This window comes from Prionailurus viverrinus, chromosome C1 (assembly GCF_022837055.1).
Source record: "Prionailurus viverrinus isolate Anna chromosome C1, UM_Priviv_1.0, whole genome shotgun sequence".
Taxonomy (NCBI): Eukaryota; Metazoa; Chordata; class Mammalia; order Carnivora; family Felidae; genus Prionailurus; species Prionailurus viverrinus.
The window spans coordinates 169,824,274-170,064,308 of NC_062568.1; the positions used below are offsets into that span (position 1 = coordinate 169,824,274).

Below are 240,035 nucleotides of genomic sequence, written 5' to 3' on the forward strand. Positions count from 1 at the left end.
GGATGTTTATTAATGATGATAGTGACCGTGAAGAAAAACAGTATTGTTTGGGGAAGACTCTTAAGTACTAGGAGCTGAAGAAAAGACACTTTGCATTCCTGAAAAAAGTAAGCGATCTATTGAAGCCTGGGTGGCTCAGTCAGTTAAGCATCTGACTTCGGCTCAGGTCATGATCTCGCGGTTTGTCAGTTCCAGCCCTGCGTCGGGCTCTGTGCTGACAGCTCAGAGCCTGGAGCCTGCTTCACATTCTGTGTCTCCCTCTCTCTCTGCCCCTCCCCTGCTTGTGCTCTGTCTCTCTGTCTCTCTCTCTCTTAAAAATAAAAAAAACATTAAAAAAAAATTTTAGGGGCGCCTGGGTGGCGCAGTCGGTTAAGCGTCCGACTTCAGCCAGGTCACGATCTCGCGGTCCGGGAGTTCGAGCCCCGCGTCGGGCTCTGGGCTGATGGCTCAGAGCCTGGAGCCTGTTTCGGATTCTGTGTCTCCCTCTCTCTCTGCCCCTCCCCTGTTCATGCTCTGTCTCTCTGTCGCAAAAATAAATAAACGTTGAAAAAAAAATTTTTTTTTTTAAATTTTAAAGCAATCTATAGAATGCATTCTTTGTTGGTTTAAAACACCAGGAAAAAAATAAATTAAAAAAAATAAATCACCAGGGTACTATCTCTGAGTGTTTTATCTCTCGCAGGTCTCTGAAAATTGTTTTGAAATGCCTACCTATTTACCTCGAATGTACATGCATCCAATCTCCAAATTATCGTTTTCTAGGACTGTGCATAATGGCGTACCGATAAATGTCCAACAGTGGACTCCTTCAAAGCAAAAACAAAACAGAGTTGTAACATTTGCTGGGATCTGTGGTGCAAATACTCCCACCATGGCCAATTCAGAGCTACCAACATGCTGTCACTAAACACAGAGATGGGAAGAAATGCATAGTAGTACCTTTGTTAAACACCATACAGACACAGCACATGCGACGTCAAAAAGCATAGTTAGTAGTAACATATTAGGAAGTGGTGGGGGCTTTTTTTCTTTGAGTGTTGCCTTTTTCAATAAAATTTATTGAATTAGAAGTTCATATAATTCGGGGCGCCTGGGTGGCTCAGTCGGTTGAGCATCCGACTTCGGCTCAGGTCATGATCTCACGGTCCCATCCATGAGTTCAAGCCCCGCGTCAGGCTCTGTGTTGACCGCTCAGAGCCTGGAGCCTGTTTCGGATTCTGTGTCTCCCTCTCTCTCTGCCCCTCCCCCGTTCATGCTCTGTCTCTCTCTGTCTCAAAAATAAATAAATGTTAAAAAAAAAATTAAGAAAAAAAAAGTTCATATAATTCAACTTTAACGACTGTATGGATCAGCTGGCTCAAAACGTTCCTAAAAATTTAGAAATTGGCTCTCATGACACCTAGGAGCCAACTCCCGCACCCCACGGTGCAGCTTAATAGACCCATATATGTCCCAGATGGGATCCCACTATGCTGAGTCTTTAGACACAGGGAGAAGGCAAAGTTGAATTTTGCTACTGAGGCTGTTTCCCTCAACCCTCTTCTCCAGCTCTGCAGAACAGCTAACAGGCACGCTGAAAGCTTCGGTGTGGCAACACTTCAAGATGGATGGTGGAAGACCCACTGACAGACCACCTGTCCCCTGTCTACTTCAACTAGGAAGTCTGGAAAAGTTAAGCATTCATTTTCCCAACTTCCAGTGAGGTTGAGTGGCCAGTGAGACATGACACTGCTGGGGGGTGGATAGTGGTCTGGAAAAGCTTTTTGCTTTTCTGGTATAATGACTACATGAGTGTTTTACCCTTCCTACCTATCTCAGACATGAATATGATGTCTGGAGCTGCAGCAGCCATTTTGGAACCATGAGGCAATATGCCTGAGGAAAAGGCCAAGAGAATTGAAGAGCCACTGGCTGTGGGTTCACTGGGCTCCCAGACTAAAACCAAACCTGCATATTCCATCAGACCTGGTGTTGTATAAGGGAGAAAGCACTTATTCCTTTAAGTGCTTATGTTAAGTTTTCTGCTACTGATAGCCAAAACTATCACCAGCCCATATAGGAATTAAAGGCAACTGATATAACAGGGATAGTCTTGGGTGGTTTTCATCTCCTTTAAGTTTCACAACACTAGGAGAGATGACATTTATACAAATGTATAATTTATCATGACTAGTCACACTTTAAAGGAAGGGTGGGGTTTTTTGTTTTCATTTGAGAGAGAGAGACTATGTGTGCGTGGGTGCATGTCAGCAAGGTAGGGGGAGAGAGGGGGAGAGAGAGTCTTAAGCAGGCTTCATGCTGGGCATGGGGCTCAATCCCATGACTGTGAGATGGTGACCTGAGCCGAAATCAAGAGCTGGATGCTTAACTGACTGAGCCACTGAGGTGCCCCAAGGAAGTGTGTTTCAAAGGATGATTTGAGAGAGCTGCAGCTATGTGGACCTTAAAAACTTAATTTCAGTGTAAGTTTGCAAAGGTTTGAACACTTAGCCCTCTTCAGTAAATTAAAAGCACATCAGGGGCATCTGGGTGGCTCAGTCGGTTAAGCGTCTGACTTCGGCTCAGGTCATGATCTCCTGGTCTGTGAGTTCAAGACCCACATCGGGCTCTGTGCTGACAGCTCAGAGCCTGGACCCTGCTTCAGATTCTGTGTCTCCCTCGCTCTCTGCCCTTCCCACACTCGCACTCTCTCTCTCTCTCAAAAAGAAATAAACATTAAAAATTTTTTTTTAAAAAAAGCACATCACAGACATTTCCTTTGGACAAATTAGACACAAACTACCTATTGATAGACGTAGCATAGCATCCACGCCTACATTCTACCGAGCGAGTAAGGACATTTGTTTTGATTAACAAACGCCAGGAAAGATTTTTCCTTTTATCAAAGTTGGCCTGGGTTTCAAGGAGATAAAGAACAGGTTTAACTCCCTTGGGGCTGGGTGGTGGCAGCTACTGAGGAGGAAGAACTGCTTGCTATGGGGTGGCTGGTCCTCTCCTAGGCACACCAGAGGCCTCTGTTTCCCAGGGGTCTGGGATTCTCCCAATGAGAACCAAGAAGGAAACATGGGAGAGCACGGGGCTTCCGGGGCTCAATCAGCCAGTCACCCAGTGGTTAGAAGTCCCTGGGCTTTCCAAATGTATGGAAGTTGGAGGCCTCCCTGACATGAGTCAGAAGGACTGGGAAATTGCACAAAGTTCCAAGGGAGAAAAGCGAGGGTGGGGTGACAGCCGCCACACCAGGAGATACTTAAACATCGTTGGATGCATTCATTCCCACCGGAGGAGTGGAATTCCTGCCAGGCAGCCGTTCTCCAGTCATTCAGAGGAGGGACGTGTACTGAGTGTCCACTGTCCATGACGTCCTGGGAATGTAGCAAAGGAGCAGACGGAGGTCCTGCTCCCATCGAGTCTTCAGTTTACTAGAGAAAACAGTTAAAAACGAGGTATAATGAAACGGGGTGAGTGTTACAATTCCTGAAGGCTATTATTTACAATTCATTCGCTTCCCTCTGTGTGGCGCCACCGAACGAAGAGAGCGTTGGACAAGAGCATCAGTGAGCCTTGCTTGGTTAAGCCATACATAGACATTCTTCGGTTGTCTGCCCTTGAGTAAATCTCTTTACCCTTTCCATGTTTCTTTTTACTTTAAAATGAGGTCAAGCTGGGTGGTTCTGATTCTATTATTTATATTAAAAATAGAGGTGGGGGGAGGCATCTGCGTGGCTCAATCGTCCAACTCTGGTTCAACGTCCAACGTGGTTAAACGTCCAACTCTTCATTTCGGCTCAGGTCACGATCTCACAGTTCGTGGGTTTGAGCCCCACATCGGGCTCTGTGCTGACAGCTCGGAGCCTGCTTGGGATTCTGTCTCCCTCTCTCCCTGCCCCTCCCCTGCTTGCTCTATATCTCTCTCAAAATAAATACAAATAAAAAACTTTAAAAATAGCAGTGGTAACTCTTAAGACTATCTCCCACCTGCTTGCGATTGCTCCATTTGGTCAAGTACCATTTCATTGTTTATCGGCGTGTCCTAAAGTTTGTTCCAAGGAATACATTATTTCCTGAGCGTTTCCTGTTTCCACCCGGATCTAACTTGGGTTTCCTGGCCCTGCCTTCCTAGTACTGAAAGCCAGATCTGAGGTTGATCAGCTCACTGCTGGCAATACCATCATTCTACAGCAAGGGCAGGTCTTTTGAACTGGTTCTTCTACGTAAGTATATTTTCAAAGCAGTATTAAGTCAAAGTCTTAAGTTCCTTGGAGAACCAAGGATCAGCTTGTAGAAGCCCATAAATCTTTCAAAGGCATGTTAAAAATGGATACAAAAATGCGTGTGTGTGTGTGTGTGTGTGTGTGTGTGTGTGTGTTGGGGAAAAAGAGTTCAAGGGGTTCGTCAGATCTTCAAAAGTGCCCATCATGCCAAAAGACTTAGGAACTTTAGGCTGGAGATTATGATATAATCTTGATATGGTCTCTCCATCTTCTGAATGTCTCTGTTTCTTACACCTTTTACCATTGTTACTACAGGGGTGTGTATCTTTCCTACCAGACTATTGCTTCCTTAAGAGTGGAGATTGGGGGCGCCTGGGTGGCGCAGTCGGTTAAGCGTCCGACTTCAGCCAGGTCATGACCTCGCGGTCCGGGAGTTCGAGCCCCGCGTCGGGCTCTGGGCTGATGGCTCGGAGCCTGGAGCCTGTTTCCGATTCTGTGTCTCCCTCTCTCTCTGCCCCTCCCCCGTTCATGCTCTGTCTCTCTCTGTCCCAAAAATAAATAAACGTTGAGAAAAAAAAAAAAAAAGAGTGGAGATTGTATCTAATTGAAACAAGTTACACACACACACACACACACACACACACAGATTTTGGAGTCAGACAGCAAAACCCACCATAATACCCCTTTCCCAGCTATGGAGGTGGACAGCAGAGGGGCACATGACCCCCACTGGCCAATTGAGTTCCTTTCTAAGATTTCGCTAAGTGGCACTGGCTGGGCGGGCAGCGGGCCGTGGGCTCCTTTCCTCTCTGGCTGCACATAGACCTAAGCCGTGCATAGGCCTGTGTCCTTTCTCGCGAGGACATCAGTCTGTACAAGGAATGAACAGAGCTGGCAAACAGACGGAAGCAGAGGTACGAGAAAGAGAACTTGCTGGTTTCAAGGCTCCAAGCTTCTCAGTGGCATGAAGCAAAAGACGCCCCTCTTCACCGAAGCAAATTTGCATTCAAATCTGTCCCATGCAACCAGAGTCTGGAGCTCATCCGTGGGTAGAGCTAATAACGTCTACACCTCAGGTGTGGTGAAGTTAAAGTAGCACGTAGCGAAGAAACTGCCAGCGAGCTTTCACCCGGCTTGTGACTGTCCCATCTCAACAGGTACCTTTTATTTGTTCTTCAGTGCGTGCCAAGGGACTCTAATTACACAGGCTGTTACTAGGTTTTCTCTGAGTTGAAAAAAATGACTAAATAATTTGATAAAGGCCTGCTTAAACAAAACTCTTTCCCAAGGGACTTTCCAGAGTCTCCAGTCTTCTATGTTGCCTCTTGAATTCCCAGCTTGGGCAAAGCCACAGGACCACAGGGCCCTACGTCAAGAAGCATCTGTGAACACGTTTTGGGAACCGCGGCCTCTGTGGCCAATTCAGGAGTTGTGCTGTCACAAACACTGCTTCGGGGACAACCTGACGGTCATCCAGTCCTTTCTACTGAAGCAGAAGTCCAGCAGCTTTTCATCCCCCGTTCTGATGATTACCAGCCATGAGCCTTGGAAAGCCACTTGCTTTCCCGGAGTCTCCGTTTCGGTCACCAGTAAGGTGATGATAATAGACGGCACGACATCCAAGAACCCATCCAATTACGCAGCCCTCTGCTCGTGGGATTATAAAAGGTTCTGAGAGGACTGAATGCAGGGGGCAGTGGACACTCTGGGCCGAGGAAGGTCAAGAACGGCCCAGGCGGTTGAGTGGGGAGAAGTGAGCTGAAACAGGGAAATGCAATGAGGGCTCACAGCCGTCACCAGAACCAGCTCCATTTTGGGGGAGATCTTATGCCAACGTTCTGGCATAGCAATCTCTGGATTTTCTCACCTCTCTTAAATTGAAATTTCTAATAGTACTGGATTCTATGGGTTTGTATGTTGTTTTATGGGGCCTCATAAAACAAAAGGTTAAAATGACACAATTTTCCCTTGTGGGTCCTCAAAGGCCAAGAAAACCCTTCAGCAAGAGGCAGAGAGCAAAGATCGTCACGATTCAGACTCCGAGTCCTGAAAAGCATTGGGTTCTTTCCGTTCCTATTCAGTTGAAATGTGATCAAGACAGCTGTGAACCAAACCCTCTTCTCTTCTGTGACCATCAGCTAACCAACAGGAACCCGTCGTGTTCCTAGGGATGCTGGTAAGTGTCAATGAGATGCCAAAGAGAAAACCTTTCGAAAACTGCAAAGCACTCCACGGATATATTATTTTTATTACTATTCCTAACGTTTAAAGTATTAATCCTGGCTTTCCCACAGACATGACTTCAGGCGAGTAATTCGTCAGCTCCACCCTTTATATAAAACAAACGCAGTGAGGGATGGGAGAGATTAACTCGAAAATGATGGGAGACGCCTTTGAAAATTGAGGGTCACTGCAATACTCACTAATTAATAGTAACCATGCAATTGTGAAGTTATAAATAGCTCCGCATCCTAGCAGAACCCAGAGTGCTCTGCTACTTTTTCACTTGTAGCCATTTTCATTCAGCCCATTAGCTCCACTGGCCTATAATTAGCACAACACCCTGGAAAATTAATCCAGCCTGGTGAGTCAACATTGGGGAAATGAAACAGACCTCTAAATCGTGTTGGAATCCAGCTGAAGTCTGAGAGCCGGGTCCTCCTGGTTTCAGAGGGAACTAAAAGCCTCAAATCTTGATTTTCTAGCTAAAGATAGAGGAGTCCTTCACTGTATTCTCAACAACCGAGTTTCAACGTTGCTATTAAGGTAAATATATCCCTTATTGCAATTTTCAGTCAGTCGGAGAATTGCAGCCTGTTACAATATAGTCATACAATGTATGACATAAAATGCAACTTTGGAGAAATGAAACCTGCTGATACAATGAAGACAAAGTGTCCAAATCTCTACCTTCTGGCAGAGACCCTGAGGTCAGCCTGAGCAGGAGGGTTCTGAGGGCCAGACTAGCAGAGGAAATCTTTTCCTGGAAACTGAGATTGCTGAAATCTGAGCCCAGGGAAAGAGGTACCCAATAGGCAGGGAGGGAAATCACATGTTCCTGTAGACAGGAGGCGACAAGCAGATTAAAAGCAATATGGAAGGCTCGAATATGGTGCCGTGAAGGTCGTCAAGAAGACGTGACTGCCAGTTGACCCAAGCTGAACTTGGGCCATCAGAGGCCTCTCACCCACCTTCCCTGTCCTTAGAATGGGCATTTCACTTGCCTTCGCCATGCTAGAAGCTACCCCATCAGAGCCTTGAGATAACAATGTGGTATTGAGACCATCTGAACAGTATACGTTACTGAACCCTGTTAATGCCTCTACATAGACTTTTAAGATTTAGCAGGCAGGTGCAGAGATGCATTTGTCTTATGGCCACCCAAGACAAGCCTCATTTAAGTTTGCTTGCCTATTAAAACTGCCACCTACTGGGGCGCCTGGGTGGCTCAGTTGGTTGAGCGGCCGACTTCGGCTCAGGTCACGATCTCGCGGTCCGTGAGTTCGAGCCCCGCGTCAGGCTCTGTGCTGACAGCTCGGAGCCTGGAGCCTGTTTCCGATTCTGTGTCTCCCTCTCTCTGACCCTCCCCCATTCATGCTCTGTCTCTCTCTGTCTCAAAAATAAATAAACGTTAAAAAAAAAAAATTTAAAAACTGCCACCTACTAACATGGAGTGATGGAGTGGTCTGCCTCTTGCATCGGTCTCTCCTGGCCCTCTGTGTACAGGGCTCAGTTTGTGAAACGAGATACGGAACCAGCTACCCAGGAGCAAGGAGATGAAAATGAAGAGCAGTGGGTAAAGATGGGCGTGTGTGCTTCTCCTAAAACGCTTTTTGCTTTCTTCAGCGGGCACATAGTGCCATGTGTAGGTGAGTGTGCGGAGTTAAAGGCCAGGCACTAGGTCATCAGAGAAATAAATGGGTCCTTTCATCTTTCTCTTTTTGTAAAGTCGTTTCACTTTCCAAATTAAATATCCCCAGTATCCTTTCCTTGTAAATGTTTACCCGCTTAAACTGTTTTGTTTCCAATGTACACGTGTTATACAATTGGGGAAGTCTGCACGCAAACTTTCCTAGTGAAATGTCAGCTCATGTGAGGCCAAAGTCATCATCTTCCCTTTTGGTTCAAACTCTGACTTCAGATTACCTAGCCTTCAAGTCTAGAAGTTTTTCCTTTTCCTGGATCGTCAAATCCAGTCGCCAAGTCCTGAAGAATCTACTCTACTTCTGCATATGCTTCTTTTCATTCTCCCCACCCCCAACACCTGCTTATTTAATCTCTTGTGTCCGACACATTAATCCCATTTTAATCTCCAGAAAGCGCATTCAACCACATCATTCCCTGACTCAAAACACTGAATGGCTGCCCACTGCCTAACAAATTAAAGAAAACTCCTCGGTTTGGCAGTCAACACCTTGGCCTTACCTCGCGTGCCTCCTCTCCACTTGACAATCTAATAGCATATATTTATGCTGTGGATGGTTGGATTTGTAACTCACCTGCTACAAGGGAAAGTGGAGGGAAGGGAAGGAATCTGCACGCCCAGGGGATAGTTCTGCCCATTAGTCACGGGGCGCCAGGGAAAATTCACTCCGGCTGCTGGTAAAAAAAAAAACAAAATCTAATGTTGGACTACCATCAGGCCTGTCACATCATCTTCTTAAGTGAAGGAAAATACCACATTAACTTTTAAATGACTCCCCATTTGGCAACATACAGTCTTTAGTAAAGGGTGGGAGGAGCCTTGGACTTAAAAATTGTTTTCCTCTTCCTTCTTCTAGCGTTCTCCATTTTTCATACTGATTTTTTTTTTTACATTAAATAATCAGAATCGCATCCCTCTAAAAGTAATTGCTTTCCTTAATCCCCATCACCTATTTAACCCATCCCCTCACCTAAGGAGTGTACTTGTCATGATGAACACCGCGTAATGTACGGAAGTGTTGAATCACCACATTGCACACCTGAAACTAATAGAACACTATTTGTTAACTAATCAGGATTAAAATACAAATTTAAAATAAAATAATAATAATAGTATCAAAAGGTTTGCGAGTCTTAGAATATATCTTGAGATAATTCTGGGGGGGAAAGCTATCTATGTGAGTTTTACATGAAGGCATTTGATTGCAAAAACAGTATTTCATCCTTTTTAAATCTGCTTTTAGGGGCGCCTGGGTGGCGTAGTCGGTTAAGCGTCCGACTTCAGCCAGGTCACGATCTCGCGGTCCGGGAGTTCGAGCCCCGCGTCAGGCTCTGGGCTGATGGCTCGGAGCCTGGAGCCTGTTTCTGATTCTGTGTCTCCCTCTCTTTCTGCCCCTCCCCCGTTCATGCTCTGTCTCTCTCTGTCCCAAAAATAAATAAACGTTGAAAAAAAAATTTTTTTTTAAAATCTGCTTTTATAAAATACAAAATTGGGTCTGCATTATTTTTGTATCATTTTAGTTAGTAAGTTACTCCATTTTCATGGTTAAAAAAAATAAAAAATAAAAGCAATCGCTCTCTTTCCCCCAGCAATATTATTACTGTGTTTTTAAACAAAATACAGTATTAGCAGATTGAATCCAGTAACATATATGAAGTATGGTGCACCATGACCAAGTGGGATTTATCCCAGAATGCAAGATGGGTTTTACATATGAAAAATCAATGAATGCAATACACACTATCAGTAGAATAAAAAACATAAACCACATTGGTCATTCTTAATAGGAATAGGAGAAAACTATCTCAAAATAATAAAAGCCATATATGAAAACCCCAAAGCAAACATCATTGTTAACGGAAGGATTAGATGCTTTCCTCCTAAGATCAGGAACGAAACAACCATGACTGCTATCTGCATCTCTGTTCAACACTGTACTGGAGGTCCTGGCCAGGGCAATTAGACAAGAAAATAAACAAAAGGCATCCAGATTGGAAAGAAAGAAGCAAAACTATCTTTATTCACAGATAACATGACCTAAGAAATCCACTAAAAAAACCCTATTAGAATTAATAAATAAGTTGGGCAAGGTTGTAGGTTAGAAGATTAATTTATAGGGGCGCCTGGGTGGCTCAGTCAGTTAAGCGTCCGACTTCGGCTCAGGTCACGATCTCGCGGTCCGTGAGTTTGAGCCCCGCGTCGGGCTCTGGGCTGATGGCTCAGAACCTGGAGCCTGTTTCCGATTCTGTGTCTCCCTCTCTCTCTGCCCCTCCCCCGTTCATGCTCTGTCTCTCTCTGTCCCAAAAATAAATAAACGTTAAAAAAAAAACTTAAAAAAAAGAAGATTAATTTATAAAATGCAACTGTATTTCTATACATTTGCAATCAAACAATCCAAATTACGAAAACAACTCCATGTGCCATAGCATCCCAAAGAGTAAAGTATTTAGGAATAAATTGAGCAAAAGAAGTACAAGACGTACTCTGAAGAGTACAAAACACCTACTAAAAGAAATTAAAGAAGTAACATGTTCATGGATTGGAGGACTTAATATTGCCAAGATGGTAACAGTCCCCAAATCTGCTTACCGACTCAGTGGAATCCCTATGAGAATCCCAGCTGACTTCCTTGTAGAAGTTGGAAAACTGATTCTGAAATTCACATATAATTGCCAGGAACTCAGAATGGCCAAAACAATCATGAAAAAGAGCAAAGTTAGGGGCGCCTGGGTGGCTCAGTTGGTTGGACTCTTGAATTTGGCTCAGGTCAGGATCCCAGGGTCTGCCCCTCCCCTCTCCTCTAAAAAATAAAAACTAAAAAATTGACCACAAAGAAACTTTAATCAAGACAATGTGCTATAGGCATAAAGACTGACATATAGATCAATAGGATAGAATTGAGATTCCAGAAATAACCTATGTGTCCATGTTTAATTGATGTTTGACAAGTGTGCAAGACCATTCAATGGGGAAAGAATAATCTTTTCGACAAATAATATTGGGACAATTAGATAGCCAAATACAAATGAATAGAATTAGACCTTTACTTCACACCATATACAAAAATGAACTCAAAATGATCAAAGATCTACTATAAAACTCTTAGGAGAAAACACAGGCAAAAACATTTTATGATAGGAAATTTGGCAGTGATTTCGTGGGTATGCCACCAAAAGTACAAGCAACAAAAGTACAAGCAATAAAGAAAATAAATAGATTGTACTTCATCAAATCTAAGAGCTTATGTGCTTCAAAGGACACTAGCAAAAAAGTGAAAAGATAAGCCACAGAATATTAGAAAATAGTTACAAATAATATACCTAGTAAAGAACTTGGATCTAGAATACAAAAGTCTTACAACATAATAACAAAAAGATGAATAACCCAATTCAAAAAAAAAAAAAGGCAAAGGACCTGAATAGAAGATATACAAATGACCAAGAAGCGGGATGCCTGGGTGGCTCAGTTGGTTGAGCATCTGACTTCAGCTCAGGTCATGATCTCGCAGTTCATGGGTTCAAGCACCATGTCGGGCTCTGTGCTGACAGTTCGGAGCCTGGAGCCTGCTTTGAATTCTGTGTCTCCCTCTTTCTCTCTGTTCCTCCCTGCTTGCACCTCTCTCTCTCTCTCTCTCTCTCTCTCTCTCTCAAAAATAAAGATTAAAAAAATTAAAAAACAAAAACCAAATGACCAAGAAGCAATGAAAACATGTCCACACAAGAACATTCATACAAACAGTGATAGCAGCATCATTCATAATACCCAAATAGTAAAAACAACTCAAATGCCCATTATGAACGGATAAACAAAATATGGTATATCTATAATGAAATATTATTCAGCCAGAATATGGAATGAAACACTGACACATGCTATAGAACATGGATAAAGGTTGAAAACAGTGTACTAAGTAAAAGCAGCCAGACAAAAAAGATCACATATTGTAAGATTCCATATACATGAAGTTTCTAGAACAGGCAAACCCATACAGACAGGAAGTAGATTAGTGGTTGCTTAGCACTGGGGGGAATGAGAATACAGAAGAGATATAACTAAAGGGTATGAGGTTTCCTTCTTAGGTAATGAAAACTGTTCTAAAATTGACTTGTACACTTTAAATGGGTGAACTGTATGGTATGTGAACTACCTCTCGAGAAAGCTGTTACATATTAAAAAAAGAAAGAGAGAAAAGAAAAAAAATCAATGCCCAAGTAGAGTATTCATGGTGTAGCCATTAATGCCAATTTTTCTGGTGGCTGTTTTCATTGGTTTTTAAACATATACAATGGGGATGAATTTGCTTCCATCAAAATGTGGGACATTAGGGGCGCCTGGGTGGCTCAGTCGGTTTAGCGTCCGACTTCGGCTCAGGTCATGATCTCTCGGTCTGTGAGTTCAGGCCCTGCGTCGGGCTCTGTGCTGACAGCTCAGAGCCTGGAGCCTGTTTCAGATTCTGTGTCTCCCTCTCTCTGACCCTCCCCCGTTCATGCTCTGTCTCTCTCTGTCTCAAAAATAAATAAACATTAAAAAAAAATTTTTTTTAAATGTGGGACATTAAATGTCATTTTAGGGGCACCTGGGTGGCTCAGTTGGTTAAGCATCTGACTTTGGCTCAGGTTATGGATCTCACAGTCTGTCAGTCTGAGCCCTGCATCAGGCTCTGTGCTGACAGCTCAGAGCTTGGAGCCTGCTTCGGATTCTGTCTCCCTCTTCTCTCTGTCCCTCCCTGCTCATGCTCTCTCTCTCTCTCTCTCTCTCTCTCTCTGTCAAAAATAAGTAAATATTAAAAAAAAAAATTGGGGCACCTGGGTGGCTCAGTGTGTTAAGCATCTGACTTTAGCTCAGGTCATGATCTCACAGTTCTTGGGTTCGTGCCCTGTGTTGGGGGCTCTGTGCTGACAGCTCAGAGCCTGGAGCCTGCTTCGGATTCTGTATCTCCCTCTCTTTCTCTGCCCCTCTCTCTCTCAAAATAAATATTTAAAAAAATTTTTAATGTCATTTTATTTTTTCAGAAACAAATTAAAGCTCACTCAATGCCCCTTTGCTAATGTATTGAGACGTTGAATAACAGTCATAATTAGGGTTCCCTCTCCTACTGCAGGGGGGATTTATGCAAATTGTACAGGCTTGTGCATCTACAGCATCATCGGAGGGAGTCCTCTAGCCTGTGGTCTATACTCATTAACACGGAAGGGATCACAATCTAAGCCTGCATAGGCTAAGGTCTTTTGAAGGAAGGTGATTCTGTTGATTCCCTGCCCTGCTAGAGACTGGGGGATTTTGTAGAGGCTGCAAATCTTGGACTCAGGCCGTCATTTCTCTTGGAGCTCTTTCTACTTCCTGGGGCACTGCAAGCTAGCAAGGCAAGGCTCTTCCTCCTCATCGAATATCCAAAATACTAACTTCCTCCTAGTCTTGGAAAATCTCCCTCTGTCAAGGTCTGCTCCTTTTACCCACTGCCTTGAAGGAATTTTCTCCATCTTCTTCTCTTCTATGGGATGTCTGCTTCCAATTATGACAGATTTGCTTAGTTAAGATCATCCCTCTTACTGACACCAACTAGACAAGCTGGGCAGAATAGAATATCTGCTTGAAGGCACTGAAAGCTTCCGAGGGAGAACTTGAAGGGCCAAATCGCAAAGAGAAAGGAAGTGCAGAGAGGTAAGCCCGTCATCTGGCACTGCTTTTCCCTTTAATGGGCTTGCCGATTAATCAGCAACCAAGTTAATCAATCAACTCAATGCTCTACCTTTACCCTTTCTCCCTTTTAGATCATCCGTCACACAGCACTCTTCCTAAAATTTAAATAACAGCACCTCTCTCCTTCACATAAATATTTCAGTGGCTTCCCATTCCCTTAGAATGAAGTGCAAACTCCTTATCAAGTTTAAGTAGTCCTCTCAGATCTGGTGTTTGGCCACATTCCCAGATTCCCTTCCCACTATTACCTCTCTAGAGCTCCAGCCATATTCCGCTGGCTTTTAATTCTTCTCAGTTGCTTTCCCCTTACTCACTCCAGGGCCTTTGCACATACCGTTGTAGTCTTTGGATCGCTCTCTTTTCATGTCATATTCATTTTCCTGGCTTTCCTACTTCCTGGCAGATTATAGTTTAAATACCCTCTGGAAAATTGTCCAGATTTCCTACGCTCAGTAATTTTACCCCCAGAGAAGGCAAGAAATTTGCCCCTTACATCTTGAAATTCCCTATCAAAGCACCTACCACTCTTTATGATTACTGCTTTATTGTCTGTCTCCCTTTAAAGACAGCAAGTTCTAAAAGGGCAGGAACTGTGTCCTGTTCTCTAGTCTTTTTGTCTCTAGTCTTGCTCCCTAGACACCGAGAGTTGTCTCTCTAGTCCTCAGCCTGGTTCAAAATAAACCCTCACTAAATATTTTTAAAATTACCTGTTAATATTAGAAAGCCCTCATATTTTGTCTTCCACACAGTTCATCATACCTCTCTCTTCAAGACCTGGCTATTTTTTTTTTTCTTCTAGAAGATTCTAGAGAAGGATAAATGTGAACTGAATGTTATTTAAAATTTCTTAGTCCTTGTAACATTTTCAAGATTTTACTGCAATAAAAATTAAAATGTGAGTGGAAGCATGACTACTCACACCACGGGCCCCTCCCCTATTATCCCAATTCGACAGGGATTAAGGCCTCACTTGCTTTCTTACATGCAAAAAAGTGTGATTACAACTATTTGCATCCTCAAATGACATTCTGGCTTTTCAGCCACTCCAGGATCCGGTTCAAAAATGGCCTTCCTTGTTTTTTGTAGCCTTTTGTGGCTCCTTTCCAGTTTTTATCACAGACTTTGTTTTTCTCTGCTTCCTTCTCTGCTTCCTCTTCTCAGCTCAGCACAGCTCCCTCTGTCATGTTCTATAAACCTGCCACTGTTGATGAGTCTTTTTATGTGCCATCTGAGTTGGCCGGCTCAGTCTCATTACCTCTTGGGTTCTGTCTCAAATCTCAGTGGCAAACAATTTTTCCCTTTACCTGTTACTTATTCCCCCCTCGTAATCCGTTTCTTAATTTGGTCACCGAATTAACTCGGCAGACCCCGGGCGAAAATGAATGCCATCACTTTTCCATCATCAAATTTTGTCAGCTTTGTTTAGCCCTGCATCACCAGTGCCAAGAACGGTACCTGGTGCCTGATAAATAGCACATATTTGTTGAATAAATGAAGTATCTTGGCATATGCTTCATGATCGGCTACTTGGTTTCGTTTACATTACTTTTGGTCCTCATATACCACACATAAATATTTAAGCACCATTGAGGTACTTGAAAGTTAATGCCACTTAGTAAAATTTTATTTCAATATATACCTTGGAACCTGATTCAGTTCCAGGCATTCTTCCCTGGTAGGTTCTTTTGTTGTTGTTGTTGTTGTTACTGTTTAAGAAATGTAAGAAGAAGGATTTGTTTTATTTCCATTCACAAACTGACTTTACTTCCTTTGGGGATAAGGCCTAGCCTTTGTCCCATAATACAACCTTTAATCAGTACAACAAATGCAGTCAGTTCATTTAAATGTAAACAGCGATGAACTCACCCTGGAAATCAAATTGTTGGTGTTTAAAAATATAGGTAGCAAGTAATAGGCAAGAAGGGTTCTGTGGTCCAGGGGAAGAGGTGCTAACAGAGTGCAGAGAATTTTCTGGGTACCGACCCTAATTTAAGATTTGGGACAGGTGGAGATTTCAGCAAGTGCTGGGCTGTCACAGGGAGGGGTTTGATGGGATGAGAAAGGTTAGTGGACTTCAGGGTTCTGGAAGAAACGAGGGTGAGGGCATTAGGAGATAAGCTGAGTTAACAAATACGTAGTGAGGTAAAGAAGAGACTTCAGGATCTTGGGAGATGGTGGGGAAAGAACCTAGAAGCATGAATTAAAGGAAACTGAAGGGGGAAAAGAGCAAGGGCCAAGGCTTGGATAGTGGAGTCAAGGAAACTAAAGACGCAGCCTCTGGGGGCTAATGTTAAAGGTGGAAAGAGAAAGCAAGGCAAATAGGCCTCAAAGGGAAGAGGAATGAGTGCTTAAAGGGAGAAAGGAACAGCGGTGGGGTCCTCCCGTAAAGGGCAGAAAAACAGAGGGGGCAGGGTTCTCCTTCAAAAGGCAGAAACAGAATCCTGAGCCGAGAGATACAGTAGTGTGAGTAGGTGGCTCAGCATCAGGAGGGGAGCACAGGTCCAAGGAGTTCGAATGAGTCTGTGGCTGGCCATGGGAGGCAGTCTGAGGTTTTCGGAGGTTTTCGTTAGCGCTGGGATTCTGAGTTCGTAAAAATACGTTTCAGACGCCCAGGGGATTTCAGTGTTAAGAGTTTGGTGGAATACGGTGGGGTTCGGTGAGGGGCAGGTGGCCAGTGACGATAGGAACCTTCAGCGAGGGCTGGGAATCCATTTCAGCAAGGTTGGGGTAGTTTCAGGGAGAGCCGGAGGGATCTGGGTCGGGTTGCGTGGGGGTGATTTTCGGCCCCGGTGGACCGATGTGCCCGGTGTGGGCATGAATTGAGGTGGGCGTTGGGGTGTATTTCAGGCAGCGCGGCGGGCCAATTTCCGTGGTTCGGGGCGAATTTCTTTTGGGACTGCGGCGAAGTGCAGCCGCGGCCGAATGAATCCCACCCGGGATGGGGTGCGTCTCGGGCGCGCGGGGGCGAGCGAGGCCGGGAGAGGAGTCCAGCGGGGGCTCTGAGCAGCTTCGGGGTGCGAGGGGACCGCCGTCGGGGCTGGGCCGCACGGACGCCTCGGGGGACTTCGGGGACGTTCCGCGCAGCGAAGGGCACCTCGCCTCCACCCGTCCGGCTCCCGCGGGAACCTGTTGCCGGAGAAATAGGCGGGCGGTGGCGACGGCCAAGGACCCTCCCTCGCCTGCGCCCGGGTGTCTGCGCGGCCCTTTCACCCCAGAGACGCTCCGCGGCGCGGCCCCTCCCTTTGCTGTCTAAATTAAAAAAAAAAAAAAAAAAAGCCCTCCCCCCCCCCCCCCCCCCAACACCCGCGCCCGTCCTCGGCGAACCTGGGGCGGCCCGGGCCGCTTCCGGGAGCGGAGGCGCGGCCCCGCGGGCCGGAGGAGGCGGAGGCGGAGGCGCAGGCGGAGGAGGAGGCCAACATGGCGGCGCGCAGGGCTGGGCCGGGCCGCCGCCGCGCCTGAGCGCCCCACCGCCCTCGCTCGGCTCCCGGCGTCCACGCCCGCGCCCAGCCTGGCCGGGCGGCAGCGGAGCGCGCAGGCCGGCAGCGCAGGGGCCCGCTCGGGCGCGGGAGCGGCGCGGAAGCAGCGCCGCGCGGCCCGCCAGGCCGGGGAGCCGCAGCTTCGCCGCTCGCCGGCCGGCGCGCCTCGGAGGCCCGAGCCATGGAATCGGAGGAGGAGCAGCACATGACCACGCTGCTGTGCATGGGCTTCTCGGACCCCGCCACCATCCGCAAGGCCCTGCGCCTGGCCAAGAACGACATCAACGAGGCCGTGGCGCTGCTCACCAACGAGCGGCCGGGCCTCGACTACGGCGGCTACGAGCCCATGGACAGCGGCGGCGGCCCCAGCCCCGGGCCCGGCGGGGGCTCGCGGGGCGAGGGCGGCGGCGACGGCGGCGGCGGCCCCTCCCGCGGCGGGAGCACCGGGGGTGGCGGCGGCTTCGACCCCCCGCCCGCCTACCACGAGGTGGTGGACGCCGAGGTGAGGAGGGCGACCGTGACCCCGCGGGAGAGGCCAGCGGCTGGAGTTCCGCGGGCACGGGGGACACACCCCACTGGGCTGGGAGTGCGGAGGGCGTTTGGGGCGGGGGTTGGCTCGGAAGCCGAGAGAATGGAGTCCCGGGCCCGGCGGGGGCGGAGGTCACCGGGCCGGGGTCAAGTGGGGAGAGGGACCCCTCCGGGAGGGGCTGAATGGGCCTTAGGGGACGCGGGGCAGGGCTGCGCGGCAGGGTGGGGAGGGGGTCTCGTGGGCTTCGGGCTCTGCACGCCGCAGGGCCGGCCGGCCGGGGATGGGAAGGAGGGTCCAAGGCGTGCATCTGCGATGCGGGAGGAAAGACGCGCTAGCCTGGAGTGTGTGATGGGGAGGGCGCGTGTGTTAGGGGTCAGAAATGGGATACTCGTAGGCCGGGCTGGGGGCGGCGATTTCGTGGCACCGGCTTTTAGCGAAGGAGTAGGGGAGGCACCAGGTTCAGGGTCTGAGAAAAAGTGGGATGGGCCAGCCAGAGTAGTGGCCTTTGCTAGGGTCAGAGGAGGACTGCTGAGGTTAGGAATGGGGCTGGGGTTTTTAGCCAAGGGCCGGAAAGAGGGGAGATTGGACAGGGTCTAAAAAATGAAGAGGGGCTGGTAGGGACCAGGGAGGAGAGGAATTGATATAAGGCAGGCGGGGGAGGGGGCTACGTGCAATAAGGTCTGGGTTGGGGGGACTGACGTTAATAAGGCCAGGTGGGGATTGGACTGAGGAGGTTAGAAGCAAGAGGCCAGGTTGGGATTCAAAGCTGAAGAGGCCTGGAATTGAAGGATGAAGCTGGGACCAGGTCTGGGCAAGGAAAGTACTGGTCACAGGCAAGGTCAGGAATGAGGGAAAAGTAGAGGGGAAAAGGGATTGCAGTCATACTGAGGGTGCTGTGCAGAGGGACAGGGGACACGGTGGGACAGAAATGGGAGGAGTGGAGGCATCTGTTAAGGAGAAAGGGTTCCATCTAAGCGAATGGCTCTGATCGCAGATCTCAAGTCTGGGTGGAGAAAATCAGGCCTGTTTGGATGGGGATGTGAGCAAAGGCCATGGGGAAGAAAACCGACTTTAACTGCAATTTTAAAAGAGATCAACCAGAAGCACCAGTGCTTGTGAAATAATTGCTGTGCAGGAAAATGGCAGCTCACCTGAAGAATTTTGGTCAGATTCACTGAATAGTGCATTTCGGGGGTCAGGTAGAGAGCAGCTTGGCCCAATCCCAGAAGTGCGCGGGTCTCACAGATCTCAGATTAGTGGGCTTGTGTTTTTAAAATAGAGACTTGAATTTGCATAATTCTTAATGAAGCTAAGCCTTCTGAAAGCATTTTCCCTAAATTATGTTATATCCTTTTAATTACATGCTTTTGCAGCAGTTGCTCGGGCTGAAGTCACTTGGGGGGAGAAGGTGGCACTTCAGAAAAAACGGTTTCTTCACAAGATTTTTTAGGTGCCCAGACTTCCACAAACGTGATTGGTCGCCCTTAATTAGCCTGTAACTCGGTTGTATGATTGACTAGTGTGTGAAAGTGAGGATTGTTATTATTCCTGATTTGGGGAAATAATCCCACATTATTAAGTAAGTGTACTTAAGTCACTTTAAGAAATGAGCTTCTCTTTGCAAGTCCCCATCACTCCCCTACTTGCTCATTCCAGTTTTGACCCAGTTTTGCAATCAAGGAGAAGGCCGTTGCTTTTTCTGCAAGTATTTGTATAACTATGATGTTCATTGTATCCTCATTTTGTGAGGAATCTTATTCTTTGTTTCTTTTGTCACACCTTGTAATTGTCTGTAATTGAAAAATCAAATTAAATGATGCTTGGTGGTACCTCACCATCAGCTGTACCGTCCGTAGATTTAAGTGCAAAGAAATGGGACTGGCATCTTTTCACATGAATGACAGGCAGAGGAGTTTGACTTTAAGTAAAATCCAGGGAATCTTTATCTTTTCGAAGAATTGTGTCAAGTTTTCATTTCCTCTTGACCCCGGGGATTTTTGGCCTGGGGAGGCCGCACCATTTGATTTGGAGAGTTCAGGAGGGGCTCCTGGCTGAGGCTGCTTTCCCCAGAAGCATATTGGCGGGCTAAGAGCAGACACTTTGCAGGCACACGGGAGCCTGGTGAGAACGTTTAACCCAATTTCTGCTTCTAGTTTTACAAATCTTCTGCCTGTCACCTGTGCAGCTAGCTGGGTGGTCATCCTTGCTGTAGACAGTAGGAAACTGAGGCTTTTGATCCTGGGAAGGATGCTGATTGTTGTTGAGCATCTCCAGCATGTCAGGCACTGTAGTAGACGCTTTACTATACGTTCTTTTAGTCCTCAGTGAGGTCGTTAATAACATCACTGTTTGAGAGAGACGATTAGTTCGTGGCAGTCTCTTGAACCTGGTGCTCTTAGGGCTTCAGAGACAGTGTGCTTTTTTTACTCTGCTCTCCTCATGGTTTTAGGCTTGGCTTCATTTTAGCATAAGGAAGAAAAATTAAGAGGGAAAAAGATGATTTTGAGGCTGGGGAACTAGGCTAGGAATGATGGCAAGCACTGAATCAAGGCATTAGGAGTAGAATAATGGGTGGAATGAAAGGATCACAGATGTTTAAGGTGGAAGACTTCAGAAATTAAGAATTTGTTCAGCTCTTTTGTTTAAACAAACAGCCTGGCGGGGCCCAAAGGGGAAGTGACTTGTCCCCACAGAACCAGTTCATGGAAGAAACGGATCTAGAACTCAGGCCTTCTCACTGCATGGCCTGTGCACTGTCTCACTCCCACTGCCTTCCTTCCAGATGAAGAAGGGTCAGGCTGCAGCAGTGGCTTAATGGGGAGGAAGACAAGGGAAGTGTAACAAACTGGCTGACGTTCATCAGCTCTTATAGAACCTACCTGTTCTGTTTCTTGAAAAATGAGTACCTTATTTTAAATTCTGTAAAGTTATTTTTGGTGCACAGGAAATTTCAGTTTTAGTGTCTTCTTCAGAACGTTTTGGGGATAAACAGATTAAATTATAAACGTTAAAAAAGGAAAAAAGGATTACATTTGTTTTTGTAGTTTGGAAACAGGCAGTAAACATTCAGTACCTTCAGTGTCCCCTGGCGGGGGGGGGGGGGGGCGCGTGGGAGTAGATAGTGAAGGTGAAGGTTACATTCTAGTGGCTCTCAGTGCAAGCCTCTCATTTTACAAGAAGCGACTTCCCAAGGTCATGTAGTTAGTTAGGGAAATCAGTTTAGTAATTTGGGCCCATGCCGTAATTAGGATTTGGTTTAAAAATTAAATTTTGGAAAATAAAAGCAGTTAACTTCTGGTTCAGGAGAAGCAAGAAGAATGCAGATAAAAAAACACCCAGATAGCTAACAGGGGGCAAAAAAAAACCAACAAAAAAACAAAAAAACCCACCCAGATGTGTAGCAGAACACATAAAACTGCTCAGAAAGCCACCTTTGCCGTATCCTCCAATTAAGTAAAGGTGTTGCTTCACACATGTTGTATTTGGTCGCTACGAGTATTGTTGGATACATGTAATTCATGGGCTCAGTGTCTGGAAGGGACTTTGAGAAACTACCCAGTTTTGATTCTGAATAGCATTACTTCAAAACCTGTCGAAGGCAGATAAGAGTTTGTTCTATTATTTAGGAAAATGGAATCTCACATCTGCCCTAAGTAACTTATCCAGATGTTTATCACCCCCACTCAGAATTTTTTCCTGTTTCTTACTCTGATGGCCACTGCTAAGGGCATGCCCTCTGGTTCCCTCCTTCCCAGAGCTGGGAGAATCTCTCTCTTAAGCATTGTGATCCTTGATCTGGTCCATGGGATCAGTAGGAATCAACCAGGTGCTGTTGTGGGCATTTGAGACAATTGAACAATTGCGATACGTACTCTATTAATTATTGTCTTATTTTTTAGAAAAGACTGAAAATGGAATTTTTTTTTTTTTGTAAGGAGATATCAGCTAACAGCAAGAAATACCTTTCTTCACTGTCTAGTTCTGTGATAATATTCCCAGAAGTGACATTTAATACCGTGATCTGACAAATATTGGGAAATTCTTATTTTGTTCCTTTTTTAATGTGGACCTAACTTCTGGGGATATTTTGTGAAAAGTATTTGCAAGATTTCTTTCTTTCTTTCTTTCTTTCTTTCTTTCTTTCTCTCTTTCTTTCTTTCTCTCTTTCTTTCTTTCTTTCTTTTAATTAAAGCCCCACAGTTGGTCCTGTTCCAGTATATCTAAATCACATTAATTTGTAGTTCTTTAACTTACCTCATTTCTGCCTCTCTTTTTTCCTTTGATAGTATGTGATAGTTCTAAATGAATTAAAATTTTAGTATCATCAGTGCTTATATTATTTATTTTAAAATTCATATTCCTCAAATAAAACAATCCTACTACATTTGAGTGTGGGGTAAATATCAAATATGATTTGGTAAATTAAAAAAAAAGGAAAAAGAAGAATCCATATACAGATTTTAAACTAAGAAGTAAACTAATTCCAAAAAATTGGTTGAAAGTGATGACATAAAAATAGGGAATCTGCAAGGTTAATTAGCATAGCCTAATTTTTGAAATAAGTATTTCTTTATAATCTAGTATACGAATCTCCTTTGGGAATTAGGCCTATGAGTTCATCTAACAGTTGGCTTCTCACCTTATAATTACCTGGCCATATGCTGTTAGAACGAGTGTAATTTGGCACAAAGGAAGCACCTTTTGTGTGTTATTGAGTGCAGTTCTAGCAGAATCATAGTAGGTAGTGACAGTTTTATACAGCATAATGGTGCCGTTAGCTTAAAACTGGAAACCAGTTGCGATGTTCGAAAAGTAAATGTTTCAGTTTTAACAATTTGAAGCAAGGATTTCAACTTTAATACAACTTAAATAGCAGACATCAGCGTACTACATACTTCTGTACTTACTGCCAGGTACCGTATAACATTGATTTTGTTTGAATCAGAGTATGAAGAGGAAAAGTTTTTACTTCTGATAAGAACTATAGTTGGAAAGATTTAGTCCAATAATACTATTTATATCTGGAGTTCAGTTGTCCAGGAAATTTTCACATTTGAACCCGGAGAGAAGTAAGTAGATACATAAATACGTAAAATTGAGCCATTGCAAAACATCCCCCCACATTCAGTGCGTTCACTACATGCGTTTCACTCATTTATTGTTTTAACTTTTTTTAAAAAAACGTAGTTCATGCAAATGCTGTTATTCCATGTCCTAGCAAATTGGAAGAGGTTTTGTTGCAGTCCCAACACGAGGCGATGAGCATTTAGAGGGAACCATATTTGATAGTAGTGAGAAGTGACAGGTAGCAGTTCAGTGGTACAGGAGGGGACAGGAAAAGTTGAAAAGTGGGCCCAGGGGCGCCTGGGTGGCTCAGTCGGTTAAGCGTCTGACTTCAGCTCAGGTCACGATCTCGCGGTCCGTGAGTTCGAGCCCCGTGTCGGGCTCTGGGCTGATGGCTCAGAGCCTGGAGCCTGCTTCCGATTCTGTGTCTCCCTCTCTCTCTGCCCCTCCCCCGTTCATACTCTGTCTCTCTCTGTCTCAAAAATAAATAAACGTTAAAAAAAAAAAGAAAAGAAAAGTGGCCCAACCAAAGAGGGACGGCCCATGTGTACAGGTCCAAATAAAACAGCTTTGTGTGCTTCATGACCCCAGAGGATGGCTGGTCTTAGTGATGTTGCACTCAAGAAAAGGTTCCAGTATGCCGTTTAGGAAGGGTCGCTGGGGCATCTCGGTGGCTCAGTTTTGTTTTGTTTTTTTTTTTCAATGTATGAAATTTATTGTCAAATTGGTTTCCATACAACACCCAGTGTCGGTGGCTCAGTTTTTTAAGCGCAGAGCCTGCTTGGGATTCTTTCTTTCTCTCTGCCCCTCCCCTGCTTGTGCATGCTGGAGCACATGCGTGCTCTCTTTTTCTTTCTAAATAAATAAATAAACATTAAAAAAAAAGGGTCAGGAAGGGGCACCTGGGTGACTTAGTTGAGTGTCTGACTCTTGATTTCAGCTCAGGTCATGATCCCAGGGTCATGAGATTGAGCTCTGCGCTGGACACAGGGCCTGCTTGGTATTCTCTCTCTGTGTCTCTCTCTCTCAGTCTCTTTCTCTCTCTGTCTTTCTCTCCCCCAGCCCCTGCCCCATGCACTCTTGCTCTCAAAAGAAATAAATAAACTTAAAAAAAAATGGGTCAGGGATGTGGAGTACAGTTTAGCAAGGTTTTAGTTTTTAACCAAGAGAAGGAAAGGAGAAGAAAGTTGGGCGCATGAGGAAGTAAGCTTCAGGTGCCTTGGAAATTCAGACACATGGGGCATTTCAGTGGAAGGGCTCTGGACTGCTAAGGCCCTGCTAAGAAGGTTGTGCTTCGTTTTTAAAAGAATAAATGTTTTCTCTCACCTTCCTCCTAGGGTTAGTTTCTTTTTTAAGTTAGTAATTCTCATTCTCATTAGTATCATAAGAATTTTTATTGCTTAGTATTGGAACATTTTTTACTCACAGTTGGATTTATGAAAATTACTTGTTAATTAGCATGATAGCAGTAGGAGGCATTATTTATTGTTTAGTGTTGATCATCTCTATGGTGAGTTTTTGGCAAAGCGTTTTGTAGCCTTTTTGTTTTTATGGTATGTTTGTGAGTTCACTTCTCTATCCAGCAATGGGAAACCTGGCTTCCACCATTGGCTTACATTGTGTGTGTGTGTGTGTGTGTGTGTGTGTGTGTGTGTGTGTGTAAGGGACGTGGAATCTACTTGGTGTTAGCTGTTAACTTTAAGCTGGTTAATAGAACATACAGCTGTACATTTGGTTTATTTTTGTTTGTTCTGAAGAGAAGAGCTAACACAATTAAGTCGAAATATTATTCTGGTAATCTTTCCAGAAATTGAAATGCTTCAGCCGTGATGCAGAGTTCTGTGGAATCTTTTCGTAGGACTGCGTTGAAGATTTGATTTTCCTCTTACAGATAAATATTAACAGATAAATAACCTCTTAGGTGCCCACCCAAGTCTTCTCACTTCTAAAGATGAGCTTCCTTGTTCAGACCCCAGTTTGCTTTTCTGTGGTATCACAGCCAGTTATTTGTGTTATAAAATTCAGTTGACACTATTTGATATGCTTTCACTTAAGTTTAAGGTGTTTGTGTTAGAAATATTTTGCTAAAAAAAACCAAAAAACAAAAAACTGAGTAAAAGGCATGGTGCTTTTTTAAAAAATGTTTTTTTAATGTTTATTTTTGAGAGAGAGAGAGAGAGAGAGACAGAGTGCAAGGAGGGGAGGGCAGAGGGAGAGGGAGACCCAGAATCCGAAGCAGGCTCCAGGCTCTGAGCTGTCAGCACAGAGCCCAGCGTGGGGCTCGAACTCACGAACCACGAGCTCATGACCTGAGCCTAAGTCAGTTGCTTAACCGACTGAGCCACCCAGGTGCCCCAGTGCATTCTTTATCATAAGTTTCCAAATGGTTTCTGAAATTAAAATCTTTTTCAGAAAGATTTATTGGTTAGATATTCTGTTGTCAAGACTTTCCAGTTTCTGCTTTGTGTGCTTTTAAGAATCCAGCTTTTCAAAAACAGGTCAGCATTCCCCCCCCCCCCCCCCCTTCTCATTTCTCATCTCTACATTGTCAGTTTTGGTGGAAAACTGAAATGCTTTCTGAAACCTGTCGCTGGAAATCTAGAGTGAAGCATTTTGGTAACGATTTAAAATCTATTACAGATCCTAGAAATTTTCAAGGCATTCCACGCTGCAAATGGCAACATCATCTAGCAATTGTTTAATTTATTCTGGGACTCTTTCTTTTCTTTTCTTATTGTATAGCCTATTAATTCTCTAAATATCTCTCCTGCCTCTTCTGTCTATCCCCATTGTTACTGCTCTGTGTTCTATTCCTTTCTTACCTTTTCTCTCTGCCACTCACTGGCACCAGAATGATCTCTCTAGAATGCAAATTTTAATCCCAGGATAACCTTGCTCAAAAATGTTTGGTGCTTCCTCATCTTCTCTAGGTAAAATCCAAATGCAAACTTCTTTTCTTTCAAGGTCTCCATTCTTACCCATCTGTTCCTATCTCCTGACTTCCAGTTTTGTGTTCTCCCTTGCAGTTCAGGGGCCATCTCTTGGCCCACTCGCTCTCCTTATCTCCAGTCTCCATCTGCCTAACACCAATTCATTCTTGTTAGCTCCAGTGCCATATCTCTTTAAGGCAAAAGTAAAGTGGTGGTCATATTTTAGTTTAAAAAGTTACGTTTACCTTGCATGTATCTGTTTTTCCACTAGGCTTGAGGAACAGGTCTCATTTGCTCTCTCTGTCTCTGGCACCCCAGGTCACAATATTTGATTGGATAGAGTGACAAATGAATGGAAAGAAAATTTTAAATGAAATAAAAAGTCAAATGATAACTGGAAAGAGGATTGAACCTGTGGTTTGGGAGATGGTACCTTTTGTTCAGGGTTCTGTTGCTTGCTAACTCTTCCATTGGGCAAGTCAGTTTGCCCCCGAGTCTCCATTTTCTCATCTGTAAAATAGTGTGATCTTGGACTAGATCTGCAGTTAATTTTTTTCATTCATTGACTTCTTTGAGAAATTAAAAGCGAAGAGGCCTCTCAGATAACAGCGTATGTAAATATATATGCTTAATGTTTAAAGTAAGCTGGTGCCAAAGTATTAATACTATTATTTGGGCTAATGGGATTACTATATTTCTCAATTAAAAAAAATTTTAGGGGCTCCTGGGTGACTCAGTTAAGCATCCAACTTTTCATTTCAGCTCAGGTTCATGGTTCATGAGATTGAGCCCCACTTTGGGCTCTGTACTGACAGAATAGAGCCTGCTTGGGATTCTCTCTCTCTCTCTCTCTCTCTCTCTCTCTGCCCCTCTCCCTCTCCTCTGTCTCAAAATAAATAAACTTTTAAAAAACGAATTTTTAATGAGATTTAAAAACGTATATAAACTTTATTCAAAAAGACCAACCAAACTATGGTGTTTATTAAAATGGAAATAGCTTTAAAAAAAAAAAAAGACTATTTTGTGAGTCTTAGGAAAATTTTGCCTAGACCCCAAAATTATTTTATAATTGTGCTATTGTTTCATTTGTGTTTTATCTAATTAAAATGTAGAAAAAAAAGATTACTATTTCCTAGCATATCACTGGGAACAATTTTCTTTTAACCTAGAATTCATATTTGATTATCTACTTATTAGTTTCCAATTATTTTTAGTTCTAAGAAAACCATGGCTTGGAAGATGTGATTCAGTAGGACTTTCCAAATTTGAGTCAGAGATTAAGCTTTAATAGAGTTTCTGTTCAGTGGGGTTTTTTCTTTTTTTTCTTTTTCTTCTTCTTCTTCTTTTTTTTTTTTTTTTTTTTTTTTTGCATGCTCTCCCCTGCCATCGAGTATCTCAGCATTTTGCCTTGTTGATTGGTTTTAGGATATTCTTTTGGGTGACTCCAGTATGTTTTAATTGGCCTTTAGATTATCTGCCAGCATTTAAAGACCCTCAAAGGTCTGCAACTATATTTTGAAACCAGCTGTCTTTAGAGCAGAGGGGTTTTTGTTTGTTTTGCTTTGCCAAAGGTATGGAGTAGAGATGCGTGTCTGGCCAACACAGCCTTCCCTTGTCACCTGTTTCCTGTGACCTAAAGCAGTTTTACTCATGATCGTTGGGCTCTTAGTAGGCTCCAAACCAATCTCATCCATTATTTCCAAGAAGCATTCCACTCCCTCGACTTTTTCTGTCACTTATATACTTTAATGGACAGTACTCTCTCATGTCTTTTTGCACAATTTTAAGAGGGTGGGATGGCTGTTTCTGGTATTCTTATTAAATGGAAGATAATTAAAGAGTTCTCAGAATAAAAACTCTAGATACGTCTGACATAATGATACAGTTCACATTCTAGTGATAAAAACAGACATTCAGCTGAAAATTGTTAGAGCAACAGAACAGTAAATAGCCCATTTAACAAAACAGCCCTTGATTCCGTAGGTTTTTATTGAGCAGTGATGGTGTGCTAGGCACTGAGCTAAGTGTTGGGAATATAATGGTGAACCAGTCACACATAGTGTCCTCTCTGTGATTGTTTGAAGTCTGGTAGATTTCTTGTGCTCTAAGTGGAATACATCATGATGTTCTAATTCAGAAACTAGACGCTTTGAAGAATCGGGGGTTGAATACGAAAGAGCTTACATCTATCAAAAGCATTTAAATAGTGCCTCAAGGATTTTTTGTGGTAATTTGATTTCTAGTGGGATCCATTGCCAGGAAATCAAGTGGTATTTTTCTCAAGTGATAACGTCTTTAGCACCATGGAATGTACAGAATTTGTATTTATTTACTTGTTGGATGTTTAATATTAGTAGTTGTTGTTTCTCTCAACTAGTACCTCTTCTAAGAATGGTGCTAATTGTTTCCTTCAAATTCTGTTACTTTTTGTTCTAAAATCATGAAGGTATGCGTTTTTACCAGAAATGAGAAATTTCTCTAGAAACTGGTCTGATTTCAGGCTAAACATTCCTTATGGTTGTGGATAATACAAAAGAGGCTGTTTTAAAGCTAGAGCAGTGTTGATTTTAGAAAGACTTAGGATGATAGAAATAGCAGTAACTATGTAAATGAAAACTTGTCTGGGATTAGTAACATAAGAAGTCCTTAGTTTATTATTAGTATTTTGGTTTTTGTGGTCAGTTTTACGTCGGAGTGGGCTGTCTTTCCTAAAATACTTTAAAAATATTAGTAATTTTCATTTTGTAAGATTTACTTTTCATATCTGCCTCATTTGAAGTGTTTTGGGGAGTTACAGTAGCACAGATCATCCTATGTTTCATCCTTTCGACATCATATTTGTTTTTGAGAAAATGTCAGTTATCTATTGGGCAGTTGGTACTGTAAGTGTTGAAATCACGCCAGGCCTGTGTGTGTGTGTGTGTGTGTGTGTGTGCAACGTATGCCATAAAAACAATTGGTTCATGTTATGTGTATAGATACACTTACATCTGTGCAGAGTAACAAGTGGGTCCTGTTTGCTATTCATTACTCTTGAGGTTTTTATGGCTGAGTATAAACCATGTCTGTGATAGAGGAATTCTAAGCATTTGTTAAGGGGGATCAAAGATGAGGATCAGTGCAGGATGACCAGAGATTCACCCAGTTCATAGTGATTATAATGTGGGAGAGAAATATCAAGAATGCTTAGCAAGATACACTTTATGAGACAGAAAAATTATCTGTAGAACTGAGAGTGTTTCTTGTCTTCCCCTCTCCCTACTCCGAGAAAAAAACCCCTGAAAGTGGTAAATGTAAGGGTGAAAATGGAAGATTCGTTCAGAGCTGGAAGGGACCATGGGGATCTTGTGGTGTTAAATCTTGCCAATTTAGGAATGAGGACCTTGACCCTGGATCATTAGCAAAGTCAGGAAGGGAGTCTAGCCTTCTGCCTCTCTCAGCGTGTAGTTTGTATTCTTCACGCTGTCTTTCTGACATGAGGAAGTCTTTGACTGTAGGTCATCTTTAATATATCCTTCCTCGTAAACTCTCTGTATTTTAATCACCACCATTTCCTTTGTTAGGTATTAGTTTGCATTAAATGGGCAAAGTTGACATTTGATTCATTTCCCCCCCCTCCAAGTATTTGTCTTGCTTTCTCATTCAGTGTTTTTTAATGTCTGTGGTTATTGATGTTTATAAAAGGTAGTAAGGGTTGAAGAAGGGAAGGTTGAGTAAGTGCTGTCACTTGTGAAGGTCTGTGTCTGTCCACTTTAGCATCCCTGTATAGCTGATCAGGATTAGTGATATCCTTGGTCCACCCACAGTTGCACACATGCACTGGGTACTTAAAAATAAGCTCAATAATCAGTATGCAAATGTCTTGAAACAGTATACCGCCTAATTTGTTTTACATGTGTATCTCTTCCTTAACTTTTTTTTTCTGCGTATCAGATACAGTGTTTATTATAAATATCAACTGGGATGGGGGAGCCTGAGTGGCTCAGTCGGTTTAGCATCTGACTTCGGCTCAGGTCATGAGCTCACGGTTCGTGGGTTGGAGCCCCATGTCAGGCTCTGTGCTGACAGCTCGGGAGCCTGGAGCCTGCTTTGGATTCTGTGTCTCCCTCTCTCTCTGCCCCTCGCCCACTCATACTCTGTGTGTCTCTCTCTCTAAAAAATAAACATTAAAAAAAGTTTTTTTAAATAAATATCAATGGGATGTGTTATACACTTGTAGGTTTGAAATTAAACATTTTTAATGATACCTTGGAAAGGTATCAATATGCTAACAGCATAATATGTGCCTTAGATTAAATATCTTAATGAGTACAGAAATAAAACAGTGTATATTGATTAACCCTTAGAGAATAACTTGAAAAAACCAGTCTTTAAAATTTTTTTTTTTCAACGTTTATTTATTTTTGGGACAGAGAGAGACAGAGCATGAACGGGGAGGGGCAGAGAGAGAGGGAGACACAGAATCGGAAACAGGCTCCAGGCTCTGAGCCATCAGCCCAGAGCCTGACGCGGGGCTCGAACTCCCGGACCGCGAGATCGTGACCTGGCTGAAGTCGGACGCTTAACCGACTGCGCCACCCAGGCGCCCCGAAAAAACCAGCCTTTAAATATGCTAGTTTTTTTTGTTTTGTTTTGTTTTGTTTTGTTTTGTTTTTTTTAACGACTGTGTGCATGCTTTTTCTCCTACCTGGCGTGTCCTCCTTACCCCCTTTTCCCCTCTTGTCGTATTGGACCATGGAAGTTAGTCCACAGCACTGCCTCTGTGATCTCTGCACTTCATCTTTTCTCTGCAAAGTAGATTTCATACAGGCTTGCGGTCGACGGAGAGTAATGAACGCCCTCCTTATTTCAGTACAGCCAATCCTAATGCTAACATACCACATGTACTGTTGATCAGGTTTGCTACTGGTTTTCTAGTCGGGCTTGATACCTTCCATTATTTTTCCTCCCATTCATGGTTCTGTTTTTCCTGGTTAAAAGTCCCTCCTTGACTTTGAGTAGAGATCCTAACATTCCCCTGCCACAGCATTTATCTTTCCCGTTGGAATCATTCACTTACTTGTCATGCGGACTGAATTGTGAGTCTTCTGAGGACAGGGTCTGATCTTCTGTATTTCCTGTAGCGTTCAGGGTAACACTTGACATAGAAGGTGCTAAGTGAAGTGAAAAATTCTGATCTGGAAAATAGGTAGTTTGCATCACCATTCTGGAACACATTTTCCTTCATTTGCAAGTATCAGATAGCATCTGAAAGCTAATCTTGCCTAAAAGAACCTGCTCCATAGCTTGAAGGCAACATAAACATTTTGGGAGTCCTATAACAGATTTCTGTTGTGGGATTTATCTTGTTTTACAGTTTGCGGGAAGGAACTTTTCTTGAACTGTTGCCAGCGTCGTTAAAACGGGCACCATTTTGGTGCATAATAGCACATTAAATTTCAATTTTGGTATGCAGTACCACTCCCTTTGCTTTATAAACTTTTCTATGGCTTGCGCAGAAAAATACTGAACACAGGAAAAAACGTGATGGCTGCTGGAAGAAGCAAGCCTTTTTTTTAGCCTTAGGTGGGACGGTTTGCCAGTCTGTTTTTCTATGGTTTTATTGCATGGCTTCATTGAGCTCTACTGCAGTAGGGAGAAGATTATTTGCAGAGATTATCGTTTCTGGAGAAGAAAGAGAAAACATGCTACAGTAGAATTAAAACAGGAAACGGATTTTTGTTGTTAGTTTTTGTTTCAGGTTCTTTTGTTTCATTTATCACTATAATAATCATTAATGATGTTACTGTTGATTTAAGTGGGTTTATTTTCAAGTAAAGCTATTAAGATGCTCATTTTTTATCCCTCTTTTGTCACCCCAATGTAAAAAAAAAAAGGATGTGTAGAGAGGAAGAAGGAGGAGGAAAGAAACAGTAGTATGGGAACCATTTGTTTACCGCTGAACAAATATTTATTGAATGCCTTTGGCTCTAGTCTGTTCTCTGATTGCTAAAACACAGTTCCTGCTTTTAAGGGGTTTACAGCCTATTGCAGTGGTTATGAATGGTGGGTAGGGATGGCCAGCACCAGGTCAGAATCAATTGGGTTGCTTTTTCAGAATAGCTTGTCCCCAGCAGAGCTTCCAGCTGTCCCAGGATACATGCCAGAGTAGGGAGTACGGGGTAAGACTGCTTAATAAAGCATTAGAAAAGGTGCGTGTTCTGTGGTCAACTACAAATCCAGTGTGGATGTAATTTGATTGCTATGCTAGATGTACTTTTCCCAAGTTTTCATCTTGAACAATTTCCACCCTATGGAAAAGTTGAAACAATAGTACACCTTTTGTACCCTTCACTTTGAGTCAACATTTGCAAGTGTTTTGTCACATTTGCTTTCTCTCTCCTCTCTCTCTAAAGGCACACACACATACACACACGCGCGCGTGCGCACACACACATTTTCTTTCTGAATCTTTTGAAAATAAGTTGTAAACGTCATGACACTTGACTTTTAAATACTTCAGTATGGGGGCGCCTGGGTGGCGCAGTCGGTTAAGCGTCCGACTTCAGCCAGGTCACGATCTCGCGGTCCGGGAGTTCGAGCCCCGCGTCGGGTTCTGGGCTGATGGCTCAGAGCCTGGAGCCTGTTTCCGATTCTGTGTCTCCCTCTCTCTCTGCCCCTCCCCCGTTCATGCTCTGTCTCTCTCTGTCCCAAAAATAAATAAACGTTGAAAAAAAATTTTTTTAAATACTTCAGTATGAATCTCCTAAGGACAAATACATTCTTCTACAGAAGCACAATACCATTATCTTAGCCCAGGAATTTAACAATGATATATTAATATTCTCCATCATTTAATTCATATTTAGATTCCCCCCACTTATACCAAAAATAGACGTTATAGACATTTTAAAAATAACCCAGGATTGAACCAAAGAATATGCATTGGATTCAGTATGTCCCTTTAATGTAATTTCTAGAATAGTCTTTGTATCTTTTTAGTCTTTGGATACTGACATTTTTTAAAACAACCCAGTTCTCTTTTCTGTTTTTTAAAGATTTTATGATTGAAAAATACACAAGGAAGTTTTATCATGATCTGTTAAGGCAGTAAGGAAAACTGAACAAAAATACTAACTTCTTCCATCACATAATTTTTTCCCCCTTAGTGTGACTGGAGTTTCAATCATCTTTTTCTGACTTTTACAAAATGTTAGCATTTTTAGAGCTTCAGAAAAGAACGTGGATCCATAGGTAAGCATTTTCATTTTAGAGATGAAACTGAAGTATGAAGATACCAAATCTTATGCAAGAACGTGGTTCTCAGCCAGGGGCAGTTTTGCCCCAGGAGGTATTTGGCAGTGTCTGGAGACATTTTTGGGTGTCACAACTAAAGGGGTGCTTCTCGCACCTCATGGGTAGAGGCCAGGGATGCTGCTTAAGCATCTCACGGTGCACAGCACAGCCCCCTGCCCCCCGCCTCAGCAAAGAACTATCCAGCCAAAACTGTCAGTGATGCTAAGGTTAAGACACTCTGGTCTAAAATCACACACTAACTGCGGGACTTAAACTCATTTCTTGACTGTCAGTTCTGTCTTATGTCCACACGTGAAAACACAGCACCTCGCTTTGTTTCCCATTGATCCCCCCCCCTTCATCCTCATTTCTTCACGCTGAACCTTTTGATTAAGCCTAGTGAATTATTTTCTGGCTATAAGGATTAAGATGGGTTAGAACATATTGCTGGAGAGAGCATGGAGTATCTTTCTAAGAGAAACATAAAAGTGCTTTCAGTGGAATTTTGTTCCTGTGATAAAAATCTGCAGAATAACCTTTAGGAGCAGTTTAGATCATCATAATAGCACTTCACTTCTGTTTATATGATGTTTGAGCGTATAGAGCGCTTTCACATATATTATCTTACTGAGTATTCACCAAAACCCTTTGTATTAAAAGCAAACAAGTGGCCGTCTCCTTTTCACAAGTGAGGGAATAAAGGTTCACAAAAAGTGACGTATCCCGTCTGACTTTGGTTCAGTGGGTATTCGTCAAAATTACATGAAGAGAGATTGCAGTTGAACTTTTACCTGTGCAAAAAAGGAACAAGCCGTCTCAAAATGTTGTAAGCTCCTGGTCACCGGACATATTTAAGCAGAGGCTCTGGGGTTTTTCTGGGGGTATAGAAGGGATTTACGTATCAGATAAAAGTTCAGACACTGGAAGTAGAATGGAGACAAGATGTGGCTCCTGTCATTGAGTAGCACCATCTAATTGGGACACCAAACCTGTGAGTAGGTAAAGCTTCCTGTACCTCACTGTCTGATGTTCTGGGAACAGAGGAAAGCACTTTAATTATGCTGCGCTCTGCCTTTGGTGGCAGACCCTCACACACAATTCTCTGTGCCTAGAATCCCGTCGCCTTCTCTTTCATTTCATAAGGATTTAATTCACTTGGTGCTTAACATCGATCCACTCACCAAAACGTATCGAGCACCTGCTCTGTGTCGGGGGACCGTTGCACATAATGCAACAGACAAAACAGAAGTCCCGCCCCCGTGGAACTTACATCCTAGGTTCAGGGAGGCAGGCAGCAAACAGGGTAACAAGCAGGATGTTAGCTGAGAAGTGCCACAGAGAAAAAGAAAGCAGGGGACGGCAGGGAGAGCACGCTGGGCTGGGGATGGGTATGGCAGGCCCGCTTTTTAAAATAGGTTATTTGTGGACAGCTTCGCTGAGAAGGTCGCGCTTGAGCAAAGACCTGCAGTGGGTGAGGAGCAAACTGTGTGGTCGTCCGAGGGGAAAGCGCTCCGAGTCAGATTCTGTAAAGGGCCAGACAGTAAATATTTTAGGCTTTGCGGGCCGAGCAGTCCCTGTTGTAGCTACCCAGCTCGCCGTCGCAGTGCGAAGGCAGCCACGGACTACACAAACCGGCAAGATGGTCTGTGTTCCGATACAGCCTCATATCCAGAAGGAGAGAGGGGACCTGCCCACCCCTGAGCTCAAGTGGAGGAATGCCTCGCGCAGCGGTCCTGGCGGGGAGCAAGGCTGTCCCGCTTGCGGGGCAGCGGGAAGGCCAGCGTGGCTGGAACTTAGCAAAGAGGGGAAGAGCAGGAAACGAAGTCCGAGGTGAAGGAGGGGGAGGTCCTGGCCAGGGCCTCAGAGGCAACTCTGCTGATGCCTCTTTGTCAGAAGGAGGAAGGCAAGCCTTGAGGGTTCTGAACAGGAAGGTGACACGACCTAGTGGGAAGGATCCAGAGTCTGTCTGGGGGGCTTACTAGCTCAAGACGCTTATTAAACGTCCGAGGAGAGGTGTCAGAGAGGAAATCGGATAGATGCGTGGAGGCGGGGGAAGGTGTCTGTCTGGACTGGAGCTAAAATGTGAGAGCCTCAGCTTAGAGGTGGTATTTAAAACCAAGAGACTCAGCCTCTCAAAAGGGCCAGTAGCACTCCAAAAGGACCAACACTGCCTCTTGAGGGGTGAAAAGAAATCTTAGGTATTCTGGTGGTTTTCTCCAGATCTCACCCCTCCCCAACACAGCCTTACTCTTTAATATTTAATTAACGGAGATGAGATGATTGGGAAGAACGTATGGAAAACCCCTCCCTGAAGGAGGGATCATGAAAACAAGGTTGGGGAACACCACCTGCACCATTGAAAATCCACATTGTAACTTTTGACTCCCCTGTAACTTCACTACTAACAGCCTATTGTTGATCAGAATCCTTTCCTGTAACTCGAACAGTTGACTGACACACATTTGGCATGCTATACGTGTTATGTATTAGATTCTTACAATTAAGTAAGCTAGGGAGAAGAACATGTTATTTCAAATCATGAGGAAAACGCATTGACAGTATTTACTGTGTTTATCAAAGAAATCTGTGTATGAGCGGGCACACACAGTTCAAACCTGTGTTGTTCAAGGTTCAGCTATACAAGACAACTTCTGGCGAAAACCTCATTTCTGTGATCATCTAAATACATGAATACCCACCAAGAGTTGTGAAAGAAGGGCCATAAGAAATGTCAGTAGAAAAGTTAGAAAATTCTCTGCTGCTTATAACAGAATGAAAATGAATTCCAAGAGAAATAATTTGCAACCAGACTCGAGACACAATGTATTAGTAGCCTGGGGACTCCCTGCCCTTGTCGGTCATCTCTCTTTTTCCAGGAAGCAGTCAGTATTTTAGGAATCATTTTCTCTGGTCCGAAATAATAGAAGGAACACCAGATCTGTACATCACTGTCTCTGAATTACTTTGAAAAATATTTAATACAAAAGACTGACCATCTCAAGATTTAGTGAGTGTTACAAATTCGTGATACGGAGTCAAGTGTTTGTGTTTTCACGTTTTTCCTTAAGTACTTGACATAACAGGATGCGATATGTTTATTTAAAATTTTTTTTAATGTTTATTTATTTTTTGAGATAGAGACAGAATGTGAGCAGGGGAGGGGCAGAGGGAGAGGGAAACACAGAATCCGAAGCAGGCTCCAGGCTCTGAGCTGTCAGCACAGAGCCCGATGCGGGGCCTGAACTCACGAACCGCAGGATCATCACCTGAGCCAAAGTCAGATGCTCACCCAGCTGAGCCACCCAGGTGTCCTGCAATATGTTTATTTGAGTTAATAGATTTATTTTTAAAATCATAGAGAAATCAGTTTGGCATCCTCATTTCTCTGTATTGGTCGGAAATATAGATTCTCTTCTGAGTACATTGTTGGCTAATAAAATAGCTCAGTGTATGAATTTTTATTAAAAGATACTTGATGCAACGTTGCCCATCTCCTCTCCTTTAGGTTGAATAATTTTATCTGTATTTGTTGAGTCAGTGGACAGATAGGAACTTATCTGTAAACTGACAGGCTGTGCCTGCTTGAGTAGGTTTTGCTTCTTTGATCAAAGAAGGCTTAAATTTTAATAATACATCCTTGTTGAGTTCAAGACTTTTTTAAAACTCAAAGGCAGTTTTCTAAATAAATAACTCTGTGATTAACTTAAAAGCTTATGCAACGATATTTTAAAGCTCATTTGTGAGAGTTAAGTAAATTATATTGTTTTGTATACTCAGCCACTAGGTAAGGTATTGCCTGTATTGACTTTGGTTCAGCTGCACTTTTCAAACAGGCAAGTTTCTGGATATGGGCAGTGACATATTTTAGCATATCTAACTGTAAATATAAAAGGAAAAACACTTTTGTCAGAATAACCTACTTGTTCAATCTAAAGATCTTTGCTAAACTGTGTAGGTAGGTTTACACTATACACTTGACAACATTTGTCAATTCCATGAAAAACTTTTTCCAACTCCCTAAGTTGGAAGTACTTAGTACTAAGGATTAAGTTGCCATTTTAAGTAGGTAAATAGTAAATAGTAAGTCTCACCATGAACAGTTTGCCAATAGATGAAATTACAACCGCCACTATTTGAATTCCCAGCTAGTTTATAGCACTGTGAAGTATTAGGGGAGTTACAGAGGCTTTGTTTATATTTTTATCTGTATTTATGGACATAAGTAACTATTTATTTAGGAAACAGGCTAAATTATATCCAGTAATATTAACTGTTTTGATTGTCCTTCTGGCCTATTCAGAAACCCTAATTTAACAACATTAACTCATTTATTTTCCTTAGATGATTAAACACACAAGACTCAGCGTTAATAGAAAATTTTCAGGTTAAAAATGACATTCAAGAATTGTTTGCAAGCTCATTTCTCTGTTGCCTGAATGAAAGAATTGTGCATCTCTAACAAATGCTAAATTTACATCAATATTATAAAATAGTTTTTAAAATTAAGGTTTTTTTTTTTACATTTTAAATGAAATTGATGGAATATCATAGTAAGTAAAGGCATTGCCTCAAAAGGCTGAAAACTGAGTTTTTATTACTTAATGTGCTTGAAAAATAATACCAGTTTTGAAATAACACTCTGTAACCTTTTGCTTGGGTTACTGTTTCCCTTAAACTTCTTCGGCTGTGTATACACTCATTCCCACTACAAATGCATGCACAACACCCAGAGGCTAGTGGATCCCCCGGCCCCCAACATTCACATTATCCTGTTCTTTAAAGACAAGAATTGTGTCTTTATCTCTCTCCAATGCTGAGCACCTTGGCTGGAACATAGAAAGCTTTTGATAAGTGTATTTCTAATTGATTTAGAAGCAGTAATCATTCATGGTTACTTGGGTGTTGTTTGGATTTGGCATCTGATGAGAAAATGGTGTATTGCATTCCTTAATTCCTATTAAAAGCCCACTACCTCATTTCTGTTGGGAGCTATTTTGCAATAGGACAATTCTGAGCTGCTTTTGCGTGTGTCCTCTTGCTCAATAGGTGATTTTTGCCAAGGACAGGCTCTACTCAAAGCGATGACTCAAAATATTAAACCAACCTGAATTTGGGTTCGTGTCACCCATTTCCTCCTCTCTTGCGATTCCCTCTCTCCGTATTGGCAGCAACCTCCTGTAAATGTAACGCTGCTCTGAATCGTTCGTTAGCCCTCATGTATACTGTGCCAGTTCTCTTTTCTTTCAAGGTCAAGAATGTTAACTGCTTAGGATGAGATTTTTTGCCTGTTAAATCTCAAATACGTTACTTCTAAAATTGCAGATTGAAAACTGTCAAATGGGCATATGTATTATTTTTATTACAGATCATTAGGTGCAACCTTGTGTTTTGAAATTCTTAGATATATTTACATACTCACTCGTGTTTAGTGACTACAACTATTGAGTTCATTTTTGTTATTCAGCTTTTTCAAATAACCGCCTTGAGATTCAATTCACATACCATAAAGTTCACCCTCTTAAAGTATGCCTTCACAGAGTTGTGCCACCATCGCTACTCTTTAATTTTAGAATATTTTAATCACCCCCCTCCCTCCCCAAAAGAAAACTTATAGCCATGAACAGCCACTGTCCCTTTCTCCCTCCTCCCATCCTCTGGCAACCACTAATCGACTTTCTTTGTCTGTGAATTTGCCCATTCTAGACATTTATATAAACAGAATCATATGATATATGGCCTTTTACGTCTGGCTTTTATTTACAATAGTGTTTTTGAAGGTTATCTCTGTTTCTCCGTTGTACGGATATACCGTATTTATTCATTCGTCAGTTTTGACGACATTTGGGTTTTTACTACTTTTCGACTATTACCGATGCTGCTGTGCACGTTCATGTACAAGTTTTTATGTGGACGTATGTTTCCTCTCTTTAGGGAATATCTTGTAAACATAGAGAAGACTACAGTTGCTGTGTCCTGTGGTAACTGGGTAACCTGAGGAAGTGCCAAACTGTCTTGCCAAGTGGCTGCACCATTTTGTAATCCCACCAGCAATGTATGAGGGTTCCGGTTTACCCACATCCTCACCGATTCTTATTTCTCTCTTTATTTTTAGTCATTCTAATGTATGTGAAGGTGGCATCTTTGGGGTTTGATTTGCATATCCCTGAGGACCAGTGATACTGAGCATCTTCTCATGTACTAATGGCCATTGCTGCTTGGTATATCTTCTTTGGAGAAATGTCCATTCGAATTGGTTGCCCATTTTTTGAAATTAAAAACAAATGTTTATTTATTTTGAGAGAGAGAGAGTGCACACAAGTGAGGGAGGGATGGGGCGGCGGGGAGGAGGGGGGGTGGGGGGGGGGGAGAATCGCAAGCAAGCTCCACACTCAGCGTGGAGCCCAACAGGGGGCTCCGTCTCACCAGATCTCACCACTGCGAGATCATGACCTGAGCCCATATCAAGAGTCAGATGCTTAGCTGACCTAGCCACCCAGGGCCCCTCGTTTGCCCATTTTTTATTGAAGTGTTTGTCTTTTTGTTCTTTAGTTGTAAGAGCTCTTTTTAGATCAGTCTGTTATCAGATATGAAATTTGCAACTATTTTCTCCCATTCTGTGATTGTCTTTTCACTTTCCCAATGATGTCCTTTGATGCACAAAAGTTTTTAATTTGATGAAGTTCAAAATTCAACACTTATATATTTTTTCTTTTAACATTGTGTTTTTGGTGTCCTATCTAAGAAATAATTGCCTAATCCAAGGTCACGTAGATTGATTCCTATGTTACATTTTGAGTTAATTTGTATGTGTGGTATGACGTGGGGGTTTAGTTTCATTCTTTTGCTTATGTATATTCAGTTGACTACCATTTGTGGAAAAGGCTAACCTCCCTCCATTGAATGCTTTTATGCCTTTGTCAGAGATTAACTAAATTACAGTGTCACCCTTGTTGAGAATCCTTTGACCAAAATGTATGGGTTTTATTCGTGCAATCTCAATTCACTTCCATTGATCTGTATGTTTATCTTTATGCCAGTACAGTATGCCAAGTACAGTATGCCAGTACATTCTCTTGGTCACTGTAGCTTTGTCACACGTTTTCAAAGTGAGAAGTCTAGGTCCCCAAACTGTTCTTCATTTTGTTTCCAAGATTATTTTGGCTGTTCAGGTTTTTTTTTTTTTTTTTTTTCCTTTCTGTGTGAGTTTGAGAGTCAGCTTGTCAATTTTTGCAAAGAAGTCAGCTGGAATTGTGATGCCATGCTGAATCGATAGACTCACTTGGCAGGTATTGCCATCTTAACGATGTTAAGTTCCAGTCCATGAACATGTGATGTCTTTCCATTTATTTAGGTCTTCCTTAATTTCTTTGCATAATGTTTTGTTTTCAGTGTATGAGTCTTGTACTTCCTAAGTATTTGATACTTTTTGATGTTACTGTAAATGGAATTTTCTTAATTTTAGTATCGTTCATGATTAGTGTATAGAAATGCAGTTGAATTTTACTGTTTAATATAGTGTTTTCGGCAACTGCAACCTTGCTGAACTCATTTATTCTAGTAGGTTTTGGGGGGACAGGGTGTTGGTGGATTCCTTAGAATTTTCTGTATACAAGATCATGCCATCAGTGAATGTAAATAGTTTTACTTCATCCTTTTTGACATGAAGAGATGCCTTTTATTTCTTATTTTGCCTAAGTGCTCTGGCCAGATACTTGATTACAAGATATCCTTCTTTTTCCTGGTTTTAGAGAAAATAATTGAGTCTTTCACAATTAAGTATGATGTTAACTATAGATTTTTTGTAGATGCCTCATATCAGGTTGAGGAAATTCCCTTTTCTTTGTTGAGTTTTTTGTTTTTGTTTTTGTTTTTGTTTTCCATCGTGAAAAGGTGTTGGATTTTGTGAATATTTTTTCTGGATCTATTGAGATTATCATGGTTTTTGTTGTTGTTGTTTTGTCTTTTGTTATGTAGTGTATTCTATTGATTGGTTTTTGTATGCTAAACTAACCTTACGTACTGGGGATAAATCACACTTCCTCGTGTGTATAATCTTATATACTGCCAGATTTGGTTTGCTAGTTTATTGTGAGGATTTTTGTATCCAGATTTGTAGGGATATTGGTCTGTCCATAGTTGTTTTTTTTTTTTTTTCTGATATCTTTGTCCATTTTTTAAAAATCGTGGTAAAACATACATAACATAAAATTTACCATTTTAACCATTTTCAAGCGTAGTTCTGTGGTAGTAAGTACATTCCATTGTTCTACAACCTTCATGCCATCCATCTCCAGCATTTTTTCATCTTCCCAAATTGAAACTGTATACTCATTCAACGGTAACTTCTTATTGTCCCTTGCGCCCATCCCTTGGCAACCGCCATTCTATTTTCTATCTCTATGAATATGACCACTCTAGTTACCTCATAAACGTGGAAACATAGAATATTTGTCCTTTTGTGACTGGCTTATCTCACTTCGCACTAATGTCTTCAGGGTTCATGCCTGTTGTAGTATGTATCAGAAGTTCCTTCCTTTTAAAGACTGAATAGATTGTGTGTATATACCACATTTGGTTTATCCACTCATTCATCAAGCATCCGTTGTCGGGAGGTATCTTTGTCTGGTTTTAATATCAGGGTAATACTGGTCTCCTAAAATAAGTTGTTAAATGTTCCCTTCCTTTCTTTGTTTCTTTGTTTCTTTCTTTGTTTCTTTGTTTCTTTTTGTTTCTTTTTTGTTTTGTTTTGTTTTGTTTTGTTTGAGTGGGGGAAGAGTGTGCAGGATTGATGTTGATTTTCCTTTAAGCATTTGGTACAATTCATCAGTAATAGCATCTGGCCTTTGGCTTTTCTATGTGAGAAGCTATTGATTACAAACCATTCCATTTCCTTGGTGTAGGTCCTTTCAGATTTTGTTTCTACTTGAGTCAGTTTTTCCGGTTTATGTCCTAGGAATGTGTCCATTGCATCTAGATTATCTAATTTGTTGGCATGTAATCAATCAATAGTATTCCTTGTAGTCATTTTTATTTCCAAAAGGTCAGTGTTGATAATCCCCTCTTTTCTTTCCTGAGGTTAGTAATTTGAGTCTTCTTTCTTTCTTTCTTGGTCAGTCTAGCTAAAAATTTCTCCTTTTTGTTGAAAGGAGTTCTCTTTTCAAAGAACTAATTTGGTTTTTTTATTGGCTCCATTGTTTTTCCTATTCTTTCATTTATTTCCACTCTGATCCTTATTATTTCCTTCCTTCTGCTTCCTTGGGTTTAGTTTGCTTTTTCTAGTTTCCAAGGTTCATGGTTAGGTTATTGATTTGAAATCTTTCTTCTTAAAACAAAAATTTCCCTCCAATCACTGCATCATAAACTTTGTTATATTTTTACTTTCATTCCACTCAAAGCACTTTCTCATTTCCATTTTTTTTTTGATCCATTAGTTATTTAGAATTGTGTTGTTGAATTTTCACATGTTTTTGGATTTCCCAAATTTCCTTCTGTTGATTTTCAATTTCATTCCACTGTGGTCAGAAAACACTTTGTATTATTTTAATCCTTTCAAGTTTATTGAGGCTTGTTTTAGGACCTAACATGCTCTATCCTAAAGAGTTTTATAAATGTCTTTTAGATTTAGTTTGTAGTATTATTTAACTCTCCTGTGTCCTTGTTGATCTTTTATATTGCTCCATCTATTACTGAAAGTGAAGTATTGAAGTCTCCAGCTTTTCTTGTTGAATGTGTATTTCTGTCTTAAATTCTGTCACTTTTTCCTTTCTGTACCTTGAGTCTCTTTTGTTAAATGCATGCATTTTTTGTAATCATTATGTTTTCCTGGTGGATCATCCCTTTATTATAAAAAAATCCCTCGCCTTTAGTAACAAATTTTCACATAACATCTTTTTTTTCTGATATTAGTGTAGCGACTCCAGCTATCTTTTGGTTATTGTTTTCATGGTATGTCTTTTTTCATCCTTTTATTTTATCTTCCTCCTATATTGACCTTTTTTTTTTTTTTTTTATCATTATGAAACGTCTCTTTTTATCTTTGGCAGTATGTTTGTCTTAACATCTAGTCTGATACCTGTATAGCCACTCTTTGCTCCTTTCTGTGTATGTGATATATCTTTTCCCATTCTTTTTTTTTTTTTAAACATTTTTATTTATTTTTGAGACAGAGAGAGACAGAGCATGAACGGGGGAGGGTCACAGAGAGAGGGAGACACAGAATCTGAAACAGGCTCCAGGCTCTGAGCTGTCAGCACAGAGCCCGACGCGGGGCTCGAACTCACAGACTGTGAGATCATGACCTGAGCCGAAGTCGGACACTCAACCGACCAAGCCACCCAGGCGCCCCTTTTTCCCATTCTTTTATTTCACCCTCTTTGTGTCTTTGAATCTAAAGTGTGGCTTTAGACAGCATATAGTTGGATCATTTTTTAAAATCCATTCTGCAAATCTCTCCCATTTTCATTGGAGTGTTTAGTCCATTTATGTTTACCATATTACTGATAATTCTAATTTAATTGAGAAGACAAAATTTACATCTACCATTTTGCTGTTTGTTTTCTATGGTTTATGCTGTTTTGTTCTTCCATCTTCCATAACTCCTGTTTTTTTGTATTACGTAGGTATTTTTGAGTATACCATTTTAATTCCCTTGCTTTTTCTTTCACTATATATATTTTTTTAAGTTATTTTCTTAGTGGTGGCCCTGTGGATTATAATTAACATCTGAATTTGTAGCAATATAGTTCAGATTAGTATCAACTTAATTTCAATCGTGTACAAAACATCGCTCCGTTACCAGTTTTATGATTATTGCTTTGTGCATCAGCCTTTTAAATCAGGTGGGAGAAGAAATACTACATTAATACTGTCTTTATATGAGCGAGATGATGGGGGCTCATGGAGGTGGTGAGAGCAAGGTTAGTTCCACATTTGTGCATAGAATAGAATCTGTAAAGAAATAGCTTTTACTGGAAAAATAGTTATTAAAATGTCAGTGTGATTAATTTTTAAGTGGTGGAATAAACGGTAGGTTTATTTTTCGCTATTCATGTTTTCGGTGTTTTCTATTAAGAACATGTGTACCTATTTAGCAATTTAAGACAAAAACATAAAAGTATTTAGAAGCTAAATTATTTATGTTACCAACTGTAATGGAGTTCTTAAGTATACTAAGTATAATGTAACTTTTTTTTTTTTTAACCACTACAGGTACACCCCCATCTTTCTAGATTCATTAGATTCTTCCTGTGTGAAGTATGGAATTTTCTTAGATTCTGTATGGCACCAGAATTCTATGCCTTTTATATATTTACCTAACTAAATAGTTTTTAATTTTGAAATAATTCCTGATTTACAGACAAATTGCAAAAAGGACATTACAACCTTACCATAAATCTGGAATTTTTATATAACCTTTATTCGGGTTCTTCAAATGTTAACCTTTTATCACATTCTCTTTATCATTCTCTCTTTGTATGTGTATATTATCACGTGTATATAAATACGTGTGTGTATGTATTGTTACTGCTTTTCCTGAACTGTTTAAGAATAAATTACAGACATGATGCCCCTCCATCCTTAAATACTTCAGTGTGTATTTCCTAAAAATGAAGATACTCTCTTTTTTAACCTTAGTACGTTACCAAAACGAGGAAATTAACACTGATCCAGTACGAAAGTCTTTGAAGCCAAGAAATAAACTAAAACAAACAAAAGCCCGTGCTGCATTCAGTTATTATGGCTGTCTGGTCACCCTCAGTCTTTCATAACTTTGGCGTTTGTGAAGAATACAGGCTAGTTATTTTTTAGAGTGTTCCTCATTTTGGGTTTCCTCATGACTGGATTCGGGTTCCGCATTTTTGGCAGGAATACCCCAGCAGGGATGTTGTCGTGCCTTCACAGTACGTCCCTTTGGTACGCACATGAAGTTCGTCTCATTACTGATGCTGTTAAAGACCTTGCGCCCCTACCCCCCAAAGGAAGCTCTTAGCTTTTCGGTTGGCTGTTTTTGGCGTATGAACAACAGAAATTCATCTTGCGCTGTTCCAGAGGCTGGAAGTCCAAGATCAGAGTGCCTGCATGGCTGGGTTCTGGTGCGGGCCTTCTGCAGGTCACAGACTGCCGACTTCATTGTGTCGTCTCACATGGCAGAGAGCAGGGAGAGAACGCAGCTCTCTTGTGACTCTTAGGAAGCTCTTGGGGGCTCTTCACTTAGTAACTGCTGGGTGCAGTTGATGATTTCATATATGATGTGATCTATTAACGCCTGTGGAAATTAACAATAGATATTTCATAGTAATGACATAACCTGTCATCCAGTTGAATTGTATTTGTATATGCTTTAGTTGTACTTTGATCCTAGGTTAATAAATTGAGGCAGTTAGCAAGTATGCTATTTTGAAAGTATACAGAATCTTTACTCTTAGAGTATCCTCGGCTTCCTTTAAGTAAAACTATTTTATTTACAGAACTTATTAATTACGTGTCTTTCTGAAGAGAACTGAGTTTTCCGCATGTGTTACGATTGTAAACCTACTTGGTCCACCCCCACCCTTCACCCCCAGTTTCCATTGTTGTCTACTTCATTTTTAGCTTTTCATCACCGTTTTGGTTATTGTCTTATTTTCTTCCCAGCTTAACCGTGAACCTAAAAAAACTAGAGTGTCCCGTTCCTTTAGCCCTCATGTGGGATTGAAAACTGTTTTCTTCTGTGTATTTTTATCACTTCTGCTTTATATTTATGGTCTTTTCCTTAATTGAGGCTAAAGGTAATTTCTTTTAATGGAATGATTATAGAGTGAGTTGTGAAAATATTTAGGTTTTAAAGAAACCAGAGTAGGTATGAGGCAGTTTGGAGGAGGGGCCCAGTTTGCTTTATAACAGATTACTGTGGTAAGAATTGATGGAAAGCCTGGCAGGTCCCCTATTAGTAGTTGAAACTTTGTTTGCACAAAGTCTTTTTCCACCTTATATATATTAAACACGTACTCTGTGTTAGCCACTGGGTTCTGGAGATACAGATACAGAGGTCGTCAAAACCAGCCCGGGTTCCTGTCTTCATGGAGCTTGGTCTAGTGGGGGCAAACATAAAATCATTCACAAATATGGGGCACCTGGGTGGCTCAGTTGGTTAGTTCAACTCTTGGCTTTGGCTCGGGTAGTGATCTCACAGCTCATGGGTTTGAGCCCCACATCGGGCTCTGTGCTGACAGTGTGGAGCCTGCTTGGGATTCTTTGTCTGTCTGTCTCTCTCTCCCTCAGTAAATAAACTTAAAACAAAAATCAATCACAAATAAATGTAAAATTAGATCTGTGAGCTGAGCTACGAGGAGAAGCTCAGGATGGCAAGAGTATAAAATAATTATGGAAATTTGGTATAGTTCGGATGTTCTGGAAAGGCTTTTCTGAAAGAGTTAAGGATGTACAGGAGTTTACATGGGTTAAAGAAGGTGGATGGGTGAATTCAGGAGTAGTGGCACCTCCATGGAGGTGGGCGGAAGTAGATGGATTGGAGAGAAATTTAGGAGGTCTTATCACCAGGTCTTGGAGTGGGGATGGGAGCACAGGGTTTTAAGAACGAGTCCCTGATTTCTGGCTGTGGTGCCTTTCACTGGGATGGAGAACACCGAGAGGAGAGAAGAGAGCCTAGTGCTGAGGTTTGAGAAGCTCCAGTATTTGATGGCCAGGAAGAGGGGGCGAAGAGACAGGGCAGAACAGCCAGACCCCCGGGGAGGTGAGGGGTGAGCTAGTCTTGCAGGAAGAGGGAGCGGACAGAGGGGCAGACGCTGCGGGGAAGGAGGAGAAGGACTGAAACTGCTCATTGGGTTTAATGTCATAGCGTCCGGTAATGGCCTGAGCAACAGTGGCTGTGGGAGAGTGAGGGCTCTGGAAAAGCCATACTGGTGCGGGGTCAGGCGTCACTCGGTGTGAGGAGATGGGGACAGCAATACAGAGGACCCTTTGGAGAAGCCCGTCCCCTCTGGCAGCGGGAGAGCAAGGATGGCTGCAGGTGAAGGTAGCTTGCTGTTCTGTAACGAGACACTGAGAGAGCTCATTTTTGAAGAAAGGTGAAATGACTTCTGCGAGAGCGGGATGTCACCGTGAGGGGAGTGGACAGTAGCCCAGCTGGTCCGGCAGATGTGACCGTGAGGGAGCCGTGGGGGATCCACACTCCTCACGGGGCGCTACCGCTGGGCATGCATCTCCGCTGTGCTCAACGTACACGCGTTGTCACGCAGTCACTGATGCGTCTGCTTGTGTTTTTGCCGTCATCCCTGTTTGTCAGAAGAATGATGAAAACGGAAACTGCTCGGGGGAAGGGATCGAGTTCCCCACCACGAATCTGTACGAGCTGGAAAGCCGCGTTTTGACCGATCACTGGTCCATCCCCTACAAGCGGGAAGAATCACTGGGCAAATGCCTGTTGGCGTCCACCTACCTGGCCAGACTCGGTAAGCTCTCCCCCCGCAGGCCCCAGGAGGGGGGGGTGGGCGGGTGGATCGATACCAGGCCTGGCCTTAATCCTCCCTCTTGTCCCTGCGCGTCTGGGTGACATTCGATCATTTACTCTCCTGGTCTCCGTCTAGCCCCCGTGGACTAAAAGCTTTGAATTGAACCACCTGTTGTCTCCTAGCTCCAATAGAGTATGAGAGTCTTCAAAATATAATTGAGAAGCTTTGTGGAAATTGAAAGGAACGTTGTCCACAAAAGCTTGGAGCATTTTAAGGTTCAGTTCAGTGGCTTTTTGTCCTTTAAGAGAAAAAGTACTACTTATTTAGCAAACATTTTGCGCATATTAAATGTTTGGCACTGTCTTCAGTACTTTACAAATATTAAACTAATAGAGTAATAAGCTATCTCTGGGTTGGAAAATGGGTATCAGTGTAAGGACGCTTCTAGACTCTGTACTGAAGAAAAATAGTTTTCGTATTCAGTTCAGTTATAGGATGAATTGGTCCACTGTTTTGTGATTTTCTTTTCCTCATTAAAAGTATACGTGGTTTAATTTACCACCATGATTAAATATGAGGCACATCAAAAGGAAATATTTTGACTGGGATCAGGTTTAATCCTCGTGGCCTTTCGTGGTACGTTCTGACTGGCTTCTCAGCAGCAGCATTTATAGCGCGCCTGTTAGGATGTGGGTGCTGTGCTACGTGGTGGGTCTGAAAAAAAGAAAATGTGTCCAGCGGTATTCCCAGCGATAAGCAAAATACATTATTAAGTGTTGTGTGTGTGTTTTTTTTTAATGTATTTCAGAGGATAATTTGCAGTGGAGTCATTCATTCACTTAGCTAGTATTCACTTACTGTGTGCCAGGCACAGTTCTGTGCGTTTGATAACACAGAGTTCATCAGTTTGTTTTAGGGAAGAAGAGTGATTTGGGTATCTGTTGAGAATACTTTTGTTTTTATAGAGCTGTTTAAGATAACACTAATGGCTAGTAAGAAGCTGCTGTTGGTGTTTTATTAGCTGTTTAATCAGATCATTTGAAGTTACTCTGAAAATGGAAAACTAAGTTCAACCGTTTCACTTCTAATTAGTAACTTATTATACTATTAACCAATGCATAGGAATTGGTTCATATTAACATATTGTGCTATTAACAAATACATTAATACTGTGATTGTTTCTCGGTCTGTTCCTTCAGCAGGAAAAATGTATATATATATATGTATATATATTCTGCTTTTAATAATCCCTTAAGAAGGTTTCTATAAATAACTAGTCCCATGGGCATGAATTTGGAATGATACATATGATTTCTGCAAACTGCCTAAAATCTTAGTAAGGCATATTGTTTCATTTATTTTGCTAAGGTCTTTCCGAGTCTGATGAGAATTGTAAAAGATTTATGGATAGGTGTATGCCTGAAGCATTTAAAAAGGTAAGAAAAAATGCGCGAGTCTGGGTTTTTTTTTTGGAGGGGGGCGAACAGGCTTTTTGTTATAGTTTCTTGTGGGAGGCCAGTTTACGGGTCTTGTTCACGTGAAGAATCCCCCAGTATGCCCAGAGTCACTCTGAATTTGGGGCTTACGAAGGATTCACTTTTACATTTAACTGTTCGTCCTGTCACATTTACTTCCATCTCTTTCATTGCCGAAGAATAGGTGAAGGCTCACTGATACTTGGAAATTGCGCATCTTCCTAAGCTCAGGCCTGTGGCATTGGGAAAGATAATCCTTACCCAAATACGAGCCATTTAGTCTGATTGTTGTACTGAGGCAGAAGCAGGCGTTTTAAACCGTGCAAAGTTTGACCGGATTGAGTATGTTTCATGGCAAGTGGCACGCGTATGGCAGCATTTCTGTCAGAGCTAGAGCAGTGTGCTTCCTCCCATTCCGGTCACATCGCTTAGAAAGCAATTTTTCTTAACAGGGAGAATAGCAGATCACAGGACTTGTGTTTCTGAAAGCAGTCTAACTCAGCATGACTCCCTTTGCGGGACATGAGTCCTGAATCCCCAAAAGAGCAGAGACAATGTCATAGACACTGTAGTTTTCGCCAGTGCACAGCCCGCGCCTGCCTCTTCTGGGAAAGAGCTCAGTAAATCTTTGTTGAATGAATAAATGAGTCTCCAGCTGTCTTGTCCTTCTGGGTTTTGACATCCATTTTTGTCCCGTATGCAAGGAAGTCACTAGAACTACAGATGGGTGAAGATTGTATTTATCTTAAAACCCCGTAAAATAAACTGTTCATTTGTAAACTGTCACTCCCATCTACATCTTGGTAGCATCTCCCTCGCTTGAAGGCTTAAAAAATACCAAAATTAATTTTAGGAACAAAAACAGCTGCATCTTTGAAAAAAGTGCAGAATCTTTTAAAATTGTCATTTGGGCGGGGATTATATGGAATCAAGGCTTATGTTCATTTTGGATGAATTCATCTACCAATTTATCGTTTAAGATTATTTTAAACTTTTATGAATTCTGTTAAGAATTACAGTAATTTTTTTAATAGCGGAATTTTTACAGTGTGACAATACTGTATGTAGCACATTGCACTGTATGTATAAATTTACAGACAAAGAAAATACAGGCTTATTCAAAGTCGCGGAATAGGATTTATCAGTGTAAGGAGAGGACCTTTAGGTTGATGATCTCCAGATCCAGAGAGCCCTGTGTCAACGCGGGTCATTGGCAAGTTGCGTATTTGGAGTATATTACTCTGTGTGCAGAGACAGTCTAGAGAACAGTTTTATATTATGTGCTCAGCTGTTTGTAATAGCATAATAAGTGGTCCAGCGGTTGGTTGCTAGGTTGTTTTTTCCCAGAAAACTACGAGCACAAAGGTACCCTACGTTCTGTTGTTCAATGTTTATAGAAAAATGTATGTGTTAAGTTCCCTTTACAGTTAAGAGCTATTAAAAAGGTTCTTGTCCCCATCAAAAAAGCATACTTTAAAAAAAATTTTTTTTAATGTTTATTTATTCTTGGGGGGTGAGGGAGAGAGAGACAGACAGACAGACAGACAGACAGACTGAGCGTGAGCAGGGGAGGGGCAAAGAGTGGGAGACACAGAATCCGAAGCAGGCTCCAGGCTCTGAGCTGTCAGCACAGAGCCCGACGCGGGACTCTATCTCACAAACCGTGAGATCATGACCTGAGCTGAAGTCAGACACCCAACCGACTGAGCCACCCAGGCACCCCCCCCCCCTTTTTTTTTTTAATCAGAAGAGCTAAGGACTCTGTGTGCCTTTGATTTGGCTACGAGAAAACTCAGTGGTATTTTATATAATTGCCATTGCTTTCCTTAGCTGTGTTTCCGGGTATGATGACTATTTCTCTACCCTCTTCCCTTGGCTTTTCTTACAAGCCACCTCAAATGTTTTAGTAGAAGGAAGGTATGAGTAATAAGCAATTGTATGAATGAGGTGCACAAAAGGGACTCTGTTGTCGTGTCTGCCTTCTTCACCTGTTACCTTCAGGCCAGCCTGGATTCTTTACCATGTGTTCAAGCAGGGAAGGAAATCTAGGTCTGGCCATAGCGCATAGTTACGTTTAAACCTTGAGCACAGCTTCCCCACAAAGGGCTGCCTGTCTTTCCCCTCTTCTGCAAGGTAGGTTGAATTCCCTTTTCAGATTAAAAACTGAACAGTGAGATGGCAACAGAAGGAGTGGTGCTGAATTTTATTTTATAGTCCTATGAAGCTTCTTGAGTGCTAATCTCTGCTTCATCTTGCTTTATAATTTAGGTATAGGAGGAATATACAGGCAGGCAAAAAATTCTTGCAAAAAAAGTAGTAACTCATTGGTTTATATAAAGTCGGTGTTATGATTATTGCTCATTGGAGCAAATCGTGCAATTAATTGGTATTTAGAAAATCTGGAACTGAGGTTTTTCTCTGCAGCTAGAGAAGTTTGGGCTCTTTCAGGCTGCTCTTGTTAAGGGATTCTCAGTGTGACGAAGATGGAATTTTTATTGCATAGTATTTTCCCTCTAAAGGGAAATCTTAGGAAAACATGAAACCAGCATACCAATTTGCCATTATTTTAATAAGTGAAACCCTTTGATTTCTCATTCCCCATTCTGGCAAGTTATTCCTGCATTAGATTTCCCCAAGGACTAGAAGCCTGAGGCGTGGAGAAATCCACTGATGGTTATTTGAGTTTCATCTGTGCACCTTTTCCCGCCTTGTTAATGAATCTGAGATGCTGTCTGAGTGTAACATGCACGATTGTTGTGTATTTTATGTTTTGTATTTAAGAGAAGCAGTAGCAAAGTAAATAGCGTTACAGTGCCTATCACTTAGAGCTATTTTAGATTGGCTTAAACAATTTTAAAAACTGAATATTACTTTTATACATATCAGAAAGGAAAACGTAAGCAAAATCTGTAAAATATTTCTAAAATTGTTTCCACATTCATAGTCCTGTTGCCATCTGGTCAACAGGTGGGAAGATGCAGTTCTGACATATAAAAAATCTGACAAGAATGTGTGTGTTCAAATCATGAAATATAGCATCCATTTCTTAGATTCCAAGAATATCAGTTAGTATTGGCGGCCACGATATATTTAATAACAGTACTGCACTATGTATAAGATACTTTTTCACATTTGTTTTATCTTTTGATATTGAGCACATCTGTGTGAAGTGGGTAAGAATTTGCCTCTTTGCATGAAAGAAACCGAGCCTCGGGAACTCAGGTAAATTTGTCCAAGATCAGACAGCTAGAAAACAGTGGTAGCTCCAGGATTTGGTCTCATGTTCTCACTTGCTCTACACCACTTGACCTCCCCCAGTAATGATGAAAAGTAGAGAAACAAATGCAAATTTTCTTTTAAACAAACTGCTTCAATGTAAGGGAATTAACATGCAAAAACAAAACTCAGTGTTGACTCTGAAATAAAGGAACGAGCAGACGGGCTACAGGCTTTCCTTAAAGCAAGACATCTGCATAAGAGTAATATTATGGTAATAATCTCTTGATTATTCAAGATTGAACTGATAAACAATAGACTTTTTCTTTTCAAGTTAGACCCTATAAAGTGCCCTTTGTTTTTGTAGCTCCTGACATCAAGTGCTGTTCACAAGTGGGGTACTGAAATTCATGAAGGAATCTACAACATGTTGATGCTATTAATAGAACTGGTTGCAGAGAGAATTAAACAAGATCCGATTCCCACAGGTCTCCTGGGTGTGCTTACGATGGTACAGTATCTCTAAAATTAAGCACTTTGTGTTTTGCTTTTATTTAAAATACCTTCTGTCTGTCCTCTGACTTGTAATTAATGATGAGTGATAACTAATATAGTTAAAAATCTTAATTTAGCTGTTAGGGACCTTGCTTTTTATTTTAAACACAGAGCAGCCATTCATTCTGTGTTTTCAGTTTTAACGAAATACCTTTCTAATTTTAATAGCTTTTTCAGCTCTTAGAATGATTAAATAGCTTTCCCTCATGTCTTCCTGATTATTCACATAAATGCTTTCACATGGGGTGTTCTTGCGGTTTGGTTTCTGGCCTTTTTCCCTGACTGGTCACAGTAGCTGTGTGAAGAAGGGGACTTTACTGCCCTGCGGCCCACCTGTCCCTGTGGCAGCTCCAGGGCCCCTGGTGCACCGGCCTCACCTGGCCCGAATCCTGGTCTCCCTCCCAGCGAGCCCTGAACCGGATAGGAGAGCCCTGCTTCAGGCATTCACTCCTCTGCACCGGCTAAGGAGTATGTGCTGTGGGGATATTTGAAAGATTCCGCTAATGGAGGAGTCCAAGGCTGTATTTTTCTTCTTTTCTCCTGCTAATATTGTTGCTATAGAAATAGGTAATAATAATGCTTCTCTGTTCTCTTTGAATCTAGGCTTTCAATCCCGATAATGAGTACCATTTTAAAAACAGAATGAAAACATCTCAAAGGAATTGGACAGAAGTGTTTGGGGAGGGAAATATGTTTGCTGTTTCACCTGTGTCTACTTTCCAAAAGGTAAATATAGTCTAGTTTTGTCATTTTATAGAGAAATATATTGAAAAAGTTTTTCTGTGCTATAAAAATTTACGTGGAAAGATTAAAACAGTCTGTGAAAAATGACAGTTATTCCATATGGCTCATAAAATCGCTTAACTTTTTTTCAGATATTGCATATTTTTCCATAGCTGTTAACTAACATCATAAAGAATTTTATAGATTCGAAATGATGTTTAGTGAAATGTGGAATGACCGCATGACATCAATGCCCTATTTATTGAATTGTCAGAACCCCAGTTTAATGGGTGTCCCAGTTTCTTATAGATGTTTGAGAGGCTAGAGCATTTGAAATCGTTATAGATGTTTCAGAATCCAGAGCATTTGAAATCGTTTGAAATGACTAATTAAGCCTAGAAAAAATAATCTAGAAGTTAGTTTCATGCATCATTTTCTTTTAAGCTCAATAAGCATTAAAGCTTTTGTTTTCTTTCAAGCCAAGAACCAATATCTTCATTTTATATTTAAAGGTCTACAATGTGCCGGTGACATTATACCCACAAAGAGTACATAATTTAAACAATCTGTTGACTGAACTCTGGCTTTCGAGAAACAGTGGAAAGCAGTAAATATAGTAGATAGAAAACTTGTCCGTTGCTTTAGTGGAAGCAGAGGTTTAGCTCAGCCGTCTTATAAAGAGTGCTAAGGCGTGGTTCCTAGCTTACAGCATAGTGGAGGAGATGGGAAAACAACATATTACAGGACCATAGGCAGTAGGCAGTAGGTGCACTTGTAATAATATGGCCTGCACGAGGGAGTGGTCCCGTCTCGTAGAGCCAGGCAGTCCCCAGAGGGGAGGAGGAGGTGACAGCCGAGCACAGAGGGCAGTGAGGAGACACTGCAGCATTTGACCCCCACAAAAACTGTGAGTTAGGTACTACTTTTAACCCCGTTTCATGGATGAGAAACTGAGGCACATAGAGGTTGAGTCCTTGTCCAAGTCTGTAAACCTAGTAGTCATGGGAAGAACCCATGTAATCTAGCCTTCTAGTCTGCATTCTTTAGCTACGTGCAGTCTTACTTCCCGAAGTATGAAAATCTGATCCTCAGCTTTGTTGTGAAGATTAAAGGGCAAGTGTATACAAAACACTAAGCATGGGACTCCCCTGTAGCAAGTGCCCAGCAGAAGGTCATTCTCTTCCCCTCAGCTTAACATGCGTGACATCTGGGGCCCAGAAAGGTCCAGTCTGTTCATATCCTCCCGTTATTGCAAAGGAGTTTCTCCTGCAGAGGCCCTTGCTCATCCCCTTTCCTCTTGCCTTCTGAGGCATTTTCCTCCTCAGGTTTTCTATCCTTTGTTTGGCATCCTCAGTCTTTTCCTCTCTGTTGGATCACTCCCATTGTATACAATGTGCTCTAGTATTTTCCATCTTTTTTTTTTTTTAAGTTGAGAAATGCAGACTGTGCGTGTGTGTGTGTGTGTGTGTGTGTGTGTGTGTGTGTGAGGGAGAGAGAGAGCGAGAGAGCGAGAGAGCGTGCATGCATGCAGGGGAAGGGGAGGGGCAGAGAGAGAGAAAGAGAGAATCCCAAGCAGGCTCCACGCTCAGCACAGAGCCTGACGCAGGGCTCGATCTCAGGACCCTGGGATCATGATCTGAGCCAAAATCAATAGTTGGATGCTTAACCAACTGAGCCACCCTGGTGCACCATAGTATTTCCTGTCTTTAACAATTCTGCCTTTGATCCCACATCCCTGTCTAGCTTCAGCACGGTTCTCCGTCTCCTCCAAACCCTTACCAGAGAAGATTCCACGTTCTCCTTTCCCACTTATTTTACTGGTTATCCAAAACTTTAACTTAATGAAACAAAACCAAAATTTCATTAATATCTTTGTGTTCCTCTGAGCAGTACCTAGACCTTGGAATGTTTCATGTGCTCGCTTCCCACCTGATTGACTTAGTCTCCGAGAGTCCCTCTGGCCTGCGGCATCTTAGTCCTTTCCCGCCTTGCTTTATGCTCAACTAGGTGTCAGCATTGTTATTTGATACGGTGTTTTGACTTGGCCACGTTTAGGCGTTCTCTCTTTGTGTACTATTCCTTCTCTATCTCTTCCACTGGGATGATTTTTCTTCTGCCTGCCTACTAATATGTCCTTTAGTAAGTGTCCATTGGTGATTACGTCTTTGTTTTTGATGGCCTGAACTTAACGTTAATCCCCCACGCCTTAAAGAATGTTTTCCCTGGGTTTTAAATTCTAGATTGACTGTTACACTTTCAGAATATCAGAGATACCCTGTCAGTGTCTCCTGGCTTTGATTATTGCTGTTGACAAGTTGCTGTTTGATCTGACTGTTGTTCCACTGTAAGAAATCCACCTCTCCCCCCATGGCTGCTTTTGGAGATCTCCTGTTTCGCTTTGATGTTTGGCAGTTTGACTCTCCTGTGACTGACTGTGGTATTCATATTATTTTGCATCAGAAACATTGGGCATCTGCATCTAAGGATTAATATCTTGTATCAGTTTTGGAAAATTCTCAGCCACTATCTTCTTAAATAATGCCTCTCCTCCATTAATCAGTCTCTCCTTCAGAGCTTCAATTGGATACATGTTAAGCCGTCCCTCCTGTCCTCATGTCCCTTAACCTCTGCTGTTTCCCATCTTTCTGTGTCCTTGTGCTCTGACAGGGTGTGATCATTTTTTTCAGCTCTGCTCTAGTTCACTAATTTTGTTTCTGCTTGTGTCAGTTACGCTGTTTAACCTGTTCATTAAAAGTCTTCAATTTCGTTACTTTTCTTCATTTATGTAAATTCTATTTGGTTCTCATTTGTTTTGTCATTTTTTACCATCTCATGTTCTAAACACGTATTTGCGTTCTCCTGTGTGTTTGTCCTGTGTCTGATATCTACAAGTCTGATTCAGCTGGCTCTGGCTAACTTTAACTTGTTTTGTATCTGTATGTATATACACAGAAAAAAAAAAAATTACACTTGTTTGTGTTTGTTTTTCTGTGAAGTCCTGTTTCTTGGAATTTAATCTGGGAGGATGGTTTGAGGCCTGGAGTGAGGGAAAGTTCCTTCCTCCAAGGAGGATTTACTTACTTCTTCCAGGTGCCTGGAACCACTACAGTCTGGGGCCACTCTAGAATAAATTCTCAGCTTACGATATTTCAGACCGTGAAATCAGCGTGAATTTGAGAAGTGAAGCCGTGTGAGGGCAGTTCAGTGGCCACAGATTCTTAGAGAATTTTTTTTCTCCCCTGCATCCAGTACCAGAGTGCTCGTAGGCAGGCTTCCCTGTTGCTCTCCCTTTCTCCAGGTAAGTTCTTTCAGCTCACCTTACCCTGAGGCTGTAGCCCTTTGAGCTCCAGTTTTATGTGACTACCTCCTCTTAGTCTCCCAGCCCCCACCTTGGCTTTGGGTCCTGTTTCTCAGGCACCGTAGGGCTGTGAAAATGGAGGCAGGAGGTCACCAGGGTTCCACAGATGCCTACATGGTGAAGACTAGCCTCAGAGTCTGCTTACCTCACACGATTTCTGCTTTCTCTTTGTGTTCAGCCTCTGAGCACTTTGTGCCAACTCAGCTATGTGTGTTTAAAGATTTTTTTTTTAATGTTTTCATCCGTCAGAGAGGTGTTTAGGGCAACTAGACAAAAGTCTCCATTAACTCTTCAGAGTGTGCCAGTCTGCCTTCTTTTTCTGCCGGTCCACTGAAACCACCCTCGGTAAGGCACCAGCACCTTCTAAGTTTCCAGAACCCAAGGAAACGTCTCTTAACACCACCCACAGCAGTGGTCACCATCAGTTTGTCCCTCTCCTAAATCGGTTCGTCTGGCAGTCTCTTGCTACCTGCTAAGTCACTTTGCCTTTCTTGATTCCTTGCTTTCTGTCCAGCTTTAATCCAGAGCTGCCCTCTCTTTGTTCACTATTCTTTCCCCCAAGAACTATCTTTCCTTCTCATGGAAGCAAATGCAGTCTTTGTGCTGATGGCCCTTCGGTTTGTATCTCTGTGGCCCAAACCTCTCCTCTGAGCACACCATACTTGACGAGCCAACCATTCCTTTTGGTCGCCACACAGATGTCTCCAACTTAGTGTGCTTGAAATGGAACTTCCTTTTGTCTCTCCAGCCTTCCTTCTTCTCCCTTTCTGTAAACCACATCACCATCTACCTAGGTGCTCAAGCCAAAGCATAGGAGTCGGCCACGATTTATCCCTTTTCTTACGACCCATAAGCAACCATAAACCTGTCCTTTGAATTCATCTCGAAGGTGTCTTCAGTTGCCTTCTCTCTGCCTCCACTGCTGCCATCCTACCCCCCCCCCCCCCGACACCATCCCGTCTAATCTAGTTACCGCATTAGTCCTCCAGCTACTATCTCTCCCTCCACTCTCATTTATCTGGCCCATTCCATCCTCCACACAACTGCAAGACTGGTTGTCGTAAAGCATGAAATGCATCGCTTCTGGCTTGAGCACTTTTGTTGCTTTTTCCTTCCAGTCGCAGCCTGCAAGTTTCTGCATGGTCTGCACTCTGCCCGTCTCCACAGCTCTACCTGTGCCGCTCCTCCCGACTTGCTGTGTCCCCGCGGGGTGGTGGGGGAGGTCCCCTCAGTTACTCTTGACTGCCTTCCCCAAACAGGACCTTTGCCATTTCGGCCTCTCTGTCTGGACTATTTGAGTGGCTAAATCGGTCTCATCCTGTAGGATCCAGCTTGAAGACCACCTCTTCAGAGAGGGTTTCCATGACCACCACTCTGAGCAAAGGAGGCTCCTTCTGTCTCTCATTTGAAGACCTTTTTGTGGTTTTTCCTTTTGTGGGGCTTAGCACAGTGTGAATCCTGTTAGGTATGTGTTGGTTTGCTTGTTTCTGTTGAAGCTGCTTCAATATGAGCTCCGTGAAAGCAGGTACCACATCTCTTCATAGTCACTGTTCCCCAAATATTATTCAGCCCCCAGAGCAGTGAATGCTTAGAAAAAGAAAGGAAGGAAGAAAAGAGGAGAAAAGAAAGCACTTGCTCCAGGGCACCAATTAGTGGGACAGCAGGGGCTAAAATTTAACCTTTTTATTCCTGATTTTCTCCTCTTTAGTAATAATTCTTGATTTCTAAAATGTAATTTTCCTAGAGAATTTGACTCAAGTTACCCTGTACCTTGGAGAGCTTAAACAGCTGACGTCAGCTACCCAGAAATGCAAGAAATGCTCCATACTGTAGCAGTGGCATCCAAGTACAGACGTGCAGGCTCCTAAAATTATATACAAATGTCAGAGACTCACATTAAGAAACATGTAGAAAAGCCTTTTGAAATATTTTTCAAATCTTAGTATTTTCTTCTCCCAACTCTTTGCTTAGGTTAAAAAGAAATCTATGGTAGGGGCGCCTGGGAAGCTCAGTCGGTTGAGCGTCCGACTTCAGCTCAGGTCATAATCTCGCAGTCTGTGGGTTCGAGCCCCACATCAGGCTCTGTGCTGACAGCTCAGAGCCTGGAGTCTGCTTTGGATTCTGTGTCTCCCTCTCTCTCTGCCCTCCCCTGCTCATGCTCTGTCACTCTCTGTCTCAAAAATTAAAAAAAAAAAACAAAACATCTGTGGGCCCATGGGGAAGTTCTCATATTGCCAGCTCAATTTCTATTTTCTTTTCTCATAGGAGCCTCACGGATGGGTTGTGGATTTGGTAAATAAGGTATATAACTTTTATTAATATAGTCGTATTTTCCTTCTTTTAATGAAATTGCTTAGAGTTTGGTATTTTAGGTAAATGACAGCTAGAAAGAACAATAAGAATGTTTTTCAGTTCCTCCTCTTCTTTCTCATATGCTGTTTATACAGATGAGCACCAGCGTCAGGATTTAGCACATCTCCTGCAGTGTATCGCAGGAGCAATAGAATTCTCTTTGTGATGGCTTTCTCTAGATCAGTATTACAGAGCACGTTGGCAGAGTAGAATGGTAGCCTTTGTGTCTTGTTTAAATTATTAACGTACAGCATTTTAAAATTAATTTGTGCCCTTTCTCTTCTCAGTTTGGAGAATTAGGTGGATTTGCAGCAATCCAAGCCAAGCTTCATTCGGAAGATATAGAACTTGGGGTAAGTTAAACCAGTCTGTGTGCCCACAGCAGAGGTTCGCTTTATTCGGGCTGGTATGTTACCCAGGGGACGTGGTCTGGACACAGTCAATGAAACGTTACAGTGTTAAGTTATCTCTGCAGGAGCGGTTTCAGTGGCTCTGATAAAGGAATGTTTGCTCCTAATCGTAACCAAATTTCAGTGTAGGGTATTTGCTTCCCCCCACCCCCCCATTTCCCTTTGCTTTTGGTGCCTCCTAATTTGTGATGGTTGTGTGAAATCATCTTGCTTTTTAAGGACAGTTGCTGTACGTGGCAAAGATATGTGTACATACAGTGTTATGACTCCGTTACATCAGAAAGTCTTCCCTGGTGCCAGGCACAATAAAATATTTCATTTTAAGGTTGGTAGGAAGTTTTTTGGTATTGTAGGACTCCTAGATAACAAAGGGCTGTCACAGGACCTTAGAATCCTCCCTCAGAATCAGTACATCCTCTTTTTATATGGGACTTCATTTTCTCAAAGACATTTAACCTTACGGTAAGGGGAATAACTTAATCTTTTATTTTTCACAGAGGGCTGACTTGTTTGTAACTAGGAGCATTTTATTCTGTCTTCTGGTTGACTGTTCACTTAACTGCTCGTTATGTACTTGGCCACATGTAGGACACTGTGCTAGCTACCGTGATGTACTGAGAACAGAAGGTGATGGGGTAGAGTCATCCGTTGCCCCTGAGTGACGTAGGATTGTGCTTAGAGCAGCGCTTGCTCCTGCGGAACCGCGACTAATCAGCTAACTTGCTTGGTCCGTCTTTGGGCGAGGGAAGTAACATCCAGGAGAGAGTCTGATGGTATGCTTGGTAATAAACTGACCCTTTCTTGCCACCCACTGTTTATCCTGAAAGATTAAGTGTCTGCCAAGCCTTCTGCTGACACTGACCAGGGAGTGTCTTCTCCCTTCCCTGAATGTTAACTAGGCTGTTTGGCCGTCATTTTGATCCCCATTGAGTGGACCAAGCATGTTAGAAGTGACTACTGATCTGGAAAATAATGGGTAATGATTTAAGAAGCAAAACCGTTTATGGGGCGCATCCGACTTCGGGTCAGGTCATGATCTCACAGTCCGTGAGCTGGAGTCCCGTGTCGGGCTCTGTGCTGACAGCTCAGAGCCTGGAGCCTGCTTCAGATTCTGTGTCCCCCTCTCTCTCCGCCCCACCCCTGCTTGTGCTCTCTGTCTTTCAGAAATGAATAAACATAAAATTTTTTTTTTAAAAAAAGCAAAACCATTTAAAACCAAAAACCTTTTCAGATACAGGGTTTTATCCAATTTACTTATTTCTCAAAAACTGGCTGTATAGGTCATTGGTCATATTAGAGATTAGCTTCCAGGTGCCTGAGTGGCTCAGTCAATCATCTGACTCTTGATTTTGGCTGAGGTCACATTCTCACCGTTTGTGGGTTCGAGCCATGTGTCAGGCTACATGCTAACAGTGCAGAGCCTGCATGAGATTTTCTCTCTCTGCCTCTCCTCACCGTGTGCATGCATGCTCTCTCTTTTTTTCTCTCTCTCTCAAAATAAATAAACTTTTTAAAAAAAGAAATTGCTTCATATTTTTAAAATGTTAAAATACTAATTTCTGGCAGAGTTAATGTATTTTAAAAAAAATACAGAGCAGTCCGAGTTTCTACCCTACTTGGAAGAAAATTGGCTTAAAGGTAGATACATAGGAATCTGGACTTACCCTCATTATTATTAAATATCTTGAGGTTAAAGATTCCTCCAAGATTTTTCCCTTAGGTCAGACCATTTTTCAAACAACCGTGTTGTTTGCTGCAGTTGGTAGAGAATTATATTGCTTAGTTGTATTTGAGATGATGATGAAATTCAGACATAGGAGAAAGAGATTCCAAAGATTGACTCTGATTTTATCAAACAAGGATTAAAATTTCACAATAAATGCCTGCTTCCTGAGCAGTTAAGGTGACTGTGTCCTAGAATAAATATAGGCCACTGAGTACAAGTAAATGCATGCATTTTACATTTACATTTATATTTATATATTTTTGAGTTTGAAAAATACTGTGAAAAAGCAACATTCACAATTGATCAGTTAAAAATACCTGTACAGGGACCCCCGAGTGGCTCAGTTGGTTGTGCATCCGACTTTACCTCAGGTCATGATCTCACGGTTCATGAGTTCAAGCCCCACATCAGGCTCTGCTCACAGCTCGGAGCCGGGAGCCTGCTTCAGATTCTTTGTCTCCCTCTCTCTCTGCCGCTTCCCCCGCTTGCTCTCACTTTTTCTCTCTCAAAAATAAATAAGCGTTAAAAATTTTTTTTTTAATTACCTGTACAAAGTAAGGAATGGAAGGTGCCTGTCCTCCATTCCCCCAAGCCCCCACACCTCTACCTTCTTCCTAGGTAGTAGCTACCCATTTGACTCATAGCATTTCTGACTTTTGCCTAAATTTATGTGGAATATACCTGTGCACGTTCTTTCCTGCTTTCTCTGTCTTTAAGGCTGAATTGTAATCAAGCTATATGTAGTAGCATATTTTCATTTAACGTTATATCACGGACATCTTTCCAGATCCGTGCTGTCCTTGATTTTAATGGCTGTAATGTGTTCCTGCAACTGTTGTACCATGATGCTGTCATTTATTCATGGGCACCATGTAAATATGTAAATTTGTCTTTGTGTGCATATGGTACCATTTCTGAAGGACAAATTCCTAGAAAATGTGATTTTTAATATAATTCATAGTAATAAATCTCTTTCCAAAAAAGAGATTTATTTGGACCAGTCTGTACTCCCATAAACTCGTTTCCTATTTCTCTCGCTAGTACCGAATATTTTCCATCTTTAATTTTTTCATTATAATGGACAAAAATAGTATTTTGTTATTTAATTTGCAATTCTCTCATTTCCTGTGAATTTGAGCATCTCATCATGGGATTATTGGCTGTTTACATTTCTTCTATAAATTGACATCGTTATTTAGGTTTCTTTGGGTTTTTCTTGTTAACTTTCAGGAATTCTTTTTATGTTCAGCGTATCAATGCCATGCCCATTTTATGTATCTGTAAATTTTTTCTCCCAGTCTTTTGCTTCTCTTTATTTTTATCGATAGTGTCTTTTGCTTACAGAAGCGTCCACATTTTATAAAAGTTCCCCATTTTTTCTTTAATGGCTTTAAGAGTTTTCTAACTTGCTTAGGGAATATTCTCCCATCTCAAAGTTATAAAAATACCTGTTTTATTTTATACTTTTACAGTTTTATTTTTTGTACTTGGTTCTTGAATTCATTTAGAATTTATTTTTATATATTACATAAGATAGAGATCCAGTTTAATTTTCTTCCAAATAGGTAACTGATTGTCATCAGATCCTCTAATGACTAATCCCTGATTTCTCTCCTATTTCGACGTATTGGCTCAGTCACACGTCACAGCCCCACGTGTACGCGGGCGTGTTCCTTCCGTTGGTTTGTTCGTGCGTTCTTTGCCCATTTCTGTACTGTTGCTGCACAGCTTTCCTTCCTGGTGGTACCAGTCTGCCCCACGTCCTTCTTCTCCCAGGTCTCCTTGATCGTTCTCGTATTTCTGCCCTTTGACTATAATCAACATGCCAGGTTGTGCTGCAGAAATCCCCCGGAGATTGTGTCTGGAATTGTGTTAAACGTATAGGTCCCTGTGTGGAGAATTGCAGTGCTGGTTCTTTCCGTTCGGGAACATGGCATCTGCTTGTTTGTCTGGGCCTTCCCTTACGCGTTTCAGTAAAGTTGTATAATTTCCTCCACGGGAGACTTCGGTGGTTTGTCGAAGGCACGTTTCACTCCTTCGCCTACTATCCCCTTCTCTTTCAAATAAAAACTGTTAGTATTCTACAATATAAGTTTTAAAAGTCTTTCATCCAGTCCTCCAAAGAAGTTGTATTGGCATTATTACGATTTAAGTTCTATTAAATTTTTGTAACAATGTAAATGGATTGACGTCTTGTTACCAGTTCTTCCCATCTGGGGGGTGCGGTTTGTCTGGTCATTCATTCGGCACTTGATCTAGTCACCATTTCAGATTGTCCCTGAAAGGGACGTGTTTAATGCTGAAAGGAAAAACACCCTCTCACACTGATGTCTGACCTTCACTGTCCTTGTTTTCAGGCGGTCTCAGCTTTGGTGCAGCCCTTGGGGGTGTGTGCGGAGTACCTCAATTCCTCGGTGGTTCAGGTAAGACAGGCCACTTTACATTTGCTTCAGAAGGTGACCTAACGCATACAGACAGTAATAATTACCTTTTTATCGGTTGGTCAGAATTGTGCCCTATTTCTTTTCTTTGTTCAGATTAGCTATTTTTCTAATAAAAATACTCTCAGAAAATAACGAAAAAATGGTTAATAATTCAAGGTAGAGGAGACTTCTAATATTTAAAAAGATGAGTTACCTTTTCAGTTTATCATTTTATCAAATAGAATTTATATATGATTACATGTGTTTTTGTTTCCTTATCTGTAAAATAGGCCACATATATCCCAACCCCCTTCCCAGGATTGTTTAAGGATTCAGTGCCATTATGTATTAAATGAGATCAGTGTTGAACAACCCACTGGGCTTCCTTGCTAGCTAAGTCACTGCTGAATAACAGCTTAACAGCACATCTTGTGTGATCTCCCATCCCTGCAGGTTGTAAGTCAACAGACCATCAAACAGTCAGAGCTGTGCACGTTCGTTTTCTAGTGCTTAAGGCCTATTATACTTTCTTGTTTCCTTTCCATCTCAGTTGACAGGTTTTACTGAATAAAGTGTCACTTTGAAATACCTTCATTTTTTATTTTCTTTGTAAATAGGTCTGTGAAACCTGTAACTTTCCCAGAGATTTTTTTAAAATCACTATAAATGGCTTTGAAAGCATAGAGTCCTTTGGGAGCAGTGTTTTTGTATGCACTGTTCCTTCTTGCTAATATCTCATTTTAACAAGGGAGATACGATTTTTTTAGTAGGTTTCAGGAAATTTCTACCATTTCTAAGTGTTAAATGCTTTCTTTAAATGTCAGAGTAATCCTGCAAAATTTTTACATGCAATCAGATGGTGGGCTATTTATGTATTTCTTCATTCTGGATATTAAGCTCATTAGAAACATTTTATGTTCTTTCACCGTATTAAACATATAATCATTAATTTTATAGTTGAAACACTAAGATATAAGAGGCAAAATTATTTGACTTTTTAATAATTTAATAATAAATACTAATAATTTAATAATTGGCTTTTTAATCATCAGAGCCAGGATTGGATTTTTAAATGCTCTCTACCCATGCATTGCCTTGTGGAAAGAGATTTAGCATAAAAGTTCTAGCTTTTAATTAATATTAAATTCTTTAGAAATTCTAAGTTTTAGAGATGCCTGGGTGGCTCAGTTGGTTAAGCCTCCAGCCTTGAGTCAGGTCATGATCTCACGGTTCATGGGTTCAAGCCTTACGTCAGGCTCTGTGCTGACAGCTCAGAGCCTGGAGCCTGCTTCGGATTCTGTGTCTCCCTCTCTCTCTCTGCCCCTCCCTCCCTCCCTTGTTCTCTGTCTCTCTCTGTCTCTCTCTCAAAAATGAATAAAGACTAAAAAAAATTAACAAAGAAATTCTAAGTTTTAGATAAATAAGCACAGTAGACTTCAAAAAGAGTAAAAAGTATTGAATTTCCAACCAAAGCATATTTAATTGCTTCAAATTAGCCAACCTTCGATTTACTCAGCAATATATTCGTGCTCTGAATTTATTCTCATACCATGTTCACATCCGGATTACCTGATGCAAATTAACAACGGTCTCTACCACTTGCCCCTTGTATGCTTTGGAAGACATATGTAACATCTGTGTTTTGGCCTTCTTGTCTGTAAAATGGTGATCATGCCCTTTGAGCTGCAGTGAGAAGTGAGCCGGGGGGTGCCACTGACGAGAACAGCACTGCTTGCCTCCTACCCTAGCAGCCCCCAGTCTTCCCCGGACAGGGGACACAAGCGTAGAGGAAGAACTCCCAGTTGGATAATCGCCTGGTGTCATTTTAATTCTTTGCTAATGTCTTCTTGGCTTTGACAGCCATATGCTGTCTATCTTCTCTTGTCACCAGAGAAGTTTTTAAAAATTATTTTACTTAGTTGGAAGTGAGCATTTAGACCTAGCTAGTATTTTCCTCCTCCTCATGTAATATTTAGAGTTAGTTATCTGATTATGCTACCATCCCGGAGCGATGTGTTGTAGGAGTCTCGTCTGTAGGCCTCATTTATATCAGCACACAAAAATAGTGCATATCACGGCATTTTTTTTTTTCGTGGTCTGTGCTTATATGCACTTGTTAAAATCAAACACCAAATATTTACTTTATTACAGAAATAATACCTACTCATGCTTCATGTTTTAAAAGTTAGTTTATGTGTCTTTGGTTGCTCTTTGAAAGGACCCTTCTGAGATGGTGATGACAGGGCTTGCACCCATGTGGTATTAAAGGAGCTGGGGCATGGAGTCGGGTACGGCCTACTTGGGATGGTAGGAGCTAGCTAGCTATGGGGCTCTTGGCACTAGAATTGAGATCCTTCCGTTGCACTCTGTCCTTTGTGAAGTGTGAATGAAGAAGTGTCTGCTCTCTAGTTCTGGGGCAGAATCCGGAGTCTTTATTAACCGCAGCACATCTTTTCTGCAGCCGATGCTAGACCCAGTCATCCTTACTGCGATCCAGGATGTACGGAGCGTGGAGGAAAAGGACCTCAAAGATAAGGTAAATCCCGTCTCCAGACAGGTGGGCCCCAGAGCCTGTTAGTCCTCAAAGCACAGCCAGGACTCGGGGCAGGGTTCACACGCCATGGTTCTTTGGGTTCTGGTCATATACAACTCACATCAAGTTCATTTTACATTTTCTAAGCAAGAAACGCTTTTTGTAAAGCATCAGTATTCTGAAGCACCAGGTTGGCATTAAATCAATAGAGTGATTATAGGGTTCTCAGCAAGTGATACCATTCAGAATTTTACTAACGTGTTGATTTAGAGAGTATTCTAATAGGTATAGCATTGACGAAGCTTTTAAATAATTCAGTACTACAAGCTTGTCCAAAGTTGTTTAAAGTAATTTTAGCATTTAACAGTCTTCATGTTGTTGACCTTGAAATTCTCGCAGGATCCGTCCCTTTGCTCACCTGTGTGCTAACTTTTGTTTAGAAGCAAACTAGTTAATTGACCATATGGAGTATGGGATACCACCAACCATTGCTGTTGAAGATGTCCCGTACTCCCGTGTCTGAATTGGGAGCAAAACGTTCTCATGGCTCCTTTTCTGTGTGTGCTTTGAATAAAAGAGATTGGTTAGCATCCCCGAGCTCTTGTCTGCCATCAAGTTACTCTGCATGCGCTTCCAGCCGGATTTGGTGACCGTGGTGGATGACCTTCGATTAGACATCCTACTGCGCATGCTGAAGTCGCCACATTTTAGCGCTAAAATGAATTCCCTCAAAGAAGTAAGTTTTGTATTTGTTTGTAGAAGACTTAAAGCACAGACGCTTTAAGTTCTGCCAGAACTTGCGGTCATTAATATCAGAATGTTGAGAAATGAAGCAGAATAATTTCTTGTAATCATACAAAAAAGAGGTAACAGTGATTATATATAAAATCGTATCTGTGTTCGTCATTGTTAACGCGATCTTTCTACATGTGTTACATTCAAAATTCATTCTCTGAAATATTTGGAAATATTTAGTGTTTTTGTGAAATTGCCCAGAGAGTGCCCTTGTTGGCTCCACATTATTTTTTTTTTAATATTTTTATTTATTTTTGAGAGAGAGAGAGAGCACGAGTGGGGGAAGGGCAGAGAGAGAGAGAGAGAGAGACACAATTCAAAGCAGGCTCCAGGCTCTGAGCTGTCAGCACAGAGCCCCATGTGGGGCTCGAACTCATGAACTACGAGATCATGACCTGAGCTGAAGTCAGATGCTCAACTGACTGAGCCAGCCAGGTGCCCCGGCTCCTTTTAAAGAGACATCAGGAATAAGTAGTCTGTTAACTTATTACAGTAACTGGCCTTTGATACATTTTGGCTAATTATCAGACCACATTGCAACACTGTAAAAGTCACAGGGTATGTATACATATATATGAAGATTTTGATTGTGCATATTTGTGCTGGATTCTGTCACAATAATCCTGTCTTCTTAGGTAACCAAACTAATAGAAGATAGCACTTTATCCAAATCTGTGAAGAATGCTATAGATACAGACAGATTGTTAGATTGGCTGGTTGAAAACTCAGTTCTGTCCATTGCACTGGAAGGTAAGTTGCTTTTTAAAAACCTATATTTCTTAACACGTAGTTGTAAGTGATGTATTTTTATATCAAAGAAAGGTGTGAAAATGTTGTTTTGACTGTATTAGCCTTTAAATCTGGTAGCGAGTTAATATTGCTTTGAATTAATAGAATCGTATTTAGAAAGTCAATGTTCACTGAATCTGTCTGCCTCTTGGGTGTTTCTTCCCTTAGGCAACATAGACCAAGCACAGTACTGTGATCGTATAAAGGGGATTATTGAACTCTTGGGCAGTAAATTGTCTTTAGATGAACTTACTAAAATTTGGAAGATACAGGTAAGTTGATCAGAATTATTTTTGCCTTTTTCTGACATTTCTGTCAGAAGGAGAGGGAAGGAGAGTGGTGAACAAGCAGGGAAATGGATCTTGTATCCTGCTTTAGTCAGAGCGGAGCTGCTCCAATCTGTTTTGCAGTTCAGGGCTTCTGCTAAGATTGCATATGTGCAAAAGGATCGCACTACCCAGAAGATGTAAAACTACCCAGCTAGTCTAGTCTTCTCATGTCTCAGATTGGAAAAAATGAAAAGCTTTACCACAGGCCACACAGCAGTTAGGAATTACATGTCTTTTGTCTGTCAGTGTCCTGTTCTTTTCACTGCGTTTGCTTATCTATGTTCATGGAGAGGTGTTTCCTGTTCAGTTCTGTTAAATGAGGATGAAAGTAACACTGAGTTTACAGACCTCAGCTTACCAGGACCCTCAGCAGCTGTGACAGAATCAGCCACACCCTTCATTTTCTTTTTCCTTCGCTCTGTTAATATCCATTTGACTCATTTTCCTCCCACTTTTCTGGCACCCTCTGCAAGTCTCCTTTACTAACTTTCTTCTACTTTGTACATGTCAGTTTCTTTCAAGCCTTAGTCCTTGGCCCTTTCCTCAGTGTATAATCTTCCATTAGGCAGTTTCCTCCACTCCTGTGGCTTTGACTGCTTTGGGATGCTGCTGACTCCCAGAATTCTGTCCCTAATCCATACCTCTTCTTGGCCCTCCAGTGCAGTGTATGTAAATGTATATATAACTCTTGTGCCTTCATGCATGCCATCTTGTAGGCATCTCAAATCCAGTATGTCAGTACCTAGTCCTTTTTCGGTCTGTTTCAGTAATGGTGTTAGCCTTCATCTAGTTGCCCAGCCAGAAAGAGGCCCGGGGCTCACCTCGACTGTACCCTCTTAGACACCGTATCAGTCAGAACCTGGTCAGGAAACAGAAGCCTCGCTAGGTGTCTCAGAGGGAACTGGATACTGGGGGTTGTTGACAAAGGTGTTGCTAGGGGGGGAGAGCAAAAGAGAGAAGCAGGAATGCTGGGGGAGCGGAGTGGGGAAAGGGCATACAAAGTGCAAGGAAAGGAATCTGCTTTTGGAGATGCTTTCGCTGCAAATGCCGGGATTGCCCATGAGCCTGGCACCCCCAGCAGGGCTCCTGGAAGCCCGTGCTGCCACCAGGGCCAGCACCTGCGTCCAGTCCCTGAGCACAGAGCAGTGCCTCTTTCTTCCCCCTGCCTTCTCATCTCCCCGCAGTGCCTCCCCTGGGCAGGACCTAGCGGGAGCATAGCTAGTAGAGGAAATATGATTGGCAGGTACAGGACTGACAGAAAACCATCCTGGGTCCTACAGATCTTACTTCCCCTGTCCGCTTTCGTTGATTGAATACCCTCACAGAATGTCGTGAGTGTAAGTTGTGAGTCCACATAAGGCCAAAGATTAGAGATCATGATGGATACAATGTATATCCCTACTGCATGCGGTGAATGTTTGTATATGGCACATACTGGAAAATTCTTGTGGAATTGACTCTAAAAAAGTCCCTGCCTTTCAAGTCCTCCACATGGTGAGCAGTGAGGCATCATGGAGTCATGGCTGAGGTCATAAAGTGAGTTTCAACCATAAGGACAGCCACAGGACCTACATCTCTGAAGCAGAAACTTACTGCCCAAGGAATAAATAGCTATTCATTGAAGTTACAATGTATCTATGAGCAAAATAGAAAAGGAGGTGGAGACTCCCCTCAGCTGGAAGTGAATGCAAAGTCCTGAAATCAATTTGAATCTTTATTTGCCAGTCGAAAATACTTTGCACTCCCGTTGAAGTGAATATGTCAGATTGAGCACTTAACTGTCATCTTTTGAAAGATTTAATACTGCTAGGAATTTAACCAAGGCCAACCGATGGCCATTAACAAGGGTCGCTTCCTTTAGTTTTGCCAGTATTCTCTTGCAAGGGAATGCCAATGAAACTGGAATCACTTTATCTTTATTGCTGCTTTGCTTTCCTCTTCTGTCAGTTGCAGGAGGGGGGAATGGGTGGGGGGGGGGGATGGGAGGCTGAGGTTTTTTCCAAGTTCCAGGACTTAACTTGCCCCCCATGTTTCCTTTTCCAGTCGGGACAATCATCTACTGTGATCGAGAACATCCATACTATTATTGCTGCAGCAGCTGTCAAATTTAATTCAGATCAGCTTAATCATTTGTTTGTTCTCATTCAGAAGGTACGTGTCCAGTCAAACGTGCTAGCTTTTTAAGTTTTTTCTAAAAGAAGCTTCCCTCTCTAAGCTGGAAGCATCTAAACATACACTCTTCTTGCTTTAGCGAACCTTTCTAGCTCAGGTGTAAACTTTCTGCGTATTTTGCCGGTTTGATACAATTGGATTGTCTTGCCTTTTCCCTTCCGCAGAGCTGGGAGACGGAAAGCGATAGAGTAAGACAGAAGCTGTTGAGCCTGATTGGACGAATAGGCCGGGAAGCTCGCTTTGAGACCACGTCTGGAAAGGCAGGAGGATGAAATTAATCTTTCCAGCTCCACATACTTTATGCGGTTGTTCGTGCATGTGTGGGCTCATCTTGTGTGGTGTTATTGTAGGTGTTAGATGTACTCTGGGAACTGGCCCATCTTCCGACCCTGCCCAGTAGCCTTATCCAGCAAGCCCTGGAGGAGCACCTGACGATCCTGAGTGACGCATACGCGGTGAAGGAAGCAATCAAGAGAAGCTACATCATTAAGTGCATAGAAGATATTAAAAGGGTTGGTCTTACCTTCGACCTCCTTTTGTTGTCAGAGCATCAATAGCATTGTCTGAGTAATTAGGACCCAATGATTTTCTTAGCCTATTATGTAAATCAAATGTGCGACCTGAAAACTCTCACCTTAGAGTCCGAGATTTGGAAATTGTAGGTACTGCTTTTACCAAGTCACTTACATTTCTCTTAAAATTCATTTCAGCCCGGAGAGTGGTCAGGTTTGGAAAAAAACAAGAAGGACGGATTCAAGGTAAGACTTTTCACATGGAACCGCCCAAAAGGTATACTAATTTAATAATTTCTTTTAATAAGTGTTTTGGTGTTTCTTTGAGTAATGCTCGGAAACTGCCGTCTATTCACAAATCCAAGGTCACATGCACAGGGTAGTTTTATTATTTTCATAAAATTGTAAGACCTTTAACTTAGTTTCTTCTTTTGTAAACTAAATGCGAAGTGTGCACCGTTTTAGTGAGTCCAATGGATTCTGCATAAATACCATGCCCATTTTTCTGCCATGAGGGAGAAGTGGAGCACTGTTCGTGGAGTAAGAAAGAGAAGGGAAGAAGGAGGTTCATTCAGTGCTGGCACGTAGTTGTTTTTCAGGTGCCTAGTCTAGAGGTGTTCATAAAGTCATTCCTTGGTGAGTCTTGCTGCTAGGACCCAATACTAGGAGGCGGGCGTAGGCGGTGAGAGCCAATGGGGCCACTGCTCTGGGAGCCCTTTGCCTCGGGGCTCTGCCCTCCAGCCTGCTGGGCACCTAGGGGCTGCCCTTTAAAAGCATGGTTAGCAGAGTAAGCAGCGATGACCGTAGCTCTCCTGTCCCTGCAGTGCTTAGACAGCCCGTCTGTGCTCCGGAGGGCTGATCTTGGGGCGGCTCATTGGAACGACCTCCCCTGTTGCGGCAGGAACCCCCCCCCCCCCGCCGCCACCGCCCCGCCCCGCCAAAGCAGTGCCCTCCTCTAGCCGAGGCCCTTGGGTTGCCCAGACCAAATGGAAAGCCTCATAACAGGAGGGATTTCGTTTTATTGTAACATAAAAAAAGGTTTTGGTGAATGTGGCTTCGTAATTTCATTGGCTAAACATTTTTCTTGGCTTTCATTAATAAGTGTTTCTTTAAAGGTTCTTGAATGCTGCTAATTTTCATTGGTATATTCAGAGACTCTTAGCTCTTGTTAAGAGGCCGTGGTGATTCAGTGAGCTTTTATTAAGTTATATTTGGTCATAAAGTTTAGTTAGGGACACGTAAGAACTTTGTGTTTTAGATTTGTGATGCCGAAATGTGATCAGGTGAATTTTCTACATATAACCTAGCCTTAGAGATTTTCAAAAAGTCACTCACAAACTGGAGCTGATGATGCTCAGGTTGTAAGGAATTGTTCCTTTAATTCAACAACATTGCTCTCGCTCTCAGATACAGTGTGAATTTTTCCAGTTCTCTCAGTTTAGCGATTCAGATACTTTGTTGCAGTCCCTGTCTTTGCGGTTGACCCTCATCCAGAGTGAGTTAGTTGTGTAAGGAGTTTAGACCCTTCCCTAGCAGTAGTAATAGCAAGACGAAAAGGTATCTGTAGACAAACAGTCTTGTCTTCTCAGCAGCAGATACATTTCTTTATAAATCTGAGGGTCCCAGCTCAAGGGACTTTTTCCTGCCTCCAGGGAAATGGCTTTTGAACCCAGCACCCCTTTCCCGCCGCCTGCTCCTTCCTCGCCGTGGCTCAGCATGACTTCGCTCTTCTAGTCGTAGCGTCGGTGCCTCTTTGTTGCCCCTCTTTGCGGTCACTTCATTCATGCCTGTTGTTTTATAACAAAGCTCAAGTCACGTGGCGATTTTTGGAGTCATTTTGTGAGACTTGAAAGGAGTGCCCTTCCGTTTTTATTTCCCACTGCTCCCAGTTAAAGAAATTCTCGTGTACCATGATTTCATTCCAAATAATACCTTGCGTTTACATAGCACTTTTCAGTGGACTGAGTGCTCTCGCACATTCGCTCTGAAAATACACATGGCTGAGGGGGGCAGCGGGAAGATCAGAGCCCCCTGGATCTGGCTCCAGGCAGGGGGGTGAGTTATGTCCTGCCACTAAAGGTGTTTTTCTATGCTATGCCCTTTCCTGCCAGGCAGCAAGGTGGGCTGACTGGGGATTATGTCTCCCTGCCAGGCTACACAGAAACTAAGCAAAGGGTAAGACAAGATCACCCACCTCTTACTCCCCTCCCACCCTCAGCTACCTCTGTTCCCCCAACTGATTCCCCTTCCCTCTGCTTTTGACACTTTTAAAATTCCCAGATTCCACTGTTGTGTTCGGAAATTCCGACCCTTATTTCTTAACTTTATTTCTGTAGATTCTGCCAGGATACCTACCCTTGGCTCCCTTGGTCCTCTTTCCTTTGCTTCCTTTACACCTTCCACTGTTTACCCCCAACCCTCTCCCTCTTATTTCACTCCTTTTTTTCCCTTCAATTAAAAATTTAAATGTACGCATCCAAAAAAAAAAAAAAAAAAAATCACTAAGCCAAAAAAGTCGTTTTTACTCAAGTAGCAGTGTTTGGGTGTTCCCTCAGTCATTCTCTTCAGCACCACCCCCGCCCCCCAGCACAGTGCCTGGCAGCTTCTAGGTGGATGCCCGCCCCTTCCTCTTAATCCGCCCCTTCACCCTGTGAGGACACTAAAATCGTTACTTACCCAGAGTGGAGTGGCCTCTACTTGCCAAAGCACGTAATTCAAAGCAAAAGTAGCAAGATGTCCTCAGTACAGCCTCACAGTGATGTGGTTAACACAGGAGGAAATACTTTTTTAAAAAACGTCCTCCCATGCAAAAATGTGTGCTTTGAATCTACGGTAAATGGCTAGGTCTGGAAAAAGAAGACAGATGAGAAAGGGGGGATGTTCAGCTTTGAGAAGAGAATTCAAGAAAGAATATGAAAGTGTTCTTCAGAGACTTAGATTGTGATAGAGAAGTTTGATCCCACCGACTTTTTATGTCTCCCAAGAAGTTGCGGGAGGCCTGTTTCAATATGAGAGAGCAGCGAACTTTCCGTGAGAAGTCGGCGGTAGAATGCACTGTCTCCTCATCGAGGGAAGCACTAGGAGACTAGTCGTTAAACCAGAGTGACTGAGGATTTAGGCATAGGTTTGCAGGCTATACCAATTGACCTTGAAGGCTTCATCTGATTTTGAGGTCTAATTTGGACATACCGTTACCGCCTACTTACGAAATCTCAGCTCCATTACCAGGCATTATCAAACGTGCTCATTTTAATTGTTCACCGTAGTCTCTTGCCCTTTTGGTAAGCGGAGAAAAATAATTTAAATTTTTCTTGTAACTGAGCAACATCGTGTCGTGGATATGATGGAATAAATAACATCTTTCCTGTTTGCTAAACTTTAGAAAGGCCATATCAGAAATACTTTTTAAATTCCAATTTTATTTGATTTCCTGAATTTTATTGGATGGTGAGCTACTTTCAAAGGATGATTTTCTATGTTAAATAAAAATATTCTAACCATAATTAACTGAAATCGTCCTAATACTGCTTTTTAATATATCTGATTATTTGCTAGAGGGTTCATATTTATATCCTCATGTTTATAATCCTTTTGGTAGGTATGAGTTTGGACTTAAGCCTTAGGGTTTTAATCTTTGTCATTTTGCAACTCTTCTGTTTTAGCACAAATACGTAGGTAGTCTTGCAAACAGTTGGCCTTTAATATATACCTTATTTCTCTGATTCTAAGATGCCAGTGACTGCAACCTGCATCACAGATTTAGTAAGTTGCAGAGAAGGAAAAAAGAAGCTACATTTTAGTTTTACCATTCTTTAGTTTAAAGTCACACTCAAGAGTTTGCATCTAAGCCTCTTTCTGACCAGTCTGTACAGCTTCACTGGCACAGTGCTTTTCATTATCTGGTAGTGACTTTGACCTCCGTAAGAATGACTGTATCCTTCCGAGGCATGTTAAAGACTATGGAATTTTGTGTCCTTGTCCTTTTTTGTAAAACTCAAGCTGCTTTTTTCCTTAACTGAGTCAAGTTGTGTATACTACAAGATAAACAGCTTCTCTTGAATTTTGGGTGCAACCTTTGGACAGAGACATTTAGTGGTGGGCGACACGGCCCTTCACAGGGTATGAGTCTGTCACACCAAATTCTCTTGGCTTTGAGACTGAGACCACTGGCAGGATTCTTTGCTTTTGAGTTGACACACACGGCAGGCTAATCCTGTTACATCGTAGTGTCATCTCTTTGACAGTTTAAGTAACAAATCTGTGATCGAAATTCAAGTTAAGAAGCCATCCTTGTTTGGTGCTACATATATGAGGTCGCAACTAAAATGACGGGTAGACGCACAAGTAGATACATTTCATATACAGCTAAGGGTGCACGTACACAGGTAAGGACAGCCGTGTCAAAACTGTCTCCCCCCTTAGTGGCTGCTAAGTTACTTTTGACAAAATTGTAAAAAGTGTCAATTTCAGAAATGTTGAAATTTATAAAACCTGTATCTTAGAATCCAGGAAATACGGTATTTGCGATTGGTTGGCTGATCTCCAAGACCAGTCTTGTTTTGGGCAATAGCTCGCTCTCGTTTACATATTCAGTAGTATGCTGTTTTGCTGCCAAAGACAGAAAGTAGGTTTTTTCAGAAGTATTTTCTGCCCCATAAAGGTCTTCATGTTACTGAAAGACGTGAAGAAGCAAGAAGCCTTTAAAAACGAAAGCAAAATTCAGCCTTGAAAATAAAGGCTAAGGACCTAAAACTTATTGTACTCAGTTTTTTAGACACTTAATCGATAATTTGATTAATAGTGTTAAACTGACAGCCTTCCAAATTTTACAGATCTCTTAATTTGAAAGTTGTTCTATGTTAGAGAGCAGTTCTGTTTTTAAAGATTATTTCACGAACATCAGACTTTTCAGATACGTACTACGAAGATCTGGATTGTCCTGTACCAGTTTCAGAAATAACATTTGAAAGTGTTTCTGAAAAATACAAAATACAAATGTAAAGTGGCTGTAAAAATTAATAAAAATTGAATTCTCTCTTGCAAAATTGTTTTAACTAGGAGATACAAGCAGGTCACGAGTATTTTCTTGAATATATAGACCACTATCAGAGTCTTGATCATATCATTGGTATCTTAATCATATAATTGTAGAAAATCACATTTCTATACCATTTTCCTCACCAGCCAGTCCAGTATCATCCAAGTTAAACTTTGCCCGTCAGTTCATTTGATCATGTCAACATGTCCTAGCAGCCTGTGCTACTTAATCTATCCTCTGAAATTGCTAATCCCTTGTCGTCTGTTTTTTGCTGATGTACCCTATACATTTACTGTCACTTCACATCCACTCCTGTTTGCAGTTCTTGGCCTTAGGAAATTGCATGCAGAATAAGAAGTTGAAGACTGACTTACGAGTGCATGGAGATGAGCTGTAAATGAGCAGTGTGGACAGGAAAATAATAGAATGTATAGCATCAAACCTAATCGACTTGGGAAATTTTTATAGCTAATAAACGTTGCCTGCCATTCATTTCTAGATGCAACTAATGTAACTTCTTTTTAACTCTAGTCGTCTCAGCTTAACAATCCCCAGTTTGTATGGGTGGTGCCAGCCTTGCGTCAGCTCCACGAGATCACCCGCTCGTTCATAAAACAGACCTATCAAAAGCAAGACAAGGTAAGAGAGCAGCTATGTTTGATCAGCATACGGTTCTGCCCACTTACACAACTTCTCTAATAACAAAACGTAAATAAAATTGCTGACGTGTAAAGTCACCATTTTACATCCTGATGATTATTAAAACAGCTCATTTATATTCCTTAATAATCTTGAGTTCAAACATCATTCTGCTCTCATTTCTACAAGAGCTCTTCTTTTCCAACATCCTTGATTCGTTTCCTTTTTTTTTTTTTAATTTTTTTTCAACGTTTATTTATTTTTGGGACAGAGAGAGACAGAGCATGAACGGGGGAGGGGCAGAGAGAAAGGGAGACACAGAATCGGAAACAGGCTCCGGGCTCTGAGCCATCAGCCCAGAGCCCGACGCGGGGCTCAAACTCACGGACCGCGAGATCGTGACCTGGCTGAAGTTGGACGCTTAACTGACTGCGCCACCCAGGCACCCCATGTTTCCTTTTTATTTCCTTAATTGATTGACATGATTATGCCAGTTTTTAAAAGGCTGAATGGTATTTCAGAACTGTGTTCGAAAAGATCTAAAGACATTTGATCTCAGGAAGACGAGATTGTTTAAAGGACCCAGAGCTCCTTCAGCGTACGAGCCTTGGGAGGAAAGACCTGAAAAGTATGCAAGAAGCGAAAAGATTCTTTTCTGAAATCCATCTTTTAAAAAAAAGAGAGAGAATGTCTCTAGAAGCAAAACGTTAGCAGAGAAGTTTATGAGTTCCCTAGTAAGTGCACATACTAGATGATTTTGTTTGCTTTTGTGTAGGGAATGAATCCTCAGTGAAGCAATCCTTAGATTTGCAGTCCCTCACTAGGGCTACGTGCTGAAGCGGAAGCTTCTGCTAAACTCACAAAATGACTGCAGATTCTCATGCCGTTTTTCTTTTTGTTGTTTTTTGCCAAGAGCATCATTCAAGACTTGAAGAAAAATTTTGAAATCGTGAAGTTGGTGACCGGAAGTTTGATAGCTTGTCATCGACTTGCAGCCGCTGTGGCTGGACCCGGAGGCTTGACTGGTTCCACGCTGGTGGATGGCCGATACACTTACCGGGAGGTATCCGGAGCTGTGCTTTCGTGTCGTGCTTTACAGCATCCGTTTGGCTATTTGCGCGCGAACTATAAGCGTGATACTGGTAGGGTGTCGCTCTAGAGAGGTGGCATGAGGTTTCTTTGTAGCGATGGAGCAGTTTTATGTTTTGACTATAACCATTTTACAATAACAGCTTAGGAAGTTGTTATTTGTGGGCGAATCATTCAGCAAATCACCTTAGAACTGCATACGATAAAGTGATAAAGATTACCATGTTTCCTCTGCCTTTCATATGAAATGATAATGGTCTGTGCTGTGGAGAATTGCTTTCGTTTTTCAAATCAGTTGATTAGTAATACTGTTTTTAAAAATTAGAAAAAAAAACTTAACCAGTGCTTGCGGTATTTCGGTATGAGGTTACGGAGATGATATTTTACTGCCATCCAACTTGACTAGAAGTTGTAACAGACTTGAAGTAGTTTCCACTGTATCGTGCTGTTAACAGACGTCTCACCTTTATTTCACCCTAAATTATATGTGCAAGCGTTAGGTAGGATTCTTGTTTTAATTTTTAAAAAGTTTGTTTTAATTTTGCTTTTGCGCAGGAATGCCTGGAGTTAACTAATTAGCATTACTTCTTTTTGCAGTATTTAGAGGCCCATCTAAAATTTCTAGCATTTTTCTTGCAAGAAGCCACTCTGTATCTGGGTTGGAATCGTGCCAAGGAAATCTGGGAGTGTCTTGTGACTGGCCAGGATGTTTGTGAATTGGATCGAGAGGTAAGAAGGTGGTAGTGTGGCTAAAATAAGGCAGAAGTGGGGCTTCTGTAGTTTACCTTTTTTATGGGTCTCACATCGTCGATTCTAAATGCTTCTCAAGGGGCGCCTGGATGGCGCAGTCGGTTGAGCGTCCGACTTCAGCCAGGTCACGATCTCGCGGTCCGTGGGTTCGAGCCCCGCGTCGGGCTCTGTGCTGACCGCTCAGAGCCTGGAGCCTGTTTCGGATTCTGTGTCTCCCTCTCTCTCTGCCCCTCCCCCGTTCATGCTCTGTCTCTCTCTGTCTCAAAAATAAATAAACGTAAAAACAATTTTTTAAATGCTTCTCAATTTGCTAAGCACACATTTATGCTAATCGGCCAGGAGCTGTAAGTGCTGAAAAATACACTGTATGATACATATCTATGACATAAACGTGTGAGTTCGGTGATTTTTATACCATTCTGGACAAAACCAAATTGAGCCGAAAGAGCACAGCTGAAGAATTCTCAGTATGTCTTATAATTTTTCTCCCTCCCATGGAACTAATTTTAAGTTACCAACCAAGAACTTTGAGTTCCTGCAATGATGTTGTATGGCAGAAACACAAACACAAACTTCTTTGTTGTATTCTAAACACAAAGAAGAATAAATGCCCAGACAGATTTTTTTCCGACTATAATTAAACAGCTGAAAATAGGTTAAGCCAGGAGCAGAACACCTGACTTGGCGTATTGTAACGATGAATTGTGTGCTCATCTCCGTTTGCAGAGTTGTAACTACTTCCTAGGATCATTGAAAGGACTGAATAAATGCCCGTGCCCAGCACAGCGGCTGGCACACAACAAGGCTTATGAATGAACGTTAGTGGGCAAGCCCAAGTCTAACCTTCATTGAACAGGAGGAGTGTATATTTTCATTATCTGAGGGAAAGGCTGCTAGGAACTGCTTTATTTGGCTCTGGCGTTCCAGGCGTTTCCGTTGTCCCTGGTAATACAAATTTTTGAAGCATTGAACATAGCCTATCTTCTGTCTCCCACTTTGGAATAAGTATTTGCCTAACATGAATTTTAGTTATAGGGTAATGTTTGTCTTAATCCACAGATGTGTTTTGAATGGTTTACAAAAGGCCAACATGATCTCGAGAGTGACGTTCAGCAGCAGCTTTTCAAGGAGAAAATTCTTAAATTGGAGTCATATGAAATCACCATGAATGGTAGGAAGAAAACTTCAAGTCTTTTTTTTCTCAGTTCTTTAAGAAACGTGATTCTTTCCTTTCCCTGTAAGCCCACTTCTCAGAAGCAACTAAGCAGTCTGGATTATCCTTCTGGACTTTTCTTTATGCGTATAAAGACATATCTGTATATACCTGTGTTTATATACACAGATTAATTCCTTTTTATGTGAGTAGTATCTCGCGATTCACTTTAAATTATATGGCCTTACCATTTCAGTTGTCAAATGGTAGCACATATCAGTATCATTCTATTTTATGGCTGAATAATATTTCATTGTATGAGTATACCACATTTTGTTTATCCATTCATCAGTGATGGATACTGAAGTGTTAATCACTTTTGGCCATTACTAATAACACCGCTGTAAGCATTCGTGTACAAGTTTTTGTGTGGACGTTAGTTTTCATTTCTCTTGGGTATATACCTAGGAGTGGAATTGGATCATACAATTAACATTCTGAAGAACTGTCAGACTATTTTGCAAAGTGGCTGCACCGTTTTATAATCCTACCAGCAACATCTGAGGGTTTCAGTTTCGTCACATCTTCACCAATCCTCGTTTCTGTCTGTCGTCTTTATTCTAGCTGTCCTGGTGTGTGTGAGGTGTTATCTCGTGGTTTGGTCTGCATTTCCCTGATGACTAAGGATGTTGAGCATCTCTTCATGTGTTTATTGACTGTTTGTATATATTCTTTGGAGAAATGTCTGTTCGGACCTTTTGCCCGTCATGAATTGGGCTGTTGGTCTTTTTATTGTGGAGTTGTGAGACTTCTTTATATATTCTGCCTAGTGGCGCCTCATCCGATAGACACTCTGCATATATTTTGTCCCATTCAGTGGGTGGTCTTTTCACTCTCTCATAGTCCTTTGAAGCACAAGAGCCCCTAATTTTGATGAGGTTCAATTTACCTACTTTTTATTTTGCTGCTCGTGCTTTTGGTACCATGTCTGACAAACCGTTGCCTAATCGGAGGTCTTGAAGATTTATGTCTGTTGTGTCCCAAGAGTTTTACAGTCTGGGCTCTTGATATACTTTGAGTCTCTTCCTTGGTTATCTGTGTTACTTAGAGTGCATGAATTTATCTGACCTTCTGTAATTTCAGGGTTTAACTTATTTAAGACTTTTTTTGAAAATGTGAATCTTTGTGATCATCGATTGAAACGACAAGGAGCTCAGTTGGTAAGTACCTTCTTCCAAAATCTGGATAATTTGGATAGTCTAGTAAAACATGGCAAAAAAGGTGTTCTAATTGAGAGAAAACACGACCTTTTTTAAAGAATGGGCATCGCCTCAACTGCGTCTTTTGCTTTGATGACAGAGCTTCTCTTAGAGCGTAACGGAGGCTCCCTTTCTGGCACAGCGACACCTCGCTAACTGCCCGGGAGAACAGAGTTGACTTCTCATCCCTCCGTGCTTCTTGCTGACCCAGGGCAGCCAGCAGCCTCCTGTGGCTAGGTGAATGCAGGACAGGGATAGTTTTATCGAAGCTTCCAGCTCCTCAGATCCAGTAATGGATGTGTTCCTAAAAAATAACAACATCTTGGGGCGCCTGGGTGGCTCAGTCGGTTGAGCATCCGACTTCGGCTCAAGTCATGGTCTCACGGTTTGTGAGTTCGAGCCCCACATCGGGCTCTGTGCTGACAGCTCGGGGCCTGGAGCCCGCTTCAGATTCTGTGTCTCCCTCTCTCTCTGCTCCTCCCCTGCTCACACTCTGTCTCTCTCTCAAAAAATAAATAAAAGATTAAAAAAAAATAATAACATCTTTCATTCTGAAGATGAATCTTCGGTTCATCACAGCGACAGGGATTTGGGGAGGAAACTTTAGGAACAGACAGTGAAGCAGGAGAGTGTGAGGATCTGTCGAATGTATGCAACTTATGTTTATATTTACATGTGAACCTTAAAAAAAGAGAGGCAGTAAATAATGGTCTTTTTTAAGACCTAACTCTTTTGATTCAAGGCCTGGCTTCGTGGATGGTACGGATTTTTACAAGCTTGGATCCTGCCGTTTGAACTGAGCTTTGGGAAGACCCGATTGAGCCTCAAGGATTATTAACCACTTCTAGCCTGGCTCTGTTTCCTTTTGAGGACAAGCTCCTGAAGCTGGTGCTCCTTCACTCCTGTGCTATTTTCTGTAACCTGCTTGGGTAGATTTCCAGCTTGGGTTTAGGAACATCTGGAGAAAACTCTCCATATCTCCCCTGGTTGCCATGGACATAGCCCAGTGTTTCTGTGGTTAGTTGTTTTTGATTTAAAATACAGTACAGTAGTGCTCTCATATGTAGCTTGGCTTTCGCAGTCTTAATGCATATTGAACTGAAAGGTGTGGACTTAATGATATAACAGAAAATAATTGTAATTTTGTGACCTTGGTGTGCTGTATGATTTTTTTCTTTTGAACAGTATGTAGAAAAGCTGGAATTGATAGGAATGGATTTCATTTGGAAAATAGCCATGGAATCACCTGATGAAGAAATTGCTAATGAAGCTATTCAGTTAATCATAAACTATAGTTACATTAATCTAAATCCCAGATTGAAGAAGGTGGGTATCAAAGGACAGAAGGTACTTACACACAAAACAGAAAATTATATATATATATATTTTTTTTTTTTTTTTGACAAGTTCTGACCTTTGGCATGCCTGAAAATTGGCTTTTTTATTTTGATGTTTTCTCATTAATAATGATTGCAGTTAAATGTCGGGCTAATTTTAATTTCCATGTACCTCTTACTTTTAGGATTCCGTATCGTTACATAAGAAATTTATTGCTGATTGTTACACGAGATTAGAAGTGAGTGGCAAATTTTATTTAACATGTTTTTGAAATAAATGCTTTGACATTTTTCCTTTTATAATCTTCTGTTTGAGATCATGTGTCATGTTGATATTTGTGGCTGGGTTCTGTCGAAGAATTTGTCAGCCGTATTGTATTGTCACAGAGGGAACAGACATTTGCCTGGATTCCCCCAGTACAGAAATGTCCTCCGTAGGGAAGCTTTGCTTCTCTTTCCACCACGTCTCATCCCTACTGCACCCGCCCCCCCTTTTGGGGTATGGGAACTGTCTTCAGAAAACGGGCCTACTCGACATTCCACATTTCTAGTAGATTCTTCTCCCCTTTTTCCTTCTCTGCCCAGGGATTTTATGCAAGAGCTTCTTTTTCCCACCCTTGCCCATGTTTCAGCTGCGATTATATCTTAGATGCTATTAAAGGCCATAGTAGGTGGTATTGGTTGCCTTTGTCCATTAGAAGCCTGCTGTGTGATACTATCTCACATACATTTCCAGTGCCTTGGCTCCAGGATGATGGTTAAAGCGTTAAACAGTCATTTCTGTTCTTAAGTTGTGTTTAAGTTTTTTACCTATTCCAGAAACGTAATGCTACTGCCCCCAAAGGTCAAGAAGTTAAACCTCGTGATGACGAATACGTGCTTGAATCTGTGCAGGATTTTCATAGTTCTTCACCCAAATCTGTGACTTCACCCAAATCTGTCATCATAAAAAGCCATTTAAAGTATTCAAGTACCTTAATTAAATGAGGTACCGTTTAAGTATTAACATATGTAGAACAGTAGTTCTCAGCCAGGGGTTATTTTGCATCCCAGAGAGCATTTGGCAATGTCTGGAGACCTTTCTGGTAGCAGTAGGTGGGTAGTGACTAGAAATCAGAGATGTGGCTAAACATCCTGCAAAGCCCGGGAAAGCCATCTAACAACAAAAAGCGTCCATCCAGCCCAAGATAGCAATCGGCCCGAGGTTTGAGAAACCCTGATAATAGAATGATGGTTTCATGTTTCACAGGCAGCCAGCTCAGCACTTGGTGGCCCCACTCTGACGCATGCAGTGACCAGAGCAACAAAAATGCTTACGGCAACTGCTATGCCAACTGTAGCAACATCCGTTCAGTCTCCATATAGGTAAGTGTGCAGAAATTACAGCACGTACTCACACGATGCGTAAATACACATGTACCTGTTTGGAAAAATAACTGGCTTCTTTTTTGGTTGATTTTCCTCATTCTGTATCATAGTTTTTGCAGAGAGTCGTATCCTGAGAAATTGTGTATTCCCATCATATGTCCCAGATCTGCATTTTTTTTCTGAAGATCCGTAGGTCATTGTCACCAGAACCAAGTAGTGGTCTGCCCCGACCCTGTGCCTGCTGGACAACTATTGTTGTTTTGTTACTTTTTTTAAAAATTTGAATTCTTTCACTTTGACTCTGTGTAAATAGGAGTAAGCTACTCTTTACAACAGACTAAAGATATACTCATTGTGTGAAGAGTAATTTTTCAAGTTTGAAATATGTGCTTACTGAGACATAACCTGTCTCCTGGTGCCCAAATCCAGGGCACTTAACAGCACACGCAAAATGAGACGGAGGGTAATGATTAATTAAAATTGTGCATTATAATAACATCATAGTTAAAATATTATTTCCTTAAAATTAGTTTTCAATAACTTCTAACAAGAACTTAATCCCCAGATATTTGTGTTCAAACTTTGAGCTGAAGTCTCCTGTTAGATTGCCCTGTTTAGTGTTTTCAAATATTATCAGTGAAACCCGAGTTCAGTATTTGCTATAGTTCTTTGATACAGTGAGGAACATAGGTGAGTATTCAGAAACATTAGACTGAAGCATAGCTCAGATGCTCCTGTGAGGTTTTCTGAGCCTTCTATTCTTAGTAAGCAGCCCCCAATCACTGATGCCCAGGAAACCTTGGCAGGTGTTCAGAACGAGGCCTGCTCTGCTGCCCTCTAAGTGATGGGTGCACGTATTGTCTCTCTCTTCTCAGAATGACTTTATGTATGTACATATGTTATTTATCTTTATTTACAGTTCTTCTTGTTTTTAAAGGCTCCCTTTAGAATAGGAATCAAAGCAATAGCCTTGCTCACATTCATCATCTTTTTTTAAATGAGTACTGTGTAGTGGTACTAATATTAGAGAGGCTCCAATAAAATTCAACCCTCTTGGACTTTTTTTTTTTAAATGCCAGAAAGCAGGGCGCCTTGCTGGCTCATTCAGTAGAGCATGCAACTCTTGACCTCGGGGTTGTGAGTTCAAGCCCCACGTTATATTTAGGGATTGCTTAAAGGTAAAATCTTACCAAAAAAACCCAGTTAAAATGGCGGCAAGTGATTATAGATTCAACTCATGACCTTTGCGTTCCCACATTGTTGGAAGTGTATCTTAAATAGACTCTCATTAAGAATGCATGTTAAGAGTAGGGGTACTTGGGTGGCTCAGTCGGTTAAGTGTTCAAGTCTTGGTTTCAGCTCAGTTCATGATCTCATGGTTCGTGGGTTCGAGCCCTGCGTCGGGCTCTGTGCTGGCAGTGCAGAGCCTGCTTGGGATTCTCTCTCCTCTCTCTGCTACTCCCCTGCTCACACACTCACTCACTCACTCTCTGAAAATAAATAAACTTTTAAAAAATGCACATTAAGAGTCTTTAGTTACATGTTTGTAAGATGTGGTCCATCTTTATGACCTAGGTCCTTAATGATTCATTTATCTGACAAACCAGAATAGAAATCCAATTTTGAACTATTGGATTGGGATTTCCAAACTGTAACATCTTTTTTTTTTTTTAATTTTTTTTTTTTTAATTAAAAAAAAAATTTTTTTTTTCAACGTTTATTTATTTTTGGGACAGAGAGAGACAGAGCATGAACGGGGGAGGGGCAGAGAGAGAGGGAGACACAGAATCAGAAACAGGCTCCAGGCTCTGAGCCATCAGCCCAGAGCTTGACGCGGGGCTCGAACTGCGGGACCGCGAGATCGTGACCTGGCTGAAGTCGGACGCTTAACCGACTGCGCCACCCAGGCGCCCCAAACTGTAACATCTTTAAATAAGTGCGTTATTTTTCTCTCTTTTTACTAAGTGTTTTTTATTCTGAATCATTTCATTTCATATTTGACTGACTACAGAGCACAGCCACAGGATAGTTCTTAACTGTTCTTATTATAAACTCCAAACACTGTTCATAGGAGTGTATAATTTCAAAGTTGCATTTGAACCACGACATTATAGTTTCTTATTTCACTGGTTTTGAGAGAACTTCTCAGTGACCATAGTTCCACCTTTGGTGGCAGACGGGGGAGAGTTATTCTCTCATCTCTACAGTGGTCTGCAATGTTGTCTGAGATTTAATTCATTATTGAGGCACAATTAAGATAGTTCACTCAATAATTCACTTATTATAGGGGCACCTGGGTGGCTCAGTCGGTTGAGCGTCCGACTTCAGCTCAGGTCATGATCTCATGGTTCGTGAGTTTGAGCCCCGCGTCGGGCTCTGTGCTGACAGCTCAGAGCCTGGACCCGCTTTAGATTCTGTGTCTCCTTCTCTCTCTGCCCCTCCCCTGCTCACGCTTTGTCTCACTCTGTTTCTCAAAAATAAGTAAATGTTAAAAAAAAAACTTTTTTTAAAAATAATTCTCTTACTATAGCATTTAGATATTCCTAAAGCTTCCCCACCTGAATATCAAATTCTAGTTCTTGCCCATAGCCTGAAAGAATTTAGAACTCTGTTAAATATATTTAACAGTACTATTACAGCGTATTTAACAAACTCTTTTTAAAGTAGAATTTTCAGTACTGCTAATCAGCCAACCAGACCAATTGTTAGAAAGTGTTAGTACCTCTTTTCAGATTTAGAAAGATGCCTGTTTGAAATGCCTAGACTTTCTTTTCTGGGAGAGCACATGTTTAAATTAAGGACATTTGGATTTCCATCTCTTGATGTTAACACACGTAATGTTGTCTTTAGAATCAAATATGGAGCTGTGAGTACATAAGCTGCTGGACGTTAGAGTCTTGTTAATTCAAATAATAAGTAATATTCCCTAAGTCTGACCAAAAGGGATCTCGGGTCTCATTTTCAGGGGTTAAGCTAGCACTTAACCTTGCTATATGTTGCCTGTTCCAGAGATGGTTGTCTCCTGATGAGTGTTGATTTCTCAAGCACTTTGAAAACCTATAGGATAATAATTCTTAACACTTGTGTGTGTTTTTTAAATTCTTTTTAATGTTAAATTATTTTTGAAAGAGAAAGAGAGAGACAGAGTGTGAGCAGGGGAGGGGCACAGAGAGAGAGAAACAGAATGTGAAGCAGGCTCCAGGCTCTGAGCTGTCAGCACAGAGCCCAAAGCAGGGCTCAGACCCACAGACCGTGAGCTCATGACCTGAGCTGAAGTTGAACACTTAATCGACTGAGCCACTCAGGTGCCCCCCACTTGTGTGTTTTAACTCTACAGAATGTTCGTTTAAACCAGATAAACAGTTGTTTGTCCTTCCTTCCTCCTCATTCTTAAACTATTTAGAACAGCAAGTCTTATTTGTGGTACACTTACTAGTTTTCAGCCAATTCAGAACTTTGTCAGATTCCATGTGTTTACAGAATTAGGTGGCATATTTTAGTTGTAAGATTATGAGACTCACACCTACTGGTTGTTCATTCTTGGTGGATTGATGGACAGACAGGCCTGGAGTCCCAGGTCCTCATTTATGAAACAACTGTGTAAAAAGACAGAAAGGAAACGACAGAAAAGGAAACATGGAGGGGGCCTGCCTGTCCTCCCTTGCTCCATCAGTGCACAACGGCTGTAAGGTGGCTGAGCCGCCTCCCGCCCTGGGTGACAGGGCAGTTTAGTCTTTGCAGATTTAAGCCTTCGGCCACTGAGGCTAACTGCGTGGTTTTGGTGAAGCAGACTGGAATCGTGCGACTTATTTCAAATACGTTCAAGTCTTCAGTTCATTTCAAATATGCTCAAAAAAAGTTTTTTAATCTATAGATCCACCAAACTTGTAATAATCGAGAGACTGCTGCTTTTGGCAGAACGCTATGTGATCACTATAGAGGTAAGCCTCTCTTCTTTTTAAAGCAATTTTATCATCCTATCGTTAGACTCGTGTTAGGTGTGTACGTTGGAGACTTAACAGTGACGCTGTGCGTCTGACTTGTTTGACTTCTATCTTTTTCAAGGATTTTTACTCTGTTCCACGAACTATTCTACCTCATGGTGCCTCATTTCATGGACATCTTTTAACTCTCAACGTCACGTATGAGTCTACCAAAGATACCTTCACTGTAGAGGTAGGTTTACGTTAAGCCCTGTAGCCATTTTCGTACTGTCTTGTTTCCTTCCCAAGAGCACTGTGGAGCGGGATAGCTCCACGGGGAACTGTTCTGCAAGCTGTCTAGCAAACAAATATAGACTAAAGGCCTGCAGTGAAAGGGAACTGATGGGTGTACAGAGGCACATGAATAAGTATATAATATAGCATCAGGTGGTGGTGAGTGTTCTAAAGAATAAGAATAAAGCAGAATAATTTGGTAGAGAGCCAACGCGTATGTGTGAAATGTCATCAAATGGGCAGGGAAGTTCTCTCCGAGGTGGTGACATCTGAACAAAGATGGAACGAAGTGACAACAAATAGTTTCTGCGGAAAAGCATTCCAAGCAAAGGGAGCGGCAGGTACTGAGGCCCTGGCGAGGGACTTGCGTGGCTCACTGAGTGACAAGCAAGGTGGCTGGTGTGAGGGGAGTGTAGAGAGAACGGGAAAGAGTGGAGACGGCGGCAGCAGAAGGACTCGAGATTTGATTCACAGGAGATGGCGAGGCATGGTGGGTGGGAAGACGGGACATTGAATTACTGCGGAAGGGAAGCCTTACAGGGCGGGGAGTTTTGTCCGTGGGTCCTCTGCTCTGTTCCCAGCTTCTGGAACAGTGCCTGGTACGTAGTCCGTGCTCGCTAGCAGTTGTTTAAACGGACAAGTAAACAAAAGACTCCCAACAGCGTTTAATTTTGTCGTACAGGCTCACAGTAATGAAACCATAGGGAGCGTGCGATGGAAGATAGCCAAGCAGTTGTGCTCACCTGTGGACAACATACAGATATTTACGAACGATAGCCTGGTAGGTTTAAACCCACACTCTGTGGCCCTTCAGCCTGCCGTCAATGCCTTCCTCTTCCTGCCAGTAATTAAGAAACCACTTTTCGCAGCTGACCGTGAATAAAGATCAAAAGCTCCTCCACCAGCTGGGCTTTTCTGATGAACAGATCCTCACGGTGAAGACTTCGGGCAGCGGGACCCCATCCGGCAGCTCCGCGGACTCCTCGACCAGCTCCAGCAGCAGCGGCAGTGGGGCCTTTAGCTCATCGTACGCCATGGAGCAGGTACGGGGTGCTGGAGTCAGGTGACCAGTCAGAATTTAGGAAGCCCCCAGAGACTTGGATGACCGGGTCCTCTTCTCCCAGACACGTCCTGACCGATGAGGTTCCTAAGGGAATGAGCGTAGACAGAGGAGAGGCCAAAGGACCGAGCCAGGGAACTTCTTTGTATAGAGATCGAGGGTGAAGAGGACCCAGCAGGGGAGACCACAGAAGAGCCAGAGAGGAAGGGGAAAGCCAAGCGAGTCCTGACAGCCGAGTGAAGACAGGGTTGCAGCAGATTGTTGACTGTACCTTTAAAATACGCCTCAAACCTAGTTACTGTCATCTGTCTCCATGGCTTCCACACCGGTCCAGGCCCCCGCCATGCCTCGCCTGGAGTGTTCCAGCAGTGCCTCCCTGCTCTCACGGCTCTGCCCCAGACCCGTTCAGTCTCTTCTCTGTACAGTGCCTGGCAGCCCGGGGTCTTTTTAAACAGCAGTCATGTTGTGCCACCCTCAGCCCAAAGACTCCCAGGACTTCATCTCAGAGTAGGAGCCAGGGTCTGCCGATCCCCACAGGGCCAACCTCACAGACCTTCGTGGAACCTCTCTGATCTCTCCTCCCTTGACCCCGCCTCGCTCCCACCCCTCCAGCTGCACTAGCCTCCACATTGGTCCTCAGACTTAGCAGCGTCCGTGCGCTTGCTCGTCCCTGTGTCTGGAACGTTCCTCACCAATATCCAGGTGGTCCCCTCTCACGTTCTTCGGCTCTCACTCAAATGTTGCCTTCTTGGTGGCAATCCTATTTACATTCTTAGCTCCAGCCCTGCACTTCGTATCTCCCGTCCCGACTTAACGTTTTCTTTAACGTACCGTGTGTTTTATCTTATGTAATGTCTCTCTCTCTCCCCAGTGAAATATAAACTCCATGAGAGCAGACTTCTGCCCGTTTTGCTCACTGTTGTATCCCCAGCACCTAAAACAGTGCCTAGAACATAAAAGGTACAAAGTCAGGATTTTTTGAGGGATTTCCTGAAATCAGCCCGTGTACTTTGTACCTTCTCTGTGTCAGGACCGAGCTTGGCACCAGAGATAAAAACCAATGAGACTGGTTGTGCTTCTTAGCTTTTATAGTCCAACAAGGAACATCACACCAGACCTTATGTAAAGGTATTCTAATAGCATGTGAAGGTTTTTTTTTTTTTCATATTTGTATATATATACACATATTGCCTTATTTCCAATTACAAGATCTTTGTGTATTATGTTTTTTTACCTTTAGCATAATCTTGCCATTGATCTCAACTCCTCAGGGTCAGTATTAGTATAATGTGTTTGTTTTTTAAGTAACCGTACTTATAGTAAGAATTTAAGGAAGATCCCATTCAAGAGTAGCATTATGACAGTTAATTAACAACAGAAAAAAATGTACAAACATCCTTTTACTTTATTGCACTTGGCAGATTTTGGGTTTTTTTTTTACAAATTGAAGGTTTGTGGCGACTCTGCACCAAGCAAGTCTGCTGGTACCATTTTTCCAACAGCATTTGCTGACTTTGTGTCTCGGTGTCACGTTTTGGTAATTCTCACAACATTTCAGACTTTTTACTATTACATTTATCATGGCGATCTGTGGTCCCTGGCCTGTGATGTTACTGTAATTACTTGGGGCACCACGAACTGTGCCCATAGAAGACGGTAAACTTAGTAAATGTTGTGTGCGTTCCGGCTGCTCCACAACCAGCTCTTCCCCTTCTCTCTCCCCCCCTCCTCGGGCCTCCCTATTCCCTGAGACAACAGCAATACTGGAATCAGGCCACCATTATAATAGCCCTGCTGTGGCCCCTGGGCGTTCAGGTGAGAGGAAGAGCTGCACGAGTCTCCCTTTCGGTCAAGAGCCAGAAATGACGAAGCTTAGTGAGGAAGGCCGAAAGCTAGGCCTCCTGCACCGAACGCTTGGCCAACTTTTGAGTGCAAGGGAAAGTTCTTGAAGGAAATTGAAAGTGCTACTCCAGTGAGCTCCCAAAGGATAAGAAAGGGAAACGGCCGCATTGCTGATACGGAGAAAGTGTGAGTGGCCGGGGTGGAAGGTCAGACCAGCCGCAGCATCCTCTTAAGCCAGAGCCTGATCCGGAGCAAGGCTCTAACTCTCCTCACTTCTTGGGAAGGCTGAGAGAGGTGAAGAAGCTGCAGAAGGAAAGTCTGAAGCTAGTAGAGGTGGATTCACGAGGTTTAAGGAAGGAAGCCGTCTCCATGACACGAGATTACAAGGGGAAGCAGCAAGTGCTGCTGTGGAAGCTGCCGCAGGTTCTCCAGGAGATCTGGCTCAGAGAATTCATGAAGGTGGCTGTACTACACGACAGATTTCGGTACAGATGGAAGACCTTCTATTGGAAGAAGACGCCATCCAGGACTTTCCTAGCTAGAGAGGAGTAGTCAGTGCCTGGCTTCAAAGCTCCAAAGCACAAGCTGACTCTTGTTAGGGGCTAATGCAGCTGATGACTCTAAGTCGAAGCCAGTGCTCCTTCACCCCTGAAAATCTTAGGACCATTGGGAATGATGCCTAATCTACACTTTCTGTGCTCCATAAATGGAACGACAAAGCCTGGATGACAGCACATTTATTTACAACATAGTTTGCTAAACCCACTCTTGAGACCTGCTACTCAGGAAGGAAGACTCTTTTCAAAATACTGCTGCTCAGTGACAGTGTTCCTGGTGACCCAAGAGCTCTGATGGAGATGTACAACGAGATGAATGTTGTTTTCGTGCCGGCTAACCCAGCATCCGTTGCGCAGCCCGTGGATCAAGGAGTCATTCATTTCCACTTTCAAGTCTGAAAGTCCTGAGGCTATAGCTGCTATCCATAGTGATTCCTCTGATGGATCTGGGCAAAGTAAATTGAAAAACTTCTGGAAAGGATTCACCATTAAGATGCCATTAAGAATATTTGTGATTCTTAGGAAGTGGTCAAAATAACAGCATTTGCAGGAGTTTGAAAGAAGTTGATTCCAACTCTCATGGATGACTTTGAGGGGTTCAAGACTTCCCTGAACGAAGTAACTGCAGATGGGGTGGAAAGAGCAAGAGAACTAGAATTAGAAGCGGAGCTTGAAGATGGGACTGAATGCTGCAATCTGATGATAAAACCTGAACAGAGGAAGAGTTGCTTCTTATGGATGAACAAAGTGGTTTCTTGAAATGGAATCGACTCCTGTGAAGATGTGAATATTTTTGAAAGGACGGCAAAGGATTCAGAGTATCACATAAACTTAGTTGATAAAGCAGCGGCAGGGTTGGAGAGGACTGACTCCATTTTTTAAAATGTTTATGTATTTATTTTTGAGAGAGAGAGGGAGGGAGGAGATGGAGACTCCCAGGCAGGCTCAGCACTATCAGTGCAGAGCCCGATGTGGGCCTCGAACTCATGAACCATGAGATCATGACCTGAGCCGAAACCAAGAGTTGGATGCTTAACCGACTGAGCCACCCAGATGTCCCGGATTGACTCCACTTTTGAGAGTTTTGTGGGTAAAATGCTATCAGATAGCCTTGTGTGCTACAGAGAAATTGTTCGTGAAAGGAAAAGTCCATCAGTGCAGCCAACTCGATTGTTGTCTTATTTTAAGAAATCGCCGTAGACACCTCGGCCTGCACAGCCGCCACCCTCACCATCGGCAGCCATCGACATCCAGGCAAGACCCTCCACCAGCAAAAAGATTACGACTCGTTGAAAGCTCACATGATGGTTAGCATTTTTTTAGCAATAAAGTGTAATTAAGACACGATACATTGGGGTGTTTTTTTTTGATATAATGCTACTATACCCTTCATAGACTACAGTAGAGTATAAACGTGTATGCAGTGGGAATCCAAAAACTCACTCGATTCTTGCAGTATTTGCTTCTTGCTGTGGTCTGGAACTGACCCTGCAATATCTGAACTATGCCTGTACACAACGTCTTCAAGCTTAACATTTTCAAATTATATCCTGAATTTATTAAAAACCTTCCTTTGTATAATGACATTCTGTAGCGATGTCTGGTTTCGTAACTTTATAACCAGAAAATAGTACTTTAATCACATCTACATCTGTTCTACGTGTTGTGTGTGTTTATACATTTGTACTACTGTAATTTTGCTCTTAAATCTTTCATTACCTTGTTTGCTCCTGATGAGCCATGATCAGCTTCTAATGGTGTCTACTCTCCATTCTCTTCATTATACCTGCCCATCATTTTACCTTTCTTCCACTGCCTGCCTTTTGGCGCCTTAGCCCCTCACCTGCAGGCGGGTAGGAGCGAGCCCTGTAAGTAGACGCACTAGAAGGTAGTGGTCCCGCCGGTCTGTTCCCAGGTGTTGCTCCGTAGGGCAGGTAAGCACGCTGTTCCCTTCAAGCTTTGTAGTGGCCAGTCTTTCAGAATTAGTCATTTTATTGTTGGCACAATATTTCTATTTGGTTAGAAAAAGAGAAAATTCTTTCGTCAGTTTGTATTTATATTTTGCTTTTTTCCTCAGGAGAAGTCCCTCCCTGGTGTTGTGATGGCACTTGTATGTAATGTGTTTGACATGCTTTACCAGCTCGCCAATCTGGAGGAGCCAAGGTATGATGGAAATATTTATGAAGCATGAAAAAGAGAAAGCTATTAAAGTTAGGGAGCCCAGCGTATTTTTACTTTACATCTGTCAGGAACAAATGACTTTGTTCTTGAAACTGACTTACGTGACAGAACTTGTATTTGACAAATTTCAGGATAACTCTACGCGTACGAAAGCTTCTCCTGTTGATACCCACTGACCCAGCCATTCAGGAAGCCCTGGATCAACTTGATTCTCTAGGAAGAAAGGTATAAGCATCTTGGACAGTTACCTAACTGGCATGGAAATTTGATGTCATGATTCAGTAAAAATACAACCGGAAATCACTTTAAGGCCATGTGATACCATCTTTCCCATAACAGCTCTTCTTTAGAAAATTACTTTCACTGTACATGGAAATCAGAACTTCATGTTGACTTTTAAGTGATCTAGAGTCAGTAACGACATCAAGTTTTGAATATCCTCTATTTCCATGTTCTTCTTGTTCTGTATTAAGAAACTCTGAAGCCCAGAGAGAGGAAGTGTCTTGTCCAAGATCAGACTCTAGTTCTGATTCAGCAAAGATGTTTTTCTTCCGTCCTGATGCCTCTCTGAATGTGATTGTTGTGTGTGTTTGAGTTGCTGGCATAATTATATCATTTCATTTTTTCCACAGCTGATATTTAAAGTTCATCTTAATTTCTAGAATGTTGTTCCTCAAGAATTTGATTATGTATTGAAATTGTATTTTATCTGTAATAGTGTTTAATTATGTTCTCAATAAGTTCATGTGGAACAAAGCCGTTAGAAGGTATGAATTCACGTTACCAGTGGCTAAAGGTTTAGATCAGCTCGTGGTCTTGTCGTACACGGCTCAGGTATTATTTGTGGGGAGAGGAAAATTAACGTAATTCTAAAACGTATCACTAGTACTGGCTAAAAACGTTTTCAAAACTACCACTTCTACAGTCTTACAATTTTAATTACCGGTATTTAGTAGTGCAGATGTTAAAAACACGGAAGCAAATAAAAATGACCTTGCTAGTGTTGCCTGGAAGACATTCTCAGACGCATTCATGGTAGGGTTGGAACGCTGTTGAGCACGTACAGTTTGTGTGATGGAATTTGATGTTTTGTTAGTAATTACAAAGCGATGTGTCTTGGAGGTTGATTTATAGAAGATTTCTTTGGTGCAATTATAATAAAGAGAAAAGAATGTTAGAATACGCATTAAGATGTGTTTCTCTCTAATTTGTGCTTCTAACACATATATTCTTGGTTTTCATTCTTGAAAAACTTAGAAAACATTACTGTCCGAAACGAGTTCTCAGTCCTCAAAGTCTCCATCCCTGTCCTCAAAGCAGCAGCATCAGCCAAGCGCCAGCTCGATTTTGGAAAGTCTGTTTCGCTCTTTTGCTCCGGGAATGTCCACCTTCCGAGTGCTCTACAACTTAGAAGTAAGAAGGCTCATTTCTTTTCGTTTCATTTGGACAGATTCGTTTTCGTTTGCAGATTCCTGCGTTTAGATACCAGAGATAAGTAAATAGGTTTCTACTTGTATTGGATGATCTGTGAAAAAATTAGATTTCAAAAAAAAAGTAAGAAACAGAATATAAATTGAAACATTTTGTCGTTTTGGGGCCTTAGAAGATGCTCAGGCTTTTTTTCACTTTATACCTATGTATGTTGTTATAGTTGCAAAACAGCATCTAAATAAATAGTGAGGAAGCCTTGTGTAGTAAAATACGCCATCGTCTTCCTCTGGAAATTTAGCAAATTGTCTAACATGAGTTGTTATCCTCAGTCTTCTCGTTACTAAATGCATCCTAACTTTTTATTTTTATTTTTTTTAATTTTTTTTTTCAACGTTTATTTATTTTTGGGACAGAGAGAGACAGAGCATGAACGGGGGAGGGGCAGAGAGAGAGGGAGACACAGAACCGGAAACAGGCTCCAGGCTCCGAGCCATCAGCCCAGAGCCTGACGCGGGGCTCGAACTCCCGGACCGCGAGATGGTGACCTGGCTGAAGTCGGACGCTTAACCGACTGCGCCACCCAGGCGCCCCTCATCCTAACTTTTTAAAGAACGATTGTAATTTGTTGTTCTAAATGAAGCAGCGAGGGGGTGGTCAGGAAGTACATTAACCTTCTTATTTCAAGGTTTTAAAAAAAGGTTTGGAAGTATTTAAACAAAAGTACATGTTTATTACCCTCTTTTCCCCAAAGTAGCTTTAAACTCGTAGATTTAGTTCAATAAACATCTGATAACTGTATAAGGTGTGCAAGTCATTGTGGTCGCTAGAGGATGACCGCTGAAAAGGCAAGATATTTGCTCCAGAATCTTGAGTGAAACGTAAGGAGGCTACATTCTCTGAGTCTTGAGAGCAAAGCGTTGGGAGAGTGAGCAGGTGGAAATAGTCCCGTTCTTGGAGAGCGAAGGGTCAGACCCTCTTGCCATTTTCGGTCTGGAGAAGATAAGGCCCTGAATGATTTTGCTTTGTCCCAAGTTTTATTTCATCTGACAGTCTAATTTGGAGTGTGTAATTCTATTCATTCATTTTTCTGCATCACTTCTTGCCTGTGTGTTCAAGCTGTGTTATTTCATATTGGCCTTAAAGTAATCATTCTTGTGAAAAAAATACGTGGGGTTCAAAATGAGAAAATATTTAGCAAGTGTTTTTAAAATAAAGTATGTCTTTATTTAATGTGGACATTTAAAAATGTTTAATATTCCAAGGCAGAATTGCCCATTAATTTTTGGTCAATTTAAGCTTATAAATTTTTCAGTACTTGCCAGATTTATCCTTTGCCTTTGAATGACTGTCTCAGAAAAGTTAAAGTATAAACCTTAACACCCACATTTGAGAGCACGTAGAAAAACGGAATGGCATGACAATGAATCTGGGTTGTCGCCAACTACCTAGGTTGCCACATCTTACAGCCGAAGGACAGTGGTTGTAAAATACCTCCAGCACAGTTTCAGGGAAATCCTTTGATAGGTTGTTTTTCGCTTTAACACAAAACATTTGGAAAACCTAATACTTTCAAAAGCACTTTTTTTTTTTTTTTTTTTTTTACTGACTCCTGAAAGGCTAATTTCCTTGCATTTCAGTCTTCCACTTACATTTGCCTACTAGGTAGCTTCAAAGAGGATATTCCAAATACCCATTCCTTTGAAGAAATTTTCCTTCTTTACTACACTGTTGTCCACTGAGCATGAGGAGTACGTGCATGTGGCTGTCCGCTCACAGGAAGGATTAGAAAAACACTGTAAAGGATTAGAAAAGGATTGTTAATGCTCATAATCTGAGGTTGAAGAGCCTGTTACCCAAAGAGCACTTTAGGAAGATAGCATCTGTAAAAAAGAAATCCCATGCTAAAAATCTATGCACATACGACCCATGGATTCATAGAAACAGACTTTTCTAGAATTGAGAAGGATCTTGAATTGTATCTACTTTAAAAATACCTTGGGGGGGGGGGGCGCCTGGGTGGCTCAGTCGATTAAGGGTCGACTTCAGCTCAGGTCATGATCTCGCAGTCCGTGAGTTTGAGCCCCACATCGGGCTCTGTGCTACAGCTCAGAGCCTGGAGCCTGCTTCGGATTCTGTGTCTCCCTCTCTCTGTGTCCCTCCCCCACTCACACCCTGTCTGTCAAAAATTATTAAATGTTAAAAAAAATTTTTTTTTAATACCTTGGGGAAACTGAGGCAGTGGGTCTTTTTTTTTTCTTTTTTTAAATTTTCAATCATAACTAAGCAGTTGTTTACTAAGTCTCATACTATAGTATGATTATTTACTAGAAATAATATCTGCCATACCAGAATTTTCAGTTAAGCTTTCCTTTAGGTACGTGTGTCAGTGTCATAAAAGGGGCATAGATGTAGGAGGGAGTTTGAAGTCACTTAGCCTTTTGGGTCTCAGTCGTGTACAGTAAAACACATAACACCCGCAGGGTGAGATATAAGAGAGAAGGCATGCTAACAGCCTCATCCTCTTTTGTTGTAGGTGCTCAATAAATAAGAGTTTGAGAATCATTATTAGAGAGCTCGTCTAGCATTTTTAAAAAATATTTATTTATTTTGAGAGAGTACACGCACGTGCACATGCATGAGTGAGTGGGGGAGGGGCAGAGAAAGAGAATCCCAAGCAGGCTCCGCACTGCCAGTACAGAGCCCGACTCGGGGTCAGTCCCATGAACTGTGAGATCACGACCAGAGCCAAAATCTAGAGTCGGACGCTTAACTGACTGAGCCACCCAGGTGCCCCTTGTCTAACATTTTTAATGAATGGGCTATTTTATAAAACTTTATATACTTTTTCGAAAGCATATCTAGCCTATCACATGGAATCTGAAGTGGGCTCTAGGCTCTGCGTTCAGCACAGAGCCCGAAGCAGGGCTCCATCTCATGAGCTGTGAGATCATGACCTGAGTCGAAGTCGGACGCTCAACCGACTGAGCCACCCAGGTGCCCCTGCTCTTATCTAAGCCTGAGAGCCTGAGACATCCACTTTTGCTGGTTTCGTGAAAAGAACACACCAGCTTTCTTCAACAAAACAGATTTCTCTTGCCAAGCGAATAGAACTTGGAAAATGTGAATATTTCCATTGCGACACGTTAGCCTCCTTATACTTCGGGGGGGGGGGGGAGGGTGGGAACAGCATGCAGCACTTAAAGAGACTCAGACTCGAGTTATCTGATTCTTTTACTTAGTGAAGGAGTAATTTCTGCTGGAAATGTTGGGATGATTAATTGTATTTATCTGTTTTCAAGGTTCTGAGCTCCAAACTCATGCCAACAGCTGATGATGACATGGCAAGAAATTGTGCGAAATCCTTCTGTGAGAACTTCCTCAAAGCAGGAGGGTTGAGGTTAGTCTCACTGTGATGTTACACGAGTTGCAGAGAATGGGTGTAGTTATCGTGGCTGGTTTCTCCTGCCAGGCCTTGCTTCTGCCTACAAGGTATTATGTGAAGCATCATGAGAGGTATAATCAGGAGTGATGTTTCAGTCTTCGGAACGCCTGAATTCATTCTGTGACTTTTGGTTCTTTGGAGAACCGGCAGAAGCACATCTCCTTCCCTCTGGTAGTGGAGGAAATTCTTGAAGAAGAGAGGAAGCAGATCTGTTTCTGTTCATTCCCACCTCTGTTTCACACCAGGTGAATGTGATTCCTGGTAACGCTGTTACCTACGAGTGCTGTACGAGGCACTCGTGCTGGGGATGCAGAGATAACTTAGATCTCATCCCTGCCCTAGAGCGGTTCATGGTTTTAGCAAAGAATAACAGTTATTGTAGGTCCCAAAACAGGCTAATAGAAAGTCCTTGGGGGCAGGGGCAGAGGTTATGGAAGATAGTGCTTAAGTGGTTAAATTTTCATGGGATAATAAGATTAGGAAGCGCTTCACAGAACGTGGTGTTTGAGCTGGGAATTGAGAAGTGAGCAGTCATCCCCTAGCGGGCTCGTGACGAGAGGGCCCGCTAAGCCAGAGAGGACGGGGTGAGCACAGGCACTAAGGTGCGTGGCCTGTCCTGGGAACCACGGTAGCCCGGGGAGGTCCCGAGCACGGGCGGAAGGAGAGATGTATGTAAAGTAGGGCCACCCTGAGGAACTTCAACCTTAGCTTCTAGACCGGGGAACACAGGAGGTTTCAGAGCCAAGCATTGCCTGGAACGCTCGCTTTGGCTGCAGTGGGGACGATGAGTAAATAGAAGCGGGAGAGGTAGAGGCAGGGAGAGCCCTGTGGAGCTGTGGCAGTGGCCCAGAGCAGAGTAACAGGTTGTAAATGTAGGGCGCCGATAACTGACATTTATAGGGTAACGTGGACAAGTCTTATGACTAGAAGTACCGGAGGAGATTTCGAAATGGCCCTGTGATTCCTAGCCTGGGACAGTGAGCAAATGGTGAACATTTGGTCAGTGTGGGAAGTAAGCGTGGAAGGAGATGGAGGGCACGGGACATCAAGAGGGATGGACGTGGTTGGTCAGGTGAAGTGCATGCTTTGGCCGCGATGCCCTCGAGGGGAGCGGAGAGCAGCATTGGAGACATGGAGGGGCCAATGGTGTGTGAGTGGCGTTAGGGCACGAGTGTTCAGCGGTGAGCGTGAGGGCAGGAGGTGGAGTCAGACTGCAGGCCGCTGCTTTACGGTGAGCAGAGAAGGGGGTGACAGTGACAGTGACCGGAAGGGAAGAATAGCTGAGGGGAAAGTTGGCTTTTCTGCCTTGCTTTTACCTCGGGGAAGCCTAGGTTGCCTTTGCAGACTGTCTTAAAAAGAACGACCAAAGGAAAAGGGATGATCCCTGGGGCCAAGTTCTCCTGCTCTGGAAAGAAGCAGGCCTGCTGTTTCCTCAGGTGAGGAGGCCATGAAGGCCGAGGACTGTTGAAGCAATTCCTGTGGGAGGCCTTGTGGGGAAGAGGCTGAGCCGAGACCTTAAAGGGAACGGGCCTGAAAGAACCCCCAAGCGTATGGAAGGCCTACCGCTTGGAGCTTTATTTGTTTTCAGAATCGCAGAGGTGTTCTCAGAGAACACTCATTTCTGATTACTCACTTCCGCTTACAGAGCTCTGGCGTGAAGGCGTTTTACTGCTGGCTTAGTTTTGTATGTCAGTTAACCTCCATGTCAGGCATTGTTCTGAACACTGAGAGCAGAGCAGTGAACAGATAAGACAAACTCCACATCCTTGTGAAGCCTACCGTCTAGAGGGGGGAGATGAACAGTAAAGAAATAAAGGTAAAAGCATATGTCGGGAGGCGAGAAGAGCTGTAGACAAAAATGAGACCAGCAAGAGGGGACGGACAGGGTTGTGATTTTCAGTAGGGTGATCAGGGAAGGTGTCACTGATGGGGTGATGTTTTACAAACATCTGAAAGAGGTGAGGAAACAAGACCTGGAGATCCCTGGGGGAGAGCCGTCCAGAAGGGCAGTCAGTGTGTGCCCCTGCGTGAAAGACCTGGTACCTTTGGAGACCAGCAGTCCCGCGTGGTTGGGGTAGTGGGAAGGAGGCAAAACAGGGACACATGAGGCTATAGACATACCAGAGGTCAGCGTATGTAGAATCTTACAGGTTCGCGTGAAGACTTTTTTCTCTGCAGGAAATCAGAGGCCCGTGGAGGATTTTGTGCAAAGCAGTGCGATGATCTCACTTATATTTTAAAAGGATCACTCTGATCTTTTGAGAGTAGATTTTGGGGGTGGAGAGTCAAGAGTAGAAGCAGGAAGAACAGTTAGGAAGCTTTTATAGGAATAGAGATTGTAGCGGATGTGATAGCTTTATTGAGTTCACCCATCCCAGGTATGTTTTTTAACTGTTAGTTCCAGTAATAAGATAACGGTTAATCAGTGAACTCACAGCAGTTAGCGAAAAGGAGGACTATCCAAATGCTTTATCTTTTGGCTAAGCAAGGAATCTAATGCTAAAGGGACCGGGAGGGTTCTAGGTATCATGGGAAATCATTGCTAAAAATATATCTGGTCCATGTGTATGTAAGGACCTTGTAGAAATTGTAAGTAATTGATAACATTTACATGAGCAATTAAATTAGAGAAAATTTCCTATGAAAGAAATACAAGTCTTTATTTCATATTCTGCCCTTTTGTTTTCTTTTAAGTTTGGTTGTAAATGTCATGCAGAGGGATTCCATCCCCTCAGAAGTAGACTATGAAACAAGGCAGGGAGTTTACTCCATCTGCCTACAGCTTGCAAGGTAGGTAAATACATCCTACTAGTCTCCCAAGGCAGTATTTTTCTTCCCAAGCCCTATCATTTTGAGTAGTTATGAAATGACCTCAAATAAATGTAGCTTTTTGTTTCCTTTGAAGATTCTTACTTGTTGGGCAAACAATGCCCACGTTGTTAGATGAAGACCTCACCAAAGATGGCATAGAAGCACTTTCTTCTCGCCCATTCCGAAACGTCAGCCGGCAGACAAGCAGGCAGATGTCCTTGTGTGGTACCCCAGAGAAGTCCTCCTACCGACAGTTGTCCGTGTCCGACAGGTCTTCTATCAGGGTCGAGGAGATCATCCCTGCTGCGCGAGTTGCGATACAAGTAAGTGATCTGTGCATTCAAGCAGTGTGGCGTCTTTCCTCTTTGAAGGAAGTTATTGACATGAATATGGCCTTCAAGGAACTTCCAGTGAGCAAGAAAGAGACCACTAGTGCAGAAATGACTGTAATTCAAGGCGGGAACCGTCAAGGGTTGTGGGAGGGCTACAAGGGCAGAACATTTGCAGGCCTTCAGAATAAGAACAGTAATCGCCTTCACCCATGGCTGTCGTGGATGATTTTACATAGCAGGTGGCATTGGTGTTAGGCCTCAAAGATAGGAGAGATTACAGATGGCGAAGCATGGAGAATTGTTCCAGCAGGAGGGCAGGTGTGAGCAAAGGTAGAGAGACAGAACAGAGCTTGTAGGGAAGGCCACGGGGTCGTTCACAGAGTAGTGTGGGAGAGGAGAGTGGCAGGTGTCTGAAAGCCTGAGCGTGGAGATCAGTCTCTGTGTTACAGGTAGCAGAGAGATACTGAAAGTCTTTGAACAGTATGGAAGCATGAAAAAGGCTGTCCTTCTGGATGATCTTGGCGGAAAAGAGTCTCACAAAACTGAGACCAGTGAGAAGGTTCTGGAAGTCAGTAGAATAATCATGTTCCAGTACTACCTTTTCTCATGACTCTTTCCATACTTCTTTAGACAATGGAAGTAAGTGACTTCACGTCTACTGTGGCTTGTTTCATGAGGTTGTCATGGGCTGCGGCTGCAGGACGACTGGACCTCGTTGGGAGTAGCCAGCCAATTAAAGAAAGCAATTCTCTGTTTCCTGCTGGAATTCGAAACAGACTCAGCAGCTCAGGTACTGATTGAAAAGGACAGAGTAATGAGCTCGTTGGGCAAGAAAGAAGCTGTAAGAGTTACCTATGCATAGGCTTGTTCAGAGTCACGAGAAGAAAGCCTTTTCTCTTGCTTTTGAACATGAGTAAAAAACCCATGAAGCTGTGCACTTAAGACTTGTGCACATTACTGAACTTGTGCCATACTTCATCGAAGAAAACAAGCATTGGTACGCAGAGAGTAAGTGGGGAAACCAAACCAAGCAGAGTTTTTAGCTCACTGAGGGTTGTAAAAGTGCCAAGAGGCGAATAATGGTGGCTGTAATAAAAACGCATCTAGAATTCCTACCTGGGAAAGTCATTATCTTGATTTGGCTGGTTATTTTCTGCTACGCTTTTATAAATAGCTTTATTTCTCAGCTTCATTTGGTTTCCCTCTTCAGTTTGTGTGTGTGTGTGTGTGTGTGTGTGTGTGTGTACCTCAGTATAAAAAAAGTTTCAAAAACGTATGGCATTCTTACAGTGAAGCGCAGAAATGTTAAATGTACATGCTTTTTGGGATTTTTCTGTACGGATAACCCATCTAGATCAGGATGAGGAACATTTCTAACATCCCCACAAGACTCTCTCATGCCTTCCAAACTGCACCGTTCTCCCTTCTGTCACCTCAAATGAGTTTCGCCCCATAAGTGCATATTTTGAGTGCCTCCAGATGTGTTTTAAAGCAGTCAGGGTCAGATAAAGTGATTAAGTGTCTCTTGTTTCCTAGACCAAAATGTCAGATTGCCTCTTCACACCCTTTAATTTCACTTGAGGCTCCCGGGGCGCATTAAAAGGATGTTAGGGTACTGTGAGGGTCCTGTGGGGTCCGCGGTAACCTCCTGCTTGCCTCTTCCCAGGAAGCAATTGCAGCTCTGGGAGCGAAGGGGACCCAGCAGCCCTGCACGCAGGCATCTGCGTGCGCCAACAGTCTGTGTCCACCAAAGACTCCCTGATCGCCGGGGAGGCTCTCTCTCTTCTTGTCACGTGCCTGCAGCTTCGGAGCCAGCAACTGGGTATGCAGGAGGCTTGTTTTCCCTTCATCTCTTTTAGGGAAAGGCCAGGTTTCTGTTGGCCTTCATAGATAAAGTCATACTAATAGAAATGGAAAAGGGGGCAAAGTTGGCAGGTGGAGTAAGTAAGAATAGTGCTTAGAGTAGTTAGATTCTGAATAAGTATTTATTGAGTACCTTCTGTAAGCAGGGTTCCACAGTAGGTGTTGAAAGGGCACTCTGCCTGCCCTCCAGGAGCTTACTGTCTAGTTGAGGAATTAAGACAACCCACATTTATAGCCCATGAACCACAGAACTAGAATTACATATCAGTCTCTAAACTGATGATGACTCTAGTAGTCAAAGTCATGAAACTTCAGATTTGCCTTTTCATCTTCATTTGTGGGCTTTGGCAGACTGGGGCTGTTATTGATCCTACTTTAACGTTAGAACACCGCAGGGTGTTCTCATCACACTCTCTTCTCTGTCTGTGCCCCTTCTCCCCATGATCTCATCCACCGTCACAGCCCCACACTCCTTCTAGATGCAGATAATGTCTGAATTTGGAGCTCTGGCCTGGATCACTGCCCCGACCCCTCCACTGGGCTCTTAGGTAGACTTCCCAGGCTTGACGGTTCCACAGCTGAAATGCTCAGCTGGCCCGTATCACACACATTTACCAGCTTAGTTAATAGTGGCTTCATTCTTTCACTTGCTCTGGCCAGAAACCTTGCAGTCATCCTTGATTTCCTTTTTCACACCCATTTCTAATGAGTCAGCACATTCTCCTTCCAACTGTGTCTAGATTCCACCCTCTGGTACCACTGTCACTGTCACAACCCTCTGATCCAGCATCACCCCTTGCTTGGATTATAGCAGTAGCACCTTCACTAATCTCCCTGCTTCTACCCTGGCAGTTTACTCTCCACACAGTAACCAGAGTGGACCTCCTACCATGTAAGTCAGATTGTATCATTCCTCTGTTGAAAACCTGGCAGCGGCTTCTCAGGTCGCACTGAGTAAAAGCCAAATCTTAATTACTAAGGCATTCGAGGCCAGACAGAGTCCACCCCTTTGATGCCTCTGTGCCTTCACCGTCTACTGCTCTCCCCTCACTCCCTGTGCTTTGGCCACCTGGTGTCCTGGCTGTTCCCCAGCACTCCAGGCACATTCCTGCCTCAGGACCCTCGCACCGGCTGTTCCCTCTTCCTGGTGTGTTCTTCCCCCATCTTTCCCACGTGGCTCTCTCTTCCTCATTTCCTGCAAGTGTGCTTAACCTCACCTACTTAGTGACATGTTGTTCTCTGCCCGCCTTTTTGACTAAGTCACAACCCTCCCCTCATCCCAGCACTACCTAAACCCCTTACCTTGTTTCTTCTTTATCGCTTACTGTTTTATAGCATAGAATATAATTTGTTTACTTACTATGTTTATCGTCATCATCCCTTCTCCATCTGGACTGTAAGCTCCACAGAGACTTTTGTCCACTTTGTTCCCTACTGAATCTCTCACACCCAAATACTGCCCAGTATGTAGTAGGCCCTCAATAAATATTTATTCAGCAACAAAGTCTTAATAGCTCCACTTTTTTTTTTTTTTATTTTTTAAAAAAATTTTTTTTTTTTCAACGTTTATTTATTTTTGGGACAGAGAGAGACAGAGCATGAACGGGGGAGGGGCGGAGAGAGAGAGAGAGAGACACAGAATCGGAAACAGGCTCCAGGCTCTGAGCCATCAGCCCAGAGCCTGACGCGGGGCTCGAACTCACGGACCGCGAGATCGTGACCTGATTGAAGTCGGACGCTTAACCGACTGCGCCACCCAGGCGCCCCAATAGCTCCACTTTTAAAAATTGTGCCAGCCCATAGGTGTCCTGTTCTTCCCTTCTATTACCAATTCAGACTGCCTGTTGTGTAGAATTGATCATGATGTGTTTAGTAGAATATCCAACCTCTTTGTATAAGACACTCAAGGTAAAGCTAGAAAAAACTTAGACATTTATAGAACGGTAAGTAGTGTCCAGATGGTTAGTTTGAGCAAGAATGCTTTTGAAGACATATATAGGAAGTATAAGTCATTATGAAATGCTTTTGAGCAAATGCCATAATCATAGATCAATTTTCCTATCATTATTTTAGTGATATTCTCAAATCAAAATGAAAGAATTACAACTTCCCTTCAAGCTTTTTTATCATTTGTAATTGTATGGTAGGGTACATTTTATAGTTACAGGTATTGATAGTTTATCAAGGCAAGATATATTTATAACCAGTATGTACGAGACACCGTGCTGAAATGCGCAGGTACAGAGATGACCAAGAGTCTCTCGAGGGGAAACTCAGACGTGTGGAGACAGTTATGGGCAGTACTGAATTCGATTCCATGTAGAAGAAGAGATGAAATTCTTCTGTAGTTAAGCATAAATTTTTCAGAATTTTGAAAATGCATTTCCTGACTTGTTTCCCACCCCCGATTCTCCTTATTCTTATTGTTAGCATCTTTCTATAACTTGCCCTGTGTTGCCGATTTTATCATTGATATTCTGCTTGGATCACCAAGTGCTGAGGTAAGAATTTTGACCGTACTAAAAAAATCCCCTTGGTCCTGCTCTGTCGAGGGCCCTTTGGAGACCTGTGACCCTGCGTGGAGTACAGAGGAATGGCATTTAGCCCTCTCAGGAAGTCCTCCGAAGGGGGCGGGGACCACTCTGAGAGCAGAGTAACCATTTGGACTCTCTGCCCTCCCTTCTATTCCATATTCAGAAGTTCAGAGACTAGTGCTAGGGTCAGTTGTGGGTGTTTGTAACAAACAAAACGTTACGGCGGCGTTGAGCATCCATCCACCGCTGGCATTCAGGGTCAACGTGTTGGTCACAATCAAGAAAGACCAGCTGCAAGCCGTGAACTTTCACTGGATTTTCTCATTCTGATTTTCTTGTATGGCCTTGAAAATTCACTTGGAAACACTTGAAGAGTTTTCTTATTTTCATTTTTATCAAATTATGAAACTATTGATTGGCGTAGGAGAGAAGAATACTTTGGGAAATCCGTTCTCAGACTGCATTTGTTTTTAATCAGCCCTAGGGTATTTAATGTCAACTTTACCATTAGTGATTAAACCGTTCACACCCTTATAGTATCCTTCAGGTTGTGGACTTTGGAGGAAAATCCTTTTGTAAGCAGTGTCTAAGTGTCGGTTGGTGTATGTCCTTTGCCACTCACGATGTAATTTCAGATTCGCCGTGCTGCCTGTGATCAACTATACACTCTTAGTCAGACAGATACTTCAGCTCATCCAGATGTGCAGAAGCCAAACCAGTTTCTCCTAGGTGTGATTCTCACAGCCCAGCTACCTCTCTGGTCCCCAACTAGTATAATGAGAGGAGTCAATCAGAGGTATGTAATCAAGATGAAAAAGCTCACGTCATGCAGAAAGAGAATCATGATTTGCATGCTGCCCCCTGCTGAGGTCCACAGTGCATTACTCAGATGACAAAAGAATTTCTCCTTTCCTCTTGTACCCTTTGTGCCCCGAGAGAGGGTATTTCCGTTCTTATTATCCCCATTCAGGACAGGAGAGTCAGAAGAAACAATACCAGGCCTTCTTCCCCTTGAATTACTTCCCATTCTCACCTCCACCCCAGCTGGTCCACCACCCTCAAGAGAAAGAGGAGCTTTCTTTCTGAAAGCTGGGTGGTGAGAGGCTGAAATTATTGGAGCCCGATCACTTTTTGAAGGTCCGACTCCTCACGTCCTTGCATGCATCCCTCTCTCAGAGCAGCGTACTTCCTGACTTCATGTCCAGATATAGCTGAGGCATCCTTCTGGCTTTCTTCCCTGGTTTTACATGAGCCTGGGCACGGAGCTGAATCTGCGGTCCAGGCTGATGGAGCGGCTTGAGTAAGTCCGTTCTGCCTGCCCCACTGTCCCTCAATGGGCCAGCCCGCATGCAAGGCTGCCCCGGGCTAGGCCCAGGATGGGAGGTGAGGGGATCCCATGCTGACCTCCACTTTCTCCAACTTAGCTTCACCAGAGAACCCTTGCCGTGGGGCTCATGAGATTTGTGAAATCGGTGTCCACTTGCTTTGTGTATCTGCTTTACAAATTAGAGCCCTGGAAGGGAAGGAATGTTAGAGCTACTCCAAACCCCTAAGTGTGGCTAAGGATCCAGACCCCTAAATTTGGATCCAAACTCGGTCTTTGGAAGCATACAGTTCAATAGCATTAGGTATATTCTCATTATTATGCAACCATCTCCACCAGCCGCTTCTAGAACTTTTTCATCATCCTAAACTAAAACCTGCTGCCCATTAAGGAAGCCGTTGAATGAAAGACTAATAAACTTGACTCCATAAAAACTAAAATACTCTGTGTGGGAAACTAATACCATAAATCCAAAAGTCAGTTGACCGACTGGCTGTATAGATTTGTAACATGACAGACAAGAAGCTAATTTTCATAATGTATATAAAAAGCTGTTAGAAATCACTAGACAAATGACCCAACAGCCAAATTGAAAAATGGGCAAAAGACACGAAGAGACGGTTCCAAAACAAATATAGGTGGGTTGTTTTGTGTTTTTTTGTTTTTCGATTTGCTAGGTTTTTTTCTTTTTACTGCAGCAAAATATACATACAATTGATCATTTTACTGATTTTTAAGTCTGTAATTCAGTGACGTTAAGTACATACACATTGTTGTGCAGCTGTCCCCGCTGTCTGTTCCCAGAACTTTCTCATCATCCCAAACTGAAACTCTGTATCCATTAAAACAGTAACTCCCTGCTCATTCCCCCTCCATCCATTCTCCTATTTCCAAGGTTCCTCCATGTCATAGCGTGTGTTAGTTAGGGTTTCATTTCTAATTAACACTGCAAAATATTTCCTTTATCTGTTCTTTCTTTTGTTGCCTGTGCTTTTGGCATTGCATCCAAGAAATGATCACCAAATCCACTGTCACAAAGTTTCCCCTCTATGTTTTCTTCTGAGGTTTTTAGTTTTCACTCTTATGCTTACTTGTTCGATCTATTCGAGCTAAATTCTGTGTGTAACATAAGGTGCCCAACTTCATTCTTTTCCATGTGGGTAATCCAGTGGTCACGGCACCTTTCTCCCATTGAATGGTTTTGACAACTGATGAAAAATCATTCGACTGCTGGCTTGCTGACTGATTGATTGGCTCTTCGTTTCTCTTCCATTGATCTGTGTGTATCTCCATGCCAGTATCACATGGCTTCATTGCTGTAGCATTGTCGAATTCTTCCAGCGTTGTTTGTCCTCTTCACCGTGCGAGCCTTTTGCTTCCTTTGCTAAGTGGATGCCTAAGTACTTTACTCTTATTGGTGCTTTTGTAAATGGAATTGTTTCCTTTTTCATATTCTCCATTGTTGGTGTATGGAAGCAGAACTGATTTTCGTGTCACGATTTTGTATCTTGCTGCATTTACTGATGAACTCTAAATCTTTCTGTGTGGACTCTGGGGTTTGCCACATGTAGGATCACGTCATCCACAAACCGAGAATTGTACCTCTGTGTAAGCCATTTTTTAAGAAGTGAGCTATTGCACCTGTGCTTTTTGTAAGATTCAGACTATTTAATAGAACTTAAATTTAAGAGTTTGATTTGATATTAAATTTCTCAAAACTCAGGAAAGAAAGAAAGCATTGGATGAGTTTTTAACATACCTTCTCAAAGAATCTCTTGGATGTAGAGCATTTAACTTCACCTAAAATTGAATCTTTAGTTGTATGTTTTTATAATTTGAAATGGTGTTTCACAACTTACTCTAATGGCCGTGTTTGATACATGTTTTCCTTAACAGTGATGACGACAATAGCTCTTTCTGTGGTCTGACTATGTGCCGTGCAGCAGGCCAGGTTCATTGCATATAGTCATCCTGTAATGCTCACAATGGACAAATGAGTTTGACAGTCTTTTTTTTTTTTTTTTTTTTTAATTTTTTTTTCAACGTTTATTTATTTTGGGGACAGAGAGAGACAGAGCATGAACGGGGGAGGGGCAGAGAGAGAGGGAGACACAGAATCAGAAACAGGCTGCAGGCTCTGAGCCATCAGCCCAGAGCCCGACGCGGGGCTCGAACTCACGGACCGCGAGATCGTGACCTGGCTGAAGTCGGACGCCTAACCGACTGCGCCACCCAGGCGCCCCAGAGTTTGACAGTCTTATTGTCTCTTTAATCATCATATTTCTCGGTTCATTATCTCTTCTCATCATTAGTGCATTCTTGAGCCTTTTGTGTGTGTGTGTGTGTGTGTGTGTGTGTGTGTGTGTGTGTGTGTGTTTATTTCCAACACTCTAACAAGCATTTTAGAAATTAGAAACCAGACACATTGTCCCTAGACGCCCAACTGTAAGTGGTGGAGCCAGGATTCGAACCAAGGTCGCCTGACTTTAAAACTTGTGCTCTTTCCTGAGATAATGACAGAGAAGCTTCACTGACCACCCTGGATAAAAGAATTTACCTTCTGTTTTTTCTCTTACTGCACTCTGTTTGCCTTCTTAATATCACCTTTTGACATGTGTATTTTCTAATGTGTTGACTTTTTTGTTCTTTGTCAGCTCTTCTAAAACAGTTGCAAGCATATAGTGGTGCCTAGTCAATGTCGGTTGCTATTTGAATGAATGAGTGTAATCTGTGCATTATGTGTGCAGTCAGCCTGTATATCATCACAAAATGTGAGACTTAGTAATACTGTTTCCCCTCTTTACACTGTAATTTCTATAGTGTATCTGTATCAGCAAAGTCACGAGTGTATTTCTTGCTAAGATATGGAAGTTGAATTCATGTAAAAGCGGTTATTTCATGCTTAGGAAAATTCCCTTGTTCAGCTGTTTTATGAGCCTTTTCTTACAAGGGAAATGCTTTTTATTTCAAAATATGACATTTTTTAATACTTGAAATCTTCTTTTTTTAGACTACTATCTCAGTGTATGGAGTATTTTGATCTAAGGTGCCAATTATTAGATGATCTGACAAGTAAGTAAATGTCTAACTTTGATTCATGTAGGGGGAGGGGAGAGGGAAGAGTAGAAAAGAGAGCCAAATGGACATTTCTAAATCTGACTGAGTGTATCTTAGATAAAAATGAGATTATAATCACTGTTCGAAGTTGAGTTTTATTTTCTTGAAAATAGCATGCAAACCCATATACCAGTTCTCTGTTCTCCAATTATATATGTAACCATTAATGTGTTGAGAAGATTTGTTGGTTTTAAAAATTGTCAAAGACACATGTTTTAATTACGCTGATATGGGGCGGGGGGGGGGTGCGGAAGAGGGGAAAGTGGGTGATGGGCCTTGAGGAGGGCGCTTTTTGGGATGAGCACTGGGTGTTGCGCGTAAGCGATGAACCACGGGAACCTACCCTGGAAACCAAGGGCACTCTTTACGCGCTGTATGTTAGCCAATTGGACAATAAATTATATTAAAAAAAGAAAAAAGAATGACTGGAAAACATGTTGATACTGAATAAAATTACTTTCTTCTTTGAAGAAAAAAATAGTAATAATTACACTGATACAGAACTATTAGGAAGAATCTTTTCTCTCTAGTATAGTGAATTCTGACCATTTTAAAGGCTGATCATTGAAGGAAGGAGGGAATCTCTGTTGAGGTATATTGATAATAATAGAAATGAGTGATAGAAGCCAGTTAATTATTTTGTGTCAGGTGATTGAAGTATTGTTAGAAATTTTAGGGTTAGAGCATTTGGATTTTCATTGTACTTTTGTATAACGCGAATGTATGTCGGGATGCTCTGTGTAAATTTTAGTTGTTTCAAATCAAGAGTCTGTTAGTTTATTTTCCACTCTTTACATAAAAGATTTGCCTCATCTTACAGAAAATAAGTAAATAAAAATCAGGCCGAACAAAAGTACTGATTGGAAACATTAACTGGAAAAGAATGTCAGCGCCGGGCGGTTACAAAGAAATACCTTGCACGTATGCTGGCTGTCAACCTCCACAGTCAGAATTTGCTTGTGAGGTTTGCTGGGGGACAGAGGTGAAAAAGGAAGAAAACTGAGTGGTTTCTCAAAAGAAACAAATCTTTTTGCCAGCACTTAAATCTGAGAGAGACTTGGTGCAGAGGTCTTCATGTAGTGCACACGTGAAGACGTAGTCATTAGTAAGCCTCAGGAAATGTCTCCAAGGCAGATGCCTTCACCAGTTTCCCGAAAGTGTCTCTTGAAAGTGGGAGACACGGTGCTCTGAGCAGGACAGTGAAAAGGTTGTGTTGGAGCCTGAGATAATGTAGTCTGAGTGGATGTCTCGATGCGGGGGTCAGACCTGTTGTATCTGTCATCCAGAGAAGTGAACGGGTGACATGTCCATCTAACAGTCCAGCTGAATGCCACATTCTTCTGCCAGGCCGCTGGCAAGGTTTGCTGTCTGGTTTGGACTCGGAGAGGGTGGGTGTTCTGCTTTGCTTCTCGAGGACTGGAATCGTGTGTTGGCTGTATACATGATACATACAACTTCAGAAGGCATGAGCACGCTATTAACATAGGCCTTCCCTGTGGTCATCGAGTGACTAATGAGGGATCCAGCATCCCTTATCGGGATGTTGAGGGCACAGTGGGAACATGTCTGGAAACAAGCAATGTTTGCCATTTGGGGAGTATTTTGTATATGCCAGTTCCTGTACTAGGCACTTGATACCTAGCACCCTGAGTGTAGGTGTTAGCCTCATTTTGTAAATAAGTGGATTCAGATCCAGTGCCGGTTCCGCTCTGACCCTGAAGTATTCCTTTTCACCTGATGCTGTGGGGCCCTACCGCTTGTGGCTGCAGTGCAGTGGAAGGAGAGCACGGTCCGTCTTCTTCTCCTTCCCAGTCCCATCTTCCAGTGTGGAACCTTGCTTTAATCCTTGCTTACAAGAAAGTAAGGTAACTTACTACAGTAGAGCAGGGTGGTTCTCGGGGTTTGGGGCACTATTTGGAAACCTGCGCTCTGCTGTTGTGCTGCGGACCTCCGTCTCCTTTGCGGGACCCCCTTGGCCTAGGTGATGCGGTGGGAGCCTTGGCTGTCTTCGTACCCTCCATCCCTGCCTTCTCTAGAAGGGTGTGCTCCCAGGGGGCACCTGCTGACACCGCCTGGACCAGGAGCTTCTTTGGAGCAAGATTAGCCCCTTCGTCTTCTATCCTCGGCGTATGGCCCACTGACCCGCACAGAGGGGCCCTCAATACATGCGTGGCTTAGGACTGAGAGAGTGGGGGGCAAGGAGTGAGTGTGCGAAGCCGTCACGTTCCTCTGAGGCAGCAGATGCAGCCCACTGTTGATTAGGGACATCTTTCTCAGATCGCCAGAATGGAAGGGTGGGACTTGACTTTGCCTGCTTTAATTCAGGATTTGGACTCCATGAAGGGAAATCCTTTTTTCTTTGAAATGGATTTTTTTTTTTTTTTTTTTTTTCCCTTCTTAGCCTCAGAAATGGAGCAGTTAAGAATCAGCCCGGCTACCATGCTCGAAGATGAGATCACTTGGCTGGATAACTTTGAGCCTAATCGCACGGCTGAATGTGAGACCAGTGAAGCAGACAACATCTTATTGGCAGGACACCTACGGCTCATTAAGACCCTTCTTTCACTGTGCGGGGCAGAGAAGGAAATGCTTGGTAATTATTGCTTCCTCTTACCATGCGGCAGAATACCTCCCTTCTCAGTCCTTGCCATAGTAGTGTTTGTAATTAGGAGAATAGGATAAGTGCTCAGTGCTCTGTAGAAAATTGACCCTTCAGGTAGTATGAGATTGTCTGGAATTTTAGTGGCTAACAGACTTCAGGTGTATTCTACCTGTGTCATTAAACCATATGAAGAAGTTGATAGCGTTCAAAACGGTTGGTCCACATAACTTCTTAATACCAAGTAAAACTTACCGTTCAAAATAGGGTTTCCTCTTCTTGCTGTTACATACCTTATAAAATATTATCTGTTATAGATCTTACCTCTTTTAAGGGTAATTCTCATCTGGGAGGCAGCCCCCAACCACTACCCCCTGCCTCGTAGGGTACATACGAATGTCCTGGGGTACATGTATAATTTGTCAGGGCATATTCAGTATTAGAAGGTACATTCAGAAAACAAGTCAAAACATTAATTATTATCACTTTTATCACATGAACTAAGCTCTATAAAAATCTTCTTGGCTACTGGGGATACATAGAAAAGAGTGATTCTACACCAGGCTAAGAAGGGTACATCACTTTACCTAAGGAAGGCAGGATTTTAAAAGTTTCAGAAACCCTCCTGTGGACTCCCCTATGCCCAAAGTAAGAATGAAGTGTTCACTCGGACCGCTCTGCCTCGTGTTCTTGGCATTTGTGTTTCCAAAGTGAAAGCATGACTTCTTTCACTCCATTGTCAGCTCATAAAGGAAGGTACCCTCACTTGTCTTTGTTCCCTGTCCCCTGACCCTCCCACCCATCCCCACCCCTCTGCCCCACAGACCTTTGCCATGTGTTATAAGTGCTCAAACAATAAGCATCAAATTAAATTGAATGCCCTGCCATTGGGTGCCTTTGCTGCTCTGATATGAAAGTACAAAAACAGAGTCTTTGAATTAAAATGTGTTCATCCTCAACATGAATATTATGCTCTATTCCAGGTTCATCACTCATTAAACCATTGTTAGATGACTTCCTTTTCCGAGCTTCTAGAATTATTTTAAATAGTCATTCTCCAGCTGGCAGTGCCGCCATCAGTCAACAGGACTTTCATCCAAAGTATGGAAAATGCACGTTGTGTTCAGTTTTGGTAAAAATTCTAATTCGAAACTTTAGTCCAAAAAGCTTTTCTTAACTTGGAGTTTGTTTCCATCTTGTGAGTGTGTGTAGTTATAAGATATTATCCACCCTATGAAGAAATGCATGTAAAGGGGCTCAGGATAAGCCTGCCTGGCACATAGTGAGTGCTGTGCAAGGATGCTGGTGCCATTATTACCATCAAATAAGACGAGTAAGTAGTAAATAATGTGCTTAATTTGGTCGGTAGCAAATTCCAAGACAAACCGAGATCAGAAGAATTAAATCCAAAGTTAAATAGGCTCTGAATCTTGAGTTTCTTCTAGGAAGAAAGCATAGGTGCTTTTAGTGCATGAACCTTGTGATTTGCTGGGTATTGCCTGTGTCCTGACGATTAAAACTGCTAGTGACTTATTGTGGTAATTTTAGAATCAAATACTGTATTAGTTTTTATGGGTAGAAATTTGAAAGATCTTTCCGGAATGTTGACCCTACTTGGGTGCTCCTGGAGCTATAGGAGGAGGCTGCCCCCATGCTGCCATCTTCCTTGCTCTGAATCCAGCTTACTCCATTCTTACGAAAACCAGACTTAACTGAATAATCCTGAAGAAACTGGGGATTTGGTATTTAACCAGTGAAAAACACTCCCGTATAATTTCAGTGGTTATTGAAATGAGCAAGGCACAAGAAGCAACATTTCATGGAATCTCAAGCGATATCTTTTCATGTATGAGTATTTCTCTGTGTAGCTTTCCTTACTAGCAAAATCTGTTTCAGGCAGTCAGCCTTCATTAGAACTCTTGGGGTGGTCTCTCAGGCTTTGGCTCCCATCTCACCCCTGCCCCAGTCTTGTTCTGGAAGATCCGGCACTGGCTCTGTTGGGAGTCTTTTATTAAAGTAGTAGAAATACGTGAGTATCTCCGTTTTCAGTGAACGGGGAAAATAAATCCTTAGCAGTTTTATTGAAATTTTTATTCGTGAACCCTCCTTGTATTTATTAAAAGTAATACCTCCATCAGCAAGGAGTTGGGTTTTGTAATCATACACAGTGCCTTAATTAGAAAAGGTAGTGTTTTGTTTCATCCCTCCCCGTGCATTGAGTGAGGCTCACTTATCACAGTGACTCCAGCTGTTTCCCGTCTGAACCCTAATGCCAGAAAGAGCTTTAAAATACACAGTATTTTCACAAGTGACATTTATTCTTATTAACACTAACAAAGGAATTTCGAAATGCTTAGCCTGCGTGTACGGTTCCTCCTATTCGTTCTTTACCTGTCCTTTGCAAACCAAAAGTCCAAGTAAGAGGCAAAGGACAGGGCCAACTGCTGGCCATTGTCCTCAGGGCCTGGCCCAGTGCTGATCTAAGAGCCCCATAGCCCCTCGTGAACACATCTCCCACACTGCACCCCATACATGTTTCTCTCAGAGGTTCGATGTCCTCTTTTCTGTGTATCCTTCCTAACCTGTGATCTCCTCAGTAATGTAAGGTTGGCCTAGGTGACAGTGAGAAATTACTGTCCATCCCCAAAGTGATTTCTTCTAAACGTGAACAATTATCAGAAGCCTTTGGTTTCCTGCAGACTGCCTGCTAGTTACCTTTTATTGTCATTTGAAACAAATTAATTTGGCAAACCACGTATTTCTGTCTCCGTTTTCTCGGCAAGATGAAGTTGATTAGTGTCCTCAAAGAATTTTTTGTCACCAGACACATATAAAAAACATTTACGGGTATCTCTTCTGATCCACATAGCTTTCTTTTCCTGCCATTTAGATATTTGAATTTCAGGACAATGTCTACAAAAAGCTTCCTTGCTACCTACTTTGAGAGAGAGTTATTCTCATGTTTTCCTTGGTAAAAGTTTCAGACTCTTTATCCTCCATTTTTGCTGATCTAAACCTTAGATAAAAACACTCTGGACTCCTAAGTGAGACATTTCGCTACTTTATCAGGCCAAGAAGATATGTAGCTCTTAACCATAACCATTCCTCCTGTATTCATGGCCTCTTCCTTTAAGTAAACACTTCCCGCTGGATTCCTTGAGCTCTGCCATCAGACCTGATTAACTCAGTTTGAGGAATTGAGGCTCTGATACTTTCATTTCAAATGTTGATTTAGTTTAATGACCAACTCAAGTGGATTATTCACTGTTGGAACTGACTTGCATCTTTTGTTTGTAGGTGTAGTACAGTGAATAGCCGACTGGCAGCCTATGAAGTCCTTGTGATGCTGGCTGATAGTTCCCCGGCAAATCTTCAAATTATCACGAAAGAACTGCTTTCCATGCATCATCAGCCTGACCCTGCTCTCACCAAGGAGTTTGATGTAAGTTTCCTAGACCTTGATACACTTGAATTTTGTTTAGGATGCTCAATCAAACGTATAACTTTGAAGCCTATGTCTGCATTACCCTAATCCCAAAGAAAGTCAGTAGTATTCTTTTGCTTATCATGTTCCCACAGTCTAATCAAGCATAATCTACTAAATTACTTCATACCATGCTAATACTGTATTACTCAATGATACCCTTTTTACTAATTAAAGAGAAGACATTTTTAAGTCACTTGATAATTACTCTCGGTAAGAAGTAGCATGGCAGCCTATGTTTTGAGTAACTGCACGTGGTACAGGGCCAGGCCACGGAGATACATACTCGAACGTTGGCTCTGTCACAGTGCAGTCTACATTCATTTAAATTCAGCTAAGATTTATGGAGTTTAGAATGCACTAAGAGGTGTGTTGGGCTTTTGGAGCTCAAAAACGCAGACAGGATTCCAGCCCTCGAGAAAGTCGGTGTCGAGTGGAAGAGACAGACCCGCAGGCAGATAATTTCAATATAATGTGATCGATTGTAAGATCCGGGTCATGTCCTGAAGGCTGTCCTCGCAGAGGGCCACTCTACCACCAGACGGCGGCGTCTTAGAAGGCGTCTTAGAAAGGATGAAGCTGGAAAGAGAACTCCAACGCTTCACAAGCTGGTGGGAAGGTGATTCCACAATGAGAAGGACGTGGGCGGAGCTGTGGAGCCAAGCGGCGGCTTAGTATCCATTGGGAACTACAGGAGGGGAGCAGCAGACCAGGAGCCGGAGGACGCTTTGAGAGCTTTGAGAGCCGCTTTTGTGTTCTCCACGGACCTTGTGGAGTCAGGCCTACCCCTTCGGACAGCTGAGCTGAGTCGTGTGCGGCATACAGGTTAGGCAGGAAAGGAAGGTGTTCTAGACAGAGAAAATAGCGCTTGCACAATGAAATGCGAGCGTGTAAATTGGAAACTGTTTTTGTATCAAAACATTTAGTTTATAAAACGTGTGCTTTAGTTGTACATAGTTTATTTGACAGATTTAAATGGAAATTTTATTTTTTTCATAAGTCGGGATTATGTCAGCATAAGGAAGAAAACATTTTTCTCATGTAAATACTTATTTTTTAGCACTGTTGTGAACAAGTTTTTCTTGTAACTTTTTAAAAATCTGTGCTTTGGACTCCACAAATACATTACCGTATTGATTAGATCTTAGAAATCACCCTGCTCTACGTGTATGTCAAATGTAAGTGGAAAATATATAATATTTAGCAATTCCTTGAGGTCTAAAAGACCTGCAGGGTTTTGTGGGTTAGTTGTAATGCAGGTACTTGATATATATGCAGAACGGGTGATTCTGGGCATGGCATTAGAACCAAGATTCTGCTTAAGTGGCATTTCAAGGTGTGTCCTATCCATTTCTACTTTGAGAAGTGCCGTGTTCAACTTTATCCAGGAAGACTTTTCTAGATTATTTCTACCCAGAAAAGCATCGTAATGGGATCTGTGTTAGGACAAAGCATCCTTAAGTGAAATGCTAGCGTATTTACCTGTTCCTTTAACTGTATGCTGATTAGCAGTGGTTCCACAGAAGAAGCTTACTTCCTTAAAAAGGAAGGAAGGGAGGGAATATGAGGCTTCCTTGACCATCCAGATTGGTCAGGAATCTACAGAGTAAACACTGCATAGAACCCTATTCCATTTGTGCAGAGTGCTACCTCAGTTTGTAAGTAGATCTGTTTACTTGCTTGATGTCTCTGTAATCGAGTGGGCTGTGAGCTCCTCGAGACATTATGCCTGGCACGGTGCTGGCACCCAGTGGGTTCTTAATAAATGTTTGTTGAATGGTAATCAAGTGACAGAATGCGTGACTACTAGATGGGCAAACAAACAAACATGACATGTTAGGTACTTTATGAATGGAAAAGGAGCATTGAGGGATTAGTATTATTAGCATCTGCGGAGGTACTTCCAGAACATAGGTTTTGTTAGCGTGACTCCTAAGCCACTGGATGGATAAATCTGTGGGTATATCTCTTTTCCCTTTCAGACATCTCAGATAACCATGGTGAAAATGGGCTGGTGACAGATACACTAATTCTCTCTCTACTGTTCCTACTCCTCTCTCTTCTAGTACCTTCCCCCTGTGGATAGCAGGTCCAGCTCAGGGTTTGTGGGGCTGAGGAATGGCGGTGCTACGTGTTACATGAATGCAGTCTTCCAGCAACTGTATATGCAGCCTGGTCTGCCTGAGGTGATTGCGTTCTTCTTTCCTGTTTGGTATGACAGATAAAGCGTGCAGTGGCTGAAAATGGTCCCATATTCATATATTGCAACATATAGGGGTCAGGAGCACTGACCACCACCATGCAGTCAAAAATATAATTTATATATTGCATTTTGGGTTTACTAAAAATCTAGACATCACTAGGGATTCTTTAGTCACTTCTGAAATCTGTGCACATCTGAACACATTGTTTACAGTTGCATGTTTGGGGGTTTTTTAATTTTTTTTTTTTAATGTTTATGTATTTTTGAGAGAGCATGAGCAGGGGAGGCGTAGAGAGAGCGGGGGAAACACAGAATCCAAAGCAGGCTCCAGGCTCTGAGCTGTCAGCACAGAGCCCGACGCGGGGCTCAAACCCCCAAGCTGTGAGATCATGACCTGAGCTGCAGTCAGACGCTCAACTGAGCCACCCAGGTGCCCCACAGTCACATGTTTTTATAAATCTGCTGAGGGAATATGCTGCCTGTTTGACAGCTAGACTTGACCAAATGGGATTTTTGAACTAAGTTACTGTCAAATTCTGTTCTATAACATCACTAATATTTTTAGTATTTTAGAAAAATTTAGGGTCTGTCATCAGTGTTTTATAAGAGTTCAGTTGACTCTTGAACAACATATAGGGGTCAGGAGCGCTGACCACCCCCCTCATGCAGTCAAAAATCCACACGTAACTTTTGACTCCCCGCTGATATTAACCACTAATATTCTACTGTTGACTGGACAGTTAACACAGATTTTTGTACATTATATGTACATATGCGTAATATAGTGCAATATGTATTACATATTCTTACAGTGGAGTAAGCCAGAGAAGAAAAAATATATTTATAATACTGTACTGTACTTATCACAAAAAAATCCATGTGTAAGTGGGCCCACACAGTTCAAACCCACGCTCAAGGGTCAACGTATAGTAGAAGCTTGTGATATCGCAGTCAGTAGTGTTGAGAATATCTCCGTGTATCATGGCACGTTTAACCTCTCATAGAGATAACTGGTATTCCTCATTCTAGCTTTTCGTAATCAAACAGGCTCAAATGATTTGTTCACGTTTCCACCAGCTAGGAAGTATGGAGGCTAAACATACTGAGAGTTGTAGCCACGCTCAGACATATGTAGCGCTGTGAAAGCAAGGTGGGAAGTACCTGTGCATATGTCCGTGTTTCCTGTGGAGCAGTGAACTACTTCTAGCTTAATCCATTGCGTTTCTTTCCAGTCGCTACTTTCAGTAGATGATGACACAGACAATCCAGACGACAGCGTATTCTACCAGGTGCAGTCTCTCTTTGGGCATTTGATGGAAAGCAAGCTGCAGTATTATGTACCTGAGAACTTCTGGAAGGTATTTCACTCAGTCACTTTAGATAGTTAGATCTAGTGATAATTGTTTCTGTCTTTATTAACTCCAGACTAATCCCGTTGCCAAGAACCTATAGAAGAATGGGCTGTACCATTCTTCTTAAGATCGATATTTGATTTCAGATGATTAGAATATTAAGAAAAGTCATTTATAATTTCTAGGGATTTGCTAATCTTAACAATTTTGAATGTTTCTCATGATTCTTATTCTGATTCTTTGGATATTTGTTTAAATTCATGTTCTAAATATTTTTTTATTCTTTTTTTGTTTAACGTAAATTTTAGTTAGTGAACGTACAGCGCAATATTGGTTTCAGGCATAGAATTCAGTGGTTTGTCTCTTACATTCAACACCCAGTGCTCATCCCAGCAAGTGTCCTCCTTAGTACTCATCACCCATCCAGCCCGTCCCCCGCCCACCTCCCTCCATCAACGCTCAGTTTGTTCTCTATCTTTAAGAGTCTCATATGGTTTGTTTCCCTCTCTCCTCTCCCCACCCCTTTCCCATATGTTTATCTGTTTTGTTTCTTAAAATTTATTTATTTGTTTATTTTCTGCGAGAGAGAAAAAGAGGGAGCAGCATGAGCAGGGGAGGGGCAGAGAGAGAATCTTAAGTAGGCTCCATTTTCCACGCAGAACCGATTCGGGGCTCTGTCTCACAAACTGTGAGATCATGACCTGAGCCGAAATCAAGAGTCAGATGCTTAACTGACTGAGCCACCTGGGCGGCCCTCTTAAATTTTACCTAAGAGTGAAATCATACGCTACTTGTCTTTCTCTGATTAACTTATTTTGCTTAGCATGGTACATTCTAGCTTCATCCACGTCATTGCAGATGATAAGATTTCGTTCTCTTTGATGGCTGTATAAATGTATACACACACACACACACACACACACACACACACACAGATATATCACCTCTTTATCCATTCATCAGTCACTGTGCTCTTTTGGGCTCTTGCCATAGTTTGGCTATTGTTAATATTGCTGCTGTGAACATTGGGGTGCATGTGCCCCTTTGAATCTGTATTTTTATATCATTTGGGCAAATACCTAGTAGTGCAATTCCTGGGTCATAGGGTAGTTCTATTTTTAATTTTTTGAGCAACCTCCATACTGTTCTCCAGAGTAGCTGCACCAGTTTAAATTCCCACCAGCAGTGCAAGAGGTAAAGAACATTACTTTTTAACATTGCTCTACCCTGTTTCACAGGAGGAGTACCTTGTATTTTCCCCTGTAGTTTGGAAAGTTCTAAGACAGAAACTGTTCTGTGGCCTCAGGTCCCAGCCGGTATGGTTTCCCAGACTTGTTTCGGTTACACAGAAGCCCGGGAAAAGCATAGATAACCAAGCTCATCTCACTTCTGCACAAGTGTCTAATGTCCTATTAGGGAACTTGGTTTTTAGAAGCATTTGAGTGCTCTTTCACATCCGTGTTCTGTATTCAGAGATTGCTGCTTTTCCTTTAGCAATATATTTAATTCTTGTCTTGCACAGATTTTCAAGATGTGGAACAAAGAACTTTATGTGAGAGAGCAGCAGGATGCATATGAATTCTTCACTAGTCTTATTGATCAGATGGACGAATATCTCAAGGTAGAGAACATCTCACTTTCCCTCTGCCTCCCTCAAACTGTAGTACGAGAGCAGAGTTGCAGGATTTGGGATGACTGTGAAACCTACAGATCAGAAAGTGGTCGTCTGGAACACCCCACCTGTAATTCATTTCCTCTGGGTTTGAACATCAAAACAGACACAGATCACTGAATGATGGACTTCTCTTCTTAATTCCTCCAACACTTGATGGAGAAGTAGGTCATTCTTCATCTGTACTCCACAGTAACCATTTGTGTCCACGTGCTCTTCCAGAGGTTGCCTGACCTCAGGAGTGCTGCCCTCGCCAGTGACCCGACGGCCCTGTGCATAGCAGCCCAACTCAGCCAGAGGGGCCAGATTAAAAAGTTATTTGTGGTGATGTTTGAGCCCAAAGCCTCCTGCCCCCACCCGGCGTAACGTGTGACAAACTTCCTAAGTGGTGCTGCCTTCTAGTTATAGGGCGTCCTCCATCACTGCCATTAGCTGTCCCTCTTCTCCTTAGTAGGCTCAAGTCAGGATGTCCTTTTTCAAATAACTTAGGAATTGATAGCATTTTATCCACAAGGAAGAAAAGATTGTGAAGAGTTGCTACTAACTTGGTTGTTGCGGCGTGGGGAGAAGAGTTCGGAATCGTCACGGAAATGACAAGCTTTTCTTGTCACCAGCTGTGACTGGCCCCTCTCCTCTTCCTTTGCCGGCTGTTCAGGCTCTTCTAATAGCCAGTGGGGCCAATGGGTTATAAGCCTCCTATTCGTTCCCAACTTAAACTACCATCATGACTCTTTTTATTTTAGCTGTTAAGTTGAAATCTGTGCTTTAGCTTAGGTCTAAATAAAATTCTATCTAAGTGACCTAGAAATTCTAGGGGCATCAGCTAAAATTCTAACTTTTGATTCCACCAGAAAATGGGGAGAGACCAGATTTTTAAGAATACTTTCCAGGGCATCTATTCTGACCAGAAGATCTGTAAAGACTGTCCTCACAGGTTAGTGAAGTTACCACAGACATCAAAAAATGTCATCATTGTTTTTATTTTTTTTCTCTTAATAGGTAGCACGTTATTCATTAATTTTCATCCGTATTTCACTTGGCTAAAATGACAGTGTATGATGGGGCGCCTGGGTGGCTCAGTCGGTTGGGTGGCCGACTTCGGCTCAGGTCATGATCTCACAGCCCGTGAGTTCGAGCCCCGCATCGGGCTCTGTGCTGACAGCTCAGAGCCTGGAGCCTGTTTCAGATTCTGTGTCTCCCTCTCTCTGACCCTCCCCTGTTCATGCTCTGTCTCTCTCTGTCTCAAAAATAAATAAACGTTAAAAAAATTTTTAAAAAAATGACAATGTATGAAAATCTCAGCTGTTAATCTTTTTAATGATTATTTATTTTGAGGGAGAGAGAGAGAGAGAGAGAACCGGGGAAGAGCAGAAAGAGAGGAAGAGAGAATCCCAAGCAGGTTCTGTGCTGTCAGTACTGACCCCGATGTGGGGGCTCTAACTCATGAACCAGGAGATCATGACCCGAACTGAAATTAAGAGTCAGACACTTAACCGACTGAGCCACCCAGGCGCCCCAGCTAGTATCTTTTTTAATAGTATTTTTATTCCATAAGCTACTGTAACAATTTATTGATATATTTTTATTCAGCCAAGTTCTATGATATTCAGGCTCGTGAGCATCGCCATGCTTAGTATTAAGTAAATCATGATGCAAGCAGATTTCCTACTCATGTATTTAAGGCAAAGCTTTAAGAATGCTTTAAGTTTCATTTGTAAGTATGTGGATTTCCATAGGAAGTCACAAATCCTTAAATAGGAAAATACGTATTCTCAGGGTTATCCTGATCCAGAAATCAAATTTGGAAGCAATATTTTTATAGTAGAAAAAGGATTCAGTATTCAGGTAAAAACATGGAAATTGCTAATTGGCTACAGTCGTAATGTACATGATCGTTGTCCTTTCTATTTTTATTTTTTAGTTTTTTAACAGTATTTTTTTTTTTAAGTTTCTTGTGAAAGAGAGACGAAGAGAATGTATGTGTGTGAGTGGGAGAGGGACAGAGAGAATCCCAAGGAGGCTCCACGCTGCCAGTACAGAGCCTGACGGGGGCTCGATCCCACAAACCATGAGATCATGACCTGAGCTGAAGTCGAGTCAGACACTTAACCGACTGAGCCACCCAGGCGCCCCAGTCGTCGTCCTTTTTAAATAGTGCTTCTAGTGTGTTGTGAATCTTGCATTTGTTGACAGACTTGCAGATCTGTCTCCGTGGACCTATGAAGGTTTATTGAGTTAAGTTTCTTTGGTTTCCATTTTTAAAATTTCTTCGTTGAAATTCCTAATTGTTAAGTGATTTTGAATTGCCAAAAACTGGTATTTGTATTTGGCAGTGTACCTTTAAAAGGATGAGGAATGGCACGTGTTAATTTCACTGATCATGAACATAGACCTGTGTTCAGTCTCTGCTACTGTGGTAGTGTCAAGATCTTAAATTATTTAAATTCCATGGTTGATTATGTTTTTTCTGTGATTTGCTAATCAGATATGAGCGTGAGGAAGCTTTCATGGCCCTCAATCTTGGAGTTACTTCTTGTCAGAGCTTGGAAATTTCTTTGGACCAGTTTGTTAGAGGAGAAGTTCTAGAAGGAAGTAATGCATATTACTGCGAAAAGTGTAAAGAAAAGGTATTACACTTGCCTTTTTTGAAAAACAAGATCAATTTGTTACTCATTTAGTTTGTCTTTATGTTTTATGTAGGAACAGTATTAAGCTCCAATTGTTGCTTCCATTAAATTGTGTCTTTCCCTGTTTTCACATGGGCGGGAAAGGCCTGTGAAAATCTGTGACCTTTGTATGACTTTGCTGTTTTCTTTCCTCCATGGAGGTAATTGGGTTTTGCTTTTCTTTAGAGAATAACTGTGAAAAGGACCTGCATTAAGTCTTTACCTAGCGTCTTGGTAATTCACCTAATGAGATTTGGATTTGACTGGGAGAGTGGACGCTCCATTAAATATGACGAACAGATAAGGGTAACTTATTTTTTTTTTCCCTGAAATGTCTTACAACCGTTACCTCACTTTCTTTTCCGCTGTTTACTTTTTATATTTTTAACTTTCATCCCCACTGTGAAAGGCTATGGTCTCAGCATTCTGAGGGGTACACAGCCCCTTGTCTTAAGCACCTGCTGCCCACGGACAGGCAGATCCGTAAACAACCCTCCTATCTGGTGATAGAGGGGAGGTAATCCTAGCTAGAACTAGGAAAACATCCCTCTTTTTTGAATCTGACTTAATTGGGTATTGCCGTGGATGTTACTCATCAACACTAACGTTGTCCTTTTGCTTTTAAATAGTTTCCCTGGATGCTAAACATGGAGCCCTACACAGTTTCAGGAATGGCTCGCCAGGATTCGTCTTCTGAAGTTGGTGAAAACGGGCGAAGTATGGACCAGGGAGGTGGAGGATCCCCACGAAAAAAAGTTGCCCTCACTGAAAACTATGAACTTGTCGGTGTCATTGTCCACAGTGGGCAGGCACATGCGGGTCACTACTATTCCTTCATTAAGGACCGACGGTAGGGGTCTCACGCGGTCCCTCCCCCTGCCTTCCAGTAGTCCTGCCTCCACACCCGCTTCCTGTCTCTCTCCTCCACTCCCCCTGCCCTCCTCTATCCCTCCTCCACTCCCCCTGCCCTCCTGTGTCTCTCCTCTGCTCTCCCTGCCCTACTTTATCATCCATGCTTATGAGTGTAGTGCAAAGAAGCTTTTGCATTGCTCTTTGGTCATATTTCATATTGGATTTTTAAAACTTAGTATAACAGTTTTTACCTCTTTGGTTTGAAAAGTTGTTTTAGAAATTTAAGGGTTGTCCATTTGAAAATACCCAAATAGAGTCATCTGCTCTATTTGTAGACAATACATAGAGATAAAGGCTGGGGAGGGGGATGTTGGGTTTCCATCTTATAACATTTGTTTCCCTGTGGGCTTCAGGGGGTGTGGAAAAGGAAAATGGTACAAGTTTAATGACACAGTCATAGAAGAATTTGACCTAAATGATGAGACCCTGGAGTACGAATGCTTTGGAGGAGAATATAGACCAAAAGTTTATGATCAAAGTAAGTATTTACAAGTGGATGTTTCACATTAGTTTGTTTGTTTTTTAACTTACGGTTTTCTATCAAATTGGAAGCAGTATTCTTTACATAAAAATGTAATTTTATTCTTTTTACATACCACTTTTCAGGCTGTATAGATCCACAAACTCATAGATAGGCAGAGTGGAAATGTTTAAGCTGCTTACAGAATGTTTTTTAAAATAATTCCTTGCAGGTGAATTAGACAGGTGATGGAGGAAGAGGAAGAAACGAATATCAGAGAGAAACTAACGAACACAGAATTTCAGCCTTAAAAATTGTTTCAGAGGAAGTAGTTGTCTGCTAAACTTCTCACATTTCCTTTTTACTTTCAGAGAGGCACGATGAATTAGACAAGACCCCTCGAACGCCTGTTTTTGAAACCGTATTTATTATGTAGCGTGGCAGTCCTTCTCTCCACAGCCACTGCCCCCCCAGAAGAAAAACTATGAGGAAAAGGACATCACAGAATCCAATCAGAATTTGCCATGGGGGGGGGGGGGGGGTGGGGAGGGGGACATTTTGTAGAGATCTTAGCATTTCTGAAACCTGATTTTGCAATATTTTAGGGGCATTTAAAATTTTCTGCCTGTATTTGGGTCAGAAGGAAATAAGAGAAACAGGTGAAGGAAGTAAGAGGTACAGACTTCTAATTAGAATATAAGTAAGTCACAAGGATGGAAAGTAAGCCTAGGAAATCGAGTCAGTAATATCGTCATAAAGCTGTATGGCAACAGATGGTGATATATTTATCTTGGTGAGCATTTCGTAGCGTGTATAATTGTCAAAACACTATGTTGGCTACCTACAACTAACATGTCAACTATGCTTCAATTAAAAATTAAAATGAAATATTCTGTGTCAGATTTTGATGCCGTGCCATGGTAGTCCTGTGTCTAATAATAGTAACCTTTAATGGTTAAATCCAGTATTGTTGCCAAAACTTACCTAGATTTGGTTGTTCTATGCAAAAATGGCTAAGTGAGGCAATTATAATCCCGTCCTGTGCCACAGAACTTCTTTTTAAATGTTCCTTGCCTTTTGTTTAAATCTAGACTCGCCTAGGAATGTTTATCTTCTTTACCCCATCTTTGTACAGCTTCCTTACGGGTCTTCTGTGTCACCTTCCAAGCAGTATGGTACAAGGACACACACTTTACTTACACTTTGCATTTAAGTTTTGTAAACATTTGCTGGATTTATGAGCCTTTCTTTTAGATTGTCGAGACAAGAAACCTTCTTTATTCTATTTACAAAGGCTTCTTCCTTCATGTCTTGTTATAAAGCAAACCCGTATACAGATGTTCGCCGAAGATACTGGAATGCCTATATGCTCTTCTACCAAAGGGTCTCTGATCAAAACTCCCCAGTATTACCAAAGAAGAGTCGAGTCAGTGTGGTACGGCAGGAAGCTGAGGATCTCTCTCTGTGAGTTTCTCTTTCACGTAGTTTGCTGTGTGATTTCAGTAGGTGGTCGTTGTAATCTTGAGTATAGCGTTTAGGATTTACAGGTAACTTGTTAAACAAACTAGGGAGAAATTCTAAAAAGAAAGTGAGTAAATCTCATTACCCCTTTTCTTATGGCCACCTTTTTATTATTTCCTTGGCAGAAGTTATTTCGTGTTTAGAACATGCACGTAGGGGCACCTGGGGGGCTCAGTCAGCTGAGTGTCCAACTCTGGCTCAGGTCATGATCTCACGGTTCATGAGTTCGAGCCCTGCATCAGGCTGTCTGCTGACAGCACAGAGCCTGTTTCATATCCTCTGTCCCCCTCTCTCTCCACTTTCAAAAATAAACAAACATTCAAAATATTAAAAAAATAAATAAATAAAAGAACATGCATGTAAACTATTTTGTTCTAGAATCGAGATTTTTTTCCAATCTCAGCATTTATCGAATACACTTTATAGTCAAAGTGTGGCACTTTGCCAGCACTGTGGGTTTTTTTTTAAGGTCGTCTTGTTTACAAACTTGCGTTTAAATGTATTGGATCGGTAAAGTACGCAGTTTATCGTTAAGCCTCGTACCCTGTGTACGTAAGTGTGTCAGGTTGTGGTAAGTGCTAAAAGGACAGCTGTTTTACACCACACGGTTTTCTGATTCTGTCCTTAGGTCAGCGCCGTCCTCACCGGAAATTTCACCTCAGTCCTCCCCTCGGCCCCATAGGCCTAACAATGACCGGCTCTCTATTCTAACCAAGCTGGTTAAAAAAGGTGAGAAGAAAGGGCTATTTGTGGAGAAAATGCCTGCTCGAATATACCAGGTAAGACCCACGTAAGAAATTCTAAGGGAGAAAAATCACATAAAAGTCCAAATCTGCCCCGTAGGTCCGGCAGTACTCCTGCCAGCCTCCTTGTGGACTTGGTTGGCCTTGCGTGCCTCATCCGACCCACCTCATCTCACGAGTCTTTTATAACAGGTCACAGAGGTGTCCACAGACTCAAGGGGGCCGGCACTGTCACTGGCCTGCTATGTGGCTGGGGGTTGCCACAGATACACAAGTGGGAGGGAGTGGCCGGTAGAGACAAACGCCGCTGAAGCTAACTTACCGTCTGGAGAGGAAAAGAAGTTAGGGTTCAGTATCTTTGGGTAAAACTAGTATGACAGTGATAACCACCAATTACTGAATATCTGCTCTGTGCCACGTGCTTTAAACAAATCCTTAATTCTTTTTTTTTTTAATTTTTTTTTCAACGTTTATTTTTATTTGTGGGACAGAGAGAGACAGAGCATGAACGGGGGAGGGGCAGAGAGAGAGAGGGAGGCACAGAATCGGAAACAGGCTCCAGGCTCTGAGCCATCAGCCCAGAGCCCGACGTGGGGCTCGAACTCCCGGACCGCGAGATCGTGACCTGGCTGAAGTCGGACGCTTAACCGACTGCGCCACCCAGGCACCCCAACAAATCCTTAATTCTTAAAAACTCTTGTGAAGTAGTAGGTTTTATTCCCATTTTTCAGATGGAAAAACTGAGGTCAGAAAAGGAGAAATGTGAGGCACCTGGGTGGCTCACTCAGTTGAGTGTCTGACTCTTGATTTCAGCTCAGGTCATGATCTCACAGTTCATGAGATTGAACCCCGTGTCAGGCTCTGCGCTGACAGCACGGAGCCTGCTTGGGATTCTCTCTCTTCCTCTTTCTCTGTTCCTGTCCTGGCTCACGCGCATGTGCTCTCTCACACTCGCTCACTCTCTGTCTCTCAAAATAAACTTTAAAAACAGAAAGGAGAAATGACCTACCAGTTCACAGAACCAGGATTTAAATTCGGAACTGTCCAACTACCCAGTCCAGGCTTTATACATAAGTAATCCAAAGCTGAGTTAGCCAGAACCAGAGAAGTTAAGAAAATTGTGGAGTCTTTCGTGAAGAGAGAAAGATTTAAGCCATCTGATACAAGGAAAACGTGAATTTGGTTGTGCTTGGGAGAGCTCTGTTTGTCCCTTCCAACCCAAAATAACTGGTTTGACTTCACTTGTCCCTTATATGGTGGTTTTCCTAAATTTCCCAGAAGTATTTGGTTTGATGAATAATAATTCACCTTCTTACAGCTTCTTATATTTAAAGGAAGATTTTCCTCTCTCCCTTTTTAAAATTTCAAAGCTCTAGAGAAGGGTTTTTGTGAACCTTTTCTAACTTAATGTAAAACCCTTTCTACCTAATGTATCATTAAAAATCTTCCATGTGCTGAATATTTTGCCCCGTTTCTTAAAAATAATTACTGATTTTCTTTTGTAGATGGTGAGAGATGAAAACCTCAAGTTTATGAAGAATAGAGATGTATACAGTAGTGATTATTTCAGTTTTGTTTTGTCTTTAGCGTCACTTAATGCTGTAAGTACTAGTTGGCTTGTTAGTAAAGGACTAAGAAAGCAGAGTGAAATCTGTCAGCTCAAGCGTTCAGTGACAGCCCTCGGTTGTTAGCATTCAGATTGGATGCCCAGAACATTCCCGCAAATAATGTCACTTACTGGGTGATATTAAAATACTGGCAGTGCTCAGAACATATAATGCGGATTGTGAATGGGTGCGGGTGTCCACATACTGGCTTTTTAAAGTGCTTTTTAATTTTATGAAGAATATCTGAGAATAGCCATGAGGCGAGGGCGGTGAATATTGGGCTTGGTGGAGATTAATTTGTCCCAATTTGTCATCAGACATCTTCAGACTCAAGACGAACTTCCAAGCACTTCTTTTTCTTGAGTACCATGATTATGATTCGCCAATAAGGGAGAAACTTTCTTAGTCTGTTGACAGTGTTTAACATCCTGTGGTCTAAAGGCTCTATTTTGAGAGGGCTTCATAAAAAAATGAAGAGGATGTCTTTTCTTAACCTTTTTAAAAATTTAAATGGAACGTTTTTTCTATAATAAGCTGGCTAGATTTTTCTTATTAGTGTTTAACTTTATTATAAGTCATTCAATTCATAACGTAATAATCTATAAAACACCTTTGAAAAATGCTGTGTTTTTTCACTCTCTCTCAGACTAAATTAAAGCATCCATATTATCCTTGCATGGCAAAGGTGAGCTTACAGCTTGCAATTCAGTTCCTTTTTCAAACTTATCTACGGACAAAGAAAAAACTCAGGTAAGAAATGATATATTTTGATAGTCTGTTGTGACAGAAGGCACTCGTTAACTCAATTAACATTGAATTTATAAATTCAGAGCATTGTGAAGGCACCTACCTAATACATTCAGGTGACTAAGACATGGTTCCTATCTTTAAGGAATTTCTAATCTCATAGGAAGGATAAATCAGAAGAAGCAAGGCATAAATGCTGTACGTCTTTGGGAACTGGACAAAGTCCTATCCAAATATGGGGATTGGGTAGGTGTTAAAGACATTGGCGTTCCCAGAGAATTTTGAAAGGCAAAAACAAACAGAGGGAATAATCTAGGTGAAAGGGGAAAACCTGAGTAACGGATAAGACTTGCCTGAAGAGCTATGAATGACTAGTGTTGTGCTCATGCATGTAAGGACTCACTGGAAGTGAGGTCACCTGTGGGCTTTGAAGGAGCCTGTCAAGTGTCGTGAGTGCCACAGAGGGGAGCTGGGCCTTTGTTCACTGGGAAACCATGAAGGGTTTTTGAACAGGGGGCAGTATGCACAGAGGCACGCTAGATTTGGACCGGCATATTGTCCACCGTTGGTTTTTATCTTTAGCACCTGGAAGGTGCCCGACACATGGTAGGTGCTGGGTGAAGAGCTGTCTGTGAATAAATGGGTGAGAGGCGAAGAGTAAGTTACCCGCTGGCCGGAGGAGGTACCCGGAGCAGGGAGGGACTCGGGCGAGGAAGGCAGCTACAGTCGGAAGACCGGGACAGTTCTGTCTGTTCTCTCTCTCCGGTCCCGTGCACTTCTCCCACGTATGGGCAGGTGTTTTAGAAAGACTCTGCAATCAAAAAACACTGGAGAAGAAACAGATATGATGGCAACTTCATTTTCATGTGTAATTAAGATATATTAAATGATACTGATCTTTATTCTTCAATTGGAAAAGAAGGACTACTATGTTCCTTTCTTTTAATGTCTGGCATAGGACTAACTAAGGAATTGCATTCCTTTTGTTTGTGAAGTTGGCTTGAGCTGTTGGTACATCGGAGACTGTTTCCATTTTGTTTATATTTACCATTTTGGGGCTGGAGAGAGTGGAGGGGTGTTACGTGAGGTCACGGGCAATTTAGTCATTATACCTCATTGTCTGCCCAAATGTTTTTCTTCCATAAAGCAGGATATTAATAATTATAGCAATGAAGTATAAAAATGTTGATGTAATAACCTATTTTGAAGGTGGGCATTTTGTGAATGTCGATCAGTGACGCAAAACAAAATGCTGCAGGCCAGACGTTTTTCCCAATTAAAACTGTTTGAAGAAGATGCAAAAGATAAAAGTTAAACTCTAAGACTTAAGCTTCTTTACACATTTTTGTGGGGAGGAGGGACAGGGATAGGCGAATCACATCATAAATACCAAAAAATGCAAAGCACTGGCTTCCGGGGTGCATGAAGCCATGTTAGTCAGCGGTCATTGGGTATTCAACTTACCCTCTACCCAACCTCCCCCAAAAATAGGTTAACTAAAACCAGGGTGACAGTCCGTGGGGTTATTTGCGGGGGTCATACTCCTTACATCTCTGTCTTTGCTTTTTTTAAAGGGTTGATACTGAAGAATGGATTGCCACTATTGAAGCATTACTTTCCAAAAGTTTTGATGCTTGTCAGTGGCTCGTTGAATATTTTATTAGTTCTGAAGGACGAGAATTAATAAAGTAAGTGTCAAGATCTTTTAATTAATTAAAAGAAATCTGTGTCTCTTCTAGTGATTTAGAGCTGCAATTTCTTGTGACTATTTTTATTTCTACTTGAAATTGCTTTTCCGATTGGAGTCAGTTTTGGACTTTTTTCCCTAGAAGCATGAGGAACTGTTCAGGTCACTCTAAAATCGTTCTTTCGTAAAACTGTCTCTGATGGACTAGACTCAGACAAGTGTTCCGTGAGCGCAGGGAAAGCATGTGTGCACATAGCCACACGGTCACAGGCAAGCGTGGCCTGAACTCCTGCTGTGGCTCAGGAGATTCCAGAATATGCATCTGGTGGCAAGGTGGACTTGCCAGTCCCTCAGGGACTCACAGTCTGGTGGCAAGGTGGAGAGGTCAGCAATGCCCGGTTACTGCATAGCATTACCACAGTATTAGACATCTAGCTACGTTTGGATTCTACTGTTTTTCAAAAACTTACTACTAGTATAATACCTATGGTAGTACATTTACCTACATACCTGTAATAAAAAATAATTAGCTTTTTCTGGTGAAAAGTCTAGATGCTCCAGTCACTGTGGATGTTTAGCCTGTACTCCCAGTCATCCTTGGGCCAGTTTCTCTTGTCCTTGGGGGAGTACAGTACTTATGCACAGGCTCTGTGATCTCATTGTCCCTTGTCCCCAGTGGGCCCCTCCTTCATCTCCTCACCCCTCATGCCTGCCATGCTAGCACACCCCACCTCCAGCTAAGGACCTTGCCTCGGACTTCACTGAGAATATACGAGTCACAAATGAGCAGGCCTCTATCCCCAGCACATCGGAGCCTGTTCTCGTCATCTTTTCTCCTGTTACTGTGGGGGAGTGTCCTGTCTCCTCTCAAAATGAATGTCTACACGAGCAAACCCTTTATCGGCTCTTACTCCTGCATCTTTACCTTCTAGAATTTTCTACAGAGTACTTCTGTCAGCATGCGGATATGCTCTGGTATCTCTCAGCTCGAACAGACAACAGAGAATTCAGAAATACAAGCTCGTTTCACAGGGAGCTCACAGTCTGGTAGCATGTTAGCTGACCGAAACTCTTGATCCCATATTCCTTTCATCTCTAGGTCTGAGCTCCAGACACTCATTTGCCTACTTGATGTCTCCACTTCTTTCTCTAATCTACCTCATACAGCAACAAAAGTGGTTTTTTGAAACAAACTGGATCACATTACTTCTGTGCTTGAAAATTCTTCAGTGGATCCCTGTCAGACGCCTAATAAAATCCACAGCCTTTACATAACCCACAAGGCCTTGCATATGGTCTCACTTCAGTTTCCTCACACGGGTTTGTTGATTCCTTCGACACGCTCAGCTTACTTTCCTGCCTAAAGACCCTTGCACCTTTATTGCCTCTATCTGGGATGTTCCCCCATCCAGTCCTGCATCTTACCCTTGGGATGTCAGAGCAGCCATTCCCTTCGGATGACCCTGTCTAAAGCCAGTATACGATTGCTCTGCTCTGCTGTTGTACCTGTCTCCTCGCTAAACTCTGGCTTCTTGAGGGCAGAAGTTAAGCGTGTTTGGTTCCCTACCGTACACAAAGAGCCTGGCACATAGTAAGCACTCCGCTGTTTGTGGGTGCGTGCGTGCGTGTATGCACACGCGCACATAACACACGGAGAGAGAGCAAGTAACCATTCATGTGAAGTGTTATGTGTGCCTGGCCCTGTGGAGTTTGCACTGAGATGAACTTTCCCGTTTTTCCAGTGTAATTCCAAAGTCTCTTCCCAATAGTAAGAAGCTGAATATCCTAGAATCGTCACATATTTGGAAGGAACATTGCAAATATTTAGTTTATTCCCTTATATCCACCCAGGCTTGCTTTGAAGTATCTCCGGAGGAACTTGGTGACTCCTCTGGGAGGATGTGTGGTTTGTTAGTGTTCCTCACGGTCAAGAAGCCCAATGAATCACCTGATCTGAATTCTTCCTGGGAGAGTTTATTATCTTTTTGTCTCTTTATCTTTATCGCTGTCAATTTGTCACTGTCGGTTGCTGAATTTACATTTTGTAATTACTTCTTTAGAATTCTTTTTTTTTTTTTTAACTTTTTTTTTTCAACTTTTTTTTATTTATTTTTGGGACAGAGAGAGACAGAGCATGAACGGGGGAGGGGCAGAGAGAGAGGGAGGCACAGAATCGGAAACAGGCTCCAGGCTCTGAGCCATCAGCCCAGAGCCCGACGCGGGGCTCGAACTCACGGACCGCGAGATCGTGACCTGGCTGAAGTCGGACGCTTAACCGACTGCGCCACCCAGGCGCCCCGACTTCTTTAGAATTCTTAAGATAACCTAGGTTGCCACTGTTATAACTAAAATAACTGTCCGAGTGTGTGTGAAGGGCTGCCGTCTCTTAGATCAGAGCTTCTCAGTGCTGTGCTTTGTTTTTTAGGCAATAGTCAAATGTCACTATAATTGTAAAAATCTGAAGCAGTGGTAAACATTGCTAGAAAATCGAGCTCTATTAAAAATTGATCTAAATTAAAACTACTAAACGAAGAATATTTTACATCTTCTAAAAAGTTTTTGTTGTGGAAGCACTTAAACTTACAGAAAGTAGCCACAATGAGAGCCCTGTCCTGTGCCACTTCCCGGGCCCGGTTCCCAGCACTTTGCCCATCTCGTTGCCCACCCTGTTGCCCACCCCCCGGCGCCCACCACTCACTCACAGGCCTGCTTTTTTTCTGCAAGTATTTTAAAGTCAGTCTCAGACATCATATAATTTCATCATAAATTTTTCAGCATGTGTCTCTAAAAGGTAGTTTTTTTAAAAAAATAAGCGCTTTACCATTATCACACTAAACAAAAATACTTTTTTTTTTTTAACATTTATTTATTATTGAGAGACAGAGAGAGACAGCACGAGCAGGGGAGGGGCAGAGAGAGAGGGAGACATAGAATCTGAAACAGGCTCCAGGCTCTGAGCTGCCAGCACAGAGCCTGACACGGGGCTCGAACTCACGGACCGTGAGATCATGACCTGAGCCGAAGTCGGACGCTTAACCGACTGAGCCACCCAGGCGCCCTCAAAAATACTTCTTTTATATCCTCCTAAATCCAGTCCATATTCAGATTTCCACAGGCATCTCAAAAACGTTTACTCTTCCACTGAGTTTATACAAATCAGGATCCACACAAGCTCCACACGCTGCATTTAGTTTATACATCTGTTAAGACTCTTTTCATCTATCATTGTTCTTTTTCCCCCACCACCTCCTTTTTTGTCATGCCATCTTTTTGAGGGGCACACTGGCCATTTGCCCTATAGAAGTCCCCACATTCTGGATTCGTCTGCATTCTCATAGTGCCTCCTGGTGTCTACGATAGGAAATGTGGAGTGACCGCTGGAGACAGGCTTTCCAGAAGAATTATACCCGAATCTGACAAAGCCTCTAGAGCTGAACATTATAGGCACACTTGTTATCTCTAACTTTCTTGTGGCTGCCACTTAAAGTCTTAGTGCATTTGGAACACAGCCTTTTCAGTCTGGTGCACATTAGGTAGCTCCTGGGCAGCACTAGCAGTTACGGGAATAAGCAGCAGAGTGACCACAGAGAGCTCCGCTCTGATCTCTGTCTGGGGAAAAGAAAGCAGGCTCTCCATATACCCCTGAAAGGGGAGGAAGGAAATACCAGTGCTGCACGCAAACAGGGACCAGAGCAGCGTTCTGCTGGCACCTGGAGGACGTGGTCATCAACATTCGGCTGCATTTAAACCTCTCATGTGGAATAATGCGGACTTTCTGTTAAGAAATATTAGAAAAGACGGGGCGCCTGGGTGGCTCAGTCCGTTGAGCATCCGACTTCGGCTCAGGTCATGATCTCACGGTCCATGAGTTCGAGCCCGCATCGGGCTCTGTGCTGACCGCTCAGAGCCTGGAGCCTGTTTCAGATTCTGTGTCTCCCTTTTTCTCTCCTCCCCCGCTCATGCTCTGTCTGTCTCTTCTCAAAAAAATAAATAAATGTTAAAAAGTAAAAAGAAATGTTAGAAAAGATAGACGGGTTTTCACTTTGCTGATTACAGAATGAGTTGTCACACGGGAGTGCGTGTATGAAGCAGAACACAAAGCGTGGCTGGAGAAGCACACTCCAGGGCATTCCCAGCCCCCTCAGCCCCGAGAGCAGCACCCCTGCCTCTGAGGCCGCCATACCACCATTCCACGCGTGTAAAGGATTGAATTAGGTTGTGCACTTGCGGGGCACGGTGCAGTAGCTGACCGTACCAAGAGTGCTGAGACGGCGGAGGCGTGTAACAGACCTTGACTTCTGCGGTCATCACCTCCATCCCCATCACGGAGGGAGAAAGGAGGGAAGCACCACCGCTTGTTTAGGGGTTGGGTCATAAGGCTTGGGGAGAAGAGAGGAAAGGAAAGAGATAGAAATCCTGACATACGGGTGGAGGAGGAGGGGCGGTCTTGACTGTGAACTTTATTACGTTACTCTGAGAAATTCAAGGGATGCCCCTGGGAGAACCCCTTAGCCAACAGAATTTATAAAATTTTAGGTCCTTTGCTTTCGTATCTCTTTATGTCCATTTATCTCGTTATGCCGTTACATTTATACAAATCCTCATTTCAGGAGAAGGGGGGAAGAAGGGGGAAATCTACCTTCAGCGCCCAGGGGTCTGGTTTTCCTGTTTGGCCGCCTTCCCCCTGCACAGTGGCCTGAGACAGTGTCCCAAGGCTCTCAGGAGCCTTGACCCGAGAGCTTGGAGGGATTTTGTTTCTTGGACAGTAGGTGGGCCGGGTGTTGGGAAGGGGAAGTTATAGAAGTTCCTTCTGCCTTCTCAGCACGCACCTTTTCTCTGTGTGTTTTAGGATTTTCTTGCTGGAGTGCAGCGTGCGAGAAGTACGAGTTGCCGTGGCCACCGTTCTGGAGAAAACCCTAGACAGTGCCTTGTTTTATCAGGATAAGGTCGGTCTCATCTCTTAAACGTTACGTCTACATTCTGTTTCTACCAAGTGTCTTAAATTGCACGTAACAAGAAAGAGAGCCCAGGGTTGGAGTCTGGCAATTCTGCCTTAGAGAATGCACCTCCCGCAGTCTGCCCTTCTGATAAATGCCAGGGTAGACGGCACACTGTCCTTGCCTCCTCGCACCCCAGAAGTCAGGATAGGCTAGGAATTTGGGTCTGCTCTGGTCTGCTTCAGGCTTTTCTCTCTAGAGCACTCCTTTTTCAGAGGCTTCGCTCAAGACTCTGTTCAGTTTCACTGAACTGAGACTAACCTGAGTCTTGAGACTCTAGTCTAGACCCACAGACGTTTTGAGCCGCACTTGGCTTTGTCTCTTTCCCAACAAGCTGTTTCCATGATCCAAACCTGCGGTTGGCGGCCAAACCAAATAGTGCCGTCCGTCTAGGAAGGAGCAGCAGCCAAGATGGTTTCTTCATTGGTCTCCGTTACTCCTAATCTTTGCTCCTGTTCTTCTGGATTTCTTCTTCCTGATTGTGTTTCTGCAACATATTTTCTGGTTCACAGTTCCACACGTGCTAAACTAAACCGTGGTATTTATGACTGTCCTCAAATTTCAGATATCCCCCTAAGTTTTAAGTCTTAGGGAAATAAATGACATATACTATAAGTCTGATTATTATTCAATCTGTTATTAAGTCCTAGCAAATATAGCACTTCTTCCCAAGTTTGCTGTTTCAAACAGCTGACACCACATGGAAAACTTTGAAAAATGTTGTTTTCAGATCTGATTGGCTCCTTATAGACATTGGCTGGAGGCAATGTGTCTCAATGAACTAAATGCAAATTCTAGGAGTTGCTGCTTCAGATTCAGACGTTGGCTTTGCTGTTCCACCTTGAGCAAGTCCTTTTGTTTTTATTGTTTTTATTTAAAAAAATTTTTTTGAGTTTATTTATTTTGAGAGAAAGAGAGAGTGCAAGTGGGGAAGGGACAGAGAGAGAGAGAGAGAGAGAGAATCCCAGACAGGCTCTACAGTGTCAGCTCGGAGCCCGATGTGGGGCTCGAACCCACAAACCACGAGATCGTGACCTGAGCTGAAGTCAGACACTTAACCGACTGAGCCACCCAGGCGCCCCCCAAGTCCTTGAAGAAAGATGCTAATCCATTTACAGTACTTAGCTCCTTCAACATTGCCTGACCCGAAGTTCACCGTTAGACCAGACAACCTAAGGAGCTTTGCTCAGCCCAGAGTGAACAAGGAGGTCAAATAGGCCCTTTAGGGAAGACCTAGAAGAAGACCATGGCTCAATTCCAGGAATTCCAAGGAAGCTAAGGTTTACTCTAAGGCACTGGTTTTCAGTCAGCTTAAACAGCAGGACCATTTTTCAGACCTCACCTTACCTGGATGCAGAGTATATAACATCAGTCATTGGGAGCCGCTTAGGACAGTTCGAATACCATTGCTCTGAAATACCCTCACAGAGCTCTTCTGCGATACTTAATTTAAGGGCCTTCTCGCTGTCCTCCTTCCTCCCGTGTACCAACCCAAACAGAGGATAAACGCAAAATTAGTGCGGTCTCCCTCCAGATGGGGTCAGGCTATGGCGTAGTAAGTAGTCCACCAACCCCTAGAGGCAGGACTACAGGTGATAGAAAGGGAAGGGAGTGGTGGAGGACGTAAGCACGGAAGCCATTGCCTCAGTGAATTCTGTTTGACACCCAGCTGATGTATTTTATGCGTATTTCCCCCCCATAACGGAAATGGTGCCTCTGGCCACCCACCTTATATTGTAAAGTACTTTGAAAACGAAGTGCTATATCAATGGTAGGTTTTACTGTATTTATGACGAGTGTGACAGGATGGGTGGGAGTATTTCAGAAGCCTGTGAACACCATCTTCAGGGGAGAGGAGCGAACAGGAGTAGTGAGCTGGTCTTAATTCTCCAGTCACAGATGGATTTCTAGGGACTTGTCCAAAACCAGTTGGGGTGGGAGGGAAAGAAGAAGCAATGTGATTACCAAAATGGTTTCTAAACAAATAAAATGTTTTTCAAAGCTTTCCATGAGGCGTCCGCGGGCTCTCAAGTAAGTTCACAGTTGAGTTGATATTACCGTTGTCATTCTGTCAGGCTGTTGCTCTCCATTTGCTCCATTGGCTTGATTTCTGGCCCCTATGCCTGTGTCTGTGTTTTTTATTCTTTGCATCTGTGATTATGTGAAGACGTAGCATAGTGGAGGGAGGGATTCAGAAATGTTTCCTCTTAAATCTCCCCTCCCCACTTTTCTTTTAAGAGACAGAGAGAAATTGGCTCTGCAAAAAATGTGACCGTTAGGCCAATGAGTCCTGCCCTTGCATCTTCAATCGAGAAAACAAGACTAGGCTTTCCTCCTAATTGTTTCTACAGCACCAGTCTTTCCCTGGAGGATAAAAGTGATGATCCGTTTTTGCTCTCCAAAGCATAAATCCATCTGAATCTGAGACTGGATTGTATCAATCAGACTTCCTTTTGTTCTTGCGGTGATTTACTTCGGATTAATTCCATTACAAACGTCTGTCTTCTATTCTTTTTCTTTACGTGATTTCGTCTTTCCTCAACCAGTTAAAAAGCCTTCATCAGTTACTGGAGGTCCTACTTGCTCTGTTGGATAAGGATGTCCCAGAAAACTGTAAAAACTGTGCTCAGTACTTTTTCCTATTCAACACTTTTGTACAAAAGGTAAGTGATTTTTTTTTCTTCTAATATCTTTTCCTTATTTAGCAGATTTTTAGTCTCAAGGGACTTTTTATACATGGGAAAAATTTAAACGGGTCAATATTGGATCTAAATGTAGGGTTTTATGAGCGTTGCTTCTTAAAAATCTTTATTTGTGGATTCTGTTACTTGCCAGAATTCTGATACAGGTAGATACAGTTACTCGTTGATAGCAGGGGGTCTGCTTGAAAACTAGTGCCTCCTCGCATGTCTGGCCGCCATTGTGAAGCAACGTGAAGTTGTTGAAACTCAGGAGGTTTTTAAATTACATTTTTAACCATATTTTCTGTATGTAAATCATGGCATTTAAAAACTTACCCCTGGGGCGCCTGGGTGGCTCAGTCGGGTAAGCATCCGACCTCGGCTCAGCTCTTGATCTCACGGTTCGTGAGTTCGAGACCCGCGGCGGGCTCTGTGCTGACAGCTCGGAGCCTGGAGCCTGCTTGGGATTCTGTGTCTCTGTCTCTCTTTGCGCCTCCCCTGCTCATGCTCTGTCTCTCTCTCAAAAATAAGTAAATGTTAAAAAAAAAAAACAAAAAACCTTACTGACCCCTTAAAACTTCTCGTTTAACTGTGTTTCTAATACAGAGTTTTATCTGGAGAGATGTGTAACTTGTCATTCTTGATATCTTGTGACAGCAAGGTATTCGGGCTGGGGATCTTCTTCTGAGGCACTCAGCTCTGCGACACATGACCAGCTTTCTCCTCGGGGCCAACCGGCAAAACAATCAGGTAACACCCTCTACCTTGTGGCCCACTGCGATGACCATGGTTTTGTCACCACGTTGTCTCCCTTTGTAGGTGATGAGTATATTTTTCATTTCATAAGAGTCCAGATACTAGCACTATGAAGCCCTTAAAATTCTTCGGGGTTCACTTGTTTTTACGGCCTCCTCAAAGATAATAGTCTCCTCATAGATAATTAGTCTGATAATAACTCATGGAGATGACTAGAATATCCGTCAAAAAGTGTCCTAGGAGGAAAGATGGGTTCTGCCCGGGGGTTTCAAAAGCCTTTAAGAAACAGTGGCATTGGGACCTCCGCTTGCCACCTGGGACTGTGAGCAAGGCCGTTCTGGTGGAGGTTGTAAGTGGGGTGCTGGTCACAAGGGCAGAGTTCAAACGGGAAGTTGAACGGTGATGCACTGAGTGATGCTGTGGATATAATGCTCACGGACAATGAAAGGGAAGTTGCGATAAGTCAGGCTAGTTACAGCAAAAGAGGACTCTCCTGGGGCACCTGGGTAGCTCAGTCGGTTGAGTGTCCGACTCTGGCTCAGGTCATGAGCTCTCGGTCCGTGAGTTCAAGCCCCGCGTCGGGCTCCGTGCTGACAGCTCGGAGCCTGGAGCCTGCTTTGGATTCTGTGTCTCGCTCTCTGTTCCTCCCCCACTCACACTCTGTCTCTCAAAAATGAATAAATATTAAAAAAAAAAAAATTAAAAAAAAAAGAGGACTCTTCTGTGTGGAGTCTCTATATTGCTGTGTTTCTCCCATTATTGTATTTCTTCTGTTTGATAGACTTAACTGTGAAACATGTGAATGTGCACTCACGAGGAACACTAGTTACAGAATGCTTATTACGTGCCAGGCACACTAGTTACTTTACACACTGTATCTCCGATACGGGTCAGTAAAATAAGCATTCCCCTCCCCGCCCCCCATTCTCAAGCAAGAATCAAAGCTCAGAGAACGTCAGCGAGTCATGTCAGGCCACAGAGCTACAGCGTTGTGGGGCAGAGACTCAGACCCAGCTCTGCTTTCCCTGTGCTGTGTAACGCATCACGTAGGAGCGCGTTCCTTTCTCTGTGAGAGGACACAGACTTGCGGGCCAGGCCTCCTCTCGGCCGCCTGTTGTGCCGCCAGTTGCTCTCTCCAGTGTCAGAAACGAGTGCTGCCTCCACAGCGTGTTCCGTGGGCTGATATCGTGTTGAAATTTACAGTGGCTTGTTTTACTTCGCACTGCATCCTCTCAGACTCCACTGACCCTGACGATTAATTGATACTGACCGTGATTTAAATAAGGTTTAATTTAATTAATAGTGTTACAGAATTCGTATTGTTTTGCTTCCGTGGAGCACATATAATATTGAAAACGTTTTCTTTTTTTTTTTTTTTCTGGTTTTCATTTCTGTATTTTTTTTTTTTTTTAAATCTCCATCCAAGTGCGTTAGCATATAGTGCAATAATGATTTCAGGGGTAGATTGCAGTGCCTCATCCCTCACGTGTAACACCCAGTGCTCATCCCAGGGTCTTCCTTCAGGCCCCTTACCCATTTAGCCCATCCCCCCACCCCCAGCCCCTCCAGGAAAACATTTTCGCTTTTAGCATTTCATGTGACCCTCACAACCACGAAGCGGACGGGTATGTTGTCTCTGCTGTTCCACAAAGAGGCCAGGTGCCGTTACGGCAGAGAACTTGCCCACGTCCAGCAAGCGTGGTGAATGGCACAGGAGGGCCATGGGTCCGGCTCTCCAGCCTCCCGGGTTTTCCCCATCAAACTCAGGTGTAGGAAAATAAACCCAGCACTCGAGAAGCGTGCAATACCTGACTTCACGACGTAAATGGAACTGTTTCAGAGCACAGTATGTCCACAGGAAAAAGAAATACAGGCTGGCTTAAAACCCATGACTTTCTTGGGGCGCCTGGGTGGCGCAGTCGGTTAAGCGTCCGACTTCAGCTCAGGTCACAATCTCGCGGTCCGGGAGTTCGAGCCCCGCGTCAGGCTCTGGGCTGATGGCTCAGAGCCTGGAGCCTGTTTCCGATTCTGTGTCTCCCTCTCTCTCTGCCCCTCCCCCGTTCATGCTCTGTCTCTCTCTGTCCCAAAAGTAAATAAACGTTGAAAAAAAATTAAAAAAAAAAAAAAAAAAAACCCATGACTTTCTTTATGCTTTGACTTCTTCCGTCAGACACGGAGAAAGACTTGTGGTTCAAAACATCATGAACCAGCCTGTCCTTTCCCTTCTTTTTCATGGTGCTTCTAACCCACACAGTGACGCTCAGTCTGTTTTCACTGTCGACAGATACGTCGGTGGAGTTCAGCACAAGCACGAGAATTTGGGAATCTTCACAATATAGTGGCGTTACTTGTTTTGCATTCAGATGTCTCTTCCCAAAGGAACGTTGGTGAGCTTTAATATATTCTTGATACAGCAGAAGAAAGAAGGCAGAGTGAATTTGTCAGTAATGCACAGAGACTAGTAATGTTAGCAATTAAATGAATATTATTCTCGTTTGGCTATTTGATATTTGAGGAACACTTAAATTTTTTTGTTTTAATGCATGTTAAATTTCACCTTATTAGTTTGTCACAAGAGAAAGTCATTTATTTGGTGGGGAGGGGTATACAAATATTTTTTAAAAATACTCTAGGGGGCGCCTGGGTGGTGCAGTCGGTTAAGCGTCCGACTTCAGCCAGGTCACGATCTCGCGGTCCGTGAGTTCGAGCCCCGCGTCGGGCTCTGGGCTGATGGCTCGGAGCCTGGAGCCTGTTTCCGATTCTGTGTCTCCCTCTCTCTCTGCCCCTCCCCCGTTCATGCTCTGTCTCTCTCTGTCCCAAAAATAAATAAAAAAACGTTGAAAAAAAATATTAAAAAAAAATAAAAATAGGATTAGAGGCTAATTCAGAGTTCACTCATTACATTCATTACTATAATTGGCTCAGCTAATCTAGTGGGGAAAATAGCCAAGTGTGGGTTGCAGTCTCCTAGCTGTGTGAACTTGACCTTTCTGATCCTAGATACAAAATGGAAATATTAAAAGCATAACTCCCCAGGTATAATGAGGATTAATGAGATAAAATGTTAAAGTACTTTGTAAAACCGAAGACAATTCAGACGAGAATTATGTCGTGGACGTGTGTTTGGATATAAGAGGCAGCAGTTGGTACCTTTCCCGCTTTGTCCCCCAGAACCACTAGTCTGTCCTCATTTAGCGCAGCTGAAACACAAGTCGCCTCTGTGCTTAATCCAGTATCCTAAGCTGTGTGTGCACCACGTTTTTATACTGTGCCCGGGCCTTGTCAGGACAGCACCAACAGCAGTGACGATAGTCATACAAGAGGGCAGCTGGAAAGTATTCAGTGTTTTCTGTGTGCTGTGTGCTCTGTACGTGTGAAATCCCCTCAGCAAACCTGTGAGGGATAGTCCCCTTCCACAGACGGGGAACCAGAGCACGGGCAGGCCTCGGAGCTTACACAGGCCTCAGTTGGGAAGTGGCACAGGGGTGGGTATGTGAGCGCAAGCCTCTGATCACCAGCAGGTGTAGTAGGCGTCCCTGTCATCTGACCAGGAAGATCTGATAGAAGTCCCGGGCATCACTCTGATCTGGAAATGCTTCCTGACTCCAGAGGACCACTGAGGAGTGCTCAGATGGTTGTGGGGTAGTTTGTTTCCTTCACTCTGACTCATACACCTAAAAAGACAAGGCTGCCTAATCTGTGAGCTCAGACAGGTTTGTAAAAGAAAGCCAGAGTGTGAGTCCGTGTTTTCTAGCACGTGGGGCAGCTCACCCCTTCCATGTGGGGTGATTCTGCTTAGCATCGATGGTGTTGGCCATTATTAGAGGGTGCTTGTTTGAGCAACTAATGTCTCGTCCAGTGTCCCTTCAGAGGGCATTTGAGCATTTTGTTTCATATACCATTTACATTTTACTTCTTTGAAAGATTGTCTTGGGTGGGGTCACTAGGAGTCTGGAGATGTAAGTAGTCGCTCTGACAACTTAGGCACACGCTGTGAGAAGTAGGTAAACATTTTGTCCTGTCTGCATGCCCGGCTTCCCCACCAGACTGTGAGGGAACAGGCTGTAAGTACTGAGCAGTTGCGTATATGAATCTCAAGAGCATCGCTTCACCTTGTAGATTGTCTGCCTTGTAAGATAACATCAAGTGAGATGGGTGTGCTTTTTTTGGTCCCCTAAAGCTCCTGGTGTATTTAAACAACGGCCACCTATTAGCATCGCCCCCTCCAGCCCTCTGCTGCCCCTCCATGAGGAAGTAGAAGCCTTGTTGTTCTTGTCTGAAGGGAAGCCTTACCTGTTAGAGGTAAGTTCTTGATCTTCTGGAACCATTTTCTTTTTCATTATTTTCTCTTTGCGGAAACATGCCCTTTGTGATATTTTGCATGTCGCTCCGACGAAGGAGAGTATTGTTAAGAGAAGAAAAGATTCTTTCAAATCAATTTTTCTTCCTGGGTATATGTCAGAAAGAAACGATCCGCTGAAGAAAATTTTTATCAGTCCTCTCTGCAAGCGAGGACTGGACCTCCGGGTCCAGCCCAGCTGATTTCCCCCCTGCCCCGCCCGGGTCTCAGGAGGAAGTGAACGACGCCATCAGTTACTCAGTTTATTATCTAAAGGTTTTGTTCCCAGTCTTCTGTGCGGGAGACTACATACGGCTCTGGAGCACACCCTTTTGGTAAATCTCAGGACTGTGGGAGTGGGCTGCTCCCAGCCCTTCATCGTGTCACACGCCGTGTGGCCGACCTGCAGCTGGCGTCCTTCCCCTTCCGCCCAGGGCTGCCTACTGCTAAGAATTTAATCTGCCAGACCCTCTTCCGAAACTTGATTTACATGTATAAATCTGTGAGCCGTGTATCATACTGGTGGTTTAATCATGTCAGCAGTGCTGTACTCTGTATCTTTTGGTTTCTTTAGCTTAACATTGTTTACTTTAGGGATCTGTCAGTGACTCTCTTAATTTAGTGCTGGCGGTGGTGGTGCATTTGGGGCATTTATCTTTGAATATCCGATGAACGCGACTCCCCTGGGGAAAGAAGGTGTGCACATTTGCACAGATTTTTTTTCCAGACCGACTTAGGCCTCTGGCAGTTAAGAAAGCCTGTTGTGAGGTGATGTTGAAGAGCTTGACCCTGAGCACGTCTATTTCAGTTAAAGTCAGAAACAACATATCGACAATTAACCCCGCCCTGAGAAAGTTTCCTCCTTTCATACCCTCCCGCCAGGTGATGTTTGCTTTGCGAGAGCTGACGGGCTCGCTCCTGGCGCTCATCGAGATGGTCGTGTACTGCTGCTTCTGTAACGAGCACTTCTCCTTCACCATGCTGCACTTCATTAAGGTAGGGTCTCCGCGAGAGACCGGCGCGGGCTGGGGGCCTGCCGCCGAGACTGTAGGGAAGGGCGCCTTTGCTCCCAGGAAAGATGCCGCTTTCAGCGACTTAGTTGCTGTTTCTAATCAGAAACATACTGTAGGCCCCTTTTGTTTTGTTTTGTTTTTTTGTTTTTGTTTTTGTTTTTCAACGTTTATTTATTTTTGGGACAGAGAGAGACAGAGCATGAACGGGGGAGGGGCAGAGAAAGAGAGGGAGACACAGAATCGGAAACAGGCTCCAGGCTCCGAGCCATCAGCCCAGAGCCCGATGCGGGGCTCCAACTCCCGGACCGCGAGATCGTGACCTGGCTGAAGTCGGACGCTTAACCGACTGCGCCACCCAGGCGCCCCTGTAGGCCCCTTTTTAAAAGCTAAAGACTAAAAAGAACCCAGAGTCTTTCCATTCACTGATAACCACCACGAACCTTCCCTTAGGTTTCCCTTTTATTTTCTGTGCGTGTATTTTACCGTAATTGGAATTTTACCGTCTTTACGGCTTTGTGTCCTTTTTTCACCTGACGTTATAAGTATTTCCCCACGTTATGAAGTTACCTTCGAGGCCCTTTCATCCTCTCGTCTACCATCATTTACTTAGCCATTCCCTTCCTGGTGATGCACGTTTGCCTTGGGCTCAGCTGTTAAGTACTTAGAATGCACTTCATAGTTAATCATATGCAGTGGTGACCGTTACTATGTAAGATGGGTTTCCAATTCCAGGTCCTTTTCACCAGGCAACATTTTAAAACTCAAAAGTAGGTTTTTCTTACCTCCTGAAGAAGTGACGTAACTCATTAGGAAGCTCTGATCGGTACTGGACTCGTCCAGACGTTGCACTTAACTGGGCACCACGTGCTGTTCCAGCCATTTACACATGGAACTCTCAAGTGGTCCTATGATGTAAATACTACAACTGTTACCATTTTACAGTTGAGGAAACTGAGGCACAGAGTAAGTAACTTGCCCAGAGTCCCGTAGCTAGTAAGTGGCAAAGTGGGGATCTGAACGTCGGCAGTCTGGCTCCAGGGCTGTGCTCTCAGCCATAGTGCGTACTGCCTTTCTGGGAATTACTAGAAAAACCTTGAAGCCAGCACATATTTTTCTTAGTTTTTAATCTTGAATTTTTTTAATTATACGGATAATGCACGCCTGCGTTTTCTTTGTGAAAAATTAAGACATGTGATAAGGCCAAAGTCCACCAAGCAAGCGTGTCCCCTCTCCATCCTACCTCAGGGATCAGTCCTGTCCCCTTCGCTGTGTCCTTTCAGGCCTCTTTTTGTGAATCGTTACCATGTATATTGGTTTCTGCTCACAGAATCTCGGCCACCCCTTCTTACCTTCTTATCTGCACCAGGATTTGTAATGGTGACACCTGTAGGGTTAAGAAGTGGCAGGTGAGCAGTGGATTATGTGTTCAGACTGTTCCTAAAACGTGTTTGCCCTGAGCCTTTTCTGTGGAGACCTGTGTCAGAGGTGATTGAGTTCCTCTTACCCTTTACTAATTATACGGCCTCAGGCAGTTTCCTCCTCTGTTAAGTGGAAGGGAAGTATGACTTAACAGACTGTGACACACGGAATGCCCCCTCAGTACCGGACCTGGCACCTTGAAGGGCAGTGTTGTAACGCAGTGTCCTTCCCCACGGTCCACATGCGTGAGGCCGGTAAGGCGCCCAGCGGAGCGTGAGTTTTACGAACCGTGATCCCTTCACCTAGTGTGCCTTGGCGAGTTTTCTATTCCGTAAGCTGACCTTTCTCACATATATCACTCATAGCATCCTTTACCCCAGAGCGTGTGTTCTGGAAAACAGAGTAGGTTATGTGCGAATGAAATAGAAACAGAAATTTGGGCCTGTTTGCTTAAAATTCTCTTTTCCTCTCTGCCTTTCTTCCTCTGTCCTTCCTAATTGCGTAGTGCGGTATCCTGGTCTCGCAGTGTTACAGTCCGTAGAGACTGCTTTAGTCCCAGGCTTAGCCCAGAGAGGACAGCTGGCCCAGGGTCGAGCCGACAGTGGTGGATTTAGAACTGGAGTCCAGCCCTGTTGCTTTTGCCACTCTGATGAGCTTTCCACTGAAGACTCACTGGAATTTTTGTGCTTCTAAAAAATTTTTCAGAACCAACTAGAAACGGCTCCACCCCATGAGTTGAAGAACACGTTCCAGCTCCTCCATGAGATACTGGTAAGTGAAAAACGTTCTGATTCTCCTGTGCTGTTCACTAGGGCTACCGGTCAGGGCGCTGGGGTGGCTCCATCGGTTGCGCGCCCAACTCTTGATTTCAGCTCAGGTCGTGGTCTCAACGGTTGTGAGATCGAGCCCCATGTCAGGCTCTGTGCTGAGTGTGGAACCTGCCTAAGATACTCTCTCTCTCAGGGCGCCTGGGTGGCTCAGTCAGTTGGGCATCTGACTTCGGCTCAGGGCGTGATCTCACGGTCCGTGAATTCGAGCCCCACGTGGGGCTCTGTGCTGACAGCTCAGAGCCTGCAGCCTGCTTCGGATCCTGTGTCTCCCTCTCTCTCTGCCCCTCCCCTGCTCAAGCTCTCTCTCTCTCTCTCTCTCTCCCCCTGCTCCTCTCTCCCTCCCTCTCTCCCTCCCTGCCTCCCTCCTCTCCCTCCTTCCTCCACTCACACTCTCTTTCTAAAATTAAAAAAAAGAAAATAGCTTGTTCTAGTCAGCTTGTGTTTGCAAACAGAAAGTTCGTGTCCTTGTATCGTCTTGCACCCGCTTGGCCCGCACTTAAGTGGGTCCTCTTTACCGCAGTCATGTTTCTGTCATTACTGACTGGGAGGCTAGTGGTAAGGAAACTACTTCGTGGGAACTCACAGTGGAGCGAGGGAGCCCGCCAAGTATAGGCAGTGACAGTGCAGAGAGCAAGGAAGTGGTGGCCGGGGGACTGTGCCGAGCACGGATGCCGTCTCCTTCAGACCTCAGGATAACCGTCACGTAAATTGCTGCTCTACAGTTCATTCACATCTAAGACCCCGCTGATTGCCCACGTGCTACTAAAATTCCTGCTTACAAGCCACGAAACGGGAACGTAATCCACCGTGGGATGCGTTCCAATTCCGGATACGGAGGAGAGGCAGGGGAGAACTCAGCTGTAAGCAGTGAAGTCCATTATTGGTAGAAACTGCACCTCAGCGATGTGGAGGGATTTGCCCAAGGCCACCCTTGAATGGAAGGGACAGAGTCAGGATCTGAGCCAGGCGACCGGCCCCAGGGCCCGTGCTCTCCACCAGCTCGTTTGCGGGGCCCGTAAGGAAGTGGCGTCAGCAGGAGGAGAGGGAATGGTGTAGGGCTTGGGGAACAAAGCCCAGACCAAATCGTGAAAGGCTCCGGGTACCAACGCATGTGGGCTTTTTTCCTGTAGGCCTGTGGTTGCACGCTGGTAGCCGGGTTCTGCCTACATGCCTATTGTATTTGACCCAGAGTTGTTTTGTTTTGTCATTTCTGGGTTCTGGCCTGTCTTGACAAACCAGGTCATGTGACACACTGGCCCCATTTCCTGGATGCCCCAGTCACCCAGAGCAGTTAGCAGCTTGCCCCGCTCAGCTGAGGCACATGCTGTCCAGTGCCCCTCTGTCCTCACTGCTCCTTATTGTCATTCCTAGCCCTCTTGGTTCATTTCCTGCTGTCCTGGCCTGTGTAGACATTTCACTTTGCAACCCCTGCCACCACTGTTGGGCGCCATGGGAAGGCTTTAACAGGGGAGTGATGGGACCTGACTTAGGTCTTAGAAAGGTTCCCCTGGCACTTGTTTTGAAGGACTGACCGAAGAAGGAAGCAGGGTTGGAATTGGAAAACCACACGGGCATGTGTGGCAGTAACCTGGGTATGAAATAACAAGGTCCGAATGGCAGAGAGACAGGGTAGAGGCAGCAAGGAACAGGTCTCGACGTGTTTGGTGGGAGAGGCAATCAGTAGACCTTGACGACTGGTTGTGGGCCGGCAAGAGCCTAGCCCAGGGCTCGCTAAGCAGATGCAGAGTCCGGGTTTCTGGTAGGTCCCTGAGACTTAGCTTGGGCCTTGGCACAGGGTGGGCATTCAGTAAACATTTCTGAATAAGGAAAGACACCATGGATACCAGTTAGAAACAGCCTATCTCTCTGGTCGTTTACCTCCTTTTTAGTCCTAGCACTTTTACAAAACACAGAAGATTGTTGCCCCCCAGGAGAAGGACAGTGTATTGTTGGTCTGTTCAGCAGCAAACCACTTGGCCTACTGCCCTGTGCATAGTTCAACGCCAGGCACAAGAAGGACAGCCACAAGCAGGACACAGATCCAGCCCTTTGCGGCTTGGCATAAACCTCCATGCAGCGTGGAGAGACTGTACTGTAGCAAAACTTTCACGTGGTTTTGACAGACAGTTTAGACCCTAAACCTCTTATCCTTGGGATCGTGCAATACACGTCCTTAGAGCCCGCTAGGTTACTATTGACAGCTGTGGATATAGTTGGTAAGAACACATAGACAGGAAGTGAATGGATCTGCAACTCTTCCTGAACTTTTTCATCTTTAGTTTAAAATTTAAGGGGCGCCTGGCTGACTCATTCAGTAGAGCATGTGACTCGATCTTGAGGTCTCAAGAGTTTGAGCCCCATGTTGGGGACTAGGTTGTACTTTAAATAAACAAATAAAATAAAATTTTAAGATACTGTTGAGATACATGTCAGTGACACGTTGTTGGCATTGGGTTTTGTTAAGTGAGGAACTAAACCTCTTGAACAGAATTATTTTTAAAAGGCACCAGTGCGTGCCATCGCACAAGTCCCTTCTTTCATTCACCGGCCTTTGTCTCCTTCCTGTCACAGGTCATTGAAGATCCCATACAGGTGGAGCGAGTCAAATTTGTGTTTGAGACAGAAAATGGATTATTAGGTGAGTAGCCTGGCCTTCCTGAGAAACGTCTGTAGCAGACGGGCAGATGGCCTGTTATGGCCGGCCTCCTCCCTGACAGGTCTGCTCCGGGGCTCTTCCCCGCGGGGGACCTTGGGGTCCCGTTCCTGGGGCAGATAAGAGTCAGCGATGCTGTGACTTTTTTCAACAGCGAAAGGCTGCTTTCTGATGTCAGAAGTCTTTCATTCTGCTCTGCAGCCACTGGGGAGGGAAAAGGACGTTGTCATGCTCATGAGATAGGATTGTTGTTTTGTTTTTACCTGTGGTATGAATGCACCCAGATTTCTTTTATCTAGTTGTAAATTTTTTGTCAGAAGGCTAAAGTGGCTTTAATGAGCTGTTTCTTAGAAAGTGTGGTTAAAAATAGTCCTCTTCAACATCCACCACCCACCTGTATTTCCAATTAATCTGAGTCATTTTAGATTTTGCTCTGTAGCAAGAGATTTAAGACCTCTTATTCCAGAAAAGAAATGCAAGCTAAAAAGCCGTGACATTCAAGGCCACTGAGCGGCACCCAGGCTCCCTGGAACTTCCAGACCATGCCCTCCTCAAGGGCAGGGACCAAGTACTATTTACTTCTACATCCCCAAAGTACAGAGCAGGAAGTATGTGTTGAACTGAACTAATACCCAAATTTCCATTTATCAAACTGAAAGTGTTGTAACCAGTCTTCTGTCAGTAGCATGGTGGGTAGAAAAGCTCGAAGGTCTGTTGAATAATCAGTAGAAGTTTTAGTTCCTTTTGGCTCTCCTAAAAGTCACACCTCCACCGCCACATGGTTTCTTGAATACTATTCAGTGTTTCTGCCCATCAGCATGTGGGGAGTCCTGTCGAATCCGCGCCCCCATGCTGATAGTCCGTCCCCTGTCTGCTGATCAGACCAGCTGGCTGTAAGTGTTCAGAACAAGAGAGTAGTGTTACCGGGACCCGCCTGCAGTGCCCTGCTTTCTTGTCACAATTTCCTGTTCTCTCCACTCAGCTCTGATGCACCACAGTAATCACGTGGACAGCAGTCGCTGCTACCAGTGTGTCAAATTCCTCGTGACTCTTGCTCAAAAGTAAGTATCAACTCAAAACGCAGGGAGGAGACGGTGTGTTCAGTTACAAGCCGTATGGCCAGGAAAAAAATCTGCCTCGCTGGAGTTCCTAGAGAGCCTGAGTCAGGGCGTGCTTGCTGGGGTGGTTCAGAAACCGGCTCACGTGACCTCGAGGAGAGGTGAAGGGAATGTCCGAAGAGCAGCAGATCTTGCGGAACCCAAGACCAAAGGCTGAACCGGCGGGGCTCGTGCAGGCAAGGCAGGAATCAAGGCGGATTCGGGGACCTTAACCAGAGTTCACGCACTCGGGCTTGAGATGGCTTCAGGTCACGTAACACCACTACCACCTCTGTCAGGCGCTGGATCCCCGCTTTCCAACCGGTCTCTCCAGAGACAGAACAGTGTTGTAGCTGCCTCCACGTAGGAGCCCAGGCCCTGTGCTGAGTGCCTCGCCCTACTCTCATTTAATCTTCGCAGCCGCTCCGCGCGGCTGGATACCGCTAGTCCCGCGGGGTGGGCGGTTTAAGCGGCATGCCTGCAGTCAGAGCGAGGGCTCGAGCACAGGCGATGGGCTTCACGGAACGGTCCTCTTCTCCTTTGCTTAATTGTGGTAAAACACACACAACACAGAAGTTACCATTTCAGCCACCCGTCAGTGTACAAGTCCACGGCGTTAAGTGCGTTCGCGTTGCTGCTCAGCCATTGCCGCCACCCGTCTCCAGAACTTTGTCAGCTTCCCAAACTGAAACTCCGTACCGACGAAGCAGTGACTCCCCATTCTCCCTTCCCCTCTTCCCCCAGCAGCCCCCCTCCTACTTTCTCTCTCCACGAACCTGACTCCTCTAGGTGCCTTATGTAAGTGGAATCCCGCAGCGTTTGTCCTGTCGTGACTGGCTGAGTTCACCTCGCGTGGTGTGCTCAAGGTTCATCCATGTTGTAGCCTGTGCCAGAATCCCCTTCCGTTTTCAAGGCCCAGAATACTCCCCGGGGTGGCTCTACCACGTTTTGTCCACTTGGCGGTCGACAGGCACTCGGAAAACCAAGGTTGTTGGTGTTGGAAGGAACCGTCGTGGTTTGCTGCTTCGGCTCCCCTGGGTAGGACGTGGGCAAACAAAAAGCCAGAGTGGCCGCGTGGTGACCCGAGGCTACAGAACACGTTATGCCACGCCACTGGGTCTCCATTTATCTTGCCCCAGATTTTTACCGATTCTTCAGCATGGGTATTGCCATCCTTGGATTTGTACCCGAATACGAATAAGAAATCTCTTGGCCTTACTCTTGCTGCATTTGAGTGTCCTGCACAAATTAAATGAGAGCTCTGGTGAAATAGTGGGCGAACGTGCGTTTTCCCAGTGACACAGCATTGTGGACATGAGGGAGATCATCCTGCCACGGTTGTGGGTTCGTTAACCAGGCTCGATACGGGCGGCATGACGTGAGAAGTACTTGCCTAAGTGGCATTTCCAGGTAGTGTTGGGGCCTCATGGTATGTCTGATGCGGGTACGTAGTCCAGATAGCAGTGTCTTCATCTGTGCCTCTCTGTCCCTCCTGGAACCTGCACTGCACACACACAGGATCCCCGTCAGCGCTGCCTTTGACTCTGAGAGGCAGCTTTCTAAGTGGACAAAGAAAACTGCAGAGAGAGGGGAGCTCCGGACCATACTTTAAAATTGGTTTTCCGGGAATTATGACTCGCATCACAAAAGTGTAAAGACTGGCTTTGATTCTTTCGAGAATCATTTCTGTAGTTAGCTGTACAGTGTGTGTCGTGGGGTTTTCTTGTTTATTTTTGAGTTTCCGTCTTTGAATTGTAATAGGACTGAGTGGATGAACTGGTCGTAGGTCAGAGACCTTTCGCTACACGTTTACCTTCTTTTGCCTTTTGAAGTTTAAACATATGAATGTATCTGAACCAAAAGCAAGTAAAAAACTCTAGAAAGACAACTGAACTTTAGCAAAAGTAGCATTTGTGTATCAGAATCAAAGGGGATGAAACAAGTATATTTGCAAGGAACGCATTTGGCTGATAGAATTCCCCAATCACCAGGTGTCCTGCTGCTAAGGAATACTTCAAGGAGAATTCCCACCACTGGAGTTGGGCTGTACAATGGCTACAGAAGAAGGTAATTGCATTTTGAACTTTTCTGGCTATCACGTAGGAGTCAGTAAGAGCACATCTTGTTTGTTTGTTTGTTTGTTTGTTTTTGAGAGAGACAGAGTGTGAGCAGGGGAGGGGCAGAGAGAGAGAGGGAGACACAGAAGCTGAAACAGGCTCCAGGCTCTGAGCTGTCCGCACAGAGCCCGACGCGGGGCTCGAACTCATGGACCGTGAGATCACGACCTGAGCCGAAGTCGGACGCTCAACCGACTGAGCCCCCCAGGCGCCCCAAGAGCACTTCTTACCAGGAAAAACCTCTTCATTTGGAGACTGGCCTCAACGTTTGGTCAGACTTCAAACTTTTTTCGGTACAGCTGGTACCTATCATGACACATTAAGTTTGCGTCTTAACACAGCATCTTAACTGTATAGGTAAGAGAGCAGGTGATTACGTGAGATGTAGGATCTCACTGGGGTCTTGCGAGGGGACGTGAACCCCTCCAAGAAAGCATCTCCTGGTGTGTTAGACCTGGGTGGGTCTGTGTGCTGTGTTAATGCTTTTTATATTCAGATATCTAATGGTGGAAATTGTGGACTCCCGTGGGCTTGTCTCTGATGGCGTCTTTGACTTTCCGTCTCAGATGTCAGAACATTACTGGACTCCACAGAGTAACGTCTCTAACGAAACATCAACTGGAAAAACCTTCCAGCGGACGATTTCAGCTCAGGTGAGGCCTCTCTTTTGGTTTTGTGTGGCTTGAAATCCCACAGGTAGGATTTGTGGTGTGTTTCACACTAAACATCGTAGTGCATTTAGCGTGTGCCACAGCCTCGGAGCGACGAGAGGTGTGGGTGGGGAATGAGAAAGGACCGAAGAAGGGAGTTTCTGTGAAGAGACAGCTTGTCGTGTGGCCGGCAAATTCTGTGCCAGAGGAAAAGCGGTGGGGGCCGCAGGGGTGGGGGGCGCCCTGGCTGCTGCCGCGAAGGTAGCCCCTGGGGGTCAAGCGACGGGGAGTCTTTCTGGTGGCCCCACACACCCTGACTCTCTGCTCTCGTGTTCACGTCTCTCACAGGACACCCTGGCGTATGCCACAGCTCTGCTGAATGAGAAAGAGCAGTCCGGGAGCAGTAACGGCTCGGAGAGCAGTCCCGCGAACGAGAACGGGGAGAGGCACTTACAACAGGTACGGCTGTGGCCCGCGGCCCAGGGGAAGGGGCACCGCGCCCGCTCTGAAGCTTTACAGAAAGAATTTCCGTAATCAAGACCAAAGGAGACCCCAGCTCCGCCCTCTAGCGATGCTGTCGGGACGGGGGGGGGGGGGGGGGGGGGCCTCACCGGCACTGCGCTCACAAGGCAGAACAGCAGCAGCAGGGAGGGGAGGGAGGGGACTGCAGGGCTCGGGGCTCAGTGCGTGCTGGCCCTGGTGACCACCTCCAAGATGGTCCTCGTACAGCCGGGCCGCAGACGCCTTCGTTCCAGCTGGCTCACAGCACTGCCGGCTTGCCACAAGTTCCACGTCCCCCCCCCCCCCCCCCCCACCTGTCACTTTCACCAGCCTCCCCAGAAACACGGACCCTTGAAAGGAAGGGCCATCGAAACACCTACTTGTCAGGAGAGTCAAAGAATAATTTTAAGCTTATTAAAAAAAAAGAAAAAGAAAAAAAGAACACTTTCGATACAGGTCGCTCCGGTAGAAAAAGGAATGAAACATTGCTGGCGCGCTCACCGATGAAGCAGCCGTGAATGTCCTGCCGAGCGTCGCGTCTTCCCTCGGCCTGTATCACCTTGCGCCAGGGCGGTCTCCTCCGTGGTCCCGCCACAGTGCTTGGCACAGAAGGCTCATTAAACGAATCCTGTTGATGTTGTGTGTGCCATTGTTTTCTAACCTTTCCAATTCTCACAACAGCCTCTTGAGGTCCCTGTTACCCTGACTTCACAGAAGGGACACGGATGCCCAGCACGGTGATGTGGTGTGACCCAGCAGTTGCCCTCGTCACCTACTCTGTTTGCAGAGAAGATCAAAGCTGTGGGACGAGAGGTCTCGCGGCTGCCAGGCTCACAGGCCCCAGGAGCATGTGTCCCCGCACGCGTGTACCCGCACCCTCGCCCACCTGGAACCTCTCCCTCTCCGCACGTCCCTTCCAGCAGTGTTTTGACACACCCTGTTCTCGCCTGTTCTCTAAAAACGACTCTCTCCCCTCTCTTCCTCTTCCCTCTTTCCCCGTTTGCACAGTCAGACTTCTCCAAGAATTGTCAGAACTTACAGTTCTTCTCTCTTGCTCCTCCTGGGACCTCTTCCAGGCTGACCCCCTGCCTAGTGGCTGGCTCACCACTAGGTAGGGGTGACAGGTGGCCTCCACTTGTCAGGCCTGGTCGTAGTGGAGCACACAGCAGCATGGGACCTTGCCGGCCGCTCCTCGCCTCTGGACAGTCTCTCCTGGGGCCTCCACGGTGCCTCACCCTCCTGGCTTTCCTCCAACCCCTCCACCTGTTCTCTCTCCGTCTCCATGGCTGATTCTCCTGGGTGCCAGCCGGGGCCATCCAGCTCCTTCCCTCAAAGGCCTCTCACGGCCAACATGCCTGATGCCTCCGCCCACCCCAGCGAGGGCTGGCCTTCCTTGGTGTCCTTATTAGAAACAGCGCCCTGTGTAGCAGGTGTCTTTCTGGACATTCCTTCGCACGCTGCAGTCCGTTCACCGATTGTGCCAGGTTGCCCTCTTAAACATCTCCTGTGCGTCTCTTCCATCCTCATAAGGACTGGAGTGTCCTTGGTCTCTGAGGATGCCCCTGCATCACTCTTCCTTCCCTCAATGGGTCTCCATTGCTGTTAGGATAAAAGCCAGAATCCTCAGCACAGGCCTGCTAGGTTTGGCCCCTGCCTACCTCTCTCCTCTCATGTTCTGTGTTCTGGATGCTGATGGCCTTCTCAGAGTTGATCAGATACCCTCTTTCCTTTTGCGTGGGGCTTCCCCCACTCACCCCTAACTCCCACTCGGCTTATGTGTCACTTTGTGGAGACTGCCTGCCCGTTCCCCACCCAACCCCCACCCACATCAGCCCCAACACACGACAGACATTCAGAACTTTGTTCGCATATCAGCTGAAGGCCGCATGGCTGGTGACAGAAACGGAATTCAGGGGTGAGCCAGAAGCTTCCTGGTCTTCGGCAGGCAGTGCAACACAGTGCTGGGGACGCAGTGGTTCACGTGGCTTTCCCAAGCGCGGCCTGCATTGTTGTATAGGAACATGATGACCCGAGGGCTCAGTGACCACACGAGAGCATAGAAATGAGAGTTTTGCACAATCAGGAACTGTCAAACACAGGGTGTTACAGTTAGGTTTTTATTTCCCTTTGATCAAACGTGAAGCTGTTGAATGCGGACATTACCGAACACAAATAAGTCCCTCGGTGTTGAGAAGCTTTTCTCTAACTTGACCGTGCATGAACTTAACCTCCTTCTCTTTTTCGAAGGGTTCAGAGTCACCCATGATGATTGGCGAGTTGAGAAGCGACCTGGACGATGTCGACCCCTAGAGGAACAGCATGCCCAGCGTGCGGTGAGGAGTCACAGCTCTAGCACTGGGTGTTCAGCGCCCTCTCAAAACCCAGTTCTCACCCTTGAGCCCTTTAGAAGAGCCCGAAGCTCGGACTAGGAGAGCCTGCCGTGATCCCAGAGGAGCATGTGTTTTTAAAGAAGGCACTCTTGGCCCCTGGAGAAGGTTAAGGAGCTGTTTGGCAGTGGGAGGAGGCCTTCCTCCGGATCACCTGTCCCGGGGCACAGTCCAAATGTGGATTCACAGTTCTGTGGAAATTCTAGGAAATAAAGCCGCTGGCAGACTTTTTCGTTTCACAAACATACAAGAGTGAATGAGGGTAAAGCCGTTGCTTTCTCTTTGATGCTACAACAGAAGTTCCTTTGGATTTTATATTTAAAAAAAAAAAAAAAAGCAAGCTGCCTTTAGATAGGCGGGGGCAAATTTTTAATCTTGCAGTAACATTGAATAGGAATATCCAATTTAAAATGATGTAAAGATAGGTAATAAAATTCCTTTCCATTGTAAAATAGTAGTTGAGGAACTCCGTTTACACAGACCTTTGTATTTAATATGTCTCCCTGTTTGTATAGAATCTCAGACGGGTCAGGACCAGAGGCCTAGGCATGAAGTTGGACCGTGATGAAATGTTACCAGGATCAAAAATTGGGAAATTTATTATGCTCTTTATTAAGGTATTTTTCTGATATGATTCAGGTTGAAAAGAGCAATTAAAAAAAAAAAGTGTTCTTCAGAAGTACAGGGTTCATTCTTTGATATCAATCACTAAGGAAGTTGTGGCATTTTTCCCCAAATTTTGAAAACCGCAAAATAAAAAGCACTTTAAATTATAACCTTACGGAGTTTGACTTCATAAAATCACCTTTCTAATGCTTGGAGACATATTGAATAAACTGTAGTCTTAAATCATGTGATCTGCAATCATTTGCTTTTGCTTAAAACATAATTATCGAGACCCTTTGGCGCTGGTTGTATATGAAGTTAAATATTTGAGTTGAGAAACACTGCTCGGTGAGTTGTAGTAATTTGAACGGGGAGAAGGAATTTGAGACCTTGTTTCTCTGCAACATGACTAGCGAACAGTGAGAAGATCGGGACAAGATTTACTTTCCCAGAAATAAGCATGAAGTAATTGAACAACTGGCCACTTCGTCGGTATTTCCCAATTCTAGCACCATTCACTCCTTTCAGATTTGGATCCCAGAGGGGAGAAGGGATATGCCCACGTACTTCATATATTTTGTGCATTTTGGATTTTGAGTCACATTTTACCTTTAGTTATGTGCTCTGCCTTGTTTTCAACTCACCGCGCACAGAACTAGGGAAGCTTAGGAAGTGCCAGGTTGCCCCTGTCGGTTAGATTTGCCAAGTCAAAGAGGCGTGGCCAGCCCCAAAGTGCCTTTTTGGTGGCTTTCCAGTTGTGTGGACACGTGACAGGACAGCTCTTCACTGCTGTGCACCTCGGCACCCGGCCCCGTCACTACTGAGCGCTGAGGTGACTGTGCAGCCGGCCGCAGCCGGTACCCGTGTCTACAGCCCGCCGCAGGCCAGTGGCGGCCATTGTCAAGGACACTGTGCAGAGGGAGGCCGCCTTTAAGAGCAGAACTGCGCCCTCGGAGAATTGGTCAGAAGCAGTTGGCAAATTGTCTATGGTTCTGCCGTCCTTGGGAATTCAGACGTGAGGTTTTAAAATCAATTCTGAGAACACGGATACTTCCCTGTCCTACTGTTTTCCCTACCCCACCCTCAACCTTCTCTCCGCCCCCATCCTCACACAACGATTGCGTAGGACATGACCTTGAAATGCCGGTGATGATCTGTGTTGGGATATCATCGCTGGCAACTGCACTCTCAGGAGCCCAAATTCAGGAGTGAAATTGCCACTTCTAGTCCCTTATTTCCTATGGAAACAACACGCCCCGCCACCCCCAGGACCTGCTGTCCTCACCGTAAGGCTTCATCAGGATCGCCCGTCACTGTTGTGTGTCATACGCGCTGGTTAAGTTTGTTTGTGTCATCGCTGCAGTGGACATCACTTCCTCTTTGCCGGGAACCACTTGATTTCCAACGGCTGCAGTCTGCAAACCTGCTGATGACTTTTTTTTTAATGTACAACAAAGTGACAATTACGACAGGCTTACCTTGGAAGAGTTGTCATTTTTACTGCCAATTTTTTGGACGAAGATGTTTTTATAAATCTTTCAAAATGGTCTGCACATCGAATAGGAATTGCACAACTAACTCAATGCTGTGTGTTCTCAAGAAGCTCCCTTCGTGAGGCCCTCCGGAGGGTGCCCGCTCTGCCCCGTAGAGGCATCTGGGAAGGAAAACCAACGAGCAGCCCGGCAGGTATCTTGCCCATGACTTCTCCTGGAGCGCTCACACGGTCACTGGCACTAGAAGCAATTGTAGGACCTAGGGCATCGTGTCCTCGGACTCACCCTATCTTGCCCCACCTTCCCTGCTAACATTGAGGTGTGTGCAGTTACCTTCTGAGCTTGGAACAAGCAGGCTGGAATTTTCCTCTGCTACCTCTTGTGTACAAAATCTTGTTTATAAAATTTCAAAAGGAAGTAGGTAAACTAGGGAAGAATCGTAATCCTAAATTTGGATCATGAGTGGCAGAGTTCTTAGCTTCTAAGGGTATAAAATAAATTTTTCAAAAATGTAGAGTTGGAGTCTCGCCGACCTTTTTCTGCACGGTGCGGGGAGGGGTGCCCTGGGCCTGTGGCCTGGGGTTGCTCTTGGAACTTTGCACTGATGACGTGAATAAGGCCCCTCCCCTTTAACGATGAGAGGTGACGGGTCTTCTGAGCCTTGTGTGGTTCTCTCCTCTGGATAGCCTGATCATTTTAGGGTTCATTTGCCAAACTCAGGCTGATGGCCTACGGACGTCTCCCCTGTAGCTTTTAGGCCTGCCAAGCGGTCCCAGCATAAATCACGTCCCTGGTCCAGGTGGGCTTCTCGCTAGACCCCAGGGGTCTCCGTCTCACTCCTGATGTCCTGTGCGTGTGCACATGGCTCCCCCTCCCCTGAGATGTTCGCTCCTCCACACTTGGCTCTTCCGTGGGCGCACACCCACTCCCCACACGCAGTGGCAGCCTACACAAGACCCAAGGTGCTCCCTTCCCTCGGTCCTGGAGTGGCCACAGCGTGGAGATCTACCGAACCCACCCCTGGCCCCGCGCCCCCTTGGGCGAGAGAGGGGAGATCCATCTCTGCATAGCAGGGCGAGGTGCCTGTGGGCAGAGACCATTCCTCCCCGGCACGCAGGCTGTTCGCATCCGGCAGTAGTTAAACACCTTCCGTGATGCGCAATGGTCAGAAAATGCAGTCTGGGAGGATTTTTGTTTTGCAGGCAGATTCCCCTATCATCTATGATATGGGCTGCTTAGAGGTAGGCCTCGCTTAAGACCGCTGCCCTCCCCAACCTCACAGAGGCTGGGAATCAGGAATGCCACAGGGGCACCAGTTCCCAAAGAGGGGGCGCCCAGCCGCCTAGGGGACTCAGGGAAGGCAGGTTTTATCCTACGACAGGCATATGTGCTCATGACTAACTCAGCCATTCCTCAAACTCATCAAGTGCCTCGTATAAACAGGGCATCATCCTGGACAAACTCAGACAAGGGTCCTGACCAAGCTGTTTTTATTTTACAAGTCGCCATATAATAAGTCCATAAAACCCAGAATAAATTTCTTCGAGTTATAAAAGCGAAACGGAGGTCTAGAAAAGCTTGCTGTAGAAAGACAGTAGAGACAGCTGTTTACAAACAGACCAAATAGAGGAATCTTGCTTGTTTGGGTGGGGGTGGGGGAGTGGAGGAGGGGAGCTGCCTTTCCCCACCACCCCTCAGAAGCCCCTCTCCCCCCACCCCCGGTCACAGTGAACCTGCCAGCGCCATTCACCCAGCGCTCTTTCCCGCCTCAGGTCTGAGTGCCCCTTGGGATCCTCACAAGGTTACCACAAAGATGGGGTGCCCAACCTGTGCAGTAAAAAAACGCTTGGCTTTACAGCCAGATCTGGTTTACGTCCGGGCCCTACCTCACTTCCTGGCCGCCCACCCCGCCTCTGGTTCCCAGTTTCTTCTTCCCCGAAGTGTGGGTGGCCGTGTGCCCCACGCAGGGTATGAGCGAGGGCTGGGTGAGATGGGGTGCGGGCCCCGCGGCCTCCTGTGCAAACTGCAAAGTCCGCGCTGGGGGATGCCTCCTGCAGGCCATGCTGGGCGCACGGCCACCGCCACACCCACGCGGGAAGAGGGCTGCTGGGAGAAACAAAGGCCCCGGGCGCCCCTTAAACACCTGGGACGGTCTCCTGCCTCTGGCTGGGTCTCTGGCACCGTTGCCGGTGGCTCAGGGGCGGGTACGTAGACCTAGGAATATCACCAACAGAAGCATCTCCCCGGGTGAGCCCTAGTGGCGGGACTGGGGGAGCCCGCAGGCCACCCAGCTGATGAAGATGCCTCTACCAAAGGAGCGAGGACCTGAAACAAGGTATCCCGGCCGCCGACCCATGGTTCGTTCTGGCCTCAAATGTCCTCATCTATCCCATGGGTAGAATAGACCCTGCCTTTGTCCCAGGGCTGTTCTGAAACCCTGGGAGAATGTGGGTGGAGAAACACGTCGGACGTCAGGAAACAGGGGCCAGACCTGGGGAAGCACCGCCCTGTCAGCGCCTATCCAGCCTGCACCCCCATAGGTGCGGGAAACTGATCAGTTAATCAGGGAGCCCACAGGCTTCTCCAAAGCAGGCAGGTGAGGAGCCATCTCCCTGTTTCATACTCACTGCCCCTTCCAGCCCTCAAGTGCCCCCTGCCCACCCGTGGGAGGATGATCACCTCCTTCACGGAGCCCTCGGGGTCGTTCTGCCCACCTGTGTGGGCGCCCGGGAGCGGCGGGCAGGAAGCTGAGCGCAACTTGACCCGCATAAATAGCGGAAGGGCCGGCACCTGCACCCTGCTCACCCGGCCTTCCACTTAGCACAGGGCGATCGAGGCTGAGCGGTCACGTTCTCCAGGGTAGGGAGCCCACGTCCCCCCGAGTGCCAGCTCCACAGCTCCAGGAAGCTAGAAGTGTCCCCTGCCCCTTGGGGCCCAGGCTGAGGGGCGTGGTGGGGGGAAGAAGGGGGAAGGAGGAACCATCTCAAAGCTCAGCCAAGGCCTGGGACCACGGCTCCAGGCCTGGGTGGGGAGGCACTGGGACCCCTAGGACCCCTGCCTCCGCCCCGCAAAGACCAGCTTCGGCCACTGGCCTCCTCACTGGCCCCGCCTCCTGCACCAACTCTTGGCTCCTCACCACACGGGTGTTGTCCCCTTCGTAGGTCCCCAGGATGTGGGAGGCCCGGGGTGGGGGAGGACGCCACAGCCAGTCAGCATCCAGCCTGCCTCGCAGGCCACGGTGACCTGCCAGGGCCCAGGGACAAAAGCAAACGTGTGTCCAGCAGCAGCACACGAGGAACCAGGCCTGCAGAGCACGGGTCCACCACGCCAATATCAAGCTCGTGTCCCCAGCCCTACGCCTCCTCCGGCCTTCCCTCTCCCAGTCAGCAGCAACGCCATCCGCCCAGGGGTCCCCGCAGCCCTCCCCGCACATCCAGCCCATCCGGTCTGCGGGCTCCTCCCTCAGGCTCCAGTGTGCTCCACACCCCGACCCTGCACAGAGGCCCCACTCCTTGGTCTGGACAGTCACAGTGGGTGTCCGCTTGTCTACAGCTGGTCTCCCTGCTCCTGCCCTGTCCCCTGAAGTCTTCCCCACGGCAAGAATGAACCTGTGCCAACCCGGGTCAGACACCCCATTTCCCTGAGAACACCCACACCCCGGGCTCAGAACCCTGACGGGCTCCCAGCTCATTCAGGCAAAATCCAAAGTCCTTACTGTGGCCCTCAGGCCCCATCTGACCTTGTCCTGTCCCCTCTCTGGTCCCCCTGACTCACTGGGTTCCCATCCCACGGGCCTCCTGTCTGCTCCTGTTGCCCCCCAGGCAGGCTCCCCATGTGAGAGTCTTCACCCTGGCTGTTCCCACTGCTGGAACGCTGTTCCCTACAATGTCCTCCACCTTCTGAGTGAGGCCTCTCCGAAACAACGCCCCCACCCGACATACCCTCCCCTGCTTGCTTCTCCTCCTTAGCACCTTTTAAGTGCTCTGTGTTACATTTTTGTTTACCGCCCTTCTCCCCCACGGAAATGGACACCCCAGGAAAGAAGGGCTAGTTGGGTCTGCATACCCAGCGCCCGGACAGTGCTGGGAACGCTGCAGTCCTTGCTCAATACAGGCTGAGCAATGGACCTGAGACAGTCCCTGCCCTCCAGAAATGCGTCATCCAGACCTCACACTCAGAGTCTTGTGCTTTTATCAGCCTCTTCGGAGTGCATTTTAAGAGCAGACTCCCCAAGGCTTCCCATTAAGAAGCTCCCGGTGGCTTTTTAAAGGGAAGAGAGGAGACAGCTGTTGATTGCTGTCTGAAGGCCTGTGCGGGCAGGCCTCGGGCCCCAGGCTGTGTGCGCTCTCTCTCTCTCTCTCTCTCTCTCTCTCTCTCTCTCTCTCTCTCTCTCTCTCTCTCTCTCTCTCTCTCTCTCCTTGCTTGCCTTGCTGGCCACTCCTCCACCTTCAGCACTCAGCTCATATGTCCCCTCCTCCGGGTCACAGCAGAGTCCTCTGTCCCCAGAATCCAGTGGGGCTCCTGGCCCTGAGTAGCGTCCCAGCAGACTTGTTAAATGGATTAATCAAGGAAACGCAGGAGTACTGCATTTTGTTAGGCAGCACTTACGCATATTCTCTGCAGGGGGAGCCACGTGCCCAGATTGCAAGGCTCCCTAATAGGGGCAAAAGCACAAACTGGCCCAGCTACACATGCGCGCGTGCACACACACACACACACACACACACGCACGCGCGCGCAGTTCACAGTGGGCCGGGGGTCACAGGTGCCCATAGCTGGGTCAGTGCCGAGCCTTAGCTGGAGGTTCTCTGTCACCTCTATTTTCTCACTGAAATAGGAAGCAGGGCGCCAGCTGGAAGGCAGGATGGGGGAGAAGGTTTGGAGGTTTGACGGGAAAGAAGGTCCGAGGTCGTCCTCCCGGGGCAAGGCACATCTCGCAGGGCTTAGGGGCGTGGGCTCCGGGGCAGGGCCATTCAGTCTCCTCCGTGCTTCTGTGAAATGAAACAGAAAATGAAATAAGAGGGGACGGGTGAAGGGCTAGAATGTGTGGGTTTCGGGGGCAACCTCAAGGGCCCCCTGGAGGTCCGAGGCTGATCATTCAGGGAGGCCACAAAGCGTGCACGTGTCCTTGCGGCGTTCGGCCACGGGGGTGCGGGGGGCAGAGCTGGCGGACAGCTGGGCGGAAGCAGAGCTGGGTTTTCGTACGGTACCTAGCGGGGCAAGGGCGCGGAGGGGGTGCGCTGGGGGTGGATGGAAGGCTGGCCCGGGAAGTTCCGGCTGGGTAGCAGGGAGACAGGTGAGGAGGCGAGAGGGAGCCAGACGTGAAGAGTTAGTTGGAGGCATCAGAGGGTGGTAGGTGCGGTGGGTGTGGGGGAAAGCGGGAGCTGGGAGTGAGCAAGAAAAAGAGAAAGTGGTGACCGGGAAAGGGGGGTGTCCGACACCTAAGCTCTGGAGGAGACACAGCCACGGGGAGCGAAAAGGTTCTTGACCTTGCACGACAGAGGGAGCGGGGCTGAGGGAGGGTGGTGGCAAGGTCTTGCAGGGGAGGAAATGGGATTCCAGAGAGGGCTATCTGTGTGCACCCTGGAGTCACCCAGCAGGAGAAGGTGACCGTGAGCTAGGCCTTCAGTACATAGGGATGCCACCTGACGACAGGAGCTTCCATGTTGACATTTATGGAGAACAGGACAGCGCTCTAGACGAGGCAGTGAGGAGCAAGGAGGACCCTTCCCCACCTCGGGCCCCAGGCTGTGGGAGAGGAGAAGGAGGCAGCAGTGACCTTGGGGGGGGGGGGGGCAAGGGGACTCCAGGCAGAGCAAGAAGGGGAAGGAACGTTCCAAGAGGCATTTGAGGGCGAGAGGGCTGCTGCTGGCAAAGGGCCAGGATTTTGAGGGCAGGCACAGTGGCAGGTTTCAGGAAGGGAGGAAGGAAGGAACTAGGAGGAAGGGAAGGGATGGGCCCAGGGAAGAAGGCCCCTCAGGAGCAGTGGCGGTGCCCAGCTCGACCAGCAGAGGGCGCCCAGGACACAGCGTGAGAAGCCAGCGCCTCGCCGCCCCGGCCAGGCAGAGCCCTACCGTGGCTGGTGGCTTGCTTCAGCTCCTGAGACCAGTCAAACCCTGGCCTGCCTTTGGCGAGCCCACAGGGAGGCAGTTAGGAGCACCGGCCTTATTGATGAGAGGCGGGAGGAGATGGTCACACAGGAAGAGATAGGTTAGGTGCTGTGGGAGCCCAGTTGATAGGCACTGGATCCAGGCAGGCTTCCTGGAGGAGGCAACTCAGGACTTGTGGTCCGGCTATAAAGAAGCGACAGGCAGCAGTGCAGGGCCCGGCTGGAGACATTGGGACTGGAGGCTGGTTTTTAATGTCTCCTGAGGTCCCCGTCCCGGGTGGGGGGGGGGTGGTCCTGGAGGTTCTGAACAAAAGAAATTCATGGCCCGAGTGCCAGCCTCAGTAATGCTTTCACCTGTTCCCAAAGCCCCTGCTCAGGAGCGACACCAGACCCATCATGCCCTACGAGCCTCCACCCCTTCACCCCCCCCTCCCCAGGGGTGTCCCTCCATGCCAGTTCATGGAGAAAATGGGAGGCCAGTGACATGTATTCATACACCGCTTCTCCACACCAGTTCTCTCCCTGCAGGCTTAAAGGGAGGAGATGTCCAGCCGGTTGAGGGGCCCCATCCTTTCCCCCTGCCTCCTCCAGGAACCATCCTCCGACATCTCTCTGTCTCCACCTTGTGCACACCAAGGCTTGCGGTCCCCTTCTCCTGTCAGCCTCTGAGCACACGCAGATCTCTTCCACAGTAAGAATAAATAAAAACAAACAAAACAGACCCAAAGCCCCCCCCACCCCCGCCTCCATCACCGCACGTGTTCCAGGCACTGTTCTAGACCGTGGGGTTACATCAGTGCCCCAGACAGATAAACTCCTCCCCTCGTACAGCCCTCACTCCTGCGGAACGTAATACACAAAGACGTCAGTATGCGCCGTGGTAGAAGAGCTCGGGAGAAAGATGGAAAGGGGAGGGGTGGGAGAGCCGCCCCACTTCGAGGTAGGGTGGTTCAAGAGGATCCGGCCCCTGCCACTGTTCCCAGGGCTCACGCCACACCTCCCGCCCCACCCTCACCCCTGCACACTGAGCTGGGCTCAGTCCCCCAGTCCTGCTGTGCCCCTCCTCAAGAGTGCCCCAGGGACCACGTGTGTCCGAACTCTGGGGTGGGGACAGGGAACCGGTCTGTGGAAAGTGCAGACTCCCCCGACTGACCCGCCGTCTCTAGGGCGGGGCCCGGGAACCTGCATCTCACAAGCTCCCCAGGAGATTCTGAGGCAGCCCAAAAAGTGTGGGTTTGCTCCCTGGACACGTGGCAGTGCTCGAAGTGGCCCAGGCTGCCCCACTCCACCCCGCAGCCGCAGGCGGGTCCACTCTTCCCTTATGGAGCGTCCGCACATCTTTCTAGATGGCCTCAGGGCCGCCTCCTCCAGGCAGTACTCTCAGAAACAGACAGGCCTGGGAGGCCGATGAGACGGGACCCCAGGCTGGGCTCCAGGACAGGGTGCTAGTCCCAGCTTTGCCACTGAACCCACGGTGCGACCCAGAGCGAGTCACTGCCCCTCTCCGAGCCTCAGTGTGCTCATCCATAAAATGGTGACGGTAACTCCGACCTCTCCAAGGAGATGTGAGGCCAGATGAGGTGACAGTTCTGCCAATGCTTTATGTTCTCATGGCACAAGGGGAGGGGTCCATCACAGTGGACACCCGTGGAGGGGGCGGGGAATTGTTGGAGGGCAGTCGCATCCCTCCATACAAACAGCCCCTGTATCACCAGTTTGCATCCAGAAGACCCCAAGTGCTTGCACCCAATTTGCATCAACTGCCCCGGGGTCTGGGGCGCAAGGAGAGAATCGGCCAGCAGCCCCAAAGCCCCAGGCAAGTGGGGGTGGGGACCGGGAGGAATGTGCCATCGGCAGCTCCCAGCCACTGACCCCGTCACCCCCAGGCCAAAATATTTCCATCACCTCCCGGTCAGGGTGTTAATGATGCAGGGAAGGCAGCCATCTGAGCCCGCATGGCCAGAAGCCCTGAAATCCACAGGGCAGTTAACCACCTTGCCCCTCGCCCTCAGGCCTTGCATCGCAGGGGTGCGGAAACTGAGGCTGGGGAAGATCCCGCAGGGACTAAGGGGTAGGGTCTGGACACCCCACCTCAGGCAGGGAAGATAAAGGTGTTCCCCGGGGGAAGAGGTGGGATGGCATTGACTGGCATCCTGTTACTTTGATCGGAAAAACCGAGGCTCAGGCAGACGGTTTGAACATCACACTTCAGAAGACGAAGGAAGCAGAGAGAAGGAAGAGGCAGGAAAGGAAGCGAGAGAAGAAAACCGGAGTCACTGGGGACATCAAACTGTACCAGACCGATTTACTTTTTCCAAAGGAAAAAGATGGAGAGGGTCATAGCTGATAATCCAGATTCCTCGGAGGAGTGAACACAGGCCTAAACTATCTGATGGTCCAGTCTGCCCCCGCCACCACCATCACCATCCCAGAAAGAAAAAAAAAAAAAAAACCCGCTGTCCCTAAGTGATCCCTGCCCCCTGGTAAATCTCTGCCCCCTGCTTCTCCTTCAGGGCGGTTTTCTTTGATTCATCTCAGATGACACTACCTGCCACCCTTGGGGCGAAGATCAAATTAGCTAACGAAGATCAAATTAGCTAACGTGTTCCCGAATCAGCAAACAGCACTGGGCACACGGAAGAATGCTGGCTCTCCTCAGGACAGCCCGTGTCCCCGCCCAGCACAGCGGTGACCCTGGGGACATTTGCCAAGTACAGAATCAACACCGGTCTCTGCTGGCTTCTTCCTCTTCTTTTCCCTGCTTTTCCCCAGGGTCACTTTCACAGAGATAATCCGGGTTTGTCCCCCCCTCGGTCTAAACCTGTGTTTGCAGCCAATACAGGTGCTGCCTGTCAGCCCCACCTTGCAGACCCCACGGCTGCCCCGTCTTCCTGGGCCCTGAGGCCCAGTGCGGCCTTCCTACTAGTCACCCAGTCACCTGCCCGGCCCCGCTGAGAACCTGCTTGGCTGGCAGACCGGCCAGCGGAGAAGGGTGAGGAGGGACGTGTCCTGTGGGAGCCGAGAGACGTGCCTAGGTCAGGAACACGGGGACACGGGGTCTGGCTTCAAAGCCCAGAGGGAGAGGTGGGGCCTTTGGGGGTGCTGGAGGGGCTGGCTGGGAGCGGGGGAGGACGGGAGGGCCACAGGGGGTGAGTCCCAGCCCCTTATAGCCACACCGGGGACCTTACTCGCTCCAGTTCTCACAGAACCTCAGGTTTGCATGTTTCCCTGGGACCATGGCATCTGCCCTGCCTCCCTCATAAGGTTGGAATAACACCCTGTTTCGGATGGGACCTTTGTAGGTCAAGTTCAGGGCCCTCACTCCGTGCCGGAATCTGTTCTCCAGCATGCCCCCAGGCGGTCCATCGGCTTCCGTCAAATTCTCTGGTCAGATGGAGGTGAACGACTTCCTGGAAGCCCAATATTTTATTTTTTTTTAAATACAGCTAGCATCACTGCTTATTTTCTGAGTGTAAAAATGTTATTTCTTGATCATTATTTACATGCTCCCTACACAAATTTCCTAAAGGAGAGTCCCATCACCCAGAGATGATCTCTTTTGAGTTTTTTCTATTCACAGCTACACACAGGTATATATGGGATCATATTCTTTTTTTTTTTTTAACGTTTATTTATTTTTGAGACAGAGAGAGACAGAGCATGAACAGGGGAGGGGCAGAGAGAGAGGGAGACACAGAATCGGAAACAGGCTCCAGGCTCTGAGCCCTCAGCACAGAGCCCGACGCGGGGCTCGAACTCACGGACCGCGAGATCGTGACCTGAGCCGAAGTCGGCCGCTTAACCGACTGAGCCACCCAGGCGCCCCTATATGGGATCATATTCTACATCTGTTGGGAATGAGTTCAAACTGCAAACACAGTGGCTGGAACAAATCAGGCTAAACTACCCCGCAGAGCTGGAACACCGGCGGTGGCTGACTTTGGTTCACCCCCTTACGGGCCCAAGCCAACGAATTTCTTTGCAGGTCTCATTAGCCAGGCTGGCGGTAGAGAATAGAATCGTCATGACTGGCTTCGGATCAATCAGAACTCATCGCCTGGGCATGGGCATGGGATTCCTCCATACAAAACCAAGGAAGGAGGGAATTACCAGTGTTTGCTGCGTCCTGCTTTACAATTTCTCTTTTTATTCATTTTATACCAAGAACTTCTTTCCACACCCATAAACATAGACTCGGGGGCATGGGGAGGAGATGGGAGATTGGAAAAAAGAAAAAAAGAAAGGAGAGTGGTGGTCGCCAGGGGCTTGGAGGAGGGGACGTGGGGAGTTAGTGTCTCGTGGGTACAGGGTTTCAGTGGGGGTGATAAAAGCAGAGATGGGTGGGGCGCCTGGGTGGCTCAGTCAGTTGAGCCTCCAACTTCGGCTCAGGTCAGGCATGATCTCACCGTTCGTGGGTTCGAGCCCTGCGTCAGGCTCTCTGCTGTCAGCACAGAGCCCACTTCGGATCCTCTCTCTCTCTCTCTCTCTCAAAAATGGGTGCTGGGGATGGTTGCACGGCGGTGTAGATGCCTTAACATCAGTGACTGTTCACTCAGAAAGCGTGAAGATAGCAAGTTTTATGTTGTGTGCCTTTTACCACAATAAAAAAAGACAGAAAGAGTCATTGATGCAATAGGTATTTATTGAGGGCCTGTTGTGTCGCAAGGACTGAGTTAGGCACTGAGGACGCAGTGGTGAACCTAATAGGCGTCGTCCTTGCCTTCGGGGAGCTGAAGGTCTAATGAGGAAAGCGGAAAGTCACCAAAAGGATCCCCAAGTAAATGTGGCAGGACAGCTTTCGGGTAGGCTGGCCAGGAGAGGAGTGTGGCCCTGTGAGAGCAGGGGAAGTCCGCCAGAAGAGTCGCCATGTTTATACCGCCATGTTTCTATGTTGCATAGCCGTGGCTGATCAGCCAGTCTCCTGTTGCTGGACGTTGAGCAAGGCCACAGGTAACACGCTTCTGTAGGTCCGTCTCGGCACCCCTGATTAGTTCCTCAGCATGAGCTCCCGCGTGTGGCCTTGCAGAGCGCGGGGTGGGCGGTGCTGAGACGCTCCCCACCCGCCGCCTCGTTGACCCCCCCCCAGAGCCTGTGTCCTCTCCTTTCCCACCAGCAGTGTAAGAAGCAGCCCTGTCCCTCCACGCTCCGCTGACACCACCTGTCGTGACCCTCTTTACGAAATGGGCCCGATGTCCTGAGTAAAATACGGGTTCTTGGTGTTTCCGGTGGGCATTCCTTGGATCATTCCTGAAGCCGACCGTGTTTTTCCCTTTGTCTCTTTTCTGGGGTGGCAGATCTTTCCGGTGGCTGCACTCTTTTTTCTTTCCCTGCCTGGTTGTTAGCTCTCTCTGTAAAGAACGGTAACCTCTGTCTGTCAGACGTGACTGCTCATTCTTTGGGCGGCTCCGAGTGTCCCAGGTCCACCTTCTACAGACACCGTAGCTTGTCCTGGTCAGTCCCGTCGGCCGGGCCTTCCGCACCTGCTCCAGGGAAGCATCCGCAGTCCACCTGATCGGGCCCCACCTACCCGCCCGTGTCCCCTGCAGCCTTTCTCATCCTATCCTAGGCTCCACGCACACCTACCCCTGGGCCAATTCCTGGAATGTGGTGGGGTGACTTGGGGCGCCCAGCCCTCGTTCCAGCCGGTCTCCCACCCCTTTCTTCCCTGGTGAACCCTTCAGGACTCAGCTTGGTTCGAGTTACCTCTCTGAGGAGCTCTTGCGAACTCCCCAGGCAGGACCAGACCCCCACCGTGCTTCTCATGGGAGCGTGGGCCCCCCAGACGGGCATGGGTCAGATGCTTCTCTCTATCCCCAGGGCCTGGGACACGGGGTGACCTCAGGCAGGGGTTTGATGAGTGTCTGTAGCCAGAATAGATGGAGGAAGGAAGGAATAATGAAGTCTACCCCTACCCTTCCCTGCCCCCAGGCTGGCTGATCAGGCATCCGAGGCCTGCAGCTGCCCACCTACCCCCCCTGCTTCAAGTCTGCTCCTGTCCGGGTTTAAACGTGGAGGATGTGCAGGTGGCTTGGGAAATTTTCACCCTGTGGGACCCGATATCTGACCTGGGCACCTCCTGGGTCTCTTGGGCCCTCACTGCCCTTCCCTCCCCTAAGCAGTCTATGAACTAGGCTGCCTTGGCCAGGACTCTGGTGTCTTCCACAGAAGATCCCGCCTCTAACGGAGGGTTCCCCGTTCTGCACGGCGGGGCTTGACGTCCGCCTTGGGGAATCTAGGAGACTGGATCCACCAAGCTTCAGTCCTGACCTGACATCCACCCAGGATTACCATCACTCTCCGACTGCCAATTGGTAAGCAGGACAGAGCGGATCCACACTGTGCAGACGAGGACACTGAGGCCCAGAGTGGGAAGGAAGGACTCGCTGACGTTGTTCAAGCACCTGCTGTGCGCCAGACACGTGATATCCCTTAATTCTCCATGATGTCCTCCCCATTGCGTAAATGTGGACACTGAGGCTCAGAGAGGGACGGCGACTTGTCCAAAGTCACACAGCAAGGAACTGGCAGAGGCTGAGTGCAAGTCCAGGGTGTGGGATTTTTTTTTAATTTTTTTTTTAAGGTTTATTTGTTTTTGAGACAGAGAGAGACAGAGCATGAACGGAGGAGGGTCAGAGAGAGAGGGAGACACAGAATCCGAAACGGGCTCCAGGCTCTGAGCGGTCAGCACAGAGCCCGACGCGGGGCTCAAACTCACGGACCGTGAGATCATGACCTCAGCAGAAGTAGGATGCCCAACCGACTGAGCCACCCAGGCGCCCCCAGGGTGTGGGATTTAGAACAAACATGACGTAGGTGGGGCTGATGGATCTGTCCCCAGGGCAGTTGTGAGGACGAGTTGGGATAATAGGCACAAAGGCACCTGAAGCAGTGTTTAAGGACTGTTAATAAAAGTGAAATCTTGTCTGTGTCCACCTAGTCACATGGCGAACAGGGACAGAAGCCCAGGGGAGGCTGCAACCTGCCCAAGGTCAAGGCAAGCCCAAGCTCACTACCCCCGGGACCACTTTCTTGTCCAGTTAAGGGCAGGGACTATCCCTCCAGGGCCTTTTCCTCCCCAGAGAGTGGAAACTTCCCAAGTCCCTCTGACCCGACTGGAGGGTGAAAAGAGCCAGAATTTCTGCCATGGTACATGGATCTGGAGCCTGGGGCTGAGGGCTGACATCCCCAGGCTCGCCAAGGCCTCCAGACCTGAAGGGCAGCCCACCCACCCCTGGACCATCATGAAGACCTCGCTCCCCCTGGACCATCATGAAGACCTCGCCCGCCCTCCTCCCAGTTCATCAACCAGTGAGAGGGGCCGTCCCAGAGGCCCATGTTCTTAGAGGAGACTGAAAGTCGCCAAGGCCAAGGGAACAGAGCGCGGTGATGGGATTTCAGGTGTAACAAGCCAGCGAGGCAAATCATGGACTTTGGGAAGGTCAGAGCCAAATGGAACGAGAGCCCCGCTGCCCCCTTGCTCGTCAAACTTTTAAAAAGCTGCAGACCCTTCCTTTCAAACGGGATCCACATCATGTTCTCCTCGGCACCCCCACGTCCCCATAGTCGTTGGCAAGCCCCCCACGGAGGACCCCCAGGCAGTGAGCCCTGAGGAAGAAGAGCCTGGCAGCCAGGAGCCAGCCTGGCCCTCACAGCTAGGCCTCCAAGTCCTGTTGAACATGAACAATTTCACGGAACATCGGCATCAGGCGAAGGCCGCTCTGTGCCCATGACGGTCAAGGCAAATCAAGGCCACCGCGTAACTGTGGCTGAGCCCAGGCAAGCAGGAACACACAACACACAACAGTGAGCACACACCCGCCTCTCGTGGCTGGTCCGTGAGCTCTGCCCGTCTGCCAACGACCCAACGACAGCATTAGCTTGGGCCTAGCCTTCCCTCCTTCTAGATCGGACGGATTAATCAGAGGGTTAGTCCTGCTTCCCGCCAGTACCCGGTGTGGGGCAGAGCCCCACTTCCCCAGGCCCTCCCTCAAAACCCCTAACTCCTCAATAAGCTCTTTCTCACCCCCTCTGAGACATGGCTGCCTTGGGGTCTGTCGCCCTCACGGCCATAGTGAACCCAACTATTAACTATGCGTGAGCTCTGGGTGGGCTTCTCCCGCAGGGCACTAGCAGATAGATTCTATCAAACATCTAACTCTGCAAAAGTCAAAGGCAGGGGGCCATCTCACCTCCCTTTTGCACACGAGGAACGTGAGGGCCCCAGAGGCGACCAGACTTGCCCCAGTTTGCAGAGCGGGGTGAATGCATAATTTATCCTTCAGCTGGGACAACTTTGATAGTGAAAGGGTCCACGAATAATAAGTGGGGACAGTGGGCATAGACCAGGACTGCCCAGCGCTGACTATGCATACGGGATCCCCATCACGCTGCAAGACATGGGGGGGACCCAGGACTGGCAAAGCCTGAGCCTTGCCATCTCTCTCTGCTGCCCCAACTCCCCCCCCCCCCCACCGTGCCACTCCCCGGGACAGGGTTAGGCTCTCTGCTGGCGTGCTCGGCAGCCAGAGGCTCTGGGTTCTCTGGGGAACGCCCCGCAGTTGTGATTCAGGGGCACGGGCGGCTCCTGAGATTCTGTGCCACACAGCTGTCCCACATGGTCACCGCACCGCGGGTGGTGTTCACTTTCCAGAGAGTGCCCACGGTGCCCGCCGGGCACGATGCCTTATTCATCCCGCCCACAGAGGGGATGGGTGGTAGTTTCACATAAAAGAATTTGCAGGTGAAGGTGACCCCTTTAAACATCGAACACTTTATTTTAGCTGTTTGCCCAGACGCCCCTTCTGATGCAGGTCACCTGCTCCCCTGACGCTGCACCTTACTGTCCACTGTCTCAGGGCCGCTGGCGGGAGCATGCGATGGCAGAGGGATGTGCCCCGTGGCGCCCTTCACCATAGAGGCTTTCCTACTGGGTGGGGGTGGTAATGACCCAGAATGAAGGGGGAGGTGCGTCTCCAGGGGCGTGTACTCAGCACAGGGCGCGTCCCCCTCCCTCAGCCAAGACCCCCAACTCTAACCCGGAGGCCCCGGGTGCAAGTTCTGAGTGGGAAGCATTGTCACTGGCCTTCTCTCGGACGCTGCCACTGTCCATGCTGGGGCACACAGGCGTTGGCAGAGATCAGACTCATACAAGCATTACACCCGGGAGGCTACGGGACCGTGATACCTTCGGGGGTTGCTCAGGTAGCCTGAGGTGGTCGTCGCTGCCTTCGATGGCCCCAGACGGTTGTGCGGCTGTCACTCTACTGCCCCCCGTGTGCCCACTGTCAACCCCTCGGCTCCCGCCTTGGCTTGCACTCTGCACTCTGTTCCTAACTTACAAGATGCCAAGCTCAGTAGATAGTAAGCTCTTGGCAGGCAAGAACCTTCTAGGTTCGTGTCTCTCTCCCCCTAAAGAGTCCGGCGTAGTGTCTGGGACACCGTAGGTGCTCCGTAAACACCACCGGAATCAAGCTGAATCGAGCCAGGAGGCTTCGTTTCACCCACAGTCCTAAGCCAACGCAGGGAAGGGGGTTTCTGTGGGGGCTTTCTGCCCGCCTTTGTGACTCCTGTGCATGCCATTTGGAGGTCTGAATGCCAGAGAACGAAGGGGTGGGGGGCTGAGAGCTCGGGGATGGCGATGGTGGCAACCACCTGCAAAAGGCTCTGCTCAGGCTTGTAAGCCTTCAGTGACCACTGGCCGGAGCGCAGGAGATACTGAGGTGAGGAGAGTTAACGTGCTAGCCTCGAGCAGCCAGCCCTGCTCCGGTGGTAAGTGTTCGAGGCCCGAGGGTGGCACAGAGGAGCCAGAAGTAACTCGGTCCAGGAGGCGGTAACACCAGGCGAAGCTTTCAGAGGAGGGACATCTGTGCCGGGGTCTGAAGGCTGAGCATGAAGTTGCCAAGACATGCAAGGAAGCAAAGGGCACGCTGGTGGAGGGGACAGCTTGGGACGCGGTAGTGGGAGGGGGGCATGGAATTAGAGAGAGGAGGTGTGGAGCGGGGCTGGCCAGGGGGAGGTCAGCAGAGGCGACTCATGGAAGGTTTTGGATCTGGGGCCGAGGGGGCCACAGGAGGGACGTGGGCAGACAACGTGGTTCGCTCCGAATGGGGCGTGGGGCAGGATGGGGGGGTGGGGGGCGGGGAGCGGGATCGGGAACCCTGAGAGGCCTTCACAGAGGATCAGGGTAGCACCAAGTTGGGTCCTGCTCAGAGGCCAGCTTTGGGGGGAGGCAGAAAAGGCTCTTGAGGGCCCCAGCGGCAGCGAATCTTCTCAGTGAATCACAGCGTACCTTCAAAGCTTCACCACAGGAAACTAACAGCTGGAGAGCAACGGTCCACGGACAGCAAACATCCCCTCCCCATGCACTTCTTGGAGCCCCCAGAGTGCTCTCGGGTCCACTGTCTTGTGCAAACCTCCACACAGCCCCATTTGGCAGACAGGGGCATCGAGGCCCTGTGAGGTGGCATGGGGGTTAGCGGTGGTGCAGGGCTAGAACCCGGGGAGTGGTCCCATCTCAGCCCTGGGCGTCGGGCTCAAAGCCCAGCTCCTTGTCTGGAAGGGGGTCCCCAGGGCTGTCCGGCAGCCCATAGTACAAGTCTTCCCCTTCCTGCTCTGGCTCCTCTGTGCCTATGTCTGAAGGCTCCTCTTCCTCCTCCTTTGTCCTTTGGGACTGCTGCCCATAGCTGGACAGGGCGGTATCCCACCACTGCCGCTCTGGAGGCGCGTCCTCTGACGTGGGGGCGTCGATCAGGGCAAAGTCATGGAAGCGGTCCAGCGGGCACTTGCAGGCCCAGGGCTCCCCGGGCGGGGGGTGAGGCTCGTCCTCCTCAGGCGGAGATGGGTTGAGGCTGCCTTCCTCATTGGAGCCCACATCCAGGTCATCTTGGAAGGAAGCCAGGGGTGCAGGGCCCTGGGGACAGGCTGGGAGGCTGCAGGAGCAAAGGCCGAGAGGGTGAGGGTAGCCCTGAGTCAGAGTGCCTGTGTCCAAATTCTAGCCACTGGCTGCAAGGCCCGGGGCAGGTGAGTTCACCTGTCTGGGCCTCAGTTTCCTCCCCTGTAAAGTGGGAGAAGTAATCGTACTCACTCCTAGGGTTGTCTCGGAGGATTACAGCGCATAGTGGGTGCAAAGCACTTTGCACAATGCCTGGCACATAGTAGGTGCTCAATAAATGGGCATTATTATGTCATTATCCACACTGAGTCCTTCCTCTGCCTCTCCAGCCACTCAGGGTTCACCTTCTGTTCCCTCGTCTGCCTCCCCCATTGGACAGGGAGCTCCTGAGGGGTGGGGGGCCTTCGGGGCGGGGGCAGGCAGTAGGTTCCAGCAATGGCAGTAGGATAAATGAATAAATGGACGCAGGAGAAGCCCAGTTCATAAACAGCCAGGGAAGGGCTGGGTGGGGAGCGCCCTGCCCGAGGTCCCAGAGCACCTCAGCAACAGAGCCCGCATTTGAACTCAGGTCGTCAGGCTCCCTGCCCCCAGGGGAACTCACAATGAGCATTCAGAGAGTGTAGGGGGCGGTGGTGGGCCTGACACTTGAAAGCACTGTCCCAGTTCTCACAACAACCCTCTGAGGTAGGAGTGATGATTCCCACATGGGGGAACTGAGGCCCAGGGGGATAAGAAGCTCGCCAAGGCTACGCAGCAGAGGAGCTGGGATTCGAACCCAGGCCCGGCCGGGCAGACACAAGCCCAGACTCATGTGTCTGCTACATCTGCTGCCTCTCAGGGTGTCCCCACCCCCATGCCCTCTCTGGTCCCAGATGTTCCCCCACCAGCCATCAGTGGCCCACAGCCCCTCCTCCTTCACCCCAGAACTGGGCAGCATCCCCACTCCTGCACTCCGTGCACTCACCCAAGCCTGCTCTCAGTCGGGCTTCTCTCTTCCCCGTCCTCATCTGAGCCCCTGTGGATGACCACCGCAGCCTCCATCCAGGCCTGAGCCTCACAAGGGCCACCTTCTCCTCCACCACTGGCTCCCAGCTGCGGCTGTCCCGGCTCAGGGGCCAGCAGGGGGCGGGGGTCCTCATGGTAGCCCATGACCTTCATCTGGATGTGGCTGAAGTCAGGCAGGCTCTGGTCATAGGCGGCTTCCTCCCACAGCCTGACGTATGGGGGCTGGGAGCTGGGTGGGGCACAGCAGACAGCGGAGACAGGACAGACAGGAAGGTGGGCAAAGGTCCACACAGGAGGAGACATCGGCGTTCCCCCCTCTTCCCCCGGCCCCCCTGTTCTGGACATCCGGTCTCCCCGGGTCTCCAAGAAGCCTTTGGGGGGGATGTAACTGTACCCAGTTCGTGGATGAGAACACTGAGGCCCAAGAAGGCGTGGCAGGGCTCAGACTCTCAGTCCAGTGCTCCTTTTACTCCACGTCTCCAAAGGTAACCCCAGGAGTACAGTTGTGAGATGCACCCCAGTCCGCGTTGGCTGAAAGCGGGCTGCATTTCAGACAGTGGGCTAAAGGCCCTGCTTCCCATCCCATTTATTCCGAACACCACCTCGAAGCCCAGTGTTTTTCGGGTGAGGACAACAGCCCAGCTGTCGAGTGCTCCTTGCCTGCCAGGCTCTGTCAGGGAGCTCAGCTAATCCCCACCGTAACTGGGAGCTGGGAGGCACTGCGACTTGAGCTGTGGGTGCCTCGGACAGCAGGTGGCAGAGCTGGGGCTCCAGCCATCACGTTCTCTATGCTGTCTGCAGCCCCTCCGGAAAGTGAGGTTCGGAGCCTAGCTCCCTCACCCAGGATCACACAGGTGAGCCCAGAACTCAGAGCAGCCTGAGCAGCAGCTCTGAGCAGTGGCCCTCCCTGTGGGACCGATCCTGAGGCTGACCCCTGCGCCCACCCAGGGTCTAGCTACCTCACTCCCCTGGGGACATTCGGTCACTCTGTGCGCCAGGAACAGAAAACACCATCCCTGCCTCCTTCCCTAGGCAACACAGACAGTTCCAGGGCCCTGATCACACAGACCCTGGACGTGCAGCTTAGCATTCTGAGCACAGAGCCACAGCCTCCAGGGCTGGGGAGGGTGGCTGGTCCCACTCCCTCCCCAGGGTCTGGCCCATCACTGACTCCCTACGAGGTTTAAGGCCTGTGGTTGTCCTTTCTGAGCCTCAGTTTCCACATCTGTATAAAGGGCCCGCCCCCCCCACTTCACAGGGTCTCTATGAGGACTGAAGGAAGTCACGAGTGCATTACCGGTTTAGCCTCTGGTGCAAAGGAAGTCGTTCCTACGAATGGTGACACGCTTAGGGAGAGGGCCTACCATGCACCAGGTTCTGTTCTCAGCACTTTGCTTATATTATCTCACCTATCTCTCCCCGAAGCCCTAGGAGAGAGGTGCTATCAGTACCCCTATTTTGCAGGCAGGGCAAAGAGAGGTAAGTCGCTTTCCCCAAATCCCACACGGCTGTGCTTGGCCATCGACATGCCCCTTGTTTGCCGTCACAAGGCATAGTAGCCGTCACAGCTGTTTGGGATTCGGGGCCACACCTGTTCTTGATTTCTGGCCCCGCCTCTACGTCACTCCAAGACAGGGCAAAGTCCCTGAGCCTCAGTTTCCTCATCTGTAAAGTGGGAATAATAACGCCTACGTCGTAGAATTGAGAGTTCAGAACAATCCCCGATTATTAATAGCATGCTCTCAGTGCGTGAGGAGGCAAAGCGGGAACCTGCGGCAAAGCAGAGGAGACACCGCCCGCCCCTCCCACCCGGACTCCATCACTCTCCTCTGTAAGAGGAGGCTGGCCTGGCCTGAGGGGCTGCCGCTGCCCCCCACCCCCACCCCCACCCCCGAGGTCCTGGCACCTACCTCTTCATCTCGGAGGCGAGCCCATTCTCCAGCAGGCCCAGCGTCTTTGGGGACAGGTTGCCTTGGAAGTCAGAGTCAGCGGGTATGAAGGTGATCTGCGAGGCAAAGGAGAAAAGGCTTCTCTGCAGCTCCCCTGCCCATCCTGACCAGGGGGGCCCTCGCCCCGCCGCCCTGCCATGTGACAGGAGAGGGGCTGGCTCAGGACCCAGCAGCAGCAGGGGCAGCGGGAGAAGAGGGGGAGGGTGTTTGGATCTCTAGGCTTCTGCTCCCACCAGGATCTTCATTTCACCCAAAAGACATTTATTGAGCACAGCTGTGTGTCAAGCACGCTCCTTGGCCCTAGGGGGCAGCAGTGAGCAAATGAGACAAACATCCCTGCGCTGGAGGAGGTGGTGTCTTCTCGTTTCCCGGGGTCCTCGTCCAGTGCCCAGAATGTGCCTGGCACACAGTGGGTGCTTCATCCACATCTGGCCCGTGAGTGGAAAGCAGATCATTGTCATCGATTTCTGGGCACAGAGGCTGCGGCGGGGGAAGGGAAGGGAATGGCTGACGTTGCACCCACTAGTCCCTGTCCTTGAACTTTCAGGGATCAAGAGGTCTCTGCAGGTGCAGCACATGGGGTGGGTGCCTGGTGGCAGAGGGGAGGCAGGTCATAAGGGAGGCAGTGGGATGAGACAGAAGGAGCCCTGCTTTGGGGGATCCAGGAGACTGGGGAGATTCCTCCCTCGGGCAGCTCATCCCTCCTCTCAGAGCCTCTACGTGCTCCTCTGTAAAATGGGCTAGCCTCGAAGAGATATTTGCAGCGTTGTTCACAACAGCGGAAAGGTGGAAGCAACTCAAGTGTCCAACAACAGCTGAATAGATAAAATGCGGTACGTACATGCAGTGGAACATCATTCGGCCTTAAAAAGGAGGGAGGGTCTAACACAGGCTACGACACGGATGAACCTTGAAGAAATAAGCCAGTAACAGGGGCGCCATGGGTGGCTCAATCGGTTGAGCGTCCGACTTCAGCACAGGTCACGATCTCACGGTTTGTGAGTTCAAGCCCCACATCGGGCTCGCTGATGTCAGCCTGTCAGCACGGAGCCCACTTCGGATCCTCTATCCCCCTCTCCCTGCCCCTCCCCTGCTTGTGCTGTCTCAAAAATAAACATTAAAAAAAAAAATAATCCAGTAACAGAAAGACAAATTCTGTACCAGTCCACTTGTATGAGGTGCCTTCAATAGTCAAAGTCATAGAGACAGAGAGTAGAATGGCGGTTGCCACAGACTGGAGGGAGAGGGGTGGGGAGTTATTGTTTAATGGGCGTAATAGAGTTTCAGTTTTGCAAGGTGAAAAGGGCTGTGGGGATCGGTTGCACAACAATGTGAATGTAATTAACACTACTTCAAAATGGTTAAGACAGCAAACTTCGTGCGATGTGTATCTTACCACCATGTTTGTTAAATGGGGCTAGCAAGACCCGTCTCCTGGGGTTGCTGTGCGGATTCCATGAGATAACGTATGAGGAATTCCCCAGAACAATGCTGGGCACATAGGGGCCGCTTGGTAAACCATAGTTTGATGCTACGGGGGATGAAGTTGTCTGGCCTCTCTGAGTCTGCTGTCCTCAACTGAAAATCCGTTCAACAAATATGTGATGAGACCCTACTGTAATATACGAGAGTCATGAATAGTCTCTCTCTTCCTACAGAGTGCGATGAGTAAAAGATACTTGTTTGCACCGCAAAAGCTCCCTCCTGCTGGGGAGCAGGGGATGATGGGTAGAGGGGTTCTTAGAACTCCTATGAGTGGTAAGCTTCCCCCCAAATGCCTAGAAATAAGGCAAGGGTCTTGGTATCTTCCACACCTACCAAGGATGCCCTGCACTTGCCAGCTGGCTCTGTACTTCTTAGAAGCTGCCCATTCCTCTATCTCATTACCTCATGGCTCAGTCACCACCTCCCTCCCTTCCTCCTCCTCCTCCTCTGCCTCCTCCTTCTCCTCCTCTTCATGAACAACACGATTAGCACCCCCACAATCACCACCACTACCATCATCTCTATCACTGTCACCATCATGTCACAACCACACCACCATCGTCACCGTCACCACCACCACCATCATCATCTCCATCAACATCATCAGTATATCCTTACCATCACCATCACCACCACCATCACCACCATCATCATCATTATCACCATCATCATCTCCATCAACATCATCTCCATCAACATCATCACCATCACCATCACCACCATCATCATCTCCATCAACATCATCTCCATCAACATCACCACCATCACCATCAACACCACCATCACCACCATCATCATCATTATCACCATCATCATCTCCATCAACATCATCACCTTCACCATCACCACCTCCACAGTCATAATCTCCATCAACATCATCAGTATATCCTTACCATCACCATCACCACCATCATCATCATTATCACCATCATCATTTCCATCAACATCACCACCATCACCATCACCACCATCATCATCTCCATCAACATCATCTCCGTCAACATCATCTCCATCAACATCATCTCCATCAACATCATCTCCATCAACATCACCACCATCACCACCATCATCATCATTATCACATCACCATCTCCATCAACATCATCTCCATCAACATCACCACCATCACCATCACCACCATCATCTCCATCAACACCACTATCATCATCACGATTACCTTCATCATCATCATGATACACCATCACTACTATCAGCACAGTGGAAAGCCTGAGGGGGAAGGAAAGGCTGGAGCATGTTAGAACACAAGTTCTTTTAAGAGAGGGACAGGCAGAGTTGAAACTGGTGAGGGGATACCAGACTACGAGGACCCCAGAACATCAGACTAAGGAGTTCAGTCTTTACCCAGGAGCAATGGGAGCCCTGGAGGAGTCCTTGGCAGACGAGGACACGGGCAGATTTGTGTTCAGGCAGAGCAGTGAGCAGTCCCCAAAGGAAGGTGGCAGAGGGAGCGAGGGAGGCCCGTAGAGAGGACAGATTCATCAGCCACCAATCGGGGGCCTGGTCCCGGGCTCCAGTAGACCTGGCAGGAGAGGGGTTTGGGGGAACTGTGGGTAGAAACAGAGGCCAGACAGGGAGAGGCCCTGCTTTCTCTGCCAGCCCTTCCCTTCTCCCAGGAGCCCTGCCTCACCTCGGCCTACGGGCACAGCGTCCCTGCTGCCCCATCTACCCGATTTGCCCCAATTCCTCTGCCTCTGTCATGCCTGAGGTCCAGCCGACCACCACCGAGTGTATTTCAGAAATCCCATGAGATAAGCTCAGGAGACGTGCCAGTGCTGTGCCCGGCCACAGCAGGCCCTGCACATGTGATGAATTAGTTCTTCTCGGTTCCTACAGGCTTGGGTTCAAATTCTGCCTCAGTCCAGGGGCCCACCATCTCTCGCCTGGACCGGTGAGGAGTAGTCCTCCTTCACTGGCCTGGTTGCCCCCCAACCTCCATCCTTTCAGATGTCAGCCTGGGAACTTTCCTGAACTGCAAGGCTAATCGTGTCCCCAGGCCCCGCGGAGCTGAGCCCTCTCCATCTCCACCTTCCTTCCGACCTTCCCCTTGCAGCGGTCATGTCGACCCACCCCCCCTGCCCTTTTACCTCGTGTCTTGGGTCGCGCTGTTCCTCCTTCCTGGAAAGTCTCTCCCCATCTTCTCCGCCTGGTGGACTTCTACTTAACCTACAGAGGCCAGCTCGTCTTCTCCGTGAAGCCTGCTCTCTCCCCATCGGGCAGAAAATGGTCTCCCCCATGAGACCCCCAGCCCCTCAAGACAGGGACCGCTTCATTCACGTTACTCTCCTATCGTAACTGGCTGATTCCATTCCCTTGTATCTGTGTTTGCTTCAACCCGGAAAATTCCCGTTCGTCGGGCACTGAGAGGCAGGGGAGAATGGGCACCGGCATCTGCTGAGGGCCCCGACGGCCCAGGCCCTGAGACAATGTGGGAGGCGGGGGCCTCTCCTCCGGCGACACCTCCCCGGCCAACAACACACCTTCCTTCCCGGGCCTCGGTGTGCCGGCTCGCACAGCCTGCGTCTCTGAAACACACACCCACACAGCCCCGCACCGGTGCTCACACGCCTGCACACACGTTCAGAGGCCTGCCCAACGCCACACACAGGCCAATTCTGAGGACGAGAGTGCGATACGGGGCCCCCACATACAAGACCTCCCTGACTCCTCCCACTGGGCCACGCGAGGCTCCCGGAGGTGGGGGGCAGCCCCTGCCAAGGTCACAGAAGAGGGGCGTAGGGAGGAGGGAGTTGCCTCTAGGCCTGGTAGACACCAAAGCGGGTGCTGCCTCCACAGCAGCTGAACACGTGGATCTATCAACAGTTACTCATTAATACCCAGTAAGATTCCCTCTCCCCTCGCTCCCTCACTCCCCACCGCCACCCGGGCCCTCACCTGCCCCCCAGAGCCAACCTCGGGTAAAGGGGGAGAGGGCAGGAAGGATACCGCCCTCCACACCCCTGCTGTCCCCTCGCCGGGCCCCAGGATGCAGCCTCCTCTCTGGGAGGAGGGTGACAACGGAGGTGGTGACGCAGGTGGCAGGGGCCCCGAGGACCTCTTCTCCTGGTGACCTCCACTCAGGGCATTGCACAGACAGAGGCTGGTTGACTGTAAACTGCCCGGTGAATGACTACAAACCAGTCCAGACCGCCCCAGCACCAAACACAGTGACAGCCCGGGGCTGGCCCACAGAGGGGGCAGGGCTGGGGAGAGCCAGGTCCCGGCCCCCAGGAGCTTCCTCCCTCCCTCCCTCCTCCCCTGAACCCCTGAGCACAGCCACCCAGGTGGGAGGGAGGAGGGGGGTGCGGGTTGTGGGGGCTGCCTGGGGCCTGGAGCCCTACATGTCAGGACCCGCAGGGCCCTTCGATGCACCCCCTTTCCGGCACCCTCTGCCTGACACACGCGTTGTACAAATGAGGAAACTGAGGCTCAGCGAAGGAAGGGGTTTGCCCAGAGTCTTCCAGGCCGTTGGAGACAGAGCCCAAGTTAGAATCCATGCTTCTCTCCTTGTCTCCCTGGGTCTGTCTGACCAGCTGTGTGACCTTGGAAAAGTCACTCATCCTGCCTGGGCACTGACAGATCACAACGCCTGACATGCCCCACACATTGCTGGGGGGACCATTAACAGTGCGATTAGAAGCCCTTCTCCTAAATACAGCACCCTACAGTTTATAAAACATTCCTACATCCCATCTCTTCTCTGTTATTCATAATAACTCTGGGAGGCTGGGAGAAATAAAAGCTTGGGGCTCATTTTACAGATGAAAGAAACTGAGGTTCAGACACTCAAAGGTCACACAGAAAGTTTGAGACAGAGCAGGAACTAGAACTCAGGACTCCCAAACCAGTGCTCTTCTCATCATTAAGTCACTCATAAGGCTAGGAGTACATAAAACCGAAGAAGAGAGCACTGCCCAAGCCACACGGTCAAAGTTACCCCTGACCCACCCTAGAACTCTCAGCGGCTCTGGGACACAGGGATAGCCCTCGGAGGTGGACACACACATCTGAGCTCTAAGCCCCAACTTGGACACTTAGGGGCTGAGGGACCTCACTTCCTGAGCCCAGGGCCTCTCCACTCTAAAATGGAACTACAGGGGCACCTGGGTGGCTCAGTCGCTTAGGCCGCCAACTTGAGCTCAAGTCATGATCTCACGGTTCGTGGGTTCGAGCCCCACGTCTGCACGTTGGCAAAGAGCCTGCTTGGGATTCTCTCTCTTTCCCCTTCTCTGGCCCCTTCTTTCTCCCTCTCTCTCTCTCCGCCCCTCCCTCCCTCCCTCCCTCCCACTCTCTCTCTCTCTCTCAAAAATCAATACATAAACTTAAAAGATAAGAGAATACAGAACTACAGACAGTACCAAAAAGCGCAGGATGAGGACAACTGCACTGTGCGTGCAGGGATGCCTGGCAGGCAGCAAACGCTCCTTAATATTGATGTCAAGCACATGATTGTGCGTGGGGTTTCACTGTGTCTCCCACAGGGCTCAGGGCTCCGGGTCCAGGGGGCTTCTGATCAATCCTGATGAGGAGGAAGGGATGGATGGATGGATGGATGCTCATGAGGGCAGAGGGAAGAAAAGAGAGTAAAACAGGGGAGGAGGAAAAGACCAGTGAAGGAGGGGGAACAGAGGCAGGGCCCCCAAGCTCCCTGGGCCCGGGCCCGCAGCCCATCTGAGGCCACCCCCACCTACCTTGGGGTAGCACTGGCACATGCTCCAGACAACGCCCCCGATCACCATGACGCAGCCCATGGCGTAGAAGGTGCCGTAGACCTGGGGCCGATCGTGGCTCATGAGGAACGTGCCGAGGGCCAGCAGGAAGAGCCCCAGCACAATGAAGCCGATGCGGAAGGTCTTCTCATCAGCCATGGCTGCCTGGGGGGCCGGGGAACCAGGCACACACCCACACAGAGAAGGAGGGTGCTCCGGGACCACTGGGGACTGGGCTTCGGGTGGAAGGGAGGGCGGCTCCCTCCGGGTCCAGCTCCAGTCGGGGGCGCACGGCTCGTCCCGGCTGCAGGAGCTACGCTTCGATGGGCCCGGGCCGCCCCCCCACCTTGACTCCCTCTCGCCTTCCCTCTGGGCCCAGCCAGAGCCTGTGTGCGTGTGTGCTGTGAATCTGGGCAAGGGAGAACATGAGGGAGGGAGCAGGGGAGGTTTCAGGGGCTGGGCCCCGGCCAAGGCTTTGACATCACCTCATTTGCCTGCGTGGGGCTGAGCTGGGCTGGACGGGTGGCCCCACGCCGTCAGGCCCCGGCCGAAAGACGTTAGCAGGCCGCTGGACGATTCCAGGGCCCCACCAGCTAGCATTTGAGGGTCCTGAAGAACTCTGGACTCTTCAAGGTCGTGTGCCCCTCTGGGGTTCAGGAATAATGGCTCCTATTTGCTGGACGGCGCCTGCACGCATGACACTGTTCTAAACGTGCCACAGGTTTTAACCCAATGAAGGGGATCCCGGGAGGCAACTACTCCTATCCCCATGCTACAAATGAGGACAGAGGGGTAAATCGCCCAAGGTCACACAGGCAGAGCAACTAGAATCTGAACCCAGAGGCTATGCACCCGGCGACCATGTGATATTGCCTAACTGTAGATGAAAATTTGCAGGGCGGGCTCTGGGGGCCAGGCTTGGGTTCTGGCTCCTCTATGGAGGCGGGGGGGGGGGGGGGGGGGGGGTGGGGCGGACAGTATGCCCTTGATTAAATTACTTCTCTGTGTCTCACTTTTCCTCCTCTGTACGACGGGGATAATAACAGCACCTCCCAGGACCAGCGCGACCGCCAGGCCTGGCTTCCCTGGGTTCCTCGTTCCTTTCTCATACCTGTGCTCCCCTACACCTGCTTACAAAGAGCTGTCCCCTAGAAAGTCTCTGTGCATTAATGCCCCCGTAGGGTGTGAATGACTGACACCCTGACCTAGGAAGATGCCTTAATTCTAAGAATGGCATTTTTTAAATGTTTGAGAGAGAGAGAGTGAGAGAGAGAGAGAGAGAGACAGAGAGCACACGTGGGGGAGGGGCAGAGAGAGAGAGGGAGACACAGAATCCGAAGCGGGCTCCAGGCTCCAAGCTGTCGGCACCGAGCCCTACGTGGGGCTCCAACCCACGAACCGTGAGATCATGACCTGAGCCAAAGTCCGATGCTTAACCGACTGAGCCACCAGGCGCCCCTAAGAATGGCATTCTCGTGTTGGGGTGTCAGTCCTGGGAACAGGCTGATGGGACACATCAGATTCCTTCATGGGACTATATGGAAACAAAGGCCATCAGGATCTCTGAAAGAAAATGGTAACTTGTAGTTTTTAACAGGGTTGAGTTGCCACCGCGGGACACAAGGCTTTCAGATGGCGTTGTGACTTAGTAGGTTTGGGGGGGGGGGGAGGAGGGGGTTCTGTTTGTTGTCACCACCTTCTCCCTCCTCCCCATCTTGAGCTGTGCTCGCTCCGGGGCACCACACCTGCGCTCCCACCCTCTTCCTGGTGCTATGGCTTGCAAACGCTTTTTCCAGGGGAGGCTTGGTGGTGGGGAGAGGAAAAGGGGAGGGAGAGGGGGAGGGATCCCCTGTAATAGACCCTCACAGTAAGAGGTTGCTGAGGGGTCAAGAAAGGCTGAGAGTCGCCTGGTCACATCCAAGTTTGACTCCCCAGGTGAACTTGGGCTGGTGGCTCCACTCTGGACTTGAGACTTGTCACCTGAACACCACAGGTGGTTATCAGGCCACCTCCTAGGTACTGTGCAAGGAAGTGACCTAATGGAGGAACAAGCGCTTTGTAATCTGATTACCAACCTGGCCGGACCCTCCAGGGCAGTACTATTATCATCTTAAAGAGGCTCAGAGAACGGAAGCGGAAGCGACAAGCGCCCTTCCCAGAAGAGGGGCTTCAGCCCGTGCGAGCAGGTCCTGGCGCAAACAGGCAGGGAGTGGATCTGCGTGGTCTCGGTCCAGCAGGAGCCTCTCGCGCCCCCTGGTGGCCGTCGTAGCACCCGCTCTGCCAGACGCTCACGGTCCGGTCCGGGCAATCAGGCCTTCTCTGCCCCTCAGCCCACGTTATCGTGCCCGTTTCACAGGCGAGGAAACTGAGCCTGGGGAGTGGCAGGGACTGGCCAATATCTCCCTAAACTGGGTCGGTGGCTAAACGAGGACCGGGACCCGTGCAGCCCCAGCCCCAGTCCCAGTATAGATGAATCTGGTCCTTAGACTTTCAGGGAAAGCCTCCCAAGTCACCAGAGCATTTTCCTCTGCGCCCCACCTTTTAGTTCCTCGCCATGATGCAGCCTCCTTTCCCCCTTTTCTCTCTTAAAAAAAGGGGGGGTGGAGCGACAAGAAAGCTCTGGGACAAGTACGTGGTCAGTACAATGGGTCTGATGTCACCTCTTCCACAGAGCCGCGGTGACGGTTCAATGGGAACATGTTTGTCCGGAGCGTTGGAAACGTTCGGCCCTCCGTGCTTCCCGCTCCCCTCCCACCTGCCGGTAGCCTTCACCCTCCTCCCAACCTCGAGGTCGTGGGAGCAGCGGTTCAGAGGTCTGTCATCTTTCAGCAGAGGGCGCGCTAACCGCTGTTTCCTTCCTCTAGGATGCATTCAGGATCCTCTGGAAAACCTCGGAGGCGTGCGGGGGGAGGGCAGATCACACCCATTTGACAGATGCAGAAACTGAGGCTCATGGAGGCAACACCTGTCAATAGCAGAGCCAAGAATTCAAACCAGGTCCCCAGTCAGTCTCTTGCTAAGCACCTACTACACACGCTCTGTGAAGTGTGAGGGAGGCGCTCTGATAAATACGGGCTTTCAGAGAGTGATGGTGCTTGGTCCTACCTTCGGGGGCACAGTAAGATAAAGGCTCTGAGACGTGGGTGAGGTCCAGTATATGCACAAAGCAGAGTGAGGGATAGACTGGCGGGGGGGGGGGGGGGGGGGGCTGGGGAGGTGGGAGGAATGAAGGGACAGATTCGTAGAAGGGATCCTTGAGAAGTCATTTGGAGTTCTGTCAGGGCAGGAAAGGCAGTTCTGACAAGCAGATCAGCAAGTGCAAAGGCCCGGGGGCAAGCAAGCACTGACACATGGCTGGAGCCAAAACTCTAAGTGCCATGCACCTCCCCACCCCTCCACTCCCCTGCCTCCTCAGACCCGCCCCTCCCAAGTTGACTCTATCCTTCCAGCATTATTCAGGCCATCACCTGGATATCCTGGCCAGCATCCTTACCTCCCCTCTCACATCCACATCCTGTTGGCCCTACCTCTAAGATGTAAGAATCCAATCACTTTTCACCCCCAACTGCTGCTCATCACTCAGGTCCGAGCCCCCAACATCTCTGTCTCCCTAATCGTCTCTGCTTCTACCCTTGCCCCCCGAAGTCTCTTTTCAACCCAAAGGCCAGGTCAGACCATGTCACTGCTCTGCTCAGAACCCTGGAAGGGGGCCCCGTTTTATCAGAGTAAATGCCAGAGACCTCAAAATGGCCCCCAGGCCCTGGATAATTTGCCCGTGCCGCCCACCCCCTCTGCCCTCTGAGCCCATCTCCTGCCCTGCCCCCTCTCACTGGACCCCAGCGCCCTGGCTCCGTGCTTTTCTCAGGACACAAGGCACCCCAAGGCCTTTGCACCTGCTGTTCCTTCTGCCTGCAAAACTCTTCCTCCAGACACTTGCATGCCCCCCCCCGCCCCGCCCCGCCACCGAGGTGTTCCCTGTCCTCTCTACCAGTTTACTTTTCTCCATAGTACTCGTCCCCATCTATCATGCCATATACATTATTTATTTGTCTTGTCTCTTGTCTCTTTGCTTTGTGCACTGTTGTATCCCCAGAGGCTAGAACCGGCTAGGCTCTCCCCTGATATTGGGGAAGGGAGGGATGGGTAGAAGTTCCAGCAGAGAGGGAGGCCAGAGAGGGAAGCACGGGCAGGGGGCCTCCTGGGGTCATGCCAAGGTATCTGACATCTCTGAGAGGCCAACGTGGGGTCTCTAAAGGGGGTACGCAGGGGAGGGTAACATGGATTAGATTTTAATTCGACAATTATTCTCTGGTTCCAAAAACAGTTTGGAAGAAGCAAAACAGCGTGGTGGAAGAGAGGAGCAGTTGCCAGGCTCTAGCAGAAGCCTAGGGAGACGAAAATTAAAGCGAACAATTGTTAGGAGCGATTAGTTGCTGAGGGTGGGGGCCAGGGGGTAGCTAGGGAGTTTCCTACTGGAAAATTTAGGACCGATTTGAGGTGGCGTGCTTCAGGGGGCAGGGTGACCAGCCAGCCCAGAGGGAAACAGAAGCCTGGGAGGAGCCCAGGGACAGCTTGGGAGGGGCCTGATGTCCCAGGCCCGGCGGCAGCACCACATATAAACCCTGAGTGGTGGGTGAAGAAACCAGACGGCTGCATCCAGGAGGCAAGAGTCCAGGAAGCAAGCTGGTGCCTACTGGGGGCTGTGGGAGTGGCAGACCCAGCCTCACGGGGCTCCCCCGTCCTGCACCCTGCCGGAGGGTCCCCAGTTGACAGGCCACTGTGGCTCAGAAGGGGACGGTGGCTTGCCTCGCAAGGAGACTGGCTCTGTGGTCTGGCTCGGCCTCCAAGACACTGGTGACCTTGAACAAGTCACTGCTCCTAGTGGGGGCTCTTACCGATAAGCCCCGCCCACCCCTGCCGCCTCCAGCTCCCGCTGCCGGCTTCCTGACCCATCTGGCTGGGGAGATTCCTCGGTTTGGGGGAAGGAGGGAATCTGGGCTCTGCGTCCAGAGCCCTGCGTCCCCTGGGCTCTGGGGTCCCAGCCTGGGACCCCATTAACTCCTTAGGAATTGCAGAGATCTGATAAATCCCCCTTCCCCATCCTCATGATACGTGTGGGACTCTGAAGAGTGTGTGTGTGTGTGTGTGTGTGTGTAACCAGCTCAGCATCACACAGGAAGGGGAGGGTGGAGGCGGGATTCCAATGTATGTCTCCACAATAGTGGGAAGGGTCTGGGCAGACGGGAGAGAAGGAGAGGAAGGGAAGGAGGCAGGAGTTGGTGATGGGGAGGGAGAACATTACAGAAGAGCCACAAGATCTGGCTCGAGTGGCTGAGAGGGCCCAAGAATGAGAACAGTAGCGACATCTATCCCTTCGGTCCGCCGGCGAATGTTTGCTGAGCACCTCCACGTGCCAGGCGCCGTTTCTAGGCCTCAGGGACACCGAGGTAAAGGAAAGAAATACCTCTGTTCTAGCAGAGTTTCCTGGTGGAGAGAAACATACAATAAACAAAGAAACGAGAACCGATTTTAAAAGGGAAGCTGTTAAACGGTGACAGGCGTTATTTAAACAATAGAGCGGGGGCTGAGGGCTTCTGTGTTACCGGAGTGCTTAAGGAGTTCACGGGAAGGGGGGCACAGAGGGATGGGAGGGAGGTGAGGAGTGGGCTGTGGGGAAAAGCTTCTGGAGAGGGAGAAGGCAAGTGCAAGGACCCTCTGCAGCCAGAGCAGGGGCTCAGTTTCCTTGCCTGCTAAATGGGAACACCACCTGTAGCAGGGCAGCCTTGATGATGTGAAAGGATGGCATACAGTCGGCCCCCAGGGAATGCTGCCCCTGTCCAGCTGACTGAGCCCCGGGGCTTGCTGTGTGACCCTGGGAAGGCTACTTAACCTCTCGGAGCTGGCTTTCTCAGCTGGCGAATGGGGGGGAGGTAGAAATGAAGGATGCAGAATGGAGCTGGGAAGAAAATAGACATTTCTGCCATGATCTGGAAAGCAAGGGTAGGTAATGAGCTCCCTGTCCCAGGAGGTATGGGAGCAGAGACCAATTGTGCGCTAATCGACACCTGCCATGGGGTTAAGACGTGCACTTGTTATTTGATGCGTTAGTACTGAGCCTACAGGGTCAACGCGAGCTCACAACGCCAGCTGCTACCGTCTCGTTTATCTGTCACAACCCAGCTCCTCGGGCAGGGGCCGATGCCTCTGTCATTCCCAATTCCCATCGTATACATGAGGAAACCAAGGCAGAGAGGGCAAAGCCACTCATTCAAGGTCACTCAACCGGCACGCGGTGGAACCCATGCCCAGGCGGTCTGAATTCAGAGCCCACATTCTTCTGATCACAAACTCAGTGTGTGGCCCGAGGGCCCCCACTTTCTCATCTGCACAACAAAATCTCCCGGCTGCTAGCTATCTGAATGAGCCATCTCTGACATTCTGGCTGGGTCCCCCCATGACTTGCAGCCCCACCAGCATCGTGTGCAGCAGAAAAACCACCCAGCTGGGCCCAGACAACCCACGGAGTCGCGAGAGAGAATAATAAAATGGATTTATTTTAAGCCGTTTGTTACACAGCCGTAGGTCGATAAAACAGCATTCAGCGACAAACATTTGCTGGGCGCCTTCTGGGTACCAGGCACTGTATTATGCACTAGAAGCTCATCTGTCTCCAGCTTTGGAGTGTGCCTCCCCCCACTGTCGTCTGAGCCGGGCCTGGGCAGGAGCACGCGGTGGCGGGGACTGTCTCTCCAGAGAGGCCGTTGACAGCACTGATGATGCTCTCGTAGCTGGGCGGTGGCAAGGGGGGCTGGGTCCCACGCAGGGCATCCCTGGAGGCACAGTCCTTCGGGCTTTCTTCCGCGGGGTACGCAGGGGTTGTCGGGGGCCCCTCGGCAGGTGGCGTCGGGGGCCCCTCGGCAAGTGGCCAGCCCACGGCCTCCTCGTAAGTGGGGATGCCAACCGCCTTTGGGATCCTGCGGGACAGAAGAAGAGAGGCTGTAGCAGGGGCAAGGGCAAACGTACTGCACGCCAGGGAAAGAGCAAGGGAGGCTGGGGCTGGGGAAGACTTCACGCCCTGTCCAAACCCGTTGTGGGCCCCAGGTACACACTCAGAGCTTGGCATGAGTCAGCTCTGCCAACCGCAGCCCTCCCGCTCTGCCCGCCCCATCCTGTGAGTTCCCCACACGCGCTAGCTCGCTGCAACTCCTCAGTTCTCTCTGCCGGGAAGGTCCATCCTCCCCCACCCCCCTCCCTGCTGGCCCATCCCCACTTGTCCTTTGAGGCTCTTCTGGGAAGCTTTCTTGACTGGTCCCCCCTCTCCGCGCAAAGCTCTCGCTCCCTGCTCTGGGCTCCCAGAGGGCTCTTCCCCAACACTGCATTGACCCTACCAGGTCCCCTAGGTCGTCGCTGAGGGTAAGGATGGACTTTGAGCATCCATGGGCTGAGGGCAGGTGCCTGGGGATGTTTGTGGAAAGAAGGATGGCTCATCGGCAGAAAGACTTCTAGCTTATTGTAATAATCCCTTGCAAGATCCGGAGTTGTAGATACTCCAGGCGGGATGGGAGACATCGATTCTCCTGCCCATCTGGATGCTTGAGGCCCCAATATGGCAAGTCTGCGAAATGATTACTTCCACTTGCATACCTCCAGAGATGGAGAGCTCACTACCTACCAGGTCAACCACATCCATCTCTAAACAGCCTGGCTTTCCTGTGACTTGCCCTACCTCCAACAAATGAATGACCCCGCAGGGACTTGAGGCACAGACCAGGTCTTCTGTGGCTTCTGTGACCGGCCCCCACAGGTTAGATTCAAAAAACAGGTTACCTGTATTCTAGCCTCAATGCTGATGGGAACGAGGCTGACCCTCAGTCCTCTCAGAACCCTGGCGGGTCACCTCTGGGGAGGTGGTGCTTCTTTCCCTTCCCAGGACCCCAGGGGACAGGAGTGTCATTGATCCCACGTCTGAGCTGATTCCCCTTTGGGGATGATCCTGCCAGATACAGGAGCTGACCAAGTGACCTTGAAGGTCGCTTCTCGCACCAAGTGGCTGAAGGGCTGGTTATGAGTCTGGGCTGTGGCTAGTTCAACTCTCTGCTATGCCACATTCTTGGTGGTAGATCATGGGTCAGTAACTCCATTAATCTGAGCCTCAGTTTCCCCATCTATACAATGAGGACAGCAAGGGCACCTACCTCCCAGGACTTTATGAAGATTAATTGAGATAATACAGGGGAAGGGGCACTTAGCACATGTTCCGTGAACAGGAGCTGATAACAAAATCTCAAAAGTCTCTGCGAGGAAGGGGTGTGGGGGACAAAAGTTATCATAGATCACCCGCACGGTAAGTGCCATACAGGCTATCGCTTGCCCAGAGTTATCAGTCTGGAGCTGGTGGGGAAGCAGTTCAATGCATACCATGGGTTCTGCCAGTGTAGATAGGGGAGGGGCTGATGGCAGGAGGCTGGCCCCGAGGGGGGGGGGGGTCAGAGGAGGTAGTGGAGGGAACTTCACTCCAGGGGCTGGTAGGGGGCAGTGCTGGGTACCTGCTCTCACCCCTCACTTGAGAATCCCCCCCCCCCCCCGGGGACATGGCCCTTCTCTGGACAGCGTGTCTTCTCAGCCCGAGCCAACCGCAGCCATCAGAGTGACCCACTGGGGAGGCAGGCTCGCTGCTCCAGTCATAGAGTCACGGAGTAGGCTGGTGGGGAGCTCAGGGTTAACCCCCAGCCTGCATGCCAATCTGATAGAGGGCACCGGCCGGGAGCCAGATCTGGGCTCCGCATCCAGTGCTGTGATACATCTCTCCCACAGACCCTCCTCCTCTGGAAGGCAGCCCGGGAGCCCTGCTACTGAGGGAGCTGATAAGGGGTCTCAGTCTCCCCTCAGCTCCCAGCCTCCTTTGCACGTGAGGGCAGGCAAAGAATATTGCGTCTGGAGGCAAGCAGGCTAGACTCCACTGTCTCGTGCTGTGCCTTGTTCACATGGCCCCTCTGAGCCTCCTTCTCCTCATCTGTAAAATGGGGGTGAGAATTTTATAGATTCAGGGGAGGGGAAAATGGAAAAAGCTTTGACAGCACTCGGAAAAATGCCAGTATTCCAGCTTCCAGAGCCCTATGTCTCCCTCCCCTCCCGCATGCCCCAGCCACACCCCTGCCACTCCCTGGTTCCCCAAGCCCTGGAGATGCCAGACAGATTTGGGGTATGCCTGGGACCACCCCAGCAGGCAACAGCTGGCAGGGCAGGGCACAGATGCCAGGGAAGCTCACCCCACAGCAGGAAGTTTGCTTAGAGGGCAGACGTGGAGTGGCTGTCACGTAAGTAGCCGGCATGGCCCAGCCAGCCCCAAGTCCTATTCCTATGGTCCACAGGCTGGGAACTGGGGGAACAGGAGGCCCCATGCAGAGCTGCCATATCACACACACACACACACACACACACACACACACGGGTGGTATATTCTGGATACGGCGCCCTGCAGGGGTGTGGGGTGGGCCCGCCGCTCTCGTCCCCAGGCCAGCAAGCTCCAGGAGAGGCTGGGGCTGGCCCCGGGGGGGCAGGAGGCCTGGGCCTGGCCTCGGCTCTGCCACCCTTCAGCTGAGTCAGGCAACCACAGTCGGGAAAGGGAAAGGGACAAGGACGGAATACTATTCGCCCAACGTGTAAGCTCCCTAAACGTGTTCAGGACAACCCTGGGGGCTCAGCTCTCAGGCACAGGACAGATGAGTAAAGGCCAAGCATCAACCAAGCAGCAGAGCCCCCAGTCCTAATTGCCAAGCTCAAGCCAACGGCACCTATCGCCCTTCTTCCCATCCCAGCCCTGAATCTCCCCACACCTTAGCGCCGTCCTCTGTGAAATAGGCCTAATCCTAACGCTTAACTCCCAAGCCGTTGAGACTCTAATCAGGCAGCGGGCACTAGAGTGCACTGCAAGCTGTAAGGCATAGTCATACGCAGCCGCAAAGCTAAAGTGTGCACGAACTTTGCCAGGCATACACTTCCCCATCTATCACCTCATCTGAGCCTAACAGCAATCTCAGGAGAAAGTTCTGGCACGGCCACATGACAGATGAAGAATTAGATATGGTTCGGAGAGTCTAAGTAACACGCTCAAGGGCGCACAGCTTAGAAAAGAGCTGACACTGACACCCTCACGTCTGAATAGACCCGTGCTTTTTCTTTTAAATTTTTTTTTTTAACGTTTATTTATTTTTGAGACAGAGAGAGACAGAGCATGAACGGGGGAGGGTCAGAGAGAGATAGGGAGACACAGAATCTGAAACAGGCTCCAGGCTCTGAGCCCTCAGCACAGAGCCCGACGCGGGGCTTGAACTCACGAACCGCGAGATCATGACCTGAGCCGAAGTCGGACGCTTAACCGACCGGGCCACCCAGGCGCCCCGACCCGTGCTTTTTCTGCTATACTCACTGAGGACAGGGGCCCTGGGAGGCCTCCTGTCCAACCACCAGCGGGGCCAGATGCGGGGCTCACCAGCAGCAAGGCTGGGCTGTGTCAGCTTTCAGGGACAAGAAAGGGGCATGAACAGAAGCAGCCTCCCCGACATCCAGCCATCCTAGTTCTGAACCTAAGACTTGGGTCTCTGAACCTGATGGGCCATGAGCACCCGCCCGAGTAGGCTTCTTCCCCAGCCCTGCTGGGAATGAAATCCAACTGGCCCCACCTGACAGACGCTACTGTGGCCCAGACCCTGTTGAGTCAACACGGCTGTGTGTACAGACAACACCCGCCCCCAGCAGTCCGGCCAGGCTAGGAGGGCGAGCAGGGACAGGTTACAGTTGCAGCACCCTGAGGCCTGGCCTGGTTCCCCTCCAGTCACCCACCACCTCGCTGTGTGACCAGGTAGGTCATTGGTCTCTCTGAGACCCGGGCTTCTCATCTGAGACGTGAGGGGACTGGCTGGAGGCCCTGCCCTTCCCTCTCTCACAGTTGGGTCAAACCAAGGCCAGACCATTGTACCAAATGGCCCCTGGTGAATACTCTATTGTCTCTGACCCCAGGGAATCGCAGGCCAGTTGCAGGAAGAATTTGTTACATTCTTTAACTCGCAATACTGTTTTTCCCTCTCCCCAAGGGAAGAAAGGTGTCCAGGTCCCAGGCCAGCTCCCTAGTGTCTGACTTAGCCCCTAACACACACAAGCTTTGCAGCCAGCGGGCTCTGCCACTTTTTAGCTGTGTAACCTTCACCTTCTTCTTCCATAAACGGCAACAGAAATTCTTACCTTGCAGGCAGACAAGACCCGGGATGCATGCGGGCCGCCCAATATGGAGGCACTGCCCATGCTTGACTGAATGAATACGTATTTAACAAGTGCACACATAATGCATCATTTTCTCCCCCAGGTAAAAAAAAAAAAAAAAAAAAAGAGCTCTTGGTGTCTTGGTGATGCTCTGTAGATGTATATAATACAGAGATACATACAGAGCAGACAAATATGCAATATATCTGTGGTGTGAAAATTTCATGGAGGGGGTGTGGGTAAGAAAAAAATGCCAGGGCGCCTGGGTGGCTCAGTCAGTTAAGGGTCAGACTCCTGATCTTGGCTTAGGTCATGATCTCACAGTTCGCGGGTTCTAGCCCCACGTCGGGCTCTGCACTGACAGCACGGGGCCTGGAGACTGCTTGGGATTCTCTCCCTCCCTCCCTCTTTGCCTCTCCCTGGCTCGCTCGCACTCTCTCTCTCTCTCTCTCAAAACAAATAAAAAAACATTGAAAAAAAATGCCTAAAAGGCTCCTTTTAGGAGGGAGAGACAATTTTAAAAAGGTTGAGAAATACGGTCTTAATGCAAGATTTTGTCTCCACCCCCCAACCCACCCCGGAGCCTTTGCACATGCTCTTTGGCCCGTCCCAACCGCGTCTCTACATTATCCACTTCAGGAACAGCTGACACTTCCTGTGCACCTACTGTGTGCCAGGCACCGGTCTACGTTCTACACAGACATCATCCCATTGGATTCTCTCCCATGTCCCCTGAGCTAGGGAGCAGTGAGGGTGCAGACTCAGTTCAAGTCCCGACTCACACACACGTTAGCTGGGTGTCCTTGGGCAAGTTAGTTAATGTCTTGGCACTTTGGGCTCCTCATCTATAGATGGAGTTAATAACAGTCCCTACTTCAGAGAGCTGCTGGGAAAACAAAATGAGTACACATATGAAAGGCACTTAGCACAGTGTCCCGCAGATGGTAAGTGCAGGTATTTGCTATTATTGTGCTATTCTTACTCCTGTCTTATTTCAGATGAGGAAGTTGAGGCTCGGTAGGGTTGTACAATCTACTTGAAGTCCTACTTGCTAGTTAGTGATAGAACCAGGAGAGGATTCCAGGAGGTTTACCCTGGGCCTGGGCTCTTAACCCCTCTGCTACTCTGCCCTGTATGTACCATGCTGAGCTCAACTGCCACCTCCTCCACGAAGCCTTCCTGGATTTCTCCATGTCTCTACAGGACCCTGTCTGTCCCTCTCTGACAGCTCTAACCACCCTGGTTTGTCCAAGTCTGTCAAAGGGCTTGAAACCCCTCCAGGACTCTGCTGATGACAGTGCTTTATCCACCACTCCCGCCCATCACCTCCACCCTGCCCTGCTGACCTGTAGCTCTCCTTCTCCGAGGGCTCCACAGTGAGGTAGTACAGGTCTCTGGAGAGGTGATATGGGTCCCATCGGGGAGGCCCCCGGGTGCTGGCCTTGATGGACCACAGCAAGCCGAAGAGTAGTAGCAGCCCGCCTGCACCGCAGCACAAGAAGCTGACGGACCTGAGCAGGGGACTGGGGGCCTGAGGCACCGGATGCCCCGTGGGAGGGGCCGGCTGGCCGGGCTGAGCACCTGCTTCTCCTTCACTCCACCAAGCAAAGCAGAGTGTCCCAGCTACCAGAAGCACCGTGCCGCTGACCGTCATGCAGTAATGGAGCGTGGAGGCCGCTCGGCTCACGTCACACGTCTGAACACAGAGAAGGGGAGACAGGAGGTAATGGGCCACGAGGCGGGCCTGCTGGGGTACTGCAGACCCACGTTTCAGTCCTCCCCTGTCTGAGGTCACGGTGCAACCTTGGAGAGGCCATTTGACTCCTCTGTGCCTCAGTTTCCTCATCTGTTAAACGGAGATGACACTCCCGACTTTGCAGGGCCGTTTCGAAGGCCACAGAGAATGTGTCTCAAGTTACCCAGCACCATGCCTGGGGCCCAGGAGCTCAGTAAGTGTGGCTATGTTCACTCTGGGCCTCTCGGGGCCTCATAGGTCCCATCAGCCTGGTGGGTATGACTCCCACCCCCACCCCGTCTACTACAGGCTGGGAGGGAAGAGAGTGAACACCTGTTGAGTCCAGCAGGCCTTCAGGGTCGAGACCCGCTGGTTCTGCATTGCCTCACCTCCCCTGGTCACAATCCCAAGAGGTGGAATTTGACAGAGGAAGGCACCGAAACCCAGGGCGGGTAAAGGAGCAAGAGTGAAGTCCCGAGTTGAAATGCACGACCTGAGGCACCTTTGTGCAAAAAGGTGTTCACCATGGCCTTATGGATAATGGTCCTAATTTGGAAAAAGTCTAAACGTCCAACTATAGGCAACCGGTGAATAAACCATGGCGTACCCTCTAGATGGGATGTTAACAACTCGTCTGAAAAAACAAGCTCAGTACAAATGCTTAACAACAGGGGAGACGTGTAGATCTTCCTTCTTTCAGCTTTTTTTTTTTTTTTTTTTTGAGAGAGAGAGAATCTTCAGCAGGCTCCACACTCGGCACGAGCTGGAAGCAGGACTCGATCCCACGACCCTGGGATCATGACCTGAGCGGAAAAAACAGTCAGACGCTCGGGAGACTGAGCCACGCAGGCGCCCCTCTTTTTTCGGCTTTGTACGCCAAGGTACGCATAGGGTAGCATGTCAATCGGATAAGGAAAAAATGCGCAGGAAAAACGCAAACTGGGAGGAAAACTGGCCCCAGAGCATACAGACAGGAAGAGGCTGAAACCCACGTCCACGTTGTCCCCAAAGCCAATCTCTAGGCCATTGTACATGCTGTTCCCTCTGTCTGATAACTTGCCATTATCTGCCCTCAAGTCTCAGATTGGTCCTCACCCAAGAAGCCTTCACTTCAACACCAAGTGCCCCGGGCCTTCTTGCATCACAGCACTTCTCTGACTGTGCTCAGCCTCTCCTTTGCTTGTCCTCCCCACCAGCCAGTGAGCACACTGAGGACAGGCCCATATTGGCCCCGTTCACTGCTGTATCCCCCAGTGCCTGGCACATAGTAGCTGCTCAATGAACATGTGTTGAAGAAATTCTCTTAAGTGAGGGAAGGCGTTACTGGGCAAACACTTGTTGCGTGAACAGCCTCCCTTACAGCTGGGAGGGGCTGGGACAAGGGAGGTGACACAGGAGTTCGGCAACTGCAACAGCCAGCCACAGAGTGGAGACCTGGCCTTGGTCCCCATTCTGCAGTTCTGGGGTGAGCTTACCAACCGCTCCGGGTCTGTTTCCTTACCCTTACAAAGGTCGGGTTCTTTAGCAGGCTGCTAGGAGAAGTTAGAGACACTGTCCTTTTCCAAAATCTGAGTCAGTGAAGCAGGGGGCTGGGGAACTCACAGACCTGAGACTTCAGGGATCAGGAATGCCTTCCAAATGAGGGCTTACCCGGCCAAATATGCTGCACCCAAACAATGCCCTGCTGTGTAGCTGCTAGCTCCTGGGAGAGCTGAGGGGCATCATGTTCAAGATACAGCAGGTGAAGCTTTAGACTTCAAAAGGGCATGTCGTCAATTCTGTTTAAAAACACATGTGCGTTGGCGGGGGGGCGGTCGCCTGGGCGGCTCAGTCAGTTAAGCATCCAACTTCGGCTCAGGCCATGATCTCGCAGTTCGTGGGTTCGAGCCCTGTGTAGGGCTCTGTGCCGACAGCCTGGAGCCTTCTTCGGATTCTGTGTCTCCCTCTCTCTCTGCCCCTCCCCCGTTCTGGGTCTGTCTGTCTGCCTCTCTCTCTCAAAAATAAGCAAACATTTAAAAACACATACACGTGCGTGTACGTGTGTACCTATGAGAGAGAATGTATACATGTAGCAGGGGTGCTCTAAGACCGGACCCCAAATCTTCCTGAGCCCCCAGACCACCAGCAGCGTGTAGAAAAATGTCATCCGTAAATCACCTGCCGTTCTCTTCCTGTGAATCGGTCTGTGGGGCAAGTGCCTCCTGTCTCCATTATTGTGGGGGGAGGAGATGAACCCGACTCCTCCCTCTCCAAAGTTAGACAGCTACGAGAGGCTGTCGAGAGGGAGAGCTGCAGCAATCAGCTTGGAAAACCCACTTAAAACCCACAGCAGATCAGTAACAGTTCATAGCGCCTTGCCTGTATACCAAGGCCCCTCTTCACACTCCCCACAACCGAGGGGGGTGGGTAGGGCAGGGCGAGAAAATTCCTGCTTTGCAAATGAGGAGACCTAGCCCAGAAAGGTGGAGGACTCTGCCCAAAGCCAGAAATTGCTTTGCTTCTCAACCCTTGAAGAACTTGCTTCTGCACAGGGCAACTTCAGATGCCCTTAGACCTCTATAAAAGCAATAGTTGCTCGTTGTGAGAAAAAGAGAGGACCCCAGAAGTGAATAAAAATGCAACATATGAATCATCATTGCTTCCGCCCCTCAGGATGAACATGACCTGCATGTGAGACGTCCCCTTTCCATCTCTCCCTCGCCCTACGTACATGATGATGGAGGCGGCAGACGTGTGCTGGGCATTTACACGGGCTGGGCACCACCCCGCGCTTTATCGGTGCCCCCGACTGAATCCTTGCAACAGCCTCATGGAGCTTGGAGGGTGACAGCTTGCCTGGGGTCAGTGCCAAATTTGAACCCAATGCTGGGGACCTGGGGACCTCGTCCTGGGGACTCGTCTGTCCCCACCCAGGGCCCTCATTTCACATCCCCCCCTTCAAGACCCAGTCCAAACACCACCTCCTCCCAGAGGCCCACCTGCTGCCGCCAGCCCCACCTCCCACCAGCCAGCGGAGGCCTATCCCTGCCTCCGATTTATCGCTCCCTCTAACTGCGGCCATTCCATGAGCCCTGTGACCTTGAAACTGCTCAGCATCTCTGAGCTCAAATTCTGCCTCTCAGGGAAGAGCAAGTGGTAAAGACGAGGCGGCAAGACAGCAAGCTGTAATGAAGCACGGTGATACAGAGCTGGACAAGGATGGACCCTGACTCTGACACTGTGCAATTTATCTAGCTTCTCCGTGCCTCAGCTCCCTCCTCTGTAAAATGGGCACCATTACACTGTCTCTGCAACCAACAAGGGAACTCCAAGTGCCACCCTTCCGGAAGAGCTAAGCCATCTGAACAGGAAGTGGTCCAGACCATCCCCATCAACTTCTGGGTAAACTAAGGCCCTGACTGCCATGCTCAAGGCCACCCGGCCAGTTAGAACACAGGAAGAGGACCTGGGTGTCCACTCTGCACCGCCAAGCCACCGAAGTCAAGGTGAAGAGAGGGGGTCCAGGCGGGGTCAGCATTAGGAGGCGCTGAGATGCTCGGGAAGGAAGGAGAGGAGGAAGCTTATACCCACCTCAGATGAAGCCATCGGGCGGCAGGTGGTCAGGCGTGGTCCAGGCGCAGGGACCAGAGGGAGGTGCAATCCTGGGATGGCTGTCCCTCGGGTTTGCAGGAGGCGCCTGGAGTTAGGGAGCAGCCCTGTTGAAGGTCCCCTAGCCCGGTTTTCCGCGTTCCCCCGAAAGCCCCAAGGTCGGGCTCTCCGTCTGGTCCAAGGGTATCCGAATGCCCCCCCCCCCACCACGCCCGCAGTCGCCGTGCGTCCCACCCGCTCCCGCAACCCCCTACGCGGTGCAGCGAGGTGCCCAGCAGGCAGCACCCCACGCGTGCCCGCCCGGGGGGGAGGGGGGGCTGTGATCCCCGCAGGGGCTCTGCAAGCTGCAGGGGCGCTCTGGGGCGCCAGGCGTGTGCGGGGCCGGGCTTCGTCCTCCGCCCCCAACTCGGGCTCAAGCTGGGGGGCACCTGCCGCCCCACCTCCCCTGCGATCCCGGTCCTCGCGTGCCGTCGGTCAGGCCAGAGACTCCGGGTGGCCGCTCTGGGAGCTCCAGGTGCCGCTCCTCGGCGCCGCCGGCCCCGCCCGACCTTAAAGCGACAGCGCGACCGGGGAGGGAGGGGTTAGGGTTTCTAGGCCGCGGGGAGCGCCGGGCAGGGGTGGCCACCATCGGGAGCTGGCTGTCCTCGCAGCCGTCCCGCCCCGCTGCCCCACTGGAGCGGGCTTGAGAGCCCAGACGGACTCCTCCCAGAGCCACCAAACCTCAGTCCCGGTCGAGAGGGCTCTAGGAGACCTGAGCCCATGCCTCCTCGCTCTCACTCTACAGGGAGGGAAACTGAGGCCCAAAGAGGGTTTACCGCATACTTCTTGGTAGTGACTGGCTTTTGCTTCTCAGCGCACTGAATCTGAGAGCAGGCCTCCCTCCAGGACCTCAGATCCTGAGGGGGAAAGCGTTCTCAGAAATAACGACTGACATTTACACGCTTCCCCCGGTCCCTGCAGGAGGTGGCTGCCCTGGCCCTGAGAGGCTGGGGACACTGGGGCTTGGGAGCAGGGCCTCCCACCTGCTGTGTGACTTCTCTGCACCTTCTTCCTTCTGTGGCAAAGGAGGGCTGATGATTCCAACTCACAGGTCTTCCGGGACTGAATGCGTTAAGTGGGGCAGGTTAAGTGCTAGGCCATTTACCAAGTGCAGGCTAAAGGTGGTCTGGGGGGACAGGTGATTTAGGAGTCTGCAGGTCGGGTGAGGCGTATGGAGGTGTATGGAGTCTGACACCTGAGGGGGACACCTGAGGACTCCTAGAGCGTCAGGAATGGGGCCTCATGAGTGCAAAGCCTGGGCAAAATCACAGGCTGGTTAAACCTCCACAGATCCATGTTGGTCAAAGAGAGCCAGCCCCTGGACTACCTGAGATCCTGGTTTCGCTTTTGTCTTTTCCTGCTGCTCCAACAAGCCAGGGGACTGGGCCACATTCCCCTCAGCCACAGCCAATGGTTCCCCACCAAACTGGTGGCGACCAACTGTCCTTCCAGCCCAGGGACACAGAAGGTCAGAGCAGCCTGTCCAGCTGGGATCTAAAGCTCAGAGAGATTCAGAACCTGGAGCCTGTTTACAATTCTGTGTCTCCCTCTCTCTCTGCCCCTCCCCCGTTCATGCTCTGTCTCTCTCTGTCCCAAAAATAAATAAACGTCGAAAAAAAAAAAAATTTAAAGCTCAGAGAGGGGAAACTGCGGCCTCAGTCATACAGCAGGTCAGCAGCGGGGCCCAGGTCCCCGGTTCCTTCCCTCCTCGTCTCCAAGGAAATGCCACCCAAGAGCATTAGTGTTCTCTGAGCACAGACTCCTCTGACTGTGAGGTCCTTTTCATCTTGGCTGTGTGTGAGCCTCAGGAAGCTCGGGAGGCCTACAGAGAGTTGAGAAGCGGCTGACCTCAGACCAGAATCTCCTTCAGCTTTGCTGTTCTCAATCTGGAGGTGGGGACAAGCTGGTGGGGACCAAAGGCCCCCAGCAGCCCCCGTGGTGCCCTCACGGACTTGCTCCGAGGACAGAGATAAGAGGAGGAAGCTCCTCCTTGAAGCACCCTGCCCCACTCACTCCTGCAGGGGCAGGCGTCCATGCAGGGCGTGAGCCCCTCACTGATCAAGACCCATCGACCCCGCCACTCCTCCGTCAGTAGGCCCGGGGGTACGTCACAAATTGGTGAGGTGGAGGTCCCCACTTGGGGACACCCCTGACCCTGCTTAAACCTGAGTCCCCTGGCCCAGGCTGGACACCAGGCCCTGGAGTTGGACAGGTTGTGTTCTGTCCCGACTCAGCCACCTCTAGGCAAGAAGACCCTGGCCACATCCTTTTCTTGGACCTGCTGTTGCTTTATCTATAAAGTGGAGATCATGGCCCCTCCTTCCCAGGGTAGCTATGAGGGTTAATTAAGGCCTTATGCATAAGAAGCTGGCCTGGGTGCACTCTCCCATGGCATCGTAGCTCTATTTGTGATTCTCTCCTAGCTGATGGTGACCTCCCCAAGGGCAGGGACCAGATGTGGCGGGGCTCAGGACCCAGCCAGGCCCAGCACCGCCGGGACCAGAGTGCTCGTAGACCCTTCCTGAGCAAGCAACCTCACACTTTCCTGGGCACCAGCTGGGCGACTCGCAGGAGAAAATCGGTGACCAGCTTCTGCCTCGAGGGGGTGGAGAAGAGAGTTACCGCTTGTACCCGCTTATCACATGTCACCGGCCATCTGCTTTTCCCATTAGCTGTCACCTCAGCTAAGTCATCGAGGCTGAGTGAGAATGCCAGGGTTACATAGCTAGTAAGTGAGGGGAGGCGGGTGGGGAGAGGGGGTGCTAAAACCCACATGGGTCTGAATCTTCTAAACCCATATGCACTTTTCCATTTTAGCCATATTGGCCCCTCCTCGGTTCCAATCAGGGCTGCTGCCAACACCTCTCACTGGCCTCTCTGCCCCTAGACTGTCTGCCCTTCATGCTGCGCCAGCCTGAGCCTCTAAACCAGCACCCCAACCAGTCCCTCCAGTCCCTTGCCCACCTAAGACTTTCTGTGCTCCCCGGTCCTCTCAGAATGATGACCCCAGCTGCTGAGTATCCACTCCCCACCTCCATTCCCCGTGCTCCCCTCAGGCCACTCCTAAACTCATGGTCCAGGGTGTTCCAAGCACAATGCCAGGCCTTTGCTACATCCGGTGAGCTTCACCTGATGAGCTCACACACTTCCTTTAAGACTCAGGTCACAGGTCACCTCCTCCGGGTGACTTTTCCTCCGTGCCCCACAGCAGAACGATCTGGTCCCTCTCCCAAGCTCCTACAAGTCTGTAAAGTCCATCATTACCCTGAGCCCGCCGACACAAAACCACGCGCCTTCCCTTCTTCCGTTCCAATGAAAAGAAATAGCTGGGGGCGCCTGGGTGGCTCGGTTAAGCATCCAACTTCCGCTCAGGTCATGATCTCGCAGTCTGTGGGTTCTGCGCTGGGAGCCCGCATTGGGCTCCGCGCTGACAGCTCAGAGCCTGGAACCTGCTTGGGAGTCTGTGTCTCCCTCTCTCTGCCCCTCTCCTGCTTGTGCACGCTCTCTCTCTCATTCTCTCCCTCTCACTCTCCCTCACAAATAAATAAACTTAAAAAAAAAATAGTGGAGATTGCAGAGAATTTAGAATATATCAATAAGTTAGAAGAAATCAGGGGCGCCTGGGTGGCTCAGTCGGTTGTGTCCGACTTAGGCTCAGGTCATGATCTCGTGGTTTGTGAGTTCCAGCCCCGTGTCGGGCTCTGTGCTGACAGCTTAGAGCCTGGAACCTGCTTCCGATTCTGTGTCTCCTTCTCTCTCTGCCCCTCCCCTGCTTATGCTCTGTCTCTGTCTCAAAAATAAATAAACATTGAAACAAAAAAAAAAACTTTAAAAAGAAATCAGGATATCTGCCTTCACAGATACAGAGCCCTGTAAGAGAAGAAAAACATTTCCCTGAGTATAGCCTCATCTGCACAGGGTCTGCTCACTCTCTCACCCCTGCCCTCGCACTGTCACCTTTTCGAGCAGGCTGCTCTGGGGTCCATGGTCCCGGGCCACATTTGGAGAAGCAACGAGAAATAAGCACTGGAATCAGGCTTCTCAGGATTGTTACAAGGATTAAATGAGTTATTATATAATGTGCTTAGCAACAGCGCTTGGCTCATAGTGTTAGCAATAGTGGCTATTATTATTACTATTATTATTATTCTATCTGCACAAAGAAAGAAGCAGTGAGAGAATCCACGATCTTCTGGGAAGAGCATCCTCTTTCCCTCTTCCACCTCCTGCTTCTTGGCCTTTTCCAAAACCACCAACCACCTAGGGACAACCAGCCCCTGTGACATTATGACATAACGCTTTTCCAAAAGTGCACGTCTTACAAAAATCTGATCATGCATTGCATACCATTTTTAATAAGCTTCTGTTTTCATTTAACACAGTCTTATCTTGGATACCTTTCCACATGTCACTACACTCGCATCAGACAGCATCACCTACAGACAGCATCTTGTGGGCAGGCATAGACATCTCATGTCCCGTGCCCACCCTTCTCCCCGACCCCGTGCCACCTCAAAGCTAGCCCACCATAAGCCCACTGTGAGTGTGTGTCACGAACGGCATGGGATGTGCAATGGTGGGTTCTGTTCCCTGCCTACGAGCACAGCACATGTCCCTAGGGAGGGGAGAAGGCTCCCAGGGGATGCAGGTTCTGCCAGCAATGCAGCCAAGGCCAGTCAAGGCCAAGGAGTGGGAATATCTTTAAAGAACAGTCTCTGAGCACATTCCCTAATGCCAGATGGCAGCAGGACTCTGAGGCTCGGCTTCATGAAAGAGGGGGTTTAGACCAGTGTTCTCAACCCACGGCGATTTTGCCCACTCTTATTCCTCAGAAGACATTTGGCAATGTATGGAGATACTTTTGCCTTCGCAACAGTGATGGGCTGAGGGATGCTGCGGGTATCTAGAGTGCAGGGGCCAGGGATGCTAAAAACACCCTATAATGCTCCCACAGCAAAGAATGATCTGTCCCAGGTGTGGGTGCCAAGATTGAGAAACCCTGGCTGAGACTTAGGCTTGGGAGACTGCTTGGTTCAAAGGATTTCAGCATTCTGCAGAGAGAAGGAAAAATAAATAAATGTGACTGTATAATATAAAGACATGTAAGAGAGAATGAACCTGAGATTCCAGAAAGTCAACCGCATTTTCCTAGGAGCCTTAGGAAAGTCTCTGAAATTTACATGTAACTGCTGAAGGAAACTTACCAGAGTGTCTCTTGTACATAACAGAAAGAAGGGCGCCTGGGTGACTCATTCAGTCAGTTTCCAGTCCGACTTAGGCTGGGGTTGTGATCTCCAGGTTCATAGGTGTGGGCTCTGTGCTGACAGCTCAGAGTCTGGAGCCTGCTTCAGATTCTGTGTCTCCCGCTCTCTCGGCCCCTCCCCTGCTCGCACTATGTCTCTCTCTCTCTCTCTCTCTCTCTCTCTCTCTTTCTCTCAAAAAAATAGATAACCATTTAAAAAATTTTTTTAATTAAAAAAAAAAAAAGAACAGAAAGAGGGGAGCAGGGACCCTGGCCCCATTCCCAGCCAGCACAGGTGCCCTTTGTGTCTGTTTTTGCTACTAGGCTTCTGTGCTGGCTTTTCTTTGGGAAGGAAAAAAAACCTCTGGAGGTAGGGGTCGGGTGGAGAAAAGGTTTGAAAACCACTGATCTGTTTTGATCTCTATTTTATAGGCCCAGAAAAAGAAAGTGAGTTGCCTGAAGTCACACAGAGAATCTTAAGTAAAAGAGGAACTCCTTATGGCCAGAGCCTCTTTTTACCAGCCTCTTGGCCGCTATCCAGAATCACTGATGCCTTGGGCTAGGAGTCAGATACTTAGGGGTGGGGGACAGGCGTGGGCAAACTATGTCCCACAGATCTGGCTCACTGCCTGCTTTTGTATGGCCTGGAATTAAGAAAGGTTTTTGTGCTTTTTTTTAATAGTTGAGGAAAATCAAAGGAAGAGTAATATTTCATGATACATCAAAAGTGTACAAAATTCGAATCTTAATGTCCACAAATAAGGTTTTATGGAAGCACGGGCATGCTCATTCTTTCTATGTCACTCTTGTACTGCAGCATTAGAATTAAGTATTGTGACAGAAACCAGATGGCCCCTAAAGCCTGAAATACTAACTTCCAGGGCTATACAGAAAATATCTGCCAGTGCCTGCTCAAGCTTCTGTCTCAGCCCTGCCACCAATGTGCTGTGCAATCCTGGGCAAGTGACAGAACCTCTCTGGGCCCCCTCACCTACAAAACTGGGATAAAATGTCTTCCCGTAGCTGAGTGTTATATTTGTGTTCTATTGCTGCATAACAGATTACCACAAACTTAGCCATTTAGAATAACGCCTGTTTGTGATCTCAGGGCACTGCAGGTCAGAAGTCCAGGTGGGTTCAACTGGGTTCTCTGCTTAGGGCTCCACAAGACCAAAGTCAAGTCAAGGTGTGGGCTGAGCTGGGCTGTCTTTTGGGGCTCTGGGGAAGAATCCTGCTTTCAAGCTCATTCAGGTTGTTGACAGAATCCTGCTCCTTGTGACTGAGGACGGACACCTTGTTTTCCCTCTGGTGGCAGCCAGGGACCGCTCTCTGCTCCCAGAGGTCGCCCTCTGGTCCGGCCCTGAGGCTCCCTCCATCTCAGCAATAGAGACCCTCTCTCAGCCTCACATCTTTGCACCTTTGCCTCGCTTTGACTGCCTTCTCTGCTCTCCTTGGAAGGAAACCCTGCTTTCGAAGGGCTCCTGTGAAGAGGTTAGGTTCGCTCATCTCTGTCTTAAGGTCAGCTGATTATAATCTTAGTCACATCTACAAAACTCGCCTTGCTGTGTAACCAAAAGGCAAAGGTCATGAGTGCCATCTGAGAATTCTGCCCACCACGGAGCTGTGCCAGGGGAGACCGGGCACGTGTGTCATAAACATTGTCGTTACAGGATCGCGCTCTGTGCGCATGCTGCTGAGACCGCCCGCGTGGAGAGACGGCGTTCACAAAGAATTCAGAAACAAGGCAGATAGGGAGCAGACCTTGCCTCTGCATGCCCCAGGATTTCTAGGCGTACCAAAGGGGAGCCTTCACCAAGGCGTCTGAGCTGGGCTGTGACGCAGGCAGGATTTCCACAGGCAAGGGAAGGTCCGGGACTGGCGGTAGGCAGGACTGCTTGCTCAAGGCATGAGGCAGATGACCGGTATTATGTCATTCTTAGGTGGACAATGGACATGTATATTTTTTTAACTTGAGAGAGAGAGAGAGAGAGAGAGTGCATGAGTGGGGAAGAGGGGCAGTGGGAAAAAGAATCCTAAGCAGGCTCCAGGCTCAGTGCAGAGGCAGATGCCAGGCTCGATCCCACCACCCTGGGATCGTGACCTGAGCAGACATCAAGAGTGGGACGCTCAACCGACTGAGCCACCCAGGCGCCCCAACAACGGACACATTTTTAAGCTTTTGTATAAACCAGCCTATTCAAGGTTAAAACAGCATCAAAGTTAGCATCCATGGACTGCCTCCCAAATGCCAGACATTATGTTAGTTACATCGTATACTTAGGTCCTGAGTCTCAAAGGGCCCTACGTGGTAGGAATTTTGTTCCCAGCTCTATTGCAAAATTTGATTCACATACCATAAAACGTAACCATTGAAAGTATACGGTTTGGGGGCACCTGGGTGGCTCAGTTGGTTAAGTTTCAGCTTGGTTTCAGCTCAGGTCAGGATCCCAGGGTCGTGGGATCAAGCCTCACATCAGGCTCCGGGATCAAGCCCCACATCAGTGAGCGTGGAGCCTGCTTGGGATTGTCCCTCTCCCTCTCTCTCTTCCTCTGCCCTTCCCTGCTCGCTTACTCTCTCCCTCTCAAATTAAAAAAAAAAATTGTTTTTAATAAAATAAAATAAAAATGAACAATTCAGTAACTTTTAGTATATTCACAGAGTTGTGCATCCATCACCGTAACCAATTTTAGAACCTCATCACCCCAAAAAGAAACCCCGTGCCCCTTACCGTCACCCTCTAGTCTCTCCGTGCCCTGCCCCCTGCCCTAGGGCAACCACGAATCTCCTGGGTCCACAGTTCTGCCTACTCTGGACATCGCATATACGTGGAAACACCTATGTGGTCTTACACGACGACTTCCTTCCTTTGCATGATGTTTTCAAGGTTCGTCCGTGTGGTGGCGTGTAACAGCATTTCGTTCCTATCTACTGCCAGATATTCTATTGTGTGAATCTATTACGTGTTGTTTCCCTGTTCGTCCGCTGACGGACATGCGCGTTGTTTCTACTTGTTGGCTGTTATGAAGACAGCTGCCGCGACCGCTCGGGTACCAGACGTATGTTTTCACTTCCCTCAGATGTACGACCTAGCTCATGCACTAACTCTCTACTGAACCCACTGAGGATAAAGGAGGAATTTTTATCTCCACTGTAGTTGAGGCAACTGAGGCTCAGAGAAGTGAAAACAGCCACGCAAGATCAGAGAACAAAGCAGGCTTAAACTCCGGGCCGTCCAACATCAGAGCTCTATAGGTCCTGCCTCTGCATAAATATATAAAATAGTACAGAAGTCTCTGAACCCTTCTCCTTTTAAAATATTAATTTCTTGACAGCGGAGCTCTTTGTCTGCTTTATCCGATATATCCAAAAAGTTCTGGTGCCCGGAAGAGGCTTGACACATAGTAGGTGCTCGATACATGCTTGTTGAGCGAAGGGGAGAATGAGTAAGGAAGTGTGGGTGCTTGGAGGTGAGAGAGTGAGGTGGTGGGAAATCCGCACCATAACTGTTGGGCCACAGTTGTGCCCGACGTGCTGCCAGGATGAGTTTTTCAGACTCTTGGAGCTGGTTCCAGCCACCCCTGCAAGGGACGTGCTCTTCCCCCGCAGTCAACCTTGAAAGGCCGGTCATCTCTCCAGTGGCGCACGGGTTCCTGGAATTCTGCGCCTGGGAGACTATTCACGGACAGGCAAGACGCTGTGTCCTCTGAGTTCCTGTTCTAAAAAAGGAAACTGCCATCTGTGGGTAAGAAGAGGATTAGGACTTCAAGGCCTCAGCTTCCTTGGAAGACATTTTCTGCCCGAGTGAGACGGCCCCAGGCTATTCTGGGGCCTCCCGTTCTGGAAGGGCTGAGAGTAGGCTGGCCGCCTTGGAGCATGGGGGAGATAGCCCTGGTCGGGTCTGAGGAGGAAATCTTGTCTGGGAGCCAAAACAAAGGGCTGAGAGCCGGGACAGTCTGTGGATGGAGGCCTGGCGACAGCCTTGACTCCAGGGATGACGTCTGGGAGCTTGGGCAGACACATAAAAGGGCTCAGATTCTGGGAAAGCCAGCCATTCTCTCTGTTTCCAGAGATCCTGAGAAAGATACGGCAAGCCCGCCTCTCAATATGCTGAAATGGGGTGGAGTGGGGGTGGGGGAGAGAGGTGCCCTAGCAGACAGGAGGGGCTAGTTTGGGTCCTGACTGCGACTTGTGCCCTTGGCCAAGTCTGTGCCCCTCTCAGCCTCAGTTTCCCTGTCTGTAAAAAGTTGGGGGTCCTCTTCAGCTCCTGGGCTCTATTCTGGGGCTTAATTCTCTTTCTTCCTTTCCGTGCTCCTCTTATCCTGAAGGACTCACTCGCTAGTCTACAAGTTCCCATCCAAGTCTTACTAGAAATCCTGGACACTGATGCTGTAGCGTCAGCGCTTTCTTTACAGGTATATGGAGGCTCTTCTGGAGTCACCTGCCTCTTACTCAGGATTTCTTGCATCCTGTACTAATCCACTCCCAGCCCCAGCCCCACTCACCCAACAGCTGGGCTCCCATAAGCACCTCCCACTCAGCCTATTCAAACCAAACCCTCACCCCCCCCCCCCCCCACTAAGATGCCCTGTCTCACATGGCCAACGGTCAGCAAGTGGCACTCCCACTCACCAGCAGCAGCAAAGCCGGATGCCGACAGAAAGGTCATCGCTCGCCACCTTTTCTGGGCCTGGTTTCTCCACGGGTAAAACACGAGGGTTGCATGTGACAAGCGTCTATTGCACTTGATGGTGTCTAAGCCTTGCTGCAGGGCAGGATGCTCTGATTTTATTCCATACCTATCATTAGCCTGCAAAGTGACCCTGGCCAAGTCATTCTTCTCTGTGACCTGTTTCCCCATCAGTAGTTGAGATGGGTGGACCAGAGGAGTTTTGGACTTGGGGAAATGGAAAAAGCACTGACGTTGAAAGCAGGAGGCTTAGTTATCAGTTCGCCTTGCGGCCCTGGGCCAGTTCCTTCTGAAGTCAGGCCACAGTTTCCCCCTATATCGGATGGGGAAGGTTGGCCTACCTGCTGTCCTGGGGCCCTTATTCTCCTGCCTATGATATTCTGGCACTCTGAGATTAAGCCTCTTAGGTCATTTAGGTAAAACTCCAGGATATGTTTGTCTCCTCTCATCATTCTGGAAGCTTCCAGATTGTTCTTCGGAACAATTGAAGGTGCCTTAATCACCCTGGCTCCCCAAGCAGTTAGAGAAAAGTTGGCCAGCAGGAGCTTATATTCCATTATTTTAAACAAAAAAAAATTAATATTGCATTCACAGCCTGTCTACAAAGCCCAACCAATTTTCTGAATTTCACTAAAACACCCTTGAACATCTACTTAACAAATCACTGAGCGTGTCTACATAATAGGAAGTACATAACCTCTATAAAATATGAGGTATTGACCTCGTTGCATGTTATTGACACACAGTAACATTATACAGTATTGGGCACACTTTGTGTTTGTTTTCTTTCAAAGGACATGTACCATAATGTAAATTATAATGAAATGATATATCAAATAAGTGAATACAAGGACCACTTAACATAATAAAACAAGTAATCCAACTTGAATGATCACCCTAATCGATAGGAGAGTTTTTGGAGTGAGGTGTGGGGCAAGAGAAGACGGTACCGTGAGTAGTGGCTGAGGCTGCCTGACCTTGGTCTGTGTCCAGACCCAGGAACTGGCAGATGCCCTTCCCTTCTTGACACTTTCGACTCCGGAAGCGAATGTCTCTGACCCAGTATCCGAAGCCATGGATGAATCGTCGGGACAAAATAAATCAAAGTGGACATCTGTTTGCTTTTCCTTGGTTTACAGTTAGTTATACAGCTCTGGGACCACGGTCCCCTCATTGCATTTTTAACTGCGACATGTCTGCTCATGCCATGAGCACGCTCACTGGTAATCACAATTGGTTTGTCTCCTTGACAGGCATGAGTGATGGCCACGTGCTCACGGCCAAGCTCATTCCACCTGTGTGCCCCCACCCTTAACACCCTTCACCACGTCCGCTTTTTCGGCTAATGAGTGCCTCTGTGGGCCACTGGGGCTCACCCACTATCTTCGCAGGCTTTTCGGTGTATTTTTCGCTTAAAATGTGAGCAACATTGCTCAAAGATGTGAGCAATAATGTCCAGCTCTCCTTTGGCCCTCTTCTGCCCCCACTAATCCCATGTCCCCGAATGCCCCCGTTTCTCTTTCCAACAAGCACAGATCATTACCACCTGCCTAGTCCCGTGCTACTTTGCCCTTAAAAAATGAAAAGTGGCGAAAGAAATATACAACCAGGCAAGCCCTAGCTTCCTCTTCTCTGATGCTTGCAGAGGAGGGCGTTGTCATTCCCACATCCCACCCTCAAGAAAAAATAATACGGCCCAGTCCCACTCCCATGTGCCCCGGGCAGAAGTCTGTGACCCCCACCCTCTTCGGTGACCAGATGTCCTCTGACCACACTGGACTTTGGCCCTTTCTACATTGTCCTGGTCACTGGCATGGCTTCAGTCACTACTTCTAAGCCCATAAACCTCTACATGCCCCCTCTCCCCTGAACTTCAGATCCACTGCCCTGGATTTCCAACACCACATGACCATACCCTCAGCACCCTCCTGAGGCTCCAGCGCCCCTCCTTGTCCCTTCTCCTCCTTCACCCTTCACATCTCATCAATAACCATGTTGCTGATTTTGCCTTGGAACTATGTTTCGTCCAGATCCCTCTCCTCTCCATTCAGAGACCACCACCCCTGTTTCCGGCCCCGGCATCTCTCCCCAAGACCATGCGACAAATGCCCTCCCAGCCCTGCCTCCTCTGTCCGGTTCGCCCCGCCCCACCCTCCTGGCAGCTAGAGTATCTACAGCAAACTCTCCTCTGATCGTGCGGTGCCCTCTGCTTGAGACGCTTCAGTTTGTCAGACACCCAACTTAATCAAGGCTAGGCAGGAATAAATTTAACGTTAGGGCAATGGACTCTCTCAAGGAACCATGAAAAGGGCTGGAATGAAGGCCATGTTGCCTTGACTCAAATACTCCCAGGATTCTCGCTCGACGTTTCGCGTTTCTGCCTTTCCTGGTGCAATTGCTTTCACTCTCTCCTTCTTCACGCCGGTTCCCTCCATGGGAGGGGGAACATGGCCACTTGCCGTTGCCAAGCCTTAAGCCTTATAGATCCTGTCTTCCTCCCTCTATCACCACCAACACCAACTACAAGCTTTAGTTCTAAGCTCAAAAGGTGCCAGGGGCAATCGCTTGGGTGAGGTGTCCGCCCCAGACCAATCAGCTGTAGCCAGGCAGTGGGGTCATGTAACAGGGAAATGGCCACAGGGGGCCCATCTCAGCGTATCAGAGCGTTCCTAGAGATGAGGGAAACTGAGCAAGGCAGGCAGCCACTCGGGCTAATGGTAGCTGCTGCAAATGTCTCTACACTCATTTTAGTGCTGCTCTTACGTTTCAGTCGGGGTCACGTGGCCCACGAGAATTTGATCAAAGGCACAGGCCTCCGTAGGAAGACGCACGTCCTCACAAAATTCTGCATACAATTTCAAGAGATGGAGGGGTGCCTGGCTGGCTCAGCAACAACGCATGCGACTCTTGATCTCAAGGTCATGAGTTCGAGACCCCAGTCGGGTATAGGGATTCCTTAAATAAATAAAACTTTTAAAAAGAGAGAGAGAGAGAGATTTGTAGACCGTCTCAAGCTCAATCTGTGGATTTCAACTTAAGAACTCGTGCCTTGGAGTAAAAGTCCTTTGTCTGGTTTCCTGGCATGATCTGGTCTCCCCGCCTCTGCACTCCCCTCTGCCCAGAACCTATTCTTCAGCCACGCCTACTCCTCAACAGGACAGGGTTGGCTTCACTTTTCACTTTGCACCTCTCCATCCCCACACCACACTTTCAATTTATCCTGCAAAATTCAGCTCATGGGCCCTCTCCTTCAGAAAAACATCCCTCCTGGGGCGCCTCGGTGTCTCGGTTGGGTGACCAACTTCAGCTCAGGTCATGACCTCACGGTTTGTGAGTTCGAGCCCCTGCCTCGGGCTCTGTGCTGATGGCTTAGAGCCTGGAGCCTGCTTCGGCTTCTGTGTCTCCTCCTCTCTCTACCCCTCTCCTGCTCACGCTCTGTGTCTCTCTCAGTAGTAAATAAAATTTAAAAAATTAAAAAATTTAAAAAAATTAAAAAAAATTAAAATTAAAAAAAATTTTTTTAATTAAAAATTAAAAAATTAAAAAAATTAAAAAATTAAAAAAATTAAAAAATTTTTAAAAAATTAAAAAAATTAAAAAAATTAAAAAAAATTAAAAAATTAAAAAATTTTTAAAAAAAGAAAAACATCCCTCCTTCCAGCCTACCCAAGCTGAGTTTCTAGACTCAGATTGCCTCTAGATAGCCACACCCGTCATGGCAAATAATTCCTAGGAAGGCTTGGAAAAAATCTGGAAGCTTTCCGGGTAGCAACAGAAGCATAAAACACAGACATTTGTGAAGAGCCACTCTTGACTGTCTCTCAGTAGATGTTACTGTGGTCTGGGTGCAATGGGGCAAATCTGGTCTGCCTTCTGTTTTTGTAGTGGGAGCTGAGCCCGTGAACAGGCTTTGAACTCAGAGTAGTTTTTACAGCCGTAAATGGTTGGGGAAAAAAACATATCAAAAGAAGAAGAATATTTGGGGACACATGAAAATTACATGAAATTCAAAAGGCAGGGTCTATAAATAAAGTTGTATTGGAGGCGGCCAGCCTCATTCGTTTACATACTGTCCATGGCTGCTTTTGCCCTGCAGTGGCAGAGTTGAGTAACGGTGACAAAAACCAGATGGCCCACCGAGCCTAAAATACTTACTTTCTGAACCTTTGCAGAAAATGTTTGCTGACCTCTATTCTAAACCTTCCAAACAACCACCATATCTCACTGATGGTAAGACGTCACCAGTCATATGACACCATCGGCTTAAGCACCACCGAGGAAAAAACGAGGCTGCTAATGAGACCTTTATAACAAACCCCAACATCAGAGATGTTACTGTTTGGGAGGGGGATGCCTCTTTGGAATTGACTAAATAGATTGTTCCTGAATGCTGATTATGTGCCAAGTAATACGTTAGCATTTTATATTCATTTTCTTAATTAATAAGTCTTAGTTATTCCTTATCCCTAATGAAACATTTCCCAAGAGGAAATAGCCACTATCTCTATGTTGCAGCAGAGGAAACAGTTCAGAGAGGTTACGTGACTCACCCAAGGCTACACGAAGGAGTCAGAGCGGCTGACTGAACGGCTGCCTCTTTTCCACTCCGCCAGGCTGTCTCTAAGTGCCTGTCCAGATGGTCGGTCCCTTTCCCCCGAGCTCTGTGCTTTGGCATAGTCAAGAGGGACTGAAGGCTCTCCTGGTCCCGAGGCTTTGCACATGCTGTTCCCTCTGCTGGTGCACCCCCGCCCTTCTCATCCTTCCCTTTCCAGCCAACACATCGTTTTCCTGAGGAAGACTTCTCAAAATGGATGAGTGCCCCCGTTTTTGGATTCCCCATAAAGGGCCTGCTTATCTCTCAATCTCTCCAGGGCTTAGATGACATTCTTCAGAGGCAGGAATTTTTCATCCCTACAGCCCAGTACCTAACACAGAGCTTCATGCAGAGTCGGTATCTGGTGCATGTGGACTGTGTGAGTGAACGAGGCCATGGAGGGCCTAGCAGTTGGGCCCAGACATAAGGAGGACAGCGGAGGAAGCCCCAGCCTGGCTGCTGAGGACTTGGTCACTTCTGTACAGCGGGGCTGACCTGGCATCTGCCGCTCCCCCACAAGGAACCTCCGCGTGCTTGTGTCCCTTGCTCTCTACTGCAACCCCCTCGACAGAGGGCAAAACAAGGCAGGGGGAGAAGACGCATAATAGCTCGCACTCACATAGCGCTTTGTGACATGACAGGCACTGTTCCGAGCGCTTCACAAGATCACCTCATTTCATTCTCCCGGCAGCCCGCTTCCTAGATGGGGAAGCTGAACCGCCGCAAAGTTAAGTCACCTGACCACGCTAGCAGGTAGCAGAGCTGGGATTTGAACTCATACAGTTTGGCCCCAGGGTCTGGCCTCATACTACAGTGCTATACTTCTAAGTCAACAGAGCCTGCTGAAAAGGGCAGAAAGAGCTACTGAGACCAGCCTCTGGCAAAGGGCTGGTTGTAACCAAATCTGACTTCCGGTCATTCCCTGGCTTAGCAGGCATCCAGGCAAAACCAGCCTCACTTGTCTCTTCCCTAGGAAGAGAAAGTAGACCAAACCACAGAGGGTAACCTTTCCTGGGAATTTTATTTAAGGAGGCGTGTATCATGCTGTCCACCATCCGGGAGGCCCTGAGTCACTAAGCGGACAATGGCTCCTATTATGGTTTCCCAAGGGCCCAGATCTGCAGGAAGCCATGGCATCCTGGAAGCAATTGACTCTGCTTCCTTGGAAATCCCAACGTGGGAGTGCGAACTGGAGCCTTACTCACCGGGACAACCCAATGCTAGTGAGTTAACACACACTGGGCAGGTAGCAGAGGAAACCTTGTTCTACCTGTGGGAGCTGCAGTCACTGTTCTGAGCTCCTGTCATCTTGGGCTGATGGTTAGGACACTCAGGGTCCAGCTCCAGATGGGCCACATACTGGCTGTGAGATCCCGGGGGGCTCACTCACAATCCTGGGCCCAGGGAGGATCTACCCTCATGGGAGACACGCCCAGGCTATGGGTACCCGAGGGCAGGCCTCACATTCACCTTTAACCACCGCCCCCCGCAGCACTCAGCACGGGGCCAGGGACAGAGCGGGGACTCTGTAAATGTTGGTTGGAAGAATCCAACTGAGGTGATAGTGCAGTACTGGGTTTGAGGGGCTCTGACTAAAAATAATAAGAATAATGCAACCAGCTTCCATGTGTTTTTACTCCCCACCCCCCCCCCCAACAACCGTATGAGAAAGGAATGACCTTTTTTTAAATGTTGATTTATTTTGAGAGAAAGAAAGGGGGGAGGGGCAGAGAGAGAGTGACAGAGAATCCCAAGCGGGCTCTGTGCTGTCAGCACAGAGCCCGATGTGGGGGCTCGAACTCAGGAACCGTGAGATCATGACCTGAGCTGAAATCAAGAGTCAGATGCTCAACTGACTGAACCACCCGGGCACCCCAGGATAGGAATCATCTTTATCCCAATTTTCCATTTTTGGAAAGCTGAAGTTCTGAGAAGTTAAATGACGCACCCAAGATCGCACGACTCGTCAAAGAGTTGCATTCTTGCACCAATGGTGGCTGCCATCCGAACTGAGTTGTTTGAATGAGGACCTATGTTTTGTTCTTAGAATCCTGGCCTGTATTTCCCAGGTTGGGGGGCAGCTGCAAAATGCAGAGTAGGAAACACCAGCTCTTGGAGACGGCCTCCTAACCTGTGCATACTATGTCAGGGTTCAATTTGTTCAGCAACACAAGAATCCCAAACTTATCACGGGGGAGTGGTAATAATAAACACTAAAGGGGCGCGTGGGTGGCTCAGTCGGTCAAGCATCCGACTCTTGATCTCCACTCAGGTCATGATTTCACAGTTCCCGAGATAGAGCCCTGCGATGGTCTCTGTGCTGGGCAAGGCGCCTGCTTGGGATTCTCTCTCTCCCTCTCTCTCTCTCTCTCTGCCCCTCCCCCTGCTCACTCTCTCTCTCTCCCTCTCTCAAAATGAATAAACTTTTTAAAAATTAAAAATGAAAAAAAGCCAAACAAACCCTGTGAGTGCCACCTTGTGGTGAGTGCCGCTATCACATGTCTAATTGTGGTGCTTCGACAACTGAGGACACATTAATGCTGTGGTTTCCCAGGCCACAAGGGCCACAGGAAAAGTGAGGGCTCCAAAGACCTCCACACGGCTGCGTCCCCAGGGCCCGAAGCCCAGACTTCCAGGCCCAGAGAGTTCACAAATGGTTTTTGATGGCCCAAGGCCAAGGCCCCAGGCACTCCCCAGGCAAATGGGGTCAGTGGGTCCTTGATCCCAGTGGGTGCCATGTCCTGAGCTCCTGCCAGAGCCGCTTCTCCCCTCCCTGCCTCAGTCTCCCTCCTCCCCATCCCCCATGCCCATCAATAGTACCCACTTCCACAGTGGGGATCCTCCCCGGTCTCCCCACCTTCCCATCCTACCCAATTGGCAGATCTAAATATTATGGGCATCCTTCCATTTCTTTCCTTTCCATCACTGTTCTAGTCCAAACCACCAGTCTCAATCCTGTACAACTTCTAAGGCCCACTTATGGGCCTCACCACCTCCACTCTTGACTCCAGGGCTATCTCTCTGTGCTACGACCTGAGTCAACTTTCTAGAAGGGAAATCTGAGCAATGGAAATTTCTCTGTAGAAAACCTCCAGGGGAGGGGCGCTTGGGTGGCGCAGTCGGTTAAGCGTCCGACTTCAGCCAGGTCACGATCTCGCGGTCCGTGAGTTCGAGCCCCGCGTCGGGCTCTGGGCTGATGGCTCGGAGCCTGGAGCCTGTTTCCGATTCTGTGTCTCCCTCTCTCTCTGCCCCTCCCCCGTTCATGCTCTGTCTCTCTCTGTCCCAAAAATAAATAAAAAACGTTGAAAAAAAATTTAAAAAACAAAGTTATAGTAATTAAAGTATTAGAAGTAGTGTTGTGATGAAAACGAACATGTAGATCAATGGAGCAGAACCAAGAACCCAAAAGTAAACCCATGCATATATGGTCAATTCATTTATAACAAAGAAGCCAAGAATATACAACGAGGAAAGGACAGTCTCTTCAACAAATGGTGCTGGGAAAACCGGCCGGCTACATGCACAAGAATGAAACCGGACCACTTTCTTACATCATACACAAGAATTAGTTCCGAATGGATGAAAGACCTGAACATAAGACCTAAACTACAAAACTCATAGAAGAAAACATAGGAAGTAAGCTCCTTGACATCAGTCTTGGAGATGGTTTTTGTAATCTTGCACTAAAAGCAACAGCAGCCCAAGTAAAAAATTAACAAGTGAAATTACATCGAACTACTAAGCTTCCACACAGCAGAGGAAACCATCAACAAAAGGCAACATACAGAACGGGAGAAAATATTGGCGAATCATATATCTGATAAGGGGCTAATACACAAAAGGCTTTAAGAATTCATTCAAGGGGCGCCTCGGTGGCGCAGTCGGTTAAGCGTCCGACTTCAGCCAGGTCACGATCTCGCGGTCTGTGAGTTCGAGCCCCGCGTCGGGCTCTGGGCTGATGGCTCAGAGCCTGGAGCCTGTTTCCGATTCTGTGTCTCCCTCTCTCTCTGCCCCTCCCCCGTTCATGCTCTGTCTCTCTCTGTCCCAAAAATAAATAAACGTTGAAAAAAAAAAATTAAAAAAAAAAAAAAAAAAAGAACTCATTCAACTCAGCAGCAAAGAGACCAAATAATCCAATTAGGAGATGGGCAGATCTGAACAGACATTTTTCTAAAGAAGACATCCAGACGGCCAGCAGACCCATGAAAAGATGCTCCACATCACTCCTCATCAGGGAAAATGCAAATCAAAACCACAATGAGATACCACCTCAAAACTGTCAGAATGGTTAACATTAACAACACAGGCAACAACAGTTGTTGGCGAGGATGCGGAGAAAGAGGATGTCTTTTGCATTGCTGGTGGGAATGCAAGCTGGTGCGGCCACTCTAGAACACAGTATGGGGGTTCCTCAAATAATTTAAGACAGAAATACCCCACGATCCAGCAATTCCGCTTCTGGGTATTTACCTAAAGAAAAATGAAAACACTAACCTGAAGAAATATATGCATCCCATGTTCCTTGCAGCATTATTTATAACAACAGAGACACGGATGGACAGCCCAAGTGTCCATCAATGCATGAATGGATAAAGAAATCGAGGCATATGGAATATCATTCAGCTGTGAAAAAAAAAATGAATGAAATCTTGCCATTTGCGACAAGATGGATGGATCTTGACGGCATTATGCTGAGTGAAATAAGTCAGAAAGAGAAAGACGAATGCTGGATGATCCGTCTTATATGTAGAATCTAAAAGACTAACAAACAGACGAGAATAAAGACAAAAACACAAGCTCATAAATACAGAGGATAGATTGACGATTGCCCGAGGTGAGGGTAGAGGTGAGAGAAATGGGGGAAGGGGGGTGACAAAAAAAAAAGTAAAAAACAAGGGGCTCCTGGGTGGCCCAGTCAGTTCAGTGTCTGACTTCGGCTCAGGTCACAATCTCGAGGTTCGTGGGTTCAGGCCCCACATTGGGCTCTCTTCGGACAGCTCAGAGCCTGGAGCCTGCTTCGGATTCTGTGTCCCCCTCTCTCTGCCCCTGCCCTGCTCACACTGTCTCCGTCTCTCAAAAGGTGAATAAACGTTACAAAAAAAAAAAGTAAAAAAACAAAACAAAACATGTTCATCTGTAGTCAAGCTCCGTGAATAGTAACAGTTCAGTACTTTCCTATGTCGGAGATGGCTTGCTTCCCTTATTCATACCTAAGAACTGATGGTAATGACTAAATAAATAAAGAAAGAAATAGGTCAGGTAAAAAAAGAAATTGAGGCTTTTAAAGAAAAGGAAGTAGCAACTCTTTCCCGGAGCCAGTAGGCAAAAAGTAAAGCAGGTGGAAGCCAGCAAAATAAGTTATAAATAAAATCTAAAGCTGGCAGATGGGGCATGTGGAGATCGGGAGAGAGAGCAGAGCTAGGCTGCTGTGTGACCCCATAAAGCCACTTGCCCTCTCTGGGCCTCGGTTAACTATATGATAAAATGCAGGCCGGCAAAGAGGAGGTGGACTCCTCTTCCTCTCTGAGGTCCCTGAGTCTGAGCAGTGAGGCCCCATGTTCGGCTCTGTGGCTCTAGGTCCGGTGGAGCGACGGAAGAAGCAGAGGCTTCTTGGGGTCAGATGGACATTCCAATTGTGATTCCACCACTTACAGGTGGCCTTCACTTACTAGCTGTGTGCCTTCACCTCTCCGTACTTGGTTCCCTCTTTTTTTTTTTTAATTTTTTTTATGTTTATTTGTTTTGTTTTGTTTTGAGAGAGAGAGAGAGAGAGAGAGACAGAGTGCAAGCAGGAGAAGGGCAGAGGGAGAGAGGGAGACACAGAATCCGAAGCAGGCTCCAGGCTCTGAGCTGTCAGCACAGAACCCCACACAGGGCTCAAACCCACGAACCGTGAGACCATGACCTGAGCTGAAGTCCAATGCTTAACTGACTGAGCCATCCAGGCGCTGTTTGATTTCCTCTTCTAAATTGGAGGGTCGTGGGAGGTCTGCATGTGTGCTTTTACTGCAGTGCCTGACTCATAGGGAGCCTGTTTGTTTCATTTCCACTTCATTTCCCTAAAATGAATGTCAGGTAGCTTTGAAAATAAATCCCCACAGGCTCTTGCGGATGCAGGCTGGTGTGCAGAGCCTGGCCCCAGACCCACGGAAGGCCAGAGTTCCAAGGGACGTTACAGAGCTCCAGACCTCCCCACCATGGCCCAGGGAGGGAGGTCAGGCAGTGTGTGGACTGATCTGTACAGAAAAAAGTTGTGGGCCATTTTGAACATCACCCCCTTGCACCCCTCAAGTTGCAGGTAACTTAGCTACGGTCTCAGGAGCTGCGCCCCCGCCTAGCTGGCTGCAGTGGGTGGGGGTGGGGGAGAAAGGACTGGAAGGAAACTCGTATTTAGGTATCTACAGTGGCTAAGTGCTCCACAGACAGCACTCACCATCACAACAGTCGCACAAAATAGATACCATTTCCTTGTTTCGCAGAAGAGGAAACTGAGGCTCAGAGAGGTGAAAGGATTTGCCCAAGGTCTCCTGGCTAGTTCAAGGCGGAGTTGGGGCTGCGCTCAGGTATGACCCCAAGGGTTGGCTTTTTTGCCATCACAGTGAGTATACATGTCCATCCGCCCGGATTCCAGGAATGAGAAGCTCATTCATCCCATTTTTCAAGGCCAGAGCTGCTCTGATGAGCGACGGGGCCATGCTTTGCTCTGCCCTGCCGTTTCCTGGAGAGTACCATGCTGTGCAAAGGCTGCTGGAGGGAAAAATGGGGCCCATCGACCCCAAATTCATGCACATGCGTATGAGCGCGCACCCACACAGCCACCGTCACATGATGTTGCCCAGGGGGACTCCACGCTTCAGGAGCCCCCTAGGAGGGTTCTAGATTCTCTCTCAAAGTTCTGCATCCAGGCATCAACTTACTCAGCCTGGTTCTGGTGGCTAGGAATCTCACTGCCTTCTTGCCGGCCTCCCCGCCTGCTGTGCGGGTCTGTCACCATCCCTCTGCCACAGAGCCCTCCCGATCCCCCAGAGGCCTTCCACAGGAAACAGTCCCAGCACCTTCCTTGAGGGTCTCCACAACCCGGCCCCTGCCCACCTCTCCGGTGCCCCCGCCTCCCGCCCTCCCACTGGACAGCAGCCGTCCTGAACCACCCGTGGCTTCTCTCCCTCTTGCCTCCCTGCATAGTGGTTTCTTCTACCCAGACCACCTGCGCCCCGCCTGCCCTCTGCCACGTCCCCTGCCACACCCAGGCACTCCTCTGCCACTGTGTGCCTCTTGCCCCTTGCCAGTGAGTAATGTGCTGTGCTGAAAGCAGGCTTATTCACCTGGGGTCCTGGGGCCCAGCCGGGCCTGGGAGTCTCTGGATATCAGCTCAGAGATGAAAGACTAAAAAGTGGTGAGGTAAGAAGGAAAGAATACTTGCCTTAATACTTAAATCACTCGGTTTGGGGGCTGGACACAAGGGGCGCGAGGCAGTGTCTGTCTCCTGGCGTCCTGGATAAAGCCAGTGGTGACAGAGCCCAGACTTCCTAGTTTAGGATTCCTTGTTGAGTCAGACCAGCTTCACCTTCTCCTGTTCAGGGAGGAGGGAGGGAACAACCCCCCCACCCCCCCTGCCCACCGCACATGCGGTCACCTGCTGCTTTGTGCTGCCACCTTGTGGCCTCATGGGGAGAGCTTGTGTTATTTTTCACCCCAACGGCTAAAGCTTTCAAAGATTTGGGGTAAAACCAGTCTGAGTTGATTTGATCATAGTAAATTTGCCTCCCCATCTCCCTAATAAAAGACATATTTAAGTGCTAATCAGCAACAGACCACCAGTATGCCCACTCTGGGATGTAATTCCAACCAAAGCCGCAATCCACGATGCTCTCTCAATAGCTTACGACTCCTTCCTATGGATAAGTGTATGCTTTGTTTGTATTATGTCTTTTGGGATTTCGAGGATTGCCCATTATGGGTTGGGGAGAATGTACAATCATGTAGATTAACTGGCCCAGACAATCCAGGCTGCACTTACTTTGTTCCGGGTACTATTCTGGGACTGGGGACCCATGGAGAGCGACACAGAGCTGGTCCCTACCCTCATGGAGCTGACAGTCTGGGGGCAGAGACAGAGCTTAACCAAATAATCACATAAATATACAATCTGAAACCAAGATAAATGCATGGAAAAACATGTACTTGGAGCCATAAAAGCAAAATAATAGGGGAATCGTTTCTAGTTTGGGGGCTCTCAGGAAAGGCTTCCCTGGGGAAGGAACTTTTGAGCTGGGCTCTGAAGAGTGAGTAAGAATGAGGAGAACAGCACTGGGTGTGGACTGGCTTGTGTCTCCCAAATTCATATGTTGAAGCCCTAACTCCCAATGTGACCATATTTGGAAACAGGACCTTTAGAGACTTAATTAAGGTTAAGTGAAGTCACAGTGTTGAGGCCCTAATCCCATAGGACTGGGTCTTTATAAGAAGAGAAGCAGATCTCCCAGAGATCTCCCAGAGATCTAGAGAGATCTCCCTCTCTGTGGGAGCACAGAGGAAAGGCCATGTGAGGACACAGAGAGAAGGTGGCCACCTGCAAGCCCGGGAGACAGGCTTCACCAGAACCCGAGCCTGCTGACACGTTGATATGAGCCTTCCGGCCTCCAGAACTGTAAGAAGATCCGTTTCTGTTCGTGAAGTTATCTGGTCAATCTGTGCATTTTGTTATGCAGCCTGCGCAGACTAGTACAAGTCCATAGAAAGGTCCTGAGGAGGACAGGAGTCTGGTCTATGACAGGTGCTGAAAGAGATCTGTGTGCCCAGAACACAGAGAGAAAAGGAAGGGAGAGGCAAGTAGAGCCCAGCGAGGGTGGTGGGTGACCGCCTTGGGTCTCGCAGGCCAGGTCCGTCCAGGAGCAGTGGGAAATGAGTGAGGGCTTCAGGCAGAGGGTTGACATCAGGTGCTTTATTTTAGAAAGAACACCTGGTGCCACCTAGAAAGTGAATCGGAATGAGCCCAAGCGGCTTTCAGGGAGACCTGTGAGGAGGCTGTTGTGCGACCAGGAGACAGATGGTGGCAGTTTGTGCTAGGGAGGTGGTGGGAGAGAAGTCTCTTGACTGCAGATATTCATAGAAAGCAAAATCAGTGGGGCTTGGCGATGGAAATGGGGAGGAGGGAAAGAGGGCATCCACAATCATAACTTCTAGATTTCAGGCTTATCCGCCAATACACAAGGGGGCCACTTCCTGACATGGGTCACTGGGGGAGGATTGGGTTTGAAAGAGAGTACGGACAGGTAGGGTTTCAGGCAGCGTGAGGTCGAAAGGCCCGAGGGTCATGCACATGGAGATGAGAATGGTCAGTCTTGCTCCTTCCCAGCGATGTGACTTTGGGTAAGTTACAGGTCAGTCGCCCACCTGCCTGTTCTCCCTCGGGCTGTCTGCTCTGCCCCAGCCCCATATCTGAAGCCCAGGAACCTAGGAATAGGGTGAGATATTGCTCCCAAGATTATGTTACATTACATATCACATGGCACAGCTGACCTCAAGAAGGAAAGATGCCTAGCACGGGCCTAATATAATCACTGACTTTTCTCTGGCTGGCAAGCAGAAGAGAAAAACAGATTCCACGGCACTAGGGATATTTGGCACGTCGTTGCTGAAGATGGGGGGCCACGTGAGAAGGAATGCGGGTGCCTTGAGGGTTGAGAAAGAGGCCACAGCCAGTAGTCAACAAGAAAACAGGGCCTCGGTGCTACGGCTCTGCCGATTGCTGTGTAACTGCGTTACTTCATGGCTCCGAGCCTCTGTTTCCTCGTCCGTAAAAAGGGGCAGTGATCATAGCCTGCACCAGGTTACTCTGTGTGACCGGCAGTGCTCAATGTTTCATGTACACTCAAGGGCTTTTCTTGAGACTGAATTAGCCCATTCATGGGAAATAAGTGAAACAGCACCTAGCATATAATAAGCACTTGATAAATGTTAGCCATTCCTGGTTTCCAGGAGTCTGGCTCCAGGACAAAACCCGATGAGTAATCTTTCAGGCCTGACCATGGCTGTTACAAAGCTGTACCTGACAGGCCTCGGGGGAGGCTGCCTGCCCACACCACATGGGGCCCACAGCCCATGCACCGTGCGCCTGGAGGGGAGTTGCAGTCAGCATTTAGGCCTGGCTGGCCAATCTGTTACTCATGTCTGTATCCCTGGCTCCTCCATTTGAGGCCCCTATCAGGGGCTTTAGACAGAGGTCTTCCTCAAGTGAGATCTCCAGATCAGGACGAAGAAGGGAGCCGGGAGGACAAGACATTTTTCTCCACTCAGTAGTCTGGAATCCCAGCCCCCCGCCCCTCCTCCTGGAGGAGCCTCTTGTTTGGGGCTCCCTCTGATCCTTCGTGTTGTGGCTGAGCCACTCACTGTTCCACATTCTATTGGCCCCTCGCTTCCACTGTTGCAGGGGTTAAAGACTTGACAATTACACTCATTTGGCTTGTCTGAATCACCTACTCAGTTCTCTCCAGGCCATTGATCATTATCAATGATAATATTGATAGTTTCCTCTGCCTCCATCCATCTTCCCCTCAGTCCCCAACATGAAATCCTTGAAACAGGATTCTTTTAAAGGTTCGACGTCATATTACCCTTGGTCTGATGCCTTTGAGCGGGCTTGTTTCCAAGGGCACAATGTCTGCACTTTGTACTTAGGGCCTGGCACAACCGCTCCTGCCCAGGCTTCACCTTGACACCCCACCAGTCCTCTCTAGGAACTCCTGCGGCGGGCACCCACACAGAAGGGCCTTGCCCACATGGCCTAGCTCCCACTTGTCTTTCAAAACACTGCTCTGGGGATGACGTCTTCCCGGGATCTTCTCCCATGCCCCCAGAGCACGTGCTGCTACTGTCATTGTGTTGTCCACCCTTTGTCACAATCTCACAGTACAGATCAGCTTCTTGAGGGCAAGAACCAGGTCTTATTAGATTTTGTGTCCCTGTGTGTAACACAGTCGCCCGCACATTGAAGGCATTCAGGAGATGTGTGCAAAATGAGAGAGGGAGTGATGAGGGGAGAGAGGAGGGGATAGGAGCAGGGAGGGGAGTTTGAGGGGGGGCGGCGGACAGGAGAGAAGGAAGAGAGAGATAGGGGAAGAGAGAAAAAAAACAGTGGAAAAATTCAAACTCTTTGCTTTGGTATTTGAGGCCGTGAAGAGTGGCTTCCTTTCCAGCCCCTTTCTTGGTGCCCTCCAGCCTGCTGAATGCCTTGAGTACCCAGAGCACAGCATACTCATTTATGCGTCTACACTTGCTATGACCTCTGTCTGGACCATGGAAACCCCTCACTTATCCTTCTCATCCTCTATGTGGTGAGCTTCTGGTCACCTCTCCCTCACCTCCTTTCAAATAGTAGACCTTCCTTCCCAGACCTCCTTGTTCTTCTTCCTAGCTTTATTTTTCTCCATCTGTCATTAAATATGTCATCTGTCCATCCATCCATCTGCCCATCCATCCATCTGTCCATCTATCCACCACCCATCGATCCATCCATCCATCCATCCATCTGCCCACACATTCATCTGTCCCTCTGCAATTTGACTCTTTCCACCTGAATGTAGGTTCCACGAAGGGAGTATTTTTGTCTGTTTTCTTCACTGCTGTGTCCCCATCATGGAGAACGGCCCTGGCAGCAAGGTCTTCAATAGTCCTTACTGAATGAATGAATTCCTCCTTCAAAATGCAGTCCAACTCTTCCTTTGTGTGAAACTTACCTGCCTCATCTACCTCCCCACCAGGGAAATCCCTGCCTTGCTTCTGTTACTTCTGTGCCTTGTACACAGTTTTGTTTTCCACCTACCACACTGAGGGTTAGATGTCTACCTTAGCCAGGTTTCCTATGAAAAGAACCTGAGGCAAAAGCTTTGTTAAAGGGTACCATTCCCAGGAAGCAAGAGGGAGAGGAAAGGGAAATGAGATGGGGGGGGGGGAGGGAGTAAATACAAGGGTTTAGAGAAGTCAGATAGACTCTGCTATGTACTGAATTGTGTCCCTGGAGTTCATATACTGAAGTCCTAGCCCTCAGTGTGATGGAATTTGGAGGTGGGACCTTTGGTAGGTAATTAGGTTTAGATGGGATCATGAGCGTGGAGCCCCATGATGAGATTAGTGTCCTGAGTTTTTTCTTTTTGAAGTTTATTTTTATTCTCGAGAGAGAATGAGAGTGAGCAAGTGGTGGGGAGGGCAGAGAGAGAGAGAGAGAGAGAGAGACAGAATATCTGAAGCAGGCTCTGCACTGACAGCAGAGAGCCCAATGCGGGACTCAGATTCATGAACCATGAGATTGTGACCTGAGCCAAAGTCGGACGTTCAACCCACGGAGCCACCCAGGTGCCCCGAGATTAGCGTCCTTGTAAGAAGAGACAACTGAGAACTTCCTCTCTGTGTCTTCCATGCGAGGACACAATGAGAAGTCTGCTGTCTACAAGCTGGCAAGGGTGCCCTCCCCCAGAGACCGACCTTGCTGGCACCGTGATCTCAGACTTCCAGCCTCTGGAACTGCGAGAACACCTGTCTGTTGTCTAAGCCCCAGTCTACGGTGTTATAGCGGCCTGACCAGACTAAGACAGACTCACTGTATTTTGGAACAGCCCTGGAGCATGCAGGGCAGGCGGCAAGCGATTTATTTGCTGGGTTGTTCCCGTCTCTTGCTCACTCTGGGCATTAACCCCCTGCACTGCCACATCGTGCTGCTTGGCCGCTGGGCAGCTGCCGGGAAAGCCAGGGCCTCTGGGGGTTTGGTCCGGCCCAGCCAGTAGACGGGAGCAACAATCTCTCCTTGTCAGCCGGCGCTCCTCCGTCCGTGATAACCCGTCCACGTTTTGAGGCGGGACTTGATACTAAGGCCACCCCAGCCAGGAAGCAAGGCAGACGGGCTGAGCAGGTGCAGGGGGCAGCGATTTCCTGACTCTGCCTTTAAATGGCTCCATAACTGAGCTGGGCCTATGCCACATCTCTAAAAGTAGATTCAGGTTGCCTGTTCATAGCGTGGCTGAGAGAAATAAGGCGATGTCTCTAACATGGCCAGCCCACAGCTGCCAGGGATCACGCTTTTACTGTTGTTTCTGGCTGCTCGGAGTCTCCTGCGGAGCTCAGCACATCAGAGCTCTCATTCAGCGTTCCCTGAATAGACCCCACCAGGGTGTGTAACACCTTGCTTCCAAATGCATAAAGAACAACCAGGGTTTAAACGAGGTGGGGCAGGGGCACTGGTCGAAGAGGGCTTTGTCGGTAACTGAGCTTGACTTCAAGGAACAGGCAGGGTTTCACTTAGCCCAACTGGATGGGAAGAAAAAGTGGATCTCTTGTCCCTTCCCCACCTTAGTTTTGGCCTCGACCACTGTACCATTCATGCTTGAAAAAAAATTAGTTGAATTAATAAACACACGGTGACTTGGCTTGCCCCCTGTCACCACTAATTGTGTGTCCTTGAGAGCAGGAACCAACCCTTCTTCCTACTGTACCCTACTATACTTCGTACTATAGTGCAGTGTCTTAATTCGTGGACGGTGAGATTCGTTTGCAAGCAACGTAACCCAACTCCAGGTATTTGGACAGAAAAGCAATGCATTAAAGGATCTTGGGCATCTCAGTGCAACTCTGGGAGGCCTGGAGGACCAGCCTCGGAGGATACGTAGCCTTGAACAAGGCCACCGAGAGCCCCTACTGCCGCCACAGTGCAGTGACTCTGGCTTGCACAGCAAACACCATGACTTGGGTCCTGTGCTGCCTCGGGAAACCAAATGGAGCTACTGCGGCCGCTGCCCCCACCCTCACCATGACAGAGTCCACACGGTCCCTGCCTCCCTGACCTCGAGCTGCTGGGACTGAGCCAGAGAGGCTGATGCCTCTGACTGCAAAGCCCCAGCTGCATGTGGGGGAGGTGGGGCTGGGAAAGCATGGATAGGGCCCGCAGCTTCTGGGTATGGCACTTGCCACCCTCCAGGACTCAAGAGTTGGGAAGAGGTTTAGCACTGAGTGCTCTGAGAGAATTTTGGCTTGAGGAAGCAGGGTGCGCCCGTGCGCCATGGCAGGGAAGAATTCAGAGAACGTGCCATCTCCCACGCTGGTCCTGAGCTCAAAAGGCATGCTGTGGAATAGTTTAGAATCAAGGGCGGAGAGGTAGGGCAGGGGCACATTCAGAGGGCCTTGAATGCCAGGATAAGGAGTTGCTGCTTTAGTCCGTAGGCAATGAGGCCATCGCAGGTTTTTTTTTTTTTTTTTTTCAACGTTTTTATTTATTTTGGGGACAGAGAGAGACAGAGCATGAATGGGGGAGGGGCAGAGAGAGAGGGAGACACAGAATCGGAAACAGGCTTCAGGCTCCGAGCCATCAGCCCAGAGCCCGACACGGGGCTCGAACTCACGTGAGATAGTGACCTGGCTGAAGTCGGACGCTTAACCGACTGCGCCACCCAGGCGCCCCATCGCAGGTTTTTGAGCAGCTGTGAGACACGAAAAGTGGCAAGGAATAGAGCAGGTGATGGGCTGGATGGGTATTGAAGTCAGACAACCTGTATGTGCCAAGGACAGGCCTTTTCCCTACCCCCCAAAACACAGGACCCTCACATTCATTTCCTTCTCTAAAACCTCCCAGCTGAGTCACTCCCCCGGGGACCGAGATGTTGGCGACACTCCTCCACAGAGACAGAAGCAATGGGAGAGTTGTGTTTCTCTCAAGTAAACGCATAGTTCTCACCTTGCAGGATTATCTGAATATTCCATGATTATCTGAATAGTAAATGAGACAAAGTACCTAAAGCACTCATCACATAGTAGGACTTTAATAAAAGGTAGCTAATAACTATTTGTTGAGCAGTTACTATGTGCCAGGCACCCCTCACCACATCCCCGTGAGGCTATGTGCTATCCCATTTCGCAGATGAAATGTGGCCTAGATTTGCTCGAGGCCACCCTGGGAACAAGCGGCGGAACGAGGATTCGAACCCAGATATGCCTGTCTCTTGAACCAGAGCTCTCAGCCGCTGAGCTCTTTCTCAGGGCAGAGCTGAGCTTTAGGGTTGTGAATGCGGTGGCCGTGAGTTAGTGGAACGGGTTGCAGAGGGAGAGATGGGGGGCCATAAGCCCATTTAAGCAGCAGGCTGGCCTCCAAGCTTCATGTGCCTGTGATTCTTTTGGTGTCACTGGCCCCTTAAGAAATCCTGAATTCTCAAGGTCAGAGTCCGCTTTAATTCACCTTTGTAGCCTCAGCCCCTGGCCCAGCACCCAGCACAAGTAACACTGGGGGGGGGGGGGGGGATGAATGAATTGAGTGTACTTTGTGCTCCCAGACAACTGTCCTGTCCATCTCCGTGCCCCCAGTGCCCGGCTGGGTCTGGCACGTGGAGGGTCCTCGTGTGGTCACCGGGCTTCTCATAAACCCAGAACATTCCCCGAGAAGCCTTTAGACCTCGACTTCATCCCTGCTAGAAAATCGCCTCCCATCTACCTGGTCTTCATGGACAATTTAACCTTCCTAGCCCCCGTGCACTTCTTGTTCTCTGCTGGAGCCTGATTAGAACATCCATTGAATCCCCTTTTAACATATTGAGCCCTGGCAGTGCTCCCAGTGCGCTCCAGCCATAGCCTCAGCCCTTCCCCTCTCGGCCCCAAAACAGCCCAAACGTAGGGACGATCATCTCCATCTTCCCGAGGAGGAAATGGAGAGGAAGGCTGCCTGCTGAGTGCAAGACCTGGGATTAGAAGCCCAAGTCCTGTCGACTCTGAAACCTGGGCTTTTCTTCAGTCCTCACCACCGGTAGGAAAGCCGAAAACGTATCTTCCGTGCAATCAGCATTTATGTAATAAAAGGCCCTTCTGTGGGTCCAGCGTTAGAGAAAAGCGTACAACAGCTTCATCCCTTCTGTGTGTGTGTGTGTGTGTGTGTGTGTGTGTATACAGACACGCACATGTATACTTGCACACCCGGTACTCACTCCATAGATGCTAGAGTCACCACAGTTACCTCCAGGAATTCAGAGTCTCATGGATGTCTTGTTTATTTATTTTTTTTTATTTTACTTTTCGATTTTTTAAAATTTACATCCAAATTAGTTAGCACATAGTGCAACAATGATTTCAGGAGTAGACTCCTTAGTGCCCCTTCCCCATTTAGCCCATCCCCTCTCCCACACCCCCTCCAGCAACCCTCAGTTTGTTCTCCATATTTATGAGTCTCTTCTGTTTTGTCCCCCTCCCTGTTTTTATATTATTTTTGTTTCCCTTGCCTTATGTTCCTCTGTTTTGTCTCTTAAAGTCCTCATGTGAGTGAAGTCATATGATACTTGTCCTTCTCTGACTGATTTCACTTAGCGGAATATCCTCCGGTTCCATCCACGTAGTTGCAAAAGGCAAGATTTCATTCTTTTTGATTGCCGAGTAATACTCCATTGTGTATATGTAGACCACATCTTCTTTATCCAGTCATCCATCGAGGGATATTTGGGCTCTTTCCATACTTTGGTTATTGTTGATAGTGCTGCTATAAACATGGGGGTGCACGTGTCCCTTCAAAACAGCACATCTGTATCCCGTGGATAAACGCCTAGTAGTGCGATTGCTGGGTCATAGGGTAGTTCTATATTTGAGTTTTTTGAGGAGCCTCCATACTGTTTTCCAGAGCGGCTGCACCAGCCTGCATTCCCAGATGTCTCGTTTATTTTTAAGTTAATATACCACAGAGTATATTAACCAAGGTCCAGTTATGCCAGCAGAGAATTTGGTATGCAGAAATGAAAGCTGGTTCAAAATGGCTGACGCAGGAACGGAAAGGTCAAGAAGAAGACACTGAGATATCATGGAGGGAGCAAAGGCAGGGACTGCCTCACTCCTAGGGCTGGGGGTGGGCGAAGGGAAGAGGCTGGACTTGTTCAAAGTGAATACTTGGAGAAGGGCCCCGGGGGCCTGGGACCCAGCCCCTGGGGAAGGGGTGCAGGTCCCTGGCACTGTGCCCCCGAGGCGGAGGCATGGTGAGGATGTTCTTCAGGGAGGGGGAAAACCACGCACTGGATCAGGAGGGAGCTGCTCGTGCAACAGACGCGTCGCCGAGGTGAGGCCCGCGGGGAAGAGCAAAGCCACCGACGTGCTCAGGAAGCACGAGGGAAGGAGCAAGTCCCTTCTCCCCGACCCACCCAGTGCTGGCCGAGTGTTTCCTCCCTCTCCCTCTCTCCTCTTTTCCCCATTCCTCACTTGCCAAGGGAGCAGGCGCACAGATCCTGACACGGGGCCACTGGGCAAAGCGGACCGATGTGGTTTGCTCGGTCCCAGCTCCAGCCTCAGAGCGGCCGAGTGTGAAAAGGTAGGGCTGGAGGTGAAAGGCAGGAGCTTACTGACACACCGGGTAGGGAAGGCTCGGGCTCCAAGCCAGCTCCCGAATCCTTATCCTGCCCCTTCCACTGACTCGCTCTGTAGCTGGAAGCAAGGCACTCTACTTCTCAAAACCTCTGTTTCTTCCGCCGCAGAATGAGAGGGGAGCTCTGACCTCCTGCTTCTCAACCTGTGGTTCTCCTACCAGAAGCGTCACAATCACCCGGGAGCTTGTTGGAAACGCAGTCTCCGACCCCACTCCCGACGGCCGGGATGAGACTGTGCATCTTAGCAAGATTCCCGGTGCACAGTTAAGTCACAGAAGGACTGTGCTAAGTGCCCCTCCGTGCCAGGCCTGTGGCAGTGCGATGGAAAGACATGAGGTTTATAGTCTGACAGGTCTGAGTTAAAATCCTCATTCTGCCCTTAGCTTCTCTTGACTTCAATTTCCTCGTTTGGAACAAAACAAAACAAAAACAAAACCAAAGGTGGGGGAGGGATTCCATGAAACTCACAGGATCATGGTAGGGATGAAATGAGATGAGGGGGCGCCTGGGTGGCTTGGTAGGTTAAGCGTCTGTCTGTTGATCTCGGCTCAGGTCATGATCTCACTGTTTGTGAGTTTGAGCCCCTCATCTGACTGTACAAAGCCTGCTTGGGATTCCGTCTTTCTCTCTCTCTCTGCCCCTCCCTGTCCTCTCTCTTTCTCTCTCTCTGAAAATAAACAAAGAAACTTAAAGCAAAACAAAACAAAACAAAACGACGCTCCCTACACCAGCAGGGCTCAAGATTATTTTGTAGATCTGTTAGAGAATCCGTGTAGATCAGGACACCAGGCCAGACTTCCTAGGAGCAGTACTGAAGCCAGGCCTCCAAGAATTCATAGGATGTGACCAAACCACCCTCCAAAGAGACTGGAATCTAAAAAGACTTTTTTAAAAAAATCCGGAAATGCCAAACATATGTTCTCTTCTCTAGAACTGTCTCTAGATGGCGCAATAGGAATGTTGTGACCCAAGGACTGTATTGGTTATGGGACCTTGCAGGTCGTAATGGCTCTTTTACTGGCCTCAGTCCCCACATGTGTAAAATGGAATCATTTTGCAGTAGACATTACTTACATAATGAAAAGATATTCCTGTAGTGGTTTATTTTTTAAAGAATGCCTCCAGGGTCACCTGGGTGGCTCAGTCCGTTAAGAGTCCAACTCTTGATTTCGGTTCAGGTCATGACCTCACAGTTCGTGGGTTCTAGCCCCGCATTGGGCTCTGCGCTGACAGGGTGGAGCCTGCTTGGGATTCTGTCTCTCCCTCTCTCTCTGCCCTTCCCCTGCTTGCTCTCTATGTCTCTCTCAAAATAAATAAAGATAAAAACTTCAGGGGTGCCCAGGTGGCTCAGTTGGTTGAGTGTCTGACCGGCTCAGGCCATGATCTCGCGGTCTGTGAGTTCGAGGCCCACATCAGGCTTTGTGCTGACAGCTCAGAGCCTGGAGCCTGCTTCAGATTCTGTGTCTCCCTCTTTCTCTGCCCCCCTCCCCTGCTCGTGCTATCTCTCTCGGTCTCTCAACAATAAATAGATGTTAAAAAATTTTTTTAAATATATGGTCACATCTTTGTTCTTCAAATTAACTGCTCGAGTGCTCACCTGCCCATCTCAGAAAAGACAATCTCTCTCTTAAGACACCGGTCTCCTTTCCAGCTAGCCAAGAATTCCAAAGGTTCTGGATTCCAAAGGATTTGAATTCCAAAGGATTCAAATCCTCACTTCACCATTGCAATGACTCACCACTGTCAGAAGGTGTCACTGTTCCACACCGCTGCTGCGGCAGCCCATCAAGGGCACCCCTCTCCTTCATTCCAACAGAAGAACAGCACAGCTAGGCATGGCCCAGAACCCAGCCCTCCGCCTCCCTGAGTGGTTGCTCCGCCACCAGACCCTTGTGGCGTGCAGCCCTTTGAGGCTTTTGATGCTCTTCCCCTAGCTCTAGGACCAGGGACAAGATCACAGTGTCCACTTGCTGGGTGTCTAGACTTTCAGACCTCGGGGAAAAGCACTTGGGAGGTTGGGGGTCTCAGGACCTCTTCTCCAGGGTTGCTGGATTCCTACATATATATCGGCCTATGCTCCCTTCAGATTCTTTCCTTTACCTATGACCCCCTTTTTTCCTAGAACAGTGTGGTTGTGGCTGAGCCTGAGTCCAGAGACCCTGCACAAAACCAAGTAGGTCAGCACTAAGGCATTTTGCTTGAAAACCGCATTTCTGCCTTGCCAGTCTTCTGCTTCCTAGAAACGTCTGGGAGACTCTGCATGGAGTCCATGAGTGAGGTCAGCCTGAGATTGGGGGTTCTGAACAGGAGGGGCACAATGAACCAGGGAGGGACCTGAGCCACACCCAAGGCTGGGGGTGGAGGAGAAGAAGGGGCAGAGCCAGGCATGAAGTTGAGCAGCCAGGCTGGTGGAAGGAGGGTGCCAGGTCCCATGCCCAGGTGGACGGGAAGATAGGATTTCAAGGAGGACAGAAAAGGGCTGTCTGGATCAGGCAATTCTAAGTCATAGGCAGTCTACCTGCGAGCCTTTAGGAGAGGGTCACGGGAGCCAGCATGGGACAGGGATGAGGAAATGGGGGCAGGTTAGGAATGAAAGAATGGCATCGCTGGAAAAAACATAAAGATTATTTTTTAATACCACTAATGTTAGGGGCGCCTGGTGGCTCAGTCGGTTAAGCGTCCGACTCTTGGTTTCAGCTCAGGTCATGATCTCGAGGTTCGTGAGTTCCAGTCCCACATCGGGCTCCACGCTAACAATGCAGAGCCTGCTTAGGATCCTCTCTCTCTCTCTCTCTCTCCTCTCTCAAAATAAATAAATAAACTTTTTTTAAAAATCACTAATTTTAGGGGCGCGTGAGTGGCTCAGTTGGTTAAGCGACCAACTTCGGCTCAGGTCGTGATCTCACAGTCCGTGGGTTCGAGCCCTACGTCAGGCTCTATGCCAATGGCTCGGAGCCTGGAGCCTGCTTCAGATTCTGTGTCCCCCTCTCTTTCTCTGCCCCTCCCCTGCTCATCCTTTGTCTCTCTCTCTCTCTCTGTCTCAAAAAATAAATAATAAAACATTTTTTAAAAACCGCTAATTAAGGACAAGAAGACAGACGCTCAAGAGGTTACGTGAACTGTGACCACTCGGCTAGTAAGAAGCGGTTAGTTGCGTTTAACATGTACTTGTCGAGCATCTGTATATGAAGAATTATTCCAAGCACCAGGAGAGATACCAACACGGTAAAGAGGAAGTCTTCACTGTCAACAAATAGGGGATAGAAGTCATGTGGTGCATGTAGGGGAGAAGGGAACAGGGTTGAATCTCCTAGTCTCCTTTTGTCTTCACAGACACCACATGAGTGGGATTTCGTTTTCTTTGATTGGCAGATAAGGAACTTTAACCTCAGGGATAAGATACACTAATTAGAAGGAGATGCAGAACTGAAACCCAGGTTTATCTGATGGCAGGATCTAAGTGCTTTTCCTAACACTAATATAATTCAGGCACTAAAAACCAAATGGGTTCAAAGGAAGAAGCTGCCTGCCTCTCTCTGGGAGTTGTAGGAAAAGTTTCGTAAGAGTAGTTGTACTGGATCATTGAAAAAACTCGCAGACAGAAAGCCACCGGGTAGGAGAGGGTAAGGTGGAAATGGTGACCAGAGTGCGTGGGAAAAACTGCAGAGTAACTTCCTGTATGAAGAAAGTCCCGGAACTCAGTTCAGCTGGAACCAGAGTCCATGTAGGGCACCAGTGGGGACAAGGGAAGAGTGGGAACTGAGGGCCATAGCATATACAGACCTTACTTAGCCTGGAAGAGAAACTTGAACGTACTCTGCAGATGCTATTTCAGCAGGGAAATGACACATACAATCCGAGCTAGGCTGTAGGAAGACGAACCTGTCAGCATATGTGGGTTGGTGCAAAAGTGAGAAATGGGAGGCCGAGGACAAGTTAGGAAGTTGCTGAAGTAGAGCAGGGCTGGAAATAAGTGAGCGGTCAGTGGAGCTGGAAAGAAAACAATGATTTATATTGCTATAATACAGATGTGTCTTAATACAACCCATCTCTATTATAACTATATAATTGCTGAGTACATCTGTTCAGTAATAACAGAGATATTTACTGAGTACTTACTACAACCTGCGCACCTTGCTAAGGGCTTTATAAGTGCTAATTCATTTGCTACTCATAGCAGCCTTACGAGGTGGAAACTATCATTAGCCTCATTGTACAGATGGGGAAATGAAGGCTTTGAGCAAATGGGAAACACACCCAGGGTCATATAATTAGTATCTGCAGAAAACGGAACTCAACCCCCATGTGTTTGACCCCAGAGTCCATGCTGTTACCCACATGTTACATACTCAGCCCTCACGCCCGTGTCTCCCCGGCTCAGCCTCCCCTAAATTAACAAGATTTTGATGGAAATGTAAGCCCTGTAGAGTGGGATGTGGAATCCTGGTTCAGCTACTTAAAAGCTGACTGATACTAGGCATGTTACTTGACCTCCCGAGCCTCTTTTCCTTCTGTGGACTGGAGACAGCAGACCAACTTTGCAGGGCCGTTGAGAAGACCCAAGGTGGAAGCCCATGGAATATGCCTGGGCAGTGCATGGACACTTAGGAACAAGTGGTCAAGGAATGCTCGTTGTTAATAAGAATAATACAAGGGCCTTCAGATGAGGGCAGCCAGGCTGACAAAAGGACTAGAGATTATGTCATCTGAAGACCAGTTAAGATGAGTGGCTGTTTTTATGTGGAGGAAGGGAACTGTAATAGTCACCTTCAAATGTACAGGGTTGTCACATGGGAGGAGACAGGGAAGACTGATTCAGCGTGGCTCAAAAGGGCAGAACTGGGACCGTGGAGGCTACTCTAGGAGTTTCTAACCACCTGAGGTGACTCACACTGGGAAAACCCTCTTTGCCAGATGGTGGGATCCTGTTACTGGAGGGTTTCCAGAGCAAATATTTACGAAGGTTTACAATAATTGTCCTCATGTATAGGTATGTAAGAATCACTCAGACAGCTTGCCAAAACCCAAATTGATGCGCCTGCTTCCAGAACTTTTGCTTCATAAGGCCTGGGGTGGGGCCTGAGACTTTGCACCTGTCACCAGCTCCCAAGTGATAGTGCAGCTAGCCCATGTTTACACTTGGAAAACCGTTCAGTTCCCAAGAGGGTAATAGCTTCTAAACCCCAGACCTATTTGGTTGGTCCCTAACGATGCTCCCAGACGTCAGAAAAATTATGAAATGTATCACATGTTTCACAATTGCTAAATGTGTTCAATGTGAAAGACTGCTCTTCATTCCAAGACTATGACCTTCTGACTTTTTCTGGTGTCGAAACTGCCTTTCTTTCGCCTAAGGAGAATGATAATAGATGATGGTTCTTTTGTTAGTTGGTTTCTTCACATGGCAAAAGAGCAAGCTGGAAACCCTGGGGTGGTTCTTCATTTTTAAAAAATCCTTTTGGTCCATGTACTTCTAACATCGAGGATTCGCTACCCCTGGGCGAGTAAGAGTTCCGATGAAGTGTTTTCTCTAAGAGATCCCTTCCAAAGTTAAGTTCAGGCGTCTTTTAAAAAGGCATTATACACCTCTTTGCCTGGCGGAACAGCTTACTCAGAACATATTTGACCTTTCATTAATGCTTCCAGTGATCATTAAGCACATCTAATACCATAAAGTGCTCTCAGACCCACAACCATGCCCTCAGGGAGGCTACTTACAGAGGACTGTTTGTCCCTCATTAAACCGCCCATGTGTCAGCTTGTTCTTCTGCCTATCATCCAAAGAATGTCAGGCTACCAAGCTTATTAAATCAGTGGTTTCATTTTACACATCAATTTAAGTCAATAGCCTGTGACTTTGAGACCACTTGTCTCTTACAAGAAATAAG

The 240,035-nt window shown here is 46.9% G+C and overlaps 3 protein-coding genes across 5 annotated transcripts; 1 reads left to right on the forward strand and 2 right to left on the reverse strand.

Annotated features, from left to right (window-relative positions):
* Window positions 1–17,407: 17,407 nt before the first annotated feature.
* USP24 (ubiquitin specific peptidase 24) lies at window positions 17,408–159,978 on the forward strand. 3 transcript variants are annotated; one of them, XM_047869446.1, is made up of 68 exons: window positions 17,408–17,814; window positions 47,395–47,560; window positions 48,929–48,996; window positions 52,619–52,762; window positions 53,410–53,532; window positions 59,153–59,188; window positions 59,527–59,592; window positions 63,733–63,798; window positions 66,260–66,334; window positions 66,909–67,067; window positions 67,762–67,876; window positions 68,084–68,187; window positions 70,288–70,395; window positions 70,581–70,676; window positions 70,767–70,928; window positions 71,127–71,174; window positions 76,498–76,605; window positions 77,519–77,668; window positions 78,292–78,423; window positions 79,504–79,615; window positions 80,741–80,817; window positions 82,042–82,182; window positions 82,379–82,432; window positions 83,443–83,558; window positions 87,436–87,502; window positions 87,627–87,737; window positions 88,461–88,559; window positions 88,648–88,821; window positions 93,315–93,400; window positions 93,550–93,643; window positions 94,676–94,831; window positions 98,149–98,246; window positions 100,986–101,081; window positions 101,197–101,425; window positions 102,065–102,224; window positions 103,101–103,256; window positions 105,728–105,798; window positions 106,467–106,627; window positions 110,166–110,227; window positions 112,674–112,865; window positions 113,855–113,972; window positions 116,169–116,313; window positions 118,422–118,541; window positions 119,791–119,916; window positions 121,433–121,531; window positions 122,434–122,516; window positions 124,068–124,209; window positions 124,435–124,554; window positions 124,878–125,098; window positions 125,514–125,638; window positions 126,943–127,084; window positions 127,770–127,920; window positions 129,390–129,485; window positions 130,138–130,241; window positions 131,813–131,926; window positions 136,775–136,871; window positions 139,469–139,585; window positions 140,261–140,353; window positions 142,644–142,746; window positions 144,540–144,661; window positions 145,581–145,694; window positions 147,836–147,901; window positions 150,532–150,598; window positions 151,596–151,674; window positions 153,702–153,777; window positions 154,394–154,480; window positions 154,826–154,936; window positions 157,226–159,978. In XM_047869446.1, exons 1-68 carry the CDS (start codon window positions 17,494–17,496, stop codon window positions 157,286–157,288), a joined length of 7,860 nt encoding a protein of 2,619 aa, XP_047725402.1. In that variant the 5' UTR covers window positions 17,408–17,493; the 3' UTR covers window positions 157,289–159,978. The 3 variants fall into 3 exon arrangements, with proteins under 3 accessions (XP_047725402.1, XP_047725403.1, XP_047725404.1); XM_047869447.1 differs by having other exon boundaries at window positions 47,398–47,560; XM_047869448.1 differs by having other exon boundaries at window positions 155,435–158,214.
* Window positions 159,979–175,688: 15,710 nt separating this feature from the next.
* Window positions 175,689–186,009, reverse strand: BSND (barttin CLCNK type accessory subunit beta). Its single transcript, XM_047871703.1, has 4 exons — window positions 185,613–186,009; window positions 179,380–179,474; window positions 177,429–177,698; window positions 175,689–176,501 (listed from the first exon to the last, which is right to left on the reverse strand). The coding sequence occupies exons 1-4, from the start codon at window positions 185,787–185,789 to the stop codon at window positions 176,087–176,089; spliced, it is 957 nt and encodes a 318-aa protein (XP_047727659.1). The 5' UTR covers window positions 185,790–186,009; the 3' UTR covers window positions 175,689–176,086.
* A 6,176-nt stretch (window positions 186,010–192,185) lies between these two features.
* TMEM61 (transmembrane protein 61) lies at window positions 192,186–202,769 on the reverse strand. Its single transcript, XM_047868809.1, has 4 exons — window positions 202,653–202,769; window positions 202,195–202,300; window positions 198,236–198,585; window positions 192,186–192,604 (listed from the first exon to the last, which is right to left on the reverse strand). Exons 2-4 carry the CDS (start codon window positions 202,207–202,209, stop codon window positions 192,283–192,285), a joined length of 687 nt encoding a protein of 228 aa, XP_047724765.1. The 5' UTR covers window positions 202,210–202,300; window positions 202,653–202,769; the 3' UTR covers window positions 192,186–192,282.
* Window positions 202,770–240,035: the final 37,266 nt, after the last annotated feature.

Bases quoted from the DNA above. Each gene is read 5' to 3' on its own strand.
- USP24 (XM_047869446.1), top strand. From the start codon at position 17,494: ATGGAATCGGAGGAGGAGCAGCACATGACCACGCTGCTGTGCATGGGC. The intron at 67,068-67,761 runs GTAAGTTTTGTA...CTGTCTTCTTAG, and splicing joins AAATGAATTCCCTCAAAGAA to GTAACCAAACTAATAGAAGA. The intron at 147,902-150,531 runs GTAAGTGAAAAA...TTCCTGTCACAG, and splicing joins AGCTCCTCCATGAGATACTG to GTCATTGAAGATCCCATACA.
- TMEM61 (XM_047868809.1), bottom strand. The intron at 192,605-198,235 runs GTCAGCAGGGCA...TCTGTCCCGCAG, and splicing joins TCGGAGAAGGAGAGCTACAG to GATCCCAAAGGCGGTTGGCA.
- BSND (XM_047871703.1), bottom strand. From the start codon at position 185,789: ATGGCTGATGAGAAGACCTTCCGCATCGGCTTCATTGTGCTGGGGCTC. The intron at 179,475-185,612 runs GTAGGTGGGGGT...TTTGCCTCGCAG, and splicing joins TGTGCCAGTGCTACCCCAAG to ATCACCTTCATACCCGCTGA. The intron at 177,699-179,379 runs GTAGGTGCCAGG...TGCCCCACCCAG, and splicing joins CTCGCCTCCGAGATGAAGAG to CTCCCAGCCCCCATACGTCA.